We start from the raw sequence: 238429 nt of genomic DNA, 5'->3' as shown, positions 1-238429 counted from the left end.
TTTTGGATTAAATTATATTTATCCAGTATTTTTTCAAAAAAACAGTGGAGGATACTCGAGAAATTAGGAACAGGTATGGTAGACCGATTTCTTTGGAATATTCAGAGTCTATATAAAATTTTTGTTTAAAATATTTGTTTTATTTTTTGAATTAAAAGCAAACATTTAAATGATCAAAATTTGCTGATTTTAACATTTATTAAAAAAAGTCCTTCTTATATAAATCAATTAGGGATTTAAAACCTAAATATTTTTGCTTTAAAACTGGGAATTAATTTGATGACTAATATAAATATTTGTATGATTTTTTGTATACTTAAAAACTTTTCAACAGTGTGAATGATTTCGGGAATTCATTTTCGGGAAAACAAAATTAAATCTTTAAACTTTTCTTATTTTATATCTTTACTGTTCTAGTTTAGAAATTTATTTAATCAATTGATTGTTATTTTCCAAAAAAATATTAATTATAAATTACCGATCATTATCTATAATTTATTTTAATTATAATTTTATTGTTTTTTTTTTTAAATTCCTGATCCTTTCAAAAAATACATATATTTTCTATTTAAAGAAAGTGTAAAAATTACGTAGTTTTAAAATTTCAACATTTTTCAAAGCTTTAGTTTTCATTAATTTCAATCTACCTAGATCTACCTAACTATTCCTTTCTCATACATTTACACTTTAGAACGCTCTTGGTGACGTTCTTTTTTAACGCGTTTTTTTTCTCCGACTTTTTTTGTGTTTTTTTTTTTTGCGGCACGTTCTGTTTGAGGTTTGGAGGTATAAATAGGAGCGTCCTCAGCACGATGGGCGAACAGTTTGGTTCTGGACGCGCATGCGTAAACGTTGATCGCGAGTGAAGTGAATAAGTGAATATATAAAAAAAAGTTTTTTTTTTGGCAATCTCCCTTCCTAGCAGAGTGTATATTGAAGTGAGTGAAGTGTATGGCTAAGGTGTGGGGACTTTCTTTCTAGAATTGTGTCGCCAGTGACAGAAGAAAAAAATCGACTAACAAAATTGAACAAAACAAAAAGTTGCATATAAAAGTAAAGTGAGTCTCAGAGGCGTTGATGAGTTCAGCTTTGTTTGTGGGTGTGTGTGTGTGTCTGTGTGTACGTGAAGTGCATAAGAAATTTCATGAACTTTATGGATTTTTAATAGTGCCACAAAAAATTAACTCCACACACACACAAGTTGACCAAAAATTCCACGCAAGCAAACAGCTAAAAACATTCTATGCACATATGAAAAAAAGAAAAACCTTTCACATTGCGCAATCTGGAAACGAGTATTTGCCACATCATGAATATGCAAGCAGGATTCAAAAAGTTCTTGATCTTGGCGTTCAATGAACTCCCCCCAAAGAGACCAAAAAAGAAAACCAGACGCCAAAGCAATCCCGGCCAATTCCCCGCTGCAGGCAAAAGTTGTCTAACAACATCTTTTTTTTCCACTCGTTCGTTGTGTTTGGGTTACATTTCTTTTAATTACCATAAAATCGGCGCTATATATAAATATGTAATCAATGAATATTCATATGTATATCTCCCACATATGAAGAAAAACAATAACAAAAAAAAATAAAAAACCATACAAAATGAAATCATAATAACAAAACGAAACCAACATAAAAAACCGGTCAACATCGTTAAGCTCTTAACCCAATTCTTAACTGATTTGCATACTTGTTAAGAACACAAAAAGAAATTGGCAAAACAGAGCACTCTCACACTCACACACACACACAATCATTATGAATGTGGGGTAGGGGGAAAAAGGGAAAGGGGCTTGGCGTTAAAGTGCTAAAAAAAAAACATCAAAAAGCTGATAATAAATCAATCGTTCTATGCAAATAACAGATATTAGACATAATTGTCTATAATCAATTGAGGCATATTAACATTTAATAATGTTATTATGTGTTCAGACAGGGAAACCCCCCAAAAAAAGAGAAAATTAAGTTAATGTGGGAAAAATGGGACTTAGTAATTATGTTTATTTTTAATATATTTAGCCTTGGGTGTAAGGGTGCCTGCAGAAAAGGGAGTATGTAAAGTTCAATAAGAACTAAAAGTTGGGCTATAATATTAGAGATATGTAAATCAATATCTCTTAGTCATGTTTTTTTTTTTTGAGTTGTTTCTTTTTAGATTTAAGCCCTCTTTTGGAATTTCACTGCCAGACAAATTCATATGGCTTTAAGTCGTTGGAATAACTAATAAATTAAATGAGCCAAATTTTCGCAATGAAATCTATGTTTAAGTTAAACACACCTTGAAATTTATTTTCTAATATTTTGAGAACAATATTAAATTATGGATTATAAATATCACGCTGTCCTTGAATCATTCTTAGGATTTATGTTCAAAAATAATTCTGAATCTGATTTATATATTTAACTTTTATGTCAATGAATTGGGTTAGTTTAAAATAGAAAATATTTGTTTTTTTCTGGTATACTTGTTCTTCATTTTCAATGTAAACGTTAGTACGTTATATTATTTACTAAATTGGGTCTTTTTAAACTTTTTTTTCGTTAAAAGTTTTTTTATTTACTTAAAGATTTTTACATCTCAACCACACACAAATATTGTTCTTTAAAGGTTATGACAAGGTAATTTTGAATTCAGTCTATTTGTCAAAATCTCTTTGCTCACATTCTCCAAATTTTTAAGTCTTTAAATTATTATGAACGATTTTCGATCCTGTTTGATGTTTACATATGTATGTATATGAAAATATCTCAAGTATTTATGGCTAATATTTATCATTCTGAAATCTTTGCGTTGTAAAAACCGCACTGATAAAATTTATTGTCGGGCGGCAATTGTCAATAGAAATAGCCTTAATTCATTTAAAGAATTGCAATTTATGAAATTAATTAGGCATTTTGTTTTTGTCGTTTTGCTTGCCATCAAAATGTCAAACCGCAACCAAATTTTAAAAAACAAGTTTATACAAAGATTTAAGGAAATTATTTACAATTTGACAAGCAGTGGGAAAGTTAAGCCAGTTTATAGAAAAAGACAAGTGACACACTGGAGAGACCTTTATCACTTACACACAATGAAACAATTAAGGCATTTCAATAAGTTCCGGGCGAAACAAAAAAAAAAATCAACAATAATAATTTTACTTCCCAATTTGTCATCCAATATCAAGCCAAACCTAACCTCATTCATATGAGGATCGCGTACGTGTGCGTAATATAAGTATGAGAAAGACGTGAGACGTGACCGTGTCGATTTTTGTTCATACTTTTATCCAGATTGATAACTTTAAATACTCAATATGTATCAATGATATGTCAATTGTTTGGAAATTAAATTCAATAAATCTTTTTAGAATGATATATCCCCGATTTTCCGTATTTTGACTATCCGGGCTTCCAACTTTGTAACAACTATTTGTACAGCTAAATTTACAAAATATTATAATTATACGGACATATATTTATTTGTTTTTTAACATCCGCAGATTTCATTCTTTAGATTATATATTATAATCAGATTATATATTTGTATTCCAAATATCCGCATTCTAATTATCCATGTAATATAATTATACGTATTCCAACTATCCGGAAATTTAATTATCCTTATTCAAATTTATTTTACTGTCTGAACTTGAAGCGTAATTGTAAGGATTTTCAGGATTTCCATTAATAAAAAGTATTTAATTTTTCATTTTTGCAACTATCCGGACATTGTCCACAAACAACTATTCGTTTTACAGCAATCCGGATATTTAATTTCAAACTATCCAAGTTTTTTAAAAGCCTAATGAATACTGGTTTCAATTACAATTTATTTAATTGTAAAAATCAGAGAATTTTCACTAAAAAACTTTTCCAAAAGATGAAGAATGCTGAAATCATGCTCTACTTTACCCTCAAATTGTCATTGGGATTATTTTCTTGTTAGTTAAGAGGAGATTTAATTATACACTAAATCGAAACCTATATTGAAACAGAAAGTTCAAAATACATATTTTTTTAATAGATTGATTGATATTAATATTTTTCTTATTACAGTTTATAGACGGAACTCTAAGCTAGGAAAATGCGTAGTTTAACTACGCTCAGCAGACTGCTGGTAAGTCAAATAACCAAACCAATTGATGGACTTCAAATGTATAAACTCCTTCAAATTTCTTTCTTTTAACAGCTGTTCTGCCTATGGGCGACAGTGGCAAGCGGACATATACGTATCGAAGCTCCGGAGGTTCATGTGGCGCCCAGTTACAAGCCAGCCTTTGTACGCTCCGCTGTGGAGAGTATGCCCTTGGAGGAGGAAAGTGGAGCATTGAGCAGATTTAGTGTGCGTCCAACATTTGGCGATGCTTTTCTGCCATTACGTAGTGCAGTCGAGAGTGTCCCTAGCATTGGGGAAAGGAATATAGCTCAATTAAGAGAATCATCGCCACTTCGATCCTTTGTCAGAGACTCCGTAGAGGCTCCGCCAGATGATGAAGATGAAGACCTTGAAGAGGCCCATGTCAGAGATCTTGATGTGGGTGAGGAATTGAAACCGGAGAAGTTAACCCAACTAGTGGAACCAGATCCTTGGTCGGTATCGGACAAGTATGCAGCCTTTATAGCACCTGGTAATGAGGACTATCAGCCACAGCCCTATAGAGCTGGTTCACCTCATCAAGAACTGCTTAAATCTGTTAATATTGAGCAACTCGAGCATATAGATGAATTGGATCGTTATCGTGAGCAACAATCGTATGGAGCCTTGGCCCAGGCCGATTTGGATGAAACCGAACCGGCTTATGGTGCACTGGCTCAACTGAAAACCAATAATAGAAAGAACTACAATATGGCACCGAAAGTCCTTTGCTACATGTCCAACTGGGCCTTCTATCGCAAGGGTGATGGACATTTCGTACCCGAGCAAGTTGATCCACGGCTTTGCTCTTCCATCATTTACTCCTTTGCTTCATTGGATCCCGATCATTTGACCATACGAGAATTCGATCCTTGGGTAGATATTGAGAATCAATATTACAAGCGTATAACCTCTTTAGGGGTTCCCGTGTTGATAGCCATGGGCGGTTGGACTGACTCAAGTGGCGATAAATATTCCCGCCTGGCTAGCGATGATATCAAACGCAAAGTATTTGCTTCCAGTGTGACGGGTTTCCTGCAGCGTTACGGTTTCAGTGGATTGCACTTGGACTGGAATTATCCAAAGTGTTGGCAAAGCGATTGCTCCAAGGGTCCGGCAAGTGATAAGCCGAATCTAACGAAACTTCTTCGAGAGATTCGCACAGAATTTCAGCGTGTAAATCCCAAACTTCAATTAGGTGTTGCCATTTCGGGCTATAAGGAGATTATCACAGAGGCATACGAATTGTCTGCCCTGTCGGATATTGCGGATTACTTAACTGTGATGAGCTACGACTACCATGGAGCATGGGAGCATCAGACGGGTCATGTGAGTCCTTTGTATGGACGAGCCAAGGATAAATATCCGCAATATAATACAGACTACACAATGCAATTGTTAATTAAGATGGGTGCCCGCAGAGAGAAATTGATCCTGAGTATTCCTTTCTATGGCCAGAGTTTCACACTCCAGCAAAGCTCACAGAAACTGACCGGCGAGGGAGTGGCATCATCCGGACCCGGTGAAGCTGGCGAATTGACCAAACAACCTGGCATGTTGGCCTACTATGAGATATGTCAGCGCATACGTAAGTCCAAATGGTTAACGGGTCGTGATGCGGAAAGGAAATCCGGTCCCTATGCCATGCTGAAGGATCAGTGGGTCGGCTATGAGGATGCCGCCAGTGTCGAGGCCAAGGCACGCTATGCTGTGAATAATGATTTTGGTGGTGTTGCTGCTTGGACAGTGGACTTGGATGACTTTCAAAATCGCTGCTGCAGTGAGTCGTATCCCTTGCTTAAGGCTATTAATCGTGCTTTGGGGCGCTTGGACTCGGAGCCACCAACACGCTCCAATTGCGAACGTCCTCCATCTGTGGTTACGCCCGCACCACCTCAGATGACTACAATTAGCAGTGATGGTTCCTCGGGTCAGCATCATGAACATAGCACAACCAGCACCACGTGGCCCAGTTGGGAAGCAAATGCCACGCCCACAACAACAACACCAAGAAGTACAACAAAGAGGCCTAAGCCTTCGACGACCACTACCAAAAGGCCAAAGACATCTACGGCAAGCACCACAAGTTGGTGGACTTCCTCGACAACGACGAGACGACCAGCAAAACCCACTCGGACCACATTGAAACCAGCTCATACAACCATACCCGCGCCTGCTTTGATTTATCCTGTAGTTCAGGCTTCCAATTGTGAGGCAGGAGAGTTCTATGCCGATTCCAAGAACTGTAATGCCTATTATCATTGCATCATTGCGGGTGAATTGCGTCAACAATTCTGTCCAGGTGGCCTACATTGGAATAATGAGGCGAAGGGTTGCGATTGGCCTGCCTCGGCACAGTGTTCGTCTAGGCAAGAGACGTCAAGTAGTAGTAGTAGCAGCAGCAGCACCACTACCACCACCACTAGCACCACCAAGCCCACAAAGAGACCAAGAAAGACTACAACAACGGTTAAACCGTCGCGTAAACCAACCAGGCCACCTCATCAACAGGTGGTGGCTAGCAGTACGACCAAGCGTCCGAATCGCACCACTCGTCGACCAAGACCTCCAACATCGTCTACCGCACGATGCAACGAGGGCGAATACTATACCCATAGGAATTGTGGTAAATATTACATTTGCATAAACGGAGCTTTGGTTCCCAGTGAATGTGGCGGAGATTTGCATTGGGATGCCTTGCGAAAGATATGCGATTGGCCCCAGAATGTTCAATGTGTGACAAGTAAAAAGTATTTGAGAATCATCCAATCGACTCGATCAAATGAGGAGGATCCCTGCAATGGAGAGGAACGTGTCCCCTATCCGGGTGACTGCAAAAAGTATCTGTTCTGTTTGTGGAATCGCTTACAGGCCGCTGATTGTCCACCTGGCTTGCACTATAACGAAGCTTTGGGTAATTGTGATTGGCCGGCAGCAGCCAAATGTCAACAGGAGAATGGAAATGGTGGAGCAACTGGTGGAACTGGAGGTTCTCCTAGCAAACCCAAGCCGCCAGCTCCGGCTAAACCTGCTCCAACCACCCAGAGACCAAGCACTACTCCGAGACCAACATATCCGACCGAGAAACCTTCATTGGAACCCCTCGACGGTTACTACAAGGTTGTGTGTTACTTCACCAATTGGGCCTGGTATCGCAAGGGTCTGGGTCGATATACACCAGATGATATCAATACAGATCTTTGTACTCATGTCGTATACGGTTTCGCAGTCCTCGATTACTCCGAGTTAATTCTACGCACTCATGACTCTTGGGCCGATATTGATAATAATTTCTATACACGTGTCAGTGGTCTCAAGAGCAAGGGTATTAAGGTTAGTCTTGCCCTTGGTGGATGGAACGATTCCCAAGGAGATAAATACAGTCGCTTGGTTCGATCACCTTCTGCTCGTGCTCGCTTTGTGCGTCATGCCTTAGAGTTTATTGAGAAATACGGATTTGAAGGTCTCGATCTGGACTGGGAGTATCCAGTATGTTGGCAAACGGAGTGCAACAAAGGTTTCGCCGATGAGAAAGAAGGTTTCACTGCCTGGGTTAGGGAACTCTCGGAGGCATTTAAGCCACGAGGTTTGTTGCTATCCACAGCGGTTTCTCCCAGCAAGAAAATCATTGATGCCGGCTACAATGTTCCCGAGCTGTCACGTTACTTCGATTGGATTGCAGTGATGACCTACGATTTTCATGGACAGTGGGACAAGAAGACTGGACATGTTGCTCCTCTCTATCATCATCCCGATGATGATTTCGATTACTTTAATGCGGTATGTGAAGAGAACATTATACTTTAATGAATCTCACTTTTCATTCGTTTAATTATTTACAGAACTTCTCGCTCAACTATTGGATTGAGAAGGGTGCTCCATCGCGTAAAATTGTCATGGGCATGCCGCTATATGGTCAATCCTTTACTCTGGAAAATGCAAATAACAATGGTTTGAATGCCAAAGCTCCTGGACCGGGACAGGCAGGTGAATTCACCAGAGCAGCTGGCTTTTTGGCCTACTATGAGGTGAGCTCAAGAAACTTTTGTAGATTCTTCCTGTTAATATGCTGAGTTTTTGGCGTAGATCTGCGATCGTGTCAAGCATCAAGGCTGGGAAGTTGTGCAAGATGAACGGGGTCGCATGGGTCCTTATGCTCGTAAAGGCACACAATGGGTATCATACGATGATCCAGCCATGATCCGAAAGAAGTCGCAATTAGTTAGAGCTCTGGATTTGGGCGGTGGCATGGTTTGGGCCTTGGATTTGGATGACTTCCGTAATCGTTGTGGAGATGGAGTGCATCCACTACTTCGTGAAATACACGATGTTCTTAAGGATCCACCAAATGGTCATGAGGCAGAACGTAAATATAACTAAAGAAGATTAAAATATACTTATAATAAAACAATGAACAACATTTCAGCGGGTCTAACTCCAGTGGAACCAGAATCTGTAGAGGAACAAGCCGTTTCTGTTGAAACAGGAGGCGCCTCTGTGGAAAACGAGACCGATGGAGCATCACAGGAAGCTACAGGAGATGGAGACACTGAAGGCGAAGCTGAGGGTGAAACCGATGCAGAGGAAGTCGAAGTTGAGGCAGAGCCGATGGGAGGAGAAGAACCAGAAACAGCGGATCCCGAACCTAGCCAAGGAGAAGATTCTGGAGAATCCTCTCAGGAGAATGAAGTTGATCCCAATGGAGACATTGAAGAGGGTGATTTTGAAATGGAAGATGGATTCCCGATATCGGGTACAGGAACTGCAGATTCTACCGACTTCAAAGTGGTTTGCTACTTCACCAATTGGGCTTGGTATCGCCAGGGAGGTGGCAAATTCCTGCCCGAGGATATCGATGCCCAACTTTGCACCCATATTGTCTATGGCTTTGCAGTCCTAAATCGAGATAAGTTGACCATCCAACCGCATGATACTTGGGCAGATTTGGATAATAAGTTCTATGAGCGTGTCGTGGCCTATAGGAAGAAGGGAGTCAAGGTAACAGTTGCCATTGGAGGATGGAATGATTCGGCAGGAGATAAATATGCTCGACTGGTAAGAAATGCCCAGGCCAGGGCAAGGTTCATTCGTCATGTGCTAGACTTCATCGAACAATACGGATTTGATGGTCTCGACCTGGACTGGGAATACCCTGTATGCTGGCAAGTTGATTGCAAAAAGGGAACCTCTGATGAAAAGCAAGGATTCACTGATTTGGTGAGAGAACTATCACAAGCTTTCAAGCCGAAGGGACTGCTTCTCTCCGCCGCTGTTTCACCGAACAAAAAGGTTATCGATGCGGGCTATGATGTTCCTGAACTCTCCCATTACTTCGATTGGATTGCTGTGATGGCCTACGACTATCACGGTCAATGGGATAAGCAGACAGGACATGTAGCACCCATGTATGAACATCCCGATGGCGCTAGCACCTTTAATGCAAACTTCTCCATCAACTATTGGCTGGAGAGTGGCGCAGATCGCAAGAAACTGGTGATGGGCATGCCCATGTATGGACAATCCTTCTCATTGGCCCAGGCAAGTGATCATGAATTGAAAGCTCCTACCTATGGCGGCGGTGAGGCGGGAGAAGCCACCAGAGCTCGAGGCTTTTTGTCTTATTATGAAATATGCACTTACATACGTCAAAGAGGATGGACTGTGGTCCGCGATGGCAGAGGACGAATGGGTCCATATGCCTATTTGAGAGATCAATGGGTGTCTTTTGATGATGCCCCCATGATACGTCATAAGAGTGAATATGTCAAGGCCATGGGATTGGGTGGTGCTATGATTTGGGCGCTCGACTTGGATGACTTTAAAAATGATTGCGGTTGTGAGTCATATCCTTTGCTCAAGACCATTAATCGAGTGCTGCGTGGCTATGGAGGACCACATCCCAAATGTGTGCTAGAGCCAAGCGAAAAGACCATGAGTGAGTGGAAAACAAGTCATCGTTTTGATATCCCATATGAAATATTTATTTTTTCCAGTCGATGGAGATCCGGGTGCTCCTAAGCCCACAGTAAATACAGGAACACCTGCTCCATTGATTGAAACACCCAGTCAACCTGAAACTGGACAGGCTATTGATTGTAATGGCAGACACTATGTGCCCCATGACAAGGATTGCAATAAATATTACATATGCCAATATGGAGAACTCTTGGAGCAACGGTAGGTCATGAATCTTTCGAGTCTTTTTCCTATTTAGAGCTTCATTAATTTCCCACAGCTGCCCTGCTGGCCTCCATTGGAATGAGAACTACTGCGATTGGCCAAACAATGCCAAGTGCACGGTGAGAGCGGATCAGACCACCCAAGCACCCGTGGTTCATCGTCCCAAGCCCACAACAAGCACATCTTCACCAGATGTAACCAAACCTACAAAGAAACCATTTACTCCACCCAACAAGAAACCCATTTCCCGACCCAAACCCACTCCGCCCCCTGCCTTGGGTAGTGATGAGGAATACAAGGTCGTTTGCTATTTTACCAACTGGGCATGGTATCGTCCTGGTCAGGGTAAATATGTACCCGAAGATATTGATGCCAATCTCTGTACCCACATTGTCTATGGATTTGCCGTGCTGAATAGCAATACTCTCACCATTAAAACGCATGATTCCTGGGCGGATATTGATAATCGTTTCTATGAACGTGTCGTGGAGTACAAACAGAAGGGTCTTCGTGTCACTGTGGCCATTGGTGGTTGGAATGATTCCTTGGGTAGCAAATATGCTCGCCTGGTACTTGATCCTCAGGCTCGTGCTCGATTCATTGAAAGTGTTTTGACATTTGTTGAGAAATACGGATTCGAGGGCTTAGATTTGGATTGGGAATATCCTGTTTGCTGGCAAGTCGATTGTGCGAAGGGATCTCCAGCCGAGAAGCAAGGATTTGCCGCTTTAGTTCGTGAATTGTCGGATGCCTTCCGTCCACGTGGCTTACTTCTCTCCGCTGCTGTTTCGCCCAGTAAAACGGTTATTGACGCCGGCTACGATGTGCCAAAACTTTCACGTTACTTCGATTGGATTGCTGTGATGACTTATGATTTCCATGGTCATTGGGATAAACAGACTGGACATGTTGCTCCACTGTATTATGTCGAAGGCGATGCTAATCCCTATTTCAATGGCAACTTTAGCATTAACTACTGGCTAGATCAAGGTACTCCGGCAAATAAACTTATCATGGGAATGCCTCTTTACGGTCAATCATTCTCGCTGGCTGATCAGAAGGAGCGATCGCTCAATGACAGAACCATCGGACCTGGTCAAGCGGGTACTTATACCAGAGCCGGTGGCTTCTTGGCCTACTACGAGATTTGCGAAAAGGTCAGCAACGGCGGTTGGACTGTCGTTCGCGATGATGAAGGACGTATTGGCCCCTATGCCTACAGTGGCAATCAATGGGTATCGTACGATGATGTTGCCGACATTAGACGCAAGTCTCAGTTCGTAAGAAGCCTTCGTTTAGGTGGTGGCATGGTCTGGGCATTGGATCTGGATGATTTCCATGGACGTTGCGGCTGTGGCAAACATCCTTTGCTGCGTACACTCAATCAGGAGCTTCGTGGCATTCCCGGACAGCGTGCCAATGATTGCACTTAATAAAAATTTGAAATATTAAGTGAATTTATCATAGTAATAATTATCTATTCCAATGCCGCCTATTCTGAATGCTGAAGAACTGGGCTCGCAATCTGTTCTCGAGATTTTTGCCATTTAGTTTTATAAGCACTACCGACAGACAATCGTATGAAAAATATAACTAAATATATATAAAAAAAAATGTAAATGTAAAAAAACCAATCTTTTTTTTTGAAACACTATGATTGCCTTATACAAGTTGGAATGTATATTTTATCGCCTTATGCTTGAAAAGCGATTGCAAATTGTTAAAATACTCTTAAGTGAATTTCTAATACTTGGTGACTCAAACAAATTCTCACCTTTAAGACACTTTGTTCGGAAGCTTAACAAGAGCCCTTTCACCCTACAATCAATTAAGACCTTTCCGTCTATCTTAGGACCCTTTGGTCCTATTTAGATTTAGTACAGAGACTGACTAACCTGTGGACGACTATATACCATGCTTAAAATCCTTTAATTTTCAGTAATATATGGAATTAACTACTTATATTCCAGTTTTACATAACTTATTTAACATGTTGAGCTCGTTTAATTTGTATCCTTAATTTCCCCGCATCCAAATTCTCAAAGTTTAATACTATTTTTTTATTTATTTGAAAACATTTGAAATTTCTTTGGCGCCCAGTGCTAAGGGCTAAGTCGAAAGTGCTAAGGGCTCAGTAGTTCCGTCGAGTCCGTCTCAGCTGTATCAGCACGGTAACACTGACGCGCTTTGCTAGGCGTGGCAACTCTTACAGCTGATACAAACAATCGTCGGTCACCCACACCTCTCTCGTCTACCTGCTGAATAACCTGCTAAACTTGGCCGAGAGTGAAGTTTTGATGGTCAAAATAAAAGCTTTGCAGTCGTCTTAGTAAAGCTGGCAACTTCGTTGCAAACGCAACAAATTTCTTGGTCTGCGGGTCGTGTATGTGTTGTTTTGTGCTTCCCTAAGTGTGTGTGTGTGTGTTTGTGTTTGTGTGAGTGCGTGTTGTACGTAGTTGTGAGTGCGAGAGTTTCGAACTCTGCGTGGCAGTGTTTTTGTTTATATTCCCAGAGAGTGAATGAGATAGAAGAGACGCCAAACAAAGTGCGGAGATTTAAGTCTGTGACGTCATAGAGCTTTGATTGCAATTCGATCATCATAATCATTCTGCGTGACATCAACTGCCTGTGCAATTATTCTGTGCATATTGTGTAATAGTTTGTAAATAAATTCACCGACAACGTCACAAAAATGCGGCAACAATGCCAGAGCATCATGCGCTTAATGCGTCACTGCCAGAAAAGAACAACACCAGCAACACCAACAACAACAACGATGATAACGATAGGGAATCCACGAAGATTCTCCTCCTGCTACAGTCCACCTTCCCACAACACCTGTTTCGGTGATAGCATCGTTATCAGAAACCTCAACAAGTCGCAGTTTCTTCGATTGCCGCCAATTTCCCCACATCGATCATATTCAAAATTCAGTACACATTTAAATACGGAACGTGCTATGGAATTGCTCTGCAATCTGGATGAGGAGGAACGGGCCAATCTTCGTGATGCAATGTACAAAATGGAAGCCGATAAGGAGAAAAAAGCATACGAGAGTGAGTGGAATTAGGGTCAAACTATTCGACAATTCTATTTTAACTTATCAACTTGTTTCAAGAGATACAGGAATAATGATACCACTTTGAAAGTGTTTTCAAGATAACTCATCGGAAAAAACTAGTTTGTCTCTGAATTGTTTCCAATTGACAATATTGGAATATATGTATTTCAAGCTGTTTGATCAGGGACGGATTTACAGAAAGTCTAGTTCGGGGCACTAAAGAGAATCTCAACTTTTTTTAGGCGTAAGAAACCCTTTATTTTTTTTTTTTGTTTCATTAGAAAGATTTGGAATGTATAATTTTATGAGCTTTTACTATATTATGATATATTTCTTACTAAGACTATTTTATTGAGCCATCGTCCCTATATCAAGTGTTATAGTAGTCCGATTGAGTTTTAATTTGGCTGCTTAACGTAGTTAAGTATGTACTTTATTGCCTTAGTTAATATTAAAGATTTTAGAAGGAATGATCGAACGATTTTTTTTGCCAGTCAAGAAGGGGTTCTTTTGTTTAACTGCATCTATACAAAAAACTGCCGAATCTAAGATACTCCCAGTTACGGTTCAGAATCTGAATACAATAACCAACAAATTACTGCAAAAATTCCATCAATAAGTTGCTTGGGAGTTGAGAAAATCAGAGCTAAAGTCCGAAAATCAAAACTTCAGTGATTCGTGGTCATTACTGTATACACCTGAAAATATACTGTAAGTCCTTGTTATGCGTTACAAAAATTTAACTAGCTTTATGAAATTCTTTGCAAAGGTTTGTCAAAGTTTGGGAATCGAGGGAATTTTTAGTCCTCTAAAAAAACATTTTTCACCTCTTAAACTGTTGAAACTTCGATAATCAAGCCTCATATCCGCAACTGATCCGTATCACATAGACCACTAGCTTTAGATCACAATGGTGCTTAAACTCAACTGACACATTAGCTACAATGGTGCTATTTTTTTTCACCGGCACTGTACATACCCATATTATTAACTCCCGCCGAATCCACAAATATTATAATATTAATATTCCAGAATTATCCAAAACGGCATATAAACTTTTCAATTTGCTTTAATTTACAATTTAACAATAGAACGAAATATTTTTTGTAAGTACAATTCATTGGCCAGTTCTGAGTCGATATCCACATCCACATCTAAGGTCCTCATCAATTTACATCAAGCCATGTTTTTCGGCCTCAGTTTTGAAGCAATGGCCATAAGTCTCGGCCGCCTCGCAATGATCATCGGAGACACTGATGGCCGCACAAGTTTCACCAATTTCCATGGCGATCTTAATTTTGCTGGGATCATTGCCAGTGTATTGCTTGGCCTTGGCATGACCAGCCTCAACGTCCAATTTGCCATTTGCACCTAGGACACCCACTTTTTTCATTACACAGGCACGCAGGCATTTGCCCTCATAAGTTGAAGCCGGTTGCTTCTTCACAATCTCCTGCAAATCGCTATCCTTGGCACCAACTTCTCCCACACAGGCTTCAGCGAATTCCATAAACTTGACCATGGCTTCCTTCTCATCAAAGGCACTGACCAGGATGGCAGCTCCCAGAATTGCGATTGCGATCACCAGAGCAGACTTCATGACGTTAACTTGATTTGAGATTCACTAAACGAAACTGAAACTGAATTTGATTTAATTCTAGTCAAATATCATTCCGTTTATATACCAAATGTAAATGCTCTGAACTGTGAAATTATAGTTTAGATCGTTTAGCAAATTTCAAATTTAATTAATGTTATTTAATATTTTGCTTCGTTTTACTTTTACCTGTCGTTTAATGAATTTGTCAGTTTTTTTTCTCTGTTATTAATTTTTTGTATTGTTGACAAACTCACGGTGAATACGTAAAATGCTACGCCTTCTTCGCATCAAACCTGCCCAGAATAGAAGGCCAAGTTGACTGTATCTCGGTCACAGTTTATATGCCCTTAAAAAAATGCTAATTAATTATTTTAAAATATGATTTAACTGATAAATATCAAGTAAAGTGCGATGACCTAATGCTAAAAAAATAAAAATAAAACAATTGTTAGTTTTTTACCGACTAGAAACTACAATTTAATTTTGATAATACAAAATTCGACAGAAATTGACATACTATATAATTTATTTTGAAAACTAAAACTTAAACAAAGAATTTTGAAGCGAAATAATAGGCTTATTGATTATAATATTAATTAATATTTAGTTAATAGGAATACCGATAATAGAATTTTTCGATATTTTGGGGCTTCTGATATCTATTACACACAGTCAGGATTTGGATAATGGAAATTTTTAGTTTTTGTACTAATGCAAAGCGTTCTACATTTTCACATTTAATATTCGTTCTCATACAGATCAAAAATATATATTTATTTAAAGTTTCTCTCTGTGTTAAACCTCAACATGAGTTCAATTACCCCACTTTTTGGCTAGAGTACATAAAAAACCACCCACAAAATTTGGTTGTATTTGAATGCCATCTCAGCATGACTTTACACCCTCTTGTGTGCCCAATTTTTGTTTGGCCAGTTTCACGGCCGAAAGGGCGAGAGAGGGGCGTGGCAACGTCATCTCGGTTGGCTGCGTACGTGACCAAAGTCCTCAAAGCAACAAAAAAATGCCACAGATTTTGCCATTTCCTGTTAGACTCCTCTTCCTGTCGTGATGGCTTTAGTCAGTGCTCATTCTTTTTCATTCTCTTGCCTCGCAAATGCCTCCTGTTTGGCAAATCAATTCGGTTTGCCGCATTATTTATTTAAAAGGATAACAAATTGTTTGATTTATACTGTTAAAATCGGTCCATAAAAAAAATAGAGAAATAAGAATAACAAAATCTGTTACGTGTTGTTATCTATTTCAATAAACTGTTTCAGATTTGCATATTTATCACTACAACGTTAAATTGTGGAATAATTGCAAAAGTTTATTGTTAAAATAAATAAGGATATGCAATGTCGAGAACAGATATACAAAAGAATGCTTAAAATGGACTCATTTTAAATTTTTAATGTGAATTTAAAATTAATCTTCGAAGGGTGTAACAAAAAGTCCTTTCCCTTGTCGATGAATGTAGTAAAATATTATCAACGTAGTATAATTTCAATTAAAAGAAAGTTTGTAAAATAATAAAAATTTAGACTTATTCGTTACTTCTCCTAATTCCTTTCAAAAATGTAAACATAATGCAAAATTAAGGCGCAACTGCCAAAGATATCAATAATTTTTAATTAAAACAAAATCAAAAGAATTGTGTAGACTTTATTTTTTGGATTGAATACAAATTCTAAAATATAATGTCGATCATCCATCTGATTTGAGAAACAATTTTAAATAACACTTTTATACCTAAACCCGCCTAACATTTAGAAGAATGAAATAGTTATATTTTAATTAAAATAAGTACGACTTGAAAAAGAATCGCTCTGCATTTAAATTAACTTTAAGACAAGTCGGGCATATGATCGAAAAATGATTCGCGATTAATCAATAAAGTTAGTCGTTAATTATGAAAATAATGCGTACAAAATGAATTAAAAGGAGTCGTAGCTAGCCCTAGGGTACCATTTTCTCCGAACAAAGAGTCATTCATGATTCAAAAAGGAGCTCATTTATGACTACTTAATAAGAAAGGGGTTTCGAAGAAGATTCATTTGCGATCAGGAATTCTACAAAATACTGGATGGATGGCTTAAGTGTTTGAATAAATTTGTTGTAATTAAATTAGTTGGCAATACCAGCCTTGTTAACGTTGAACTAAAACTATAAAAATGTAAATGTCTTCCTGAAAGGTTTCTAAAATTAAACTTTTTTACAATTTACATGTATTGACAAAGGTCGCAAAATATGAAAATCAATACTCAATAATCTCAACTTTGACTTTTCATGGAGTAGGGTAATTGTTTTAATGGAGTAGGCTAAAAATATAAGCCATTATGAAAAACCATTATGCAAAAGGCCATGGTCCAGGGATTAGAAAATCTAAGTAACTCCCTTAATGTTAAATTATCCAACGAAAGAGTTAACATACATAGCTTTTAGTTCTGCTTTAAATAAAAGCACTTAAGAACCTATTAAACAAATGACCTTGTTAGTTCAAGTTGGCTTTTACATTTCCTATTGTCTGCCAACACCATTTCAACTGAGTCAACTAACCAGAGATCTAGACCAACTATTGATTTACTTGCTTACTTACAGAATTGTCTGTGTTTTGTGTATGTAAACATTATTTAAGTTACAATGTTAACTTAAGACCCAAATAGTTTATTAGCATTACGCTTAATACTGTTTATTTTGGCAAAATGCTTTAGGGCAGTAGTTGGATACAAATTTCAAACAAATAAATGGATTAAATGTATGACTTAAAGGGATTCTCAACACACGCATTGACATTTTAAACAAAATACTATTTAAATATGTGCATTTATTTATGAAAGAGTTTTTGTTGGTTCTACGTTTTCCAATTCAAATCAAAATCAAAGTTCCACGCAGTTTTTTTTTGTATTTGTTTTTTCTTCTGTGTCTCATTAAAATTCCAACACACTCACAAACAGAAGGTGATGATGTATTTTTATTGGCTTCGAACTACCCATACCCTGTATTGGCTTTCTTTATAAAGGAAAATTATTGAAAATTGATGTTTTGAATTCTTTTTCTTCATAACTTTTATATATTATTGTTATTATTAATTCAAAACTCACTGTAGAGACAATTAACAAAAAGTGTTTCAATTGATTAAAGTTTAGAAACATATTTTGTTTAACTTTTGCGACCTTCCGATAAGAAATTTACCAAATAATATGTATATACATGTATATAGATATATTTTACATACATTATTATATTGTTATCAGAAAATTCTCGAAAATTCATAAGCATTTAAAATATATCTTAACCTTTTTCTAAAAGGTAAAACTAAAAAAATTAAATTGAAAAAATTATTGAAAATTAAAAAACCCTTAAAGTATTTAAAATGGAAAATAAAAATTGCGTTAAAGGTATTTGTGTAAATAGTAAATAATTAGAAATAAAGAATAATTCAAAATATTGCACAAAGTAAATGAAATATATAAAGGAAAAATATTACAAAAAGTAAATAAAATATGTAAAAGAAATAAACTAAATACATATATGTATCAAAATTACTTAATTTCGGTTACCATATAATATATTTCACTCAAAAATTAATTTCTAGTTTTATATAATATTGAAATTCATTAAAATTTGTAAAAGGTTCGATTAGATTAGAAAAATTTCGAATTTTTAGAAGGTAAATAGGATATATCTAACTAAATAAAACCTCTGACATTCACAGAGAAATCTTAAACTCTTCTATGTACAGCGACAATCATATGTTGCCAATATACCCATTTTATAATATTGTCATAGGGTATTTAAAACAACTTTGCCCCGCAGCTGGTTAAAACTCGCAGAAACTGCTTTACGCACTGCTCCGCTGTGCTTGGCTGCTCTGTTGGCTGCTGCTGCTTCTGCTCAGTTGGCATTGACGTCGCGTCGCAGTTAAAGCTTTCGTTTTCATCGTTATATTTTTTCTTTATTTGCGAGAAAAACTTTGATGATTAGTTTTTCACGCTAAAATTTTCGCTTTTTCTCCGCAGAATGTGGCAAATTGCTCTGGCAAAATTTCAACTTATTTCCCGCAGATGTTTCAAATTGTTTTTGAGTTTATCAGCAAAAGCTTCATGAATTTCCTCACGTACTGATAAGCACTCGCATTGACTTTGATTTAACTAACTTGGTCTAATAAAAATGTTAGGCAAACATTTAACTAACGTCCATTTCAAGTGTAGACACTATTGGTATAGGGCTTAAGTTTTCTTATTTAATATAGTTGAGTTATGTATGAGGCAGAATCTGCAAAGTTACTTACAAATAAAACTAAGGAAAGAACACATTTTGTTTCCCCATTTTTGGGGAATCATTTAAATTGGTTATTTGGAAACTTCAGACTCAATAAAATCGTAAAGTTGCTTTACTTATTTGAGTAATACTCAGTGTTAGTAAAATTTTAAAATAATATAAATTGGTCATGTCAAAAAGTTATTTTCAGAATGAGCAAAGTCGCCAAAATGTATGTGACATGCAAAAGGAAGTCCATCTCGACCCCATTAATTATATATAGTCTTGATCAGAACCGTGTGTTCACAAAAAAACCTACATAGATCTAAAAATTGAGGGCTTCAATCCACCAGTCTTAGTCACCAAATTGTTGTACCACAAATTTTAATATAGGATTATAAGGTTAGGTTTTTCATATATTTTAAATAAGAATAAGAATAGTTTACAAAACTTTTTGGTAAAAAATACACAAGACCAACCACACATTACATCTCGGACTACCTTAGTTTAACTTCTCTATTCTAATATCGTAATGGGTCTTATATCATACTAACATCATTGTAACCTTTTTTGCTTTCCTTACTAAATTAGTTATCAAATATCATATATAGCTTAGTATAGTTTAAAAGCAACTTGCATTACACTTCATGTCATTTCGAGTAACGGATAAAGTAAATATCTCAAACCAAAGTTTTAATTCCTACTAAAAGTTTAAATAAATTCGCTTCTTATTATAAAAACAAATATTTTAAAAAGTGCAAAGTGCTTAAAAACTGTGAAACTGTTTACAAAACTTTCAGAGATTATATAAAATAATAAACAAATTTAAAATTCAGAGATGAAAAAAGTATTCTTTTTGTGCATTTAAGAATTACTTTCAAGGAAAATGTTTTTTAGCCACTAAAGCCAAGGGAAAGTTTGCAATTTGCATTGCTTTGTGGTCGAAAAGGAGCATCACAAGGGTCACGTTAAGCTGTCTCGTTTGATATTTATAGCTGCATAACTTTTTCTTTAAATGTAAAACTGATTAAATTTTGCCAAACAAGTACAGAAATAAACAAACAGCGGATCTAGAAATGTAAAAGGGTGAAAGTTATACTCCGTAAAATATGCAATGCTTGAAAGTATGTTTCCTAAAACCCTTTAAAATTTTTTGGAATGTTCTTTAGCTACCAAAAATGTTTATTAGCATAATTAACGCAACTAAAAGTGAAACTATTGCATACTTTGAGGGGCAAACTCGTTCTATTTCACATTCTTGGATCTACCACTGCAGTCAGAAAGTGTAAGAACTTGCTTTCCTATTCTATTCATTACTAGACACTTTCCCTTTTTTTTTACGCTAGTGCAAACTGTTGATTTTCTGCCTGCTGGCACAATTACTTTTTATGTCCATTTAAAATTCCATTACCGTCGAAAAGAAAGCTTTCGTTCAGTATGAATTGATGTAAAGGACACCAACAAAAAAAGAGGCAAAAAAAGCTCAAATCACTTGTACTAACCTAACTTAATCAAATTAGCGGTTCGGTAGGCACTCCAAATGAAAGCAACAACCCCCCAAAAAAAAAGTCAGACACTTTATTTGCCATTGGGGTTGGTTCCGGGCCAACAACCACCCTCAAACCACAACCCACCTCAAACCCTACCCCAAAAAAGTAAGCTTGCTCTCATCTAAACATTAAATGATGCTCATTGTGCCGCACGAACAGAAGTCATGAGGCAGCACCAGCTGCTGCCTTACATATTGTATTTCGACCTCATTTACAGAGGGGGGTGGAAGAGGAAAGACCCCCTTAGGGCCTGACTCTTTAAATTCAAATTTGCCAGTGAAAATGGAAAATGAATGACTATGGAAATTTTCTTCCATTTATCAGAATTTACTCATAACAAATGGCTGATAAGATTTTCATCATTTTGAAGGCACACACAAATTTTGCAAATAATCAACCCAGGGGCATGAGAGTTAAATGAAAAATGAATTGAACTCTCTTGTTCCGAGTGTTGTCTATGTGTGTGTGTGCGTGTGTGTGTGTGTCTGTGTGGAGCTGCAAATGAAAACGGGCAGGAAAAGGGGAAATTGGTTGTATTTAAAATGGAGAAAATCAATATGCATGCCATAGAAAAAAACTTCAATTGCACAAAATGAACATGAACAGTAAAAAGCAAGAAGGAAAATATGTGTATACAAAATTTTTTAATTAAATTTATTGAAGCAAATAAAATTCAATTAGACAAAATTGTGATACTTTTTTGAAAACAATTAATCACAAAGTGTTTTTTTCTATATCTAGATTTTGAAGGATTTAACTTTATTTAGTTTCAATTGTTTTAATCCTTGGACTTAATCTAATACAAATGTTTTTTTATTATTTATTTATTATTCATTGCTCTTTTTTTGGCTTAGTAGTTGTCTGTTTGCTGTCAATTCATTTGATATTCTTATCTTAAATTAAAGTTTCCCATTTTGCTGGACTTCTCTCAATAAAGTCATGAAATTTCCCCTGCGCTTTGTTTATTGAAAGGCTTATATCGCTTATTCATAACGATTACCGTCATAATATTCACCCAGTTTATGGTTAAAACGTTTTAATTTTTTTGTTATTTCAATATGGCTTAGAAAACATTTCATTTTTTTGTGACCCATAAAAATGTTGTCTTAGATCGAAAAGAAATATAGGTTTTTTATATACAACAAAACATACACCAGTGGGCATAAATATATATGGACTTGAGGCACCTTGTAAAATTTTTTAAAGGTAGTAATAATTATTGTAAGGAGTAAAATATTTTCTATTTCTTAGCATATTTTCTGTTTTTAAGCAGTGGCTTAGTGATGTCCTAAAGCTTTCCAGGATCACTTAAAAAGTTTAAGACTTTTCTTTTAGAACTTTATTATTTCAGCGGTTTATCATGGAATTATTAGATAACTTGCCATTCTTTTTAATGACAGCTCCCATAGAATTGTTTTATTGTTTTTTACTTAATATATAATATCCATGTCAAATATATTAAGGATTGGACGACTATATTAAATTGCTTGAACGATTTTCGAGCCAATAACTTTTTATCAGAAAATCATTTTCATTTGTTATTCCGATATAACTGTACTCTAAATATAATAAACTCAAAATCTTGGATTAGAAAAAAAATTGGATTAGAATCTGTTGACGTTCTGTTTAAAACGTTGTTATTCCATTCTATGATGATTTTTTGTAAATTTTTTTCAAGAAGATCATAGGGAGACATATACAGATAGTCTTTCTAAGGTATAAAAACATCGCTAATCAGTTAAAGAAACTTCCTCCTTATTAAATTCTGCAATTGATTCAATTGGCAAGGCAACAACAATTTATTTTTGTAACATATTCCTTAAAAAGTGCTTAATTAAGATATAAAATATAAATTAAAATAAAAAAGTGGTTTCACCCTTAATGAATCTATGTTTAAACTAATTGAGAAAAAAAATTGTAAATTGTAAGTTTCAGAAAGAAACTCTGTAAACACTATATTTATGGCCACTAGTGTACTAAGATACATATGAAATGAACTAATCCCAAGACCACAATGTATAACAATCAGAGGGCATAAAAAAACAAAAAAGGAAACCCAAAAGCTTCCTCTAAGCCCACCCATACACACACACACATACACATAAACAATTGTACAAACGCACCTGGTACTGAGAGATCCAGCTTCACATCCCTGGATATCATCCGGGGAGAGCTTAATGCCGCCACACACAGTTTTCAATTTATCGTCGTCGCTGCCGTTTGTTTTAGTACATGTGCGTGTCCCTCCTCTCTCTCTCTCTCTCCCTCTGCTCATCTCGCTTGTTTTATGACTTTTCAAAAAGGTACACAAAGAATGATGATGGAGACAGGCCGAGAGAGAGAGAGACTCAGAGAAAAGCGAAATGGACCCACACTCCTATGCTGTTATACACAGCTGTTGCTTCCAAATTACTTGATTCCATTCACCTGTGAAGTTTCTTTTTATAGCCAACGCCTTGGCTTGCCACGTGCTTCAAAAGTAAAGTGATGCGAATGTTTTCTGATGTTTTCGTCATATTGAATCAAATTACCCAAAGACATCTTCAGACATAAGATGTATATATAAATGTGTAGCATACTTAGCAGGGCTTTTGACAAACGAGTCCATCCTGTCGCATGCGCTAGTCTCCTTCTGCTTCATCATTACATTTTCTCTTATGAAGCTGAAGGTCCTTTTTATCAGCTCGCTCGGAATTCCGGCTACATAAAGGAGATAAAATTACATAGGAATGTTAAAGAGATTCTCAATGCTTTAAGCCATCAGAAGCATCAAGTGGAAACAGTCATGGCATGTCAAGATAGACATAGAAAAAAGAAAACCCTGTCAAGAACAGAAATTCGCATAAAATTCTTTCTAAACTTTAAATCATAGACTCAGTTCAAATTCCAAAGTTTGCTCCATTTCTCAACCTTAAACTGTCTTGGCAGCTTATTTAGTGGTACAGCAAAAACTTATTTCGTTTGAAAACTTTGCTGAAAAGCAAAACTAAATGTATTTGTGTGTGTGTGTGTGTGTGATAGTGTTGGCCAATTTAAATGCTAAGCAGAGAAGTCAGTCAGCCAATAAGCGCAAGTAAATGTTATGCAAATTGCCAAAGGAGAATCTGCTTCATCTCCCCCCTATTTAAACTCCAAATGTACGTTATGTACACACACACACACACACACACACACGTGTGGATATACCAATATCCTTATATAGATACATTCCCATCATCTGACTTTCCCTTAAAGTCAGTTACTTCTGCTCTGAAGTGCTTGAAATCGTTTCAAGCAGCAACAGATACACCACTCACATATATATATATATATACATACATATAGGTATACATATAAAAGTATGTACACATGTATATGTATATATGTATATGGAGCAATTTCCTGTTGCTTCAACTTTACTTTCTCTGCTCTGTATGCGATGAAAATTGCTCCAACAACATGGCACCCCGTTTATCTTTTGTGGCCCCATAAAGTGTATAGAAAAAAAATAAAAAGGAACATGTATAAATTTTTGATCAGGGATAACGACATTTAAATGCTCTTAGATTTAAAAATTTAACTCCTTTTTTTCTACTCATTTTCCTAAGTATTAATATCAGAGTTAAGCATTATCATAACTTCTCGGTATTAAAAAAAACGGATTAAAAATGAAGAAATAATGACAACTTAATAACTTTTCATATAAAAACTCTTTCTTGGAATAAGCGTAATAATAATAACAAGGCTAAAGCAAATAGTAAATGTTTTTGGCAATTTTAAAAAGTCATATAAAAGTTTTTCATATGCACATTCATGGATTTTATAGTTTTATTTCACATTTATATACATAATTGGAATTTATAGTTACTTCTTTTTGCATTTTTATATTTCTCTTTGAAGCCATGTCCAAAAAAATGTTCTGTAATAAATAATTCTTAGTCTATTTAACACACATTTGGCTAAGCCTTACATTTTGTGTATTGAGTAGAGTAGAAGACACGTAAAACGAAGTCAAAACATCAAGTGCGGTTCTAAGATTTCATTTGAAGTGTTGCCTACTTTCAGCCGTCTTGAAGTTTGCACAGAAAATCAAAATCCAAATGGTTGTGGGCATGTATACATACGTGTGGGTGGGTGGGCTGTATGTGTGCGAATGTGGGTGAATGAGGCCTGTGTAGGTATTGTGTTGAATTTGAGCAAGGTCAGTTGATTTAGCCCTGGATGGAAAGCGATAGCAGGCAAACATATGTGTGCCTTGGTTTTTATGACATGTTTCATTCGCTTTACTCGGGTTGAACATGTTGGTTGTAGGTCGCGGTGATTCAAGCGAGGATTTGTTGTTGGTTGTTTTATTTCGTTTTTTTTATGTTAAACACTTGTCCGTCCAGACTAAATGCCATAATTACCCTGAAAATTGCTCAGTGGCAATCATGCATTAAACATCAAGTGTGTCAGAGGACACAAAGTACTCCTACACACACACACACACATGACATGCATGTTTATCTAACATGTGTGCGATTCTGTGGCAAAGTGCCCTCTTGTGGCGCCTACAAATAGGCAGCACATTATTCTTTTTATGACCCTTACTTGTGTTCTGGTTTGTTCCAACAGCGCAACGCTGCGGCGAAGTGACAGTTAATTAATTGCTAGCTGATTTTAATGATAATTACAATGATTTAATGATAATCTGTGGAGAGTTGAATTATTCCCCATTAGATGTTGGGGTGAGGTTCATTTATCAAATTGATTACCACCGGAAATTGCAGATTAATTTATTGAAATTAACGATTAAGCTTTGTTTTACTTATTGATAGAAATGTCAGTGAATTGGTATATTACTTTCTAGAGATTCAAAATAGGACCAATTTGCACCTTAAAGTATGCAATGGGCAATCAAAACATTCATTTTTGGGTAACTACATGTTCTTATGGGGAATAGCCTAATGCTGCAATACTGTCTAGTTACTGTTAGCAATGAGCATCATTTTCTAACTATTGGGTTTCCCGAAAGATTTGTTTAACCACACATAGCATACTTTAGGGAGCTAATGTCTGCTCTTACACATTCCAAGATGCACCATTGCTAAGGAAATAAAAAACTGTCCATCTTACCTCATTAAAACGGTCTAAAAGGACTTCTTTACCTTGCCATAACTTACGTTTAAGCCGACGACCTCGCAACGCACGTTACACTTAGTCCTAGTGAGGCCGTCTCATACATACTTATAAGGTTATGACTATGTTTAGCTTGTTCTCAGAAGTCTTTTTGACCTTCTCTTAAAGCGAGTCCGAAACTTAAATCTTACAAAAGTATTTGCTTAAGGTCTTTAATCTACAAAATTATAATTTGCTTAAGAAATTTGCTTTGGTTAAGTTGGCTAACTTTACAATCCCTTGTTTTTTTCTATAACTAACTTTTAATTAGCCTTTTAGCCGTAGGGCATTAAGGTAGTCGAGTCCAGGAACTAAGTGTGATTATGGCTCATTGTTTGCTTACAACAAACTGAACGGCACGTGACCCGACATTGAGGCACGCGTTTAACTAGTTTTTCAGACCCCCTGGCTTATGCAACGTAATAATAAACAGAGAAACAGAGTGTTGGGTAAACTAAAAGTACAAAAGTACCGTTGAAACTGGTGTGAAAATGTCCCGTTAAACACATATTACACCTGTATGTCGATATATGTATGTATGCACGACTGCATTAGGCGCGTGAAAGTATGCAGTGGAAAAACGATGGCGTTGAAAGAGAATTCTGCTTGATGGAAGCGTCCTATCGTGTGTGTGACTGGGTCTTAATTAAATTTTACACCTGCATACGGCAACCTAGTATATACCTACATGCATGTACTCCTGCCCGTATTTTGTTTACAATTTACGAGAATTTATTTTCATTGCCATTTTGAATGCAGATTGCAATTCTAAAGGCTGAAAGGTTGAAAAGGCTTTCATAATGCGTTCACTGTTTGCCATTTTTTCAGCACTTTACTCTGTGTAATTAGTGCTTGTTGACGTGCCAAATAAAATAAAACTTAATTAGCGTGGAATTTTTTATATTTAAGATATAAAAAAGTATCCTTATTCCCCAGAAAGGGGGCGCTTTTAAACCAAAGCAAAGAATATCTGTCCAAGTTTTTAAGTCACATTAAATTTTACGTTCCCAGAAGTTGCAAATGCAAAACGAAAAAGCGAAATCATTTTTTGCATTGGTGGCAAAATGTTCTCACTCCCAGGGGTGAAATTTAAATAGTCACAATTAAATATTATGACCCCGAGGATGTCTATCTGTTTCCTTTTTGTGTCAGTGCTTGAAACGTGTTTTCAATGTTCTCTTAATTGTCAAGCCATCAACGTTGTCAGGGGAAAAAAGGATACTGACAGTTTTAATGGAAAAATACATGAATGTCATCCAATCTGAATGGCTGCAATCTACATTTTATATTATGTGGAATAAGGAGAGAGAGAGATATATAGAGAGAGACAGATATTACCCGATTAAACTCTTGCTTATCGACTTAGTTTTTATAATCAATAAACGAATTTTGTACTTAATTAAGGATTTGCATCTCTTCTTTTATAATGAATTTGTTGGTCTAACAGTTTTATCCTCAATATTCATTTCCGAATCCTTAAAATCCAAGCTTTCCTGCTATTAATATGATACACATATCTAGAATTATTATTATTTTTATAAGATATTATATTTCAAGTTAAGATTTCTTATGAAACCAATTCCATTTTCATGATTTTACTTTATTTTATTTAAAAAGTTTAAGTAAAGTTTTATAAAGACTTTTTTACATCATTACCCATTAAATTCATATATCAGTTTATCTATTTATAGAGGTAAAATAAATACTTATATAGTTATACTAGAAAAAAGAGCATCAAAGACTTTTTAACCCAGATCCAGAGATCTTTTAGATTCCAGATTTATTAATTATCATGAATTTCACTTCAGGCTTGAACATTAGCTTTACAATCATAGTTATAGTTAGTTATAATTTACAATTTTACATCCGTTTAGCATGTACCTCTAGTTATTATTTCTATACAACTTTATCTTAATCAAAATCTTTTTGTTTTCTTTTTTTAAAATCTTTTTCATATCGAACATTATTTTGTGATATGCAATCCAACACAAAACAACTATACACAATGGAATACACACACCTATCTACACTCTACACTTACCCTTCCAATCGATCCATTATATCTACACATATATATCTATATATATAGGCCAACTGGCCGTTGGCAGTTGGCGTACACGTTTTGGACGACTATCGACCAAACCCACATTGGGTCAAGTGGATCCCTCGGGTACTTTCTGTGCTGTACCCGATGAATGGCTGAGAAAGAAAATGGGTAAAGGCAATCAGAGTCAAAGAATAATCTGTAATCGGCTTTTGAATAACCAACTAACAATCTGAAAGGAAACTGAACAAAAATATATATTTCACTTTTTTTATTCAATTTGCTCATTAATGTGAATTCTCTTTTTGCAATTTTCTCCTTTCAATGCAGTTGAATCGGCCACTCCACCGACTGCTGGTCAATTATATAGCAGTAAGTATATTAATTATAGTTTTTTAAGTTTATTTATTGATGCGAAATTCTCATTTGCATTGCAGTTTTCTTTGTCAACGCGGTGCCATTTATTGCATTTGGTTTTCTTGATAATTTTATTATGATCATGGCGGTGAGTATAAAAAAACAAAAGCAACCAACAAACGTTTTAATTTAAGATCTGGGTCGTAATTTATTATGATAAATTGAATAATACCAAAATCTAAAAACTAAAACATAGCTAAAAGCTAAAACAAAGCTTATTTATTAAAATTTCGATTAAATTCTGAACAAAATAAGTGAATCAATATGCAAATTCACGCAAACTTTAAATTAACTTTGCTAATCTGTAACTTTGCTAAATTTTAACCCAATTTTATGAGTGATTTCTGTTTTTAGTACATATCCAAAGTTTGGGGTATTTGAATAATGCATACTTTAATTTTCAAAGTACAACGAGTTTTTCCAACTCCATTAAAGTCTCAAAAATACAATTTTTTGCCAATAATTTTAATTTTTCCTGCAAAAAGTTTGTTGAACATAAAAATTACATTTACATTATTTTTTCATTGTCTGAAGTAAATAGTTGAAATTTATTATCAAATTATATTTCAAAATTCCAACGTTTCGTTCGAAATGGCAAAGTAAGTCTTTCATCATTTATTCAAATTTTTAATTTTGATAATAAATATTGATACTTGAATTTTGTTTAAAAAAAATGAGATCTAATGTGGAAAATTTCCAAAAAATAAGATAAAATTAAAATAAACTCACACATATCACTATAAAATCTATAAAAAACTTTATTGCAATTTAAAAGTTTTAGAAATAAAAGAATACATATATATCTACATATGTAGTGTGTGTTCTTTTGATTTACATTTTGCCAAACTGAAAGAAAGAATTTCAAATATTCATTGATTTAAAATATTAAAACAAAAATCCTTCTATATACCTAATACTATAAATTTTTCAATATTTCTTTACCGTAATTGACAGGGCGAGTACATTGAATTTTATTTGGGTCATTTTGTTACCTTGTCCACAATGGCGGCTGCTGGTCTGGGCAATACCATTAGCGATATCCTTGGCATAACCATGGCCACCTACGTTGAGAATGCCTGTCACTTGTTGGGCCTGAAGCAGCCAAAACTAACCCCAGCGCAATTTGAGCTCAAGTCGAGTAAACGGTCATCCAGTTTTGTAAGCAAATTAAGTTATAGATTAACATGGATTACCTTTAATAATTATTCAATTTCAATTTCTATTCACAGGGTCGAATTGTTGGCATTACAGTGGGTTGCCTGTTGGGCATGTGCCCATTGTGGTTTATGGACTACTCAGATGGAAAGACTTGTCCGGATGACAGCAAAGCGATATAAGTCTGTACTTAAATGTAACTTTTTTTGTTAATTTATATGTTATGTCTTTACAAAAAACACTGGCGATTTTACTTTAAACATTAGAAAATGTATGTAATGGCTTTCAAACACGAAGAAAACAACACGAAACTAAACGCATTAGTTGTAATTTCAAATTGTATCGAACTAATTGTGACACTCAAAGTACCTACTAGCCTATCTTAAATCTAACTAACTAAACTGTATAATTAAATTAGGCTTTGCAATATTCTTTAAATTCGCACTGACTGGACTGCACACTAAAAAAAAAACAAAATAAAAACAAAAGTATATCAAATATTAGCCTGATATTAAAAACATGTTAGTAGAATATTAGATAACCATATATAGTTACCAAATTCATAATACACCCATAACACACATAATGACAATGGTCCTAGAAAAAAAAAATGGAAAATCAAATCAAATCAAGGAAAAATCATAAATTGTTATTATGTAGAGCAACTAATCCAAATGATATACATACATATATAACACCAATATTAAGTACATATATTAATATCTGTGCTCTAATTTTCCTCCACTGAAAAGTGCCTATAAACTTAACCTGTGCCATCCCTTAAAGCTCGCTCCTTCTCCAGTTTTTGTCCATTCTAATCTCAAAATGATTTTACCATACATTAGAAACACATAATTATATAAAAATATTGTTAAAAAATGTCCAAAAATTGTAGAGAGCTTATCAAATGAATAAATCAAAGTATATGTAGCTTCAGCAAAACGTTGTTTATCAATTAAATTATTGAATTTAGTTGCTTGATCTTTATGTTATATGTCTTTAATTATATGAGAGCCATTCAATTTTTAGTTATTGGCTGCTTATCAAGTAAGTATTGTGTAAAATCTTTGGTAATTTAAAGATCTATGTAGAATTTTGCCTTAAGAAATATAGTGTAAAGAAAGTCAATGTGAAATCAACAATTACATTACACTGTGATAGTCGAAAAAAAGACATGGTAAAACTCGATGGTTTCATCCTATTTCGGGTCCTGCGAATCGAACTGCATCATTAGTTTTTCAAGTTATCACGATGGTTTCGTACAAGATTTTTGCGGAAGTTTTTCATCAAAGTTGCCATTTTTTCGAAAAGGGTTTTTTTTCACTTTCTTCTAGCTTCTAAAATATTTATTTTGTTTACAAACTTTCTTCAACAAAGTTTCTTAGAATTGAACGGGCTACAAATGTTGGAAAAACATCTACCCCATATATCCGTTCGTACCCGATCTTTGGGACAAAATGACAAAGAAATCAAATCTTGACCAAATTTGTTATGTTTTCCTTCTGGCATTTTGCTAATATTGAGAATTTTCCATTGGAAGCTATTTCATAATATGAGAATTTAGTTTGCTCAATGTCAGCAGAAGAGGCTTCAGACCTATCTAGTTTATGATTAACAATATAACCATTTAATCATATTGATTTTTCTTTTAGATATGGTAACAAAATTAAACTAACTGCATTTGTTGAGTTTTTGGATAATATTTAAACAGTCGGTATAATAACATAATATTATTTTTTTGACAACAATATCAAAATTATATACCGTGAGCTTCATTTATTGAATTCCAACATAAATCAAATCTGCAATCAACGAGTCAAAAAACATTCAAACATTATTTGAACCAGAACCATTTGCACATTGCCTTAGCTTAATAGTTTGCCATTTTAAATAAATTTTAGTGCCAAACATTGTAAGAATTGATTAATATATTTGTTTATGTATCAGCCAAAAACTCCTAATGAACCAAAAGACCTAAAAACCCTTCAAATTTACCCTTTTTTGAAATGTCTTTTACAGCACTTTTTTAAAATCGGGACCAGTATTAAAGACAAGAAGCAGCTAGGCTGAGAGACTTGTGGGAGACCAGAGACAAAAGTATACAAAACAAATTAGATCAAAAATTAACTGTATTGAGTTGAAGTAAGTTTGAAAAAATATATATAGGTTTAATTTATTTTCGTAAATTTTAAATTTTTTTTTTCGTTTTAGTTTTACAGGTTTACAGCCATTTTGGATTGGCTTAGCATTTAGTTAAAACAGTTAGGAAATGGAAAAGAAAATATTTTAAAACTTGATGTGCAATTTAAATGTTTTTTGTTTTTTTCTTATTCTTTTTTGTTGTGTGTGTTTAATTTATCAGCAATAAAGTTATTAAATTAATTTGGGCCACAACTCTGGCCAACGGATTATAAATGAATTTTGCATAGCATCGCTAAGCAATTGCCAAAATATAGAAGCATTGTGTTGTTGTAGATGACGATGATTGTTGTATTGGCCAAGGGGGAAAGGATTCTGATGTTCAAGAGCTCCCACCACATCACTGTATTGCGACTTGATGTTTAACCAATTTTGAGCATTATCCCGATGTGTGAATATTGCAGCCTTGCCAAAATCGGCGGGAAATAATGAATGATGATTGGGTGCAAGTTTTTCCATACGTCGAATGCGTTCCCGTTCACTCAGTCTAGCCTCGTCACAGTATTGTTGCTCCAACTTTGTTAATTCTTCTTCAACATTGAGTCGCAAACAATTTTCGTTGGCCTCGGATGGATCGGATGTAATCTCATGGTTAATTATAACAGGTGCAGCTTGAGTTGCATTCGTTGAATCAACTGGAGTGGTTACTGTCATGGTACTTGTTGCATTGCTGTTGGCCATAGCTTCATTTCGAGTTGCCGTCGTTCTAGCCGTACGATACCACAAAGTGCCCGGCACTTGGCTGGCTATAAAGAAAGCTCCGGCTATGGTTATCACACTGGCCGCATAGCTCAGTGCTAGGACAGCTATGTTATTTAGCATGAATTTCATCCAAGCAAAATCGGGCAACAGGTGCACCAGTTCACTGTACGTTAACCAGCCTCGCCGTAAGCCTTCACGTTCCGCCAACGTACGTTCCACAGTATTGAGTTTCTCAAAGAATTGCTCATTTGATATGTATATATTCCAGTCCTTAAATAAAAGAGAATAACAAATTTATAATATTTACAGTAGAAAAAACTTTGTACGGGGTCGGGATTCAACTGTGATAAAGATTTGATATTTTTGCAAGTTTTCGTGTAACTTTTTTCTTATCTACAAGTGTCAAACTGAAGTAACATACGTAGAGTATTCATCATTATAACATACATATCTAAATAGTGCCTAATTGTTATTCATAGTTATTCGATTTTATTCGAATTGGACAGAAACACAGCTTATTATTATTTGCATCATATAATGACCTAGCTTAATGTCAAGTATTCCTTTGGGAGCTATATGATATAGTAGAGATCTTGGCCCCATAATCTCATTTTCTCCTGCTGATTAAAACTATTTTAACTATACTTTATACCCAAGTATATGCAAGTCTTTAAATAATCTGCTACTACCACTGTTAAATTCTGTATGTTTAAGTAATAAGTAAGACAAAGTTAATAAATTTAGAAGAATTGAGAAAAGTTAAGGCAAATTGAAGTAATCCAAAAAGTCAACTACCATAAATAAAACCTTTGATTTAAGATAATATTTAGAGTTATCCAATATATAGGTCCACAAGGTATGCATCATATAGCATATATAATGAATATGTAATGCTTTTTAGAACACTTCCTCTTTTGATATACAAATAGCTATATAAGTATATATAAGCTGTTGTGTCCACAGAAGAGAGGTACGCGTGTTCTTCTCTCTTGTCTTTAAGGGTTGCAACGGTTTTTGTCGTTGTCTCATAGGTCTCCGCAACCATGAGCACATCTTCAAGAGTCGGCTGGTGCTTTTGAAGAGCAGCTGCCCGTACTGCATCATACGGGGTATGTACGATGATCTGATCCCGGATCATTTCATCTACGTAGTTGGACAAACAACCTTGTGCAGAACACACAAATTGACATTCACGAGCGATCCCGCGCAAATCGGCTACCCACTCTTTGTGTGTTTGACCATGTGCCATCTCTTTCCTAAAAAATTCGTAGCGCGCTGCTACAATATGACGCTTAGTTGTGAAATGTACAGTAAGTTTGTCTGTGAGCTCTTTATATGTATGTGTGTTTAAGTTGCTACTCCCGAAGAGATTTTTAAGAAGCTCGTACAAACTGACGCCACACCAAGAAAGAAAATATGCTTTTTGTTTTTCGTCTGCACTGACCGAATATGCATTAAAATGTTGCGATAACTGTTCTAGATAAGACTCCCAATTTTGATTGTCTTTGTCAAATTTGTGAAATGGAGGACACATAGCTAATTCACCCGCGTGGCTTGAATTACTAGCACTAGATGAAGAATTATTTCCAAGAATTTCTCTCATCCATTGTCGTTGTTGTTCTAGAATGTTCGTTGTGAATTGCTGTTGCTGGGAAAGCAATTCTTGAAATTCCGCGCTTTCTATTGGCATCTTGATGAGAATCAATGACTGACCAACTAGATTTTACACAATTATTGTAGCTAAACGTTTTAATTTGTTTTTTGCCTCGTCGCCATTAATGTTGTGTCCACAGAAGAGAGGTACGCGTGTTCTTCTTGAGAGCTTATGCTAGACTGGCCGTTTATTGATGTTTTATGACAATGTTACCATATCTAAGGAATACTAGGTTTTACAATGTTGGGAAATGCTTATTTTAGATTTTAAATGATACATAACATAAGCTATATAAGCTCATTACAATATTTGTTTTTTTTTGTTTGAAAACTTACAATGGCCGTTAGAAATTCAAGTTCCATTTCCTTGAGTCGATCTTCGGTCATTTTGCCTTCTTTTGCCCAGTCTTCCAAATAGAAACGTTCATCATGGCCAGCATAGAATTTCGTTGAAATCATCTGTAAACAAATAACAAAATATATAAATAAACGCATGACGTCAGAGAACACATTTTTTTGTAAGCAATGCAAATTCGGGCATCTAAATGAGTCATTATATAAACTTGCAAGAAAGAAGCTTTCAACAATTGTTTGTTTATTTTTAATTAAAATAAAAATGTCACCTTACAATTAAAACACCTTCACTCATATCTCGCCACTATATATATATATATATATATATATATATATATATATATGTACGTGCGACTGTGTGTGTTAGTCGCGTTCAAAGCAGGTTATCAATCAATCAACAGGTTAGAGAGAGAGATAGCACCCGCCGCGTGATTTGTACGATGATGAGAAGCAAACACTTACCAATGACAGTACAAACAATTCCTGTGGCGTGATTCTACAACAATAGCCAGGATCGATGATATTCAAACGATCCAGATATATCAGAGCCATTATAAGGGAACAAGGTGTGGCTTGAAATTTGCCAGCTGTAACGCAATTTAAGCGATGCAAAGAATGCCCACGATGCGGCTCAGAGAAAATCTCTGATGCATATTCGGCAAAAGGCAAGGACAAAGCCATATCAGAATCCGAATCCGTATCCAAGTCCACATTCATGCCATAATAGAGAGTCTTTCGAATCCTATTTATATACTCGCCATGATGCATCACCTGTGAATTTACAAAATTTTCACTTTTTTTGATCCAATCGAAATTATTAAACTATTTAATTAACCTTTTTGTTTGGATCTGGGACGAATTTGCTGCGCCCCATCCTGTGTGTGTGTGTGAGGTGTGTGTTTCACAATACAATACAATTTATTCTAATTTTTTCTATTTGTGTTCTCTGTTTGTTGCCCACGCGGATAACTGTAATTCCCACGTCAACGTAAATTCTACTCCATGTAAGACCAGGGCTACATGTACTTTGTTTCTGTTTTGCTGTCAATAGGAAAATTTTTCATTTTGTTCGAATTTATAATTTTGGGTTAATTTAGAAAAATTGTTTGTTTATGGCCAATGTTTATTTTGTCAATTTCAATTTTTTGTAAAGTCATTTTGATTGACAATAGAATATAAAGTCACCGATACTATCGTTTCAATAACTCCCATCTCTAGTAATGTCATTCACATGTTCACGTCATTGCCATCACTTATATGTTTTTGTTAAACTTTTGTTATCTCGCCTGCGTGCCCAAGTGGCTTTCCGACTAAAAATCTGATAAAAAATATATTAATTCCTTGCCATTTAGTTTAGTACAAAGAGACTTACTAGTCATGTCGAGGTTCAGCGGAGCGCTGCAGCTCACAGATCTAGACGACTTCATAACACCCTCACAGGTAAGAAGAAGCAAACTTTTGAAATAAACCCAATTAACTTTATCCATCTTTTAGGAATGCATTAAGCCCGTGACTATAGATAAGACAAAGTCAAAAACAGGTGCTAAAATCACAGTACAAGAAGATGGCTACTATGAAGAATCGGAGGAAGTAAGTGAATATTTATGGACAACTGTTGATTTATGTTAAATTCACTTTCTCCTTAGAGCGGCAAGCAAAAGTTACAGAAAGTAGAGATTACCCTACAAGATTGCCTGGCCTGTTCGGGATGTATTACCTCCGCCGAAGGTGTTCTCATTACCCAACAGAGTCAGGAGGAATTGCTTAAAGTCTTGCGGGAGAATCAAAAACTTAAGGCCACCGGAGATAATGATCTTGTGCAAACCATTGTGTTTACCATATCAATGCAACCCATATTGAGTTTGGCCCATCGCTATCAGTTGAGTGTGGAGGAAACGGCACGACATTTGTCTGGCTATTTTCGAAATTTGGGAGCAGACTATGTTCTATGCACAAAGGTGGCCGATGATTTGGCCTTAATTGAGTGCCGGCAAGAGTTTGTCGAACGTTTTCGTGATAAAGAAGATCTAACAATGCTTAGTTCCTCTTGCCCCGGTTGGGTTTGCTATGCAGAGAAGACCCACGGCAATTTTATATTACCTTACATAGCTACAACACGATCACCTCAACAGATAATGGGTGTGCTGGTCAAACATTTTCTGGCTGAAAAATTTAATGTTCCAGGATCGAGAATTTATCATGCCACGGTGATGCCTTGCTATGACAAGAAACTTGAGGCCTCTAGAGAGGATTTCTACAGCGAAGTCAATGGTTCACGTGATGTGGATTGTGTAATTACCTCAAGTATGTAAGAAGAAGGCCCAGAAGGGAATGTTTTTTTCAACTTTTTTATCTTTCAGTTGAAGTCGAACAAATGCTAATGGAAGATGAACGCTCGTTGTCACAGCATGAACCCGTTGATCTCGATTGGCCATGGACGGATCAAAGACCGGAATCTATGATTTGGGCCCATGAGGCTACCATGTCTGGTGGTTATGCCGAGCATATTTTCAAATATGCTGCGAAAGAACTTTTCAGCGAAGACACCGACAATGAATTGAAATTCAAACAATTACGAAATCGTGATTTTCGTGAAATAAGTCTCGAGAAAGATGATAAGACAGTCTTGAAATTTGCCATAGCAAATGGTTTTCGTAATATACAGAATCTTGTGCAGAAACTTAAGCGTGGCAAAGGTGCAAATTATCATTTTGTTGAAGTTATGGCCTGCCCATCGGGTTGCATCAATGGTGGAGCCCAGGTACGGCCCACTACGGGTCAACATGTACGCGAATTAACCCAACAGCTGGAGGAATTGTATAAAAAATTGCCCATCTCTCAGCCAGATAACAGCCATACAAAGGCAATCTATGGGGATTTCTTAGATGGTGCTCATACAGATAAATCACATGATTTACTCCATACCAGTTATCATGCTGTGGAGAAACTTAATACGGCTCTGAATATCAAATGGTGAGGTTATTCTTAATGGGTTTTTTTTTATATATTTTGTTAATAGTTTTTAGGATGCAAAAGTGTAAAAAATATATATATATTTGTATATATTTCACTGTTTCAATGCAAACGTTTTCTTTGATTCATGAAAAATGTATGCAGCCCTTGCTCAAATGTCCTTGCTGGTAGTAGTTCCTGCCTTTTGTCTCTGGCAAAGAGTGCGCATGTCCAACCCAATAGTTTTTCCTTTTTCTTGTGGCACCTGAGGCGGCTGGTTACGACTGGAAGCGGCAACCGCAACGGTCACCGTTTTGGAATGCGGCATGTTGCTGCAGCAGGAATCACGTTCCTATATTGTTATTCCGTAGTTTTTGTTGTTATTACTGCTGTTGGACTAGAGTAAGGTCAAGCCTTGTTATCGGCGCCCCAAAACGGGAAAAGGAAAAGTCAAAAAATCAATGAAATAAAGTGTCAGATGTGTCGTCCTTAGAAACAAAAGCGTTGACAATTTTGTTTTAATTAAAACAAACTAAAAACAAAATCAATACGAAACGAAATTATTTTGGCGCATGGCTATATCCGTATCCTGGTAGTAGGCTTTGCGTAACCAAGCAGCAAAAAACCCAAAAGGAGGAAAAAATAAGGAAAAAGAAAAACAACAGAAAAGAAAAATTCCAAAGAGAGAGAAATTATACGAAAAAAAAGTTAATTTTTATTTATACGACACACAAACTTAATGCAAAGTGGGTGTAAATAAGTTTTAAACATAATTTTAAAATTTTAAATGCAACAATGACATCGCCTACGACCTCAACACATCCGTATGGTCTAACAGCGGATGATATGGCCTCTCAGTATGGAGCAACGGCCACCATACCGACGACGAGCACCAGTGGACACCAGATCCAGCCGGCGGTGGCTACTACGGCTGCCGCGGTCAGGCGCGAACGGGAGGATGCATTGGAATATTTCATTAAATTTCCTAAACCATCGGCCGAAAATGATTTTGTGTTGCTCAATGCCAATGACAATGAGGATAATAATGTGCCCATTGTCATGCTATTGGGTTGGGCTGGCTGTCAGGATCGGTATCTAATGAAATATTCCAAAATCTATGAGGAAAGAGGGTGAGAGCAAATGGAAACCTGACATTGGACATTGATTTTCTATTTGACAATTTTGTTTTTTGCAGTCTCATTACCGTACGTTATACGGCTCCGGTGGATACTTTGTTTTGGAAACGCTCCGAAATGATACCGATTGGAGAAAAAATATTGAAATTAATACAAGATATGAATTTTGATGCTCACCCCTTGATCTTTCACATATTTTCGAATGGTGGAGCGTATTTGTATCAACATATTAACTTGGCCGTTGTCAAGCACAAGTCACCATTGCAAGTGCGTGGAGTGATCTTTGATTCAGCTCCGGGAGAGCGTCGTATGTTGGGTCTATATAGGGCCATAACAGCAATTTATGGACGAGAGAAACGCTGCAATTGTCTAACAGCTTTGGCCATTACATTGACCCTCAGTCTCATGTGGTTTGTTGAGGTGAGAATGAGGAATGAATTTGTTGTAATTTTAATCCATTGACAAATATATTTCGTTTCAGGAATCCTTTGCCGCCTTTAAGAGCCTCTTTGTCAAGTCTCCGCCTGTCCATGCTAGTCCATTTTGTGAGCTGAAAAACGAGGCAAATAAATATCCACAATTATTTTTATATTCCAAGGGTGACGTGGTCATACCCTATAGAGATGTGGAGAAATTTATACGCTTGCGTCGGGATCAAGGAATCGATGTGTCCTCTGTTTGTTTCGAAGATGCCGAGCATGTGAAAATCTTTACTAAATATCCCAAACAGTATGTCCAATGTGTATGCAATTTTATCAGAAACTGCATGGCTATGCCCGCCTATAAACTGGAACTGGAGCAACATCAGCAACAGCAGCAGCATTATCAGCAGTCAAATCTTAAGTATGATTAAAAACAGAAAAGCAAGTGTGTGATAGAGACAAAGGAAAAGCACAACTAAAACCAAAAAAAAACATAACTTACATATTCGAACTAACTAATCTAAATTATTGCAAAACTCTCTCTCTCAAAAAAAGGCTTTAATGTAGAAACGAATTTAAAAATCTAAGCATATATTTTGAAGTCAAAGGCAAATTGCAAATAAAAACGGAAACATTTTAAAAATTCAAATTTTTTTGTTGTCACATTCATTCTCTGAAAGCTATGACACCGGCAGGTCTTGTGCGGAAATAAAAAAAAAACAAATTTATAGTGAAAAAAAAAACAAAAATTTTGAAGTGTTTGATAAAGCACAATTATTTTTTAAATACAATGTTTATTAATTTCATAAGAAGACATAATTTACAAAACATTTATTTCAAAAAGGTATGTAAAGTTATAACGATAATGCACAATAATAACTATCTAATATAGGTGGACAAGTCAATTTTTTAGAAAAGTTAGTTTTGAACAAAGGATATTTTACTTTTTCGTTTAATGAATCGTCAAAATTGAGATATTTTTTGGTATTTTAAAGAAAGAGGTAAATTATGTTAAAATTATTTCGATTAGTTGTCCGATTCCGGAACTAACACAACACGCTTACTTAGTTTTCTATAAATGTATATAGCAAATCAATTAAATTAGTAAAATTCTTCATAATTTTCTTGCCACACAATAATTAAAGAACTTTACGTATAAAATGTTTCAACAATTTAATTGTCAATGCAGTTTCTTAAATAAATTCAACTATCGATTTTATTTCTTGAAATTGATATCGATAGTTTTTTGCATCCCTAAAGATGGCGGAAGGTGCAAAGAGAAAGAGAGAGAGAGAACAAAAAGCAAGCGAAAAATCTTTAAGCGTTTATTTAATGTATTTAATGCATAAACCTAATTATTCATTAAGCCCCAGCAACAATTAAATGTTAAATTCATCTTGAATATAACAAGAAATCCCTATATATATCAGCGCCCATTCCCCTCATAGCCCTCCACCAAATAGCAGCACCAGCAGACGAAGAACTGAGAGCCAAAAAAAAAAAAATCGAAATCCACGCAAGAAGAGGAGAAGCAAAGGAAACGAAAAAAGTTTCATTTGGAGAATTGGCTCCACAAATCTAAGGTAAATCAACAGATCTCCAAAACTCGAAGAGAATTCTAACAGATGAACAAACTGAAATCTGGATTAGCTTCAAGGCGTCCTTCAAGACCCAACAAAAACCACAAAGACAACAACAACAACAAATGAAGATATTTTAGCCGCCACGCTGTGTGTTAGCATTTTGGTGCTAGTTTGTGTGTGTGTTTTTTGTTAACTGTGTGTATAACAGCGGCGTGTATGTGTCTCTAATAATTGTGTCCAATTTATTTTTTTGCAGTAGACTCTATCGAGTTGGAGGATAACCTAATCCTGCCCAGGCGGCCGACTATGTCTGACTATTTGCACCAACAGAGACCACAAGAGCACACATAGCCATGGCTGCGACGAGAAAACTGCAAGGTAAGCTAAAAGGGAAAAATTAATGAGATGTTTTCTTCTTCTGTGTTTACAAAAGAATTGGAGACGTTCGTTCTGATTCACCAAAAGTTGAAACATGTAAAAGTTTCTTATTCATATATACATTATAATTATTCATTCTTTACAGGGGAAATTGATCGATGTTTAAAAAAAGTAGCCGAAGGCGTCGAAACGTTCGAGGATATTTGGAAAAAAGTACACAATGCCACAAATACCAACCAGAAGGTGAGATAATTGAGTGATTTAATGAGCCCTCAAATGCACTTTTATTTAAAGAAATGAACAACATTATAACTAGTTAGAGATAATGCCTGCCTTTAAGAAGTTAGAATCAATCATATTTTGGATTTTTTTACATCGTGATAACTTTTGATCTCTCTTGCTTTACTTTTAATCAAGGAAACTTTGTTGCAGTTTTAAGTAAAAGTTTTTTGTTGCTAAATCCCCCAATTATTTCTATTAAGTTTGGTATTTGGTAGAATCTTTAACGCCAACAATTTATTTCTTTGTATAATAAATTATTTTTTTTGTTTCCCATTTTTTAATTTTACAGCAAAAACATCTGCAAGAGAAATATGAGGCAGATCTCAAAAAAGAAATTAAGAAATTGCAGCGATTACGCGATCAGATAAAATCATGGATTGCCTCCGCCGAGATTAAGGATAAAAGTGCGTTGCTTGAGAACCGAAGGCTCATAGAAACGGTGAATATATCTACCAAATCTATATATCTATAAGGTTGAATATGATCTTAAACAAATTTTGTGTGTGCTTGTTGTATTTCTCAGCAAATGGAACGCTTTAAGGTGGTTGAGCGTGAAACAAAAACCAAAGCGTATTCCAAGGAGGGTCTGGGCGCCGCACAAAAAATGGATCCCGCCCAGCGGATAAAGGATGATGCCCGCAATTGGTTAACCAGCTCAATTAGTTCACTGCAAATCCAAATCGATCAATATGAAAGTGAAATTGAATCACTTTTAGCTGGCAAAAAGAAACGACTCGATCGAGATAAACAGGAGCGTATGGACGATTTGCGTAGCAAATTAGATCGACATAAATTCCACATAACAAAGCTGGAAACACTATTAAGGCTACTCGATAACGATGGCGTTGAAGCGGAGCAGGTGAATAAAATTAAAGATGATGTCGAATACTATATTGATTCATCGCAAGAGCCGGACTTTGAGGAAAATGAGTTTATCTACGATGATATCATTGGACTCGATGAGGTCGAACTCAGTGGCACGGCCACAACGGATAGTAATAATAGCAACGAAACGAGCGGCTCACCGAGCAGTGTTACCTCCGGCGGTAGTCCATCCCAATCGCCAGTTACGGTGCAGCAAGTTCTGCCATCGGGTGCAAGCAGCGGCGGTGGCAGTAGCAGCGGCAGCGGCAGCAGCAGTGCAGCAACAGCGGCGCTATTTCAACAACAAGCAGCAGCTACAGCGGCGGCGGCGGCAGCGGCAGCAGCAGCAGCAGTTGCAGCCCAATCGAATGGTAATAATGTGGGCTATGCGAGCGATACCAGCGCAACTTCATCCTCAGCAACAACATCCACGGATGCGGCGAGCAGTGGACCATCGGCACCGGGCAGTGGTGAAAAGCGAAAAAATAGCGAAAGTGCTACCGCCAGCAGCAAACCCAAGGTATATATCCTTTACACATATCCTTTAAATCACTTTTCCTGGAAAAAGTTGGAAATTTGAATTTTTTTTAATTTTTCATCAAGTTGATCATTTTTTTTGTGACACAAACTTCACATTTTATTTCAAATTTCTGTTCAATATTTGTTTTTCATTCACTGATATTTCAGGATATTTATTTAATCAAAAAAATAAGACGAAAAGCAATTGATTAGAAAATTAGAAACAAAAGAAAACAATGAATTGGATTTCAAAAAATTTCTCATTTTTGTTTCGTCCAATACAGCAACCTCAACAGCAACAACAGCAGCAGCAGCAGCAACAACAACAACAACAGCAGCAGCAGCTCATCAAGCCAACGCCAGTGCGAGCAACGGTTAAGGCGCCAGCGGGTAGTGATAGTGAGTGGAAATCCTTTTGCTTCCTTTCAAGGAGGAAATATTTCTGATCATTTGCCTATTCTGCAGCTCAAGTCAATAAGATTGTCAGCTCAACGCCCAGCAAAAGCCAACAGCAACAGCAGCAACAACAACAAACACCACAGCAACTGTTGCCAACGGCTGCGTCAGTGGTTGCCGCATCTGCTGCCAGCAGTTCCACACAGAGTGCAAGTGGCCAAAGTTCAAGTGCGGGTAGTGCGGGAGCATCAACAGCCAGTGGTCATAATCCTGCCGTGCAGCCGCATGCCCCAACGCCTGTTAGCCTGGCGGCGGCAGCAGCAACAGCGGCAACCGGCACAGGATCCGGATCAGCGGCAACGAATACAAGTAGCAGTAACATTCAAGGCCAATCTGTGATTCAAGCAATACCGACAATTGCATTTGCGGCGGTGGCAAAACACAATACATGTAAGGCAGAGAGAGGATTAACGATAAGAATCCATTTGACTTATCTTTTTGGTTTCATTTTCATTTTGTTGTTGTTGCAGCACTACTGGAAAATGGTCCTGTGTTGCATCAGCCCCAGCAACAGGCAACAGCACCCACAGTAGCCTCCATTGTAGGAGCCGGAGCACAGTCGCAACAGCAGCAGCAACAACAACAGCAGCAGCAACAGGCGACGCAATTATCCAATCTTCAAACGAATTCCTCACACATACAAAATGGTAAATCAAAGACTATTCTACTTTCCCGTGTTTATCTATATATATGAATGGTATAGGAACAGGAATCCCACATTATTTGTTAGGTGTTTCCAGTGACAGTTTGTGTAGAGTTTCGTTTAAGTCAAATTTCTGCTAGTTCTTGACCTACCACAATACCACAATGAATATTCAATTTGAATCGATATGGCTATAAGATTGAGACATTTGTTTATATGGTCGTTGACTTTACAATGCCTATAAGTGGGCTACCTTCCACCCGAAAGACATGCAACACGGTTCGCATGCAGAAATATAGAAAACAGGTGACAATGAAAGCTTTTGGCAGACTCCCGCGGAAAGGGATTGAAAATCTGGCTCTTGGCACTGTAAAATTCGTCCGTCTACGAGAGATGTCTGCCTGTGAGAGCTGTTCGCGACTAGAGCTTTCACTGTAGTACGAGCTAAATAGGAAAATGATAAAGGTTTTCAATATAGTAAGGGGGGAACTCTGAGCAGATTATAGACTAAAGCAGGTTGTAGTCAGAGCAAAGGACCGAAATAAGTTCATGCAAGATTTGGTAGACCAGAGAGTGTAGTCTGGAGAGGAGAAAAAAAGGAGCGACATTGTAGTTAAATTAATTAGAAATAGTTTTTGATAAACACAAAGAAATTTTATATTTTATGACTTTAGACATTCTTTTCAAATAGTTTACTTAAAATTTGAGTTTGATAAGTTTTAATTAAGTTGGGATTAAAAGCCTAAAAAGATATACAGTCGAGTCTCGATAATTCCTACCACGCTAAATCGAAAACCTCAATATTTCGTAAGAAACTGCTGGTCCCTTGAAAAAACTTTGTCCCTTGGAAAACCCCGTAAATCGAAAACTTCTGTAATTCGTCACAAATTCTGTTCCTCTGCCATGTCGAATTATCGAGTCTCTGTATACCAAATTTAATATGAATCACAGATAGTTGTGATTTTATATTTAGAATCTCATATGAATCAACATATTTTCGAGAAAAACGCACAAAAAAGTTACGTTTCACTTGGTGACTAATAAGGCCTTTAACTTCTAAAATTAAATCAAATTATTAATAACATATCGAAATAGGAAAACGTCTTAATCTAGTGTTCGATAAGTGATTTTTTGGGTCTAAAAAAATCATACATCAAGTTAGCTTTTCTTCTCTAAGCAAATTCGGGGTTTTCCTGTTTGTTTGATTGTCCTGTTGATTTGTTCGGAGATTTGAAAATAATATTTGTTGTTTTTGTTTTTTTTTTGGTAAATCGTTCCTTGTATATTTTCTACAAATACTTTTGATTATATATATCAACTAAAGGTTAAACATTTCGTGTCGTTACATTCTAGGCCTGCCTGTATCTATCGGCAGCAGCGGCAGCAGCAGCGAGAACAGCAATAGTAATGCCGTTGAATCAATTTCATTGAAAACCATGGCACAGGAAGCCATCAATCGATCTGTGATCGACAACACTTCTCTTAACCCACAACAGCAGCAGCAATCGCAACAGCAGCAAGCGGCAAGTAACATAGACACAAGGCAACAGCAACAGACGACACAGCAAACGCTACTTCAACAGCATTTTAGTACTGAAACAACTGCCAATCAACAGCAACAACAACAAGCGGCAGCGGCGGCAGCAGCAGCAGCTGCGGCGCAACAACAACAACAGCAGCAACAGAATGCAGCTGCAGCAGCCGCTGTAGCTGCCATTGCAGCAGCCAGCAGCAATGGACCCACAGCTGGCAGTGGACTCATGAATCTGGCTAATGCGACCGCTGGACAGCCTCCAAGTGGAGGTAATAGCAAGACGCCACAGCAACAACAGCAGCAGCAGCAACAACAACAATTGCAACAGCAGCAGCAACAACAACAACAAGAGGCGCATATACCTCCGCTGCTGGGTGTAACGCCTTTGGGTCCATTACCCCTGCAAAAGGAACATCAAATGCAATTCCAAATGATGGAGGCCGCCTACTATCACCTGCCACAGCCCATGGATACCGAGAAGTTGCAAACATATTTCCATCGTGCACCGGTACCAACTCCAGCGCATTATCCCCAAGTGAGCATATAGGCTAGAAACCACTTTTCTCTCTTTTTCTCACCTTTCTTTATTCAGGCACAGCTGCCCATATACGATACCGTTGAATTTTATCAACGACTCTCGACGGAGACATTGTTCTTTGTATTCTATTATATGGAGGGCTCCAAGGCCCAATATTTGGCTGCCAAGGCGTTGAAAAAGCAAAGCTGGCGATTCCACACCAAATACATGATGTGGTTTCAGCGTCACGAGGAGCCGAAAATAATCAACGATGATTACGAACAGGTAAGTGTGAAATTGGTAATTTGAGCAGAGTAAGGAATTCGATTCTAGTGTAGAACGATTTAAGGGGAAAGCCATGTAGAGAGTATATATAGTGTAGCTATTTTCTCAAGCTTTACTAATTATTATTATACTTTGCTTTGGGATATTAAACCTAAAATTTTGTCAATTATAATCTTCACAGTTCAGAAAATATTGGCGGGCCCAAGAACGATTTAATCCCTCTTAAACCAATATGATTTTTGATATCCGAAGTCGATTGCAAGAAACTGATGCGAATTATTCAAGACATTTCTATCAGTTTCTTAATTCGAAAATTCTGGCTGTTCCGAAAGTATTTTGTGTTTTTTTGTGATTTTTCTACATAACGAAAAATCTGAATATCGTATTTATCTTATAAAATTTATTTAGTTGATGGAATAAAGAAGTTAATAATATTGAACTTTTGATTTGAAATCAAAAACGTTTTTAAGAACGTTTTAAATTTGGTTGTAGTTATTTCAAAAGAGAACCTTAAAAAAAGTTAAATGAGAGCAACTATCTAGGGTTAATTTGATTTTTAATAGTATCTAAGCTTAAAAATGAAAAAACACGCAATCAATTAACTATAGTTAGTTAGTTAATAGGATCTTTTCTTGATACTTCCTTCTATGCGTGACAAAGAAAAAACAAAAAAAAATATATATGGGCAAACTTTATGCTAACTTTTTTTGGTTTTTCTTTTCTTTTTTTTTTTTTGTGTTTGCAGGGTACGTACATCTACTTTGATTATGAGAAATGGAGTCAGCGCAAGAAGGAGGGATTTACCTTTGAATACAAGTACTTAGAAGACAAGGAGCTGAATTGAAGGATATATGATTGCTGTGTGTTGTCAGTTAATTGTGAGAGGAGAAAAACTACACAAAACAACCAACCAACCAACCATTCAAACAATAAAGATTCAAATACCATTTAAACATACAAAACACACACAAACAAATCACACACACCCACACACACACACAAAGAAAAACTCCCATAAAAACCAACTAAAGCGTTAAAGCAGAGCAAGCCGTAAGCATAAGTAAAAAGGAATAACTAAAAGAAGAACTAAACGAGAAAAGAAAATGAAGTATGATACTTGTTCGGAAAATGCATGTAAAAAACATATGCTTTTTTTATATAAATGTTTCATTGTTTATTATTACGTTTTCAATACTTTTTTTTTTTTTTTGGACTTTTTGTAAGAACAAAAAAAGTTTTTGATTATTTCTCTTTACTTACACTCCATCCCATATATAAGATTTCGCGTTGTTTTGTCTGGCACGGCAAAGGAGACGAAAAGAAAAGAGGAATATGAAGCAAAATCTCTTCACCCACCCAATGTCTACTTCTATATCGCTTAGCGTTCGATCAATGTTTCCTCTCCCCTCTCTTCCTTTCCCTATTTCCCACTGTATCCAAAACATCCATCCCTTCACACTCACACATATATACTTATATATAGAATTTTGCATATTGTATAAAAAAACAAAAACCGCAGCCAAGTGGAGTACATACTTTTTAATTATAAAAAAAAGAAAAACAAAAAAACAAGGCAAAGAAAAAGTTACAAAAAAAAAGAGAAAAAACAAAACAAGAAAAGAAAAGCAAACATAAAACATGAACGTTAAAGAACATTTAACATTTAGCGCACCGATTTTTATTATGCGTTTTGCGTTTTTAGTTTTAGTAGATGAGAGTTGAAGGAAACGCAAAAGGGAAAAACAAATTTCAGCTGATCTTATTTAATTTTAATAATGTAATTACGGTTACTAAGATCATTGATTAAGTTGAGCATACAAAACAAATTATGCGTAAAAACAAAAAAACACATTTTTTAAATTTAAGCATAAAAATAAAAAAACAAAACAAAACGTGAGTAAATAGTTGAAAACTTGTTTTAGTATTCATTGAATTTGATTCTTTTCATTTTGTTTAATTCATCTGGCGGGTGTTCTGGGACAAAGTGTGTTCATATATGTAAATAGCCAACAAAAACAACATTTTTAACTTCTTCCCACAAGAAAAAAAGAAAGCTTTTAACAAACAAATTTGATATATGTTTGATTGTCTATTAGTGCAAAATAATATCAAGTTTTTAATACAAAATTATATATTATGTATATAGTCTGATACTACTGAATGAATGACAAACACTGGCCAATTAGATTATATATGTGTGTGTATATATATATTATATATAGAGATTAATTGGACTTCAAACATTATCTCATTAATAACATTTAAAAATATTTCCTAAATTTTGGCAAACAATTTAATAAATTTTTCCTAGAATTCTTATAAAATTTAAGAAACAAATACAATCCCAAACTTAATACTGTTCAAAAAACAAAACAACCAAGTGTCTTAAAATTTCAATTTTTAGAAATGACATTTTATATATGTAAATATATATGTATATATATTTGGATATTGTAATTCTTTCGTGTTGAAAGATTGTATTTGTTCGTTTCATTGGCCAATTTTCAATAATCTATTTGACTTTATCCAATTTTCTGGAGAAAGAGCATTGAAGAACAACTGAAAAAAAACTAAAAACTGATACATCTGGAACATCATATTTTCTATTTATTTTTGCCATCTTGTCGCTTTACGTTTTGTTAATTGATTTTCAGTTTTGTGTTCATTTCAATGTTGATAATTAATAGTCAAATACAAAAAAAAAACAGAAAAACTCTTAATACATACATTTTAGAATGTTTTTGCGTAAATATAGCATTTTTGCTAAAATAAGAAACACAACAAAAATGTGGAAAAACAAAAATAATTAACGATTTTACAAAAAAAATAGTTTTAACATGCAAAAATTGAGAAAAATCTTTAAAAAAAAAAAAACAACAAAAATGAGAAAAATTAATTAAAAATGCATCAAAATATACATAACATACAATTATTATATGGACTTTATTGTACAATTATTTTTGTTGTATATATTACTAGACCAGTTTTACAGGTATTATTATTTTTTTATTTTGTATGACAAAGAAATTAACTTACAGCTATAAACGAATTGGAATATTACAAAAATGAAGACACAAAAACATACTAAGAAGTTCCCCAAACGACATCATCGTCTTCGTCCTGGTCATGAGCCCAGCCACTTTGGCTATTGTCATCATCTTCGTGGTCGGCAGGCAAACTATGAGCAAATCGGCTGGCATCTACTTGAACGATATCCGTTTCACTGTTGGATCTACGACTATTGTCAATGACCGGCTCCATGTCCCTGAAGAAATCAAATTCTGGCTTATCCGTCACTCCAGTGGGAGTGGTTAGTTGCACTTGTATGTCCAATGAGTTGAGATCATCGATGAGTGGTTGGCGAGTTGTGGGAACAGATGATTTACTTGTGACATTCGAGCAAGCGGTTCGATATGAATCCTGAGTAGCCTGTGTCGATGCACTGCTATTGGTCTCTAGGAGATCGGGAATGGGCTCCAGCTCTGTTATCGCCTGGGCTTTCATCACATTCAAACGCTGCAACTCATCGGTGGCATCCCAATCTGACCAGGCCTCCTCTTCATCATCGCCAACGGTTAAATTCACCAAAGTTTCATCGTGTTGAGTCAATGAGTTGGCGCTGCTACTACTTCTGCTGGGGCTATTGTTGGAGGCTTGATTAATCTCCAGCGGTTTTTCGATCTCATCCTCGCCGCCATCGGGACTTAGCCGCAAAGCCAATGGAGCTGCATTCTCCAAATGTGGCAAAGGACTGCCCGATACCATGAAATCATTATCCTCGGCATCCATCATTGAGCCATTACCATTCATTAGAGGGGTAATTGAGCGCGGCTCCGCGGACCAAAGTTGTGGATTCAAATGAGGTCGGCCATCCGAGAAGCAACGTCGACGTTCGCCTCCCAAGACAATGGTGGAACCCAAAATGGGTATCAAATCGGCCATGCAGCGCAAAGTTTTGGCTACCAACACTTCGTTTGTGTCCGACATGCCCAATTGCAAATGTGGCAATATGTCTACCTTTAGCTGCTCATCGCTAAGCAGACGCACATACTCCATAAAGAAATCCAAGAGGATCATACGTATTTGGGCATCTTTTAAACGAAACATTTTTAGTATATGAGGCAATAAATATTTGATATAAGTCTGAGGACTAAATAAACCAGTTTGTTGGTCTATGGTGGAAGAAGCGGTGCTCGTAGTGGTGTTATTGGTGGTGCTCGTGGTGGTTTTAGTTCTTAGAACAAACGGTGTGACACTGTGCTGGGCGGTGGTATCAAGCAGAACCATACGTGATAATAGATCGCTGGCCAATTGATTGGCCACCATTTCCTCATCAAAACTCGAGAGACGTTCAATCAAAGTTTTAAAGAATTCCTGACGTTCTTGTATGGATTTCAATGGCAGTTCGAACAGAAAGGAATGTATTAAGACAAATTCATGATTAAAATACGGATGCAACAGAACCGCCGATAATTTCGGTCTCAGTTGTGTGTTTTGATGTTTCAAGTGTGTTACACAATATTGACGAAACTCCTCAACAAATGGTCCACCACACTTGTCCAGCACTTGCTCGCACAGCGAGGCAAATGAATATTGCTCGAAATTCTCAATATTTGTTTTAATTTCCAAATCCTTGCGGAATGTGTTAATGGCCAAATCTAATAATTGTTTGTTAATTTCCTGAACCTTCCATACGTATTCAAAGCCGGCTAGTCTCCAACTGCCATTGTCGGTAATGTATATTGATTGTAGACCAATGTTCAAGTGCCTGGCCAATGCCTTCTCTATGAGAAATATCAAACTACAGAGAATAGTCCTTAGGCCCAGACACAATTGAATATCACTCTGTTGGGGCAACACATCACTCAAGGGTCTTACACGTTCAGTGGCAAGATGTTTTTGACCCGATTTCTCCCACGTTGTTACGTATTTCAGTATATATGGATGGCGGTAGATCTTCAAGTTCTGCAGAAGTTATAAGCTTAAGTTTAGATGGACATTTTATGTACATATGTAACTACTCCTACCTTAATTGCCCTCTCTATGGGTTGGCCATCACTGGAGCTCCATAGCTGTCCTTTAACCAAGATTTCGCCCTGAAATATAGACAATAATTGGCCACCTTGGACGCCTTCTTCGTTGGTATTGCTTCTTTCTTGTTCCGCATTGTATAAAGCCCAAAAATCATTGGCCTCTACAGCATTTTTGTCAATGATTAAGCCCTGTAATTTACTCCCTTCATTGCCCATTGTTTTTTTTTTGGGTTGCCGGGACCGTCTCTTACTCTCTCCCTCTCGCGCTCTCTCTCTTTATCTCACTATCTATTTATTATTACTTATTGTGAATGTGAAAGCATTCAATCCAAGTGAAATATTTTCTTTTTCTTATTACAATGCATTATCTACGTGTAAAGTGTGGGTGACCCACATCAGCTGGAAACGGTTTTGAGCTGCCAACTTGCTTTTGCTTTGCAATTACGGTCACACTTGATCTTCCTAGTGGCGCCGCCTGGGCACTTTGAGGCACTTGTTAATCCAATTTAAAAAAAAATAAATAAATAAAAAAGAAAAACAAAACAAAATGCCATCAAATGGTCACAAATACAGCATCCTGCTGCCCACTTACAATGAAAAGGACAATTTGCCCATTATAATATGGCTAATTGTCAAATACATGAAGGCCAGGTTGGTAGTTCTCCATTAACCACGTAGCTAAAAACAAAACAAACATTTTCCTATCCCTTTTCCACTTGCAGTGGCTACGAGTACGAAGTGATTGTCATAGACGATGGCAGTCCGGATGGCACACTAGACGTGGCTAAAGATTTGCAGAAAATCTATGGCGAGGACAGGATTGTTTTGCGACCCCGTACAGCAAAACTGGGACTTGGAACGGCTTATATACACGGCATTAAACATGCCACGGGAGACTTTATAATCATAATCGATGCCGATTTGAGTCATCATGTGAGCACACGCCGGCAAATAGATAACAATATCCATGGGGCTACGTGTACATTTATCTAAATGTTTGTGTTTTCTCTTCTCTCTTGTAGCCCAAATTCATTCCGGAATTCATTGAACTGCAGGCAAAGGGCGACTATGACATTGTCTCGGGCACACGTTATGCCGGCGATGGTGGTGTCTTTGGTTGGGATTTCAAACGGAAGCTTATCTCACGCGGAGCCAACTTTTTGTCACAGATTTTGTTGCGTCCCAATGCCAGTGATTTGACTGGTTCGTTTCGTCTCTACAAGAAGGATGTCCTAGAGAAATGCATAGCCAGTTGTGTGTCCAAGGGTTATGTCTTTCAAATGGAAATGTTGGTCAGAGCTCGTCAACATGGTTATACCATTGCCGAGGTCCCTATAACATTTGTGGATCGCATTTACGGGACTTCGAAATTGGGTGGCACCGAAATCGTGCAATTTGCCAAGAATTTGCTGTATTTATTTGCTACGACTTGAGCTGAAATAAACTTAGATCCTGATATTGATTGTGACCCATATATGAGATGTATATCAATGTGAAAGCTTTCTAAGTTCGAAGCAGGACACAATAAGCACGATGTTGCTTTATAGTCTTTAGTTTTTAGACTGTTTTGGATAGTGAATTTAGTCAATCCTTTGGTTAGATTCTCTTACGATCTTCCCGTCACCCACAGACAAAAGATAGGGAACTCTTCTTTCCAAATCCTATTTTCCATTCTATTTTTCCCCAACTACCTTAATTTGGGGGTAGTAAATCTAGTTAGTTGATCCTTTTTATTATTTTTGAAGTTAGTCGAAAAATTGCAAGTCAAAATGTTTTGAAAACTTGTAACTTGTTTTTCTGAAAAATGTTTTGAAAGTCGGTAATCAAAATATCGTAATAGAGTAGTCGAAAATTTTTGCATTAGCCATTTAAACTGTCGCCAAAAATAATCCTCAAAGTTTTGTTGATTGAAAATCAATTTTTTTTAGACTTAATGGATTTGTTTTTTAATTCATAATTTTTTTCATTTGGTTTTCATTTACTTTGTTTGTACATTTGGTAAGTTATGTGTTCGTGTGGGTGTTTTTTGTGGGTGTGTGTGTGTTTTTTTTAAAGGATATAACATACAACTAATGAATTATGCATGAGAAATTTGTTATTTTTTTTGTGTGTTTTTTTCGGGGTTTTTCTTTTCATATTTATAATAATTCAATTTAATTATCTTTTGTTTTTTTTTTTGGTTGTTGTTCATTTTAATATAATTTGAATAATGATAACTAACGATTAATTGATTTAATTACTCAAGTCAAAAACTTTGTGCTGGTTATCGGGATTGCCATATAGTGTGCCACAATCATCTTCAAGGACATCGCCAGTGCCGGCACCAGTATAATTTTTAAGTGCCAAAGTTAACAGATCATTGCGATCCTTGAGAGCCAAAACGACAAATGCTCCATTTGGCAATATCTCACAGGTCGAAACTTGAGCTGGTGGCTTAAAGACAGCCAATGATTTGGCTGTAAAAAAGGAAATATTTGTATTGAATAATTTCATTTGTGATGTCCTTTACTTCTTCTTACCTGTATTGAGTTCCCACATGCGTATGGCACTATCGCGTCCTTCCTTATCAAACGAGAGTAAAACTTTACCCAGAGGATCCAATTTGAGGAAAGTAACTGGTGCATTATGTCCTATTAGAGTGCATTTACAATTGCCTGTCACCAGATCCCATATCATAATTTTGGCATCCTCCAAACCGGCTATGACACACGCATTCAATTGTGATATGGCCAGAGAGACGGTATTACAGCTGGGTTTCCATTTCTTGAACAAAGTTCCACTCTGGAGATCGTAGACGACTATGAAATTCGGAGTCGATGGCTCATTTAGCTCCTTGGCCACCACACTGACATAGGAACCCTCGTGTGTGATGGCCGACAGCGAAGTGATGAAATCATGATGTGGTATACGTAGATCGTAGAGTAATTTCTTTTGTGACAAGTGCCAGACGAGGAGTGGAAAAGGTTTTTGTGTCTCATCGCCACAGACCAAAATGCTGCAAAGAAAAAGAAACCCATAAGAAAACATTCACCAATTTATTTACTTAATTTTGAAGGATTTTCCACTCACCGTCCATCACCCGAGACCAGCAGGGAGTTAAGGAAACGATCTTCGCCAGCCTTAAAGGTGGTCACACAGTCACCGGACTCTAAATTCATGAGATTAACATACATTCGATTACGTGAAAGGCAAACCAAATGATTTTGATCATGTAGACCAAAGTAGGGCATCTTTTGGTTCATAACGCCCTTAAGTGTCACCTTAAAAAGGGAATATAAACGTTAGAATGATGTACTAGTAAGATATATATTTGGTACTTACCTTAAATTTGCCCTCATCCAGATTAATGACACGTATCTCTCGACGACATAAGACAGCCGCCTCATAGCTACCCACAGGACACATGGCTGTGGGTTGCTGTATACCCTGTAGCTCTCGTATACGACAGCAGTTTTTGACATCCCAAATGCATATTTCAGCACGTTCAGTGCATAGTGAAGCCACATAGCATCCCGGCTGTGGCAGATTGACCAAAACATCATATCCTCTCATTGGACCACCACCAGGACCAACTTCTTCTACTCCGCCAGTATCATCATCATTGCCATTTTCGACACCCAAACTTGCATTGAGTATCTCGAGGAAGGCGAATTCCAATTCATTTGTATACTCCCACCATGAACGGATTTTTTCATCATCCTTCAAGTTGGGGGACTCTTTGAAGCGTGTCTTTAGATAGTATTTCATAAGCGTATAGAATTGTTGGCCATCGTAGCTCAACTCGTGCAGAAATTGCACTAGAAATTGTTCAAGGAATTTAATATGAACATAATTATCGCATCCTTCACTTCCGGCCAGCCATTCGGCATGAAGGATATCGTGCATCAAATGATTCGGACCAGTGGCATGAACCTTATTGGCAATCCATTGCAAATCGGTGAAATAGAAACAATTGAAGAGTATGTCAATTTTATGCGACGCCGGTTTATCCTCGATAACAGCGCAAAAATGATGATAAGGCAGTTTTAAGTACTTCTGGTAATTGTAGCTAGAACAAAGATATAGAAACCAATTAACCACATAGATAGGTAAAGTCCGGTTTAACTACTTACGTGATGGCTACTCCTTGATTGGTCTTGAACTCGCTATCCTGGCGATCAAAGTAGTCCCGCAGCGCTTCATGTACCAGCCACTGCTTCTGCGCATACCTCGCCAGGACGGCGCGTCCGAAACTTCTGTCCGCTATTCTAATATTCTTAAGACCTAATAGCATTGGTCCCATCAGCCAACAGAACTTGGACCATATCTTGAAAGCGACCTGCGCCTCCAATTGTGTGATCTTTTGAAAAACACCCAAGCAATCGCTCTCCCTAATGCCCCACGGCGACAGTCGCACGATAAGTAGAAGCAATTCCACTTGATCGGTAGCGAACTTGGTCTCCAGTGCTTGTAATATCTTGCTCGAAATGTCGCCAATATCGCTAATTGGTTGCGACACATGTCCCAACCAGGCAAGCCACCACAGTGACTTGGCGTGATACGGTGTCTTGCCATGCAGAGCCTTCCATTCATCGGGCAGCTTAAGGGCCCCGTTTGCCGCATAGAAATCACCACCGCCCGAACTGAGTATATCGTGCCATTGGCGTTCAGTGAATTGACGCAGACGCAAGAAGCAACGCGGTGGAATGCCCAACTGCGCCAGCGCGGCGAGCATATCAAAGGAATCCGTATCAGAATTGGTAGTATCTCCATCTCCCACATCCTCCAGCTCACTGACCGTTAGTATGAGTTTACCCAAAGTGCCTAACTGCAGAGGCAACCAGTCCAATGTGGCATCACGTTGCAATTCATCGATTCCATCAATTATGAGAACAAAGAATCGCTGTTGGCGTCCCAAAATTTCTCTTATTACACTGGCATAAGCCTCAATTGTCTGCAAAATTTGAAAATATTCCTTAAAAACTTTTTCAAGGTCAGCATTTAAGACAAACATACATGAGGCGCTTGGCATTGTTGACCCGTCTCCAGTACGGACATTTGATTGGCCATGGAACCCAGTATAGAAGTAAGATCCGAAGAACGTGCACTCAAGTTGGCATATCTGTAAGACAAAAATGAGTTTAAATTTAATAATAGACAGTTGTAAATATATTTTTAAGCAGCGTAAAGCATTGCCTCATTTAGACGCCAAATTTAGCTAAAATTCTCAACTGGTTTAAGCAATGATCGGTTAGGCTTTAGAAAGCGTCAAACGTAAACTTGTTGTCCTCTTTTAGGCGTCAAGTTCATTATATAACAGAGGGTAATGTAAAACGGTTAGTTTTCCAACCAGTTGTGAATTATAACTTAACAGCTTGATCGTAAACTCATTTCTCTCTTTAGGGCGCCAAGTTCACTTATGATTCACAACTGGTTGAAACACTAGAGAACTTTAGTGACCAGAGTTGGCTAATTTTGTTATTGATAGTTCTCAAACCTACCTCAATATCAATTGGGCTTCTGGTTTCCAGCGATGAACATTTTCCATAATCTTTGATACTAGCACTGATTTGCCACTCCCCCGAGCACCTGATACTATCAATGGTTGTGTTGTGCCATCTCGTATATAACGCTTCACATCGTTCATTATATCGAAATTGGCCGAATTTTGTGCTAATAGTTTTGAGTAGTGGCCAATTAGTTGTAGCTCCTCGAGCAGAACCCGATCGACGCCCAGCGTGTTATAGGGTATACTACTCTTCTGTTGATGCTCATCGAATATGCCCGCCAGGGACTTGTCGAGAAGGTTTTCAATAACCGCTGAGAGCTCCTCGTCCAGGATATTCATGGTGGGCAATAAGCGTATTAGATTCTTCTCACACAATTGATTCTTGAGCTCGGCATAGATGCGTGTAATGCGTCGGAGTACCTCCAGTTCCAATTGACTGGCATTTTCCGGAGCACGATTATATTGGGCACCCGTCTGTATCCAAATGCAACGTTTGGCCAACTCTTGGCTCATTAGGACAGTGTTATTGATCTCCTGCTCCACGACTGTGGTCAGATACGAGTCCTTGACATCGTCGCCAAAAAGACGCAATAGGACCGACAGCAATTCATTGAGTTCACCATTCACCTGGGTGGAATAGGGATCAATCTGTTGGGTGTAGAGACGATGGCACATCGGTTGATACGAATTATCGATGGTATACCATTTCTCTAGCAACAGTTTCTCAGCATCACTGGCGGCACTCAGTACCGATGTGAAGTCCTGACTCTCGATGGTCAGTGGCAGCATGGGTGTACCCAAAGTGGAGCCCATGAAAAGCACGGGGATAATATAAGCTCCAGCCGCATGACGTGTTATCTCGCACAGACAATTGGCCGCCTCCTCGTGTCCGCCCTGGGCCTCCAATGGGGTTTGTGTCCAACGTTTCACCTCCTGCAGTCGGGAGAAATCCTTTTTGGCATTGCCATTCGACTGCTCCATTTGCAGTTGCTGATCATGATCGCTGTCATGGACATCGGCAATGATGAAATCGAATCCTTTACTTTGGCACTTGCTCTTGAAATGTTTATACAGACTATAGATGACACGTTTATGCTTCTTGTACTCTGAGCTATTGTCGGCCAGTATATAGATAACTATTTTCTTGTCACGTTCGATTTTACGGCCAGGTGGGGGCTTACCCTGAAGCATACTAAGATTGCCCATGGTCGGATTATTGGCATTGGCCACATCGCCACTAGGCGCCTGCGCCCCCTGCGGTGTGGTACTGGTGGAGTCTGCGAAAAGAAATGCAAAATATCAAACAATGATTTGCCACAAGTCCTTCTATCACTCTGTCTCTGTCTCTCGAAGGATTCTATTACAACATACCCTTCTCTGTGGCATTGGGTTTGGCTTGGGCCGGCTGTGTGGGCTGTTGTTGCTTTTGATTACCATTTGTTTCCTGTTGGGCCTCTGGCAGAGCTTCTATGGCCGCCAAGGGGGCCCGTTTTTCATCGCCATCTGCATTTGTCTCATTCGAGATGAGAGCATCCTTTTTGTCAGCATTGGCCTCTTGATAAGGTGGGGAGCTGTTGTAAAGGCAAATACATCATCAGTTTTGCAATCAATTTTGCTGTCTGATGGTGGAATGGAAATGGGTACTTACTCATCAGATTTCTCGGACGCACTGTCCTTGTCCTTTTTCTTCTTCTGACCGGAACTGCACACATTGCCCATGATGATTGTGTCTGTCCTTCTGTATCCTCTTGATTAGGTATAATAAAATTGACTATTGATGTCCTGCAAATCATAAAACAGCGATTATTACTTGAATGATTTTTTTTTTATGATATTTGATTTGCCATCTCAGCTATATAATTAACGTTCTCGTGTGCTTATCTTTATTAGGTATTGAGATGTTAAAGTCAATATCCCTTTAATGAGATTTTGATCAGAATATATCATTCAATTGTGATTCTCATTTCTTGATCTAAAGACTTGATAAACAGGTTCGAAACCTTTCTAGAAATCTGATTGGTTTTTAGTCGAAAGGCTTACGATATTCTTTAAGTTAGGTGGTAGTTGAGATATGTATATGTCGGACATTTTGTATTACTAATCAGTTTTGAACAAGGTCTAAGGTTTTTCATGCAAAATTGCTGAATGTGAACTTCTTATATTTGATTATGGGCGATAAATAAAGATAAGAGGAAGTATTTAAAATTAATTTAAATTAGTTTCAAAGATTCTTTTTAAATCCTTTCGATTACTTCTAAAATTGACAGAACACATTGTTTCTGAAACCTTTATATGTTCTTTTGTTAGATCTTTGAAGAGAAAGTTAAGATAAATTAACTTTTTTACTTAGAAAATATTTAAAGTATTTTAAAAAGTAAGTTAATATATTAGCAAGATGTTTGATCAAAGTAAATTCGCTTAAAATAACTCGTCAAGCAAATCTAAACTACATATGATTAACGTCATTGGGAACTCAAAAAGACCTGGACTTTAGAAAAAGGGTAGAACCCCTAAAAACCCCTTAAGGGTAGAACCCCTTAACACCGTATAAGAAAAGGACATATTATTTAGAAATCAACAAATATGATATTAGTACATTTTGCAGAATATTGGTATAAGATATTCACGACTTCTTCGATCTGTTTCGAATATAAAGAAATATTTAGCTGTCAAGGTATTTAAAACAAAGTTTAATGCTGTTTCAATTGAAACAGCTAATTAGCTAAATCAGCAAATCTCTGTTCTTAAAGTTTCATAAAAACTAATTAAGCTATCTAATACGTGGAATTCCATAATTATCAATTATAGTTATCAAACTCTCATTGTTTGCCCCATAAAGTATGCAATATGCTAGAAAAGTATTCATCGTTATTGAAAAATGTATAACTTTTCATATTCCTTGTAAATTAGAAGCTGTCGATAAACAAGGTTTGCTTCTAGAATTAGTTTTTATTCATGGGATACTCAAATATTTCTTCACATGCTTCAAAAACAGAAATCTAAAAATGTTTTTTTTTGCATAAATACATACATTTGGGAAACCAATACATACAAATTTACACCAATTGATTTATATTGAAATTTTAATTGAAAGTAAAGCAGATTTTTGCAAATTTCTTATTCTAGTCTTTAGTCTTTTTTAGGACTTTTGGAGAAAATATTTTCCCTTTGTTTGAACTTAATCCTTTAAGTCTATCATCTCGATTGAATAGAATGGAAACAAAGTATAAAACATTTTTAAGCCATTTTGCTAATATCCTTTGTTAAATGTAAAAAGCTTTGCAGCTCTTGAAGCACTTTACTAATTTGAAGGCAATAAAAACTTTTCTCATGTAACAATAAAATTGTTTTTAACACACATTTTCAAGTGTGTTTTAACTTAAATATTGATTAATTACAAGGTTTTGCAGGGTAGTAATTGGGGTCCTTATTGTTCTGTAGATGCATCGAAATATCAGGAATAATCTCATTTGATTAAAGCTAAGGACATTTATTTAAATTAAAGAAAGTTCCCATTTGGAAAGATTTAAGTTTACCTACAACAGGTCAATGACAAAAACAAAAAACCCAAAAAAATGAAGGAGGAAAACGCTTGGAACTTAAATATCCTGTGCGACGCTTTAATTGAAGGAGAGCTCAAAATCCCCACAAGAGAGACAGAGAGAAATGGGCAGAGAGCAAGTGAAGAGAGCGAAAGCTCTGCCTCTGTAAGTGGTGCTCTCTTCCTCTCTGGGTGAAAAGTTTTATAGAGATTTTCTGCGTTTGAATTGGCATTGGCGTTAATCAAGTGGCCGTCTGCCTGCCTGCCTGGCTGGCTGACTGGTGGGTGGGTGGGTTGGTGGGTGGGTGGGTGGTTGGGTGAATTGGTCGCTTGGTTTTGGTCTGGGTCAAATTGTGTACACGCTTTTGCCACCCACCGCCCACTCTCCCTCCTCCTTCTCATCGCATACGCTTTCCACCTTCACATAAAATCTCTATAGATGCTCGTTTCCAATTTGAATTAAGTATATTTATTGGATATCTAAATATTTTCAATCGTAGATAGTTTTTTCTTTAATATATTTGATTTTGTTTTTTTTTTTTTTTTTGCTGCTTTTCTCAATTTTCATTTCCTTAAGGCTAAAAATACATTTTTTTTCTGTTTTTTTTTTCTTTAATTTTATATGTACATATATTTTAAATTCTTGTAGTTCGACATTTTGTCGCATTTGTCGCATAGAATTTGGAAATTTCGGTTTTTGTTGTTGTTTTCTCAATAATAATTAATTTGTCAAATATTCCTTGTATTTTATTTTTGTTGTTGTTGTGTTTTTTTTAGATTATATTATACACATATTTTGATATATTTTTTTTTTGCTTCTGTTTTATATATATGTATGTATGTATGGAGTGTGTGTGTGTGATTTTTTTTTTGTTGTGCATATGCCATTTAACACTGACTGTTATTTGTATGCATACAGTTTTTTATCTTTCCGTTTGTGTGTATGCATCGTTTAGTTTCGTTATTTGATTTATTTTAATACACAAATTTCTGGCACTTACTTTTCTTTTCGCGCTTTTCCACCGACCCCCCGCCGACGACTCCGTACCGACGACCGTAGTAGCACCGTCTCGTCCCGTTCCGTCCGTAGCGTCCCCCGCGCGTATCACCCACCACCCGTGTGAGAGCGGAGCCAATCTAAAACATTTCCACCCACTGCACTTGCACTTTTCCTCGTCAATTAATGGCTTAATCAAATTGTTTGTTACACCATTTTCGTTCTACAATAAAAAAAAAACAAAAAAACAAAAACGGTTTATAATTTAATTTATTATTTTCTGCTTCTAAATGGCACTTTTCTCAGTTTTTTTTTCTTCCTCCTCTGCTTTCCTTCTGCTTGTACACTTTGAATAGTTTTTCCCGTAATTGTGCGACGACGTCGTGTACCGTGCTGTGCGTTTTCACTTCTGCTTGGAAAATGTGGAAAATTTCTCCGATTGCGAGCTTTTAGAATCTCTCGCAAAGCTTTCACCAACGAGGGCTGCCAACAAAAAAAATGGAAGGGAGGAAAATATTTTCAAATATTTACCGTTACATTTGATTGGACAATTTAACGTTCAAAATTTATCCTCCATTATTTAGAACAACGAAAAAAGGTGATAAGATTTGAAGATATTTATTGTCGTATATCGTTGCGTCGAAATTGAATAGTTTTTTAACTTTTTTTTTTGAGTAAAAGATATAAACATTTTTTTTCTTACTATTTAAAGTCGAGTTTTAAAATAAATTTCTTTGTGTAAGCAATTGAGTTTTGAGTTTGTCTTTAGGTCCAATTATAATCAACTTTTGTATAAATCTCAATTAAATAAGATATTTTAAAATACTAATATTACTATTACAAAATACTTGGAGATCCGAAAAACTTATTAATTTTGAGGCAATTTTTGCAAAAAATTGTGAGTTTAAAAACATAATTTTTTGACCTTTTAAAGTAGATTGAAAGACATTATACTAACTTGAAAATAATGAAATGAATTTTTGAAATACTCCATAAAGTCCAAAACTCAATTTTAAAGACTTAAATTCAGGTATTATTTTTGAAAATCGGTTAAAATTTGACAAATTTAAAAATATTCCAAATTTTTCAATTCAAATGTTTATTTATGTACTAATTAATCTTTTGAACTCTTTTAACAGAGCTTTGATAGCGCGTAGCCCGAATAATAGTAATATATTTCTAATCTGAAACTGATTTAATTTCATCCATTATTAAGATATTCAGATTATGCAATTTCTCTAATTTGAAGTTCATCGGAAAATACGAAACTGTGTATAATAACTATGTAAAATATTGAAAATATAAATTTCATAAACTTAATTTTGTTAAGATATAATAAAATTCTAGTTTGAAGTAAAATAATATTAATTAAAGCTAAATTGATGTAGCAAATTTTTGATGGTTTTTAATAGTCTTTTTTTATGATGCATAAATTTTATATTAATTTTAAAAAAGTCCATTGTTTATGTAATCCCAGTCTTAATTTCTTTGTGAGTTCCCTAATTTAATTCCCAAATCGACTTCAAATATCTTTTGGTATTCTGTTTGATGTCTGCTAAATTTTATAAATTCAATTATTTTAAGCGTTTTGTAGATGGGACCAACCCCTTGACTCCTTTGAATGTAAATCATATGCTATTGCTGCTGCTGCTGCTGCTCTCTCTTATTCAATTGTCAAAATCTCCGAGCAGAGTGCCAGGACGAAGAGGACCAAACACTTTCCAGCAGCTGCTCGGCCATTGCATTTCGCATTGTTACGCCAAAGTGAAAAGATTCGCTTAAAAAGCAAACGAAATTGTTTTTCTTCATTTTTTCTGTTGATTAATAATTGCAAAAATAATTTTGGAAAAAAAAAAACAACCAAAATTTACATTCATTGACAGCTAAAATGCTGTTAATGTAAAAGATTTAAAATCAAATTGATTTCTAAACTAAAAGAGAGAAAGAAAAAAGGATAACCAAAAATGAATCGTCTGCTGCTGCAGTGTCTGGTGGCCACCATTCTGGTCTATAAAGGTTAATATCAAAAGTGTTTGAAAAAGATATCCAGTGAATGAAATATGACAATTTGTTTTAACTCGAATAATGCATAAAATTGTTTTGGAATTTGGTTGAAATATTTTGGTGAAAAATGTATATGTTGTTCAAGTGAATTATATAAGCATTTGTCTATGCCAATGCGCAGGTCACAGAAAGAGATGGTCCTGCTGCTGCTGCTGCTGCTGCTGGTGGAGATGTGGATGCTGCCTACCATCATCGTCATGATGGGCAGCAGTCACAGGGGGTAAATAGGTCAATGTTTTTGCCAGCAAGTAAGTCAGAGAAAGCAAAACAAAAATGGCGAAGAGATGAATCAAAACAAAAGCCCCGTTAAGATGGGGGTGGGTTGGAATGGGAAGGGACACGACGGGACAGCTGTTAGTAAGATGGTTTAGTACGATGTGCTAACACTTTTGCATGGCCATTCCAGTCATATCGGTGCCAACAGCAACAACAACAACAGCAACCACAGGCAGTGCCCAATCAACCACAGAGATACCACAACAAGATGACGAGGATGATGATTGGGATGAAGATGATGATTCCCTTGAATCGGATGATGATGGCCGTGTCTATAAAAATCCACGCAATTCCCCATCCACCGAATGTCCCAGAGATGAGGAGCAAGCCACTTTGTTGGGACAGAAATGTTTAAGGAAATGCTCATCCGATGAGGATTGCAAGAGCAAGAAGAAGAAATGCCTATGTGATGGAGTCTGTGGCAATTCCTGCATAAAGCCAGGTTAGTTAATAAATCACCCGTAAGAAATATGTATACCCGATGTAACCTTTTTTCCTTTGTTAGATCGTGAATGCCCAGAATTGGCTCAACCCAGTTTGGGTCAGGTAACCGTTGCTGGTCGTCATTTTGGTGCTCGTGCTTCGTATGCTTGTCCCCATGGCTATCATGTGGTTGGTCTTCAGAGTCGTCTATGCCAGGCCGATGGCAACTGGGCTGGCGCTGAACCAGCTTGCAAGCAAAATAGTAAGTTTTCGTTTCCCTGCCAAGCAATTCAAGTTAATCACAACAATTTGCATCTTCAGTCTACTGCCTGAAGCCACCGCAGATAGAGCATGCCCGCAACTCGGCTTTATTGGAGCAGGAAACCTTCGATTTGGACTCCACCGTACAGTATCATTGTCACACCGGCTATGTCACCAATGGCTTTCCACGTGCCAAATGTCTGGCCATTGATAATCAAGCCAGCTGGTATGGTCCGGATATACAATGCGAACGTAAGTTAGATGAACTGACAAAATTTGATCTTTTTCCTTAAATGTTAAGAAGATGATCCCAAAACGGAGAGTCCTTTCTACCTTCTATTGAATAGTGTTTAGTTAGAGTAATTTTGCCGCGTTTAAGAAATCATAATCTCGAATCGAATTTTTGTGTATTAAAACTGTTCTATATATACATATGTATACTATATACATACAAGATTTTAAACATTGTATTCAAGTGTCAAGTCCAATTTCTAACTTCAGTCTCCATGCAGGACTCGGTTTTTTAAAGCTTTTATTCTTTCTTCTTCTTCTTACATAGATTTTGCACTATCCCTGATTCTAAAAGCTTTTTCACACTATAAATTACCTATTTTGGTTTGATTTTATTAAGCATTTTCTGACTTTCCACCCTTCGAAATTATTTTTTAGATTCGTCCCTAATTGGGATGAAAAAGACGTTTTCTTTGCTTAAACTTCACCTTAATATTCAAATATCAAAGATCATTGGAATATATTTATGAACCGAAGAAGGAAACGTTTTACAAATTTCAAACTTCTTTGATATAAACTTTTTGAGTGCTCTCTTACGTAAACTTTGTCAAAAATTTGTTCAAATTGAAGTAATTCCAATATTCAGACTCGACACACTAAAGAAAATCAAAATAAGCTCAATATAAGCTTAATATCTAAGTGGGTATTTATATACCCATTTTTTTATTAAAAATATATTTTTAAAGGACGTCAGGGGCTATCGACATTGGATTTTTAAAGAAGGGTCAAATTTCCAAATTAAAATTAGATACCCTAATATTCAGAGAGTTTCTTTTAAATTTACAATTAGATCCTCCATTGAGTGTTTAGTAATAGCATTATTAACATAAAAGTTTTTGAAATACATCTCCAAATTTTAGAAATACATCAAATCTATTATTTGAATCTCCTAAAAAAACAATTAGAACACCTTTTGAAGGTCTTCATAGGCATCGGACCACCTTAAAGATTTCATGATTGTTAATAAATAGTAAGCAATAGTAAGCAATTTCACCAATTATTATTTGTAATTATTAATAAAAGTAACATGTGGAATAGATTTAAATATTTAAATTTAACTAAATCTAAAATAGCCAAGTTTTTATTAAAGTTTCGAATACTTTATCAGTTAGGAAGTACCCGGTTAAATGACCTGCGGACAGGATTGCAGTGTTTTAAATGATTTTGCAATACATAGGTAAAAGTCTTTAATAGAATAAGGAATAAATGAAACATTCAATACCATGAAGTAAATTTCAGTAAAGTAATGATCTAAATAAAACTCTAGGTTAGGAAGTACCCGGTTGAATGACCTGCGGACGGGATTGCAGTGTTTTAAATGATTTTGCAATACATAGGTATAAGTCTTAAATAGAATAAGGAATAAACGAAACATTCAATACCATGAAGTAAATTTAAGTAAAGTAATGATCTAAGTAAAACTCTAGGTTAGGAAGTACCCGGTTGAATGACCTGCGGACAGGATTGCAGTGTTTTAAATGATTTTGCAATACATAGGTAAAAGTCTTTAATAGAATAAGGAATAAACGAAACATTCAATACCATGAAGTAAACTTCAGTAAGTAATGATTTTAATGAAACTCTGGATTACACCCGACTGAATGACTTGCGGACTGGATTGTTCAGCAGTTTACATAATTTAATAATCTTTAATAATAGAGCAAGATAGCACATTCAGGAATAAATGAAACGAGCAGCAAAAACCACGACCAATTTTTAAGCAGCGTTTTAAAATTGCGCTTTAAAAACATTGTGGTAAATTACATTATACCAAATGAGGCTTTGAGATGCTTTTAAAATAAAGAAATAAGGAAAATAGTTGATGTTGCTTGGACGAAAGGCAACAAATGAATGAAATATTCACTGAAATGGACCACCTTTTATACCCTTAAAAAGCAATGCCTACTTTGCTGCTGAGTAGTGATTCGTCAGTTTGTGCTTAGTGATGGAAAATATAGCTAAAATCGATAACAATAATAAGTTCATGTGAAAATTTGGCAAGTAAAATTTACAATTTTAGACGTTATTAATCATGGATATGAGAACTCTGACAGCTTAATAAATAAAATATGATTTTTAAATGTAAAATTTTTCCAATATAACTGACCTTAAGACCTTATTGAAATACCTCATCTCAAAAAATATCTTGATTTTATTGTTACAGCCCGTTCTTGCGGTCAACCACCGGATCCGGCCTATGGTTGGCATTCCGGAGAATGTTATACCTATGGCTGCAAAATCACCTACAATTGCGGCACTGGCTACGAATTGGTGGGCAAACATGAACGTTATTGCCAATCAGATGGTTCCTGGACGCCCAAGGAATTGCCAACTTGTGTCTGTAAGTATAAATCAAATTCGTTGTGTGAAAATTGACATTTCAATTGAAATTTTCCCACCCTTTTTATCACCCCAAAAAATGTCCTTGAAGCGGATAGCGCAAATGTAACCACAACTCAAGCAACATTGTCCTAAGTGAGACAAATTCGATATTTCCAATTTTCCGATATTAGAAAACTTAGAAAGGCTCTCCTGTTTTTTTTAGTATCCTAGTCAAAGATCTTGTTAAAAAAACAAAAACAAAATATTGTTCTTCAAAAAAAAAAAAACAAGTTTACCAAAAATTGTTCAAATTTTATGTAAAGTTGTTGTTGTTGGCCTAAATATGTTTAACAATTATTAATAAATAAAAGTTACCGCAAATCTTAAGCAAAAAAAAAAAAGAAAAAATATTTGAAAAAGCAAAAAAAAAAACCTTATAAAGTTGTTGTTTTATTCTTGTACTTGGCGGAATGCATTACTTTTTTTTTGTTTTTCTTCGGATTTGTGGTAGCTTTTAGCATAGACTAAAAGATATGGCCTGTGGCTAAAATTTTACTCCTCCCCTCCTCCCAGTGGTCACGTCGGTTGTGTGTCCAACGCCAGAGAATCCCAAGAATGGCAAAGCCACCTACACCACATTGGCCTACAATTCGGTGGTCAGCTATGAGTGTCGCTATGGCTATACCTTGGTGGGTGAGAGCTCCAGTCGCTGTGGTGCAGATCGCAAATGGAGTGGAACTGTGCCAACCTGCAAGGGTGAGAAGGAATACAGAATACTGAGTCTCTAAATTACAATTCCCCCTCCCCATCTTCGACAGAAATCAATTGTGGCCATCCTGGTGTTTTGTACAATGGATGGATTGAGAATATCGAAGCTGGCACTGGCTTGGGGGCCAGCATAATTTTCCGCTGTCAACCCGAGATGATGATCAATGGTCTTGGCTCGAGTGTTTGTCAGATCGATGGAAGATGGCGTAATGCTTTACCCGAGTGTTTGGCTCCTTGTGTGGTGCCAACAATCTCTCAGGGCTATGTCATACCCATAGAGATAATGACAGATGAGAATGGCACCACAATTGTGACACCGACCACAACAACCACCCAATCGCCAACACAATCCTTGGGCGGTGTGGAAAAGGTTAAACACGGCACAGCCTTAGAGGTTAAATGTGATGAGAATTACGAATTCCCGGTATCTGTGCTAAGTCCACCCACTTGTAATAATGGCACCTGGAGTATTATTCCGCGTTGTGTCCCGGCACGTTGTAAGAGCATGCCCAGACCTCCCAAACATGGCATGGTAATGGCGCCCAAGACAGAGCATGGCATGAAGGCTCGTTTCAAGTGCAAAGATGGCTTCAAATTGGTTAGTCCTGAGGGTAAAGATGTCACAGATCCGCATGATTATGTTCTAACATGTTCGTTTGGCAATTGGACGGGAGATACACCAAAATGTGATGAAGTATTTTGCTCATTCCCCGGCTATATACCCAATGGAAAGGTCTTGCTAGTGGGCAATATGGGTCTATACGATTATCGGCCGTATGTGAAGAAAATTGTGAATAACAAACAAATCATGTATGACTGCGATAAGGGTTATGTGCTTGAGGTAGGTCTCTAATATTTGTGTCTTAGGTCTTTTTAAGACTTCTGCCCGATTGATTTCTAGGTTGGTCCTCCCGGGGCAACTTGTGTGGGTGGTAAATGGCGTCCCTTGGATCTGCCACAATGCCTGCTAGGCCAACATCCACGTCTACGTTGGAATCGTCGTCGTCGGCGGTCTCTTCAATTGCGTCAATTGCGATCGGTCTACCTACTACGTCGTCAGAGGCAGCTTCAGCGACAAATTGCAGAGAATCAACACTTGTTGGCAGCGGGTAAGTCAATCGTCTCAGTCTATATTTAAATGGTAAAGATAATCATGTTTACTTGCCAGTTGGAACCTCAGAACATCGTGTGAAACGTGGTGCTAATCCCAATCCAACCGACTTGGACTTGGCCTATTCAAAGTATTATCAGAAAATCAAAGAACGTTATCAACGCTATGTACGTAAAATACTTGGTCAAAATCGTCTGTATCAAAAGGTTAACGTACAGGATGGACGCTGGTATAATCAATATAATAATCCAGAGTATATACTGACACGCAAGGCCACACACAAATCAAGAAATGCCGGTGACGGTGATGATTATGGGGATAATAATAATAATAACAATGATTATCGTGGAGCTATAGTCCCCATGCCGAATATCAATCAGAGCTCACGTTATAGAAATCGCATTGAACACAGCTCAAATGAAGCTCCACCAGTCAGTGGTGGTTCACCATCGTTAGCATCACGTAACTATCATGTGAACGCCACACGAGCTCTGATCGAGCAATTGAAGTCGCAGATTGTGCGACGTCGCCGGAAGCGTAATACCAATATAAATTCTGTTCCCCCCTCGCCTGGCACTCTGACTGCTGACGGAGAGGTGGACACTAGCGACGGTGTCGATGCGGTGAAAGGAGGAGGAGGAGCTGGTGGCAAACGTTTGCGTGGCCCCTGTGAGGATCTCGATTGGGATTCATTTGCTAATATCACCACTGTACGTCCGGGCAAAGCTCCCGGACGAAATGCTGTGGGAATAATGCTTCAACTTGAATGTAATGCGGGATTTAAGTTAAATATCAAGGGTGAAAATGCTACGGCTCGTTGCATACGTGGCATTTGGAAACCGGATATACCGAAATGCTTATCCGCTCCATGCCTAGTGCCAGCCGTGGAGCATGGCCAATATTATAAGGTGGAACCGCATACTAAGCAACTAAGTGATAAACCCTCATTAACGCCCTTGTCCAGCTATGAAGAGATACAGTCGAATGAGTTCATAACCCTAGAGTGTCAGGAGGGCTTTAATCTACAGGTAATGATTTTCTTTAACTAAACTTTCCATGACTAAAGTACTTTTCTATCATCATAGGGTTCGGCTCAGCTGCGTTGTGCCCATGGCTCTTGGTCGGTAAATGCATTTTCCGAGTGTACTTCTGTGCCCTGCACTTTGCCTAATATTCCTGGTGTCATCTATGATGTATGTATTAGTAAGAAAGGAAAAGTTTTAGTCTAATATATTATTTTTTACAGGGTGGTTATCGTGCTGGCCTCACTATAGGTCATGGTAGTACGGTTAGTGTGCGTTGTGAACTCTCGACGAATGCCAATCCGATTGAGATGTCCTGTCATAAGGGTGTTCTAACACCTCCAAGTATACCCTGCGAGTCCGGGTTGCGTAAGTCGCGCGAGGAGCTGGAACATGTTACACCAACGACACCACACTCCAAGATTGAGCACAACGAATTGGACAATGATCATGATCATCATAATAACGACACGGACGATCATGATGATTTGAAAATGTGTGGTCCACCTAGTCTAACCGATGGTGCTTTGGTTTACAAAAATGCCGATCATGCTGAGATCGAGCGTATCTATGAGAGTGGCACAGAGATCTTCTTCAATTGCATACCCAATGCAGCGGGAGATCGACAAACTTGGCGTATTGTATGCGATGATGGTCAATGGATTGGACGTTCTTACAATTGCGGTGAGTTTGCAGAGATTTTGATATAGAATCGATGCTTTATATGCTTTTTCTCAGAGAATGGAACTTGTTTGTTCAAGAACAATGAACCGAATGTGGTCAGCTTTTATAATGATTTGGAAATCCGTGAAGATATTGTCGAATTTCCACCTGGAGCAACCATTATATCTAGGTAAACTTGCAATTTATAACTTTACAGCCAAGTAGTTCTGGAATTTTTTATTTCACATATATCAGATGTGTGGATATTGGTAAATTCTCAATGATTGGAAGTCATGAACGTACTTGTATACACTCGGAATGGACAAATATCAAGCCCATGTGCTCTGGTCTCAATCAGGAGAATGATTTTGCAAGTGGGTAACCATTTTTTTAATAACATTTGAATTTCCATTGATACGACTTGTTTTTGTAGTGGAAAAGGCTCCAACTATACTCTTCCGGCATCAGAACGGACCCATTGCCCAGAGTAATGATGGCAAATTAATTGTCTATCCCGGAACAACACTATTTATGGAATGTTTATGGATGCGTCGATTCGGTAATCCAAAATGGACTACTTCTCATACATATAAGTGGGTACCGTGAGCTTCATGTGTCTATTGGAAGGCTTAAATGGTTTGTTTTGTTTTGTTTAATAGAAACTACACTGAAGGTTGGGTGACGGAAGCAGATGAAGGTCGAGAGCCAACTCTGGAATACCGCCTGAGTGTTGTGGACGCCGTTAGCGAGGACACTGGCTTCTATTCGTGCATGACACCAGCACGTCATGAGCATGCCGTTGAGGTGGTGGTCAAGGCCATCAATTGCCCAGAGATACCCATTCGACGTGGCCTAATTTTAAATACAAACGATACTAAGCTGAGCACACGCGTGCTGTTGTCCTGTGCCAATGGCAACTCGTTGATTGGCGCATCGGAGCTATTTTGCTTGCCGAGTGGCAATTGGAGCGCACCGTTGCCGGTTTGCGAAAGCGTCGAATGCGGCGATATACCGCTGCCCAACAATATGAGCTCGCCGCGCGTTTCGGTATCCATTCTATCCCGCGAAGTGGGCGGCAGAGCGGCATTCTCATGCTCGTCGGGTTACGGTTTGCGAGGTCCTTCCGAGGCCATATGTAATCCGAACGGGGAATGGGCAACACCATTCCCCACATGCGTCGAGGTGCAATGCGATAATCCCGGTGCCCCGCAAAACGGTTACGCACAAGGCTCGGCACCCTATCGTGCCGGCGATGTGGTCCAATTCAATTGCAACCCGGAGTATATGATGCAAGGTCAGCCAATAATTGCCTGTCAGGATAACGGACGCTGGTCTGGCGGTTTGCCCAAATGTGTGCAGGCCTGCTCGTATCCGGGTACCGTCATCAGTGGACGTATGTCCTCGGTTAAATTCTATTATGCCATTGGGGAGAGTGTCACATTTACTTGTGATGCTGGCCTTGAGTTGCGCGGCTCCAAGGTGCTCAAGTGCATGAAGAATGGCAAATGGTCGAGTGCCATACCAACTTGTGTGACAAATGATGGTCCTGCAATTGCTCAAGGTAGCAATAAGCATCTGTCCACTACTATGGGTTAAGCATAGAGGGCTCAAAGAACGATTAAGTGAAACAACGAAAAGGATTTTTACTTCATGGCATCAGGACCCCCTGAAGTATCTGCATCTAAAGATTTTTAATTTTTGTCGGTAGGTATTTAAATCTTTATTTCGACATTTAATTTGTTTTTTCTTTAGTAAGGTCATTAAACAATTTCCTGACCTTCTTCCAATTTTAATCCAAGACGTTAAATGAGTTAAATCAAAGTGATAAAAATACATATGTACTAAACTAATGCACATTGAAGAGCACCGAACACGCGTATACTAAACTATATACTAAATACATTTTTGCGATTCAACACAATAATTGTAATATTGTCGTCTAATGGTCATCATTTTATTATTAATAAATGTTCGTGGAATAAATAAATCTATTGGATGAAACTGAATAATTTGTATTATCTAGTTGCCACTTGAACAATATTTTTAATGATTAAATTAAATGACTTTATTATTAACACAGCTTTTCTCAAATTTAATTATTGTAATTACGTTACAAAATACTAAAATACCTGTTTGGTATTTTTTTACATTTCGGTAGTTATCCGATATGTATCGGAAATAGTCGATATCAGATAAATATCGATGTTTTGATAATGCAAAAGCTATCGACATTTTTGAGCAAGTGCAGCTCTTTCTCTCTCATGTTCGTTCTCTTTTGGTCGATGCTCGACTTATTTGTTACATGTTCGACTCTTTTGTTCGACTCATTTGCTCGATGTCGACTTCTTTACCTGATGTTGGTACTATTTTTCACGATTTTTGCACTCTTTTGTTGCGTGTTGGAAGCATCCATCGAGTTGCAACCCCCCAGTGGCTATAAATAGACCCGTCAGACGCCGTCAAACATGTTTGAAGCTGAGTTGCGACCCGCCAAACGACGTGTTTTAGTTTCGCGCATGAATTTAATTTAATTTAAAATTTAGTTTTGTTTTTGTAAATATATTTCACACAAGATTCATGTATATATATAGGGATATATATATACATATAGCTTAACTAGAAAAACCGTGTATATAGTGTAACATTTTTGTAAATAAACGATTTTTACACAAAACATCAAATTATATTAGCTACACTATAAAAAAAAAAAAAAAAACAACAAAAAATTAACTAGCTGAAACAATAAAAAAAATAAAAATAATTGTGTGCAGCGAATTGTGAATGTCATGTAACAGTCAAAACCAATAACAACAACAACAACTAATGCAACAACAACAAACGAAAAATTTGTATTCAAAATAAAAACGTGCGTCTTAACTGTATATGTATTTGTGTGAGTGTCAGTGTGTGTGTCCGTGTGCGTGTGGGTGTTACGAGGCTCCTCTCCTCCCTCTGGTCCTGGACGAATTTACATTAGCTAAGAAATTAAATTTAAGGTAAGTTTTTTTAAACCAACAACAACAAAAAGAAAAAACTAAAAAAAAAAACATTAGCACATTTTGTATGAGATAGAGACAGAAGAAGTGCGCCACAGCGCGAACAGCTGACCCGACCCAGCAGCCAGCGCCTCTTCGCTCTCTCTCTCTCTCTCACTGTTGCTCTCACTCTCTCAGTGTCGTTGTGTCTCGCTCTCGCATTTGGCGCTTCAAGGGCGATGAACTACTGAATAAATCAAGCAAAAAACAAAAAAAAAATCCAAAATTTTTGCTGCCTAGTCGGTGTGTGTTTTGTGGGCGTGAGTGATAGTGGGAATAACAACAGTTAACACAACTATAATAATATCTGATTTTTAATGGAAAATCTGTGATAAGTCCAAAGGCTCAATGCCATTTGCTTGTTATTGCTAAGTTGACGCTGGTGTCGTTGTTTTTGTTGTTGTTACGCTGCTCTTTTTACTACCTCCAACTACTATTTTACTTGCAGCCAATCGCCGCCAGGCCCCGATACGCGCGCGTCAAGCAAACACAGGGAACAACAGCAACGACAACAACAACAACAAAAACTACAGCAAGCAGCAGCAGCATAAAATGACTGTGTGTTTGTAGGGGGGCCCGATGTTGTTCGCATTGTTGTTGTTGCTGCTGTTATTGTGCTTGTATTTGCTATCTCTCAATACAAATACAAAATACTTGTTTGCTCGCTTTATTTATTTTTTTTTTAGTTTAGTTTTTTCTTGTTCTTAAAAAATACTCAATAGTAAATTGGGTCAATGTTAGGGCATAAACATATTTAGGTACACTCATTCAACCATTCATTGTGTGTGTGTTGTGTATGTGTGTGTGTGTGTATCCTTTTGGACGACCTGCGGTGACTCAGAGAGGAGATCTACCCTAAAATTGTGAGCCTTGGGAGTTGACCTTATGTAGCTATTTTCGCCCCCGGCAAAGTACTAACCAGGGTAAGGAAAGAGAATAAAAGAAGCAGATATTTTCAACCCGCTGGAGACTCATTATGTCTACATCTGTATGTACGTATGTATCTATAGATCATAATACATACATATATCAAGGGTTTTTGACCTTCTAAATACAAAAACTGTCTTTAATATTTCTTCCAAAAGGTTAAATTTCTGTGAGAATTTTGCAAACAGTTAAAGTTTCCCTTCTTCTTGATCATATATGTGTATGTATAATAACTATAACTTTCCATGAACAACAATAATATATCCGAATGTGCTAAACTTTCGATATTCATCCCCAAAAATTTATACGTAGATTCGCTATTGATTTATGGCCAAAAAACAAACAATTAATTATTACATTATAAACTCACAAAAACTGGTTTTAAATCAACTTAACTAAATAATTGTTGATCCATATTACAGTGAAAACTCGCCTAACAAAACCGCTTTTATTAAGCGAACTTACCTTTGAAAATTCCCTGAACATTCAGCTTTGACCCTATTAAGCAGCCAAAAAAAAAAAATGGACCACGGTTGCTATATAAACTATTTTTATGTTTTTAGATCAGTGACTTCACAATGTCGCCCAAATATTTAATCGACCATAGTATTTAAAACCAAAACACTCCAAAACAAACAATTATCTTAATTGAAACGCATATATTTAGTGGAAAAGTATTATGATTTTATAGCATTTAATATATAGTATGAAGCGATATCTGTTAACAAAATCAAAGATATGCCAATTTGCAAGAGTATGAAAACTTCACTCTTGTTTTTTTTGATACCACTTTAATTGATAATGCGGCCACAAATTTTGTTGATTGTCATAATCACAAAGAAGATAACAAAAAAAAGGTTCATACAAATATTTAATAGTAAATATTTACGTTACAAATAAATTTAGTATTTACTAAAATATATACAAAGATAGTATGTAATGATTCGCTTTTTAAGGTCCTATAACTCACTCGTTTACATGAGTTCAAAACGTTGAAGTCCTTTGATAGAGGAGAGTCCCTTTCAAGTGCTTTTAAAGGGACATGTTGGACCGATTAAGAGATAATTCTCCTAACAATAAATCTTTTCCAGTCAATCTTTCCAATTACAAGTAAGAACTTCTATTTCTTGCAACGTGAACTTATATTTTCGAATACGAGTTAGAGTTCAACTTGGTTTCGTTTACCAATGAGTTGAATTATATTCTATTCGTTTTCAAGTGACTGACAAATATCAGGAATACGTTTCATTATCGTATTCATATTAATATACAAAATCATTAATATATTCCTGAGTTTGTAAAAAACACTTTGGCGTCTCTTTAGTTTCAATATCAGAGTAGAATCGAAAAAAGTAAAAAAAATCGATCTTACTCTGAGTATGAGATTAAAAAAAATATTCTTTTGGTTTTTACTTGAGTGTTGTTAATAAATTTTTTTGTCAAAGTCTCTTTATAAATGTATTCATGTATAGATAGGTACATAAAATTGATTAATTTTCTAAAAAATATGTATTCATTCCTGTTATTCAATAGATTCGGTTGTCTATCTATTCGACTCAGTCCAAGATTAAACAAATAAATGATTTGATATGATTAGCACTAAGCACGAAGTAGGTCAGCACTTGTATTCATTGAATTTATTTCAGTCTTCAGTTTCATTCATTCATTATACCGCATTCTTTTACATATTAAAGTATTGTTTTTTTATATAATTATACTTTATAAACCAAAAAATGACCAACATAATAGTTGATGTGTCAACTCACGCATTTTGTTTACTTGATCACTTTACTGCTCAGTTGTTCAGTTGCTCAGCATGATCATTTTGAGTTTTATGTTGATAATTACATTGATTTTTTTCATATAATTATTTATGGTTTCTAGTTAGTGAACAAAAAATAACAATTTGAAGAGAACATCTGTTCAGTTACTCAGTTAAGTTAACAACTCTGTTTTATTCACTCACTGATGAGCAAGCCATACGATTACGATCTAACTCGATCAGTTAAAATGTGAAATCAATTAAAATCAATTAACTGCTTAATTTTGTTGTCAAAATAAATACATTTTTATACATTCTATGTTGCTAAGGCTGTTTATAGGAAACTGAAGCTGAAAATTAATATTCTCAATGGATAAAAAACTAGAATTTAAGTCATACAAACATTTCGGGGTCATTTCCAGTGTTGATAACAAAGACGTCCTACAAAAAAACATTCTCTTGATATGATTCAATTTGCTTGAAGGGCAATGGACGCGAAATAATCACTGCTGGGCATTCCTATTAGAGAAAATATTGTGGTTTCAATTTCACTTGAATATCAACAAAATGATTGAATTCGCAGCAGACACAAACACAAACTTCTCCGACCGTTCTCCAATTAAGATTTATTTGCTAAAAAACAACAACAAGAACAACATCAAATTTATTCATAAAACCAACGCTGAAAGTTTATGACGCATTTACACAAAAGTCATTAACATTAACATCAGGGTTCCAAAAAAATGTTGTTTTTTTTTATATATTGACCAAATTAATTATAATCTGAACTGAACTGAAAAAAAGGCATTTCTCTGTAAATATCAATATTTGATTTGAGGCGCGCCAAATGAAACGCAGCACTTTGAAATTGTGTTAACTCTATTCCTCCAGTTGCCGCTGTTGGTTCTTGTTATTGTCGTTTGCTTTGATTATTATCAGTTAATAAATAAACGTCCATCAGTGATGTAATTGGGTACACCTTATTGATTAATCAGACGATTATGATTTAATAGCTTTTTAAGTAGGCAGTAGGAATCAACAACCTCTTGTGGTGTGATGAAACTTGATTCTAGAAATCGTAATCACTGTGGGAATTTTCTAAATTATTTAATGCTTGCACATCTCAAAACAATTGTGGATTAAAAAATTAAAAAACAGAACTTAGAAAATTTGTCACATAGTGAATATATATTTGTTGAATTCGAAAATAGATAAATTAGGGGTTTTAAACTCTCAAACTATGATAGTTTTCATGTCTATCTATTTGCTCATTAGTTACACTTTTTGGAAAAAATTTTCAAAATGGTTAGATGGTTTCAGATTTTAGGATTTCAAAGATGCTAAAAAACATGTGTATACTACAAATTCTTATTCCCTAGATATACATCTAGAAGTAAAACGCTTTTGAGAAAGTCCATGTAAGTGAATAGGTTAGGTCTTGAAAATCATTAATTTTGATTATTCCAAACTAATTTCCAAAAAAAAAGCCTTTATTATATGGTACAATATACAGTGTATGAAATAATAGGTTATTATTATTATAATAGGTTATATAATTATTTTAATATTCACAAAAAGGTGGACTTCGGTATTGTTGGCTTTGTCAATCTTTTTTCGCTTCATTTAGTTGCAATTTACAACTAGTTTTAGCGTTCACGACATGGCAAAGTCTTCTGCTATCAAATATAACACCATTTCCTTAAGTGCTCTTGAATGAAAATTTAAATTACTGAGGCCAATTTTAGCAGCATACTTGGCCTTAATAATTTTAAATTGCTTTTGCTGCAGGGTATATTCAAGTCGTTGCAGTAATTGTTCCTCTACTTTGATTTTTAAAGGCCTTTTCAGAATAATTAAAACCTGTATTTGCACACTCTTTTAGTGCCTTGGAGCAGAATATGATTTGCAGACAGTGTAGAATTCAAGTAAAATTTAAAAAAAAATATTAGAAAGCAGCATTTATTTAAATAAACAATTCTCATCTCTGCTAAAAGCAAAATCATACAAAGATTTGTTCATGCATACAATATTTAGTATTTTTAGTATTTGTTTGGAATCTTTGATTTTTGCGTCTTAATCTTTAGCTCTTTTGTTTATTGTTGCTTCCTTATAGAGGGACAGAGAAAGAGAGAGGGAGGAGGGTGTTGTCTTTCTCTCTAATTGAGGCGTTTCTGTCTTGATGAGTAAAGCTTGTGTGTGTGTGTTTATGTGGGAGTGTTTGGGGTTTCTCAGGGCCAATGCACTTTATTTTCTTCCCTCTACCAACACAAGCCTCTGCATTATCGATAAGGAACAGCTGTTGCGTGCTAGCATTTCCCCTTGTTTACTATATACATATGTATGTATGTATGTATGTATGCCAGCATGTTTTGCTTGTAAATTGACAAAACAGACATCAGCCGACTCATTGTCTGACTGGCAATGGCTTTTGTCTACGCAAAAGGAAACAAATAATACCAACCCGAGTCTCTGATGATGACGATGAAAACCTATCTCTCATGTCGAGGGGTTTATCTACCTGCATTTGGCTTTAAAGATGTTGGTGTACTTATTTTTATGACCTGTCTCAACAAAAATTTGCCAAATTCCCCTTTCTCCTGGTTCTGTACGTTCTATGTAAACAATTAAGTGCGTTTTTGTTTTTTCTAAGAATGTGTTTTTCCTTAATCGGGAAGCCAAGAATTTTCGCCTGCTTTATCTTCCTCTCTCCCCTTCTCGCTCTGTCTCTTAAGCAACAGCTGTAAATGTGGGTTGAAGGTTTGATTTGTCGTTTTTCTTATCATGATATGCGAGATCCCACCAGCTTATCTTACTCATGTTATTGTTTTGACTCGGCCGAGGCAGTCAGAACCAGCCAGACCCAGACCCTTAATTGTTGTGTGCGGTTTTCTGACGCGTCGCTTTTGTAGTATAAAGTAAATCTTCAAGCAGTGCACACGTCATAAATAAATATGGATCGGCAAATGCCACTACAGAAAGAGCAACTAATCAACTAATAGTAAACAGATATTTTATCAGCAATTAGCAACAAATAATTAAGGCACACTTGAGTGCCTCTTTCAACCATTTCAAGAAGGTAAAACGCAAAACCCTCTTGAAATAGTGAACAAAAACTTAAAAAAATTAAAAAACGAAAACAAAAGTAAAAAGTCTCAACTCACCTTGAGGGTCTACTAATTGTGTGTGTGTTAGTGAGTGTGTGTTTTTTTAGAGCCTATAAATAATTCTCTCATTGATATTTTTAAACTGCTGTGTGAGTCCGTCAGCTGTTTTATTTCACAAACAATTAAAGTCATTATTTTAAAATTGTGACCAAGTGATTTATAACAAAGTTAAGCAGAATTTTTTCACACATAAATAACCTAGACAAATGGCACGTTTTCTCAAATCGATTTTCAATAGAAAGTTAAATGAAAGTGTTTGTCAACTGTTTTTATTATTTTGCTTCTCTCATCTGACTTTGAAGTCGTGACAAAACAAAAATTAGCAACTTTAAAAAGTTCTGAGAATACAATTTAAAGAAACGTTAATTTTTTATAATTCTTGGGTGAGTTCTGAGTTTAATGGTGCTTTAATTTAAATAAAATGATAAAATCATTGAAAACTATATTTTGTGATAAATGTTAAAATCATTTCTGAATCTATTTTTCAATGCGAATAGCTTTTGGAATTAGAAAGAAAAATTTCAATAATTTTGAGGTGAAACATGGCCAAAAAAACCGAATCAAGCTGACTAATTTATTTGAAATAGATATGAAGATATCAATTTCAATTTCAAGAACTTTATTCCTATGGCGAAAACATTTTTTAAAAATAAAATTTGTTGATCCTATTTTTGATCCTGTCGAATCATGAAAGTTGGAAAGCATTTTGACGAAATATCCTAAAAACTGTAAACTCTCTACTTTTTAAAGTAATTAATCCCTTGGGATTGTCTTTATATTTCCGGATTTTATTTATTTTCAAATTAAGTGCACATGCGGTCTTATTGACTATATTCAAGAGAGTGTGCCCGTACCCCGCCTTAGCGTATTATACCCTTTTAGTGTGCCCAAATTCGGTTATCGGGGAAATTCACTGAGACGAGGAGCGGGCTTATTTAAAATATTCCTAATGTTTACAAAACAATATTTTTCTTTGTTCTTACTTACCATTTAAAGCATTGTTTTTTTCTTTGACAATATGTGTAAAAGTTAAAAATATTCAAGAATAAAGTTGAAGATAACTTTAAAATCTTCTACAAAAATAAACTAAACGAAATTAAGTTGATCCCTTCTACTAAAAGTCTTAATCTCGTCGTTTTTGTTCAGTGAGAAAGCTCCAAATGTTTGGTATAAATAATTATATAGAATTAGAGTATATGAATTTTTTATATAAATAATCCGTCGAATCTAAAGTGACAGAAAAACAAAAATTTTAATAGATTTAAAGAAACTTATGTTTGGTAAATAAAATTCTGTATTAACTTTAGTACAGTTGACCAGCTGAAAAATAAGCAACAATAGTTCTTAACATATTCGAGGCTAATAAACAATACTATAATAAATTTTTAGAGAAAAAAGTTTTTGTCAACATTTCCATTGAAATGTTTTTGTTTGTGGGCTTTTCGTTTTATGTTTTTTGTTAGGCGTAAACAATTACTAAATTATTTACACAATTCCAATAATTGAGCTATGTTCTGCTCTGGCTCTTGTCAGTTCTGATCTCAATGATTGCAAATTGAGAAGCCACTTGTAAAAAAACAAAATAACTTGGACCTCGTGTTCATTTAAATGGAAAGTTCAAACACACACACAAACACACACTCAGAGACACCCATTCGTAATTATAAATGTAATTGTTTTCAATACGTTTCAATTACTAGAATTGAATTGAGTTGAAAACTTGTTACAATGTGTGTATTCTGTTATTTTGTTGTTTGTTGGCAACAATTCAGTTTCGTTTAGTTTTTGTTTTTATACCATACACCCATAGGGTGAAATGGTATATTAAAGTCGCCAAAATGTATGTAACAGGCAGAAGGAAGCATCTCCGACCCCACAAAGTATATATATTCTTGATCAGGATCAAAAACTGAGTCGATATAGCCATGTCCGTCTGTCCGTCCGTCCGTCCGTCCGTCCGTCCGTCCGTCCGTCCGTCCGTATGAACACCTAGATCTCGGAGACTATAAGAGCTAGAGCCACCAAATTTGGTATGTAGTCTCGTGTAGTATGTACGCTTATCGAGTTTGTTTCAAATTTTTGCCACGCCCCCTTCCGCCCCCAGAATTTACATAAAACTGTTTTTCTTAAAAAGTATAGCAGATAGAAACATCAAATTTGGTTTATATACTCGTTTAGTTAGCGCGCAGAAAATAATTGTTCCAACTTTTTGCCACGCCCCCTTCCGCCCCCGGAATTTACATAAAACTGTTTTTCTTAAAAAGTATAGCAGATAGAAACATCAAATTTGGTTTATATACTCGTTTAGTTAGCGCGCAGAAAATAATTGTTCCAACTTTTTGCCACGCCCCCTTCCGCCCCCGGAATTTACATAACTCTGATTTTCTTAAAAACTATAAAAGCTACCGACATTAAATTTGGTATGTAAGTTAGCCTCATAGACGCGCAGATATTGACTATTTAAAAATTTTGCCACGCCCATTTCCGCCCCCGAAAATTAAACAAAACTGATTTTCTCGAAAACTAACAAAGCTAAACTCACCAAATTTAGTATGTATATTGGCTTAGTATGCGCGCAGAATACATATATTGTAATATGTTGTCACGCCCACTTCCGCCTCCATAATTTAGAAAAAACCGATTAGCTCTTGCAATTTTTTGACCATCGCGATCAAATTTGGCAGACTAATAAATCTTATCTATTTCTATCAAACTACCAAATTTGATTGAAATCGGACTAGAAACATACAAAATATACGTATGAACGTATTTTGCTACTCGATTATTTTGCTAGAGTGCTTGTGTGTTTGTAGAGTGAGCGAGATAGCAAATGGTATGAGGCATGTTAAAACAATTTAGTAGACATACATTTGGTTTTCGAAATTCTAAATATTTGTTTCACCTGGTGTATGGTATACCCAAGTCGGCGAGACGACTTACTTACTTCATTTTTTAATCACAAAACGGTTCAGGAAACGACCTTCAATAGCAAGAATTGGGGGCAACAAACGCAACGCCGATGAGATGAGTCGATGGCGTCGTTTGTATTTTGTCCATGTTATGTTATTCCTCATGTTGTTTATATATTTAAATTATAAGGTGTATATTAGGGAAATTTGCATATTTAATGCCTACACCTACTTATAGGGCATATTAAATATTCTATGGCTGATTATTGTTGCCTTAAATATGTATGTTTATTGTGACGTCAAAACAAATTCTAATGTTGGGGCATGGTTGGATTTTAATTAATTGTTTTTTTTTGAATGCAAAACATTTACTTTTTCTTGAAAAACAAATATCAAATAAATGACTTAAATGTGTTATAAATAAATCATAAGAGTGGTCAAATCTCTTGACACTTTCAAAAGTTCTTTCTACATTCAATCACGTTTCAAGTATTTTAAAAATACAAAATTTGTGTATTTTAAACTTCAATTATTGTATGGACAGTTGTGTTTTTTTTTCTGTGTTGTCTTCTCCTTCTTATTGTTTCTTTATTTGGGTTACTTTCTCTTTGGGATGAGAACATTTCTACCAAAATATTCATTCACAATACGAGGGCAAGTTTGAAAGTATTCAAAAGAAAGAACAAGATACATTTATAGACTGGAAAGTTCCTTGTTACTTTTTACTCTTTAATATTCGTTGTTAAAACTGAAAACTTTTTATTAATCTAAACTTAAACTCTCTTATAATTAATGTAAAATATATTAAATACTTTCGGAAGTATGTAAAATTTACAATTTTCTTAAAATCTTGCTAATAAGCATAGGAATTACTTTAACTATTTTACTGCAATTTTATCAATAAGATTATTGATCTTGAGAACAATAATTTTTGACTTAGTTTGAAACTTTGATATGATTCTTAGATGTTAATTCTAGTCTTAAACCAGAATCATATTTTTGTATTGTAATGATTAGAACTTCTAATTAGGAAGCCATAAAAAATTAATTTGCAAATAACAGCATTACAAAGTTCAAATGAGTTTTAGCAATTTCCCTCTCAAATAATTATCGATAGTCCCATAGATGGATTTACCGCCCAAATTATCGATTTAAGTCGAATATATGTTACACCGTAAAACTTTACATAAGAAAATAAATAGATATTTAGTTTATACTATCTAAAAAAAAAAGTATTTACACATAAGTAATTGATAATTGAGAATAATTCTAACAACAATTTTCGCAAAATGACTTCCATAGGCGATTATGGTGAATTTTTTGATGAGCCCTCGGCATTTATTATTAAAGATTTATAGATTCTGGCACTCTCTCTGCCCTCTCAACATCTTGTTATATCATCTATAGCCCAATCTACAATACAAACAGACATATGTACATATGTATGTATATGTATATCCCATTATTATTAACCAACTCAATCAATATCTTGGTGCTTTTAATTTTTCTGCCTTGAGAGTGAAATATATGTATGTACGTGTGTACAATTCCCCCATTATTCTTATATCGTTCGGGGAAGCATGACGTCATTGGTCGGTGGGAGGAAATGGTGTGGAGGAGGTAGAGGAAAGTTTCATGAAATCGCGCGACAACAACGCAAATTATGAATAAACGAAATGAAAAACAACAAGAGAGAAAAAGAACACACATGTTTTTGTTGGAGAACATTCACAAATGTCATGATCCTTGATCATCGCACATAGCGACCGATTGTCCGCCCACTTGGTGGTCTCTATGAGTCATGGGGGAAAACAAAACAAATTGAAAACAAAAAACATCACAAATGGGTGGGTTGCTGGGCCATAATAGAATAGAAAACTTTGCGCTTTCCGATGTTCTGATTTTTTGTGGATTTTGTACTCTGAGCCTGAGCGAAGAGAGTCTGTTATCGCAATTTCAGTGCTATGCGTTTATAATGACGAAACAAGTTTGGCATTTAGCAGCAAGCGACCGATTACGGGAGGAGGAGATCCACAGAGATTAGAGAAATAACCCGGCATTGAGAATGGTTACCAGTTTGCACCAGATATACATACATATATCAACGCCTTCTCTCATTGTCAGTCAATCGTACCCACAAACAATACGTGTGTGGTGTAAAATGCCTGCATGTGTTTGTGTTGTTATAGCAAAATTTATTAAATATACACAAATATATAAAGTGGCCTTTAAAAATCTAAAAAATGAATAGCCAACCTCAGCATTCTTGAATTCTACACACTAGAAATGTTTGTAATTAAACTAAGCAATGGGAATTAAAAACCGAAATCTCGAATCTTCAATAGGATCCACTTTTCTTCTATTGTCTTTCGTGAATAGCCAAAAGTTAACTTTTGAAAATTTATCATTGCTCCACGAGTCAAGTTGGCAATAGATGACTTTATTTAACTATATTTGTAATTCTCAACTAGTTTTAGCATTGAAAATATGGTGGGGCCATTGTGATTCTGCAAAACATAAGCAAAGTCTCTGGCTGATTGAGCTTGATGGTTCCTAAAATAGCTAAAGAAACAATTTCCCTATGTCTTTATAGTATACGACTAATCATTTAGCTGTCACACTGTGCGTATACCTTATTTTTAATGCTAAATGATAAATGATGGGAAGTAAATAAAGGGCTGTTAGTAGTAGATGGTCTAGAGCGGCCATGACTATAAATCCGCCACTGTTTTTATATATTTGTAGAAAGCATATGGTGCGCAATTTCCTGTTTTCCCAATTCCTCTTTTCTCCCAATACTTGTGAATCACACCTTCAAGCCCTAAACTATATATACACATCTCACCTCGTCATCTCCTTCCTTTCACCTTCCTCTCCCATCCCCCCCTCATTCATATAACCTACATATATTCTGAATAACAAATATTTAAAAACGAAAATCTGTTGTTTTTTTTTCTTTCCCTGACAAATCCAAAAAAAAACACACATCAAAAATGTTTTTCTCTCTTTCTCTTCTTCTTACAGACCATGCATAAGGAAAAAGTTTTAAGTACACAAAATGCAAATAAAGCAAACAGCAAAGATCATAAATTAAATGGAACCACAAAAGAAAATAGTGATAAAACAGGTCAGTAAACAACAACAACAACAACTACAACAACAACGCACTTTGAAAACGGGGAAACACCCCTCGAACCCCATTCAGTATACGATATGATCAAAAGTCTGGCGATTCTACACTACAACGATGTTCTCTATGTCTCTGGATTGATCGATCAACCTAATCGATCAGTAAACAACAACAAAAATAATTGTAAAATAATTTAAACTCTTTGTCAATATCAATTTTGGCTACATAAATGATTCATTTGTAGAATCAATCAATTTTTTCTAATATCTTTTGACGTCATGATGTTTATATTGTATATAATATGATAATGCATTAGGCTTATAAATAATATTTAAAGGTCATATAATGACCGCAAAAGCCATTTAAATATCTCTCTCACATTACAAAGCGCAAAATATTTAATCAAGTACAGTCACCACAAAAGATCGAATACACTATTAGCCATAGAAAACCCCTTATCTCTCATCTCATCCCCAAGAAAACCCCAAGTACAGTACAGTCGCGAATGTTTACTGATTTGTTTTCTCCAGAAACCTTTTATAGACAGTAATATATTAATTTATTATTACAATGATTTAACTGTTGTCAGAGTTTGAGTAGCGCAATTATTGAGTCATTCCCACATACAAACGCCAAAACGAAAAAAAAAAACTCGTGGAGATTGCAAACGACAAATGTATATAGGGTTCCTATCTTTGACGTAGAGGGTTTCGGGGTGTGCTCTGGTTTCTATGCGATCAGAGCACGTTGGTTAGTCCGGGACACGTTTTGCCGGCTTAGCCGCCCGTTCACCCCGTAAAAAAATAATAATAATAATACAATATCAGGCGATTGGTATTCACACAAAATGCTACTCAAAGATAAGATGTGTTGTTTGGCAGAGGTGAAGGAAAAAAAAACAAGAGAAATTAAGTCTCATTTGTCTCGTCTTTTGATTGGTTGAAGACCACGAGGCCTAAAAAATCCACTGAATTTATGTGTTCGAATACAGACCACTGCCCAGTGATACACTTTGATAAGATATTTGGGCTCTTTCACCTGAAGGTCTGGGGTTTTAAATAAGAAGCGAAAAAAGCAGTCAAAACATTGCAAATACTTGAAAAGTAATTGGGTTGGGCTTATTAATATTTGTAAGGTTCTTGACTTTGAAGTGGGAATCGGAAGACTCTGTGGTGTTAATCTATCTATGATATGTGGGTTATAAACATATTCTCTTGATCAGATTTGTGGTGATTTTCACTACTTTACAGATGATATAACCATTAACCAGTAGCGAGTAATGCAAAAGTAGACTTAAAAGTGACGAGTAACGAGTAAGCAACAGCGAGATCGCCCAACAACTTTCAACTAATACCAAAATTCGTTCTGTTTCTTTGTTTTATCTCCCAACAGTTAGCCTTTTAAAAAAGAAGGATGATAGCTGCGAATTCGATTTGGTACCACCCGATGGTGGATGGGGTTGGTTAGTCCTTTTTGGTTCCTGTTTGACCAACATTCTCATCCCTGGCACAATTAAAAGCTTTGGCGTTCTTTTCGTTGAATTTTTGGAAGCCTTTAAGGTCTCATCGACAAAGGCAGCATGGATACCGGCGTTATGTTACTTTCTGTACAGTTCATTGGGTAAGTTTTTAATATACAAACTAGAGAACTTTTATTTATTTACCTTTTCTTACTCACTCACAGGACCTGTATCAAGTATACTCTCAGTTAAGTATTCATATCGTACGGTTACTTTGCTTGGTGGCGCATCGGCCTCATTGGGCATGATATTATCATTTTGGGCATCATCCGTTGGATATTTGTATATCAGGTAAATATCCAACAAAGAATGAAAAAAGTTAACTTTCGAATCCCTTTTGAACCAAGTCAGACAGTGACAAAAAATTATAATTAGTTGTTGTATTTAAAAATTATTTAATTATACTTGGAAGACCTAGATAGAATGATTACAAGAAAATCTTTATATTTGTGAAATTTATGCATTTTTTCAAATGTTTTCAAATTTAAGTTTTTTTTAGATTTTCTTCGCTGAAGATTAGTAATTTTCATTTATTTAAGAAAAATTAACTTAATAAGGGTAAAATTCAAAAAATTTTAAAAAATGTTCAATGATTTTAAAAAACAGATTCTGTGTAAGACATTTAAAAAATATTTCCTTGCTCTTGCCTATGGTTTTATAATGAAATACTTAAAAAAAAAAATAGTAAAAAAATTATAACTTTAAAAATAATATAAAATAAAAATTATGTTTGCCGCTCAAAATAAATATCAATTTTTAAAAATTTTTCTTAAAGCCATCAAATTATTCTACAAGATCGTTATAAATGTTGAAAAAAAAAAAAAAAAAATAATTCGATATTAAGAGAAATTAATTTAAAAAATAAGATAAAAAATGAAAAAGAGGGCATGAATTAAAGATTTAACATAAAAATGGAACTATGAACATTTTTTACAGTAACTTTTAATACTTTTCGGTTCCTGCATTTCATAAATATAATTCAGATCTCAAAAATAAAGTGAAATTTCTCATTTAAACTTAAAGAATGTTGTAAGAAATTCATTGAAATTTTGTTTTTTCTTTCAGTTATGGCGTTCTGGTTGGCATTGGCGCCGGGCTCTCCTTTCCGCCCACAGTCTACATTGTCACTTCGTATTTTGTGAAATATCGCGGTCTGGCCAATGGCCTCTGCATCTCGGGCAGTGCCCTAGGTAGCATCATACTACCGCCCGTACTCCGTTGGCTTCTGGAAAATTATGGATATCGTGGCTCCTGCTTGATCATGGGTGGCATCACGTTGAATGTCTTTGTGGCTGCCCTGTTCTATGAGCCTGTGGAACAGCATATGATTCGAGTGCCACGTGCTAGCCAAGCACTGGAAGATATACCCGAGGAGGAGGATATTGGCATTGTGATGAAATTCGAGAACGTTGACGAAACGACTGAAGATCCAGATCAGGTGGGGAGAGAAAAACGATTATTGCCTTACAATTCGCCGCCATCGCCGCTATATCTGCCCGATGATGATAAGCAACAGTTTGTCCGAAGTGCCTCAGCTGCTGTGGTCCAGAATTATACGAAACCCGGTGATGAGTTCCAGCCGAGAACACGGAAAATAAGCACACCCGTGCGATTGCCGCAAAGAAATCAAACCTTTACGCCGGGACAATTGAATTCGCAATCATCGCTTTATGCCGTGCCCGAAGGACGTTCTAGTTCCAATAAACTAACGCTTAGGAATACATCGAGAACGCGTCTATCAAAGCGTTCGCCATCGACGAGCAGCTTCCTGTACGTTAGTACACCATATCACGGAAGCACTCTATCCTTCCAGCCCAAAGAATTCTCGTCACATTTATCACTACGCTCGGCCGGCTCTGGTACGGGAGGAGATAAAGATGCAACGGGCGTGCAAGATGCTATACCGGATTCAGATAAAACGAAAGGTGGCAAAAAACAGGCATCAGAACGTTCGAAATTCTTTGACCTTAGCCTACTCAAGGATCCCATGTATTTGGTCATCCTCATCTCCAATTCAACCAATGCCATCAGCTACACCAACTTTATCATCCTTTTGCCGTCGTTTGGTTTGGCAAGAAGCTTTGACAAATCCTTGTCGGCCTATTTGTTGTCTGTTGTCTCGGCTACCGATTTAATTGGACGTATTGGCGGATCAGCACTTTCGGATATGGGCTTTATACCTAAGACATGGTATTTTGTTGGTGGATTATCCGTATCGGGCGTTTCGCTAGCTCTACTACCATTCGCCTATTCGTATAGCCATGTCTGCTTCTGGTGTGCCCTCTTTGGACTCGCTTCCGGCATATATGTGGGCATTACGGCCGTTATTATGGCCGATATGCTGGGCACAGAACGTCTGACCTCATCGTATGGCATCAGTTTGTTTGTCAATGGTCTTCTACAGTTGGTCGGACCACCATTGTGCAATGCTTGGGCCGAAGCGGTCAATGATTATAATCCGCTCTTCCATGCCCTGGGCCTGACATTACTTGCCGGCGCGAGTCTATGGAGTTTTATGCCCTGGATACAGCGACGCAAAGCCAAAGAGGAGGAAAAACTCGAAGCGCAAATCGACGAGGAGGCCATTAATACTTACTAACATGCTAAAACAGCAACATCAACAACAACAACAAAACGAAAAAATTTATTCATTTATTCGGGTCAGACTACGGCGATTGACGTACAATTATAATTAGTTTTTAGGCTTTAAACAAGAAAAAAATGCGTACAAAAAGAAAGAGTGTGAACGAGAAGGACGATGAAAAAATGAAGTACGGGAAAGCGGGGGGCATGTGCTTGGGAGGGGGGGACATACATATATGTGTAGAATGTTTTGAAACTAAGTGTGAGGGAGGGGGGGAGAAATTATTCATTCATTTGGAAATTTGTTAATTTGTTTCTTCCAGCCGCTTTTTGTCTAACTGTTAAGTCTTAATTATTATATTGTATAATTACAATTATTGTTTACATCAAATCAAATTATTTATAGCTTAAGCCCATAAAAGATAAAACCACAAAACAAAAAAAAAGTGAGAAAACAAAATGTAAAGTGTGTAGTGAATAACTAAGAAATTATAACTATTTTTTCTATAAATATGCAAAAAGAGAAGAAAAAAAAATCAACTAAAAAAAACAAAACAAGAAAAACAAAAACAAAAAGAAATGCCAAGAAAAACACATAAATTGAACTTGAAGAAATTGTAAATTAAAGTGTTTATTATTCATTTGGGGAAAGGTTTCATTTAGTTGGATTACTTAGTAATGAAAATGTTCTGGAAACTGAACGGAACGGACATTATAAAGATCCTCAAAAACCTGAAAACCTTTGGGAGAAAAAAATAACCCGATCTGATTCTGGGCCAGATATATCGGCCGTTTAAATCTAAAGTTTCCAGAGTACAGATTATTAAATTTCAAACTGCAGCATTAAGACAATCTTTCTGTAAAAATTTATCAGAACTCTTTAACTAAGAACAGAACCTCTTTTAAGAACGGTTCAAAGTTACTTCTTTAAATTCATTTTAGGCCATCTGGAGGTCCAAAATAAAGTAATTAGACCTCTTCTTAACCAACTACTTTCTAACGTAAACGGTTTCAATTCTAAAACGATTTTAAATAAGAAAATGCAGTACTTTTGAAGTAAAACATTAAATGTAACTAACATTATGAAAACACATTAAGCGGGGTTAAATATACTTGGAAATAAATGCAAAATAAATTATAATTTTCGATTCTCGATAAATTTATTTAAAATCGAAAACGATTTCGTTCCTCATAATGCTTTTAATACGGCTATTTTTCCAATATATTTTGGAATCTGCTTTAAGGCGACAAATTTCAAGTAGTTAACTAAACGATCCTCTCTTAAAATCTTTTAAAAATTTATATTTTTCAAAGTTTTAATAAAAATCGTTTTTAACTTGGTTTATTGGTCAAACTAAATTTCATTCGTCTTGTAATCAGCACTTAAAAATTAGTTTACTATCGGAAAAAATCGATCACATAATTTGTTTTTTTTTTTAATGTTTTAAAAACATTTGCAATTGTGTTGTATATTTTTGGTAATGAAAATCATTAAAAGGTATGTATACAAATATATGTTTTCACACAAATGAATAATATAATAATATGTATTGTCGTAAATTATTGATAGGTGATTAATTTAGTTGCCCTTAATCTTTGGCTTCATGAATCCCTTGGCACGCAGATATCGCACAATAAATGGAGTTGCTCCGAGGGTAATGCTTATTCGAAGGGGAGCAAACACTTTGTGGACAGCATAGGCCACAACGAATGTACTGCCAGTGGCCAATTTCTCTCCAATGGCCGATGACTCAATGCCAAGGTATTCCAAAATGGGCACGAAATTTATGCCGCTGCAATGACAAAATAAATAAGGGACGTTAGCATTTTGTATTACAATGCAAAATAGGTAAAAATAAACTACTAGCTTGTGCTACAACTAAAGTTAGACACATGCAGATGTTGTGGGGGTTAGTCCTTACCTGTTTACTAGTACATAGAAACCACCCAGCGACATTAATGACAAGCCCACATGGAAAACTACAATGGTGGCACCATACTCTTTAAAGGCACGCTTCAGTTGCTCCTTTTTACTCAAACTCTGGCTCTCTGGCGTTGTGGATGCTTCCGTTCTTATGGCTGAGGTGGCTGTGCCTGGTGCTTCTGCTGCTGATGGGGCTGTAGTAGGCGATGTTGCCCCGCGCTCTGTGCTAAAGTTGCGACGTATGGAAAAGCCTGACATGCAATGAAATGCAATGCAAATGAGGTTTGGCCAAATGTCAAAAGCTACCCAAGCTCCTAGCCCAGTTTCTACACTGTTTGCATTACAATTTTTTAGTTTTTATCTACCGCTATTATGAACTCATGGCTAAAAACAAGGTCATACAGCTTTAAAATTGATAAAATTAGACCAATATACTAATACTAAAGTAGACCTTTTCATTTTTGCTATAACAATCATAAATTGGAAATTACTTGACAAACTAAAAACTTTAAATTTGTTAGTATTTTTCTAATTTACACCCTAATAATATATATAAACGTCGTAAAATTGTCCAGGAGAAACAAATTTTAAATTCCTAAGTTTTGAATTGTCTATCTTATAACAAACAAACTAAAAATTCATTTAAAAATTGATTAACTCGTAACAATTTCTCATTAAAAACATTTTCTTTTTCATTTTAATTATCAAAATCGAATCAAATCATCCAATTTTGCGCTTTCTTTTTTTATTTAAGAAAATTATGTCTAAAAAATGAATTCAAAATCCTAAAATTGGTTAATAATTTGGTTATAATGCTTAATATACTAGAATTTTAAGTTCTAAATTGTTTGCCCAACTAAACTTCAAGTTTATCTTCACTATCTTATTAGTATTCTAGCTGACACTCCCGGCGTATACGTGATAGTCGGCACATAAGCCTTAAAATAATATCTCAAAGATTATTACCAAACTAAGTATTAGTATAAAGAGACATTAACTAATTACGTGACGTTCTAATAGGAGGAGGCGTAACAAAATGTCCCTAAATCTCTCATTAGGGTGGTCTAAGTTTGGTGATGATATCTGCTTGTCTCAGTAAAAAGAATTTCAGTCTAATATTTGGGAAAAAACTTTTTTGGGTAGCTCTTGGTTAATAAATTTCATAAATTTGATCTGCGCCTGCGCCTAACACATGCAACAGGTTATTTTTAATGCGAAACGCTGCTCACCTTGACCTCCTCCTCCAGAATTCAAGGTGGCATTCTGATCGTATGTCACCCAATCGGCGCGGTAATTGTCACGCAAGGCACGATAATGTGAGCTCTGCATATTCTGTGATGTAAACTTGAATTCCTGGGACCATTGACCACCGGGCATATTTAAATGCGAGAACTTATGCATGCCTCCAAATGGCTGAGGGACATTGCTCTGCATCACCGAATTCAAGCTGACAGCACCGAAGCAATCGTACGATTGGACATGAGGATCATCCGGGGATAAGCCAACTGTGGCACCCTGTGAGCCGCTATAACTATTATCCGTGGTAATGTCAATGGTCGAGATAGGTGCCTGTGCCATTATCACGGTGGCCGAAATATCACGTGAACGTTGGGGCGAGAAGCGTGTGGTCTCTGCGGCATCCACATTGATGGGCAACGGCAAGGGAGCAGGGTCTACATAGTTCTGGCCGGCGGCAGTTGTGTGAAAAGGTTGAATGGCTAAATAAAAGAAATGGAAATGTTTTTAATATTCAAAACAAAGATGAATATATAGTATATAGAGTCTGAAAATTGCGCAGTTTGGCAGACGACCAGAGGGCAAAATCCAACATAGTATATGTATGTACCTAGGGGTACACATTGTATGTATTCAATTGAGTTAAATCTATCTATTATCATCATCATCTGTGCTCTGATTGTCGCCAATTGAATCAGATTAACCCAAGTTGACCTTGTGCACCCTCCACCCTGAAAGAGTTGCTTGCCAAGGCCAAAATATTTATAATTACCTGCACATTTCTTAAAACATTGCACCCCACTGCCAGGTAGACGAGCTGCATACAGCAAAGAAACTTTGCCGGTATTAATAAACATTTTATTTTTGTTATATTTCAACAAAACAATTCGATACGACACTATCACGACGACTAAGCAAAAACAAATAAATAACAATCTAGACCGGAATAGGTATGACACTTTATTCGATAGTTTTGATATTTTAGGGATGTCAGGTTACATGCATATAGAGTAAATAATATATATTGCAAGATTACAAAAGAATTTAGACGTAAAAACTTAATTATTTTCATTATATATCATAATATTCATTATATTATATGCACAATGTTGAAGTAATTACGAAATATCTGTAGGGATTGTTATTGTTATGTATTTGAAAACTGTTCATCATCGTATTATTACTAATAATATATATAATAATTTATTAGGTTGTATTTTTTCTTGTGTGCCCTTGTAGCCCTGGTATGTGCTTATCGTATATTAGTGTGACCAGATTTCAATACACAGTGTGACCGCGCCTCCTCTATTTACTTTTGTATTTGCACAATTTACGAAGACGATGAAGACGCGTAATTAAAAAGATTAAATTAAATTGCAAATTAATTTATCAAGAGTTGTGGATTAGTTAGTATCGTCAGCGAGCTAATATATATTGTGCGGATTTTCATTTCTCTTTGCGGAGAGGTGGAGACCTGCAATGCTGGCGGAGTCAAGTAAAAGTGAAACTCAAGCGGCGGCGGGGTCGGGGTCGTGTTTGTGGTCAAGATATTGCGATCTTTTGGAGAGAAGACCACCAAAACAATAAGCGCCAGACGTGAAGACGAGGCGAGGCTAAATTTAGCGTGTGTGTGTTAGTGCACCGGAGAACAAGGAAACCAACAACAAGAACAAGCAAAAACAATAACAGAGTCAGTGGACAACAACGAAACGTACAGCTGCAGCTGCTGTCTGCGCGTGTGTGTGTGTCTGTGTGTGTGCGAGAAGAAAGTGTGCACGTCAGGCGTTGGCCATGTCCAGAATTACGTTGACCACGTTAACACACGGAGCTATCAACAATAGCAGCAACAACGATACACGAACTGGTACCCTGACCCATCTGATGGAGGAGCACCACCATCATCATCATCCTGCTGATGGCGGTGGTGGTGGCGGGGGAGTGGGTGGCCTAAATGAGGGTGGCGGTGGTTTCATATCTGATGGAGCTGAGCATCTGCGTCGTCAGGGCAGTCGCCTGCAATCATCCCGTTTCGCCTGCCTGCGATGCTGTGGTAATTTCCTCACCTATTTGGTGCGACTGCGCAGCACACCCGAGGAGCTGGAGCAACGCTACAAGTCCAAAGAGATTGATAAGTTTCTGGAGAAGGAAAAGCATGCGTTTCGACGGCAGGTAAGGCCAATGATTCCAAAAGCAAACAGAAATAACTTTAGCGCCAATAAATGTTATAACCATATGACTCAGTGCCTGTTAATCATGTCATCATGTGCCGTTAGTTAATGTTTATTTTTGAGTTAAAAGATTTTCTGTAATCTTGTCAAGCATCTGCCTAAACTTGGATTATAGAGATAGTAACTGGAGCTTTCAACTTGTGGCTTTAAAAATGGTTATAGTTAGTCGTTGATTTAGTTTTTTTTTGGTTTGGAGGAGTTGCTAATATGTTAAATAAACTTTATAAACTAAAATTAGTGATAAGAGAAATCATCGCCCACAGTCTAAGATCAGTGAAATAACCAAATTTAAGTTCTAAAAAAAATAAAATACCTGAAATAAACGATATAAATGACATAAATAATAGTCAAATATAGTCTAAGATCAGCGATATAGAAGAAAAAAAAGTCCTACTTGATCTTAATCAACTGCTTAATCAAAAGATCTCTCATAATCCTGATATCAAATTGCTGATATATAAATATTTTAAAAGTATTTCAGAGTTTCAGCTCTTGGTTTATCTTTACTTTTTCATCCTAAGCAAAAGAAAAACCAAATAAACTTCATACTTCTATCTCTCTACTTTGTGGGTATTCCTGTTTAATTAAATAATTAGCATTAATTTGCTTGGACCCACACACAAACAAACACACACAAACAGAGATCGAGCCGATGCCTATATAGTATATGCTGTGTGCAGACTTACTCACTTATCAAGCATATATATTTACATATGTATTTTGTTGTATTTCAAGCCCGCATGAGCCGCTTGGTCGGACGGTCAGTTCGGTCAGCTTGTCCGCTGATCCGCCCAGGCAACAACAACAACAACAACAACAACAACAAAGGCGTCAGCCAAAAATTTTCACTTTCCGCTGCTGGAACTGGGTTTGGCTCTGGCTGTGGCCTTTGGGGTTTTTGATTGTTGCATCATTTAGGCAATCATCAGAAAAAAAGTGTCTTATTCACACAAAAGGCATTCAATTAACACAAACACAGCACACAAGTCTCTTTCATTTTCAGTTGTTATATGGCCTGTTATTTTCATTTATTTTTTATCGGTCAAGGTTTTAATTAATTTCATTTTATTGCGCGCGAAAAAAAAAAATAAATCTTGCTCCCACTAAACCCTAACCCACATTCCTGAATTCTAGGTGAAACTCTTGCTTCTGGGCGCTGGAGAATCGGGCAAATCAACGTTTCTCAAACAGATGCGCATCATACACGGTGTTAATTTTGAGCCCGAGCTGTTGCGCGAATACCAACATGTGATATACCAAAATGTTATAAGAGGTAAACAAAAATTTCTAAAATTCTTAAACTCATCAAGTTGATGTTGTGTTTTCGTTTCTATTTTGCAGGTATGCAAGTACTTTTAGATGCCCGCGAAAAATTGGATATCTCTTGGGGCAGCGATGGACGCGAACAGGATGCTAATGAAGCCAAATTAATGGAATGCAATGCAATAGAGGCACTCAAATTTATGGAATATGCACCACTTATAACACGTTTGTGGCAAGATCGAGGCATACGAAGGGCCTACGAACGTCGACGTGAATTTCAAATTGTAAGATTTTAGCAATTGTGTTTAAGTTCCCATAAACTGCTTCTCCATTACGATACAGTTCATTAAATTTGGTGTTTAGCTGAAAGGTTTGCAATTTTTGGTTTTAAAACCAATTTAAGAGGTGTTAAAAATGTGCTAGAAATGTTTTTTAGTGTATTTTTTAAGTAATTTACAAGTTCATTTTCATTTTACGCTTATTTACGTCAGAAAATTCGATAGTTTTATATTTTACAATGCATTTCCTCTATATCAGATCTGTCTTTCGTGTGGCCATTGATTGATCACCAAAATTTAATTGTTTTCAAACCTGCAACAATATTAATTATAGTTAATTTTCTTTTGTTAGCCTTAATAATACGTTCAACTTAATACCAGCTTTAATTGATATGCATTTTGTTATTGGTATTTCTTTTTGCAGAGCGATTCGGTTAGCTATTTTCTAGACGAAATCGAGCGGCTGGCCAAACCGGATTATGTGCCCACACACAAAGATATACTGCACTGTCGCAAGGCAACTAAAGGTGTCTCTGAGTTTTGCGTTAAAGTACAGGTGAGTTGATTATACATACAATATCTTCTATATACAGATATATTTTTTGTTTTATTTCCATAGAACATTCCATTTGTGTTTGTCGATGTGGGTGGTCAGCGTACGCAGCGTCTGAAGTGGACAAAATGTTTTGATACATCCGTTACATCGATTATATTCCTTGTCTCTAGTTCGGAATTCGATCAGGTGCTTGCAGAAGACAGGTGAGTGCAGATATATCATAAGCAAATAAATTTTAGTAATTAAAGTACAGTAAATTGTGAGGGAAAAGGCTGATTAGAATATTTGTATTACCAAATAAATGTAATCTACATATGACTCATTCGCATTTATCCAAGTTTAAACTTTTGAGTTTGTTTAACAAATTTTTATTATGAACTCTAACATATTGTTTACCCATTGTAAACTTTTCTACTGTGTGACATTTATATAATATAAATTACAGTTTATGAGTTTGCTTAACAATTTACAATTGTTTAACTGCACCATCGCCAGCGTGAATCGGTCTTATTATAAATAAACTGAATGATGTCATTATATTGTTTAATAAATAGCTATGTACAATTCTATTCCCTACAGTTAAATAAAACTTCATAAAGTCTTTGAAATTGTGCTTTAAAAATAAACTTGTTAATCAAGTTGTTTGAAGACCCTGAATGACTTTTCTTTGTTTCTTATCAAAAATGCCATTATCATATAGTTGGAGATTTTCTTCTACAGTTCTTAAGCCCTTGAAAAATATATATTTGAAACTATTAAATAAAAAAATGGTTGTTACGACAATAATCTTAAAGCTCATTATCAAATGTAAAATATAATCAATTTAAGGTGGAAAATATTTCCAATATTCAAAGAAAAAAGTAATAATCTCAAGAACCCATAATCTTAATATGTAAAGCAATTAATAAGTACAGCAAATTATAAGAATATGAATATATAATTATGTATCATTTATAATAATATTTATTTTTATTGTTTTGCAGAAAAACCAACCGCCTGGAGGAATCAAAAAATATATTTGATACGATTGTAAATAACAACACCTTTAAAGGCATTTCAATAATATTATTTTTAAACAAAACCGATTTGCTGGAAAAGAAAGTATGCAATCCCGAGACTGATATACGCTGGTTCTATCCTCAATATAAGGGCAATCCCCACTCATTGCTCGATGTGCAAAACTTTATATTGCAAATGTTTATGAGTGTTCAACGGAGTACGAGCACAAGTCGGATTTATCATCACTTTACCACTGCCATAGATACGAGAAATATAAATGTGGTGTTCAATTCGGTCAAGGACACGATACTGCAACGAAATCTGAGTGCTCTGATGCTTGCGTAGTGCCGCCTAACCAATTGCCATCCAAAACGAAACAAAAAAAAACCAATTGATACTAACCAGATCCAGGAATCTCTGACAAGAACAAAATGAAAAAACAACTATTTATATATATGAATATGAATTAAAATGAAACGCAAGTGCCAGCAGCTGTCAGGAACGCCCTATTTTTGGCCCCCAACCCAATTCCTCCCTTCCCCCACCATCCCACACACACACAATTGTTGTTAACTTTTTAAAATGGTTTAATTATTCATTAATATATACGTATATGCATATATGTATATCATTTGTATTTAATTGAATTATTGCTATTATTCTTATATATATATATTATTTTTTTTAAGCATTTACATGTATTATGATGTATTTTTATTTATGCATAAATGTATATAATTTATTGTGTATGTGTTCGTGCGCGCGCTTCTCCAGCTAACAATTCAGACTTATATGCTATATACAACTAACTCAAAAATGAAGAAATGAAGAGAATTCGAATTATGTATTTTGATATTTATATACAAGCATATAGTACCATATATACATATAATATATATATATATATTCTACTATATTCTTACTACAAAATTTCTACAATTGTAGTCCAAAAGTCGTCTCGTATATACATACTTTAGTTTATATAAAACAAAACAAAAAAAAGAAAAGAAAAATAAAAAAAATGAATGTGTTTGTGAGAGATAGAGCCTAAAATTAAGCAGCGAACTTGTTCTCTTAGAGAACAAAGTCAGCAGTCCGACAAATGTACCAATTAAAGGAAAGAAACAAATACACCAATTATTAAATATGGAACAAATATCGATTACGAAGAATCAATGAAATAAAGTGAATTATTTACAAAAGCAATTAATGACTTAATAGTTTTTTCAAATTTTGTTTTTATGAATCGAAAAAAATTAATATAATTTACAAATTCTAAAATCTTAGAAGATATATTGAGATATGAGATTTGATTTTTGCGCCTAGAATGTATATCGATACTTGTTAAACGTCGTTTAGAGATGGGCAAGGTATCACTTCTGTTACTTCTGTGACAGGCATTACAACGATAAAGAAAAAGGCGAATATTACAAGATTAATAGACAATTTAAAGACGTTTTAAAATATTTGCTATAACTATTTATATAAGGTTTCTAACTTATTTTGATTTCGAATTTTACACTTTATTCACTGCGACTTGTGACTCTTGAGTGATCAAGTCACGCAAATAAGTGTAAGCATATATCGCACATCTCTAATTGGATGAATTCCTTATATTTTGAAAGAATTATTTGGTTTTGTATAAAATTAATATGAAAGTGCCGAAAAAATAAATTAAAGCAACCACAGAATCAGTGGTAATATATTGACAATTAAGTCAAAGTCAAAATAAAGAGACTGGCATAGAGAATCCATAAACTACACCAACTCTTGGACTTTGGACTTTCTATCTGACCTGCCGCCAAGACTAAGGTAATTTATAATCAAATCATTTCAAATGGGAGACGAATCTTCGCTTCGTGGAATGGAAATGAATGAGAGACTGAGCACTCGTTTCATTAAATGCCAAAATGTAGCGTCTGATAACAAAAGTAAACCCGTTCCCCGTTTCGTTTACCCTGTTCACAGGGTGTAGCCAAACCATTTAATCAGTAGACGCTGCGTTATTGCCAGCAACAGGTTCCAGAGAGACTCGGCCACATCGATAGTTTTTTTTTTTGTTTTTACCACTTTCGCTGTTTTGTCCAGCAGGTAAGAAGTTGTGAGATGTTGAAAGATCATGATTTAAGTGATCAAGATGCCAAAGAGTTTTCTGTGATACTTTTTGATTTTTTTTTGATATTGATGGCGTAACGTCATAGGCGATTCTAGGGTCTAGAGGGCACTAGAGATTAGGTCAAGATTATCAACCAAAAAGGTGCAAATTCCAATACAATGCGATTCATTCCACTTGATTTTATTTACCAATGCTAAGCAGAAGGTGATTGTGACTCTCAAACTGTATCTAATACACTCTTTTGTTTCTCCAGGTTCACCATAAAAAAACAGCCATGGCAACCGTTGAAAAAATCGAAAATCAGCCCGTAGAACGCAAGGCAAATCCAGTGAAATCCTTTCTGACGGGAGGATTTGGTGGCATTTGCAATGTGTTATCTGGTCATCCACTGGACACCATAAAGGTAAAGTCGTTTAACAACCAATTGCAAACAATCTCTTAACCAATTTGTCATTTCTGTAGGTGCGCCTGCAAACCATGCCAAGGCCTGCACCTGGCGAGCAACCCATGTACCGCGGCACCTTCGATTGCGCTGCCAAGACCATCAAAAATGAAGGAGTTCGTGGTCTCTACAAGGGAATGTCGGCCCCCTTAACTGGTGTGGCTCCCATCTTTGCCATGTGTTTCGCTGGTTATGCTTTGGGCAAGCGTCTCCAGCAACGTGGCGAAGACGCCAAACTCACCTACTCACAAATCTTTGTGGCTGGCTCATTTTCGGGGCTGTTTTCCACTTTAATTATGGCACCGGGTGAACGTATTAAGGTCCTACTACAGACCCAACAGGGTCAAGGTGGTCAAAGGAAATACAATGGCATGATCGATTGTGCCGGAAAGCTGTACAAAGAGGGTGGCCTACGCAGTGTCTTCAAGGGCAGTTGTGCCACCATGCTCAGGGGTAAGTTCAGATAAATTACTTTATGTTTGCCTTGCCATATTAAGCAAAAGAATTGTTAAAATAGCTTCGATTTACATTTACCTCGTATGTTGTCTTTATTATTGTATCTTGTAAGTGATAGTTAAATAATAATGATTAGACTTACTTTAATTGCAGTCGAACATATCAAATACCTTTAAATCATTTTTTTCCAGTATATTTTGAGTTTTCTTTTTGCATTTTGTATTTTATTACATTCGAAAAAAGAGAAACCCAAGTTATCGAGTATTAATGTTACTTTTCTTTGTACTCATGCAAGATTTTCATTTTTTCCTAGAATTCATTAAGATGTTTTCCTTGACGTCTACGTCAACAGAAGTAATTTCTAACAAAGTTTTAAAACTTTTAAACAGACTATTAGCTTCAGTACCTAGAAATGGTTCCTATAAACAAAAAAAAAAACGGGCTCGAATGTCAATTATTATGTTTAGTTTGTTTCCACCCAATTTTACAGAATTTTGAAAACGACCTGACAAAAAAGTAAGAAATTTCGAAACTTTGTTTAGCTATGTGCTTTTTAACTAACTTATTCCAAATTATTGGTTTTTATTTTATTTATTGTGAGTAGTATCGTCATATTCTTTCCCCACCCTTAGTTAAATTACAAAACTAAATTTTGTTTTTATTATTTAATATATTTTTGAACAATTTTTTAATTAATCGGCCGAATAGTCCGAATGATGAAATGTTTTTTTTTGTTTTGTTTTAATGAAAAAAAAAGTGTAAAATTATGTTTTCAGTCTAGAATTTAAATTTTATATTTATTATTTCTAAGAATATTTTGTTCATTAAGTCTAATTGTAAGTCGAATTTTGTTTAGATCTCATTAGATAATTCCACTGATTGAGACTCCTCTTTGGATCGCCTCATTTGGTGTTGTTGTTGCTGTTTAAGGACAAAATCCAAATTGTTGCGCTGACTCTTACGGGGTTTGTGTTGTCTTCTCGTTGTCCTGTTTGGCTTAGCATGCCCCTGTTGTTGCATCTCTAGTTTACGCCAATGTGGCAGACCACGTGTCTTACCCATGCGACTTCGTGTTTTTAAAATTAGCATAGCATCGCAATGGAGTTGCCTTCGAAGGACATAATAAACACTCCGTCCATTGTAATTGGCACAACGTGGCACTAGACTTTTATCCACTTCAAATGAGGGAACGTGCCTGCAAGCGATCGGATCACCATTTATATCCTTGACACATGTCTCGACACTGGGACCACGAATTCTGTTGGTCAGACGTTGCAGCCAAGTGCTCATGTCACAACTACATTGCCAGGGATTCAGATCGAGACGTGCCACACGTAATCTCGGCTGATAAAAGAAACTTTTGGGTAAGGTTTTCAATTGATTCCCCTGCAAATGCACTTCCTCCAATTGCTGTTGATCATCCAAGAGACCGGGTGGTATATTCGTGAGGTTATTATGGGCCAATTTAAGTATTTCCAAACGCTGTAAACCCATTAAGGCGTCCATGGATAGTTCCAAAATGCCACATTCACTCAAATCAAGTTCCCGCAATTGCCCCATGCCGGCAAATGTATCAAATTGAATGCTTTTAATGCTACCCCGAAGCATCAAGGTTTCCAACGAATTCAGTCCCTGAGAACAAGATAAAATTAAATATTGTGTCGAGTGATAAGGCTCTTGAAAGGCTCACCTTGAAAACACCCTGTTCCAAGTTTCCGGCAGTCACATTGCTCAAGCTCAATGTACGCAGCTTGTGAAGCGAATCAAATTGTCCATAGCTGTTCATCGTGCCCAGTTCCAAGGCAGCTACATTGCTGCCCATTTGCAATTCTCTGGTATTATTCATTACCCAAAATGTAGCTGGATATATATTTCTTACTGGATTCTTACGCAAATCAATTTTCTTCAATTTGGGAAAGGGTGGAAAACTCGCTTCATTCAAGAACTCAAGCAAATTATCAGCTAAATTCAGATTCTCGAGTTCAAGTAATCCAGCCAAGCCAAGATAATGCATTCCATCGATGAAATTATGTGCCAAGGACAGACTTTTCAAATGCAATGCCCCAGCAAAGGCAAACGGTGGCAAATCAACAATATTGTTCCTCTCCAAACTGAGATGTGTCAATTGCTGCAGTCCATCAAATGTTTGCCAATGTATCTCCTCCAAATGGCAGTCCTGTATACGCAAAACTTCCAATCTGGTCCATCCCTTAAATGTTGGCATACGAGTCAGTTTCAGTTTTTGCATATGCTGTTCATATGACAATATCTCTTCGAGGATAACTTCCTCAAATTGTAGTTTAGACTTTGGTTCATAGTTCTTGGTGGCATTTAAATCACTTGCCAGTGTATAATTATAGTTATCATTGGATAATTTGGTTTGTATATTGATGGCACGTTGTAGGCGCTCACTGGCTTGCACTTGAATTTGCTCAAAATTTGCATGCTGTAGAAATTCCAATGGTTCATCGATGATTAAAGTGGCTCCTTGACCTCGTATCTCCAATGTGGTCAATTGATTTAAAGGTTTAAGACTGCTGGTATTGACTAGATAAAGGAGAATGATAATGAAAATTAATCTTGTATGAGATTCTCTTATATTTTACTTACCCATCACTTGACTGTCCGAGCTGCCAGTGTGAAGTAGAATCAACGCCTGCAAATCCATTGGCAAACTGCTCAACAAACCCAACGTATCGTTGTTATCCTGCAGCAGGCAGGTAGCCAATTTTGTATGCAATTCATCATCATAACTATCGATCATGTGATTAACCCATCTCGCAATCGGTAACTCCTTAAAGGCATCATATTGACAAACACAATTTGTGGGGCAATTGAATACATCTAATTCCGGTTCCGGTTCCGGTTCCGGTTGCGATTGCGAATACTGCTCCAATGATTCTGTGTCATATAAAAGTTCTTGTTGTGGCATCCCAAAACCATAGCTAAACTAAAGTATTATATACATATAAATAATTCTTTATTCCTTGTCAATATCTGAACTCACTATCGTTAAAATGATAATTATTATCGTGTGGATTATCTTTGATTTGGACATTTTACACCTCACAGTTGCTCCTCGCGTCATGCTTCACTTGAATGCCATTCAGAAACTAAGACCCATTGAATATGAACAGCATCAGTTATCCATATTTCTCGTTCGGACAACTTGCCTTATCGGCGATTCTCTGGAATGTCACTAACATTTGTATACTCTATATGTAGAATTTTATGAAATGTAGTAGGGAGTTTTATATGGTTAAATTTGTATCAAGACCAAATCAACACACTGCGAACCTTCAAAGTTTTAAAAATTTTAACGTTCTATAAATATTCAAATTCAAAACCTCTATTATCAATCAGATTGAACATTTTGAGATTCAACTTTTGCTAATAAAATTCATTTAAAGTTTCGAAATTAATACTTATATATGTTTATAAATAATGTACCCGCCGTTTCATTCTCCATTTTTATGTGAAAGGAAGCCAACGATAACACTTCCCGTCTTGGATAAGTTTCTTATATATTTCTTTTTTTTTTTAAACATGTATGTGTCTGTATATTATGTATACTTATATATCTATGTATGTACATACATTATTTTGTACGAATTTACTGCAATGGGCGTAGTTAGAGAAGTTTTGGTCCATCGTCATTCATTGGGCACAAGGTCAGATGTCTAGTTTTACAAGTTTGAAAAACTATGGAATGAAATGACCCTTTTAATTCATAAAATTATATAAGATTTGCTATAAAATTTACAATATAAATTGTTGGAATTTATGGATAAATATGAGAGAACATTTTCTCAATGAAATTTTTGTACAGCAAAGAAAGAGGAAGGAGGAATAATTTTTTAATAATCTACAATGTACTTAAATTCTTAGAAATTTAAAATGAATTTGCAAAAAAATATTTCTCAATGAAATTCCCCTTTTCTCAGACTTGGCTTGGTCTGTTATGTTGCATTCCTTTCCAATTTCTTGATTAACTTTAGAAATTTAAAATTTCTTATCATAAAACATTTTTGCACAATCTACAATAAAAAATTCTTGGAAATTTTTTGAAAAATGCGGAAAAAATGAAACATTTAACTAACAAAATATTGTTTTTCTTTTCTTTAAAGAAATCTTACTTTATTTTTTCTATATACAAATTATGGAATATCTCCCATTGTAACTTGTTTATAGTTATAGCAAGATTATAAGTATGTATCCATATCATATAGTTCATTTAGTCTTACTATTGGCGCCATTTGTTTATTTGTTTCGTTTATTTCTAAATTCTAATCAAGCATGTGAAAAAAAAAAATATAAAAAATAGTTCATATCTGCAAATGGCAAAGGCTGAGAAACTATGAAAACTATGTGAACTCTAATATATAGAATAGATCATAATTTATATGTAAGTCAAATTAATATATGTATTAGTAGCTTATCTTTAAAGTCATGCCACATGATTTATATTAATTGTGATTTTCAAATGATGATTTGCAGATTTGCCTGCCAATGGTTTATACTTTTTGGTATATGAGTATATTCAGGATGTGGCAAAATCAAGGTCCGAAACTGGACAAATTAATACGGCTTCGACCATTTTTGCTGGCGGTGCCGCTGGCATGGCCTATTGGATCTTGGGCATGCCTGCTGATGTGCTCAAGAGTCGTTTGCAATCAGGTAGAATTACATTTGCTTTAAATCTAAAATTTTTGATGATTTTTCTTTAATTCTCTTTTATGATTTAGCTCCGGAGGGCACTTACAAGCATGGCGTACGTAGTGTGTTCAAGGATCTGATTGTTAAGGATGGGCCATTGGCTCTTTATCGTGGTGTTACACCCATTATGATACGTGCCTTCCCAGCCAATGCTGCCTGTTTCTTTGGCATTGAACTGGCCAACAATTTCTTTAATATTGTTGCTCCAAATTTCTAAGTGCAATTCACTATAAATAATTTGTTTTGTTCTCTCTGGGATGTATAATTTAAAAGAGATTTGTTCAATTTAAGTACGAAAGTCGTGTTAAATAAAATGTGTATATATAATTATTTTGATAATGAATTTAATGAGTTTTTAATTCCCCAGTGCTTCTAAAACTGAAAGCATTTCTGTTGTTGTTTGTCAATTTCTGATCTATTTGCGATTTAAGTGTAATTGCCTTTGGTTAATTGATTGCGCAATCTTTTGATGTAATCGAACGTTACAATTATCACATGTCATAATCCGCAATTAAATTGGCTAATCCCTCTGAAAAGATTTGCATATCTTTTAATACATATATCAATTTATCTACATTTCATAGATTTGCCCGCCAATGGATTATATTTTCTCAGCTATGAGATTTTGACAACTGAATACATGCGTCGCTATAATCGACCCAATGTGGACTTATTGCCAGCAATATTAGCTGGAGGAATGGCTGGCATTTTCTATTGGATTGGCGGCATGCCAGCTGATGTACTCAAGAGTCGTTTGCAATCGGGTGAGAGTTTTATCAGAAAGTAAAATATATTTTTAATTTATATTCAAATCTAACTTGTTCTTGCAGCACCCGAAGGCACTTATAAACGGGGAATACGTAGCGTTTTTGTTGATCTTATGAAAAATGAGGGACCTTTGGCCCTATACAAAGGCATTACACCAGTTATGCTCAGAGCTTTTCCCGCCAATGCAGCCACATTCTTTGGCATTGAATTGGCCAATTTGTTTTTTCGTATTGTGGCACCTGATTTTTAACACTGACGGAATTTTAATTTGTTGCTGCCTAAATCAGTATTTCAAGGTTTCTATAAGTTATTTCGAAAATTTCTCTTACATGTAATTAATCTTTTGAGGAATTTGTTTAATATTATAATTTGTTTACAAAACAATTTGTTCAAATTGAACCAAAAAAAAAAAAACAGCGACCAAATGGCCAAATAAATTGTGATAAAGTTACAAATCTTTGCTTAAAACTAAAAATGATACAAAATATATATAAATGATTGTGGTAAATAAGGTAACAATTTATAAAAAAAAAAAACAATATTAGGGCTCTCCGGGAGCATAACTCTCTCTCTCTCTCTTGAAAATTTAATTATTTAAGCAATTTTGCGATCATGATTATCAAAGTTAAACAATTGACGCTTCATATTCTCATTTTTCGATAGCGTATAAGGTGATAATAACATGGGAAATACATTGTGAGTTTTCAGTTCAGGCAAACGTATATTGAGAATATTTTGCCTAGGCTGAACTGATTGATTACTCCATATGGGATCGATCCAAAAGGGTAGTTTCTATAAGAAGATAACAAAAAGATGTGGTTATATGGACTGATTAATCAAAACTGCTTGACTTACCTCAGTGGGTGGTGTATCCGGTTTGGGCGGCTCATAAATGGAACTAATTGGTGCCACATTGCAGCTAACCAAATCATATATATCTCCTGTGGCATCTACTGTATGTGGCATCATGGCAGATGAAAGAATTTGTTGTTGCTGTTGTTGTTGCTGCTGCTGCTGCTGCTGCTGTTGCTGTGTTTGATACAAACTCGAATGGCGACGTTGCCAAAGTTTGCTAGCATTGCCATAAGGTGTAATGGCAGTGCTACATGCAATGCTATCCAAATCTCCGGCACCCAAACTGGCATTTAGCTCATTGGATGAATTGAAGGAACTATTAAAGAACTGCAGTGATGAATTCAAAGCGTTTTCCTTATTGCAACAGCTGCTGCAGAGACTTAAATTGCCAGAAGCAGAACTTGTCGAGTTATTGAGCAAAGTCGAGGACATAACTGAACAATTGGCACTGGGTGGTGAGCCTTTGGCGGCCACTGGAGGTGGAGGTGGAAAGTGTTCCTGATATGATGGAAAACTGGTGTTGTTACTGTTGTTGCTGCTGGTGCTATTAACTTGAGGCTTGTAGTTGGCATTGGAAGCATTAACCACACTGCCAGCATATTCATTGGCAATGGCTCGAGTCTTGTGCGGTGGCGGAGCCTGTGCCGGTGGTGGACGATTATGCTCGCCGAGAGGAGTGCGACTACTACGCTGAGTCTTGTGCTTGGCATAGGGCAACTTTAAAGAGCCAAACAAATGCTGATGACTGGCACCAGAACTAAGGCGTACTGGAATACATGGAGATAAATATAATACACTTTGCTTAGAGTTGTTTTTCACTCACATTCACAATTCACATTGAGCGAGATGTCACTTCTCTCCTGGGTGGGTCCACTATTCACCGTAAAGAGATCATCGTGGGCTGTTATAACCGAATACAAAGTGGGAAAACCAAATTCAAAGGTAGTCGATATACTACAATCCAAGCCCGTCTTGATCTCATGCAAATACATATTGGGTCTTTGTTCCAACAGACGCACAATGGAGATTAAGAAGCGCATGAAGCTAGTTAAACGCACACAAGATTCTTCGCCATCCTGATAGATCTGCAACGATTTTGGTGGAAAATTAAATGCTAGAAGAGATTCTCGGGTTAAAAGAACTTCTCACCTCAATGGCATGCCGCATGGCCAGCAATCCGGATTCTGTAAGCTGAACCTTATGCTTGGCATTAAACTCTTTTAAGAATTTAGTTTTCGATATAGAGTCCTCAGTCGATGGGGAAGTGGTGGATGCTGTGGTAGGACTTCCTTCCTTTGAAGTGGTCTCTCTCTGCAAAAGCTGTTTAGAGGCACGATAGCACAGTTTACGGAACTCGACATCATCATTGTGGCATATAATCCAGGTGGCCTGCTCCTTACACTGGACCTCCACATAGGGCAACAAGTCGATGGCTTTGGCAATTTCACTTACACCCAATGTATGAGGTTGGATTTGATAGCCATATTTCTTCTTATGCAATTTAAGAACTTGTTCCAATTTCATGCAATTGGTCGAATTTCCCGTGACATTACGAATCAGATCCTCACACTGAATGGCAAAGACACGTCTGGCCACTTTTGGGGATAGGATAATCTTCTTCTCCTCATCATTGTTTACCTCGATTTCGACCACACCGTGTATGGCATCCATTAGATCGGCCAATTTAAGGAAACCATAATCACTCAGGCGACATTGAAAGGCAAAATGATAATGATAAGAGCGTACAAATTTCTGAAATAGGATCGTATATTGCAGAGCATTCTGAAAGAGCTCAACCATCTCGCCGGCAAAGACACAAGTCTTTTCGAGTTCATTGTTGGTTTGCTTACGCTTGGGCATCGATATCAAAATATCCTTGCCCTGTTGTATGGTGCTAAGGACCACAATATTTGAGTTAACCAGGCCATCGAGTATATCGACCAAATCACACACTCCATAGTCAGTGACATCGAAATTACGATTCTGAGACTGAGCAAAGATGCCAGGCAATTGGGACAGTAGAACGGAATTGTTGCCATTGGCCCTCAAAACACGAAGAAGATCGGAGGTGAAACGTCTGATTTGAGTGCGATGGGTTAGAGTTATCTGACGATTCTCGCCATCGCCCATTATCTGAACCACCGAAGACAGAGCCTCGAATAGTTCAATCAATTTGGTATAACCATAATCGGCCACACGACATTGTTTGCCAAAATGATTATGATAAGCTGGGATGAAACGATTAAATTTCATCGTCGATTTTGGTGACATTTTCACTAATTCAATAACCTCTCTGGAGATCTGATATAGAGGATCGGCAGTTGAGTTTTTGTAATAACCACTATTGCCGCCACCTGATCCTCCACCGCCACCACCTCCATTTCCATTGCCATTACCAGATCGATCGCTGGAATTTAAACTCAAATTCGACCCCGACACATTTGAGGCTGACAAATCCTTGTTGAGTTCTAGCCAGCCCAATATTTTGATGCCAAAATTATTAACCTGTATCTGTATGCCTTGGACACAGCAGACCAAATGCTCCAAATTGACACCACTATCATTGGCATCGATTTGCACATTCAATTGCCCTTCGATGCAGTGGAGCAGGGTGGCCACTGGTATATCTCCAGGATGATGCTTGAGCAATGGATAGATTAGCTTTTGGATCTCAGCTATGGACATACAGACATTAGGTAATGGTTCAATTTCCTGTTCGGCCCAACCCTTGTGTTGTTCCCGCTTAAAATGTGCCGTACAATAGGGGACACTATGCTGCAGGCCCTCCATCAAGGGTGAACTCTCCAGTGTATTCACTAGCTCTGGCTGTAGGCTAATGAATTTATCCTCATTATTATCTGAATTGATAGTGCAGATATCTTGCATTTTATACAAATCCAAGACACTGATTGAGGTCTTGAAACGCGACTGGAAGAGCTCACGGAACTTATACATGGGCAGTGTATAATACGGAACATCCTTGAATCAAAAATAAAAACAGATTACAATCTAATGATAATTTCTATATATTTTACCTTCAGTAATCCGGCAACCTGACAGCGCAGTGTATTAACCTCGGTCAGGGAAGAGTCGCGTGTATAGCTGACCAACATACGCTTATGTCCAATCTTCTTGCGATGCAAATTGGACACCACTTGCTTGGCAAACTGCATTAGAAAGATTATTAGATTCTTAGCCATTTCCAGTCCATCAGGCTACACTTACATAGAGATCTGGCACGGTGACCTTGGCATAAGAGCTTCCTTCAAATATTAAGGATACTACAGGCGTAATGGGTTTCAATTGGTTCATAAGAAAGTTGCGCAAACTGGCCTCATCCAGGGAATAATCCAGGTTGGTTATTTGCAGAGTCACTGCATCACTGGGATCAGCAACTGTGGCATAAGTGTGTCCAGAGCCAGCAGAAGACGTGGAGCTAGAAGTGGTATTCGACGAAGAAGTCAGGGTTGAGGTCGCTGTGGAAGTCTCTCCACCATTTGGAATGGTAGGAGTGGCTATTGCTGAAGAAGATGCCGTCACACTGGGTGCTAGGGTATTAATCAAACCATTGGCATATGAAAACTCAGAGACACTGCTGATTGGAATACTTGGAGTAACTGGTGTCACACTGCTAGTTGCTATAGGTGCCACTGAGGGAGCCACCACCAGATTCGATTGATTCAAAGAACACATGCTCGTCTGCTGATAGATGGGAGCATAGCCGCCATATGCTCCCTGATAGCAACTAGCGGAGGCACTGGAGGCACATGCCAAGGACATGGCTGCAGCTACAGAAGCCTGTGTCTGCTGCTGCTGCTGCTGTTGTTGGTGCGTCTGCAATTGCTGCTGATGAAGATGCTGTTGTTGTTGTTGTTGTTGTTGATGTTGATGCTGTTGATTGAGCAATGGATGACCACTGACTGCTGCCACAGCAGCTGCTGCAGCACAACTGCGATTATGATTGTAGGGCATATAACGATTGCGATTGTAACACGATGCACTACCATTCAGATGAGCATATTGGCACACCTCCACCTGTGAGGGCATTCCGGCGCCCGGTGGATACTTGGCGGGCAACATTGGTGGATTGTAACCCAATAGACCGTTCGCATTGAAATAACGTAATCCATTTGCCAGTCCAATGCCCGAATTATTATTGAAATCGGCACACAATGCTCCTGGTGGCAAAGCCGTGGGTGGAGCATAAAGTTGGGGTTGTGCCGCCTGGGCATAAAAGGCGGCAGCTGCAGCTGCCTTTTCGGGGCCTTCATATGGCCAGCTAAGTAATACGACAAAATATAATTATTAATTAACTGAAATTTGCTAATAAAAATTTTAAATACTAAAGATTAGTTCGGCTAAAATTTGACTACCCGAAATGTCATAAAATCGCTCTGGAAATATTTATAATATAGAAAGTTAGGACAAATTTTTTAAAGGCGTCGAAATTCCAGGAATTTTTTAATATGTATTAATAGTTTTTTTTTATTAAATAATTCGAAGTGAAGCATATTTTAAATATAGAAAAATATATTTGTGTGAGTATATTCGCTATTAATTTTATAAATAAGTTTTTAATCAATTTAATCATAGAATCGCCTTATGAAAGGTATAAAATATTTTTTTTATTAGAAGCTGTCACATTTTTAAAAAACACTATTTGTCTGAATTTCTATAATTATTTATAAATTAAAAGAAAAGAAGATCAGATACTTTGGTTGTTTTCTTTAAACTGATATAAATATTATTATTATAAACTCTTGAAACGTAAAAATTCTTATTGAAAATATTCAAAGCGAATCCTTATCCTTGAAATTAAAAGACAATTTGAATGTATTTTCTTTGTTATCCATTTTTAAGTCCATATATATGCATTTAAGACTTTAGAGACTTAACCTTATAATTTAAGGAGTAGTATGGATTAATATTATGAAAATTCTATAATCATAACTCTATCTTAGAGTCTAAGGCATCATTTTTCCTAAATCCGCCCCTGCATAGAACCTCAAATTTATTTGATTCAGAAAATAAACAACTTTCCCCTTACATTGTAATATTTGAACAAAAAAAAAAACAACTCTATAAAAAAAATTAATAGACATTTCTTGTTTGTAATAAGCAAATGTTGGGGGGGAATTGATTTAAGGGGGATTAAGTATAATTTTTAGCGATGTAGCGTGATTTGCAAATTGATTGCACAACCACAGAAGAGAATATTTTATGGCTTGTTTATAAAGAATCAAACAATAACTATGTATACATATAGAAATGCAGGCAGAATAACTCACCTGTATAAACGATCGGTCATTCTATATAGTGACCAGTTGCCGTTGTTGTTGTTGCCTTTATGCTGCCCACGGATTTGTTGTTGGCTCACGTGTTGCTATCGGTGCTTGGCACCCACTTTGACAAGAAAAATACTTATTTGCGGTTTCTCTGGAATGCATAAAAAATATATACATAGATATCAGTGAGACAAAAAACGTAAAAAAATAAAAAAACCCATATTAATTGATTAGTAGAATATATGTATTTTAGTTAGTTGCACTAGATTTGCACTTGGTTAATCATGATTATTTAGTTTTTAAATTAATTGTTTGCCTCTTGACTTAAGCCATTTAAAACTGTTAACATGAAACGATTTGCATAGAAACATTAATTAAAAAAAGTAAAAACAAAATAATGTTGAATGCAAATGATAAATTTGTTGCCCCACTGTCAATGCAAATGTAATGGGGGATGAGAGAGAGAGAGAGAAAGAAGAGAGACAGAGAGAGAGAGAGAGACTTGTGGGAGAAGCTTCCCGCGCAATTAAATGTAACTCGAATATTGAGTGACATTTTATTTTATCATTTAACTGTTTAATATACAGTTACAAGTACAGTGGGCTCTATGCAATAGTTTCTGTCGGCAATTAAAAAATAATATATATTAATATAAAATAATATATATTTTGCTACAAAAATTTGCATAAAACTAATTTAACTTTTTTTTTTAATAGATCTTGGCAAATAAATTGCATGCACACTGGGATTAAGCTTAGAATCTAGACCATCATCTTATTACATATGCATAAGCCGTACTTTATATTTGCATTTTGGTATATAATAAATGGCATATTGAGTAAGGTAAGGTAAAGATGAAATTATAATTAAATAAAGTATTAATTAAATGCGCATATAAAATAAAAATGGCTTATTAACCTTATATAACCTTAATAACTAATATGTTTATGACTCTGAATTTATATATATAAAATAACATAAATTATAATTTTATTCATTTTTTATTGGTCAATTTTTAAACTCACTCACTTCAACTACGCTCGATGCACTCCGCTTGATCACAAAAACAGGAACAATTAATATTAACTATTTATTTTTTTTCAGGTTTTTTTTATATTATTTATAGAAATGTGTAAATTTAAACAAAATCAAATTTGTTATAGTTAGGTTAAGTTGTATTTTAGATAATAAACATATACAATTAAAATGAAAATCTCATTAGAATTTTTGTGTTTGTTTAATGAGAAACGCGTAAATTTTCAATAAAAAAAAATATTTATATATATTTATTTATATGTATTTTTAAAAGTTAGGTGAAGCGAATAATAATAAGCCGCGTGTTTAAAAAACAAAAAAATATTATACACTGACAAAGGACAAACAAAATTTTCAACTCTGATCCACACTTCGATAAGACTGAGGGCCAAGGAGAAAGAGATGAAGCCAAAGAAGCTGTCTTTGGCGCCAAGTGCTATGCAGTTCGAGTGTGTGTGTGTGTGAGAGAGTGTGGAGAGTGAGATAATTGGGGAGAGGCGGCACGTGTGTTTGGAGGCTGGAAGAGATGCAAGGTGTTGCCAGATTGTAGGCGTCAACCTGCGACCTTCGCGTGATCAGATCATCACGTCACACGATCAATGCCCTTAATTAATGTGATCAGTTGAAATGTGCCTTTTACTTTTTTGGTCTTTTTCCCCTTGGCTGAAGCCCTACAATAACCACAACAACGTGGAAGTGCGGAAGTGTTGCCTGTCAGCAAGTGAATGAAAAAACTGTTGTCCCTTCACTTGTGCCTTAATTTGCGTCATTTCCATCTTCGCATTTCTTAATTATAGCATATATTCATACAAAACACTTCGATTTGCTTTAATTATGGGTTATTGGGTACAGAACTTTTTTTTTTTTTCTTAACTACTGTTTACAGCGATTTGAATGAAGCTGTTGGAATTTCGTATAAATATTAAAAAATAATAAAGTCATATTGTTTTGATTACCAGAACAAGTTCATCTAAAGGTAATTTGAATACGTGCTAATGAGACATCTAACCTAGTAATTAAATGTAATTAAATCTAATCAAAAACCAAAATGGGCGTGGCTGGAATGGTGATTAGATTGCAATTATAATTTCCACCATAGAACGTAATTTGGTCTCTAAAATAATTTCCAGTTGATAAAACTCTTGTCGGTCATTTGGCATCCAGATGTTTCTGCTTGGAAACAATGTAATATACATATGTATGGAGAGATATGTTATATAGGGAGATATGTTATGTGCGTTGCTCTGGCATCCGTTTGTCACTGATAAATTTTTAAGCATAGTAAGAAGAACTAAGTTTTGTAGTTTCTTCTAGATTTGTAGTGTATAACAATGGTTTATATCATTGTTTGAAGGCGTTTGTAAAATCTTCTTTAATAGTGATTTACTGAAAAAAAAATGAAAATTTGAGTTTATGATGTGATCCTTAATAAAAATCAATAAGTTTTTTATTTTCTATTTATTTCAAATGCATTATATATTTCGAACTCCATTGTTGTCCTTTTTTTGAAAACTTTTGACTTTTCCCACGAGAACAATGTAACTGAAATATATTCACCATTCATAAATAAATAATATAAAAAAAAAAATGATTTTTACACTTTTAAATTACGATAAACCAAATTAAATCTGAACATTTGGGCAACAAAATACATAAAATAATAAGAAACAAAAAAAAAAATTAATTAATTACAAATTAGATTTTTCGAATGTATAAATTAATTTGTTTAATATTATATTTAAATCGTTTATTATATTTTAAATGTATTTTTGGCACTTTATTTGAATTGTCCATTCAATTTTATGTATATAAATTTATTTAAGTTATATGTATTATAGAAATTTTCAGTTTTAGAAAAAGATTTTAGTACATAGTACAAAATGAATTTTAAAAATATTTGAAAAGGGTTTTTTTTGTTTCCATGTTCACTAGGACAATTTGAAACTTAAAATTTTTTAAACTCTTCTTATTGTATGAAATCACTCATTTCTTTCGGGTATAAAAGAAAAAAATCTTAGAGGTCAAATTGACGATTTATTTGGCAACTTCCTTAAAAAAATATGAATAATTTATTAAATTAAATGCTTTTAATACAAATTTGATTATTTTTAGAAACCAATCTTGCAGTTTCCATTTTTTAATATATTTTTTTTAAGATATGTTTTAAAAGCAAAGAGATTCTAGTTTGCTATTATGAGTGTAATTTAAATTTAAGAATCTAAGGACCAAAAATTTCACAATAAATAACTTCTTAAATAACTATTCTTTTGTTTTAATATTAAAAATAAGCACAAACTACTTTAAATTTGCCTAAATTTTTTAAAAAATACATAGAAACTTTCAAGTAGGTAAAAGAAAAGTGTAATTAAATTATTATTGTTACTAATATATTAAAGTCTTTCTTTTTATTTTATAGAGCATTCAGCTGACTTGGTATACCCTGTGTATATGTGGTTATCACACCAAATGTTTGTTCTCCAAAGTACAGTTCTTCGATGTGCCCATGCAAGAACAAGCTATGGCCTCTCTTTTGGATCACTTTTCCTCTAGTTATTCCCATTCGCCCTTTTCCTTTTGTTTCCGCGCTGTCGCAGTCGTCGTCGTCGCCGTTGCCGTTGTCGCCGTCGTTCAACGACTTTAACTTGTTGCTACTTATTTGTTATATTATTTTTATTTTGATTAAACAATTCTTTGAATATATTTTTTGTGTCACCGCCAAGTTAGACGGTCGTTCGATTGCGTTGCGTGTACGTTGAAATAAATAAAAACCAAAGCGAATCAAACAAAATAATAATAATTGTATTGTATTATGTATATATGTGCATACATATAGGAATCAAGAAACTAGTGTATTAATGGGGGGAAATCAATAAAAAGATAATGAGTTCATGGCTTCAAGTAATTGGGCCTACGACTTGAGAGTATGACAGACATAAATAAAAGTGCAATAAGCTGATTAATAATTTATATAGACATTCATATGTGAAGTAGATGAGTGGTAGAAACTAAACCCAGTGACCCACATAACCAACAGCTGTTCTATCTAAAACCCAGAGATTTAGATAATGTGTCTAATTTTTAGTCGATTTCTCCATTTTTTGCCAAATCTCTGGCTCTGGTGTCTTCTTGATAAGCTCAGCTGATGTTCCCATTCGATGCTTAAAAAAAAGCTTGCGATTGCATCTCTTTATATATTTATTTATTATTATTTTATTTTTGAGTATAGTATATGTATATATAGGTATAATTCATCTGTGTCTGACATTAAACAACAACAAAATTGTATTAAAAACATATCAATCATTCAGGAAATTGAATTCATTTGCTTGCCGACTTGTATTTGGCATGGTTGCGGGGTAAATACTCGTAGAGATCTCCGATCTGGCTATGCCTTTTTAGGATTTACAAAAATAAAACCTGAAACTCGTGTGCGTATGTGAAGTGCATAAAAGGAGGAAGAAATAAATAGCGAAAAATAGATTCAAAACATAAAGACGATAAAATAATAAGTTTAGTTCACAAATTCAAGTGTTTCAAAAGTGGCCGAAAAGCATAAGGTGCTAACAATATGTTTACAATACAAAAACGTAAGTACTTCAACAGACAAAAAGTCATACATACCAATTTGATATATGATATATTTATATGTGTACATATATACATACGTACAGTGGGCAAACTTTAAATCAAAAGTGAGTAAATGCAAAAAAAAAAGAAGAAAGAATTAACAGAGAACTTTTTCCACTCAATTCTTCAATAAATTCTTTATCTATTTGCTATCTGATCATATTCATTGGTTCAAATAATCAATATTATTATTAGTAAAATGTTTAGCCAAACTTTTCTTCTCCACTGTATGTATGCATGTATATTCATAAATACCCACAAATATGTATACCTACAACTATAATTCGTTTATTTTCAATTCGAAAAGTTATTATTTATAATAATGATATTGTTTTTATAATTATCAATTAAATTTTATATCAAATAGTACCAAAGTGTTGGATTTATGTATTGTAAAAAATAAAAAAAATCATAAAAAATTTTTTCAAAGAAATTTGTGTTAGATGTAGATCTAATATACCCAATTTTGTAGTTCAAATTTTGGTCCATTGTGTAGCGTGCAGACTTATATATACCCCTGTATCTCCTTTTTCCTAAAATTAACTGAGAGTGTTCCTTTCTTAATGTTTTATTTCATAAATATTTCATAAATATTTCATAAATAAATAATGAACAAATTCGGAAATGGTTCCATCATATTGAATCGGGTATATAACGAATCTGATGAATGGTTCCCAATTCAAGAGAATTAACAAATTCGGTAGTATAATTGTAAGAAACAATAAAGCTTTTAAAAACAAATCGGATGAACAACAAACTTAAAAATCAATTTATTATGATACCTTTGAGTTTTATGATAACACGTCGGAAAATTATGGAATTATTGATCTGAAATTACATTACTTGAAGGATCGGTTTTGAGAGAAAAATATAACTATGATATGAATGGTTGATTAGTCTGGAAATATTCAAACCACGCAGTAAATACAAGCCTACACGTTTTTGTAGTCTAGTGTAAAGCGTGTGATAACTTCCGCATACCCTGGTATAAAAACTTTTCCATATATAGGGTTTTTTATCTCTCTCTCTCTCTCTCTCTCTCTCACTTGTTCTCTTGCTTGTTCTCTCTTATTCCAGCATCCGCCTTAGTTAACACCATCCTAATAAAGAATGCAAATATTCTCAATTTTTTTTTGGCAATTCATACTTGGTGATTTTTTTAAACGAAAACTTAGACAAACAAACTTAGCACCAACATTTTTGCGATAGATCAGTTCTGTCATTTGATCAGTTAGTTGCCCAAAACAATGATTATCTTCTATGGCAGACGCAAAAGCATTGATAAGATTTATCAATTAGTCTGGAATATATAATATGCTTTATTATAATTGTTATGAGTTGGGATCATGAACTTCAATATGAAGTATATTTTGATATTGTTTTATTCTTTAGAGTTCAATTGGGTTAATATTGATTACCGTTATTCAACTGCCGGCGCGAGATATTTCATTTTATTTTCGCCATTATATTCTGCGATTATTCCAGAGATCAACGTACTGACAACAACAACAACAAGAAGCTTTAAATGCATCGGGGGCGGAAATTACGTAGATTGTGTTCTAGATTTGTAATTTGGTTTCGAGAATTTGTTGAATTAATAGATTGTATTTAATATAGATTGGCGTTGTCTGCCAGCCTATGCCCTGGCTTATCTATACTAAGGCTAATCTCATTTTGAATTCAATTTTATATATTTTTCTAAGATCTGATTTCAATTAAATTTGGTGAATTCTCAACTTTTTGGCTACTAATTATAAATAAAGATTCTAATAGGCAAATTATGCGTTTTGAAGAGATTTGTACGAGGACTTTGCTTCTTCCGGGTTTGATATATCAACTGACTGATTCAATTTAATCGGTTTGCTGTCAATCTTTTTTATTAATTGGGTTTTAAAAATGTTATATATTTAAAAACATACATATATATATTTTTGATATTAATAACACATTTAACAGACTGTTTATTTATGGATTTATTGGCATTTCTAATCAAAATTCATATTAACTTGTATGGACTAATAAAAATATGACCATTTATTTTGCTCAATTCTATTTACTAGATCCTTCCTAATGCAACTTGGCCCATTTAGAGAAGTGAAGGTTCTTAGATATGAGCTTAGCCCTGAAACTTTGGCCCTATTTTGGAAAACATTTCAAAATGTTGAACGATCTTACAAATCTATCTTTTAAGTCCGCGTTTTATTCCATAAATCTTGATATATCTGCAACACTCAAATCAAATGACTATATTTTAAAACACAAAGTTTTCTATTGGAATTATAAAGAAATGAGAGATGACCCACTCCAATAATTCAAGAACAAAGTTTCGCAGTAGAGTATATATATATTTATTAAGACTATTATATGGTGAAACAAAGGTACGATGAAAGATGAAGAACTAACTGAAACTGAGAATTAGTGTGGCCAGACTACAAATTAATAGATACGATAATATTCTCAAATTATCAACATTTTTAAAGACCTACGAATAGAAGTACATGGTGTGTAATATATGTTGGTTCTGATTATAGGAATCGAAACTTATATAGTTATAGACCTATTTTTTGTTAATAGAAACAGGGCTGTATTCCAAGTTGATTTTGTTATTATTCTTATTATGATATTGATAATAAAATACTTCATGGACATGCCTAATTTTATGAAGAGTGGGTCCTTTTAGAATAATCAATCCCTGCTATAGGCTCAAAGTCAGAAGTAATAAAAATAGTGGAAGTCTTTGGTTAAGTAAATTAATAAAGCTTAACAGTTAAACATATTAAAAATTAAAGTACAATTAAATATTTTGCGTTTATTTGAGCGGCTGATTATACAGGCCGACAAAAACGATAAATCCCAGACCCAAAGACCAGGGAGATTCAATTTGAAACCAAATTGCTGACATTTTCAGATAGGCTCTGATTTAGGATATATTATAGCTTAAAAGTGCAAAGAGAGGGGGTTTCGCTTATTTTTGAAACAAATTTTATTAATATTTTCGTAGTTAGTTCTTATTACTATTTACCAATATAAACTTATTAAAATTTATTTCTTTTCCACTTATGTTAGATAAAAACAAAGAACAGATCAAATATAATAGATCTCTAAAGTTATTTTATATTCGAAAATTTGTTGCTTACATTGAAAATCTTCCATAGCATCTTCTATTTCAGGAATTTACAAATTCGTTATGGCTAATTTTATAAGCTAATAAACCAGAATGGTGATTAAAATTAATAAGCATATAGTTTATATCATCTATTAAAACATATATCACACATCCCATTCGTCACACATTGGAGAGACCCTGTCCCGGCCCTGCCCTGCCGCCACTCTATAAAGTGTTAATTAAATTTCCATCTCAATTTGTTAAACTGATACTTAAGATTTAAGGCTTTAGACGCGCCCAGCAGCTAAAATATATATAATTAGAGCAAGTTGTACATATAAATAAAAAATGTATGTATATAATATGTAAAACTGAATTTTATGATTATTTTTTTATGAGCGTCTACAACAAGTTAAATGTCTTCATTATGTACAGCTTTTTGTTTTGTTTTTTTGCCCATATTTTGTTGTATTTTAATACATGGTTAAAGGCGTTTTAATGGACTTTTAAATGCTTGTAATTTTGATAGTCGCCATAATTGATTAAATATGTTAGCTCGATTGCCTGTACTTGAGAATTTTGAACTTGAACTTGAGGGAAATAGAGGCTGGACGGACACATATAAGCACTGATAATACCCCTTCAATCACATATGTAAGTAATATAGTTAGTTAGTTTTTTTGGAATGCCTTCAACTGGGCAAATGTGTTACAAGGGCAAACACTTTGATGACAAATGTATGTATGTATGTACATTTTGTTGTACATATACATATATAAATATATGCTATATATCTTTATAGGCCCATTAAAATATTCCACAATTATTTATAGTTACATATATTGTCGAAAAAACAAGAGAATGAGGCCTGATTACTTCAAAAATTTGCGTCGCAATTTTAATTAATTCATAATTTTATACTCATACATATGTGTGTGTGTGTGCTTTTTTTTTAATAACAAGAAATAAAACCAGTAGCTGAAGCTGACCCGAAAAAATACAGATTTTTGTGGGAAAAATGTAAGATTCGCCGATAATTTGTATTTGTATATTTTATTTTTTTTTTGCAAATTCATGATTAGCCAACTGAAATGAAGTTGAACACAAAGCGGCTTTCGTTTTTTCTTTATGAGAAATACGTAATTTGTTTTGATTGTATTTTAACGAACATGATACTCATTCTCAGTCGTTCACTTAAGTTCAATTCGTTTTGTATTCATTTCACTTTTATGTATTAGTATTCAACATGCTTCTTAAGGTATTTTCCTCAAGCTCTTGGACATGGTGAGAAGAGCATTAAATGTTTCCATGATTCACATTCCCCGAGAGTAATGAAATTGAGGACAAAATTTATTAGATCGTTAAATTACCTTATCTAAAGTGTCTCGTATGGCTATTTCACAATCCAAACTAAGAATACCCAATACTTTACAGCAAAGTCAAAAGTTTTGGTTTTAAATTGAGTATTCTATATAAGTCTTAAAAATAGTTCGAAAGAGCATACAAATTTCATCATCTTTTTGCTTAACCTTTTGAAATTTGTTTGAAATCGTCATATTTCGCGGTTGTTTAATAATTTTGTATGGCAATAAGTCAAAGTTCTTTGTACACAAGCAAGCTACTTATGTCAGAAATTGTAAAAAGATCATCGTGTCTATTCTATATTGGACTCCAAACACGAGTTATGGAGTAGAAGACGAAAATTTGCTGACTCAAGGTAAACACAAAATGCTGTGACGAAACTCCGAAAAAAAAACATTCGAATGAGTGAGATGAGATAGAGGCCCGACCCGATAATGATCAACCTCATCCAGAATCACATACAAAAACACGTTTTGATTCGCGAAATTTGTTTAAATTGTGAAATTCCTTTGCAATTCCCAATTTTATTTGTTGTTGTTTTGGCAATAAGACAATAATTAAGTATTTTGTTAAATATTCATAAAGTTAACTTTTTAATCACTCTTGTCTGGGAATACGAGAATCGGGTTCTTCGTTAGCATGACTGGGCAAAAAACCAAAAGACGAAAAAGTTAACAAAATTTTGTTGGTAGATGACTTTGATTTTGGGCATGCGAGGTAATTAAATCATTGGAGAGGACATCATGGACATCTTTGAAGGTTTCCACTACATAACGAGGCTGACTAATTGCTCGAGAATCTGTTGACAGTGTCAAGAGAAGGGGGGAATACCCTTACCACGCGTTTAAGTGTAAAGATCACGTTGTCTAAGTTGTAAACCGAGAGTAACCGGAACAAGTCAAAGGAATTATTACCAAGTACATATTATTAGTAAACTTGAAAACTAACGTAACGATCGTACGTCACTTCGATCGTTTGTGTTTTTATATTTTTTTAATTACCCTCCGCCCCTTCAGCAGTTTGCACTTGAAGAAATCAAGAATCGATCCAGAAACAATGTTAATTGATAATTGCTTCTTTGTAATTGCAGTCACATTAGCAGCACATGCTGCTGCTTTTGGGTTCAAAGTTCATATCCAGATCAAATGCCACAGAGTTAACCACAAATTTGGTTATTTACATTTTATTGGCCCCTATACACTACCTTTTTATTTATATCCACTACTTTCGAATGCAAAGTTTCAAGTTTACTGCACTTGCACTTTGTTTCCTCAGATAGATAGACGAGCCGGTAGCATCATCATCAACTTGATTATCATTGTCATTATCAATTCAGATGGTGAAAGGGGGGAGTGTGGTGATGGTGGGGGGGCGGCTAGGTCATCAATCATGCATGCAAACTCGAAACGCATAGAAACAAGTTCCTTTTTGACTGATCGCTTAGTCAGATTTAGAAATAGCGTCCACTGAGACAGCTATCGAGAGATAAATGGATATGGACAGTGAGAGCTAATGATCGACAAATGCTTTGTAAAAGGGAAACGAACAAATTGCTTGTCAACAAAATCTGAGGGGGAGTGGTAGAACGATGTAGTTATATGGTTGATATCTAGTTAGATATTAACTAATTGATGACTTTCCATTTATTTTTATACAAACCAAAGTACAGTTGTAGTAGGAGTTTCTAAGTATTTATTTGTTTGATAACATTTTATGTTACCTTATAAAAATCTTGTTATGTAGGATTAGCAAAATGTATTTAAAGGATGTGAAAAGGATGTAGTATGAGTAGCTTAGGGAAAAATAGGTTTTTTTAATTAATTTTTGGTGAAAACGAGGCGAAATCAATTTGTGACAGACCTTATCACTTTAGGGGTGTCAATCATACCAAATTATAATAAGAAACTTTAACAATGCGTTATTGCCATTGGGAGAAGAAATTGGGCATTATGAAGTGATTGTAAACTCTCTTTTATTTTCAATCATTAATCTCTCGATATTGTCTTTATATTTTCGGATTTCATTATTTTATTTCTAAATTGCACGTGTCTTATTGCCTATTTTTCGAGAGAGTGTAGATTATACCCCCTTTAGTGTGGCCAAATTCGGTTATCGATGGAATAATTCACTGAGGAGACGAGCGGGCTTATTTCAAATATTCTAAGGATAATCGTTACAGGATAATCGTTCTTGGATATTAAAATTTGACCTGCTTTATAGGTAAAATCTTGGTTTTGGGTTGAGAAAAAGTCCTTAATTTCTCCCCTAGACGATCCTTGATTGCATTGACTTCGCGTTTTGTCACATTCTTTTAGAAAAGATTTGGAATAATTTTGTGGATGAATAATTTGGTAAAGGCATTTGTATTATGCGTTTAACAGTCAGTATATCTTATTCAGAAGACGACTCATTATTTCTAATTTCAAGAAAACTAAGGTATTTCTGGATTTATTCTTATTCCTTGGATTTATGATATTCTGTTGGGACGATAGAAGTCAAACCTACTACTAAGCAACTGTGTCCCTTCAATGGCTTCTTCTATAAGGAAAGTCCTCATAGTTCTTGAATAAAAAAATAAATAGAAAAACAAGCAAAAAATGTAAAAGCTAAATCTCACTTTAAGCTCATTTAAGATAGAAAATCACACCTAAGAAAATATCGATGATTTCATCTATAAATAAATATCCAGTTTTGATTATCCACTCTAAAATTCCCCGAGTTACCAATTGTCATTAAAATAATAAAAGAAATTGTTTAAATCTTTCATGCATTTTATGTCATTGAACTTGACGTTGCAATTTGCAAGTATTAATATAAAATTTTAAGTGCGATAGATATTTTTATATATGTTTTAAATAAAAATGTTAATAAATATGTATTTCTTATGCGATTAGTTTCCGCATTTGACATTTCGTTTGGCGTGTATCTCTTTTTTTGAGTCATACACAGATCGATCCCCGCAGCAACAGTCACCATAGTAGACCCAAAGAGGTATCAATCTATTTTATTGCCCGTGCGCTCCCAAATGAGACCATTTGACCTTCCCTAAGACCATTGAACTTAAAGACTTTGACATCACAATACACGAGACAGCAACAACAACAACAACCGCCACAAAAAAAGGTAGATATTTAAATTTTTTGACACAAGATTTGCTCTTTTTCTTTTGCATTTTTCTTTCCGGAGAGCATGTATCATTTGGTAGGCGAGTTCCCCCATCGATAGTGTTGGATATACATAGATATAGTGATCTGATCGGTAAACGTGATGTTTTAATTATAATAATTGTTTGTTTTTTATTAGATTATACCGAGAATTGTTTAATAAATTGGCATAACAATTTGCCAAGTTAAGAGTGATATCTGAATGCCTACAAGTTTGTATGTATGCATATTAAAACGAGGGAGGCCGGAGAAGTAGGCGTATTTAATGAATCAAACCACAAAAATGTCGTAGACAAATTATGCAAAATGTGCTCGACTTTGGAATATATTTATTTAGCCTAAGGTAAATAGATTAGCTACTATGTAGGCCCATTAAAAATTTTTTGCATATTTTCAACTGTTTCTCTTCACAAAAACTTTAATTTCTTTATAATTAAATCAATCGAATAATATTAAATTCGAAAACAAACCTTTTTTTATTGCATAATTTTTTCGTCCATATCTGGAATTACTTTTTAAGTTGCAAAAGATCGAAAAATGTAGAGAAAATAAAGATCAATCGCTTTATAATAGCTAGTTTAGAGACATTCATTATTGAATCCAACTGAGATTTAATTTTGAAAAGAATTTTGCTTGTTAAAACCTGTTGAAAATATATCAAAAAGATCTTGCAAATATAAGTACATTCATGTTACTTTTGAAAAACATTATACAAATAAATGTAGGTATGTATTTCTCGAATTCAGTTTCTTTTAAATTTTAATTTTTTGGATGAGCTTTTAGTAAACTTAAAAAAAGTGCTGCGAAAAGAAAATGTTTTTCTTAGTTATTTGTTTCAAAACTTTGTTTTTTTTTATAATGTTTTAGTAGACTTAAAAAAAATACCGAGTGTTGTAGCTACTTTTAAAGTTGAGGAACTAAAGTCTCTTAAATAAGATATAAATATATTTTGTCAGATAAATTATTATAAATAAATTCAAAATTTTATTTTGTTAGTTATTATTTTTTGAATACTTTTAAAAGTTTCGGTAGAGTTTTAAAACAAACAACAAATAAATACAGAAATAAAATCATTTGCTTGATAATATTTTATAGCTGTTTCAAATCCGCTGCTACATGGCTATAACTACTTAGGAATTACAAATGAATATGAATTAAGAGAAGATTGCAAAACTCAGTGAACTTAACATTAAAATCAAAAACATATCACAAATCTCAGACAAACATAATATCTTAAAATATAATTTTCGGATAAAATTTAATCAAATTTAGAAAACTGTCCACTTCAATTAATTAATTACTCTGTTAAGAATTGATTGATTTTGTCTTGACTTACTTCTCAATTAACCTCCTCTCTTTTAGATGGGCGTAGTCATTAAAACAATATTGTAAAAGTAAAAATGACAAGTGGCTAGCTTATTAAGATTGAATCGACCTATCTCAAGTCAATATTACGTTTTTCAAATTTACCAAAACATATTGACTATTTTTTTCTTCTAAATGCCAATGATTTTCAATGGGCGTTTATTTTCGAGAACATTTTTCAAGAAGCCTTAACAAACATTGAGAATTCGTAATGTGTATACCCAGGTTTGTGATACGAGGTATTTGAAAAATGAAATGTTTTATTGATATTGAGTTGGCGTTAATTGCCTTTTTGCAGTTAGTTTGTCCATTTTGATTGCATTGCGGGGAATTATTTCATCATTGATTCCGGCTTAGAATCGGTACAGTATCAGCCATATGTCATATTATATTGCCAGATCGTTCTCTAATTAGACCACTTTACTTGGCTAGTTCGCACTTGCTAATCATAGGGTGGCAATCAAAATCCGAATACGTATCCGAGTTAGTATTCTGTGTTTCAAATTAATTAATTTCAAATTACAATTTGCCAATGCGCAATGCGCTGTCGTTAGATAGTAGAAATAAAGGGTTCATTGGGGTCAGTAGTTATTATTCTTGGTAGATTATCATTAGTACTGACGTCATTGAATTGCTCTATAATTTTTTGTGTTTTAAGAGCAAAGATATTGTCTCTATATATACTTATGTGCTGACGTCCAAAAATGGCTGATCACGTTCGCAATTCTTGTCTCATGTTTAATTAATTGCCCATTCTGTGCGGACTAAAAAATAAAGACTTTGTCATCAAATGGAATAGTTATTGCAGTCAACCAGGAACAACAACAATAAAAAAAACCTAAACAAATGTCACCTAAATGAAAATTAACATTAGATTTGGGCACAAAATGGACAAAAGTTCAATTGGGAATGTTAAGCAGCCAAGTGCAATGTAAATTGGGGCATAGAATTGCCGAAAAAAACGAAAAAACAAATACAAATCAATAAACAAATGAAGCAAAAGAGAAGACCTGCTATGGAAATTGACATAAAGTGAAAGAATTTCAAGTGTCAACACCTCGCGAGACCTGGGAAGTACCGTCCAGTCAATAGAGAAAGTAACTCAATGACTTTTAAGATAGATGATGAATGAAGTCATTAAGATATTTATCTCTGCAAATAATTCAAATCATTCAAAAAGTCAATACTGGGAGTTGGTTTCAAAGAGTTTTAATCGAGTTTTTAAACAATTTTCTACAATTTATAGGATTAAAATCATTTAATTTGCATAGACTTGCTAAAAAAATTTGGGTCATTGGCCAAATTATATTTAAAAGCTATTCGAAATTTTAAATGTTGTTACCAATTGTTGAATTTATTAGACTTTTCCACTCCAATTTTATCCAAGAATATATTTTAAAAGTCATCTTAAGTTTTGTGAAAAATGTGAGGAAAGAATTAATCGACATACTTTTTGCCAGTTTCTTTATAGTTAAAAAAAAACAAAAACTGATGGTTTGTTTGTTTTTTGAAATAATCATAGGTGTTTTTTGACATCGTAAAATATTTTTGAAATATAAGAATACTGATTATAATGAAGTCGATGATCTAAAATGTTATTCCTAGTTGATCATATTACCAAACTTCTAAAAGAAATGAAAACAAGAGTATTTTGTTTTAAGGATAAATTGACTGCATATACATTTCTATATAGATGAAGCTAGTTTAATGATTCACAAGAGATACATATGTAATTGTTAATACTTTCTACTTATTTTGGGATTCACAAGTTTTCCTCATAGAAACAAAGTGCATTTACACTCATTGAGTTCATTAAAATTATATTAATCTTTATTATTAAACAATAATTGTGACGTATAAAGTATTCTAGATCAATATACGAAGTAGTATATTGATCGCATAATGGAACTTTACTGATTTCAAGTGAATTGTGCATATGATCCAATTCATTAATCAAGCAATTGTGTATATAGAAAATCAATTATCAACATTTTTATGTTAATATGTATCATAAATTGTTAATACAAGTTTCTTTGAGCCATATAAAAACTATCGAAATGATTGCTTTCGAAATGCTTAAACAATTTTCCTCACAATTTTCCACAACTTCTATCCCGAAACATTTGACTGTCGTCATAAGGCAATCAAATTCAAATACTACACACAAAAATAACCAATATTATTCCCCCAACCCATAATCAAATCTAGCCACTTAACTATTACCACAGCGCTTCGTTATTAAGATGGGCGTGTTTGAGTCTAATTCGATAATATTCAAAAAGTTGATTACAAAATCGACAACATCAGCAACAACAACAACAACAACAAAGCAATTGATAGGTTCGCGAAATTTCTAAAAATCTTTTTAATCAAAACAAAAACGGAAGCCAAAAAAAAAAAAGAGAATTGTACCCAACAAGATGCAAAAATTGAAGGTGATTGGGTTTCTATTGTATGAGACAAAAACACAACACACACACACAAATATTATGGAAAAAAAAGTGAATTGTTTTTTTATTTTTTATAAAAACCGTTCATGTACAGACGAAGACATAAAAACTTGATTTCGGTATTGCGACGCGACGATCGTTAAAAATCTTGTTAAATTGTATGTAAATGCCGAAAAGTAGTTTTCCATACCAACCACGCGTCGTATGAGTAATGTGGCATCATTCGTCGAGCACATGGTATTTCCCCAAACCAAAAAGACCAAAATCCAACCAAACGGTGCAAATGAAACTGGTTGAAACGTTTTTTTAATTTGTTCGTTTTGTTATTGTTGTCGTTGTTGTTATTGTTTTTTTTTTGGGGCTTAGATCAGAAGACCGGCTCAAAACAAAGCAAAACAGCTGAGCGAGCGAAGAAAACGTCAACAGCGACGTCAGCGTCAACGTCGACAACAGCAGCGACAACTACGTAAAGATCAACGTCTAAATAACGTAAGAAAAGAGAAGTGACAAGTTTTCTGCTGCTTGCTGTTGCTCTCCCCCACACACACACACAAAGACACATGCTCGCTCGCTCTCTAAATGATCTGACTAAAAAAAAAAAAGAAGAAAGAAACGAAAACTTAAAACCCGTAAGTTTACCTGTTCGATCATTTCACGTCCGTGTTTTCATTCATAAGCGAGCTAAGCTGGCGATCGGACGCAAACGCGCTAAGAGAAAAATACTTATATATATTTAGATTAACTATCTTTAAGATACAAATACATCCAGTGATCATATTTACCCAATGTAATTTAAAAAGGACGCGCTGCAGCAGCAAAAACACAAGATTGAAACCAAATAGAAAAAGTTTTTAAGTGCAAAAGCAGCCAAAAACAGAAGAAGAAGAATCAATAAACTAGAGCAAAAACAATAAGATAAAAGATAAAAGAAAAGCAAATTCAAGTGCAAAAGTGAATGAACCAAGTAAATATATAGAACTCTATACATTATTTTTTATGTGGATGTATTAAACTGCAATTATGAAGGACTTTGGCAAAATGTTTGCTCGACGTTATAGTGCAGTTTGTATTAGCGATGAGGAGGCAGGCCAAAATCAGCAGAAGACCGAATCCTTGCCCATGCCAGATGCTGATCCTTTGGCGGCCTCCGCTGCATTGGCAGCCTTGCAGCGTGCCCAAAGGCGGAAAAGTCTCAAGGCCAATAGAACAATGAAACCGATGAACATATTGGGCAGCTTCTTCAATGAGCCCGATCATGGCAAACATAATCGCGTGCCAACACGTAAGTCTTTCCCAAAAAAGATCCTTTAATTTTCAAGTGTGTGTTTTGTGTGCATTCAGTGAGATATTCTAGAGATTTCCAAATCAAAAACCAAAACCAAAATCAATCATCTTTGCCAAATGAATTTAAAAACCAGATGAATTTTATCTCAGTTGCCTTTTTTTTGTTTGTTAATTTTTGGCCGTTCATGAATTTCAAATTGAATTTCAAACTACTGCATTAATTATGAAAATTAAGCTTTTTTTTTTGCCGCGCATTCACGGAACAAACATACACACAAAAAATTCAAAAAGGAGAAGAAAAAACCAATAGACGGGCTGTTTAGCATAGCACTTTATGTTTGTTGTTGGTGATTTGATTAGCCGCAAAACCAAAAAAATAAATGACAAAAACCAAAAAACCATCAACTTGACACTGACACAGTTTAACTAAAAGTCTTCTCGAACCATCTAAAGATGCCAATACAATAACAAAAATAATAATACCGTACTGTATTATTCAATACCATTTTGAACTAGTGTAAAATTGTTTTAATAGCCATAGAGACTAACCCTGAACTTGACCATTTTTTTTACATGCATTTCCACATTTCCATTTCTGGTCTTAACAAGTTTCCCCCTCCTACCCGCTTTCGAAACTGCATTGAAACTAAAACTAAAGCGACAACAACAACAAAAAACGGAAAATAACTTTCGGGGGCTGACCTTTAGTTAATGTTGTTTTCATTTACTTTCATTAACACCTCGAGATATTTATCATGTATCTGGCCATATGCTCTTATACAAAAAAGGCACGCAACGACTTCTACTGGCGAAAAAGAAGTCAAGAACATTACGAATTTTGCACGAAATTCAACAACAATTCGTTGTAGAATGCGAAAGAGAAAGAGAGAGAGACCCGGACAACGAAAAAAATCAACAAAGAATAAATCTCAAAAAACAAAATAAAAGATGAAAAAGTCTAGTGAATTCATAGAAAATTTTTTATTGAATTGATATTATGCGAGAGTCGTCAAACATTTGCCGAAAGCAATTAGCTCAACAAATGCCTCGAGTACTTCCTTATAGAAAACACAAAAAACAACAACAAAAATAAATAAAAAACAAACAAAATATGCAAAAACTAAAGACAATAAATACATATAAATAGTTAATAATCATTTGCATGGATAATTATGAAATGAGAGAAAACGCAAATTCAATTTTGATATTCTAAAAATAGTCAAGGCATAAATATAGGTAAATTTAATATATTTAAAGAGGGCAGACTGATAAGTTATAGGCCCCAAGTCAAAAATATACATTTTTGTGATACCCCGTGAAATTGTTCTTAAAGTTATTTGATGAGAACTTTTGCATTTTACTTTTATTTACTGATGAGTTCATCGACATTTTAAAAGATTTGTTAATTAATAAGAAAAATAAAACCATTTGACCGGCATTTAAAAGTTCAAAAGTATGATAGTCCGGCCTTTTTTGTTCTTCTTATTTCATAATATTTAATGCTTGGGTACAACATACATACATATATAATTATAAACAAGTGCAACAAACAATAATAATTTATACCATCTAGAACTGTACTTTTTGCCATAGAAACGTCAATCGTATCTTTATCGATTAGTCAGAAATTCCATTTTAAATTGTTTATTCTAGTCAAGGGCTCTAATTAAGTACCTACACCATATAGTAGTAATCGACTGAGCACCTGACAAAGGTGTTTAGAAATCAAACAGTTTTAATAGCTGGCTACATGTTTTCAACGGTGAAAGTTCAATTTCAGTGAATAAAATTATAGTTTACATTTCTTACAAATTTGTTATTGTCTTTTCCTATTGAGTAAGACTAAATGAATAACTTTGGAAAAAGCATGAAATTTAAAACAACTTGAGATCTAACTTTTTTATTTTATGATGTTACTCCATTAACATAACTTAAACGGGTTAATCTGATTTTGACAAAAGGTATTTCATGAATCACAATATCAAATTCAATTCAAAAGGCTCTGATCCGCTCGTGTCTGTACAATAGGAAACTATATACATATTTGTTTTAACCAGACAGCCAATTAATTGCCACAAATTATATTCAAGTGCAATGTCTTGGCTTAAAGTTCTCTTTATCATTAATAAGTCGCTCAAACAAAAAACACAAAAGACCCAACAAAAAAAAAACTTGCTCACAAAGTGGCAACACATTTATTTAAAGCAAAAGAATCAAATCTCAAAATCGTTCACAGTTATTCATTTTGGGGCGGTATCCAAAAAAAAAACAAAGGCAATGGCAAATTCGATTCAAATATTGAAAAACTGAACAAGTTTGAGCATTGCTGCTCGCATAAATTGCCTCTGACTTCAAAAAGTGGCCTGAGGTTATCAAAAAAAAAAAAAAAAAGAAAAAACATTTTGCTTTGAGATAAATAATTACAATAAAAAGTGCCTGTTCATGGTCAAACAGGATTGAGCGACAGATTGGCTTGTGTTATATACGATTTGCGAAAAAAAATTTGAATTATTTATGCAAAAAAGCAGACCATAGATAATACGCACACTCACAAAAATTAAAAAAAAAACCAAAATCTAAACAAAAAGTTGAGTCTCAAAAATAGATGCTTGAGACATTCTATACACGAGGTTAGCCAGAAAAGTTATAAGCCCAGCATAATTTTTATTCTCTTACTGTTTACTCTATGGCCATAATCTAGTGTCTAATTTGAGCAAGAATTTAAAGGAATTTCGATGGTTTCAAAGATTTTTTAAAGTTAGAATTGATTCCTACGAATTCAACATAGTTTTGCAGCTAAAAATCGAAAGGACACACATAAGAGCATTGATAAATTTGTGTTATATCCTAAGCAAGAAAGAAATATTTACACTATTTCACTTCTGGTCAGCAGTTCTAATCACTTTCCAATACTTTGTTGCCCACCCTCGTACATATTGATTGAGACGCATCAATTTATGAGTAGACACAGATGATTGGGCGGCCTTAGCGGGGGGTGAGTTGGTGGTTTTGGGATAGCAAAGCTTTATTGTAAACGCGTATTGATATATGCTGATCGGTGGCTTTAAGTGCCAAAACAAGTTTAACACATCATTTTTTATTTGGCTTGTAGGAATTCTAGTTCGCAATTTTGCGAATAAAAAATTGAAAAGAAAAAGCGCAAAAACGTAGCAAAAAAAACCCAAAAAAAGAAAAAAAACAAGATAAAACCTTAAAACGAAACTGAATCTGGCTATTGGCTGGATATTGCCACATGCCAGGCATCTGCAAAAAAGGGGCGTTGAGACTGACAATTTTCTCTTTCGAAAGCATAAAGCAACAGCAACACCAAAAAAAAAAAACAAATAAAAACCATTAAAAAAATGTTTACTTGCAGTTTTGCTTATTACCAAAGTTGTTGGCAACATGTTGCAGCAGCATGTTGCAATCGATGCCTTTGCAAGCAGAAGTAAGATTGGCGCTGCCTAATTGCTCAGCTGTCTTCGACGTAATCAATTTACGTCAGCTTTGTTTACCGGCAATAGCAACACCAACACCAAATAACCATGCCGCAAGGGTTCCAAAGACCTCAGACACTTCTACGTATATGTATATGGCTTAGCCCCGGGGTAATTCCCTGTAGTAAATATTGCCAAATCATGCTAAAGCAAATAAAAATGCTTGAAGCTTGACGATGATGCTGGATCATCATGATATCTTTGGTATGGTATGGAAAGTGATTCATGGCTTAAGTACACACACAAACACACACACAAGAAGATACAGGTGTATCTGGGGATTGAAAAGTCTAAACAGCTGTGTGAGAAATGTTGTTTTTTATTGCATTAAAATAAATAGGTTAAGCTGAAGCAAGTGACTGAGAGATTTGGGATGACAGATTTAACTTCAAGTGTGAATATTAGAAAGGACATTTATAAATGATTGATAGTAATTTTTAAGCTCTAAACTCTTAAACTTTATAAATGAAACGATTTTAATATATAGGTGACCCCGACGTTTGCCTCTACCAAGAGGTAGAGCCACGAGCCTCTCATTTAAAGAAAGTCACGTGTCTTGCAACTTTCTTTTAACCTTCGTTTTTTAGTTATTTATTTAATTTTTTATTATAAAATGACTCAATCGACGGCCACTGACCTGTCGAACTTTGAACAACAACTGACGTCATGGCGCCAAGGGAAATCAAATTGCGATTTAGTCAGCCGGTTATTCTTTAGTTTTTTTCTAAACAAATAGATTTGGCTATAAATCATTTGAAATGTTTAGGAAAATCTTTGATAAAACCAAACAAAGCACAATGTATAGCTTAACATTTTGCTGTTTGATGTAATCTTAATTAAAAATCAAAACGATATTCAATCGCCGGTCGGAAATCGGCAAACGGTTGAACAGTAGTCAAATTGATCAATGAATCAATGAACGATGACGACAACAGTTTGAGGGCCAAACAAAGCCAGCGACCCGCCCTTTAAAAGGCATAGCTCGTTTTTTTTTTGTTTTCTACATAAATTTTATTTTGTTTACAACTGTCCAAACAAAAGACTTAAGGCACAAACTTGACACAGGTAAACACCTAGTTTTTTTTTTCTCCGCTACTCCGCACTGCTTTTTTTTGTTGTTTTTTTTTTTGCTGTTCGCGTGCTTGGCGTGCGTTGATTGCAAATAAAGTTGAGCATTCCCACGAGCTTAACTTCAGCAGAAATGAAAAAGAAAACTCTGTGGGTGGCATTCAAAGGGAAACGTGCCTTGAGACTCCAATTAGAACTTTTGTCAAAAAATATTTCTCTATATATATTTGTTTTGGCAAAACAAACAAAGCAATTAAACACTAACAAAAGAAGAAGAAGCAACAACAATAACAACAACATCAGAAATCAACATAGCATAATTTGGATTTTTTTTTTGCATTTTGCGACTTTCAATTGCGGTGTACAAACAATTTATTTATATACAATATGTATAATTTAAATATAGCCCGGATTCTTTGTTCATCAAAAAAAATTTTGACGTTTTGCACCTAGCCACAGAAATACGCCAAAATTGTTTGTAACGCATACAAAGTGATTAATTATAGAATGCAAAATATTGATGGCAAAGGCAAAATCGAATTGAAAATTTTAACAACAAATTAAATACTCTTACACACAATAATATGGTTAATAAGAATAACAAGATATTAAAATGTTTAGACTAATTGAAACATAAAGTTTTTGTAGAATTTTAATAAGAAATTACTATTTTTGCCAAAATTCAACGTCGGAGTCACCAATATTAAGCTATTATGTAATTTTCTTTAGCATTATAGCCTACATACCCATAACAATAAAATGAAAGAGTATTAAAGCTCGTTGTGCTTGAAATGAAAGTAGATACGAGGGTATATTGGGCCTTTGGCTAGACCTCAACTTTTCAGTTTGACTTTGACTTTGTGGCGACAACATCTAATAGATCAGCTAATAGTGACAACTCAAATCATATATATCCAATTCTATATAATAATTAGTGATCGTTTTACTTTGCCCATCGCCAAACATATTGTATTCATAATGACCGTGGTGCGTCGTCGTTTGCGTCGTCAATCGTTGAAGGACTTTCTAGGTGCACTCTATTCTCAGCGTCGCTTCTCCCTGGAGAAGCTGCGGCATTTTCAGCAATTGCAAAATCGTCGTCAAGTGATATGTAAGCAGATTGAAAACAGAAACCAAAATCAAATTCTAGACAAAAACCGATGTGCAATCATAGATCGTAAACTCTATATATAGAAAGCAGTTAAAAGTAACAAACAAAGAGCAAATAAGAATGCAGCTGAAGCAGTCAATGCTTCTTTGAAAGGAAAATTCCCCAGGAAACTGGTTACTTCAGGCACAAAAAAAAAAATAAAAGTCCACAGCAGGATGCCAAAGTTGATCAACAAGAGGCAAGAACAAGTTCAAAGTCAAAGTCATTATTATTACCACAGAAGCAGAAACTGAAAGAGAAAAAGCGAAAAGCGAAAAGCGAAAAGAACGGCCTTACAGACCGCATCGAAAGCAATATGCACCATGCGGTTTATACCCGATGATGACGATCGAGGTGATCTACAATGAGTCATCAATCGGATTAATTCTAAACAGAGGCAATGCAACGACACACGGATAGAATGATAAGCTGCCTCTTCTTCGATAACATATAGGCTCTGACTTAAGATTCGATGCCAACATAAGGAAGATCAAATTTCATTTAAAATACTAATTATAGTATCTTAAAATAGACCAAACTATTCATTTGGAGACACACCTCTATTAATTTTTATAGAGTGGTTTTCTTTTAACCATTCCATTCGTAGTAACTTCTTTTAGATACCTTATAATAAACAAAAGCAAAAGTCTTAGTTTAAGTTTTAGCAAAAAGGCAAAAAGGAATGAATTAAAATAAAAGGCAGTCGCAACATGGCAATTTAAATGTTGATGGCTTTAAATGATAATCAGTAACCAGTTCAGGTTTCTCTCACCATCAATGTGGATAGAGAACATGATGATGGTTCAACAACATCATCATCATAGTCATCACCTGGGAGCGATTTGAATGCACGTGTCTCGGCCACGCATCGCGAGATTAAATTAGAGAACACTGTAGAGGGCTTAGGGACTGGCACTGGGACTGGGACTGAGACTGGGACTGGGACTAGAGACCTGCTAGTAAGAGAGAGAGACAGACAAGTTCTTGACCAAATGCAACTTGGACAACAACGGGAAAAACAAGTCAGCCAGGCCAGACCATAAAGTCTTTTTGTTTCGCCAATTTTTAATGAAGATATTTATATGCACGCATACATACATACATATACATATATACATACATATGCGGGGCGTCGGCTATTTCTCCTCCTATATAAATATACCCGTCTCTCACTCCAATCTGTGTGACTGTGTCATAGTAAAAATTGAAACTATATTGCGAATTATTTAAATTTGCTTACATATATTGCAAGCCCATGTATATAAAATCATCTGATTAACTGTCCAGATCAGCTGTCTACAGCTGTCTGTTGTTTTGTCTGAACACTGTCATGTTCAGACATAATGCATTTCATAGCCAATTAACATAATTCCAAGTGTCAGTAAGTCCAGAGAGTGTCAGGCCAACTCTTTGCTACTGAATTTACAAAATTCAAGGTTATAAATCCGAAGTGGAATCTACATTCCACTACCTGCAAAATCTATATATACATATGGGATACCTCTAAAAGATGTTAGTTATGTTAAATAGACAAAGATGAGATACTAATAGTCTTTAGTAGTCAAGGTTTTAGGTAAAAGTTTTGTGATTTTTAAATAAGTTGATTATTTGGCAAAGTGTCTGATTTCTTGATGAAGCGATGGATCGATCGGTGATGGCTCCAAAAGACATTAATAGTTAGTCCTTACTTTGATCTACTAAAGTTATAAATAGAGTAATCAAATTCATTGGAATTTCCAAAAACCTTTTAGTTCCATCAAAGTAAAAAAAAGTTATCAAAATATGTCTAATTGGTTGAAAAGTTAATTTGAATTTACAAAAGAATTAAAATAATTTTCAAACTTGGATAATTTAGTTTAAAACATTTGCATAGATATGCATAAATGTTCTAAAAGTTAACTAATTTACATAAATATCGTCTTACAAAAAAAAATATATATATGTGAACGATCAGTTTTGGATTTTGTGACGTTTGTAAAATTTCTGACGCGTGTTGGAAAAAAGATCTGGCAAATACATTTACTTATTAGATTATGACAGTCATTAACATTTTATCATGCAAATTTACAAAATTTGAATTTGTTTTTTTTTTTTTGTCAACTACTTTGAGAGTTTTTCTTTCTTTTTTTTTTTTGTTTAATTTTCTGTGTTGCGCGTGTGCTTGTGTCTGATACACGTGCTTACCTATTTATGTATGCATAATCAAAATTGAGTTTTAATGAACTTAATGAGGAAATTTATATGTACTCAGCGATTGATCTGCCACCGTCGAAAACTTTTGATTTTTGATTTCTGATTTGTTTCTTTTTTTTCAATTTTTGCAGGCGCCTTTTTGTTACTGGCAATCGGATTTTTGGCGATAACAACAGCGGTGCTGGTTAAAGTATTTCAACCCTACGATTTGATATTCAAATGGGTAAGTCCAAGACCAAATTGTCAAACACAAGCAAAACAGTTTTGTTTGCATTTAACGGCCGTCCTTAGCCTTTTCGTCAAAATGGGTTTTTGGCCAATTATGCGTTCTAAAGGTCTAATACATGGGCACGTACCTACATACATATGTATGTAGATATGTAGTTGCAAGCCGTTTAAGGTGCATTCCAATGAAACAAATTATTAATTTTGTATACAATTTGACCAATATTCTTTGCTTCTCTTTAATTAACAGAAATTAATTATGGCTGAGAAAGGCGAAATTTTCGATCTTTGGGCCACACCACCAGTCGATTTGTATATCAAAATCTATTTGTTCAATATAACCAATGCGGAGGCGTTCTTAGCAGGTCGTGAAAAGCTTAATGTGGAACAAGTTGGTCCCTATGTCTATAAGTAAGCGAAATTTCAGCACATTCAAGAGTTAACACAAACTTATCATCATTTACTTTACTTTAGAGAGATAATGACCCATCAGAATATCACATTTAATGAGAATAACACCATGTCTACAACTCCAAGTCATCCTTTGGTCTGGCAAGAGCACATGTCCGAGGGACGTCGGGAAGATGATCAAGTTGTGATGTTGAATATTGCCATGTTGGTAAGTCTATGAGACCAAAAACTGGAGAACATTTCCAGTTGTATAAAAATTTAATAGAAAATCCAATGATTTGAGAAACTTCTTTGACATGAGAATATTCTCATTGTTCAGACAAATTTGCATCAATAGTTGAAATAGACAAAAATTTAGAATCTTTTTTAAAATTTTTATTGGGGCATTAGAAATTGCTTCTCATCCTAAATTGGAGCTTTATAAAATCAGATATAGAAGAAATTGTACTTTTAATCATTCGCGATTACATTCCTCCTTTTTTCCAAAAAAACCAAGTCTGGACGACTTGAAATCTTACTCGAATATATGAATACGAATATAATAGGCAGATAATAAACGTATAAATGTGAAAATTCTAAATTAAATAATATGAAATATGATAATTCATTATAAGTAGTTTGTAGACAAACGACTTTGAGAAAAATGAGTATTGATAATCAACACATTGTAAAAGTTTAATTAAGAGAAATTCAAGTTAATATGAATTCCAACTCAATATATTCTGTTAAGATGCCTTTTGAGTAAATTCAACTATGGCTAACTTTTCAAGCCTACCTATCGTATTCACAACTAAAAAAAGATTATATATTCTACAAAGGACGATACTTTTTGTAAGGAAGTTCCTGCCAAAAGTTTCTATAGTTCGAAATGTGAGGAAAAAAATAGATATGTAAATTTCCAGCAAGATGTTCCAAGCTGTTGTTAAAAACGAAAATTTAAATACAAGTTTGTCTAATTAAAGTCAAAAAGTTTGCAATTTCAAACGGTCATGTAAAACCTTATAGTAGATGTATATAATCTGCAGCAAATCTGACATGAGTTACTTTGTATGGAAATTGTAAGCTCATTTTGACGTAATCAGCCAAATGAAAACTTCCCGACATTAGTTCCTATTGTAACGAACTGAAACTGTCAAGAAACTTGTCTTAGGGGCTCAGAATTATCATTGCATTGAGTGGGGCCATTTGTAATTAAGTTCGAACTGTAACTACTGACAGCTTATTTGTCAATATCGAAAGACTATAATTACTGCCTATCGATAGCTCATTATGCAAATTAACAGTTATACCGCAATTGGCAAAACAATAGGCAAAATCGCGTGCCGTGCACATGACGAAAAACAATAACAATTTCCTTTGTGAACAAATTAGAGACACAAAAGTGAGATAGACAGAGAATTGCTACGAACAGGGGGCAAGTTAGAGAGAGGGAAGAGAGAAGTCAACTCACGTTTAGGTCAATAAACGTTACAAATAATTTACACTTTCTGTATTTAGTCCTAGGGAAGTAGTTTAATATTTAATTATTTATTTATTTACATATCTATATACAAGATGGCAAACTTTGTTATTCTGTTCAAGAATTTATATTGTTCTTTATTTTTTATTGTTTGTTTTTCTTTATATTCTAACTTATTTTCCATATATTCTTTTGTGTATAAATGGTTTATTGCTTGTTTATTTGTTAACTATATGTTTAAACAAATTGCTACTTTATACTTTCTTAATTTGTTTAGTCAAGCAACTGCAGTTTAATATTTATTTATGGGTGTGTTTGTTATTGTCAAATAGCTGATAGTAATTTTGTATTGATTAATGTAAGCATTTCCCCCTTGGTGAAATCGTAAACAATTCCAATACATGTATATACAAATATATTTAACAATTGAGTAAAAAAACAATATTAAACTATAATTAATGGTTAATTTTATGATATTTCAATTAAAAGCAATTGAAATTAGCATAAAGCTAAAGTTGTTTGATTTATGTTAAATATACAAAAACACATACAATATTCCGACAATATTCTAGAGTTCTGAAGAGGAAGCAATAGTAGACTATATAGATATATATATATGTATGTATATGTATAACATTTTTGTGTGATCCGGGTCCAATCGAAAAACGTTGAATAATGCATTGTGCCTAGTTTGCCAAGTCTATCACAGGAAATACGTAATTAGTGTTAATTAAATGTTATATTTATTGACTTCTAATGGGCGTACAAAACGAGCAGCTAAATTGCCACAGAGATTGGATATTACAACAAAAATAATCACAATAATAATAATATTTGTAATATGCCTACTAAAAATCTTATTTCCGCTTTATTTTTCTTTAGGCCATTTCCCATTTGACTGCCAATCATCCGTTTTTCGTGCGTATGGCTCTAAAGGGTCTCTTTGTGAGCACAAATTCAGAGCCATTGGTACGGATGACTGCCAAGGAGTTTATGTTTGGTTATCCTTCAGCATTGGCCACATTGGGAAACACATTCCTGCCCAATTGGATTTCCTTCGAGAAGGTTGGCCTTATCGATCGCATGTATGACTTCTCCACGGATTATGAAACCTTCTATACTGGCGTACCGAATCCAGCCTTATCGGGTCTATATGCCACATATCGTGGCGAGACAACATTACCTCAATGGGAAGGTGATCATTGCAGTAACATTGAGTATGCATCGGATGGTACGAAGTTTAGAAGTTTCATTCAACCAAATGAGTCGGTGAAGTTCTTTAGAAAGAGCATGTGCAGACCCATCAATTTGGTAAGTTAAATGAATGATAATAATGAAAGACAATTCTTAATTGATTTTCCAACTATATTTGCAGTATCGTGTGGGTGAAGAGAGAACCTTTGGCAGTCTGAAGGGTTATAATTATGTGTTCGAGGAAAATGCTTTTGATAATGGTGCCATCAATGAGGCCAATAAGTGCTTCTGTCGCAAAGGTAAGTGAGATTAATACAAAACAAGTTTTTTAGTAGTAAATTTATCTTTTATTCATCTCAATTAATACTTTTTTAATGACTTCGTTAGTTGGTTATTTAATTTAACAACAATGTTTCTCTAATAAAAAGAGAGTTTAACTATCAACTTTCATTAGATCAAATGGAAACCTGTTTGTTTTTATAGAAATTTTATATATACAATTCTCGTAAATTCTCTCTTATCTATATGAATCTTATTTATATCGATCAGAATTTCCAACTTGTCAGCATTTACAACTTACTCTCTAAGTCGGTTTAGTTTATGATCAAGCTTCGAATCATTTTAATTGCTTAGTGCAAAGCGCAAAAAATTCTTGTTTTTTGTCTGATTCGATACGATTCGATTCGAATCGATTCTGTTAACTTGTTGCCGGCTCATTGTTGGCTTGTTGGCTGCTACCAGCTAAGCTATTGACCGCCGGCTGTTGGCCCAGGCCTTAGGTTGGAGAGTTAATTGATCTTCGCATAGTTTTCAGTGTTTACGGAAAGTTTTGGTTTTCAAGTTTTCTGCCACTAGACAGAATATTTTTAAAAATATTCCATTTAGTTGAACTTGTGACGCAGTTTAGATCATGCGTGTATCACGTTTATTTAGCAATTTAAATTAGAGTTTACAAGCATGAAAATATCTACTACTACTACTAGTTACTATATTATCATTCACATGACACAAAAGGAGGCAATGCAATGTCACATGTCATACATATATCAATATCCGATACAAAATGTGTACTTGAAGATGCATTAAAGTTGACTCATTCACAATTCAATGATACTCATTTTCCTGATTCTTTTTATTTAACCAGGTGATTGCCAGCCGGTGGGACTGATTGACGTCACTGATTGTTATTATGGCTTTCCAATCTCGCTAAGTTTCCCTCATTTCATGAATGGCGATGTGGGTCTACAGGAGAATATAACTGGCATGAAACCAGATCCTGAAAAGCATTCAACAGCATTTGTCATCCAACCGGTAAGTGTCCTTGGCCAAGACCAGAAAATGGAATGCAATTTAAGCTTATTAAAAAACATCTCGACATTTATATACACTTTGGCAAAATTAATTTATGAAATGAGTTAAACAATGAGAGTGAATTTTCAGTCAATTTGTTGTGCATTTTTTTTGTACTATTGGGAAACTTAACAAGTTTTCGAACAAGTTCTAAAACAAAGTCATTTATTGGTTTTCTATTATTTGAGATAGAAGCTCTTAAAGATCTATGATTTAATAAGCTCTTAGAACCTGTTTTACTTTTCGTCATTGATCATTAAGTCGATTTATGTTTCCAAAAAAATTACTCATTTTCCTGTATATAAAACTCAAAACACCCTCAGCAAGGGTATTAAAATGTGAAATGTTTTAAATTTTTGTTGTTGTTATTGCTTTTGCCGATTTCTTACTAATAGCGGCAACTTTCAAAGTGTCAATCAACAACCGTTAAAACGCAGCGTCAGCAACAACAAAAACAACATCCAAAATCTGGACACTTTTTCATTAAATATTCATATTAAATGTTATAATTATATATTTTGCAATTTAAACATGCGATAGTTGTTGTTATTGTTGTTGTTATTGGCTCTGTCAGCAATCTCGGCTGGGTGCCTTTGCCTCTTAATTTTTTTTTCTAGAATTTAGTTGAAGTGATTTTATTATTGTTTTGATATTTTCTTTCAATTTACATTTCCGGCTAATTAAGTTCACCGTTAAAACTGGTCACTAGTCACGCTTTTTAGTTGAGTTCCTTAGCGAGAGAATCTGTAACAGGAAATCAAAGTCAAATAGAATTTAAGTATCCCACACAGATAAAAACGAAATATTTATTTGTTAAGATTAGCACTTAATAAGTCAGTCATAAATCAGCAGGCAATTTATGTAAATACAAACTTTGTATTTGCTTCCGTTGAATTTAGCCATTTTTTTTTTCGTTTAGCGGAAATCAAGCTAAACTGATTGACAGGGACTTTCCCTTGGGATTGCACCAATTGGAATTGAAAGTTTAACTTAATTTTACTCTTTAGAAAAGGACAGCTTAGACAAAAGTTAATCAAGTGGAAATACTTAAAAAGAGTTTTTAATTTAAGAGCTGAAAATACTTTTATTAGAAAATATGTTACAATGCATTTAAAAGTTAGCCTTACATTTTGACACTCGTTCGTCTCATAGTCAAGAGTTTAAAAGAAAAAAACTTGAATGTGAAATTCCTAGTCGGAAACCCTTGTGACACCTTAAGTGGAACACTTGTTTTTGTGATTATTTAACAATTTTGAACAATTTTCACACGTCACCATATCGGAAATTGATGCAATCGATCACTCGGTCAGTCATTAAATAGCAATTTCCCCTCAAGTATTACCGGTTTGCACCATTGAAAACAGCGACCGACCATAGCAACAGAGCGTGAAAAAGTCTATAAATCATAAAGGACAACAACTTAACCAGGCCTATATTTACGCTCCAATTAAATGGAAATTAGGCCAAGTTTAACCAAAATGATATCGTACTTGGGATAATAACAATTTACTAACTAATTGGTGTTTTAATGCTTGTGTTTTGTAGGAATCCGGTCTGCCGCTCTCGCTATCCGTAAAAGTGCAAATCAACATGCATTTCAAGGATCTCAGCAATTTTCCGCAAGTCTCCAAGTTCAGTCACCTGACCGCCCCCATGCTTTGGTTCGAGATTGTAAGTAAAACTGAAAAAATTATAAAATATTTGTTAATTAATTGAAATCTCTTTCCATTTAACTAGATGATGCCCAAATTGCCTGAATCTCTGGATACACGTTTCAATTTCTATTTGAATATCTTGCCGTTGGTCAATCCCCTTGGTTTTTGGGGAGCTTTGATTTTGGGCGTTGCTCTCTTGGGTTATGCCATCACACGTGCCACTCTACACATGTCCAGCTATGCTCGCCAGGCTGCCAATATTTCGGATGGCAAATATGCTCGAGCCAATCTTCTACAGAATCTAACAGGAGCTGGCAATCATCAGGTCTACAGTCCATGTGAATTGAAGTTACTAGATGATATGCCAGGCGGCAAGAAGCATGTGATCATACGATCAGGTAACGAGGATCAAGATCAATTGGCATTCCAAGAGCGTCGTCGTCAGTCTGCCTACGCTTTGCAACTGGAGCCAGCTCTATCAGATGAAGCCGAAGAGGATGGCGGCGGCAGCGGCAGCAGCAGCAGCGATGAGGGTAACGAATGCGATACAATCACTCTGAGTCGCAACTCCACTACATCCAGTTCATGCATAGAAGTGGAGCACTGTAACGATGATGATGATATATGCATCGATTGCTTCAATGATCAAGATTTGGATGCAGATCGAGTTAGCAGGAAAGCAGCTGCGGGCGACAAGCAACAAGTAAGTGTCAAATTGGCGATGCTAATCTAGAGTTTTCACAGCCAACTTGAGTGAATTTAAATGAAACTAGTTCGTAATGATATCTCTTACACCCGGAAAACTCTTAAAGTTTACTTGAAAACCCATTGAGGATTAGTAGAAAGATATGTTTTTAATTAAATGTGGTAATACTTTATTTTTGGATTTCATAGCCAATATTATAACATGCCAAAGCAAACTCCAACTCCAAATTGGCAAGACATTTTTAAATAGATCATAAAAATTCAAGTAAATGATTTAAGATTCCGAACATTAAGAGTTTTGAAATAACTTTAACTAAATTAATAAATTTTTTAAAAGATTTTCCTTAAGCACTCTTTGCATCACTGAGACCGTAGTCGGTTATGTCATTTAGGTGACGATTTAATTTAAAGACCCGCCCGCCTAGTAAGGAAATCAAAGCGCGCCAGGCTGTCTAACATGTCTGTTAGCTGGGATTGTGCCTGGTCGTTGATTGCCTTGCGATTGGTTGTTTATAGCCAAATTCACAAAAGTCATTAAATGAAATTCATTAAGCCTTGGCAACAGTAAAAAAAGTGAATAGAAGAAAGCAAACCACAGGCCGAACTCGTTTTTTTGTGGATTATCAAATGTGCCGCACGCTTTGGATTTATTTCTCACATGTCTCCAACAAAAAAAAAAATAAAAATCCCACTTTATATAAATTCTGGGTGGGGATTTTGGCTTGAAACTGAAATTTGATAAACAAAAATGTGTTAATTAATTGCAAACCTTTTTTAATCTTTGCTTTCTTTTCTTCTTTTCTTTTTCAGTTGGCCGTCAGCTTTGCCAGCAGCGGATTTGCCAGTTCCCCTGCCTCAGCCCAAAGTTCCAGTTCTCAAGTGAATGTGGATAGCGCAAAGAGTTGGATGCCCTATGCACATCCCGAACAACAATTTGGCGGGACAATGAGCAAACATGTTTAGAATCAGGAATTTCTATAAGTTTAGCTTAGCTGATAGTTTTTCTTTTAGGTTGTCGGTTACAATAAGTTATTAATATTTTTAGTTTTTAGTGTATAGTGTAGTTCGGGTATCTTTTTCTTCGGGTTGGCAACAACATTAACGCTGCTTTTTTTTTAAATTTTTTTTGGTTTTTTATATAGCAATTTATATTAGTGTACATAATATGAAAACCAAATTTATTGGTTTTATTACTGTGATAGCTTTAGAAAACAACAGGAAGAAAAAAGGAAAGAAGAAAAAAACGTTTAGGGTTGTCCAACAGAACAACGAATCAAGAAAAATTATAAACAGACCCGTGCATACTATATATATCAGTTGTATATAGCAAAAAGAAAAACTATCATTTTAAAAAATGATATTACCTTAACTTTATATGGCGTTATTTATATGCAAGTATATATAAAAGTCGATTTAGAGTATAAGTTTAAGTTTGTAATTATCCTTTGTATGCCGCCTCCATGAGGCGGTGGTCAAATTGGATAAAAAAAAACAACACCATAATTTGAATTTAACTATGAATTAAAGCAAGTTATTTATAAAAAAAAAAGAAAGAAAAAAACAAGAAATAAGAAAATTGCAACGAATTGTAGTACAAGTTGCTAAGAATTGCTGTGATTTTGTATTGAAAGAGTTATTATCTTAGCCTTAGCAAATAAAATCGAAATAATAATTAAATCTTGGGGTGAAATAATTTTACTATGGGTTTTTGGGTTTCATAACTACTATTTAAGTAGTACAAACAGAATATTTGATATAAATGTGTGAAAATCTCCCAAGTGAGCCACCTAAAAAAACATTTTACTCAAAAGAACCTATTTCGATTCATATGAATAAAGGAAAAAACATTTTCAACAGTTTTCAAAGATTCAAACTTGGACCAAAGTTATTAGCAGCAATACTTCGTTGCCTGCTACTTTGAACACATTTTTTCTGAATTTTAAATCAAGTGTTTGCGCGCAATTTGGTTTAATATTCTGTTACGTTGTTCTTTACGTTACGTTTATTGGAACAGTCACTCTTAAGTTAACGCAAGGTATGTAAACATAAAACAGCTGATTGCCAGTGTTGCAAAAGCTTTTTGTGTATCACCTTCCCAGTAGGAAATAAGGCATTACTCCCACTCACACCAAGTGATACCGCTTATTTATGTGCCCTACTCTCAAGTGTCTAATTCCAAGTGGGTTATAAGAAAGTGCAACAATTGGCATAGAATCATTCAAGAGGTCGGTCAAATATTCCCTTGGTAACTAGTGTCATTTTATAAAATTTATGTGTTTAAACATTTGGATTTAATATAAACAACAGGTACAACAATACCGTCTTAAACATCAGCTGGGCACAGGGGCGGCACATCGAAAGTGTTGAAGGAATCAGAATCAAAAGCGGAACTTTGGACTGTGAGTGTTGTTGTTTCTGTTGGACTTTTGTTTATTTTTGCTCTCACTTTCAAAGCCAGCCCCAACGTTGACGCCAGCAGCGCAGTCGCAGTGGTAGTGGGCAGAGCACTTTTTTAAAAAAATCAGTTAAGAAACCCCAAACCGGTCGCTGATAGCAGTTGCTGTTGCTGCTCCGTTACTGTTACTGCACTTCTGTCTACGTGGACTCACAATATTTTTGATAATTTGCTTTTAGTTTTGCGTGTGCTTTCAATTTAGTTAATTGCCAATTGCGAGTGGAGCCCAAGCTCCATTGCTACTGCCCTCACCAACTGCTGGCGTTAATCTTGCCGCAATTTTCTTTTGTTTATCGCTCTTTAATTGAGATTATGTACAAATATCAAAGGTGAAATAGTCCCACAAACAAAAACAAATATAGGCTAAAAACCAATGTGCCTTTAAATCCGTTTACAGCTCACCCAGTGATTCAATTGAGAAACCAAACGTCGAGATGAGATTCCTTAACAATGGACGTGTTTTCTGGAATTTGGTAGTTATTCATCATTTTTTTTTACTTAATGCCCTTTAATTAACCTCACCGCTTCTTTAGACCAAGAATTCCATGAATTATCAGTCGGGCAATGCCATCGTCAGGCTACTCCCTGCCAGCTATAGCAACAAAAGCTCCGATCCTCCAGCCGAACCCAGAGAGAAACAAAATCTATTGACCTACCATGTGTTGCCCCTGAAGGAAACGTTAGATAAGTTTACGGCAACCGTTGAACCATTGCTATCTCCTGCAGAATTCGAACAGCAAAAGAAAATCAATGAGGAATTTCTTTGTACTGAGGGTGGCAAATTGCAGAAACTTTTGGAAGCTGTCGGTGCCAAGGAGAAGAACTGGTTAGCCCATCGTTGGTTAAATGCCGCCTATTTGCAATACCGTGATCCGGTTACTGTTTATGTTAGTCCTGGCATGACATTCCCCCGCCAAGAATTCAAAGATATTAACGCCTTTTTGGACTATACATCCAAAGTGGTATATGGTCTGGGTGAATTCAATGACATGGTCAAATGTGGCAAAATACCAGTTGTGAAAATGGGCAAAAACGAACTCGATAATAGCCAATTTGGCAAAGTGTTTGGTACCTGCCGCATACCTAAACCAGTCACGGATGAAATAGTCTACAATCCACGATCAGATTACGTGGTGGTCATCTATAAGAATCATGTAAGTCAATGCTAAGTAAAAGCGCATATCTTTATTAATTCCTTTCTATTAATTTCAGTTCTACAAACTGAGGATTTACAACAACCAAGGTCTGCTTTTATCTGCTGTCTGTTTACGCGAACAATTGCAAAATATTTTGCAAAAGGAAACGAAGCATGGTGTTCCCTACGGCATTCTAACCACTGATAATCGCGATAATTGGGCAACGGCTTATGAGCAACTTTGCAAACAGTCTGGCAATAAGGAGTCCTTTGCTACAATTCAAGGAGCCCTCTTCACTGTCTCCCTGGATGAGTGCACTAAACTGCCTAAGGGAGAGGAAACAAATCAATTAATTTTAAGTCTGATTCATGGCGGTGGCAGCAAAGTAAACAGTGGCAATCGTTGGATGGACAAGACCATACAATTGGTGGTCAATCCTAATGGAAATGTCGGTTTCACTTATGAACACTCGCCTGCTGAGGGTCAGCCCATTGCCATGATGATGGACTATGTTGTTAAGAAGATGTAAGATGAACTGATATTCAGATTTATTAGTTTCACATACTTATATTATTGAAATTTAAGGAAAGAGGATCCCAATTTTGGTAAAATCGGAGCCAGCAAAGTCGATGAAGAGGCCAAGAAACTTCAACTCTGTGCACCAGATGATTCTATTAACAAATCGCTAGCTACAGCCACAACGAATATTGACAAATTGGTTGAGAAACTGCAAATAAAAGTGCTTAAATTTGAAGGCTATGGCAAAGGTTTCATTAAGAAGCAACGTCTGGGTCCAGATAGTTTTGTTCAAATGGCACTACAGTTGGCTTTCTACAGGTGAATACAGAAAATTACATTCCTAGTCCTAATTATTAGCATAAAACAATTGTTTTCGCCCACTTTAGAATGCATAATGAACCAGCCGCCCAATATGAATCTGCCCATTTACGAATTTTCGAAGGTGGACGCACTGAGACCATACGCTCTTGCTCCAACGAATCGTTGAAATTCTGCAAGACAATGGTGAATTCGAGTGCAACTGCACAGGATAAGGCTGATGCACTGCGTGCCGCTGTAACTAGCCATCAGGCTTATACAAGATTAGCCCTACAGGGACGTGGAGTAGATCGCCATCTGCTGGGCTTAAAATTAATGGCTTTGGAAAATAGTCAACCCATCCCAAAGTTCTATTCCTCACCTGGTTTTGTCAAGTCGGCCAGTTTCCGTATGTCTACCTCACAAGTGGCAACCTTATACGATGCCTTCATGGGTTATGGTCCAGCTGTTGATAATGGTTATGCCTGTTGTTATAATCCACGCGAAAACGATATTATTTTGGCCATTTCCAATTGGCGTTTCAGCGTGACGGATCACTTGAAGTATGCCCAAACCCTGGAGAGTTCATTTTGCATGATGAAGGAAGTATTGGAGCAAGCAACGCCACCTCCAGCAGCCCCTGCAAAATCTAAATTGTAAATGCTCTTATAAATTTATTTATTCCGGTCATAATTGTTACACTCAAAAATTGATATTAACTAATATGGTTTTTTTTTGACCCCTTTTTAAAATATATATATATGATGACTTTATTAACATATGAGAGTTATTTTTTAATTTGAATTGGAAAGTTGCCTAGATAGAAGAATGGAGCTAAAGAATAAAAAGAAGTTGTGGCAATTTTTAATTTTGCAGCTAGATTTTGTTTCACAGTGTATTTGTCAAAAGAAAAATGGCTCAGGCATAAAATATTTTGTTTAATTTCATTAATTCATTGTTCCAATCAAGTCCAGTTCTAATCCTTTTTGCAATGATAGCAGCTACAAGATGTGGCACTCTTGAATGTGACATTCCTTATGCCTTCAATGCACAAGACGCGTCGCTGGATCTAGAAAAAGTAAGACTAGATAATACCCATGTAACATTTAGCTAATTACTTTTACCTCTTCGGATTTCATCATGTTGCAACATTGTCCAACACTGACCACCGGCTTGGGAGTCCTGAAGAGGCCAGTTAAAGAAGCTCCTTGCCATGGCACTGAGGGCACAGCATACGACTCACAGAATCCTCGACAGGCATTTGTGGTAATGGTGAATTCTACACAATCTGGTATGGATATCTTGCGTGTATGACCCACCTTATGGCAACCAGGACGTAACCAGACATCTTTCATATTTGATTCAGTGGGCACTAGAAACCACGCACAGCAGCCGATCAATAAAATAAACAACTGACTTGGCCTCATCTTGTTTCAACTGTTTCCCGGCTCTGGTTGTGCATTGGGCTTTTATACCACACTGATGGCGATGTCGATGGCGACGACTGCGCAGAGTTCCAGCTTTGAAGAGATTAACCCAATGGTCTGCATCTAATGGGGGGTGGAATTCGGGTTGATGTTACCTTAAATATTCAACATGCATTTTAAAAACGGATTAATGACTTGGAAAAGAAAAAATTCTCTAAAAATACCATTTCTCCTTTTCTTTTTATTTAAGTCTATATTTGTCATTGGTGTAATTTTAATTTATTCCAATTACAAAGAACAAGATTCTAAGCCCAACGAATTTTTGTCTTTAAAGTTTCAACTAACCATAAGATTTAAAACAATCATGGGAAAACCATTTTTAATATCTTAAATAGTTATTATATTTATAAAAATTAAAAATGTGCAGAGAGTTGTCGATTTGAAATGGTGTAATAGGCCATTTATGTCGGATATATACAACGGATTTCGCATTGATTTGCTTGAAAATATTTATCATCATTTTTCGTATTATCAAGTAAGAGATTAACAACATTTAACTTTATTGTAAAATATAGCAATAGCTGCTTGAACTTTCAGATTTGTTGACATTTTATTTGGATATTTTAGGCAATTGTTAAACATTTTTTATTTTTAATATTTTTGGCAAAAAAAAACTTAGTACAATTCAAAATTAAGCCATTTTCTAAGAAAAATTGCGTTTGGACAAAGTGAAAACTGAAAAAAAGAATATTAAAAATTTTGACAAACTGAATTAGCTACAACGAAAGTAATTTTAAAATTAAATTAAAATTGTGATGTTTTTTAGCGACATTTGTGTTGTTATAATTGATTTTCATCAGGCTTCAGGTCATTTGATTTAATAAAAATAAAAAGCCGCACTTTTCTGCATCGGCAACCGTCTTCAGGGCAAATAATTTAACAATTATGATAATTAATTATTTAATAAATAGTCAGAATTATTAATTAAATTTGGTCAGAAGAAGTCTGATGAAAATCAATTATTAAAAAAAAATTTAAAACAAAACATTCTTAAGTGAAAAATTAGACTTAATTTGAATTTGAACGTTTTACAAGAAACCATTAGTTCCTCTCTTCAGTTTAAAAAGAATTTTTTACTAAAGTTAACTAACATTACTTTACCATTTAATGGACTTAATATATCTTCAAAAACAATAATAATAGAAGAGAAGAAAAAATCGTTTTTTTTTTTGCATTATGTTGATCGTATTTAAAGCATTTGTTATTGATTTTTTTGAATCGGTTGAACTGGTTCTGTTTCTAAATTTTTGTCATGGTCGGCTTTTAGTTTTATGTTGTATTTGTACGACTTGGGCTTAGTAGCCCAATTTCGTTTGTTTCGAGAACTGTCTCGTTGTTGTTGATTAATTAAGGAACATTATTCCTATTCCTATAGTTGAATACGGGAGATCTCCCCTCCACATAAATATACAAAAATATCAACAAAAACGCGTTTCATTTGGTGGGAGTGCGCTGATCGTGGTGAAAAATTTATATATATTGGATGGCCATCAATATCTAGCTCCAACAACTTGAACCCACACGACAAGGACCCAGTAATGAATCGTAATAATCATCATAATAATAACAACAACAACAATCATTTGCATGGCGTAAATGAGGGCGGTATATTGGCGGTAGTATTGGCACCAGAACTTTCGTTAGAAACAATCGATATCGATCCAATGGATGCACAATATCAAGGTGACGAACTAGCCAATGTTAGTCTAAATCCAACAATGAAATCATCATCTAAATCATTGGCACCAACTGTAAGCGATCAGGCCCTAAATACCCTCAATGAATTACGTGAGGAGAATCTGTTGTGCGATGCACAAATTTCAGTGGGTGAGCAGGCATTTAATGTGCATCGCGCCATAATGTGCTCATGCAGCTCGTATTTTCGGTGAGTTGGCCTTTGTGGAGGGGGGCAAACTCCTTCCAATGGCTAAAAGGATACAGTGGGAATACGATTTAAGTAAAGCAATCAACGTTTTTCTTAGTGAGAACTTTAATTGTGCATCTTTTTTCTTCCTTAAACTTTCATAAGCCTAGTTTTATCTTTAAATTGATGATTCTTGGAGTTGTAATTTCAATTCATTTAATGTATATTTCTCGCTTAGCGCACAGTTCACAGGATTCAATGCGGCTAGTCATGGAGCCGGCGCCGCTGGCAACAAAGAGAATCAGATCATTCATATACCCGGCATTAGTGCGGCCATCATGAACTGTGTCATCCAATATGCATATCTGCGTAAGACCAACATATGCGATGACAACGTGCACGAGCTGCTCATATGTGCTGACTATGTGGGCATGGTGGGTCTAGTCAAACAGTGCAAGGACTTCCTGAGTCGAACTCTAACTCCAGAGAATTGTGTCAGCACCATGGGATTTGCACGGTAAGTATTAGGGTGGTGGAAAAGGAGGTGGGGCACATTCAATCACTTGTTGGCTATTAACCTAAGCCATTTTTAATTGGTCGTTTATTGTTTATCCCACTTGTTAACGATTAGCTTCCGCTTCCTCGAGGACTTGTATGAAAAGGCGCGTAATTATACGCTGCGTTATTTCACGGAAGTGGCTGCCCGCAATACGGACATATTGGATATGAACATTAAAGATTTCTCTGACATAATTAGCGATGATGAGCTAAACACTCGCGAGGAGGACTATGTATGGAAATTGTGTGTCAAGTGGATCGATCGGGATCCAAAGAATCGCAAACAACATGTGGCTCATTTAATGACAGGTGTTCGCTTGGGCTTAATGACACCAAAGGTAATTCGTTCCCTAATTATTTATTATTAATATTTCATTGCAATGCTAGACACTTTTATTAATCAAGCTTTATTTTAAAGCGAAACATAAAATAGCAAAGAAAAACTGATTTTTATTAAATCTTAATTTCAAAAAACTCTCAATCAGTAAATTCTTGCAATAGTCGAAAATGCATGTGGTTTTTTTAAGTAAGAATGAGTTCTTCGCAATCTGCATTGAAATCTGAATTATGACAAGTTCAAGATATAACGTTTTACAGTCTGAGGAATATACGTAGACATATGAAAAATTGTTTAAAGTAACTCCGATTGACTTTGCAAATCTGTAATTTTGTCAATTTTTGTTAAATTTTATCAGTTTATGTCTTTATTTGCTGAGTGTTTTTATCTTTAGACAATCAGTCTATATTTCTATTAAGCAATGAATCAATTTTTTATTTCTAATTGGTGAAGCAAAGAGGTTTCTTTAAGGTCTTTGCATGATATGTGATATTATCAGGCTTAACTTCAATTAATTTTAGTTGTCTTATTTGTCCATTTGATAATTACATTAAAAACAACTTCAATAATAACTACTTCGTCATTCAAATGTAAACGCCTCTAGTTTAACTTGGCAATTATTACTCTCTTTTACGAAATTCTTGCGCACCATGCGTATACGCGATTTTTGGCCAATAGTATTTTGTCTTTTGATATACATAAGTTATGAGGAACGGTTGGTCTATTGGCAATAAATCAATGTGCCCTTATTTCAAATGAAATTAAACTACTTAAAACATGATTTAAATTGTTTGGCAATTATTGTCTTAACGTATATTTTCTAGGAAATATTTTGTCTATTATTTATCTGCAAGATATTTTCAAATTTACAAAAATGAATAAACTACTCTTATTTCTAAATATAAGAAACTAAATTTTCTTAAATGTTGTAATTGTTTTGAAGTATCCTAGTCTAGTCAAAGGAAGTAGGCATTTTATTTCTCTTATATTAACTGTTCTTAAGCATACATAATCTATTAAATATATGTGGCTATTTCTTTCAAATATATCTAGCTCAATAATAGATAATTGTAACATATTTTATGTTGTAGTTCTTTATAGAGAGCTCTCTAGGTATAGCTCATTAAGAACGTGTCAAAAGGACACTTTTTTTTAAAAATTGTAATTTATTATAGTTTTTGTCGAATAAAAGTGTTTATTCAAAGTTTATTCAATAATTCAACATTATAACACTAAGATGTTTTTGTACTTTCTTCTAGTGCTTCATGGAGGAGGTCAAGGAGCACCCGTATGTGATACAGTGTGAAGCCGCCAAGCCCCTGATAGTGGACACATTCAAATTCATGTATGACCTGGACTTTCTTAATCCACAAGCAGACGAGGTAACGAATCCTTTTTTCATTTCTTATTTTTCCACTGCAGCAGCCATTTATATGTGCCCTTTGATATGCCCTTTCAACCCAAGCTAACCACACCGCCCCTGGCCATGCCCCGTCTGCCCCATGAGGTGATATTCGCCATAGGCGGCTGGAGTGGTGGCACTTCAAAGGGTTGCATCGAGACATACGACACTCGAGCGGATCGCTGGGTGAACATCAATGCCGAGGATCCGGCCGGACCGAGAGCGTATCATGGCACAGCTGTGCTTGGTTTCAAGATATTTTCGATTGGTGGCTACGATGGGGTCGAATACTTCAACACTTGCCGTGTCTTTGATGCTGTGAAGAAAAAATGGAGCGAAATCGCGCCGATGCACTGCCGTCGCTGCTATGTGAGTGTCACGGAATTGAATGGAATGATCTATGCCATTGGCGGATACGATGGCCACAATCGCCTGAACACTGTGGAGCGTTACAATCCGAGGACCAATCAATGGAGCATAATGCCACCGATGAATATGCAACGCTCGGATGCCAGTGCGTGCACCTTGCATGGACGGATCTATGCCACCGGAGGATTCAATGGCCAGGAGTGTCTGGATAGTGCCGAGTTTTATGATACAATGACCAATGTATGGACACGCATCCCCAATATGAATCATCGCCGATCTGGAGTCAGCTGTGTGGCCTTTCGTGACCAATTGTATGTGATCGGCGGTTTCAATGGCACCGCTCGCTTGTCCACCGGCGAGAAATTCGATCCCGAAACCCAGACGTGGCAGTTTATAAGGGAAATGAATCATTCGCGTAGCAATTTCGGTCTGGAGATCATCGATGATATGATATTTGCCATTGGCGGCTTCAATGGTGTCTCAACGATCTCACACACCGAATGCTATGTGGCCGAAACGGACGAATGGATGGAGGCCACCGATATGAACATTGTGCGATCGGCCTTGTCGGCCAATAATGTAGCCGGTTTGCCCAACAAACGTGACTATATCCACAAGGAGCGGGATCGTCTCATGGAGGAGCGTCGTCAGCGTTTAATGGCCACGGCCATGGCACGGGAAGATGGCAGTGGCAATCTATCGCTTTCCGTAATTGATACCAATGATGCGGCCATAGATGATTATGATAGCCCCAATGATGATGATGAGATCATGGAAGAGGAGCACCAGCAACTTCAACACCATCAGCTGCAAATGTTGCCGCAACCAGCTTTGCCATTGGCCTTGCCCTTGCCAGCAATCGGCGGTGGCGTTCCCGGGCTGGCTGTCCAGGCCCAGGCAGTAGCCCTGCCGCAGCCGGTGCAAATCAATCGCCTGGGCGAGGATCGCGGTGGCGTCGAGCACAATCGGCGCTTTCGCGTCCAACTGCGTAATCAGAGGTATGGTTCGCATCATGAGATTCGTCGTCGTGCCTAGTTGCTGTCGTCCACGTCGACGTCGTAGCTCTTCCCGGACTTGACCTTACCAACCAGCGAATAACCGTCCACACACACACACATACACTCATACGCACACTTATATACACATCATAGAGAGAGTGTCATCGTGGGTTTAGGTATTTCTTAACTCAAAACGCAGCGTAGCCCATGTCCGATTTGAAACCGTTTTTTCGATAAACGTAAACACTATAACACTACAAAATAACACTACCATCTCATTCCGTGCAACATTTCGATCATATAGTTTCTCATTCATCTTTGAACCGGCTAAACCAATTCTGGCTAAGATTGGCAAAGACTCGAGTTTTTTTTTCTTGGAATGTCTTTGCCAACTGCAAAATTCATATTGTCTAAATTACAGTACTCAAAATTTAACGAAAACAAAAAATGAATTTTTCCAAATTTCTGGCAGTTTACCTACAAAAGTTTATAAGAAGAAAAAAGAAATGTATTTCTTAAAATAAAAATAATAAAACGCTGCATTTAAATAGTAGTAAATTAAACGATTGTTCTTCATCCCATAATCCATTTATAATTTGAATAACCGACTCAACGGATGGAGCATATGGACATTGAAGGATAATCTCTCCAAAGCGTCTGCGCCGTATCCTACCTACAAATCTCTCGAAGTATAAATAGAAGATGTTGGCCGGCTGCCTCAATCAGAATGCCATCGACACCGAGGCATGCAACATTATAACAACAACAACAAGTTTATTCAAAATATTTTCAAATTCAACGTCAAAATAGAATTATAACATCTCATATACATATATATAGAGTACACAAAATCGGCTTTAACAATGGCTGGCATGGCAAATTCGATTTCTATAAGACTTTTACTACTTTTTGTGTCGTTGGCTATGCAACATCTAAATGCCGCTCAATTGGTTGAACTGGAACCAATAACCACAGGTCCAACTGTTGCTCCACTGGGATGCCATCGGCGTGTTTACACGTACAAGGTAAGTGGGAAAGTCTAGAAAATAATAACTAAAAGCCAATGAATAGGTGCAAATATTTGAGACAGAATCACATGTCGTATACGCAATTTCCAATGTCTTACTAACATTGCATGATAGAAAATGCCACGCTGAATACTATAGAGAATATCTACATTTTTGATATATTTGGCATTAGAAGACCTGCAAAGTTAACAAGACGTACTAAAACCTTTTCAAAAAATTTCAAAAATTCGTTGTAGAAGTGGTGAAAATATGAAAAAAACTGAGAATTTTATATAGTTATCCCATTGCGAAATTATACTTTTTAAAGTAATTCGATTTTTGAAACTTAGAACTGCTTTTAAAAGCTATATTACCTGGAATATTATGAATTCACAAAATGTGTAACCTAAGCAATACGTAAGAAATTTTTTTGTTTATGTTCATGTATTCAAGATCAGCAAGAAATATGGAAAATATTTCAATGATTTGAGAGTTAGCCACAATTGGCGAATTTCTTTGAAAACCTTTGTCAAATTGCAAGTTGCATTGAGTCATATATGTATAAGAATGCATTTTTATCAAAACCTATAAAATACGTATGTAAAAGCATAGCGAGGAAGGAAGTCAACTCATTTTTGTCAGCTTTCCACTTATATTATTATTCTTCTCATGACAGCCCTTAAGACTCATTATTTAACTAAAAGGGTTATTCTTGATTTTCTTTTCAGGTTACCCAAACCGATTTAGAGGGTCGCGTATGCTGGGACTTTGTAAGCGTCTGGTCATGTTGGGGTCGCTGTGATTCGAGTGAAATATCTGATTGGAAGTTCCCTTATAAACGTTCATTTCATCCAGTTTGTGTGCATGATAAGCGCCAGCCGGCTGTAGCCATACTGAAGAACTGTCATCCGGATGCCGATGAGTCCATTAGTCAGTATAAATACATGGAGGCAGTGAATTGTCATTGCCATACTTGCTCCACCCAGGATACCAGTTGCGAGGCTCCAGCTAATAATGGGCTCGATGACACCAATCAATCGGTTAAAGTACTGGCTCTAGCAGGAGAAACCTCCCAGGAGTTGGATTATTAAAAATGATTGGAACAAATTTTTATAACAGATTGTAGCACAGTGTAGATGAGCGTCTCTTCCTTTGTCTATTACAATAAAGCTTATATTTTACGGCACGTTGCATACCAAAGCATTTTAGTATGTATTTTTTCCATTTTCTTTTGTACAGAGTTGTGAAAGGATCTAGAATTTTGGTATATGTTATAACTAAAGCCTGCTTGAACATAAAACGATTGACGGTCGTCTCGGTATCCCTAATATATATATATATTTGTCCACATCTATATATATATATATATATATATGTTAAGTGTACGTATATTTATAATATAAAACAAAACTTCACTTTCTTGGTTAAGCGCTTCGAAGCGACCTCTCTACACGTCGATATTTGTGTAGTTGTGTTTTTTTTCTCCTTCAATTTTTGTTGTTCGCGTATCTCGGTTTGAGCTTACAAAAAGCTTAGCCAATTATTGAAATCTACAGGAATTTTGGTCTTGAGTCTGTGCTGTTTTCTTGCGCCAGCAGGTATAAGCAGTAGAGCGACGAAATGCCAAGGCCAATAGCACCACCGAGTGCACATCTTCGGAGGCCAGCTAAAAGAGAGAGATATACAATGATAAGTTATTCTTGTCTTTTTGAAAATTGCAATATTTCATTCTACCTGTTGATTTGTATAGCAGTCCAGTGGCAGATCCCGCAATCACTGTATTTACATGGTCGTCCTCACCACGAACATATTGCAACAACACTCCACATGCCGAATACAACACCGCCAAAGTGCCTAAAGTATTCGCCGTGCCGGAACCCTGTTTCATTATGTGATTGATTAATCTGCAAAAATATATATGCAAGTGATCAATGTAAATTTATGATTATCATTTAAATTCTATAAATACGCACTGGGTTCGTCGCAGCTTCCCCGTTTGGTTAAGTGCGTTGGTTACTTTGAAACCATTGTAGACTCCGGCCAGACCACCAACACCGCCGCCAATCATAACCGATGTGCCTATTTGTGAGAAGGCAAGTTCAAATCGACCGCGCTGCTTATTCGCTCCCTCCGGGAATATAAACTCAGGCTGGGACTGCTGCAGAAAGCGGGAATCATAGTTGAGATATGGCGATACGGGTGCACTGCTAAATGTGCTTGTTGCTGGCGTATATGTTTTTGTTGTTGCATCGTCAACTGTAAACGAACGAAGATAATTACAATTTCATTCACAATAATTGCAATCGCAACATCATGTAACAAGCGAGTCACATTGCGTAACATGCTTCTGGCTTACCGGCTGGTGCGGGCGCCAATGAGAAGGGTTTCCTTAAGTAGTCGTCACTCATTTTCTATTCTTTTTTTTTGTTTTTGAATTTGTTCGCTTTGTGAAGGGGGCCAAGGACTATATATACGAATTTAATGTTTACAATCAGCTGCCAAATCGAATTATTAAAGTTCACAACACACAACTGGGGGGAAGCCAATGTTTTCCCTGCTCGTGCTCTGCTTTTGTTTTTTGACTTTTTTTTCTCTACTTTGACTGTCAATAGCGTGACATTTGGAGCTCTGCCAGTGTGACCGAACTGCATGATGTCAAATGGCGCCAGTGAGCAGTCTAATTTTACACGCGTAGATAACGAAATTCAAAAACATAATTCCATTTGGCGGCTTCTGAATGGAACTATTTTGAGAGGACATTAAGTATCTATTTCATTTATTTGTTTTTTCTTTTTACCTTCCGTTTCTGAAAGTTAAAATTTATTCCTAATTGCAAACGTCCATATAAATACATAGTTTTTCATTTTTTACATTCACTTTCAGTTTCTTTCATAAAATCAGTTTGAATATCGAATTAATATTTATTTGTGCTATATATATATTTTCGTTCACATACAAAGTCCATAAATTTTAGGCTCTTTCTTAGGAATACATATAAATGTTAGCTTAAAATGAAATTAACCAACAAAAACTCGTTTCGAGTACACGATTTACACATACATATATAGAAGAAAACTAAAAAATATACATATATAAAATGGAAAAAAATGTAATCACAATAATTAGTTTTAATTGCAACAAGATTAGTAACAGGTAAGTAACAGCAAAGTTATTTAAAACAATTTGTTTTCTATATATCGAAACATTTTGTTTTCTTTGAGGTCGCTCGGCGAATATATTTTTTTCATGTTAATAACTAGATCTAGGTACAAGAGTGATAAGAAAGAAATAAAATGTAGAAGATTGTATAACCGTTTGAAAAAATTGGGTAACACGACCACTAATTAACATTGTTAACAGCCCTAAAATCTCTGAGTGAGTTTACTATACGTACATATATATAGAGTTATACAATATAAAGGGTGTATACATGTATATGTATATAGGTAAAAAATTTTATATTCTTTTGAGCAATAAATGGATTGTTCTTGTTTATGGAATTCGAAGATTAACAATTTGAATATTGGGCCTATATTAAACCCTACTGTAAATGAGACGTTTTTTTTAGAGTGCTATATTGCTTTCGCCAATACTAAAATGTTACATCTATGTTAAGTGCATAGTTAGGAATGGTATTTTTTTTTTTTTTTGTTTTTGATTGTTTTTGTTTTGTTATATACTCAAGTACTAAGCCGTCAGGTTTTCTATTTACTGAAACGGCAATAGGCTATTTGCCGCGGTATTAAGCAATCCCAAACGTTGCTTTTGTTTTCTTTGCTCGGTCATATGATCCTTGAGCTCATGAAGTTGGGTAGATAGATTTTTAATAAGCAATTGCGTCTCCAATAATTGAACTTGCATGCTGCGCAGCTCAATTTGTTCGCCATCTGCATCCACAGCAGCCAAGGACATGGCACGCAGACGTGGAAACCATTCCAAAATGCCAGCTTTAACCATGGCATAAACATAACTTTCAGGACCCGTGAATTCGGTGGGATCCTTGACTTTTACCAGGACAATAAAGTACAAATAGTGCCACATATTGTGTTCACTCTTAATGTGCTCCTCAAAACTTACGGTCTTGTTGTCAAAGGCCGAACGATTTAAAGAGCAAATAAAGCAAGTTGTCTTCAGAATGGCCTCTTTCTGCTGTTTCTCTGATCTCAAATCCGCAAAGGTGTCAATAATGACACCGAAAATCAAGTTCAACACAATAATAATGACAATGAAGAAGAAGAGCAAATCGTAGATAACACGAGCCACAAACAAACCCTCCTGCAAAGGCAATATAATCGATAAAGATTTTGGATTTTAAAAAAGTTTTTTTTCTAAATACCTTGCTTGAGGGTGCTCTGAGTATGTCACCAATGCCACCACCATTGCGTAAGCCCTGATTCAATGTTGTTACGATGCACATCACCAAAGAGTCACAGGCTCGTTCTTTTACATCATTGCTATTCTCAGCGGTCAACTGCTTGGTTTTAGCTTCGCATATGCTGCCCAATTTATCGGGAGCAGCACAGGATTCATCAGTAGACAGAACAGAAATAGTTTGCTCTTGCTCTTCAAAATCAACAGGAACCAAGAAATCATCTTTAAAGAACATGTAACCAATGATGGAGAACAAGTAGACCAATATCAGGGCCAAGACAGCAGTTAAAACAATCGAGCGTCCATTACGGGTCACCGAACGTATGACATTCACCAAAGTCTCCTCACGATAAACCACATCAAAGAGCTGTAAAATTTATGCAAATTGAATCATCAAGTTTTCTAAACTATTGTAAATTTCTCTTACCAACAGGGAATAGAAAAATGGATGCAATATCAAGCCACAAAAGCAAAATGCTATATAAATGCAATGATACAACAACTGAAAGTCCGTAACGATTTTAATCAATTGCTTCTCCAGTGTACCCTTATTGCCCATTATGCTCACAATGTGGACACTTTTAAGAGTGACCTAAGTGAAAACAAGCAGAGAAAAGAAATGATATTCATTCAATTTCTGTTTTTGTTAAATATTTAGATATATGTATAAATATGGCAAACCACCACCAACCGTGACTATGCCCAGCAAACAAAGCGTTGACTCTGGTCCTAGCAGGAAAATAAAACGCAAGATCATCGAACCAATTAAAGTTCTTATACCAGATTCACGGGGCAGCGTTATAACAATAATCAGCGAGAAAATCATAATGGCCCAAAATAGAAGCGAAATGTGCGCACTAAGCTCTGAAATAAATGAAATGTACAGTGTATGATTAAGATTAAGTGCATATAAAAAGCACTATATTAAGTGCATTGGTGTAGTCCTTTAAATGACATAAAAAAGCAATTTATTTCTTTGTTCCAAATGTCCAAGCAACGCTGTGCAATGGATTTCATCCAGAAGGTACAATTCTTTCAGTAATAATTAATATACTTTAATAAATCGTATTAAAAATTCGCTTAATTGTTAAAATATTGTCAAATATTTGTAATTTTTTTTTTGGACTTACCAGGAACTGTATTATCAAAGGGATAAAAGAATGCCACTATCATATTTATGACCACAACGCAATTGAATAATATATTGCTCCACAGTGACATGTAACTACTAATCCAGAACAATAGAGATTGGCCTGCAATATACAATATACATAAGGGATTAATCAATGTTCAATGTTGAACAATGTTTGTTGCTCTTACTTCTTAGTTTCTTTTGCCATTTCATCTCGTTGAACATTTCCTCAGCTTTGTCAAAGAAATCGGCCACTTTAGAGCCCTGATCATCACGTTCGGCAGTATTGAGAATTTTGATTTTCGTATCAGTAGTTAAGTACTCGCATATTTCGGGTATGGGGAAAACAATTTGCTCCAAGGTGCGATCATTGCGAACAATCTGAGAAAAATATATTGTTTAAAAAGTTCAATCTTGTCCGGTTATATTAACACTTACTTCAATTTGAGCCGTGTGCGTGGCATAGTACATTAGAGCCTGACTCGTTTTGGCATCAAAGCTAGAGGATTGGGGATCTTCGGAGGCCTTTAGCAGACTGGCCAATTCTTTGTTATGCTGGGCCAATTGATGGCAGAGTATATAGATATTGTGGCCCACTTCTCGTGGACTCACCGTGGCATCGTCATCATCATCATCCACAACACCCGAAGTCGAATCTGCTTGATCGTCTGCATCGTCTTGTTCGTCAATGAGTTCCTCCTGATGATAGGCCTTGCATGCCACTTCCACCAATTGTTTCGGATTCATGTTGTACAGAATTCGTTCGGCATTTTCACTATCTCCACGACTTTCCATAATGGCCAATAGCAACTTAGAGGCATTGTTTTTAAGTTCCAACACCAGATCCATTCGATTCTCGCCCAAAGGATTTATATTATTGAGAATGAGAGCTGTGATAATGTCCAGACCGTTGGACTCATGGGTGGCAATACAATTTTGATTCTCATGACACGGACCCTGACAATATTCGGTGAGTGTTTCGAGTGTTTGGTTTATGAGGGCCACATTGTGCTCATTGATGTAGAGACCGAGAAGTCCCAGTCCTCCCGTGGTGGAACCACAAATGCAATCGAGGAACATTAGAGTTTCGGAAACCAAATTGTTGTTAGTTTTGTTATTCTGATTACGCAGCAAATTTTGCAAATCAGGATTGTGATTCTCGCAGAGTAGTTGTAGGAAGCGCAGAATCGGCTGCATCACCAGAACCTTATTGGACAATTGATTGCGACGCTGCTCTTTGCCATCCTTGTGCTTCTCGAGTTTTTCCGCCAGGATATCCTCCAGAGGACTATTCACACTGATCATTTGAGAGTTTTCCTCGCCAGAGTGTATGATCCTGGCATTGCCATATGCTCTGGCTGTGGCCAGGCCGGCATTGTGCAACTCCCGCTTAAGCTCCTCCGTAATGACTACGCCATTTCGTTTGAGGCCATGCTTGCGAGATATCTTGTCCAAGAGCTCTAGATTGGCATCTTGTTTGTGCTCATGTGCCTTGGCGGCTATATCGGTGGTATTTACCGTCACTGTCGACTTAATCTCTTGCTGGGCATCCTTCATCTTGTCGAAGAAAACTTTGAAGAACGCCTGATTGAGGTCATCGCTAAGGAATTTCTGGAACATGCCCTTTTGGATGATGGGATTGCCACCCTCCAGCAAGGCTATACCCAATTCCACGGCCTCAACAAAGATATTCGGTGAGTGCACCGACTTGATAACCAATTCAACAACCAAATCTGAGGCTCCCTCGCGATCCAAGTGATTTTGCATTTCGTGAAGTGTCTTGCCAGCTCTTTGCAAGTATTTAGCACCCGGACCATGGGTTACCAAATGCAGCTGCTTGGCCGGATCAGTTGGGGGTGAGGGCGGTGCTTCTATTTCCTCCTCCACTTTGAATGAACTTTTGTTTTGAAAATAACGTTTCAACAAAGTCTGGCGCAAGGCATCGCCCTTTTCGCCATAGTTCACATCGATGGCCATCATTTCGCGTAGAGTGCGTAACACCTTGACGCACATACGCTCCTCCTTCTCCTCCAGCAACTTCTCGGTATGCTTGATGAGCTTCCGTATAAACCCGCCGCTCTCGCATCGCTTGCGTGCTTCTGTGCCGGCCGGGAATAGCAACTCCGAGCGATAGAGAATGTCGACGAGTAGCGAGAGCTCGGCCTCGACCACCGGCTTCAGCTGATCTTCCAGCAATGAGACAATATCCTGTAGCCCCTCAATTATTGAGCGATCCCATCGCATTAAACTGGCCGATTGTTGTGTCTCATATTTGGGCTGTTTGGAGGCCAGTAACCATTTTGTGGTCTGGCGTGTTAACATCGCCGTTTTGTTCGACATGGTGGCCACCTGCTGCTCCAGCTCCAGTGGCAAGGTAATGCTGCGCATTTTCGCCGACTCGGACAGAGTGCGTATGCACATTTCGACATTGAATCGATCGGCTAGCGACAGCCACTTGCACTGAGTGAGGCGGTAAGCGGCCTGCAACAACTGCACGAAGATCAACTGACGCGACTGCACGATGGCACTCTGATCTGAGAAGGGGCTGGAGAAGAAGCTGCTCAGTAAATTCATCAGTCCATTTAGAACATAACTCAAAAGGTTCTTATTCGAGTTTGCTATCGAGGGATGTGATATCAATTGATGTATATCCACGAGAAAACTTTTCTCAAACAGATTCCACATGTGACCAGATGCATAGATCTCCTTCATCTCAACCTCCGTATCGATGTAGCAATGATTGAGAAAATCAACATATGCCTCCTTCACCTCGGGCATGCAGAGGGGATGGCAAATGATTGTCACAATGTCATCCAATGACAGTAAATTATTGCATTTGATTTCCGTGTACACATTCTTGCCCATGGTGCAACAGGCGAGAAGCTTCACCAGCTCCACATGATACTTTAATGGACTGTCATCGCTAAGAGGTTGCCGGGATAAATGATGCTGTTGCATCATCTGTACAAAATGATTGAACGATGTCTTGTCATTGTAAAAGACAAGCACATCCTCGCCGGAATTGATCAACTCTTGCATTACCATGTCCTGGCACTTGCGTATAAATTGATTTTCCGCCTTGACAATTGTTTGCAAGAACTGTAAATATGCCACATGCCGGCCATGGATTTCAATGCAATGGACAAAATGTTGAACTACTTTATCAGTCACTTCATTGCACAAAGCCAAATTATCCTTGAAGATGGCACAAACAGTTTTCGCTTCAAGTATCTAGAATTCGAAATGCGTAGAATATGATTGTTAGCTATTTAGGATCCAAAGAAACGTAGTTATTTATAGAATACTTACACCCGGATTGAGGAACAAATCTAAGTGATTATGCAGCAGCACTTGATTCTGTTGATTGCCCAGACAAAAATTCTGTAGAAATTCATGAGCCAAACACATTAGTTCCTTCATTAGGACATCATCTTTCTCATCATAAGGATTCTGAAGCAGATCAAGAACGACTGTGTGAACTCCAACATTACGTAGCAGACGTTGCTCATGTTTGCGTGGCTTAACCACAGGTCCTGGGAAAAGAAATATACAAAGTTAACAAATGGTTTTTGCTTAGATAGTAAACTGAAAAAAACTTACCAACAGTCACACAATACTGATTCATTCGTATAAGAATATCCTTGACCTTTTTGTATTCATTGCGTTGATCAGGCGATAGGGCAGCATTATACTCCAAATTGGCGGCATCACCAGAAACATCTCCGCCACCGCTACCACCACCACTATTGCCACCCAGTTCATCAGTCGCCTTGGCTTTGTAAACCCAAAGCTCGGATTTCTCAACACTTTGCCGCAATATATCCAAATCGGATTTGATTTGTTTATATGTCTCAACATCGCTATCCGAGACAAGTAATTGTACCTGAAAATAATGTTCGACGTATGCAATTAATATATTGGAAAACTTAACGTAACAGTTGCCAAGCAGTAGACCAAAATTTTTGGACAATACAAAACTAAAATAGGTAAAAAGACATTCAAAATTAATTTGTTTACTGAAAAATACATTGAAAATAAATGCATTTAGCCATTTTTAGTCGACTGTTGGACAACTGCTAGCTGGTTAAACCAAAATAAAGGTACATACTAAATCAAAACATCTTTCATTACTGTATGCAGAATACGTCCACTTTGGTTATTTGTTGTGTATGGTTATTAGTGTAGATGTGTGTGTGTGTATATTGTACATATGTGGATACATTGTTTGTATATATGCGAATATATATTATACATATATGGACAGATATTAGTAAAAGTCGAATCTCAATAGCGAGAATACAGAGATTGGAGTTAGAGCATGCAAACACAAAAGAAAATGTGAAGATTAGATAATTAGTAACATGGAAAGCTTAACTGCGGTTAACCGCAGTTTGGTTTAATCAGATTAAAGCAATTACAAGGGGGCCCAATCAAGCAGAAATTCAATTATACATTAATTAGATTTATAAATTAATTTTGTTTTTCCATTTTAGCCCCTTAATGTAACCGCAACAATCCGACTTAGTGAGTTAATAAAGATTACTGTAAGCATATTTTCTCATCTTGGTTTATCATCTCAGACTTCTCAGCTTACCTGGCGAAATGCTTGGAGAACTTCTTGTCGTTGGCTAAAATGTCGAAATAGCAAATGCAATGCACCCGACACCAATGGAGCATAATCATGCATAATCAAATGAAGGAGGACACGCAAAAAGGTACGTCCACCTTGACCATCCAGATCTAAATTGGCAGCATCGCTACGTTCACAATCAAATATGCCCTCAGCCTTAATACCTATCGATTCCAGATCAATATTCTTTTGTCGAGCATTAGCCGTTGCGGGATCAGTAGGTTCTCCTGCGTTGCCCAACAGTGGTTCACTTTCCGTGTTATTCGAGAGCTTTGGCTCATCTTTGGTTACAACTGGGACACCCAACACAATCTCATCTTGTGGCACAACATCTGATTCATCGAACTCACGCTTGAATATGGAGAGTAGACAACTGATTCTATAGTCCAAGCGTACATCCAAAATGAATTGTAAAATTTCAATAATCTTCAGTTTGGTATCCATGACAAGAGGATATTCCTTCATTAGCTGCGAGACAGATTTACGTTGTTGCAATGCTATTGCAGGAGCCGCAATAGCTTGGCCCATTGAACCCAAGGCCAAGGATGTCATGACTGTATTCATATCACCGATTGATCGTAGGACACCGCCTTCAGCTGGCAAAAAAGAAATAAATTTCAAGTATTTAGTATATGCATAATTAATGAATTTAATGACTGATTACCCTGAGTATTCGTTTCCTCTTCGTTAGCTTGGAAGAGCATTAAGTTTTTAAGAATAAAATTAATGTTTTATACTTTTTTTTTCATTAACTTACAATCAATATCCGTATTTACGTAGCTGCCTCCACTGTTGCCAGCATTAGTCTCGGACACACAGTCCAATATAGAGAGCAAAGTTTTCGTTAATCTTAATAGATCACTAAAGCTATAGAAGCCAAAGTATATCAAATCTCTGGCCAATTTAACAACCTGAAATAAAAATTGTTTAGAATTTTATGCATTGTAAACTTATTTGTTACTTTAACAAACCTCAAAAGTTAATTTGTTCTGCTCTTGATCCGTGAATAGCCAAACCTTGGTGGCCACATTGCACAAATAGTTTTCCACAAAGGCAATGGTTGTATTAAATTTGGCACGACAGGCCTGTTTATTTTGATCGGGCTGTTGATTTTTACCATCGTAGCTAAAATATAATCAAAGTAATATATATTTCTATCTTCATAGTGATGAGAATGGGTTTTCTTACTCAAGTATAGACATTTTGGAGGGTATTTCACTCCAGAGACGTGCATATTTTACTGGTGTAACCGGCTCTTGGGGATCACGATCCACATGCAGATGCAACATGAGACGACAAAACGAAGCCCTCAATTCATATGGCATAGTCTCATCCGACATGCATCTGAAAACATAACATAATGATTAGAGATAAGCGTAAGGAATGTGTACAAAATTCTTACTTCAATATTAAATCAATATCCAAATGGGGTGAGAGTATATTGAGAGCCAAATATTGCCGATTCAAGCACATATTTGAGAATAAATTTAATTGATGTCGATAATAGTTCAATATAGCTGCTTCCTGTTCACCACCGTCGGCCACACAATTAGCTAGATCCGCCATAGAACGAGATGACTAAAAATAGAAATAGGTAAACATTTCTTTTGGATATGATTTCACACAAAATTCGTTTTTGTTCGATTTGTTTCATTATGCTTTGCTCATCTTGTATCGTTGTGTTATTTACATTTTTTAAGCGTTCTTATGGACTTACTGGTTGTCCCTTCCATTGCAAATGTATTTCGTATTTCTCGTTTGAAGCCATCAGACTGCTATCTTCATCATCATTTAGACTGACACTGTCCCAGTTGGTGTTTGTTGTCGATGTGGATTGAACATCTTCGGAACGATCTTCATCACCATCGCCAGCCACCTCGGTGAGGGTGGCCAGGCATAGATCCTCTGTGGCGCCCTTGTAACAACTTACTATGGCTGAGCCACCTTTTAGAGCCTTTACTTGGGTATCGATCAAGATATCGGCGTTCTTATCACTTAGCACACTCTTGCAAATTAATTCCTGTGTAACGGCTATAGCTTTACGATTCGATACACACAAGTCGGAGAGATAGTCCAGGAAACGCGAGTCCCAATTGTCCATATTCTTACGCACAAGTCCCACAAATGTTTCAATTTCAGCCGCAGTGATGTGCTTTTCCAGCAGTTTTCGATTGTTGTGAAGCAAAGCGGTAATCGTATCCTCAGCCAGGATATCGTAACCAATTTGTTTTTGCATTAGGCCAAAATGTTTGGCTATATACTCTTGATTCTTGCGATAGTCCTGCTGTGAGAGCCTCAAAATGCGGTAGCATAAACGGAAAATGTTCTTATATGGGCTATTTTTGGGATCATTAAGCTCATCGAGACGGAGGAATGGACCATCGCCGGCAGTGTGCTCTTGAAAGGGTCCCTGAAGGATCTTGAACAGTTGCTTGAGGATATATTGCTCTCGCAACAGCTTTTGACGGTCTCGAATTGGATTTTTAATCGTAAACTCGAGGGCCTTTGTTTTATTCTGCTCATTCTCCATGCCAGCCATGAAGTAGACAATATCTTGTAGTAGAGATATCAGAGAACGACGTTCATTAATCGAAATCGAACCATTGTCCAGCTTAGTGGTCACTATGGCTAGCAACTTGCAGGCATCATTGGCGAAATCCAAATCTCGCACTTCAACAGGAGAAACAGGAATCAATGCGAAAGCCTCTTTATCCTCCTTGATGGGTGAACAGCAGACCTTCGACATGACCGGCTTATCGTCATCGGCATCAATGGGTATCGATGTGGCATGTACCCAAGTGTTGGAGCAAATATGCTGCAATCGCACATAACTGGACTGAGGAACCAAACTGTCTGCTCTGGCCATGGTGGTCGCATCCAAGACAAAAACCGAAGCAATGTCAGCGGAATATGGTACCGAGACAAGGCGATATTGTTTCCCCTTCGATTTGTCTAAAGAAAGATTTGTTTAAAAACGTTTCATAAAGTTCATAAACTACTTACCGTTCAGGGCATAGTTGAGACTCGAATCTTTGCTGCATTCCGCCAAAAATGGTTCTTGAGCCGAAGATGATGAGGCGGCTCCTGCTGCAACTATATCCAACTCAGCCTCGGCAGCCAGGTAATGTCCAGTGGCCAAATGTTTAAAGCGATACAAAGAATTCCAATCCCCAGCTCCACCGCGGCACGAATCATGCTGCACCACCTCAATCTCCCAAAGAGCTTTGCTACTGGTGGCCGCTGTGGCACTTGTGCGCCCAGTGGTCCTTAGGAAAACATGATATTGCTTCTTATATTCATCCATGGTGAGGAATTTCTCTTGCTCGGCGTGAAAGAGACGCACCACATCGCCTCCTTTAAGTATATGCTCCTGGTTCTCTTTGTGTTCCATGAACAAGGAGATTTTCCACGATGTCGATGAGTTCAGGACATTCACCTCCTTGCATCCAGGATTATCGAGTAACTCATAATTGGCTGCTACATGCAAATTCTGTTGATCCGCATTCACGGGACTGAGTATGACTTTATCGCCAACCACCACATAATCACCAATTGAGCGTAGTTTGTAAAAGGGTTTAATGTAAAACCATGAGCCTTCATTGCCATTGGCATCCAAATACACACGCATTGCATTCTTTTCCAGCAGCGAGGGCAAACGCTTATTGACAGTTAAATATTTATTGGACTTTAGATGGAGCAACTGGACAATAGCTCGGCTATATTGTATAGATGTGCCCAAAAGCTTTTTGTGCTCCGTTTCATTTTGCTTCTTCTCAATTTCGGCGGCATGCTAGAAAATTACAAAGAATATTTGATTAGTTAAATTTCTCTCCTTCTATTTTATTCACCATTTCTTACATGCAAACGCTTGAGTAAATTTGGATCTGTATTGGAGCTGGCCGATTGTTTTGCGGCCTTCCAGAACTGTTTCTGGGCGGAGTAACGATTCATAGGACATATTTTTATAAGACAATCTAAAAGATCACAAGGGCAAAGTAAGTTTGGAGACGGATTGGATTAGTTGGTTTATATGTACATATATGTATGTATTACCTCTGAACTTTTTTGGGGGACATGTCAAATCACCAGCTTCGGGACACACAACGGTGCGATCATCCACTAGGCTATAAGGTGTACATATATAACAAGTATCACATTACAACAACATGATGTGGCAACAGGCTTAAAATAAACACTTACCCCAAAGTGCTTAAAAAACCACAAACGCTTCCCTCCGCATAAAGAGACACAATGTCTCCCAAGTGCAGGAAACTCGCCGAGCCGATTAGATTGTCGCCCATGACGATGGTGAATCTGGAATGCTCAGTTTAGATCTTCAATTAAATTTTCACATTAGCTCATTATTAACTAGTGAAAAAAACTAATGTGTCTATCGATAGCGTATTTTAATCGATATCCCGTATTGTTGTTGTTATCGCTGCCCGTCATGTTAGTGCGTTCAGTATTTCTCTGGTATTTTTTCGAAGCTTTAACGTCGCTGTTAAATGTTACATGGCTGATAACAGTAACATAACCAATTGCCGGTCATTCAAATTTAGGAAACGAATTGTATCTATTATTATTATTATACATAAGTATAGGATATAGTTGCAAACTACCAACCTAACTATGTTTTATAAGCACTGGCAACTAAGGCTTTCGGCTTACAATTAGACGAAACTACATCCATACACTAGCCTTGGATTCCAACCCGGACTCTCGTTGTTCAGTTGCCTAAATGACTGGGCCACTTAGACAGCTCATCTACCGAAAGAATTGTATCTTTTAATAAACTTATACCAATCAATGATTAAAGGAGAGAAAACTTAAGTTTAACCTGAATATTGAAAAGATTATTATTATTATTTAATTGTAAAAAAGAATTAATTCTAGGTTACAATGAGTTTTGAGCCAGAGCGACAAAGGTCTTCAGGCTGACAAATATTAAAAAGAAACCGCTCAAATAAGTTAAATCAAATAATTACTAGCTTCTTCACAAAGATTCATCATAAAAATCTAGTAAGCTTTAATAGAATGTTGACTTTTAAACAAAAAAAATGGTATCTGATAATTTTATTAAATAAAAAAAAAAACAGCAAGAAAACAAAATAATTTTTAAATTCGTTTAGTTTATTTTACATAGAAATAGAAATATTTAGGTTTAGGAATTCAGGGACCGCCATAGAAGAAACACACCATGCTCTCTGGGAGAGTCCATCAAGTGGTGCGCACGCTAAGCCATCTGCGTGACCGCTCCGCAGTCATCGCATCATCATGGCGATGCACATTGGTTACCTTCCATCGACATCGAAGATTAGGGAGTTTTATAACTTCGTCCAGGATTGTTCAAGCTTTGACGAGGCGTACTCTATGCACTGCCCAGATAAAAAGTAGCAAGGAGGAGACATCTGCCATAGTGGCAACACCTTTACTATCCAAGCTATTCCCACAAACTGCTCCCGACGTGGACCATGCGACTGAAGAGGAGCGCCGGAAACGCGACGAAGAAGAGGCCAGGGAGAACGAACGTGCTTGGAAACGCATGAAGCAAGGCTTTGTCCTATTTGGTAGCGGCAGTTTGGCTGTGATTGTGTGGGGAATTTATGTATTTGGTGGACCCCAATTGGATGCCAATGGTCAGATTATCGAGGACGAGTTTAGTGGCAATCCACTGGTACAACAATATGTGCAACGACTATGGAAGTCTTTAGAGTATTATCGAAAAATTCTCCAGGAACCATCACGATCTCATCTGTTGCCCGATCCGGTTCAGTATCCTTATATCCAGCCAAAATACACCTTGGTTCTGGAAGTTAAGGATGTTCTTATTCATCCCGATTGGACATATCAGACTGGTTGGCGCTTTAAGAAACGTCCCAATGTGGATGTATTTCTGGCCGAGTGTTCCAAAGATTTTGAAATTGTTGTCTTCACTGCAGAACAGGGAATGACCATGTTTCCCGTAATAGATCAGCTCGATCCAAAAGGATATATCATGTATCGCTTGGTAAGGGATGCAACCCATTTTGTTGATGGCCATCATGTTAAGAACTTGGACAATTTAAATCGTGACCTAAAACGGGTTATAGTCATTGACTGGGATCCGAATGCTACCAAAATGCATCCGGATAATACATTTGGCCTTCCTCGATGGCATGGAAACGATAATGATGTCCAGCTTCTGGACTTGATGGCCTTTCTAAAGACAATTGTCCTCAGTGATGTCGATGATGTGCGTGAAGTCTTATACTATTATCGCCAGTTTGAAGATCCAATCAGTCAGTTTCGCGAGAATCAACGTAAATTGGCCGAACAATTGTTGGAAGCAGAACGCCTTGAACAATCGAAGGTTAAGCCTATGGTCAAGAAGTGGTCACGCAGCATATCCTCCAGATACTAAATGAAATTGACGCAAATCCGTGTAATAATTGTTTCGAATGGATTCATTTCCATGACCATATTTTTTTTGTCTATCACAAGAAGTACAAAATTATTCTCCAAAGTACTGAGCTATTTTGAGAATGTAATCTGTCTACACAAGAAATTGAATCTCTAATAAATTGATTCTAAAGTTATAATTTTATATTAACTATGCATATATAGATATAATTAGGAATCAAACACGTTGTACAATCTCTGGAGCTGGTGCTCTTGTTTCCATTGTCACAGTTACCTCAGGTTTCACACAGCGTCCATGAAGCCATCTTCTAAATATGTAAATCCAGAAAACCAATATACAGAAACAACTGACCAAAACAACGCAGCCGCAAATCGTTCCAATGGCCAATCCAGGATCACTCCAATCCAATATAAAGTAAATACTGAGAAAGGAAAACTCATGAATCAATTGCACTTTACATGTTTCCCATATATTTCTTACGGTTGTTTCACTCCTGCCAGGTAATAGATCAGTGAGAAGAGTCCATATGTCAGACCCACAATAAAGGGATAGATAAAGTGCATCAGTCTCGTTGGGAAAGCAACCAAAAAACAATCTAAAAGCATGAATGCTGTATTTGTGGCATGTGCCCAGATATTGTAGATATCATCGGCCATTCCAGGCATACCTGAACAATAAAGAAAAAGGGAATATGAATAGGTAATTAAAATTAGACTTCATTGTTACTTACTTGGATAGAGTGCAGCCCAGAATACTAAGGTTATCATAAAAGCCAGTACTGTAGTCGTGTAATGCGATATCCAATATATTTTCAGGGACCAACTACCAGGAGCTTAAATTAATAAAAAAACAAAAGGTTCGAGTCTTAGGAAATAATTATTGCAAATATAATATATGTGTATATGTGATTTCTAATTGGAGGTAAACTATTTTGTGAAAACATTACAGTTATTAAGGTTGACTTTAGAATTCTTATTTCTATAAATTCGTCAAATGCAAACATCATTGTGAGAATGAAGCGGATCGTACCTCATAGATAATACGCATTGACGGCAAAAGACTTTAAGACTGTTAATTCTGACTACACACTTATAAACTCTTAAAAAAAAGTAATGTAATTTCTAGTGAAACTGAGCTGAACTGTGCACCAAGCATTTTCAATTTAGCCCCCCAAAAACCGATCAGGAACCAATTGAAAATTTAAATCTTGAATGCTCATATTTGTGTCTTACGACTATATAACATTTTACGGCACTAAATTATTCTAGTGCATTATTTTTCTTAGATAAAGTATGAAAGTAAATTGAATTGCCAATCGAATAAAACATTTTTGATTAAAATCGGATTACAATAAGATACTTTTCCTCGCCTCTCAAAATGGCGAAATTGGTCTATTCAATGCATTTATATAGGAAAAACGAGGGCTAAGTTTAATTTAAAAACTCACCAAAATATGACGGCTTTATAAAGTAAATCGTAGCCACCATAGCTCCATAGGCACAGGCATAGAAGCATAGGGTAAAACCCCAATCTGTGAGAAAGACAAACCATCGGCCGTTATCAAATGAGTTTGATAAGCTCATTATCACGCCAGTTCCAAAAAATGCTGCCAAAAACCAACGATACAGCAGCCAGATGAATGAACGATCTCCACGTTGCCATTGCGAACGGCAAAATACGCCCGGTTCATCATGATGCAGTGAGAATTTGGAACGTTGGAACTCCTCCTTGAAGGGTTGGCAACATGACTCCTCATTGGGATCCCGCATACTGTGGGCTGGATGAACTTTGCGTCTATTTCGCCGGACTAAAGCTGCTATAACGGACCAGAGCAGCTGCTGCGTACGATGGTAGAACGTAAACTGCCGTAACCAACGAACGCTCCGGCCCAAAAGGTATGACAGTTGGCCATTATTTCCGCAAATTGCTTTAGCTTTTTGTATATAGCAGTCAATGGGTTTGGAAATTTGTAGTTATCTTGCCAATCCTTATCATATGATATAACTGAAAAACCGTTTACGGCCAATTTAAGTTGTGCACGATTCTGCAGATAACGTGACGTGAACAATATGGACACGGGTCATCAACTAATTTATTTGACCAAAAGTTTAGCCGACTGTTTGATATAAATGTTTAGACCAAGTGCACGCATCGATTGGCCCAGAGTCTTAAATATTTCAAAAACTATTATTTTCTCCCCTCCCTTCCCTACTATTTCCCATATTATTTTTTTTCATTTTGGGAAATTTCGCACATGATTCATGACAGCAGTAAACATATTGCTCAAGTACCCACGGGGCGCGACCAGTCATAATTGGTCGGTGTTAGTGCTGTTATTTCTTTATTGTTATAGATTACACAGGTTTCCCGAATTGCCAGACATGATAAGGAAACCCAAAAATGATCAAAAATTATGAATTTGCCAACTACTTAAGCTCTTTTCATTCAAACTCAAATTTTTTGGCTAATTTATCATTGCCATTGATTCAAAGTTTGATATTGTATCATGAAGTTAGACTTTTATATATCGTGTTTATGATGGAATTTGAACCGAGAGCTTATGGAAAAATCTGAACAGCAATCGGTATCGATAATTTTACATTTTTCTTATCTGAATAAGTTATTATTGGATTTCAAAGGTGAAGTAAATGTTGGAAAAACTTTATACTAGAAATTTTTAGTACTTTTCTTAGAGGCAAAATATCATCAATATATAACGATTTAATCTAATCAAAAAACTGACCAAAATATAGCTAAAATCATCTAAACATAAATACATTTTTTATTTATTTTTGAATTTCAGAACTAAAACAAATTTGAAAATTTTGTTAACCAGTGTTATTGATAAAGACGTTTAATCAGGTACTTCAAAGGGGTTGGGTCATTGAAACTATAAAATTATCAATTTCTAAACAATTGGCGAATGTTTTTGTAGTAAACTGGAATAAAATAAAAGGTTCAAACGCTTCCTGTGATTTTATTCCAATAAATTTTTGTTCACATTGATGAATCTGTTTTGATAAGATTTCCTCAAGGTGAACATTTAAAGTTCTTGGGTTTTTTTTTGCGCACTATATTAATAAAAAAAAACATTATGTTTTATGACTTGTTCATTTGACTGAATGGCCGGCAAAAACAAAACTTATAATAAATAACAGACTAGTCCGAAATCATTATTGGAATGTAAGTTATCATTGCGATAAGTGTGAGTTTTGTTACTTTCTATAACTTAATTATTTCATTCATTTTTGTACTGTCTCAATCAAAGCAATCTTAAGATATACAAGTCTCTTAGTCTTCTATGAATTATAACTAATACATTTAGTCTTATTGCTTTACTTTTTTACGAATCTGTCATTATCAGGGGATTATTTACTACTTAAATAAACAGAAAACAACACTTAAGCTCTTGGTAGCTTATAATTTATGAAAGGAAAATCGTCTGGTTAGGGAAATCGCTCTTCTCCACTTTCTTAGGTAAAATCTCGGTTTGAGTGATAAAATTGCTTTCTAAAAAGGATAAAAAGTATCTTCTAAATTACGTTCACTCATAGGAATACTTTAAATTTAATTTACATCCAAATAAACCTAAATTAATACTCGTTTTAGTTATAAATCTCAAGGGCGTAAGTTAACACTAAATGCCTCCAAAGAAGTCGCCATTTCCAGCAATTAGCTTTCAAATTGTAATTTAAGAATCACAACAAAAAAGAGTTAATAACACTTGTTTAGCAAGTCGATCATATTACTTTAATTTATTAATTACGCCATAAAGATCAACTTTAAGTTTTTCTTTTGAAGTGGCTCCAATTTGGTTTGTGAATCGTTTGTAATCTGAGTAATCATCAATGGAAACGTTGGCGATATCTCAATTATGTCAGAACATTTCTTTCTCGATAAGGGGATAGTATTTGCCCATTCAACCAGAATTTTTATAAACTAATTATTGTTGTCATATATCACTTTGTTTATAAACAAGTTATTCAACTCTCCAGTTTACTATTAAGAATTTGCAACTGAAATAATTCCAAATAAATAAATGCATTTGTGATTTCAAATTTCATAATATTGTTAATTAAAGTGTTTAAATAATATACAAACAATTTCAAAAACACAATCTCTTTTTGCACGCAAAATTTCCATTAATTTGAAAAAGTTGCAAATCGCATGGAAAAGTCATGCAATTTCATCTCCCACAGATATAGAAAATTACATATAGGTATGTATATACATACATTTCCCACAAAGGGCAAACGAGAAAATTTTTCTATCATTGGCATGAGATTGGAAGGCCTGGTCTTTGGCAAGCCCACAAATTGACTTTCAATTTGACTTGTAAATTAAATTTATGCTCTAATGAAATAATAAAAAATCGCTCTGCTCCCTGTTATCTTTACAACAAATGGTGTTGTTGCTGTTGTTTCTTTTTGTTTGCGCCGACAACACTTTCAATTTTTATTTAGTGATTCTTTGTTGTTGTTGCTGTTGTTGTGTGATTTTTATTGATTTAATTTGCTGATTCTGTAAGCCCTATCACAATGGCAAGGTCATTGTAAAGGCTAACGAACCTGAACTTGTCTCGTCTCGATAACGATATTTGTCTTATTATGATATATATGGAAAATATGCAAATTTCAAAAAGTAAAACACAAAAAAAAAATACGTATTGGCAATTTGTAATCGATGCTATCGGGCCATTTAACCCGATCCCATTTTAATTGTAAAAAATATGCCAACGAAACAACGAAAAGAAATAATTAATTAGGATGGTCATAATGTGGAATGTGCCTTTTGATTAAGTTGACTATGTCATCTTTTTTAACGACAGAAGAGAATTCATAGAAAAAAAAAACAATTATATCCCATTAAAAAGCTTTTCATTTAGATTTTCAAAAGGTCAAACTACTTGCAATAAAAGTTTCCTAATGTAAAAATCTTTCAAATTTTGGCGCATGGAACTTCTATGACAATGCTCACAAAGATTTATTATTTTACTGAAAAAATAATATTTAAAAAATGATTGTAATCTTAAAAGTGGGAAGCAGAGATTGTGGATTTGGATTTGCGAGTAAAATGTTTGAAACGAGCTTGCTTGTTGCTGCTCTTTCTATATATAAAATATTGTGTATAATTTTGTGAATAATATACTCAATTAATTGCATTTTTTACATTTAAAAATGTTAGTAAAAATTAAATGGATAATTTTGATAAAGGTTTCATATTCTCTAGATGTAAACAAATATTGAATAATAAAAGAAGGCAACAGGAATGATCGACAGGTAACAAATATTTCCGAATATAGAGGGCAGTTTGATTCATTTGTGAAAGCTTTAGGTAGGAGATTTCTTTTCGCGGCAATTACAAGTAAAGTATTCATTTTTTTTCTGTAGATTTGGTTAATGTCTTAAGTAGACTAAATAAATTTGGGTGTTGTGAGACACTACATAAAAACCATAAAAATGACATATGTTAAGAAGTCTTTTTTAATAAAAAGTGTTTAATAAAAGTGTAAAATGAGACAAAATAACAAAAATTTTGTGAAAATATATCATTAAAAATATAAAAAATTTGTGAAAATTATAAAAACCTTACATTAAACGCCGAAAAGTATGCAATACCTCTGAGCTATATTGATTTAATCTATATATCATCAGATATAGATATAGAAGCTCTATTGACGAAAGTTACTTTTAAAATTAATAATTAGGATCTCTAAATAAAAAAATACTAATACTAGTCATATGTTTTAATAATATATCTCTCAATATTAGTTCTTGGCGCTTGCCAAAGTTATTGCGGCCCTTTGTGAATATTTCTCTTGATTATTTCTCATTCGGTTTTTAAAAATTTGTACTCTTTAATAATAACCGAATAGGTCTCTAGATAAGAGTTAAGGCATTTCACCCATTCGCTTATCGCTTTCACAAATGTAGGTCACTATTTGGAGTATAAATATTTTTTTTTTGGGTTGTATGTCGCGTTTTTGGGACACCCGCAAATGTTTGTTTAATTGATCGACCTTTATGGCATCAAGTTCATGATGTTTATTGCTGTCAATATTATTAATAAGTATATATAGAGAATATCTGTATCATCCGTTCCCACATTGATGATATTCTGTCGGCTGCTGTTATTCGAGACTCTCTTGTTGGCACATGAAATGTTACATATAAACATTTATATATATATTTTTTTTATTGGCCATGCTCGGGTCTTTAATTTAATTTACTTGGTTCTAATTCTTTTCACTCTCCCCACTCATTCTCTCCCTCTTGCTCTCTTTTATACTCTATTTTTTTTCCAACTTTTTAGTTATTTATTGTTTTTGGGGCGTCGATCGCTTATAAAGCATGTTATGTCAATAATAATTTTTCGCATTTCCCGTTAGACAGTCCCAGAGAACGAACCTCCGTTGCGTTTGCTGTTGTTATTATTTGTTGTTGTTGTTGTTGTTGTTCTAATCGGAGTTTCGTCATCGGGTCCGGTAGACGTAGTCGTTACTCGGTCTTCAAAGAGGGGGCCAAAGACGTTCTGCCTTCCCATACATTCAGTTAGTTGAGCGCGTGTACTGCCCGAGAGTGGAGTGCGCATATCAAGCGATATTGCCTTAAAGTTAACTCACTTAGCACTCACTTCCCCCCATCTTCTCACCGCTACACCCCTTCCACACTCACCGTTTAAAGTGACAAGATCAGTGCCATCAACCAGCAGCAGCAGCAGCAATTGTCGTCGTCATCATCTCATACGCGGGAACTTGTAAACATAAATCAAAAACAAATATAAAAAAACTGCTGCTTAAGCTGAAAAACAAAAATTGATAAAAAAATAAACGAAAAACGAAACATGCAATTTGTTAAAAAATTTTGCAAGGGCTTTAACAAAGAATTGCAGAAACAAAATTTTGGATTCGAATACAATCGTGTCCATTTGTTCTACAGATCGCAGGTAAATGTTATTATCAGTTCAATGTTCAGATATATGTACATACATATAAATGATATCAGAGTTCAAATAGTTGGTGCTCACCTCGATAAAAAATACGTCAAAGCCCCTTAAAGTTGAAATACAAAAGTTTAAAGTGTTAAGTGGGTTCACTATTAAAAATAAAATTTGGATATTTTCGTCTCATAAAGTCTACATATTATGTAATTTATTTGCATTTACTTGATCAGAAAATGCAAATTTAAATTGTTTAACAAATATACTCTGTACCTTTTGTACCCATCTATTGAGTGTATATAATCAGCAGGTATCTACTATATAATCATGATCAGCGTTAGACAGACAGGTCAATATTTTGACTTATAGACTGTGCCCGACAAATCAAACTCTAGACAAGCCCCTTGTATTTGTATTTAAAATTTATTCAGCTGTTGCATTTCTTTTCAATATTGTTAACAGTTTTCTATCAATTGCAATCTAAAAAGGTCTATATATAGTATATATATTACTAAATACGTCATGAAGGGAATACTGTTTGCTAGGTGGCGACACTGTGTTGATTTAGCAATAAGATATGAGTTAGAAATAAGAATTTGCAGGAATTTTTGATTGTTTCGAAGCTTGTTAAGCACCTTTGCTGAATTTATCGTAATAGTTACATAAGAATTAAAAAATGTAATTAATATTTTGGTCAACAATGTGATTTCTCTAATTTCTCATTCATTTTAGATGGTAGTTAATAAGATTTTTAAGAGCTTTTACACTTTTAAAGAAAATTTCCCCCTAGAACTTGATTTAAATTCTAATGATGTGATAATATGACAATCTAGATAAGGGAATTTGTATCTAAAGTATTTGTTGTTATTTTTTGTTGTTGTAAAGAATTCTACATACTTCACCATGAATTGTAGAAATATTAGTCAACACCCTTAAAAGTGTTCGCCCCCTAAATCGTAACATTCCCTGTCGTGACATTCCGAGAAAATTGACAAATTATCGCAAATTATTAACAACAATTTTTTGTTTAGCATTTAATTTGAATTGACCGCCATATGTTTTTATATGTATATAACTAAAATTCGATCAAAACGATTTTGTTGTTTTGGTTTTTTTTTGATAAACCATTTCCGCAAATTCAAGTGCAAATCAAATAAATTGAATTATCATTGTGCAAGCACAAAATAGTTTTTAATTTCCTTTTGTTTTTATTTACCCAAAACCAAAAAAAAAAAAGAAAACAAAATAAAACAAATCAAAGCTAAACGTTTAGACACGAGTTTTAGCTACGTCATCGTTTGACAGCTTCCAAAATTGATAAGGTAAATGGCAAAATTGATAAGAAGGGTCTATCATAAAAAAATATTTATTCGACCGACCTGGGCAATCAGTTGAATTAAAGGTGATTCAGGTGAAGCACTTATACACATATATGGGTATTATTGTTGTTAATTAAATTACATAAATTTATAAAAGGTTATTACAAGGGTCAGACAGTGATCTATCTGCGTATGTACTTATATAGAGTGATAAGAGAAATTGAGAGCATGGAAAAATTCGTATTATTACATTGTATATAGATTACAGAACAAGTAGTCATAGACATAAGGTGTTGGCTGGTATTACATCTACTATATATGTATGAGTATCAAGTGAAAAGATAAGATCTAATCACAGTGATGTTATTAGATAAAATAGTTGAAGGTTATTTTTTAGTTTTGGCGGAAGTTAAGTTTTGGCGTGCCAGAGGTTGATAAGTAATTTGGTACCTGTTTCATAAAGTTTATTAACTGTTTTGTCTGTCTGCCTCTATAGACAATTGGCTTTCAAAGTGTAGATATCAGGGTATTTGATGACGTATTAGAAAAGATAAAAAAAGTCAACGAAGTTATTTTTCAGAATTTTTGTTATTGGTTGTCAAATTGGACTTTTTTCATTTGATTATAAAAAGATAGAGAGACAACAAATTGCATGAAAAACATGTGCAAAATTTTATTTATCGAACTTAGGACTTTAAACTTTAACTATTTTATCTAACTAGCATTACCTAAAATAGATCTTATCTTTAATTTTTCAAGTAATGTACATAGTATATATATAAAAACACAAGCATGACATAAGAGTAGAAATGAATGAAATTTCAAAAATAGATTGTAAATATTTCTTTTTGCTATTTGATCAAAAAAACAATAAACATCTACGACACATCAATTTATTGTACTTAGATAATAGGATTAAGATACATATATGTATATGCCATTGATTATTCGCAAATTGCATTGGTATCAGTTCGATTATCTAATAATTGGTTCATAAATAATTTGGATATACTGTATGGCACGTGTCACAATGATTAGGAATGGAACAGCAAATGTACCTTAATTAGATTTGCGTATTAACGCTTTGCGGTTTCTTTGATCAAATATTCGGATAGCTGATTTTGTCAAGATGACGTTGAAATACCCTTGCGGTTCTTAGAGTTAGAAATATAGTCAAAATTAACATACATAAACTCACTTATTTATCAAATATGAAATCGGTGTACATTATTATGCTTATCTTACCAGATCGTTTAATGCCGCCAAAACTGGATAAGTTTTGGTTAAGAAACGAACTATTCATTGTTTGTACATAGTTTCTGGTATACTTTTCATTTGTAATAGGGATTTTAGGAATCTTATCAAGTTAAAATAATATGTGATTTTAGACATCATAAGTTAGTAGATCCTTTCTTTTTCAAAAAAAAAAAAACAAATTTCTTTAGAATTTGATAAAACGATCGATTGAATTCAAGGTAACTTTTGTAGGTGTATGCTTTATTTTGTTCCATATGGCTTTCAACTGCTAGAATGCATTCAAATTGATATACTTTTTAGCATTTTTAAACTGTGAAATTTAACATCAATATGTTGAGTTAACAAAGCTGACTTTGAATGGTTTACCGAGTGTTTTTTTCATCTGGTTCCCATAAATCCCATAAATTGAAATTGGTTTCCTATATGTTGTAAAATCTTGGAGATGGGATTCTTTTTGCATGGGAGAACTTTTCCCTAAACCATGTAAATCTAGAAATCGCATGAATACCGTTAATACAATGCATACGAAATAATTAAGACATGTCTCATTTTCAAAAAAACTTCTTAAAACCATTAAACCATATATGTATAATAATATAAACTGAAAAATACCCGTAGAGTTTTTTTTATTTTTTTACTTTGCTTCATATGCATTTATATTTTTGAACCAGTTAAAACAGTTGGGAAACAGGACATGTCGTTTGCTAAGAAGGCAGAACCCGTAATCAAAAAGAAGAAGGTCTTTTCTGTAGAACATGTTTTTTGAATAGAAAATAGAAGAAAAAGATGGCTTTCTGGCAGTGTACTTAAAAATCAAAACTTAATATCAGAATTTAAACTAGTAATGAAATTGGTTTATGTTAAAGAGATTGTCCAATATCTTTGCAAAGAACAATCGTAATAATATTTTCACATCAATACAATGAATTATTCTATTTTTGCCAATCTTAATGTGTGACTAAAGATTATATTCCTTATTACCTCCATACATATTGAGTGTGACTTCAATTGAACTTCACTTATCGCTAATTGTCTGCCCCCGCTTTTATTTGCAGTGGCAGAAAGAGGAAACTAATGGAATCTACTTACTATATCGATGGATCTGGGCTCTCTTTTTCCTGTCCATATACATTATGTGCATCATTGTGCAGTTCTGTGATGGCAAATTCTTCATTTATATGACCAATTGGGGTTTCGGATTGTGTGCCATTACTATGCTGATCTCTGCTATACAGGTCACCTATTGGCATTATGATATTAAAGATACACGAAGTCTGGTCCAAGAATCGGGAAATAAAGCCAGCACAACGAGAGGCTTGAAAATTTATTGGTGGCTATATAATATGACGCTGTCGTTGGCATTAATTATATCCACAGTATACTGGATATTTCTGTATGGACACACTGGTAAGTCACTCAATGAACAAAAGGTCGAGGTTAATTTAAATAATTTGCATTTGACTATTTACTTGTAGAAAAACCCGTGCGCTTTCCTGCCATTAGCATTATCACGCATGGCTTGAACTCGACCATGATGATAATTGATTTTCTGATTGTAGCCTTTCCCTTGAGATTGTTGCATATGATTTATGGGATGCTATTGGCAATTTTCTTCTTCCTTTTCACGCTGGTTTATCACCTTTGCGGTGGCACAGATGAGTAAGTGGAAAAGCAACCCGCATTCAGCAAATTTTAGAATATTCCTTAACTATTTTTCTATTTTTCATTTACAGATTTGGCAATCCCTTTGTCTATCCCATTCTGGATTGGCATAATCCCGAACGTTGTCTGGTGACATTTGTTGGTATTTTTCTGTTGATATTTTGCTATTGGCTCCTGCTCTTTGGCCTGTACAAATTGAAGAGGGTATTCAATCGAGCATTCAGTGTGGTCTGGACACCCCATGCAGTTGGCCTTATATAAGAGCGTACATACATGGATCAGGAACATAGACATCGCCCAGTTTAGAAGTAGTTTATACCAGCATTTTCCATACCATCCGACACATACACTCATTAATACCCATCTATACAACACAACACCCACATAACGCACACAAAGGCATTTATTTATCTGTAGTAACTAGTAAATATTAGGTTTTTTCTGGTTCCTTTATGTTGTAGCTACATAAATTGATTTAGTTCCATATTAGGTTTCTTTTTTTAAATTATAGATGAGCAACAAACAATTAAGCAATTTACAAACAACAAAAGAGAAGAGCTTGTTACATTATGAGTAAATTTATAGTTTAAGAATGAATATTGTTGAAAATACTTGATTACTAAATGGATAATTACTTTTGTAGTATTTGGTTGACAGAATAACCAATTTTAAATGGAACAAAAGTATTATGAAAAAAGATATTTGAAAAATAAAACGAATTGTAAATGAAATTATAAAGTATAATGTTAAAATTTGGGTACAAGTAAGTTAGAGTGGGTAAAGTAATCATTTTTCACTTCCATAAAGTCATTACAGTGTCTTATTGATGACAAAGTTTAAGTAAAATTATCAATCTAAAAAGTAATGAAGATTTAATCTCCAAATGCCCGAGTATATATCTAGCACCTGTAAAATATCCCCATGGAATAAACCCCCTAAGAGAAGCCATAACCAGTAAAGATTGCAAGTATTGATGTATTGGTGTATTGAAGTATTAATAACAATCACAATCTTTTAAGAATCTTTGCTTTAATTACCACAACGATATATACTTTCAAAAAGTAGGTTGCTGAAGTCGGATAAAAAATAACAAAATGATGGAGGTACCATTTGTTTAGTTGACACTCAAACAAGCTCAAAACATGGAGTAATAAAGTGGAACAAAAAACCTAAAGGTAATATTATTTACAGTTTTGGAAAGTATACTTTGATTTCGGGGAAAAAACATTGGATTATTTTAAAGCTTCCTTTAATTTATATAGAAAGTAATTGTATTAAATTACCTACAGGTGGGAAGTTAACTTAAATTTGTGTATAGATATAAACAGTCGACTTTATATAATTGTTCATTTCTAAACTACATAATTGAATCGACTTCACTTCTTTATTATTAATCAGTTTTTTGTGATGACATTGCTCCTGGCCTGATGTTAATATGGTAAGCTATAATGAAAATATACATAGATGCCCAACTGGCAATTCTGTAAGTAATTCCACAAGAGTTATAAAACTCTTCTTGTCCTAAAATACTTCTACTTCAAAATCGATCTTTCCCTTTCTCTTACAAATTTGACAATATGAACATTTAAACTCGAATTTGTATTAAAGAATTTATAACTCAAGCATATCTCACAATCAGCAAAATTAAGCAGAAAATTTCCCAGCTAAACTACATTTTGGGATCGCAATTTGGAATTACTCGTAGTTGAATATAAACCCACATTAATTGAGAATGATTAGTCATATAAGTATTTTGGGTATTAAAGTACTTACTATAAATACATACGCCATAATTGGCAAAAGTTTATGATAGTGGAAATTCTTAAATTTTTGTATATATAAACATTGAAATTAAATATTTGCGCACGAATTTGAATTACCAATTGTCTTATTACCAAAATAAAAATATGTAAATAATATTACTATGGAGTTAAAAGCACATGTAACTCAACAAATATATCTTGACCTCAATTCCGTAATAGGTGTGCACATACTCAACTTTGAAGAGGTTATTCAAATCGGACTTTAGCTGGTAAAATGAACAACTGAAATTTAGAAAATTTACTCTAGTTATCATTATAAATTTTAAAGCTTAATTTAAAATTTACAACTATGTAAGAACTGTTGACACTGGACCCATTTTAAGAATATATGTATATTTAGTTGGAAATCGTACGATCTTATAACCCATTACTCATAAACAAATTCAGAATCACAAGTCATGAGTTAAATTGTCAGCTAAGTGTTTTGCTCCACTGATAACACATGGGAAGTTTGTGTATATATTTCTAGGAATTGCTTACAATTATTCACACTTTTTCAAGAATATTTGTAGTTTAAAAATCTTTTCCATTTAATATTAAATATCAATCAAAATTATCCCTAAAACTATTACAGAATAAGGTCTGTAGGTCTTTATCGCAGTTGTTGAACTACTTGGAAAAACATATGTATACAGCTTGAGGGCATTGAGGAACTTGGATATATATAAATATACATAGTAATTAGATTATAGTAAGCTTGAATAAAAAATAAATAAGTCGTGTCTTAATTTATGAAAAATAAGAGTTACTAAGGTAGCGAGAAAGGTTTCATTTTTGATTGGAACTTTGAAACAAAGATAAATAATAGAGACAGACAGTCGATGAAATTAAATATAGAAAAGAAACATCGTATACATGTAACTAGAATTATTTGTATATGAATAAAGTTTAAAAATTACCGTTCATTAGTGAAAAAATCAATTCTATAGCTGCTATTTGAATAGATTAAGAGAGTTGTACCATAGACATACATAGATAGACAAAGAATGGATTAAGTAATTATTTAAGATGCTTTCTTCTATATAAATTATACATTAAGATATTTTTCTAAAACGCTTGGTTCTAAGAAGCAATATTTGTATATAAAAAAAAATCGTTTGCTTTTAGGAAAAGGTAATTAATATAAATGGGGATACATATGTATTCAAGTGTTTTGGGTTTCAAGTTACAAGTTCAATTACAAGGTTTTCTAATGTATTTAGTTTATGTTTCACCTTAATTTACTCAACGCAAAATGTGATATGAATTGGAAAAAATTAATGTGTTCTATTTGTTCAGAAACAAGTTCAGTGCCTCTTTCTCGTCTCTGTAAACTGTACCTAACTTCAAAGCTAATTTCCAAAAAAAGACAAAGACTAATTAAAGTCTGCCTTGCTTGGTCTTTTCTTATGACGAAATTTGATAAAAAAAAAGACAAAAGTAAGGAGAGGCAAACAAGAAGCAGAGAAAAAATAGCATCATTATCTTCATCATTATGGCCTACGTTGCGGCTGTTTATCGTTCTGCAACCACTAAATTAGCCAACTTACCTGCAAACACACATGGTCGTAAGCGACAGAGAGAGAGAGAAAGAGAGAGAGAGGGAATCAAGCACTGGTTTATGTATACGATAAAACTACCTACACAGCTACGATATTCGTGAGAGTTTTGGGTCTAGGGGAGACTGGTTCCATTCAAGCTGCGATCAGTTTTGAAACGTGCGTCGCGTCGTCAAGTCGTGATTCGTGATTGAGTTTGGGTTGGTATAAAATATATATTACTATATATTGTTATTTTTGTTGGATATAGGTTCGACCATGTGGGAATCGTGTGCTCCTTTTACTCTCTTCGATTCTGATGCATTGGCGCATGAATGTGAATGTGAATGTTGCTGTAAGACAAATGCAATTCAAAAAAAATGACAGACAAACCGTTATGCAAAGTTTTTTTTTTGTTTTTGGTTTTTGCTTGCTGTTGTTGTTGCTGTGGTGACCCAAATATACATTACCAACTTGCTGCCAAAAAATTATAACAACAACAGCAATGGAAAAAAAGAAGCCAGTTAGACTGCCAAGCCACGCGTGTAATTCCCTCCAAGTGTGCAAAAAAAAATAATAATAATACAAAAAAAAACATTAACAAATAAAAGAAAAAAAAGAGAAGAAGAAAAAAACAACATCATTATTATTGTTAACTAGCTTAGCCTATTTTGTGCTTTGCTTTGCTTTGTTTTGTGTTCTTTTTCTATGCATTGTGTGTGTGGAGTGTGTGTGTGTGTCTATAAGTACCTGCCAATGGTTTTCGAGGTGTTGGCCAAGTTTGTGTAAAGCCAAAATCTAGCACAAAGCAAATAGTTTCAATGTATATACATATACATATATACATATATATGTATCTATGTAATATATATTTATATACATGGCATATCTGTTGTATATCGGCGAAACTCTAGCTTAGCCATATGCATACTTATTGCCTCATTGAAAGGCACGTACCATATGGAATCTTTGCAAATTAACAATTATATGTGTATATGTAAACAACAATATTTTTATAAATATTAATGGATTAATTAAATATATAACGATAAATTACAATGAAGATGGGCTACAAATTTTCTTATTATTATTATTTGTATTATATACTTACTATACAATAAGCCATTAATTGCCACGGCTTGCGGCTTGGATCTTGAAAATTTAAACAAATTTTTTAGTTAAAGCAAATAACTGTTACTAGCTACTAGTTAAAACCGGTTCTAAATAAGTAGCTAATCAATATTATTAGAAGAAAATTAATATACATAATCCCCCCAACCACATAGCCAATGACTAAACAAAATAAGTTACAATGCCAAAGTTACTTAACCAAAGGTCGTTGAGGGAATTATTTTCATAGCCATAGACTGATTTTCCTGTTGACAGTTTTTAGAGAGCAAACATTTCTTAAAACAAGTATTTTTGTAGGTTTAATTTTTAGTCTGTCAGTCTTATGATCTAACAATTAAGTTTCATACTTTTTGATTATATTCTAAATATTTATGATAACTTTTAGACTAAGGGTTTTTAAACTACAATTTTGCATGTTTAATAAACAGATTGCCAAATAAGAATAAGATGAATTTGATCAAGAATATAATTATATATACTTATGTAAATAATTGGAAACTTTTCCTTCTTTGCCCTAAATCCTCTATAGAGTTTGATGCTGATCGGCTAGCTCTGGATTCATTTCATGTTGATAGTTGTTCGTGTCTTAAAAACTAAACAAAAGTTCGATCAGTTTTTTGGAAAATAGTTTCTAATGAAAGAATTGACAGTATTTACCTCCTAAGTTACTCTCTTCTAGCTAAAGCAGACAGACTTGTTTACACAATGAATTGTTGAAAGCAAACTCCTATTGAATTTTAAAGCTTTAAAAATGAATGCATCTATCTGAAGTAGACACAAATAAAACGAATGTAAGCAACTCGTTAGAGCCAGGGAAGTGTAATCGTGGTATGGACAAAGTATATACAAAGTATCCCAACTGGGCCAACTTAGAAACCAGTTAAGCAAGTACTTACTTACACTTTCACTAACAGTTCTATGCAAGACAAAAACGTTAACTCTCTTTCTCAAAGTAATCAAATTTAAATACCTTGAGAATAGATACAAATTATTCTACTGTTATATGCAAATTATATTTGATTTAGTCAAGTCAAAATATCATTTCAATCAATTGAAACGCATAAGTAATTGAATTTCTCACCTAATCAGCAATTCCAGAAAGCAAACTTCACAACCCAATCAAGGTTTATCAATGGACTAATTAGCGTCCAAGTGGCGTCATAAAAAAAAACTTAAGAATTTTTTAATAATGATTTTTTGATTAGTACTTTATATTATTATTGGGGTTGAGCTAAATGGACTTTGTGTTTGGCAAATCGTAAACAGAAAACAAATTTCTAACCTAAACAATTAAAACAAATTTAAACGCAAATTTTGAAAGTTTTGTCAAATGGTCGCTTGGCCATCCAGCCAGATATCGAGCTGGTTACGTTGACATTAACATAAGAAATGTTTGTCATGGCTTTGAACTCTTTGGGATTTCACTTTCTATGGCTATTGAATGGAAATTAGGCAAATTATCTTCTTTCTTCTTGAGCAGAAGATAGTTGTGTCTCTCTTATCTAACCAGAGATAAGATGGACAAAGACTTTTTATGCTCTAATATATGTTTATAGTATTAAGACAAGATTTGTTATTTTGGGAATTCATTTAAGTATTTTTTTTATATCATATCGATCATTCACATGTGGTTTGACTGCATTTAACTTGAAAGAAAAAGAAGCAAAATTGTTTACACAGTTTGTAAAGGTCAACAAGTTTTTTTTATTTTGTTGTATCTTCAGGTTCATTGTAGTACATTTCGTTTTTTTTTTTAAGAGCCATAAACCTATATAAAATACATGCATAAGTTTTGTTGACCAAAATGTGGCACACATCATGTGTGTGTGTGTTAATGAAGGGGACAAGTCAAAAATAAATTTGAAAAATTGTGGCTAGGTTAGTTGACTAGCATTCGCTTTGGTAGTTGTTATTTTTTTGTCTCGTTTTTTTTTAAACATATTTTTTACCTTTTTTTGTTGTTGTTGTTGGTTATCTGTGAACTGCGTGCAAGTTCAGGGACGATAAACATCAGAGTTTTACGTTCATTTAAAATGTGTTTTTCTGTCTGCTCGGAAAATTCGTTTTACAGCAAGAGAAACGAACTGGAAATACTCTATTTTAATCACAGGGGGCCTTATTAAAATTGATTACTAAAAACATATTTGATAGACATTTGAAAAATTGCCCCAAAATACTTTGAGGTGGGTTTTAGTCAACTTGTTTAGTGAGACAATCGTGAAGAGGTCGACCTGGCAATGAAACAATATTATGTGTATCTACTTAATTGAATTGCAAATTGTGTGTTTTTTTTTTAAATTTATGTATGCCATTTTAGCTAAAAGTGTAAACGGTATAATTAACATGTTTAAATTTAATCTTTGAACATTTAGATTACATTACATTAAAAAAAGAAAAAAGCTGTATAATTAAACGAAATATTTTAATTAAGAGAAGAATATACTATGCAAGAATAATATACTATCTAGATGGTATCCTCTATTATTTTTAGAAGTGTTTGCACTTAGTAAAAACTCTTTAAGTAGACACTTTAATTTTGTTTTAATGATCTACATTTTTGTAATAGGTGACCTTTAAAAAGACCTTTGTTAAAATATATAGTAAAATATTGTTTTAGTTTTATTGCATTGAGGCCAGTGGTTTCGCACCTGATTTTATATTTAAACATTTTTTCCATTAAGAATTTTAATTATTCCGTTAATAGCTCTTGTGTCTTTGTAAGAATTTAATACGACTTACATTAGCATTTGTATATGCCATAAAAACCATCGTGAAAACAAAAGAAACATCTATTTAATGTTTTGAATGTAGTTTGTTATAGCTTTTCGATGTAGGCACATATAGCAACTTTATGGAACCTTAATTAATTTCATTATAACAAATAATTAGTTGGTTGTATCTTGGATACAAAAATTTGAAAAAAATTGCAAAAAATGGAATTTATATAAGAATGATAATTAAAAGTATAATACTCAGTGCGTTAATTCACCTTGATATGTCTAAAATGGCCAACTTGCTATGACCATGGTAATTTTATAAAATTAATAAATGAAGAAGTATAACAAAAAAACTGAAAATTGCATTTAAAATTAGTTTTTGCTTGTTCCTAAATTACAATGTACATGTAATAAAGATATGTATTCTTTAGTGATAATCCAAAATCCTAGAAACAAGTATTCGGGATCATAATGCAAATTAGAAGATCACTTTCCAATGTGAAGGTTAAAACATAATTCTAACTTGAATATTTGTAATACCCCCAAAAATTGAAAAAAATTATAGCTTCATGAAATTAATATATATTTTAATATTTCGCTGTTCATTGGCAGTTTTTGTCTTTCCTAAAGAGATAACTTGATAATTAGTAGTTCTAATTCAAAATTGAAATTTAAAGCATTTCAAGATTAGTCACTTTTATAAATTGTTTGAAATTTGGAAATTTTACTTTCACATTAAAGTTTTGTTAGTTTAGGTACTTTACTTAGAACTGTAAATGAATGGACATTGAATCAGAGATCAAAAATCTTTCCTGCTACTGTCTATATGATATCCGCATATCAAAAGATATTTGGTTCTTTAACGATTTATCTATAATGACAAGCTGAGTCGGTAGTTTTCATTCAGTTCTTTCATTTGGTCGACTTACTTTTTCTTATTTTCAAGTTTTTCGAAAATTCTCTTTATAACAGAATTGTCCCTCATGAGATAAAATCTTCGAGTCTTAATTGCAATAGAGATAAACAGAGAAAAAACTTGCTGTGGCTATAAAATTGTTTATCTTAACTTTAATATGCAAAATGATAAGATACTCAAACAGTTTCAGGGTTAAAAACCCACAAGTTACATTTCATAAGTTTAGCCTTGTTTTTCTGGTAGTGTAGTACACTACTATTCATGGTTAGGGACTTTATGCAGTATGAATTACTTAACAGCGTGATGACCTACACCTTTTTGTAGTATTTTGTTAACTTTTCTCATTCTGCAGCCCATTTGGTGCGACCTTAGCGGACTTATTGTTTTATTATTTCGTGCTTATTTTTCCAACTCACATTCATATTATGAGAGACAGAGATATAACTAATAAAGCCGACTCATGGGATATAATGACAATTAATGTCACACAAGTTGGAACATGGCAAAATAAAGATCGCAAATGACTAGACAACAATTTTAAATAGTAGCAATAATGTTAACCATGGAAATATCTATAATAGAGAGCTCAGTGAAGCGAATGAACAGACTGAATTGTTGTCTAATTGAAGCCGATCCAACTCCATGTAAAAATTGATAAGTGGACATTAAATAGATGTCTGGCCGAATAGAGTAAAAACTTCTCTTCCTAGTAGTTTAAATTGCCCTCTGGCACACTTTTGAAACCGGAACTTGCAACAACTTTAGACTATTTTAAATTTACTTATATTAATTTCGATTCATAAAATTGAATTTTGGATTATGGTGCCCTTTGCACGTTGTCGCTTGCATTGTTTACTCTTCAAAATCTCCAGGTTCTGCATCGATCTTGTAGCCTGGATATTTCTCGGACAGGATCTCCCGAGTTTTCTCATGGTCTGCCTTGCCCATGGCCTGAGAACGACCATAGATCTTAAGGTACTTATTTTGGCTATCATGGACAATATATCCACCGCCAGTGCATTGGGTGCACAGATCGTATTGCTTTGCCTCCTTACGAAGAGTATCATAGATATCAACTGAAAAGGTCGTCACATCTCTATATAGACATTCTGAACACACTGAATCGGTTATTAGGACTTACTATGATATTTTTGTGAACTACTGCCCCGTATCACTTCCCTGGCACTGGCCATTGCGCCATGTATATAGACTTGAGCCATAATGTATTTAAATTTACCTTCCGACATTTTAATCAATGGAAAATTGGTGAGATCCCGTACTTGTTTATCGCAATACAGACGCGAAGCTGTCGGTGAGGATTGCAAAAGTGTTTTTAGATTGTTAATTGGTCTTACTCAATTCCATCTTACCGCACATCATTGGACGCCAAGAGGGCAATAATAATTTGTTTAACTTATACATATTGGAAATAAAATTTTATTTTTTATTTTTATTTACGTCTAGAAGTATTAACGATACAAAAATACAATTCTGAATGAATAACTGAAGGTCTGTTTTCAGACTCAATATGAATTTTTCTTTCAGAGCCTACTGCGTCTTTTCAATATTAGTTTGTTATTCGTTAACAATTTTTATTTGTGTCCAAAAAAGTACACACTGAAAATCATTAGAATTTTTTTAATGATTATTTCAATAACATTTGCAACATTACTTCTGGTTAAACGAAATATCATATAAAAAATCCAAAGTGCGTTCTGGCATCTTATAATTTTTAAATTAATTCAGAGACTTATCCTAGCTGACCTCCATATTTGGAAGAGCCATTATTGGGTTAGCCACTAACTAAATTAAAATCACTGTCATCACTATGAAATAACATAAAAATAGTTTAAGTTTTACCTTTTACATTAAAAATAAACTGTTTTTTCATTTTACTCATTAATTTACTTCAAAAACAAAGTTTATTTCAAATGAATTCAACTGAACCTTCATTTCTCGATACGTTGTTCTCGGCTCTCTTCAATTTTTAATTGTGTGAAGCCGTGGTGAGGTTAAATTCCTGAAAGAGATTATTTCATATTTATTTTTTTTTTGCTTAAATTAACTACTTCATATTTGAACCTTTTTCTTTATATTTGCAGAAAGAAAGCATTGTAAAACTTGCACAGAGAATGGCCCAAAAAAACGCATAATTGCTGTTTGACAAGTTGTCTCAAGAACAATAAATTAAACGTTTAAGAAAACAAAAAGCAATTGTGAAAAATATCAAACTACTACGCCAAATTGGAAGCTATTAAAATGAGTAAACTGCAGGGTATCGTGCATCCTGTTAAAAAGGAATTTCGACGAAAAGGCTGCGGATTCGATCATCATACACCTGATGACTTTGTGAAATCGCAGGTAAGAATATTTTTTTGGTATTTGATTATTTAGTCAAGTGCGTTCAATGGAACGTCCTTGAGAATTAAACGCCTCCAAGTGACACGCAATTGATATTAAGTATACGACGTGGTTGGGAATAATGGAGTTGTATGGGGGTCAATGTAACTTGATGAGTATTTTAAAGGGTTTACTTGGGTTACGCATTGCGAACTTTTAGAGGTAACTAACAGAACATAGATCTAGAAACTCTCATTATTAGTTAAGTAGGTATACAAAAAGAAAGAAAATCACCCAAGTTAGATAATAACTAAAATTCAGTGGGTAATTTAGGTAATAATCCAATTATTGGTTCCTGGATATTTCAATTCAATTGGAATACGAAAAATATCATAATAATGTTTCTTTTTCTTTGGTCTTTTGCCATTGAAGGGCTTAACTAACTAACCTCTGCTAACAGACAAAGGCACTGGGCGTTGTCACAGGTCTCTGTTGTGAAACCATTATATAAGTATGTATTGTCTTACCTTGAGCATATTTGATGACTTCTCTATCATCAATGTGGCCATGAAGGCAAAGGAGACCAAGAAGGCGAAACGATTGTTCTAGTATTTGAAATTAAACTAATGAAATATTCATAAGCACACGAACCATCGATAATCAGTCACCAGACCACCATCTATATATAGTATAGTATACCTGTATAATAGCTCTGCTTTACTATATAGTATCAAACTGCAATTACCACTAACTAAGACACATATATGTAAATGTATGTTTAAACAAGATATTTCTTTTTTTTTTTTACTTTTTCAGTGGCAAACATGTACAAAAAGTATGACATATCTGTTCTATCGCTGGTTCATGGCTCTCTTCTTTGTGGCCGTTGTGATTGAGTCGATGTGGCCCGTAAAGGATGATGAGTCCAGTTATTGGTTGTACTTCATCTATATGACCAATTGGGGTATTTGGATGTGCATGCTTACAAATCTCTTGGGTGCTATATTGGTTACCATCTGGCATTATCATCCAGAATATGCAGGTAAGAATACAAACTGTTTAAGTGATTAACAAAAGGCATTATCAAAATGTAAAAACTTTATTCTTTAGATAAACTTTTGAATATGAATGGCTGCTGTAGTTTTTTCCGTATTTATTGGGGAATGCATATAATCACTTTGGTTCTTTCCATTGTGATAACTATTATCTATTGGAGCATACTCTATGATGGTAAATTATTCCCTAAAGTAAAGTATTCGATTGAAATTAATATATGTTTCCCAATTTTCTTTTCAGCTAATGAAAGCACTTTGGATGCCACAAATGTGCTCACCCATGGTTTCAATTCCATTTGCATGTTCATCGATCTATGGATAGTGGCCCATCCACTGAGACTTTTACATATCTTTCTTCCAGTATTATTTGGCATTATCTATGCTATATTTTCTTATATCTATCAAATCAATGGAGGTATCAACAAGTAAGTTAATATATGTAAAGACATCATTTACTATTATATGTGTGCGTGTGTGGGTAAAGGACTGCTAAAGTATTTGTAATTAATTTTCTGAAAGTTGCATCTGACCTTTTCTCAATAATAACGCTAGGGCTTAATACCCTTACTATATTTAATATATTTAGTTAGGAAGCTTTTGTCAGTCTACACCAACTTTAAAAGAAAACGTTCGTTTTCTTAGTTTTCTTTTAGCTTGCATATGATAAATCTATCCTAGAATAAGTAACAAAAGAATGAAGTACTACAAATTTGTTTACTTTTTACAGAAAACAAGAACAATATAGTAGTCACTATAAAGTTTGAGATGAAGCAAACAAAATTATGGACTAGGTAGTCCAGTTTGTCAGGTATTCAGGTCACTTCTTCGTTAAAACATACATCCAAATTTTTAAAGGAACTTAAAATGAACTTGAAATAAAAGTTATTACTCTAATTGTTCTGCAAAAAAGGCATTTGTCAAGTCAAGTCATTCATAAATAAATTAAATATTTCTTATTCATAATCTAGTCATAAAAATATTAGGTTGTAAATTTTGATACAAAACAAAAAGCCATATTGATAAATTCAAACACTAAATAGTCTTTTGCATAGGTTAGTCATTAAACCAAGCATTTTCTTAATACTGTTTCCTTTTTCGTCTTGCAGAAAGGGTAAACCATATATTTACCATGTGATTGACTGGAGTAAGCCCAAGGAGGCATTCATCACTGTGCTCGGTGTCCTTGTTCTGTCCTGTTGCATCTATGTGTTACTTTTTGCCTTCTTTAAGCTGCGTCTGTTTCTGCATCGAGTGTGTCGGAATAATTCGTTTGTTCTACCCACCAGTAATAAGAAGCAACATGGTAAATCAAATGGACTGGATGATAAGCAATCATCGAATGGCATTCAGCATTCGCCATCTCATATATCCATGGTATTGGGTAATTTTACCGGCTACGAGAATCAAGCGTATTCGCCAAGTGGCGAGATGGCGACTGTCAATAAGATTTAAGATTATATTTCTAATATTTGTATATACTATTGTATGTGTAGTTTAGTCAAATTGTACCAGTGATATTATGTTTTATTCTATGTTAATGAAATATTTTAAATGTGGAGGATTGAAATAAATAGAACAAACAAAAAAAAAAAAAACTGAACACGTTTGCCTTGATAACTAGCTAGTATTGTGTCCTTTACCCATTTTTGAATCAATATTTATTTAGTCATGCAAACATGTCATACTTGAATAGTAAAATCCATAAAATAGTGAAGAGGTAAGCAGTTCAATTGCCACGCCTTTTGCTGCGGCTTTGGGAATTTTACAGTTGATAATTAAAAATTTATAAACGCGTTTGTGGTTTATGGGAGTTTCCCAATGAAAAGTTTGCATGCACTCGATAAACTAAACGAGGGAAGATCCAATGAGTCTAATACCAACTGTTGAAGGCTCTCAAGTGGCCCGATTTCGTAAAAATGTGTAAATATTTTACACAAGAACCCCTAATCACCTTTAAATGACTACATTAGCCCAAATAGGTATGAAGGACATAACCGAACATAGACCAATCGGGCAAGGACAATGGCCTTTATAATTGGGAATGGAATTTCATTTGGCTATTTATAAAATGGTATGAAACTTATAGATATCTTAATTAAGTTTGAACTTAATTAGCAAGCGACAAATTAATGCAGATTCTTAACATGCGAATATTAAACACACCTACTAGGATAAAAAAAACTTTAAGGCAAGTAGTTCTGCTTAGAAATTTCTTTTCTGACAACTCTGCAGGACTCTTGGTTTGAATATTAATTTCATCTATTAAAGCAATTATAATAAAATTGAATTGGTTTAATTTAGAACTAAAACTAATTTTAAAAAAATAGCAAATTTAATGTAATAATTTTTATTTTCTTTTTAAATTCAGTGGAAATAGTTTTCAATTCCTTCGATCTATTTATTTTTAAATATTGTATTTTGATTAAATTTCAATTCACTTAAGTCCTTAGTAGAAATTATGTTTCAAAAGATTTCAAATCAAAGCAAAGTAGAAACTTTATTAGGATTATTAGAAAATAATCCTTATAAATGAGCTAAAACACTTTCTCACTATTCTCAAAATAAATTTTGACAGTTTTTCGCAAACAAGATTCTAGGAATTCTGAAATGTAGTTAACGAAGACAGCTCTCTATGACTTTATTAGTTTATAGTTAACTTAATCACAGTAACTGTGCTCACCTTTGACCATTGCCAGATTCTTGCTTCAATTGTGAATCAATTGACCTAGCTAGACTGGGTTTCTCTTGGTGGCGTTAAACTCTTGATGACTTGCTCAATTGTTGTCCTAATGTATAGCCTTAATTAAGTTTCAAAAAGGCATTTAATTATAATAAAAAAAAGCAAAAAAAAAAAGAAAAACACACACACAACAGAAGCGTGGTGAGAAAAAAGTGAGGGAAAAACAACAAACGCCCCAGAACAAAAAGCCAAGGACGAGTAAGACACGAGCTCTGGTCATTGGTCATTGTGAAGGACTAGAATTACGCATAAGCTGGAAATTCACTCAAACTCATATATAGACACTTACTCACTCATACTCATACACACACACACGCACACTGATTGTTGACATTGTCCTGGCGGTGTGAGTGTCAATGTCAGGTTTCTATTCTCTTGGTGGTGTTGTTGTTGTTGTTGTTGCTATTGCTGTTGCTGTTGTCCTTGCCGACAATGGGGCATGCGACATATCCCAACTTCCAAACCAAATTAGGCGTCGCATCTGTTTAGCCTATGGATCGATATGAGACCAATTTGATCGATATACAAACATACAAACCAATTGAGAGAGAGAGAGGAAATAATTTCCTTGAGTTTGAATTTCTTTGCATGTCCTTGCCAGGCCTATTGAACTCTCTCTCATCATCACCATATGAATTTCAAGCAATCTCTGTATGAGTATGAAATCCAATTGTTGAAATCGAAATAAATAAAATTTTAATCGTAAAAACTCTTTGGAAATTGTGACAGCTGTCAAATATCAAATGTCAGCGCTTCTATCCTTCTGCAACTGAATGGCATTGAACTGTAAGAAACTAAATAATTGTACTAGTCAATTATTACCATCATAAATATTAATTGAACGCTTTACCTTTCCGGCAAAACAACACGGACTCACTAGTGTTTCAATTCCCATCTAATTGAAGAAGGCATCTAACTCGTATGTCCCCGCACTCGCCACCATCTGGCTTTCTTTTCGGTGAAACGTTTTTCGTTATCAATTTCGTTTTTTTTTTTTTCTGATGACTGGGTCATGATGGTGCAATTTCGTTATGTCCCACTACTAACCACTGTGGGAGTTCGAATCTAAAATCAATTTGTAATCCTTACGAATGATAAATAAATAGGACCAATAAAATGTATGAAATATTCAATACTTTGTCATGTCTTACTTATATCCTTAAGTTCTATATATTAAACAGGCACGCTCCTAATAAATAACTTACACAAACTTTAAGTGCTGATCTTTAAAAAATTTATTTAAAAAACTACATAATATAAATACCAAAGGAATAGTAAAACTAAGGAAATATCAAACTTTTCTATTTAAATGCCGTTTTACATAAATAAATAATTTTGAAAATTAATTATATAGTTAAAACAAATGAATGATCCTTTAATTAAATGGTAGAGCTATACAGTATTTTTTTATTTAAATACTGGAGTTATATAGTTCTTTACAGAAAGGGTATTTGAGTGCCACAGATATATCATCTTGAGATTTATAATTGATCTCGAGATGAGACTGATGAGATTTTTAATTGATTCCGAGATGACATTGATGAGATTGAAGTAAAAATCATCAAAAATATGTGAACAAATTACCTGTATGTAGTTAGTTGTCATATGTTTAATTTTTTTAAGACTTTAAAACTGCAATGATAATATAATAATATCTAACTACTTATATACTAATTGTAAGATATAACAACTATACCAATTTGAAGCTGAAACACAAAATTTTAGCATTCTAGCAGAATATTCGGCTGTCGTTTTTGCATTCAAAGGTATTGGATTTTATTGTTTAAATTTAAAACAGTCCAATATCAAATATATTTTAAAATTTCGAAACACCTCCACCATTTTTGAGATTTCGATCCATAAGCTATTCTTTATTAAATAAAGTTAAAACTATTTTTACCAATCGTTTACCTATTTAAGTGTATGTACACTTTCTTACCACTAATTTATTTGCCTATTATCCATTGTACTCAATACCAACAGCTGTGAATCGAAGGATTTACTTACACCAAAATAATAGAGTGTGCGAGAGAGAGAGAGAGAAGGAGCGAGAGAACCGACAACAAGAATCAACATGGACGACAGGACACTAACAATATGACAACAATGTAAATGCTTTAAAACCAAATTGTAAGTATGTGTCCATCATATGAATAGGAGGCACACAACATGTATGAGAAACGCACCGTTTGCGCGGAAACATTGTTTGGGGCGCATAAACAAACGGCGGGCCGTGTACATTTGAATGACAGTTGGTGAGTGGGTGAGTGAGTAAGCTGGATAGAATTGAACTAGACCACGTAAGAGAGAGAGATAGAGCTTCAGATAGACTATGCGTGCATATTCCAGTTAAATATATGAGAAAATCCCAGTAGCTAGGCGAAATAAAAAAAAAAAAGAAAGCGAACGGTGACAAACCGTTCAACTGGAATCCAACACCATTTGCTGGAATTCATAAAATATTCATTAATTGGAATAATACGAACCGTTGCCATTGCCGCACGCCTTCGTTGCCTGCCAAACTGACCTGACCAGACCAAAACCACCAGACGAGAGGAGACGAGACCATGCCAGGCCAGGCCAGGAAAGGTAAAAACCCGACCATTTGTCATTTTTGAAATTCAGTTTCGTTGCGAACGTTCAAGCAATCAAATCAAAACGGACAACTGAAATATAACGTACAATAAAATCACTAGTCCAGACATAATGCATACAATAATAATAATATATCAAGCAAGCGGAAATATCGGCGCTATGTAGCAAATAAATGAAAAAAAATTAACTCTGTGCGTGTTAGTTACAATAACTAGTAGTCACATACATACATACATACGTTTTCAAAAAGTGTATCCTAGAGATAGCCCTTGTAGGTGACTAGCGATTTTCCACTATTCATGTTGTTAAAACAATTTGAGGCAAAGCAACATTATTTTTGATTTCTGAACATATTTTTGGATGAGTTGCCAACGAAATACCATTGCCTTTCTAGTGTGTGTTGTTGTTGTTGTTGCCGCTGTTGTGTTGTGTGAAAACAAAACAAAAAGTATTGCAAAAATTCAGCTATACTGGCCACCGAATGGATAATGGGTATTTGTTTAGACACAGGTGAGTAATAAGCCCCAATAGACTTGAAACTCAGTCCCACCTCACACTGTTTAGCAATCAGAAAGTACATGCAAGCCAGAGAGAGCGAACGAGATTTGTAAATCATGATTGTCATGACTAAAAGTACTGACTAAAGGACTCATTAGTCAATGCGGGCGTCATGGTGAGAGCAAAACAAACACAAAAAATAAAAACAAAAAACAACGTCAAGGATTTTTTGATTAATCTATCAAGAGGCAATTACCAATAGAGAATTTTCATTTTAGTTGATCATATTAAACACAAAACAATTTTAAATAAAGTTGAAATAGCTCACATTTTACTTAAATTATTGTTTAAAGTATCAGATCTATAAAATAGATCATGTTCTAGAGGCTTAAAGTTATAATTAACCTTTTAACTCTTTGGCTTTCACCTACCAGCATGTTTATATGTTTTCATAGCATACTTTTTGGCATAATGTAGGAGTTTGCTTACCAGTCTTTATGAATGTTAATAGACAAGCTTTCAAATAATATATGTATAAAATTTTAATTTTTATTATCTTTTATCTTATATCGGACTTTCCTTCAAAATATAGATGTATGATTTCAAAAAACTCTCAAAAGTTTTTTTTCTCAAGTATTTGTTTTATTAATACATAAACTTTGTATGGATTGTTCAGATCTCTACCGGCTCGTTTGAAATATATGCATTCCTATAATTAAAATTTGTGTGAAATGTTTTTGATTAGGTCTTAATATTCAAAATGTTTATTTCATAGTTTGAATCAGCATACTTCATCAGTAAAAAAACAAGCCAGAGATAATGTTAGGGAAGGATAATGATTAATGAAACAATACATAACATTTCTATACACATATATGTATGTGAAAAGAATTAAAAATTCTTTATTGCAGCCAATTTATATTTATCTAATTATCTCTGTATATTAATTTTCGATATTTGTTTTGTAAACCAGTTAGTTAGCCAAAGTGGTAAATTAAAACTTGGGTGTTTAGATTAGTGTCATTGATTAAATAACACATATTTCATTTTAGTTCTCTTCAACTAATTAGGTGTTAGGCTAAAATGTGAAATATTAAACCCAACTGAATTTAACACACATCCTTAAATGAATTCCCTTGCGGTTATATTAAACACGTGCCATTTTATCCATTAGCGCTTCTGCTGTCCATCGTTTCAATTGAGTCTTCGTGATAACAATCGTTTTATATATATGTATGAATATAAGATCCTATAAGACAGATTAGAAATATATGCATTAATTCAGACTTAAATGCAACTAAAGGAGACGTTAGTTAATTATATTGAATTTGCAATATAAATTTATTTAGTCATTGAATGGCATTTCAGGGGAATATATTTGATGGGATATCAATAGATTTTTTGATAGCTTAAAAAAAAAAGATTTTCGAGCTTGAAGTTATTCAGAAATTTAATAAAGTATTTAATATAAGTTGGATTTTAATGTTGATACCAAATTGTAGTTCACCATTTAATCTATAATATTTCCAAAATATTTATTTGTTTTGATCGTTTTTGAAAATTTCAATATTTAATAACAATTTTTCAAAAATTTGTATTATTCTATCAGTTATACATTTTTTTTATGTCGTAAAATCGGCCACGTTTTCCATAGAATAAAAAACACTTTAAATGTTTTTCTTAAAAACTTATCAAGAATATTTTTAATACATGACATATTAAGATCTAATTTATCTCATAGCTTTAAATTAGACATGAAATAAACTTTTTTATTGCTATGTTATACATATGTTAACAAGTATTTAATTAATTAAAACATTAAATTAATGCAAGGTTTGATTTAAGTTGAAAAATCTAAACAGATATCGTACAAAAACTTAATATTTTGCGTTGAGTTATAGCCATTCTATGTATAATTCTTTGTTTTCGGCTTGGACTTAAGTACCAAATAAGACTTAAGTCTTATAAGATACAAACAAGAAGATTTTTACTTGGTACTTATAAAAATCTTCTTGTTTGTATAAGAAGATTTACTTGGTACTTATAAAAATCTTCTTGTTTGTATCCTTGAAATAGTTGAAACAAAATTTAGAACTACGAAAGGTTACATTTTTTATAGAGTAATTGAATGATTTCTTACAAAAAACAAAGAAATTGAGAAGATGGTAATCAATGAATGTTTTGGATTTTCAACTCATTAAGAAACTTGATCGTTTTAAAAATAGTTTTTTTGGGTTAATCAATTTAAGAATCCAAATGTACATATTTGTGGAATAAATTTTAATGTTATAATTATTGTAGAATATTATGTACGATAAAAATGTGTAGCAAAATAAATCTATTGCATAAAATGATTTCCTTATTAAAGTAATGATATGGAAAAATCAAAGAAGCAAAAGAATCAGGCGTAAAAAGGACCTTGCTCCAATGGTATAATTTGTTATGTGGGAACTTTAATATCGGTGTATCGGTATTGGCCTTGCTAGTAGTTGGAGGTCCTTGGATGTGTTCGTTGACCACCAGAAAAACTTTTACTCCCACATACAAACATACATATCTACCTATAAGGTATATAGTTTTGTGTGTGTATTCCAACCAACTACACATACATACAAACATACATATATTAAAACTGTCACTAGTGGCAAGAAGGAGATAGCAACAATAACAAAACAACATGTCAATTAAATAAAACTGCTGGAAAATCAATAAAAATATGGTATCACGTATGTGCACAGGTTGCGACTGGAAAGCCGCGAAATTGCCCCTAAAGGATATCCCTAATATGCATACTATATAACTATATATTTGTATATACATATGTATGTGTGTATATTTATGTGAGGCACATTGGTTTTGCGCAGCTGTTTTTCCATGAATGAAGTCCGATTGGTGACGCAACTGCCCGTTGCTATACAATTAAATAATTGTTAAAACATATTTTAATGATGTGTTTTGCGATTTGTTTCGTTGTTTTGTGTGCCTCAGCTAATTTGCCACTTCTGGCAAATTGCTGCCGCCCCAGGACGCGCCCTTGGGGGAAAGGAACGCTAATGCTTTACGGCACGTCAGTGCCTCCTTCTCAAGTTTCAGTGTGTGTGTGTTTGTGTATGGCGTTTGTTAACTTGCCAGCACATCCGGTTTCCGGTTTAGCTAATGGGGAGACCACAGTGCCAAAACCCTCTCTCAACTGTTGCTTGCCTGTCGAGTGGTCGGTCATCAATTAAGTGAGGGGGAAATTAAATAAATAACTATTTTCGCTATCTTAGAAGTGACAATTTTTTGTGATTTCTTTCACTTGCAGATGCCAGCGCGGCACAAGATACCGGCGAACCAGGCAACGATTGGAATCATACACGGAATCAAAATGGTCATCGTACCAATACCGATTTGGAGGCGGGTCGTCTTGGCTCTACTACCAATGTCGGCGCCATCGATATGCAAAATGCTGGAAAAATCAAATTCGATCCACCCAAAGTGCCAGTGATATTTGTTTTAGGCGGCCCAGGTAGTGGCAAAGTTACCCATTGCGATACCTTTATGCAGGAGAGACGCGGAGTCATCCACATCAATATGATGGATCTGCTGCAACAATACGCAATGGGCAATGGTAAGTTGGATTTTAATCATTAAGAACTAAGCAGCTCATGTTGGTCTTTGGGGTTTTTCATTTTCAGATATGCAAGACTTTTCGCAACTATCATCGAAAACGGTCACCGAGGTGTTGATGTTGGAAATGAAAATGGCTCCAGCTGCCAAAGCCTATCTGATATCTGGATATCCACGCTCAATGCGCGACGTTGTTGAATACTCTGAGAAGGTAATTTTCCCCATAATAATCATGGCTAGACAAGTATTTTCTGTGGTCTCTACTGTTTTTTTGTGGTTCTGTGTTTTCGTTGGGGTTTTTCTTTTATTTATTTGCCTAGTAAATTGCTGTTGAACTATTTGAACTAATTAACTGTCAGAATGGGGCTAGTTGTAGTTCTCGTTCTTATTGTATTTTGTTTGTGTTTGCTTATTTAGGCCATGTAATTCCTATGAATTTTGAGTGGGGCATAAACATTGCACTAATTGGCCTAGTTTGCTGGCACAAAAAGTCATTTTGGGTGTTTATATAAAGGACAGCACAGAGGGATTGTTAAATAAGTGCCAAAAAGTGGGACAAATAAGTAAAATAACAAGAGACGAATAAACGAAGAGGTTAAGTAAATTATTTTATATAATCTCTTCAAATGCTCTTACTTACAGATACAAGTCGTTAATGGCGTTATCCTAATATCCTGGCGTCAGTCGGTCTTACAAAAGCAAATCGATTATGGCGCTAAATTAGGTCATGTTGTACTCTCCCTAGCCAAAATGGAATTGGAAAATTTCTTTAAAAATGTGATGCCAGTCGCTGATTATTTCGATCAAAGCGATATGCTATTGGCCGTGAGTAACGAAATTCCAATTTTTTGGTTAAGTTGCCATCAAAAATTTCATCTTTTCGTTTAGGTGAATGGTGAGCGTGCTCCCACAGAGGTGTATAAGGATTTTCGTACCGCAGTCCTTGACATTTTAAGCACGCTCGAGAATCAAGAGGCCATGCTGAATGGAGTTACAGGTATGGGCAGAGGGATACATGATATACCCGGCAGTATTGTTAGCGTTGACACGGCACCTAGTCAAGCCCAAGCGACTCATATTGCAGACTTGGATGGCTCTAGTCAGGAAATAGAAGCACCTCGTGGCCGTTCAAGTGGACATGGTTCATCTGCAGTCGCTCACCCCGCCCCAGCAGCAGCAGCTCCACCTCCACGTCCTGGAACTAGTGCAGACGATGATAGCGGCGTGGTCGTCACTCAACAGCCGCGTCCGAATCTCAATAATGCAGGCACTAGTATGGAAGCAACAGATGATTCAACATTAGGATCAATACCTCCAATTATTTGGGTAATCGGTGGCCCAGGCAGTAATAAGGCAACATTGTGCTTGAAAGCCGTTGGCTTAAATCCCGGCTGGTCCCATATTAGGTGAGTTCAGAATACTTAAACTTTTCGAATACTTTTTTTAATCCTAATTTTGAATTTCCAACAGTGTGGGACGTCTTTTGCGTAATATAACCGATTCTGCACCACGTGCCAATACCGAAAGTTATGCAGTAAAAGAGGCTTTAGCAGCTGGAGAAATGGCTCCTGAGAAATCATTGAATCAATTGCTCGAGAGTAATCTGCGGCAATTGAAAGATCGATCAGGCATTATCATAGATGGATATCCCCGAAATTTACAACAAGTCAAGTACTTTGAGAATAAGGTAAATATACTTCGAATGCGGTGACTCGATGGATTCAATTATAATCTCAATTGCATTTCAGTACAAACAACGACCGCCCATTATTCTATTGGACTGTTCAAAGCTTCAACTGGGAAGGGGTCGTATAGACGATACGGTTTCCTCATTTCGTCGCCGTTTGGAGATCTTTCGTGAGCAAACTCTGCCCATGCTTAAGATCATGGATAGCGGTAATCGCCTGCAAATAGTGAGTTTTCTCTAAAAATCAAAATCAGGCTTTTTCTTTATACAACATTTTGAATTTGCAGGTCGATGGCGATACGGATAGTCCATCGGTGCAGCGTGAATTTGAACGCATTATTCGCAATCATATACAACAATTACTAAAGAATACCGATGACACGGATGCCACAGCACCGTTGGGTAATCATGTGATCCGAAATGAGCAAACAGATGCCATTCTACACGATCTGGAGACAAATGTCCCGGGGGCCGTGCCGACCATAAGTCATCATGTTAGCATGATGAATGGACATCTCAAGAATCGTGGAAGTGCTCTTGCCGGTGGCAAGAAGCCAACACAAATGATGAATGGTCATGTACCAGGTAGACCTGATACTGGACCAGTTGCTCCTCTGGCCCAGCCTGTTGATTTCAGGCACATGCTGGAGGAGGCCGAACGATATCCGGTGGATTCGTACATGTAGAAAAGTAAAACAAAAAGGATTTATATAGTTTTTTAATCGACTAGAACTTAAAGATTGTTGAAATTATTTTCTACAGAATGACAATTTTATATGGGAATGGGACCATTTAAGTTGCAAAAACAAAATGCTATGTTTTAATGGAATTTAATTCTATATATTTAAAACATTTGTTTTTCATTAGACACCTAGAGGAACAGATTCATATGGTTAAGGTGCCTTCATTGAAGGCTTGTAATACTTAAGTTAAAACAAAAACAAAAAAAAAAAACGTTCACAATAAAACCAAAAAGGATTTTAGAATTCTAATATTGTTAATGTATTTTCATTTCTAAAGTCAACTTCCTTCAATAATTAAGTTCTTCATGTCTATTTTGTACGAGTCATGGCTGAAACCAATCAATTTTACCATATTTCAATTACTTTTGCAGTTGCAAAAACGATTAAAAGTTCTATTTCGACATAAAGAACAACTTTATTTAAAATTAGAAATAAAATAAATCTATGAGAATACCAAACAAAAAGATGGTTAGTGAAAAATAGGAAATGTATACTTTGGTTCAATGGTTAAACGAAATTTATTTCTCAATGTTCATACTCTTTAAAATTTTAAATTTCATTGACTAATCAATTACAGTTGTTCGTTTGTTTTTTAATATTTTGAGATCTCTCCATTTCAGCATTTCATTTTCCATTTTAGGAGGATAGCAAAAGCAAAACTTTTTGGCCATCTTATCAGACACACAGAGGGAACTATTGTCATAGGCATTCAAACGGCTGATCTGAGTCACATCTAGATGATCAAAGTCCTGGACATCGCGATTAAAGCGTAAAGTGGCCTGGAACTTACCGTCCGGAGGATAGGTATGGAAACGCATGCGATAAATAGAGATGCCTCCATACATGGACTCTTTGCCCATGTCTTCGAATAGAACTTTACGTTCCACATGATCGATATCGGCTAATTGCAGGCGCTGGCATTTCAGATTAAAGTGATTTTTGGCCATCCAGTAGTTGATGCGAAAGAGCAGTCTTTTGGCCATTTGATACATATGACTGTCCACAGACTGGATGATATACTCATTGCAGGTGCACCAATGTTCCTCGATACAGGACTCACCACAACTGCGATCTCTCGGCAGTGGATGGAGAAGAGAACGGCTAGTGCGGCAAGTGTCCAGCGGAGACAAGTCATCATGGTCGGTGGCGTCCAGCTGAAGGATGTGACGTAGAGTGTTGTAGAGATCGTAATTGGAGCTCAGGCGATTTCGATTCATGTGCAAGGCTTTCCAAAATTTCGGATGAGCGCTACGAAACCAGGATGGCAAATAGATATGTAACATGGGCAAACGTTCTTCTAAAAAGCTATCTGGCAGCTCCATTAAGTCTCCAAATCTAGCTCCATGATCACTGAAGAGTATCACAATGGCCTTCTCAAACAACTGATGGCTCTCTAAAGTCTTCAGATATTCAAGCATTTTCATATCCAAACTGGAGGCCCCGAAGTAAAAATCATGGGTGAATGTACTGCTCCAAAATAAGCCAAATACTGGTTGATCCGATTTCTCAACATATCGTTCGGTGAACTGCCGACAAAAGTCATAGACATAGCCGATACTCAAGCGACGACCTATGCAATATTTATAGCCAAATCTTTTATAAGATTTCATGGCCTCGCTTATACCCAACATAAAGGGACGCAAATAGTGATCCACTGGCTCACTGATAAATCCTGGCATGTTTAAATTAAAGACAGCCTCCTCGACAATATCTTCGGCATATGCTGTTCTATAACCAGCCTTCTTATAATCATTCCATATCCATGGTAAACTATCAAAACAACCTTTTTCCCGTATATCACATATTTTCTCAACTTCTTCCTGACTGTGCCCCGTAAGAGTGGGCAAAAGATTGGACATCGTATTGTCGCCAACTTTGTTATAGCCTTCCATTTCGAGCCAATCTCTTTGGCGTAGCCAGTTTGCAGTCTCCGGCATGGTGCGATGGAAATTCATCCGTGACATACTATCCAATCCAAGCAAAATGACACTAGGTTGTCTCTGACTTGTGACTTTAGGGATGGAATTATTTTTCACATGAATCAAGGAAAATGCATCTTGTTGTATAATTCGCGAGGCATCTTTAGCATCACGACATTCAGCAATTATTCCGTTAATACTTCGATCCAGGACTACGGAGTGATAGAAACCAATGGGTTCCTTGAAACTGCGAAAAGGTTTAGAAAAATGGTATTCAAGAAATATGTAAATTACTCACTTGATGTTGGAATCGGGTTTGGTATCGTTGCCTCTGACTATCTCACGATAATTACATTCAATATCCTTGACTTTGGGAGCCAATTTTCGAAAGACTTCATGGTTTATATGCAATATGTATTGCTGACTTTCCATGCTATAGTCAAGTAAAAAAAGATCAGATTCATTGGTGCAACTCTTCAGTGTCGATGGACTATAAATTTCAAGGGCATCGTGTGAGAAGGGATCCGCATAGGGCATTTTACATTTGTGACTATTAACAAAATACCTGGCCGGTTTGACCGTGTGTATTCTGTGTTTTTTTTTTACATCCACTATTTCGTCAAAGGTACCTTTTTTATCATCATAGGACATTCCCGTAGTGGCTGCCATTTGTTCCGTCCCCACATTATTTTTAACATTTTTCAATATCTTGTGTTGGTTGGCCAATTCATAGAGACGTTTCGCTCGATCGATATTTGGAGTTGATTGAACCACTTCTAATGGCAATTGCAATGGGGTATCGTTCTCCGGTTTCCTTGAAGAATCCGTTTTTGAGCTATGATTCATCCATATGAAAATCATGATCAAAGCAAAAAATACAAGCATGTATTTTCGGATTTGCAAACGAACCTTTCGTGTCGCCATGTCTCTCACCTCTACTTGCTCGTTTTCCATTTATAACGAATAAGTTTCCAATAAATATATAGACATAGGAATTGAATTATATGTTATTGGGTGCTAAGATCGGAGTAACAGTAAAGATTGTAGATAAGAGTCACTATCTCATCACGGCTCTGGATAATATATTTTATTGTACAAGATTTTTTTTATTTATTTATTAAGTCAAAATTTGAATTTACTTGATAAAATAATCAAAGAACATTTTAAAATTTAAATACTCCATTTTAATCGATGAGTTCATCATAATCAGCATCGTCTGTTAACAGAGTGTCTTTAGTTTTAAATGGTTTCTTTTTTGCTATATTACTCTTATTATTTCCCAATTCATTTGAATCAAGAAATTGGTTTTTGGTCTTGAGGCATAGGCAAAACTTTCTTGATTGAGCTTCTTCTACACAATAGGATTCGTCGCGATAGGTATTAAGACGGGTTATCCTATCCACTCGCATATTCACTATTTCGATGTCATTATTGCACATAAAAGTTGCACGAAATAAGCCCGAATTTGGTTTAGTAGAAAACTTTACTCGATAAGTATTATACCCCATGGGTGAAGGAATTTGATGACCAGATTTATTGAAATACTGTTTCTGTTCGATTCGATGTATTCCTTTGAGCCAAAGGTGATAACAATCATTCTCATGACCCATGCGTTGCAGATGTTTGTTCATACGATTGACCAACAGACGAGTGAGATAGACTAAAAAACCTCGAGGAGGAATCGCTATAAAAGGATCACAAGTGCAATAGTGTTCCGGTATGCCAGCATCTTGGCAACTACGACTCTTTGGTAGCCTTCTGAAAATCGAGCGGCACTGAGGACACTGCGCTGGAAAGTAATAATGGGCACGAGGACGTACTTGTTCGAGCACTTGTCGAATGCCCAAATATAGATCGAAATTGGAGCATAGACGTTGTCGATTTTGTTGCAGCGCATTAGCAATGCTTGGATACTTTTTTCGATACCATTCTGGCAGATAAATATGCAACATGGGCGATCGTTCTTCTATATAGCCAGAAGGCAGCTCTGTCAGTGGGCCAAAGCGACGACCATGATCGCTCAATAGTATAACAATGGCCTTGTCGAAAAGGCCCTGTTCCTGAAACCGTGTAAGATAGTCAACAAAATGGGAATCCAAGTTATAGCCACCGCGGTAGTCTTCATGGGTAAATGAAGAAGTCCAGAAAAGACCAAAGATTGGTTTGGGTGTCTCGCGAATAAAACGTTGAATCAACTGATGAGCAAAGTCAAAAACATAGCTAAAACTATAACGACGGCCAACACAATACGCCGAATGATAGTACGTAATTGTCTGCATAGCATTTTCAATAACGACTAAAAATGGGCGCAGATAATAGTTAACTGGTTGTCTCTGAAAGCCATATTTAAGATAGTTAAATGTGGAAATCGACGCTAGATCCTCTGCATAGGCAGTCAAATAGCCCGCATCACTAAAATGATTCCACCAATAGTCGATATAATCAAAACATCCTGGTTTTCGAACATCACAGGTAACCCTCCATTGTCGTGGAGTGCGACCTGTCAGTATGGCCAAGAGATTGGGCAATGTATTGTCACCCACCTTGTTATAGCCTTGCATCTCGTACCAGCCTGGCTGAGTGACAAATTCCGCTGACTTTGGCATAGTGCGTTGAAAATTTATTCGTGACATACTGTCAATGCCAAACAACAGGACACTGGGATGAGTTAAACTTCTTTCTGCATCATTTCTATCATTCCGATAGCTTGGATATTGAACAAAGGCAAAGGCATCTCTCTGTAAAACTCTTAAAGAATTCGAGTACTCCCGGCACTCTAGTAAAACACCCAGAAAGTGTTGCGGCACCATCCAATCTTGTTTAAGATAGTTTTTAGCTCGCAATCTGCAAGAAAAGAAAGTATTTTTGGGAAATTCTTCATCTTAATTTTCCAATCTGTCTACATACACACTATAAGAATCATTTGCTCCACGCTTAATCTCTTGATAGGTACAACTATAATCCGAATAGTTGGAATACATTGTCAAAGCTACCTGCGTATCCACATGTATTACATAACGCTTCGACTGGGTATCAAAATGCACATTGAACAAATCCGGTTCATTGGTACAAGAGCGTAATGGTATCGGTTCATCAATGCTTTCATTTGTAAATGGATCAACATAGGGTATTTTACACTTTGATGAAAATACATAGAATTTTCCTGCTGGACCTGGTTCCTCTGTCACTTCTGCTAACTCTGTGACATTCGGGACGCTTAACGAAGTGGCTTTCAGTTTAGTTGATTGTGTTACTGGACTTGTAACGATATTTTTTGTGTATACTTCAAATTGAATAGTTTTGCGACTAGCATAAATAAAAACTAATAGCAGCAAAAGCACAGCTAAAAGTATTACTTTGCGACGACCATAGTGGAAACTCCAGGACATACTTTCGTTTTAACGATTAAAAAAATATGCCTAAAACTATATATATTCTCTCAATGCTTACTAATTATTCAAAATAGTTTTTGGTGACTTTACTTGTTTTCCTCGGACTGCTTTTTTCGCCAATTACTAAACAAATTTAAAACAATTAATTTCGAACCATTTCTTATATTATGTATACTATATAAATATATATATTTCCTTTTTTTTTGAAGTGGCAGAAATTTCATAACTTTAACTTAAAATTTTGAACGATATTGCTAAAAAAAGTCGTTTAAAAATTGGCATAACTATAGATTTGCAAAGTTAAGAGATTGGGAAAATTTTAGAGCGTTTCTTGAGATCTTTTCACCTGGCAAGGTTATAGGTTTTTGGTTTCCATGAAATTTAACACAATTATCATGATTTAACATACCTAAGTTTATTTTTATTGATGACATATGTATATCAAATTATTATTCATATTCACGAGATAAAATTTTTCTATAATATTCATAAAGCATTCTTTGATATGTATTCAACTAGAATTTATTTCAATCCCAAATATTGACAGTTTTTACTTTAATAGGGTTATGGGTTTTCAAAATTGTATCTACAATACATTTCTGCATTAATGGGTATACAAACGTCGCCAAGGCCGAGGTGAACATTTGGAACATTTTGGTTTTTTTTTTTGTATAATCTGGTATCTAAGTTTAGTGAGAAACTTTCCATTTACATTTCAATAAAGTACTATAATTGACGTCTAACACATACTTAAATTTATATTTACGTTTTTATCTTTACTATAGATAAGATTTAAAAAAAAAAAACACATCATTTTTGAGATAAGTCTAACAATAAGATATAAATCTCATAAATATTAAATTTATATTTTGCTTTAAAGATAAAAGAATCTTTGTCAGTTGCATGCAGTGATGCAGGAATCTGACAATCTTATCTCCGCGCGTGGATCGTGCGTCAACTATATGAACTAAGTAGGGGAAGCGATTCGACAAGTTAATAGAAGAATATAAAAGTAGAAGAAATATTTAAAATCACTTAAACTATTGTGTGTAAGTAAAAAAAATCCTTAAAGCTAAAAATAGTCATTTCGAACACTCTTCACCCTTTTAATTGTTTAACGATAAACACAAAGAGATTCCCACATTTTGTTGAGAATAATAGGTTGACCTTAAGTCTATATATATATATAACATAAAATAAAGAAAGTCTTCTTTAAAGTTGTTCATCTATCGTGGTTACACTCAATATTCCCCAAGATAGCTACTCTAACGATGAATAGTTCTAAAAAAGCACAATGACCTTTGTTAAGCAAACATTTTAACTTCATGGATTTCATTTCCGTACGTAGGATGGGTGTGGACATTTGTGGGATAAATATGATATTGAATTTCCAATCAACTGAAATTGAACATAGTCTGGGTTAGTCAGTTGTCAAGCGTTGTCTCCACTCTAATAGTAGTGATGTTTTATGTAGGCCTAACTGACAAACACAATTAACTTCTTATCAATCGCAATTGTTTTGCAGTAGATTTTATAACATTGTTTGCTAATTTATTATAATAATAAACTGGGACTACTTTAGCCTGTTTCAAGCTGGTTATCAGCTTTGAATGAAGCGCTCCAGCTGACCGACTGGCTGAGGCTTGTTTAATGGCTGACTGACTAACTGACGCGAATCTGTAGACGAGACAAACACACACACACACACACACACACACACACACACACACACACACACACATATACGTACACATACGAGGCGATGACACCACGTCTATTTGAATTGGGCGTCATCCCACAGTCGACAATCAGTCCCTCATTCACTCAACCATCCAAAGACTTTTTCAAGCGATTTGGATTACATTCGCCTCGTTAGTTCATTGCGATAATTCGCTAGATGTGGTCGCTGTCATTTGTCAATCCGACACTTTTAATTTAATAAATAAAACTATACACACAACTAGTTATCCTTTTAGCTAGGATAACACTCCTCAATATTTACAATATGGCAAATAAATCAATCATTAAGCGTAATACACCGATTAGTGCTGGGCAATTACACTACTATCACACGGACTTTTATTACTCAATGCCGGATTTGCACAGTAAGTAAACAAAGTGATTAAAAAAAAACACAAAAATCGATGGTTAATATGGATTCGGTGATAAAATGAAGTGTTTAGCATTAGTGTTTTCTCATTTGAGAAAGTATGTTTAGATGATTTTTCATTTTTAATGTTTTAAAAAGGATTTGTAATTTAAAAAAACGTTAATAACGTAAATTTTTAATAAAAATAGAAAAGGGAATTTGTCTTTAGTTTTTTTTTTTTTTAATTTTTATGAAATTACAACTAAAGATCCTGCGGTATACACATTAAAGTTCTTGATTTGAATTAATTTATTTATAAAAAACTTTAAAAAGTTAGTAAAAGAAATGCAAATTACAAAATAGGTATGTTATACTTTTATTCTGAAATGTACATAAGTCCATATTCAAAGGCAATTTTTATGATCAGATCTTTGGGAAATAAAAATCAGAAATAAGTTTTGAATTAAGACTTTAATTTTATTAGTTTATATTGTAGATTTGGTACACATGTCCTTAGATATATTGAAACAGCAGTTGCTAGGATCCTATAAATATGAGATAGGAGTTGTCAGTGGCTTATTTGATTCTATATTAGACATTTAAAAATTTATGCAGCATTTTTGTTTAACATTTCAACTTTTAAAATGTGCCAAAATAAAAATCTTTGGAAATCAAAATACTTTTCAGGTACAGAAATGTTTAAAAAGTTCTTTAGAGTTTTCAAAATGTGATTTCTAAGCTGCTTATTGCATACTTTACGGGGTCAAGTTTTACTTTAACTTTAAAATAAAAAAGATGCACGTCTATTATAGATTAGAATTTGTTATATTTTAATCCTAGGTAAACAGACTGAGAATAGACTGTTCTATAGAATACTTTTGAGGGCTTCATATCCTAAATTTATCTTAAAAGAGATTGGGAGACACAGGTGGTATCAATATTATGAAGTAATTAACATCAGCATATATATTAGACGTAACTCAGTTAGGTCCCTTTAATTAACTTGTAAACCATTAATTTAAAAAGTATATAGGTACAGCAATTTGAAATTATGCTCTTACCCGTTATAATTTAAATTGTAGCCGAGTTTCGAACCTGAGTAAGCCAAACGGAAGCGCAACCAACTTCACACGAAAACAGAACAATGAATTTTCTCGCCTTTTTCTCTTTTTTGCTCTCTCTCTCTCTCTCTCTCTCTGTCTCTCACTACCACAAATGTTTTGGTTTTTCCGAGCGTTATCCATGTATTCCTCTCTCGCAATGCAATGAAAATAAGCAAGAGAGCTAGAAATACAGAGAGCGAGAGAGACAGAGAGGCCATTGTTATACCCTTGCAAAAAGAGTACATTTATTTTGTACAGAAGTGTGTACATTTCCGACCATATAAAGTATGTACTGAACATGTTGTATATCTCGGATTCAGCCAAATCGGACCACTATATCATATAGCTCCCGTAGAAGCGATCAGTCAAATAATGTGACTTTTATGAATATCTTCGTAACTTTTTACACGATTGCCCTAAAAACTTATAAAGGCATGTTACATGCGCCGCATTGCCTCAGCGCGAGCTTTAGACTTATTAGATAAAACCTTTTTTCACCTTAACGGCTACAGGAAATGGAAAACTACTTGATAGGGTATACACACTTCGGTGTCGTCGAAGTTAGCCCCGGCCCTCTGGCGTTTGTTGGCGTGTTACTCAATTTTTCATCGCGAGTCTTTCGGAGTCAGTCAGTTGAACTGCAAGCGAAGTGTATTCTGTGCGTGAAAATGACGACGGATGCAATGAAAATTTCGTAATTCTATGCGATAAGAGCTATTAAACACAAACATTTTCAGTTGTAAAAACAATAAAACACAATCGAGAAAATATCTAAAAAAAATTGATATGGAAACAATTTGGTTTCTATAAATTTATTAAACAAAGAGTTAGTGAACACAAAGATATGCGGAAGCCGAGCCGAAAACAATATCACAAGGAATGAAATACAAAAGACAGAGAGTGCCGTAGATAAGATAGAAAGAGAGCTAGAGAACTAACCGTGTCCAAGAGAGTGAGTGAAGAGAAACAGATAGAGAGAGGACGAGACGAGAGATTAAAAATGTGTGTCAAAATAGACGAAACAAAACAAAAAGTTTAAATAATTTGTTGATGATAACTATAAACATTTCACTCGACTGTGATTGAACATACATATACATATATTGCTCCTCCCTCCCCCTTTTTGTTTTAATTTTCTTTTAATCTTATTTCGACTGAGAGAACAATAAACAAAAGACAACAACTGCATAAAAAATTAACAATAAACAAGAGGAAAAAAAAAACTGACACTTGTCGCTAATTCAAATCACAAATAACAAACAAGAGAAACGCGATAGCAACAACAACAAAAAGGATAGACGAAACATGTAAGTTTACAACAACAAAATAGAATCAGCAAAATGGCAACTAATTATTTATGTAAATTTTATGGGAAACACATGCCAAATGAAAGAAAATTAGATGCGGAAAATACTCAAGAGTTTTTTCTTTTGTTGCATATGTTCCACAGAAATACCCTTACCAAGAAGTATACATTTCCATAACCGATCAAATTGTTACAGTAAAATATAAACAGTATGAACCATAAAATATATGAAATAAAGTAAGCAGTTAATCTTACGCACCTTTGAATAAGGTTCATAAGCTGATACAATGGAAACCGTAGCTAACCGTAATATTGGCCTTTACTCTAACCTCATGACCAAGGTTTTTCGGCCTTCCTGGCTCTTAGACAAATTTTTTGTTTAAAGCTGAATAAAACCAGCTAATTCAATAAGCAAGGGTTGGTTAATAAGTTCCCAAATGAGCATTAATAAAACAAAGAGACTTTAGTAGATTATGGACATCAAATAAATGAAATAATTACCTATACAGTTTTCTATTTTTCTCTCCTTCTAATGAATTGTTAGACATTTGTGTTGAATTTCTGATACTTTCTAATTAACTTCATTTATATTTATATTTATATTTATAAACAATTTCTTTCGAATGAGCAGGCTCGAGTTAATTTTCGGGAAAACAAATAATGAGCAGGTTGTTTGTATAGCGCTATTTCAAGAACTACCAAGTTTTCTCATCTGCAGACTTTGCTAACCTAGAATTGTAAGGCAATACTCCAACTAAAACCAGTTGTGAGTTGTAATTTCATCCGATAGGAATGATGAGACTTTTTTTTTTTAATATATTAAGGGCCAAAATGCTAAAGCTAATGCTTCTTCTTTCTTATATTTTAATTTTGTATTTTTAATTTTTCGGAATCCCCTTAATCGACTTTATTTTTATCTTCGATAGAAAAAAGCACACTAAAAAAATGCAGTATAAAAATAGATAGAGATTTACGTAACTAGAATTTCATAATATAAGAAGGAAAAAAAGGTATAATTTGTTATTAACCATCAAATATTATTTTGATATCTTTTTTGATTAAAAACAAATAGTATACTAATGGCAAATTAGGTGTACAATATTTTTGGCAAGGATAGAATAAATTATGAAATTTCTATTAAAAGTGTAGAAAAGATTGTGGAAATGCAAGAGCTCCTTCTTACAACTTTTCTAACCAATTCAATTAATTTCCATAATAAATGTGAATAACTTTAAAAACCACCCTCGTAGTCGAACATTGTATATAGACATACATATGTGTTGCATGAAAAACCTGTCGTGACCACATTGTTGTCAATTGAATTTACACAAAAACGAAAAACCCAAAAGCAAACACCAAAAACCTAAAAGAAGAAAAATTCACGACCTATGACATTATTAGATGAGACGCTGATACCTATTGTAAAATATTTGTCACAAAGAATGTATTTGAGTAATGCCATAAATGAGAAATAATACAGCACAGTAAGCACTGCCTAAAGGAAAATACATACATATATACATAAGTAGAAATGACCTACTTAACGGTGGCTAGCTAGTTTGTTATCGCACATTTGAGACTTTTATATATTTTAATGGGGGAAAGTCTACCAAATGTCTAAAACAAAAACAAGGTGGTCAATAATACTTAAGAGAGCTTATCAATTGATCTGATGTGTCACATAGTTCAATGTATGCAATCTATTTCATTATCTAAAGAAGTCTTTTTTATAATTAGAAACACTTTAACTGTGTAAAAAGGCACATCAATTTTGTTTTGTATTTCTTTTTTATTGCTATGATATTCAAAGCTAAAATTAGTCATAGGAATTATCAAATATCAAGCGATTCTTTGTCTAAAATATAAATCTACATCTATTAACTATGTATTAAAGATAATTTTAGGGCTCTTTAGGGCAACATAAAGTTGCTGCTAAATATAGGTACATAGTAAATATAATGTATAAGCATTAAAGATCTCTTTGATAAAGTTTTAGCTAGTCATAATATTTTAAAATCTTACACAAATATCTCAGAGTCAAATCCCATTTAGAAAAATTTCTTATACTGCATGACATTTGAATTTGTGACTATTTTCTGCAAGTGTATCAAAAGATAATGATTATTCAGATGGTTTTCCCGTGTGCTCTATATTATTTGTTCTAAAGATTCATCAACAATGCGAAAAATTTGAAGATTCACATGTTTCATTGATATATGCATCATTGTGGAAGTATAAACAAAATTATTTATTGCCATATACTATATAACGATGCGATAATCGTATACATACATAATATTTCTGTATAGTTGCTAGTCCGAAAAAAAAACAAAATAACAGAACAAGCACTCGACAAAAACGTGACATAAAACTAGCTCGTGTTTTGTTCGCAGCGTTATAAATAATATAAAAAGAGAAAAAAAAACACAACAAATTATTTATACGGGAAAGAGCAAAAATGTTGCTATACATATAAACAAGAGCTGATAAGTTCATACGCGAATAAAGAGTTCGAATCTTGATACCCTGTAAAAAGGGTAAAGAAGGAAAGTTGCCAATTTGTGAAAAATATCCATTCAGCTTCAATACGAAATTAGAAATTAAAAGTTTCTTAGTTTTTATAGGATATTAAATAGTTGAATGTAAAAATGTTTTCAATTTTGTTTTTATAGATGTAGTAAGTAATAGGGAACATATGACTTATCAGCACTGGCATCAATAATGAGGGCGGTAATTAATAAAGGCCACTGATAAGCTAAATAAAAACAACTAAAAAACTACTAAAAGAATCTACGTAACTGTTTAGGTGCGGCTAGATATGAAATATACCTAAGTACGAGTAGACTGATAACTCTTATTTAACATAATCTGGTTTATCGATGAGCTTAATAACAGCTATTAAGATCAGAGTTGTAGGGGAAATATACTCTCCTTCTTATTGTGATTCCTTACCTTGATCAAGTTCCCTTGTGTACTTTGTGCGCTGCAGTATTTTTCCTAATCAACAATTAGATAAACATGCTCTCAGATAATCTCCAAAAATATACTGTATATTCGATCTAATCTCATCTTTATGGAGTGCGTGAGATCAACAGCCATAGATCCGGAGTGTTGTTATACTAAATATTGAGCAAACAGTAGTCTGTCACTTAGCCATAGATACGTTAAATGAGTTAGTTATATATTTGCCATTGTTGATGATAGAATCAAACACAAATACTAGGAAATATAACATATCCGATACTCAGACATCTTTGGGTCTCTCGCAAATATTCACTCAACACATGGAAGAGATAAAAGCAATGGAAAAAGACCCGCACTCAACCCGACCGACCGACTAGGCCTGAGGAGCGAGGCTGGTCAGACTAATTTGATAATCGCACAATCAAGACAGTATACAAAACACCTGCCTGGCAATCAGACGCGGTTCATAAAAAAAGCGGCAGCAATATAATCAAAGGATTTGTTTTTTAATTTTGTTTTTTATTTTTGTGACAAGGAAAGAGACTTATTCAAGATGCAGCAAATAACGGAATATCACTTTGAAGGTGGGCGAGTTGATAAGGAACAGGACAGGTCCTTTCTTTACAGAAATTTGAAACGACATTCCAACATTATTGAAATATTATATAAAATGTTATATTTTATTCAACATCTACAGAAGAGAGATAATGATTTTTAAAGTTGACTTAAAAGGGTTTCAGAATTTAATTTGATGTTATGCAAAATCAAAAGATTTAATACATAAGTTTGATTAAAATTGGCTTTAAAATCTAAAGCTTTAATAAAAATATCGCAAAGAATTTCAAGATTCGTTAAAACCTTTAAAAATGCCTAAGACCAATAAAGTTCAAAGCTCTCTTAAACTATAAAGACCACACTATAAAGACCGTATAAGAAATCTGTTTTAAATTAGTGCAACTGTCAAAGAAAAATATACAAGTATTTTCTAAGTTAATGTAATCTTAATTGTGGGTTAATTGTTGTTGTTTAATCAGCTGATCTTGAGTTTCCTAGAATTCACATTGACATAAACGTTTTTAAGTTACTTATCACTAATTTTTATCTTATTTATTTTCTCTCTTATTTTATAGAGACTCGCAAAATGCATGGCGTGAAACGTGTGCTCATCTTTTGCCTTATGATAGTGATTATACCAGCTACATTGATCATTATGCCTTTATATTTACGTAGAACGGTTTTCGCCGATGTGGTTTATCCTGTGGCCGAATCGGATATTATAGAAATTCGTGCCGGAATCTCATCGATCTTCTGTTCGAAGCACACTCTGAAAATGGATAGTCACTTCAATGCATTTCAATTGCGTAACAAGCCAGAGATCTCAACTAATCGCAAACACATTCGATTGAAGAAATCAATGACTCTGCCGGATGATACATTGGAATATTGGGGCTTCTTTTTATTGGCCGGTGCAAGTGTGAAATTCAAGTTCTGCTCCCGTTACGATGGCTCCCGCATCATGGTGGTGAAGGGTGATCGTGAATTGCAACTTTGTGGTCTAACCGATCATAATAAGAATAAATTTGGTGCCAACTATGCCCAGGGACATGAGCAAGTGCGTGTATTCTTTGAAGATGTGGTCGAATTGCAGAGTGAGAATGCTCCCAACGAGGGCGTGCTTGAGCAGGAGAATAATGCTGGCGAGGATTTGAGTGATGACCACATTGCTGCCACAAATGCCACCACACTTGACAATACAACATTAACCTCTATGTCTTCGACAAATGGCAAACATCCTAAAAAGAAGCTAAAGAAAGGCACTCCACATCACTCGGAAAATAGCGTAGGTGGAAATGTCACCGCAAGTGAACCTCTTGAGACACGGACTAGACGGCATCATGGCCAACATTTATCACACTCAGAACATGCTCAAAAGAAACGTGAGCTCTACGATCAGCTATATAAACGCCCGAAGCGCGAAAATGTCTATGATCGAAAGTATAGTCATGGCGGAAATGCCATGAACTTTACGGAAACCGATGAATCGAATTCGGTTTCCAGTTTTGAAAATGGACTTATAGCTTGTTTTCGTCATGGCTTGTTGCTGGCCAAGTTCTTTAACTCGAGCTCAGCGTGCACCAGTGCCCATTATCTGGAGAATGCCACCCATGGGGTGGCAAATGGCACCCATGATATTACACAAGCTGGATATTATTATTATATATTTTATAGTGACAATGATTTAGTTAGAAACGATATTCATGCCATATTTGATATTTATAAGCCAACGTTTCAATATTCGAATCTAAGCGAATCGCAAAGCTGTTTAAATACCACTGAATGCAGTTTCAATATCAGTTTCCTATCCGATGAAATAGTCGTTGTCGAAGTACCCACCAGAGATGGTATTGAGCATGAGGCGGATGATATTACAAATCTAATATCGACATGCCATCCACGTAGTGAGATCTATGCCATATTCCCCATTACGGTATTGGTGCTAATATTGTGCTGCTCCTTTCTATAGTCTTAAGGCGAAACGAACAACAACCACAGCAACAACAACAAAAATCAACTGGTAGGAAATATTGTGATATTTAAATACATATATATTTATATATATTGAGCTAAAAACTAAGTGATAACTGTGAGGATACAAATCTATATGGCCGGCCCACGTAATTACCATACTAAATAGCTAGTATGCAGAGCTTAACACACACATATTAGCCATAGTAGAAAATCACAAAAAATATAAATCATATATATGTAATATCTATAAGAAAAGAACAGTCTGAACAATATGTAAATTAAAACAAATCACTGAAAATATATTCTTTAGAATATAATAACGATTTAGCCTAATTTTAAGCAAACAAGCATTTCGGTTTTAAGAATTTGTGTAAACTACATGTAAATCTATTGTCTACTATTAAGACAACAAAAATGTTAATAAATTAAGAAACTACATTTCATTTTTAAAATAGTAAAAAAATATTTCAAGCACAGACTGGCAGTATCAAAATTTTCTAAACTTTATTTTCAATCAAGGATTACAGGAAAATTTTAAACATTTCAAATCTAAAGAAAATGGTTTTCAATCTAATTTAATTAACGGTCACAGGAAATTTTTAAACCTTTCAAATCTTAAGAAAATGGTTCTCAATTCAAATGGCCACAAATTTAAGTTCTATAGAAATTATACGCTAACATTCCATGGTAGTTAGAACTATCACAAAGATTTATAGGAAATTTGTAAGAAGTTACAATGACATATTCTTTAAAATGCATAATTTTTAATATACAGTTCAGCTCTATTTATAATAGATATATGTTAAATATAATATAGTCCACTTCTCTGGCGTTAGAGTATATATAATTCAAATTCAGATATAACTTCCGGTATTCTTTGTGTGTGTTTTTTTAAACAAATTTAATTGCTGTAAATGCCTCAAATAAGTTCCAAATCACTCGGCAGGGGTTCAAACAATAGTTCAATTTATCTAAATTTTTATTGTTAATTGAAAAAATCTATTAAGTCATTAAAAAAAACAACATAAATTGCAATGTTTCCCCTGACAGAACAGTAATAATTTAGACACTTTGTTAAACTGACTGAGTGGAACTTTTATATTATTTTTCTATTTTCTTTTTTTTTTCATTTTTTGTGATACCTAATGATAAATTTTTAACAAGATTTGAGAGCAGACAAAATATATTGTTGCTATCATTTGGTCTGTTTATTCTTGTTATTAATTTTGCCTAATTCACACATTGTTATTTTATTTTCTGATTTGGGCACGAGTATAATGCAAATATTTACACGAATTGTCTGTTTGTACTTGAAATAATAAATGAATGGAAATCAACATTGTCATCAGAAATGAATTAATTTCATTGGCATGGCACAAATGTTTATGAGAATTATACCAACGATGATAATCATGATGATGATGATGAAGATAATAAAATAAATAATAACAATGGGGATGAGAAGACCTAAAGTGCCTTATAGAATTTAGTGATTAATCAATTATGTAATGTATGTTGTAAAACAAATTTGATAATGCAATAAAATGTAGAACTGAAATATAATTTTTTTCCGCGTGAATTTTTCACTCTCATATGATCGTCAGCTGCACAGTGTCAAAAGTTAATTGCTACAAAATTATGGTTGTGAAATTAGCTAAGAGGCAACTAGATAATACATTTTCATCAAATTGAAATTGAAGCTCAATAATTTCTAGAAAAAAGAAAGGTAAATATATATTTTTATTCTACTTATATTTTAAAAATAATTCTTTGTTAATTTTAAATGCTTAAATTTTTATTTCAGTTCAATAACTTTAAGTCAGAGTTTTTCGGTTGTTATTTATTGCCTGTACCTACTGTATCTTTTTGCAAAAATTTATTTTATTATCTAAATTTGTTCCAAGCCCAAAAAAGATATTACTGTATTGATAAGATTTGAATTGATAGTGAATTTCCAAGATAGTGCAAATAGAAATTCAATGTTTAAAATATGAAACATTGGGAATTTGACTCAAGGCACAGTTACTGCTAAAAGTTTGTATTCGTAATAATTGGATTTGGCATGAAAATAAATTCATTTTAAACAAATAACAATATTTTTGACCTCTTTTTTTGTTATCGTTAAAGCACGGTTAATCTAGGTATTGGAATGGTGAGATTTACTCCGTAAAGTATGCAGTAAGCTTTTTAAGAAATCATTACTTTAAAACTATAGATAAATTTTGATATGTTCTGTAGCTAAAAACAAATCTATAAACAACGTCTATTGCATCGACAACCATTTTTCGGTTTTTTTTTTATTTGCATACTTTAGGTGGTAAATGGGGAGCACCTCACATCCCCTATATAGCGGGTGTTTTTTTAAGCGTTTGGTTTTTCACGTTGACAACACTGACATACCGCATGATGTTCATGACAGCTTAAAAAAACACCCGTTACAAAAAATAAGTTACGTTCCCAAATTAATAAATTTAGAAGCAGTTTAATACATTGCAGGACTATCGCCAAGTCGTGACGCTGCTGAATTTTATAATTTATCAACCCTTACGAACTAAGAATCAAACGAACCCTTAACCTACTCAATTTTAGCAGCACAGCTGTTTCGGCTTCAATTCTCTCTTTACTCTCATTACTCTTTTTCTCATTTCTTTCTTACACTCTCTCTTGTTCACCCCTTAAAATAAAAGCTGCTTTGGTAGTCAAACTGGTTGCAATTTGGTGGACTTTAAAATTCATTTTTGATTAGTTTATTGAGAATTACTTTGTTGATAGCTTATCATTTCGATTGCAAGCATTATGCCTTATCATCTGATGATCCCCACTCTCTCTCATCATCTCTCAAATGCTCCCTTGTTGTGTGACATATAGAAACAGCCGGCACATATGATGCCGGCTCCAAATCTCTCTATCTCTCTCTCTCATTCTCTCTCTCTGGCTTGCCGCCCCCAAAACGGAAAATACGAATTGTTCTCTTGGCAAATGCGCATTAATTAAGATTCTTTCTTTCTGCCTCTCTCGTTGCGCTCGTCTATCTCTCCGATTATCGTTCTCTCTTTTTATACCATGCACCCATAGAGTGATGTGGTATATTTAAGTCACCACAATGTGTATAACAGGCTGAAGAAGGCCGGGTTGATCCTTGTTCGTCTGTCAGTCCGTCGGTATGAACACCTTGATCTCAGAGAACACCTTGATAAGAGATAGACCCACCTTATTCGGTATGTAGACTCGTGTAATATATAAATATATATTTAATTTCAATTTTCGCCTGATTTACTGATTTTATCGAAAGCTAACATGGATAAAGTCACCGTATAAAACTATTTTTTAACTTGTTACATGGTATACCAAAGTCGTCGAAACGACATAGTTACTTCATTTTCAATGGGCTAAAGCAGAGCAGCGCGCTGTAGCGCATGAATCGAGCCAAAAATTTCCTGCTCAGTGGGTCTCGGTTTTTAGAATTTTGCGGTAGTTGTCGCTCTGCAGTCAGCTCGTTCGTTTCATACGTTTTGTTCACTATACAAGTTTGCGAAGGAAGGAAAGAGATATAGTAAAAGTGTGAGTGATACAGAAATAGAGAGAGAGGGCAATAAAGAGGCGGAAAATTAAATAAAATTAATTATTTTTACTTGGTTGCTATTGTCGTTGTTGTTATATCAAATAAAACAAATTCCAATTGAATTTTTTGAAAATAAAAATCTAAATAGAATCGTGATTGCAAAAATAATGCCAGCGTCCAGTGTTTGTAACGGAACATGCCAAAGAAATGTGCAAAAAATCAATTGTAAGTAACGGTACAACGAGTGCAAAACAATCAAATTACTGAAAAACATAAAACTGAAAAAAAAAAATTTTATAAAGTGGGAAAAACGAAAACGAAGAAAACATCACGTCAAAAACGCATAAAATATAAACTGAAACAAAATACAAAGTCAGCGAAAAAGCTTCAATGCGTTTTTGCAAAGTGTAGTGTCACAACAACAAAAACAAAACAAAACAAAAAAAAGATGAAATTAAATCAAAATTGGTGAAGCATTCTACAGAAGAAATGCTAAACTAAAATTCAAAAGTATAAAGAAAGTCATAAATAATAATTAAAAAAACAAAAAAACCAGCACGCAACAAAATAAACTAAAAAACAAAACAAATAGAAATGTATATTATTTCTATATACGTCATATCATATAGTAGCAAATGTATTAATATTGCGATAAAGTTCGATTAGAATGCATATAAAATATATGTACAATGTATGAATGTATTTTCTAATGTCATAAGTGAAGCAAATCTAAGAAATTTATAAAATAGAATTAATTTGGAAACCGGCCAATTTATTCTCTCCTAGTTTATGTTAATATGTGTTAACACTTTGTTATTAAATAATAAATGCAACGCAAACAATTTACGACAGTTTTGATTTAACAATAGAAAATGCTCTTTGAATGCTAATTAAAGTGATAAATTAATTAAATTTTGGCTAGAAAAATAGTGTTTCTACACTAATCTATAAAAAGATAGTTTCATTTTAGAAAGGTATAATAAAATTTCGAAGCTATAGATCAGAATTTTTTTTAAATTAAGTTCTGATATCTAAAATTAATGGTTTGGTTTCCTAAGGTTTAAAAATAAGAATCATAAATGACATTGAAAACAATAATTTTGTCATTTTATGAGAAAATGAAACAATATTTCAATTTTAGAAAAGCCTTATAATAGTGAGATGCTATAGATCTGAATTCAGGTTCAGAATAAGAAAATATGATAGCTAAAATTAATAGTTTTCTTTCTTAAATGTTAAAAACAAGAATCATCAATGACATTGGAAACAATAAAATTGTCATTTTTTGAGAGAATTTTTTTTTTAAATTTTCAAGTTTAGTTTGAAGTCAAATAAAAGTTATCTAACCAAAACTAAAACTTAAAATATCTTTATTTATATATGTGTGCTTTAAAAAAGTGATATTTTAATAAATTCTAGATAGAAATACAAAAAACAAATACCTTCTAAATAAAATTTTTGAACATATGTTGATATAATAAAGGGTATTCAGTATTTGTGGTCGATTTATATACGCAAACAAATATATACATATAAATTTTGTTGTTATTTTTAATGCGCTTTTACATCTGCTCAGTTTTTTTTTGCCTCTCGCTCTGGCTCTCCCTTATTAATGCCATGTATCTCTCTCTCTCTCTCTCTCCATCTCTGTCTCTTTCTCTTGGACTCTCCCCCACTTATGCCCTCTCTGTTTTTTTTTTTATTCCTCTCCATTTGGCTGCAGTTGTCGTTTCCGTTTGCCGGCTGTCACATTGCTACCTTATGCCCTCTGCCTCCTTCGAGCACCATCACTCTTTGGGGTGAATTGGCCACGCCAGTGCATTACTTTAATTTATTTCTGCCTTCCCTTCCCGGCCGCCTTCTTCATTGGTTTCTTAAACGATATGATTAGTTCTCAAGTTTCCACTGACTTGTGATATTTATACTGCAGATCCATAGATTGCCACCAGTTTCAGATAGTCAAAGAGGCATTGCCTGCAGCAGTTTGTTTTTGTTTTGTGTCTGCTTTGTTGTTGTTGTTATTGTTGTTATTGTTGCTGATGCTGTGGCGGTTGCCTTTTGCCCGCTGATAAGCAAACAGTGAAAACGTCCGTTTGAGTGACTTCTCTCATGATAATGAATTAAGTATTAAATGCAATTATCCAAACAGAATGCGAGAGTTTATTACGCAAAACAATTATCATCCAATTAAAATTGCACTTGAGCATGTATCAGACGGCTTTCAGCCTGAGTTGCTAAGGTTAATCTCAAGTGGCCATAATCATAGGTGACAATGATGATGAAGTTGGTCACTGGGCTGCCACTTCAGAAGGTTCAAGTAGGTGTCAAATATTGTACAATATTAAGATAACTAGAGTAAAACCAATTGAGCTAGATATACATTGCTTGACGAGACTTTTGTGTTATCTGCCCTTTTCCTGTGTTGACTCACTAGAATAGAAAATCACATCTTCACAATGCACTTTAATCTGGACAATTACAAGGTTTGTCAAATCAAACAGAGCTTTAGTATATAATCGCTAAACCCGATTATTTAAAACAAAAGAATTAAAAAACATTAAAAAATTTAAAAGAAATTTCTTAGTAATCAGTAAAGAGAAAGGTTTTTTTTCTAAATATTTTTTATATTACGATTTACTTGCTACAGATTCATAAGAAAAATTTGTAAAATGCCAATTTTATAGACTAAAGGAATTAGTGTAACAAATTTTGTAATATATTTTTTATTTTTACGTTTACAGTTACACAATTAAGAAAAGAATAAAAAAGAAACAAATTATTTCACCATTTAAAGGATTTTTAGATTTATTTTCTTATAAAATTGCAAACAAAGTGCAAAATGTTGTTGTCATTTTCTTTAAATCTTTATCTTACTTTTAATAATAGAATCGTCTGCTTTGAGTTGTTTTGACTTACCTTCTTTTAACAGGTGTCCTAAATAAAGGCGATTTGTATTGTCTAAGCACTTGAAAATTGTGACTCGGAAAACAAAAACTCGTGAGCTTTTGCACAACAATGATTTATTGTAAAATTCCCAAATGGATAATCATGACAAGAATGCATCGATCAACTTCCAATTATCAAATATTTAGTGAATTTTTTGCAAATGGGAATTTGTTGCAGAACATTTGACAAAAAATTCATTCTGTGACCCCTAAAAAAAGTCAAATATTTACACAATATCTTTGATATATTATATGGCCTTAGGCTTGAGGTCAGATATTAGAATCCCCAAATTCTTCTTAATTCAATAAAAAGTAAATTATGAATCAAAGTTTTAGTTTGTTGTCTGTTTGTCTACAGACTAGTCATAATCTAACATGATCATTAGATTTCCCTTGACTTGGACTTTGTAAAACTGGTTTTAATCACCCATTGGACTTAACTGATTAGATAACTGTTAACTTTTTTTTTTTAAATGACACATTGTATGACGATTGAGTTGAGTATTTTTAAATTTGAATGTCATTTCATTTGAAACTTTGTTTTATTATAAAAAAAAAAAAGAAATGCGAATTTTGAGAATTTCTTATCGCAGAGAATTACTTATCGACCTTAGTGGTAAATGGGCTTCATATAGCTTCCTATTCCCCCGCTCAGAACTCTTTGTTATTATTTCATTACATATATTTATTTCATTGACTCAAAACGGATGTTTAACGATAACATAATGAAAAATATGTCGTGCTATTGTTTATGGTTTATCTTTACAATTGAAAGTGAAAAGAACAAAACTACAAACATAACACAAATTAAATTTGATATAGACTTGAAGCATTGTTATTTATTAATGTTTGCCAAAAAAAAAAAAAACAAAAAAAAACTCTATGTATAGAGAATCGTAAAGCGTGGCCAAATTTATTGGGTTAACCCGACGAGAGTCAAACAAAACAATTTAACAATTGGCTCCCGACGTGGAGACCCAGAGAATTGTCCGCAAATGAATTGTGTCATGGTATGATGGGCATACACAATATATATATATCCATTTTATAATGTTGTGGTAGGGTTTTTATTCATTCTGAATGATATAATAAACAAATCAATGAGCACAAACAATTGGATGTAATAGAATTATTTTGATAAAAGCATAACATTTTGAATAAATATTTTAATGATATAATTTTAAAAGATATCTATGTTCATTGACTTTACACTCCTCAACAAGGTAATGGTAGATTTCGCAAAAATCTATTTATATGAAAGAAGGTCCTTTCCCACACTTTAAAAAGTCTTTTTATTTACTCATGACTATTTCTAAGCCTGGTAAAAATATTTTTTGAAGCTATTTACCTTACCAATTTAAATAGTTTTTAATTTCTATATTGAAATGAAATTATCAAATTGTCATTATGAGGCAGAGGTAAAGAGATAAAACGCCATTTTCGGTGACATCCTTTAACACCATATTTGCATTTTATCTAAAAAGAAAATTATAATTAAAATGTGTCCTTTTAGATTTTAACAAAACACTTACGGTTGAGTTGACTGACTTACAAAACTTCCATTTTCTCTTATTCATCTTCTCTTTGAAATTAGGAGGCACTTGAACATCAGTATTAACAATCTAAAGCTATCTACATATGTATTTGTTATCACAAAAAAATAAGAATTATTTGCATATATTGCATTGGTCTCTTACATTACATTCACATAGGTATACATCAAAATGATGATGTAAGCACATTTTTGATGTTGTCACCTTTGAACAAGCCCACATTTCAGATTAAATAAAGATAATGTTATTTTATATATCGTACTTTATGGGATCAGTTACTTCATTTTGGTTTCTATACCTACAAATAGATTGTCAAATGTTCTTTTTTAAAGTTAGATGGTAAATCACTTTATGGATGTATATGTCTTAGCACAGTCTTCGGAATACAACTAAAACCAGCCATAAGTGAAGCTTTTTATGAGATACAAAATCACATCATTATACTTATAGATAAGAAAAGGTGTGGTTTATTAATATGAACTTGGTACATATGTCAGCCTATCTTTATTTTAATGTTTTTATATTCTGTCTTATCTTCAAAAATTATTGTAATTCTTTTTTGACCTTTCTGATATGCTTCAGATACTTTTTAGGTGTGACAGAAATTTCAAACTTTATTTTGTGTTCACTTTCAGAATTTAAAGTGAATTTAAGTTTTCGTTCTGGTTGCATTTATTTTATAGTTTTTACATTTATTCACAAAGAGAGATATCATTAATAAAGTTTTGGATATAGTGAGAGATTGTTTAAGCTAAGCACATATGTTTTTTAGGGGTACTAGCTATTAATCAGCCAGAGAATTACGCACATAAGTTGTACATATGTATACAACTTGCAAATTGAAATATATAAATCATAAAGGGGGAAATAGGACTTAAAGAGAGCAATTCTCTTAAATAAATTCAAAGTTCTTAGCAAAAAACAGGTCAAGAATCTCTTTTCAAATAATTCCTGTGTAGGAGAATGACGCAGAAACAGATTGGAATAAATATTTCAAGTACAATATATTCGTATGATGTCATAGTATTAAGGCACAGAAAGAGAATCCGGAATATAAAATGATAAAATCTGCAAAGACTGCAAAGTTTAAGTCTTATGAAGTTAGATTGTAATATTTTTTCATAGAATGACATTATTTTAATAATAATAAAGTTACAATTAGAAATAACAAACTACGCTCATAAATACTAATCACTGAGTTATCAATGATAACGATTTGATAACGAAATTGTTCAATTATATAAAAACACACACATATAAATATAATAACTATAACAGACAGCAAAGTAAGCAGTAGAAATATTCAATTAAAAACCAGAGGGCCGGGGCTAACTTCGACCGCGTCAAAGTTTGTATACCCTTGCAACTTTTTTGGTAACTCTTTCCTTACCTATAGCCATTAAAGTAGAAAAACGTTTTATCTAAAAAGGCCAATATTGCGAAAGAACGGCCTACAATCTTAGCATAGGAAATAACGAAGATATTGATCAAAGTCACTGTTTTCCACCGATCGTTCCTATGGGAGCTATATGATATAGTTAGCCGATCTTTATCAAATTTGGCACAGTCATTAACAGATATATTAAACTGACAAATAATTAATTTGAAAGCAATCGCGTTAAAAGTAACGAAGTTATTGATAAAAGTCACTGTTTTCGAAAGATCGTTTCTATGGGAGCTATATGATATAGTCAGCCGATCTTGATCAAATTTGGCACAGTCGTTTATATGTATAATAAACTCACCAATATTAAATTTCACAATAGCTCAGAAAATAACGAAATTATTGAGAAAAGTCACTGTTCGTGACTTTGCGGTTTGTATGGGAGCTATATGATATAGTTTTCCGATCCGGCTGAATCCGAGATATACAACGCCTGCAGTATATACAAGCCTACATGCAAAATTTCAGCTCTGTAGCTCCAACGGTCTAGGAGAAGTTTGCGTTGATCCAGACGGACGGACGGACGGACGGACGGACGGACGGACATGGCTATTTGAACTCGTCTCGTCGTGCTGATCAAGAATATATATACTTTATATGGTCGGAGATGCTTCCTTCTATGCGTTGCACACTTTTGACCAAAATTAATATACCCTTTTTGCAAGGGTATAATAATTTGAGTCACGTTGAACATTTTGTTTTTTATACCCCTTGCTAAAATTGCTAAAATTGACAACCATTTAAACATTATATGTTTGTCTATAATATATGTATATTATAGAATATATTATAGAATATATATTCTATAATACAAATATATTGTTTGTATATTCTATAATACAAATATATTGTTTGCAAATGTAGATGTATTAAGTGTTCCTTAAGTAAGTAACCATTTTAGTAGTGCTTTAAAGATAACGATTGCATAGAAGAACAATTATTTTTTATTTTAAGGAAATTTGTTGTTATTGATATCTTTATTTCGTTAAATATCATTCCGATGAAATAATCATGTATACAATACAATTATAGGTATATAGAGCAAGATAAACGCGATAAAGTTTTAAGAACTTCAAGGGCATATAGGTATTCGATCCATCACATTTGGCTCACGACTTAATTCTTTTTTTTATACCCTTGCAAAAAGGGTATATTAATTTTGGTCAGAAGTGTGCAACGCATAGAAGGAAGCATTTCCGACCATATAAAGCAGGGGTAGGCACAAAGAGAGCCAGCTCAAACTGTCAATGTATGCGTGCGCTTGCTTGTGTGCGTAAGCTGCTTTACACTGCGCGAATCGTAGGTGAAAAAACGAATAAAAAATTAAACTGCAAGTGAAAAAGAATAATTCCGACCTAATTGTTGTTCAGAAACTCAACTATTTCCTTTACTTCTATATTGTTTGGATAACTTTTTATACGCTAAATGGCTATCAGTAAGACTATTTCGAATTGAATCTTTAATTAATTTCATTGTCGAAAATTTACGTTTTACCTAAATGTCATAAAAATGAATGCATATTTTGTATCGGCTATTATATATATTTTTCATACTATACATATACATATGTGCATACATGTATATCTTACATTTATATTATTATGCATGTTCGCTTATATTATAATATACTTTTTACCCTATAGGGACAAAAGATTTTTAAAGTTGCCATGTAAGAAAAAGAAGCATTAATTTTTCTGCGTGTAGCTGCGTAACAAAGCGACATAGTACTGCTTTCGTCAAAAGTCTGTGCGACACTAGCTGTTTTTTTACGCTCTCAACTTGTACTTCGTGCTCACATCGGCATGCACACACGAGCAATTGCCGAGCAAAAGTGCCCGCACGGGCTATGGGCGCCTACCTCTGATATAAAGTATATATATTCTTGATCAGCACGACGAGACGAGTTCAAATAGCCATGTCCGTCCGTCCGTCCGTCCGTCCGTCTGTCCGTCCGTCTGGATCAACGCAAACTCCTCCTAGACCGTAAGAGCTACAGAGCTGAAATTTTGCATGTAGGCTTGTATATACTGCAGGCGTTGTATATCTCGGATTCAGCCGGATCGGAAAACTATATCATATAGCTCCCATACAAATGGCAAAGTCACGAACAGTGACTTTTCTTAATAACTTCGTTATTTTCTGAGGTATTGTCGTGAAATTAAATATCGGTGAGTTAATTACACATATAAACGACTATGCCAAATTTGATCAAGATCGGGTGACTATATCATATAGCTCCCATAGGAACGATCTTTCGAAAACAGTGACTTTGGTGAATAACTTCGTTACTTTTGACGCGATTGCTTTCAAATTAAACATTTGTTAGTTTAATATATCTGTTAATGACTGTGCCAAATTTGATAAGGATCGGGTAACTATATCATATAGCTCCCATAGGAACGATCGGTGGAAAACAGTGACTTTGTCCAATAACTTCGTTATTTCCTATGCTACGATTGCTGGCCGTTCTGTCGCAAACATTAGCCTTTTTAGATAAAACGTTTTTCCACTTTGATGGCTATAGGTAAGGAAAGAGTTACCAAAAAAGTTGCAAGGGTATACAAACTTTGACGCGGTCGAAGTTAGCCCCGGCCCTCTGGTTTTTTTATTCTTTTGTTGTTTTGCTGTTTTTGTGTGCAATTTCCTATTGTGTATGCAGTCTATTTAGTATAATTTTCTAAATTTCATTTCTAATTTTAAGCTAAATTTAGATGAATTTGCTTTGTAATTGTTTGTGTAGCAGAGGCAAACACAATGCAATTCTATTGGGAATGATAGGCAAATTTGCTGCTTAAAAAATTGCTTTTAATTAAATGAAAATTTTAATTAATTTGCCATTATAAAATGCAATTTACATGATTGATGAATGTAGGTCTCTGCTGGCCTCACATCGAACAATCACAAATTGAACTCATTTGACTTTTCTCCTACATTTGGCCTTGCCTTAGATTTAAGATATACGCGAATACTACTTTGTAAGTACGTATGACTACGGCCTAGTTAATTTGCATTTTCCTTATGCTGGCTGCTGTCGTTTACTTTCCAATTTCACTCGAAATGTGTCGAACTCATCTATTCGCAATGGTATGGAGATTAGTTTGCATAGGCAATAGAAACCAACCAGAATGAAAATTAAAGTAAACACTAGAACTGAAAAAGATATACCAGATCTTTAGATTTTATTTATTAATTATACTTTTTCTTTTAATTACCCATATTATGCGTGATAGATAACATTTTGTCGAAATTATTTATAACTTTCTAGCTAAACGTTTAAAGATGAACTGTTTTTTCGAACAAATATCAGAAAATATTTAGAAATTGTTCAGCTGTGTAAATATTAATTGTCTTATTTGACAGTTAACACAGTGTCACAAGTAACCGATTGTAATTTCAATTGATTATCGATAGTCAAGAAAATAAGAGCAACACCTACAAATTATTCTCATCGAATTCAAAAAGGTTAAAACAACTGAAATTGAACTTTGAAGAATTATCTAAATCGTTAAGACTTACGTAGAACTAGTTTCGTCTGGTTTATAAGATATATGTACACAGTATAGGCATCAAACATATCACAACATAACTTTATTTAAGTAATTTAGTAAACATCTTGAGTTTTAAGGAAGAAATAAAACAAATTTGCATTATAATTTTTAACCTAGAGCTGGTTATACAAAGGCTTTTATATTGAGAAACTAAAATATTTTACGTTACTAGCTTAAATAACTCACATTTCCTAAATTTCAAGGCATTTAACAACACTTCTATATATCAGGATGTTATTTTATTGAGACATATAAGATACATACTTGTTTTCCTTTTCTGAACTTAGAGTACTTTTATTTCATCTTTTGAAAATATGTCTTGGGCTTTTCTTTTCCTTGATACACCTAAAGCAGCTTGGATTAAACATGAATGAGTGATAATATAGAAGAATGTCATAAATTCCATTAGTGATTTCCTGAATTTACATTTTCAAGGTTAGCATTATAAATTATGCTATCAAGATGGTTTTTTAACCTCTTTGTGCCCTATTTGCAGACGCTTATCCATTGGGTATAATATGTATATTTACGTGCTCATTTTTCTAAGGAAAAGAAAGTCAATGGACCCTGATCACAAAAAGATATAAATTTAATCCAATTTACTTTTTGCGCATAAATTTCTATTTAGAATAAATTTATCTCACTAGTAACCACAGAAAATTAATTTAATTTTAAGACAAAGCACAAAAATAAGTTCAGAACCCTTTGCTTTGTTTTTCTCTCTGGTAACAAGTATATAATTAATTTTCTTTGAGCAGTTAAAACAAGATAACCGATTTTTTTTCGACTGAATAATTAAAATGCCTTCCAAGAATTATTGACCATGTCTAGAACGTGTTTTAATGAGTTTTGCCTTATCTATAACTTAGGCCATTACATACAAATCTAAGTGCAGACCTCAATTCTGACAGAAGTCCATCTAAACTAATCAGTGGGCGTTATCATAATTTCCACCTAAAGATAACGCCAAAGTAGTTTTCGTGTGATAAGCCAAATGCCCTTGTGATTCACCTAAATAGATCAATTAGCAATACTCCATACATATATACACCGAAAGGAAATGGGAAATACATTTAAATATAACAGATTTTTTTATATAGCCATGAAAAAGTTTTATGTTTTGTTGTGCTGTCTTTTTCGCCGTCTTATCGCAATAGTAGAAAATGTCTTTCCTTCTACTTCTACTGATAACTGCAAAAAAACAAGAGTGAATGCATTACTTATTTAAATATTGCTGCATTTTGCCTTAAAAACGTCTGCAAATCAGCTTCGTTGTTGTATTCGTTGTTCGAGAGTCATACCGAAAAGTAATTAACTGCGGCTAATGCAAATAGAATTTTGTGTTCAACAGCTGTTTTGCAGTTAAGTTCAGTGTGAGAGTCCATCGAATGAGTGCATAAATAAATAAACAATACAATTGTTGTAATGTTATAAAAACGTTTGCATAAATTAATAATAAACTGTCACAAGTGGATCCAGCAATAGCCCAGCTAATAATAATCAACTAATCTCTCTAATAGTGAGTTAAACCAGTTGAATGACCTACGACAAGTTATCAACTAATTCAAACGAAATATGCAAATTGCTATAACTAACTATGCGTGTGTTTATAGATAGTTTAAGATAAGTTTAAACCGAGTTGTTAATAATTGTTCAAGATGTGAATCTTTTATTTAAAGTCAGCCATTAATACTAAATTAGTTGACAAGAAAATTTCCAAGGAACTTGAAATGAGTTGGCTAAACTTTAACATTTGAAATTGATTTTTTGAAGACGATAAGATTATAATAAACGGGGAGTGCATGTTTTTAAGTTATTAGCACATTATGACTTTAAAAATAATTTTCAAATGT

The 238429-nt window shown here is 34.8% G+C and overlaps 34 protein-coding genes and 1 long non-coding RNA gene across 59 annotated transcripts in view; 20 read left to right on the top strand and 15 right to left on the bottom strand.

The window, feature by feature from the left end:
* Window positions 1–836: 836 nt before the first annotated feature.
* On the top strand, window positions 837–11884 carry LOC6641970 (probable chitinase 10). The gene is made up of 8 exons (XM_047010742.1): window positions 837–938; window positions 4041–4101; window positions 4174–7899; window positions 7962–8147; window positions 8206–8485; window positions 8546–10054; window positions 10113–10296; window positions 10355–11884. Exons 2-8 carry the CDS (start codon window positions 4069–4071, stop codon window positions 11730–11732), a joined length of 7296 nt encoding a protein of 2431 aa, XP_046866698.1. The 5' UTR covers window positions 837–938; window positions 4041–4068; the 3' UTR covers window positions 11733–11884.
* Window positions 11885–12499: 615 nt separating this feature from the next.
* Window positions 12500–31800, top strand: LOC6641967 (transmembrane protein 65). Of its 3 annotated transcripts, XR_002724050.2 has the most exons (8): window positions 12500–13355; window positions 27996–28121; window positions 28281–28322; window positions 28388–28455; window positions 29322–29525; window positions 29597–29704; window positions 31542–31664; window positions 31734–31800. XR_002724050.2 is itself a non-coding variant. In XM_002065203.4 (6 exons), exons 1-6 carry the CDS (start codon window positions 12992–12994, stop codon window positions 29702–29704), a joined length of 912 nt encoding a protein of 303 aa, XP_002065239.2. In that variant the 5' UTR covers window positions 12501–12991; the 3' UTR covers window positions 29705–30464. The 3 variants fall into 3 exon arrangements, 2 of the variants coding, with proteins under 2 accessions (XP_023031827.1, XP_002065239.2); XM_002065203.4 differs by lacking the exons at window positions 31542–31664; window positions 31734–31800 and having other exon boundaries at window positions 12501–13355; window positions 29597–30464; XM_023176059.2 differs by lacking the exons at window positions 27996–28121; window positions 31542–31664; window positions 31734–31800 and having other exon boundaries at window positions 29597–30464.
* Window positions 14395–15226, bottom strand: LOC6641968 (general odorant-binding protein 28a). Of its 4 annotated transcripts, XM_047010457.1 has the most exons (3): window positions 15147–15226; window positions 15046–15064; window positions 14395–14994 (listed from the first exon to the last, which is right to left on the bottom strand). In XM_047010457.1, exon 3 carries the CDS (start codon window positions 14958–14960, stop codon window positions 14532–14534), a length of 429 nt encoding a protein of 142 aa, XP_046866413.1. In that variant the 5' UTR covers window positions 14961–14994; window positions 15046–15064; window positions 15147–15226; the 3' UTR covers window positions 14395–14531. The 4 variants fall into 4 exon arrangements, with proteins under 4 accessions (XP_046866413.1, XP_046866412.1, XP_046866414.1 ...); XM_047010456.1 differs by lacking the exon at window positions 15046–15064 and having other exon boundaries at window positions 15147–15225; XM_047010458.1 differs by lacking the exon at window positions 15046–15064 and having other exon boundaries at window positions 14395–15000; window positions 15147–15223.
* On the bottom strand, window positions 31634–35476 carry LOC6641818 (protein CNPPD1). Of its 2 annotated transcripts, XM_002065202.4 has the most exons (4): window positions 35266–35476; window positions 34893–35201; window positions 34413–34535; window positions 31634–32693 (listed from the first exon to the last, which is right to left on the bottom strand). In XM_002065202.4, exons 1-4 carry the CDS (start codon window positions 35302–35304, stop codon window positions 31896–31898), a joined length of 1269 nt encoding a protein of 422 aa, XP_002065238.2. In that variant the 5' UTR covers window positions 35305–35476; the 3' UTR covers window positions 31634–31895. The 2 variants fall into 2 exon arrangements, with proteins under 2 accessions (XP_002065238.2, XP_046866411.1); XM_047010455.1 differs by lacking the exons at window positions 34413–34535; window positions 34893–35201; window positions 35266–35476 and adding an exon at window positions 33868–34406.
* A 188-nt stretch (window positions 35477–35664) lies between these two features.
* Window positions 35665–37509, top strand: LOC6641817 (probable cytosolic Fe-S cluster assembly factor GK14772). Its single transcript, XM_002065201.4, has 4 exons — window positions 35665–35870; window positions 35925–36020; window positions 36077–36734; window positions 36791–37509. The coding sequence occupies exons 1-4, from the start codon at window positions 35808–35810 to the stop codon at window positions 37405–37407; spliced, it is 1434 nt and encodes a 477-aa protein (XP_002065237.1). The 5' UTR covers window positions 35665–35807; the 3' UTR covers window positions 37408–37509.
* Window positions 37510–38061: 552 nt separating this feature from the next.
* Window positions 38062–39589, top strand: LOC6641816 (transmembrane protein 53). Its single transcript, XM_002065200.4, has 3 exons — window positions 38062–38512; window positions 38578–38938; window positions 39000–39589. The coding sequence occupies exons 1-3, from the start codon at window positions 38178–38180 to the stop codon at window positions 39369–39371; spliced, it is 1068 nt and encodes a 355-aa protein (XP_002065236.1). The 5' UTR covers window positions 38062–38177; the 3' UTR covers window positions 39372–39589.
* Window positions 39590–39742: 153 nt separating this feature from the next.
* On the top strand, window positions 39743–47184 carry LOC6641815 (CCR4-NOT transcription complex subunit 3). 5 transcript variants are annotated; one of them, XM_047010453.1, is made up of 11 exons: window positions 39743–39784; window positions 40780–40901; window positions 41047–41144; window positions 41473–41622; window positions 41707–42567; window positions 42851–42965; window positions 43032–43412; window positions 43493–43669; window positions 45019–45734; window positions 45792–46001; window positions 46747–47184. In XM_047010453.1, exons 2-11 carry the CDS (start codon window positions 40877–40879, stop codon window positions 46843–46845), a joined length of 2832 nt encoding a protein of 943 aa, XP_046866409.1. In that variant the 5' UTR covers window positions 39743–39784; window positions 40780–40876; the 3' UTR covers window positions 46846–47184. The 5 variants fall into 5 exon arrangements, with proteins under 5 accessions (XP_046866409.1, XP_023031378.2, XP_023031379.2 ...); XM_023175610.2 differs by lacking the exon at window positions 39743–39784 and adding an exon at window positions 40213–40523 and having other exon boundaries at window positions 40783–40901; XM_023175611.2 differs by lacking the exon at window positions 39743–39784 and adding an exon at window positions 40213–40523 and having other exon boundaries at window positions 41047–41114.
* A 1732-nt stretch (window positions 47185–48916) lies between these two features.
* On the bottom strand, window positions 48917–51422 carry LOC6641814 (protein-associating with the carboxyl-terminal domain of ezrin). The gene is made up of 2 exons (XM_002065198.4): window positions 51029–51422; window positions 48917–50966 (listed from the first exon to the last, which is right to left on the bottom strand). Exons 1-2 carry the CDS (start codon window positions 51248–51250, stop codon window positions 49086–49088), a joined length of 2103 nt encoding a protein of 700 aa, XP_002065234.2. The 5' UTR covers window positions 51251–51422; the 3' UTR covers window positions 48917–49085.
* A 64-nt stretch (window positions 51423–51486) lies between these two features.
* On the top strand, window positions 51487–52508 carry LOC6641910 (dolichol-phosphate mannosyltransferase subunit 1). The gene is made up of 3 exons (XM_002065197.4): window positions 51487–51685; window positions 51757–51967; window positions 52057–52508. Exons 1-3 carry the CDS (start codon window positions 51582–51584, stop codon window positions 52465–52467), a joined length of 726 nt encoding a protein of 241 aa, XP_002065233.1. The 5' UTR covers window positions 51487–51581; the 3' UTR covers window positions 52468–52508.
* Window positions 52509–53202: 694 nt separating this feature from the next.
* LOC6641909 lies at window positions 53203–61468 on the bottom strand. Of its 2 annotated transcripts, XM_023175869.2 has the most exons (11): window positions 61358–61468; window positions 61065–61283; window positions 58171–58304; window positions 57894–58093; window positions 56515–57799; window positions 56030–56135; window positions 55147–55967; window positions 54356–55082; window positions 54104–54294; window positions 53554–54029; window positions 53203–53490 (listed from the first exon to the last, which is right to left on the bottom strand). In XM_023175869.2, the coding sequence occupies exons 3-11, from the start codon at window positions 58239–58241 to the stop codon at window positions 53267–53269; spliced, it is 4101 nt and encodes a 1366-aa protein (XP_023031637.1). In that variant the 5' UTR covers window positions 58242–58304; window positions 61065–61283; window positions 61358–61468; the 3' UTR covers window positions 53203–53266. The 2 variants fall into 2 exon arrangements, with proteins under 2 accessions (XP_023031637.1, XP_023031636.1); XM_023175868.2 differs by having other exon boundaries at window positions 61065–61468.
* Window positions 61469–63011: 1543 nt separating this feature from the next.
* On the top strand, window positions 63012–72251 carry LOC6641908 (protein lev-9). 2 transcript variants are annotated; one of them, XM_002065195.4, is made up of 15 exons: window positions 63012–63076; window positions 63531–63842; window positions 63906–64085; window positions 64145–64336; window positions 66540–66716; window positions 67271–67453; window positions 67516–68306; window positions 68367–68574; window positions 68634–69604; window positions 69662–69769; window positions 69823–70282; window positions 70337–70451; window positions 70517–70635; window positions 70695–70854; window positions 70921–72251. In XM_002065195.4, exons 1-15 carry the CDS (start codon window positions 63025–63027, stop codon window positions 71855–71857), a joined length of 4965 nt encoding a protein of 1654 aa, XP_002065231.2. In that variant the 5' UTR covers window positions 63012–63024; the 3' UTR covers window positions 71858–72251. The 2 variants fall into 2 exon arrangements, with proteins under 2 accessions (XP_002065231.2, XP_015033827.1); XM_015178341.3 differs by lacking the exons at window positions 67271–67453; window positions 67516–68306; window positions 68367–68574; ... (5 more) ...; window positions 70695–70854; window positions 70921–72251 and adding an exon at window positions 66807–66982.
* Window positions 72252–73138: 887 nt separating this feature from the next.
* Window positions 73139–89816, top strand: LOC6641907 (monocarboxylate transporter 13). 2 transcript variants are annotated; one of them, XM_002065194.4, is made up of 5 exons: window positions 73139–73257; window positions 85083–85185; window positions 86581–86808; window positions 86872–86998; window positions 87773–89816. In XM_002065194.4, exons 2-5 carry the CDS (start codon window positions 85086–85088, stop codon window positions 89304–89306), a joined length of 1989 nt encoding a protein of 662 aa, XP_002065230.1. In that variant the 5' UTR covers window positions 73139–73257; window positions 85083–85085; the 3' UTR covers window positions 89307–89816. The 2 variants fall into 2 exon arrangements, with proteins under 2 accessions (XP_002065230.1, XP_046866400.1); XM_047010444.1 differs by lacking the exon at window positions 73139–73257 and adding an exon at window positions 79038–79061.
* Window positions 89817–90819: 1003 nt separating this feature from the next.
* LOC6641906 lies at window positions 90820–93372 on the bottom strand. Of its 2 annotated transcripts, XM_002065193.4 has the most exons (4): window positions 93223–93372; window positions 92444–92932; window positions 91213–91465; window positions 90820–91083 (listed from the first exon to the last, which is right to left on the bottom strand). In XM_002065193.4, the coding sequence occupies exons 1-4, from the start codon at window positions 93305–93307 to the stop codon at window positions 90870–90872; spliced, it is 1041 nt and encodes a 346-aa protein (XP_002065229.1). In that variant the 5' UTR covers window positions 93308–93372; the 3' UTR covers window positions 90820–90869. The 2 variants fall into 2 exon arrangements, with proteins under 2 accessions (XP_002065229.1, XP_023031392.1); XM_023175624.2 differs by lacking the exon at window positions 91213–91465 and having other exon boundaries at window positions 93223–93371.
* Window positions 93373–93751: 379 nt separating this feature from the next.
* On the top strand, window positions 93752–98980 carry LOC6642655 (guanine nucleotide-binding protein subunit alpha homolog). Its single transcript, XM_002065192.4, has 6 exons — window positions 93752–94619; window positions 95813–95951; window positions 96020–96225; window positions 96644–96775; window positions 96839–96978; window positions 97759–98980. The coding sequence occupies exons 1-6, from the start codon at window positions 94242–94244 to the stop codon at window positions 98117–98119; spliced, it is 1356 nt and encodes a 451-aa protein (XP_002065228.1). The 5' UTR covers window positions 93752–94241; the 3' UTR covers window positions 98120–98980.
* Window positions 98981–99413: 433 nt separating this feature from the next.
* LOC6642654 (congested-like trachea protein) lies at window positions 99414–106611 on the top strand. Of its 4 annotated transcripts, none has more exons than XM_023175799.2 (5): window positions 99414–99586; window positions 100144–100293; window positions 100353–100785; window positions 106089–106268; window positions 106335–106611. In XM_023175799.2, exons 2-5 carry the CDS (start codon window positions 100165–100167, stop codon window positions 106520–106522), a joined length of 930 nt encoding a protein of 309 aa, XP_023031567.1. In that variant the 5' UTR covers window positions 99414–99586; window positions 100144–100164; the 3' UTR covers window positions 106523–106611. The 4 variants fall into 4 exon arrangements, with proteins under 4 accessions (XP_023031567.1, XP_015033828.1, XP_002065227.1 ...); XM_015178342.2 differs by lacking the exons at window positions 106089–106268; window positions 106335–106611 and adding exons at window positions 105286–105465; window positions 105534–105847 and having other exon boundaries at window positions 99418–99586; XM_002065191.4 differs by lacking the exons at window positions 99414–99586; window positions 106089–106268; window positions 106335–106611 and adding exons at window positions 99735–99865; window positions 105286–105465; window positions 105534–105847.
* On the bottom strand, window positions 101558–103893 carry LOC111518575 (insulin-like growth factor-binding protein complex acid labile subunit). The gene is made up of 4 exons (XM_023175797.2): window positions 103796–103893; window positions 103399–103738; window positions 102479–103335; window positions 101558–102420 (listed from the first exon to the last, which is right to left on the bottom strand). The coding sequence occupies exons 1-4, from the start codon at window positions 103874–103876 to the stop codon at window positions 101641–101643; spliced, it is 2058 nt and encodes a 685-aa protein (XP_023031565.2). The 5' UTR covers window positions 103877–103893; the 3' UTR covers window positions 101558–101640.
* A 225-nt stretch (window positions 106612–106836) lies between the features above and the next one.
* Window positions 106837–113638, bottom strand: LOC6642653 (meiosis regulator and mRNA stability factor 1). Of its 2 annotated transcripts, none has more exons than XM_047010661.1 (8): window positions 113438–113638; window positions 112416–112563; window positions 110353–111406; window positions 110163–110294; window positions 108277–110106; window positions 107951–108212; window positions 107128–107894; window positions 106837–107064 (listed from the first exon to the last, which is right to left on the bottom strand). In XM_047010661.1, the coding sequence occupies exons 2-8, from the start codon at window positions 112433–112435 to the stop codon at window positions 106867–106869; spliced, it is 4263 nt and encodes a 1420-aa protein (XP_046866617.1). In that variant the 5' UTR covers window positions 112436–112563; window positions 113438–113638; the 3' UTR covers window positions 106837–106866. The 2 variants fall into 2 exon arrangements, with proteins under 2 accessions (XP_046866617.1, XP_002065226.3); XM_002065190.4 differs by having other exon boundaries at window positions 113442–113638.
* Window positions 113639–116065: 2427 nt separating this feature from the next.
* On the top strand, window positions 116066–145978 carry LOC6642652 (scavenger receptor class B member 1). Of its 2 annotated transcripts, XM_047010871.1 has the most exons (11): window positions 116066–116194; window positions 116756–117034; window positions 137845–137936; window positions 138189–138349; window positions 138413–138557; window positions 140691–141119; window positions 141184–141301; window positions 142147–142313; window positions 143898–144023; window positions 144090–144710; window positions 145523–145978. In XM_047010871.1, the coding sequence occupies exons 2-11, from the start codon at window positions 117016–117018 to the stop codon at window positions 145673–145675; spliced, it is 2031 nt and encodes a 676-aa protein (XP_046866827.1). In that variant the 5' UTR covers window positions 116066–116194; window positions 116756–117015; the 3' UTR covers window positions 145676–145978. The 2 variants fall into 2 exon arrangements, with proteins under 2 accessions (XP_046866827.1, XP_002065225.2); XM_002065189.4 differs by lacking the exons at window positions 116066–116194; window positions 116756–117034 and adding an exon at window positions 129526–129803.
* A 914-nt stretch (window positions 145979–146892) lies between these two features.
* On the top strand, window positions 146893–149892 carry LOC6642651 (carnitine O-acetyltransferase). Of its 2 annotated transcripts, XM_002065188.4 has the most exons (7): window positions 146893–146957; window positions 147020–147111; window positions 147565–147640; window positions 147701–148321; window positions 148380–148828; window positions 148889–149140; window positions 149209–149892. In XM_002065188.4, exons 3-7 carry the CDS (start codon window positions 147602–147604, stop codon window positions 149777–149779), a joined length of 1932 nt encoding a protein of 643 aa, XP_002065224.1. In that variant the 5' UTR covers window positions 146893–146957; window positions 147020–147111; window positions 147565–147601; the 3' UTR covers window positions 149780–149892. The 2 variants fall into 2 exon arrangements, with proteins under 2 accessions (XP_002065224.1, XP_023031805.1); XM_023176037.2 differs by lacking the exons at window positions 146893–146957; window positions 147020–147111 and adding an exon at window positions 147322–147496.
* Window positions 149893–149982: 90 nt separating this feature from the next.
* LOC6642431 (thyrostimulin alpha-2 subunit) lies at window positions 149983–150632 on the bottom strand. The gene is made up of 2 exons (XM_002065187.3): window positions 150244–150632; window positions 149983–150188 (listed from the first exon to the last, which is right to left on the bottom strand). The coding sequence occupies exons 1-2, from the start codon at window positions 150544–150546 to the stop codon at window positions 150096–150098; spliced, it is 396 nt and encodes a 131-aa protein (XP_002065223.2). The 5' UTR covers window positions 150547–150632; the 3' UTR covers window positions 149983–150095.
* A 570-nt stretch (window positions 150633–151202) lies between these two features.
* Window positions 151203–156653, top strand: LOC6642430 (kelch-like protein 10). 3 transcript variants are annotated; one of them, XM_023176010.2, is made up of 6 exons: window positions 151203–151333; window positions 151982–152491; window positions 152709–152987; window positions 153102–153366; window positions 154625–154710; window positions 154788–156653. In XM_023176010.2, the coding sequence occupies exons 2-6, from the start codon at window positions 152145–152147 to the stop codon at window positions 156169–156171; spliced, it is 2361 nt and encodes a 786-aa protein (XP_023031778.1). In that variant the 5' UTR covers window positions 151203–151333; window positions 151982–152144; the 3' UTR covers window positions 156172–156653. The 3 variants fall into 3 exon arrangements, with proteins under 3 accessions (XP_023031778.1, XP_046866505.1, XP_015033829.2); XM_047010549.1 differs by lacking the exon at window positions 151203–151333 and having other exon boundaries at window positions 151902–152491; window positions 154791–156653; XM_015178343.3 differs by lacking the exon at window positions 151203–151333 and having other exon boundaries at window positions 151903–152491; window positions 154625–154747; window positions 154831–156652.
* Window positions 156654–156873: 220 nt separating this feature from the next.
* On the top strand, window positions 156874–158266 carry LOC26529733 (thyrostimulin beta-5 subunit). Its single transcript, XM_015178474.3, has 2 exons — window positions 156874–157159; window positions 157870–158266. Exons 1-2 carry the CDS (start codon window positions 156998–157000, stop codon window positions 158230–158232), a joined length of 525 nt encoding a protein of 174 aa, XP_015033960.2. The 5' UTR covers window positions 156874–156997; the 3' UTR covers window positions 158233–158266.
* Window positions 158267–158317: 51 nt separating this feature from the next.
* Window positions 158318–159737, bottom strand: LOC6642429 (mitochondrial import inner membrane translocase subunit Tim23). Its single transcript, XM_002065185.4, has 4 exons — window positions 159498–159737; window positions 159115–159397; window positions 158876–159045; window positions 158318–158807 (listed from the first exon to the last, which is right to left on the bottom strand). Exons 1-4 carry the CDS (start codon window positions 159547–159549, stop codon window positions 158692–158694), a joined length of 621 nt encoding a protein of 206 aa, XP_002065221.1. The 5' UTR covers window positions 159550–159737; the 3' UTR covers window positions 158318–158691.
* Window positions 159738–160042: 305 nt separating this feature from the next.
* LOC6642428 (inositol 1,4,5-trisphosphate receptor) lies at window positions 160043–171652 on the bottom strand. Of its 2 annotated transcripts, XM_002065184.4 has the most exons (20): window positions 171475–171652; window positions 171328–171398; window positions 171133–171248; window positions 170278–171064; window positions 168992–170226; window positions 168677–168852; window positions 168463–168618; window positions 168246–168399; window positions 168032–168185; window positions 167939–167965; window positions 167239–167870; window positions 166245–166527; window positions 165954–166177; window positions 163083–165875; window positions 162833–163025; window positions 162643–162765; window positions 162204–162376; window positions 161940–162104; window positions 161478–161879; window positions 160043–161416 (listed from the first exon to the last, which is right to left on the bottom strand). In XM_002065184.4, exons 1-20 carry the CDS (start codon window positions 171573–171575, stop codon window positions 160850–160852), a joined length of 8532 nt encoding a protein of 2843 aa, XP_002065220.1. In that variant the 5' UTR covers window positions 171576–171652; the 3' UTR covers window positions 160043–160849. The 2 variants fall into 2 exon arrangements, with proteins under 2 accessions (XP_002065220.1, XP_023031789.1); XM_023176021.2 differs by lacking the exon at window positions 167939–167965 and having other exon boundaries at window positions 171475–171651.
* Window positions 171653–172471: 819 nt separating this feature from the next.
* Window positions 172472–173857, top strand: LOC6642427 (mitochondrial import inner membrane translocase subunit TIM50-C). Its single transcript, XM_002065183.4, has one exon. The coding sequence runs from the start codon at window positions 172472–172474 to the stop codon at window positions 173672–173674; it is 1203 nt and encodes a 400-aa protein (XP_002065219.1). The 3' UTR covers window positions 173675–173857.
* Window positions 173829–175540, bottom strand: LOC6642854 (protein rolling stone). The gene is made up of 4 exons (XM_002065182.4): window positions 175122–175540; window positions 174405–174506; window positions 174155–174341; window positions 173829–174095 (listed from the first exon to the last, which is right to left on the bottom strand). The coding sequence occupies exons 1-4, from the start codon at window positions 175441–175443 to the stop codon at window positions 173891–173893; spliced, it is 816 nt and encodes a 271-aa protein (XP_002065218.1). The 5' UTR covers window positions 175444–175540; the 3' UTR covers window positions 173829–173890.
* Window positions 175541–180090: 4550 nt separating this feature from the next.
* On the top strand, window positions 180091–185582 carry LOC6642853 (protein rolling stone). The gene is made up of 4 exons (XM_002065181.4): window positions 180091–180619; window positions 184245–184596; window positions 184665–184848; window positions 184923–185582. Exons 1-4 carry the CDS (start codon window positions 180518–180520, stop codon window positions 185110–185112), a joined length of 828 nt encoding a protein of 275 aa, XP_002065217.3. The 5' UTR covers window positions 180091–180517; the 3' UTR covers window positions 185113–185582.
* A 2770-nt stretch (window positions 185583–188352) lies between these two features.
* On the top strand, window positions 188353–197931 carry LOC6642851 (protein rolling stone). The gene is made up of 6 exons (XM_002065179.3): window positions 188353–188412; window positions 195058–195316; window positions 196112–196337; window positions 196406–196525; window positions 196592–196775; window positions 197457–197931. The coding sequence occupies exons 2-6, from the start codon at window positions 195215–195217 to the stop codon at window positions 197800–197802; spliced, it is 978 nt and encodes a 325-aa protein (XP_002065215.1). The 5' UTR covers window positions 188353–188412; window positions 195058–195214; the 3' UTR covers window positions 197803–197931.
* LOC6642852 (sex-regulated protein janus-A) lies at window positions 193723–194467 on the bottom strand. Its single transcript, XM_002065180.4, has 3 exons — window positions 194326–194467; window positions 194097–194261; window positions 193723–194031 (listed from the first exon to the last, which is right to left on the bottom strand). The coding sequence occupies exons 1-3, from the start codon at window positions 194375–194377 to the stop codon at window positions 193808–193810; spliced, it is 441 nt and encodes a 146-aa protein (XP_002065216.3). The 5' UTR covers window positions 194378–194467; the 3' UTR covers window positions 193723–193807.
* A 3726-nt stretch (window positions 197932–201657) lies between the features above and the next one.
* On the top strand, window positions 201658–208287 carry LOC6642850 (adenylate kinase isoenzyme 5). Its single transcript, XM_023175716.2, has 9 exons — window positions 201658–201679; window positions 205488–205793; window positions 205861–206003; window positions 206435–206617; window positions 206681–206789; window positions 206877–207198; window positions 207263–207479; window positions 207541–207705; window positions 207767–208287. Exons 1-9 carry the CDS (start codon window positions 201658–201660, stop codon window positions 208163–208165), a joined length of 1866 nt encoding a protein of 621 aa, XP_023031484.1. The 3' UTR covers window positions 208166–208287.
* Window positions 208288–208785: 498 nt separating this feature from the next.
* Window positions 208786–211239, bottom strand: LOC6642849. The gene is made up of 2 exons (XM_023175713.2): window positions 210440–211239; window positions 208786–210388 (listed from the first exon to the last, which is right to left on the bottom strand). The coding sequence occupies exons 1-2, from the start codon at window positions 211093–211095 to the stop codon at window positions 208786–208788; spliced, it is 2259 nt and encodes a 752-aa protein (XP_023031481.1). The 5' UTR covers window positions 211096–211239.
* A 52-nt stretch (window positions 211240–211291) lies between these two features.
* On the bottom strand, window positions 211292–213629 carry LOC6642740. The gene is made up of 2 exons (XM_047010770.1): window positions 213049–213629; window positions 211292–212985 (listed from the first exon to the last, which is right to left on the bottom strand). The coding sequence occupies exons 1-2, from the start codon at window positions 213528–213530 to the stop codon at window positions 211326–211328; spliced, it is 2142 nt and encodes a 713-aa protein (XP_046866726.1). The 5' UTR covers window positions 213531–213629; the 3' UTR covers window positions 211292–211325.
* Window positions 213630–221461: 7832 nt separating this feature from the next.
* Window positions 221462–225087, top strand: LOC6642739. Its single transcript, XM_002065175.4, has 2 exons — window positions 221462–221579; window positions 222126–225087. Exons 1-2 carry the CDS (start codon window positions 221549–221551, stop codon window positions 223517–223519), a joined length of 1425 nt encoding a protein of 474 aa, XP_002065211.2. The 5' UTR covers window positions 221462–221548; the 3' UTR covers window positions 223520–225087.
* Window positions 225088–226988: 1901 nt separating this feature from the next.
* Window positions 226989–238429, top strand: part of LOC6642738 (glycoprotein-N-acetylgalactosamine 3-beta-galactosyltransferase 1) — a 14356-nt gene continuing 2915 nt past the window's right edge. The window contains exons 1-2 of one of the 2 annotated variants that reach the window (XM_002065174.4): window positions 226989–227085; window positions 227235–227311. The gene's annotated coding sequence lies outside the window, so the exon portion shown is untranslated. The remainder of the gene's footprint in view (window positions 227086–227234; window positions 227312–238429) is intronic. The other variant, XM_015178345.3, reaches the window with a different exon arrangement.
* LOC124460177 lies at window positions 231418–232048 on the bottom strand. Its single transcript, XR_006954116.1, has 3 exons — window positions 231729–232048; window positions 231564–231663; window positions 231418–231507 (listed from the first exon to the last, which is right to left on the bottom strand). It is a non-coding gene; the product is annotated as an uncharacterized LOC124460177 (long non-coding RNA).

The sequence above is a fragment of the Drosophila willistoni genome, assembly GCF_018902025.1.
Source record: "Drosophila willistoni isolate 14030-0811.24 chromosome 2R unlocalized genomic scaffold, UCI_dwil_1.1 Seg167, whole genome shotgun sequence".
Lineage (NCBI taxonomy): Eukaryota > Metazoa > Arthropoda > Insecta > Diptera > Drosophilidae > Drosophila > Drosophila willistoni.
This window is presented reverse-complemented; position numbering and strand designations above follow the sequence as displayed.

What these genes read in the sequence shown, in the direction of transcription:
- LOC6642430 (XM_023176010.2), top strand. Translation starts at nt 152,145, where the DNA reads ATGAATCGTAATAATCATCATAATAATAACAACAACAACAATCATTTG. An exon ending in TCATGCAGCTCGTATTTTCG is followed by an intron (nt 152,492 to 152,708) that starts GTGAGTTGGCCT and finishes TTTCTCGCTTAG; the next exon opens with CGCACAGTTCACAGGATTCA. An exon ending in GTGGACACATTCAAATTCAT is followed by an intron (nt 154,711 to 154,787) that starts GTATGACCTGGA and finishes TTTCCACTGCAG; the next exon opens with CAGCCATTTATATGTGCCCT.
- LOC6641818 (XM_002065202.4), bottom strand. Translation starts at nt 35,304, where the DNA reads ATGGGGCGCAGCAAATTCGTCCCAGATCCAAACAAAAAG. An exon ending in TCCCAGATCCAAACAAAAAG is followed by an intron (nt 35,202 to 35,265) that starts GTTAATTAAATA and finishes GTAAATTCACAG; the next exon opens with GTGATGCATCATGGCGAGTA. An exon ending in AATTGTTTGTACTGTCATTG is followed by an intron (nt 34,536 to 34,892) that starts GTAAGTGTTTGC and finishes ATTTGTTTACAG; the next exon opens with ATGATTTCAACGAAATTCTA.
- LOC26529733 (XM_015178474.3), top strand. Translation starts at nt 156,998, where the DNA reads ATGGCTGGCATGGCAAATTCGATTTCTATAAGACTTTTACTACTTTTT. An exon ending in GGCGTGTTTACACGTACAAG is followed by an intron (nt 157,160 to 157,869) that starts GTAAGTGGGAAA and finishes TTTTCTTTTCAG; the next exon opens with GTTACCCAAACCGATTTAGA.
- LOC6642653 (XM_047010661.1), bottom strand. Translation starts at nt 112,435, where the DNA reads ATGACCGATCGTTTATACAG. An exon ending in TCACCGTGCCAGATCTCTAT is followed by an intron (nt 110,295 to 110,352) that starts GTAAGTGTAGCC and finishes TTTCTAATGCAG; the next exon opens with TTTGCCAAGCAAGTGGTGTC. An exon ending in AGGTTGCCGGATTACTGAAG is followed by an intron (nt 110,107 to 110,162) that starts GTAAAATATATA and finishes TTTTGATTCAAG; the next exon opens with GATGTTCCGTATTATACACT.
- LOC6641906 (XM_002065193.4), bottom strand. Translation starts at nt 93,307, where the DNA reads ATGTTTATTAATACCGGCAAAGTTTCTTTGCTGTATGCAGCTCGTCTA. An exon ending in TTCTGGAGGAGGAGGTCAAG is followed by an intron (nt 91,466 to 92,443) that starts GTGAGCAGCGTT and finishes ATTGCATGTCAG; the next exon opens with GCTTTTCCATACGTCGCAAC. An exon ending in TTCTATGTACTAGTAAACAG is followed by an intron (nt 91,084 to 91,212) that starts GTAAGGACTAAC and finishes TTGTCATTGCAG; the next exon opens with CGGCATAAATTTCGTGCCCA.
- LOC111518575 (XM_023175797.2), bottom strand. Translation starts at nt 103,876, where the DNA reads ATGACGCGAGGAGCAACTGTGAGGTGTAAAATGTCCAAATCAAAGATA. An exon ending in TAATTATCATTTTAACGATA is followed by an intron (nt 103,739 to 103,795) that starts GTGAGTTCAGAT and finishes ATAATACTTTAG; the next exon opens with TTTAGCTATGGTTTTGGGAT. An exon ending in TGGAACAGGGTGTTTTCAAG is followed by an intron (nt 102,421 to 102,478) that starts GTGAGCCTTTCA and finishes TCTTGTTCTCAG; the next exon opens with GGACTGAATTCGTTGGAAAC.
- LOC6642431 (XM_002065187.3), bottom strand. Translation starts at nt 150,546, where the DNA reads ATGAGGCCAAGTCAGTTGTTTATTTTATTGATCGGCTGCTGTGCGTGG. An exon ending in ACATGATGAAATCCGAAGAG is followed by an intron (nt 150,189 to 150,243) that starts GTAAAAGTAATT and finishes TACTTTTTCTAG; the next exon opens with ATCCAGCGACGCGTCTTGTG.
- LOC6642428 (XM_002065184.4), bottom strand. Translation starts at nt 171,575, where the DNA reads ATGGGCGACAATCTAATCGGCTCGGCGAGTTTCCTGCACTTGGGAGAC. An exon ending in TCTCAACTATGCCCTGAACG is followed by an intron (nt 170,227 to 170,277) that starts GTAAGTAGTTTA and finishes ATCTTTCTTTAG; the next exon opens with ACAAATCGAAGGGGAAACAA. An exon ending in CTTTGATAATACAGTTCCTG is followed by an intron (nt 162,377 to 162,642) that starts GTAAGTCCAAAA and finishes CATTTATTTCAG; the next exon opens with AGCTTAGTGCGCACATTTCG.
- LOC6642654 (XM_023175799.2), top strand. Translation starts at nt 100,165, where the DNA reads ATGGCAACCGTTGAAAAAATCGAAAATCAGCCCGTAGAACGCAAGGCA. An exon ending in TTGTGCCACCATGCTCAGGG is followed by an intron (nt 100,786 to 106,088) that starts GTAAGTTCAGAT and finishes TACATTTCATAG; the next exon opens with ATTTGCCCGCCAATGGATTA. An exon ending in CAAGAGTCGTTTGCAATCGG is followed by an intron (nt 106,269 to 106,334) that starts GTGAGAGTTTTA and finishes TTGTTCTTGCAG; the next exon opens with CACCCGAAGGCACTTATAAA.
- LOC6642853 (XM_002065181.4), top strand. Translation starts at nt 180,518, where the DNA reads ATGCAATTTGTTAAAAAATTTTGCAAGGGCTTTAACAAAGAATTGCAG. An exon ending in ATTTCTGTATGGACACACTG is followed by an intron (nt 184,597 to 184,664) that starts GTAAGTCACTCA and finishes ATTTACTTGTAG; the next exon opens with AAAAACCCGTGCGCTTTCCT. An exon ending in CTTTGCGGTGGCACAGATGA is followed by an intron (nt 184,849 to 184,922) that starts GTAAGTGGAAAA and finishes TTTCATTTACAG; the next exon opens with ATTTGGCAATCCCTTTGTCT.
- LOC6642851 (XM_002065179.3), top strand. Translation starts at nt 195,215, where the DNA reads ATGAGTAAACTGCAGGGTATCGTGCATCCTGTTAAAAAGGAATTTCGA. An exon ending in ATGACTTTGTGAAATCGCAG is followed by an intron (nt 195,317 to 196,111) that starts GTAAGAATATTT and finishes TTACTTTTTCAG; the next exon opens with TGGCAAACATGTACAAAAAG. An exon ending in TTATCATCCAGAATATGCAG is followed by an intron (nt 196,338 to 196,405) that starts GTAAGAATACAA and finishes TTTATTCTTTAG; the next exon opens with ATAAACTTTTGAATATGAAT.
- LOC6641817 (XM_002065201.4), top strand. Translation starts at nt 35,808, where the DNA reads ATGTCGAGGTTCAGCGGAGCGCTGCAGCTCACAGATCTAGACGACTTC. An exon ending in ACTATGAAGAATCGGAGGAA is followed by an intron (nt 36,021 to 36,076) that starts GTAAGTGAATAT and finishes CTTTCTCCTTAG; the next exon opens with AGCGGCAAGCAAAAGTTACA. An exon ending in GGATTGTGTAATTACCTCAA is followed by an intron (nt 36,735 to 36,790) that starts GTATGTAAGAAG and finishes TTTATCTTTCAG; the next exon opens with TTGAAGTCGAACAAATGCTA.
- LOC6642849 (XM_023175713.2), bottom strand. Translation starts at nt 211,095, where the DNA reads ATGGAAAACGAGCAAGTAGAGGTGAGAGACATGGCGACACGAAAGGTT. An exon ending in AAACCCGATTCCAACATCAA is followed by an intron (nt 210,389 to 210,439) that starts GTGAGTAATTTA and finishes ACCTTTTCGCAG; the next exon opens with TTTCAAGGAACCCATTGGTT.
- LOC6641909 (XM_023175868.2), bottom strand. Translation starts at nt 58,241, where the DNA reads ATGGGCAATGTGTGCAGTTCCGGTCAGAAGAAGAAAAAGGACAAGGAC. An exon ending in CTGGTCTCGGGTGATGGACG is followed by an intron (nt 54,030 to 54,103) that starts GTGAGTGGAAAA and finishes TTTTCTTTGCAG; the next exon opens with CATTTTGGTCTGTGGCGATG. An exon ending in CATGTGGGAACTCAATACAG is followed by an intron (nt 53,491 to 53,553) that starts GTAAGAAGAAGT and finishes CCTTTTTTACAG; the next exon opens with CCAAATCATTGGCTGTCTTT.
- LOC6641815 (XM_047010453.1), top strand. Translation starts at nt 40,877, where the DNA reads ATGGCTGCGACGAGAAAACTGCAAG. An exon ending in GGCGCCAGCGGGTAGTGATA is followed by an intron (nt 42,966 to 43,031) that starts GTGAGTGGAAAT and finishes CCTATTCTGCAG; the next exon opens with CTCAAGTCAATAAGATTGTC. An exon ending in GGTGGCAAAACACAATACAT is followed by an intron (nt 43,413 to 43,492) that starts GTAAGGCAGAGA and finishes TTGTTGTTGCAG; the next exon opens with CACTACTGGAAAATGGTCCT.
- LOC6641967 (XM_002065203.4), top strand. Translation starts at nt 12,992, where the DNA reads ATGCGGCAACAATGCCAGAGCATCATGCGCTTAATGCGTCACTGCCAG. An exon ending in ATGGCTGAGAAAGAAAATGG is followed by an intron (nt 28,122 to 28,280) that starts GTAAAGGCAATC and finishes CTTTCAATGCAG; the next exon opens with TTGAATCGGCCACTCCACCG. An exon ending in TGCTGGTCAATTATATAGCA is followed by an intron (nt 28,323 to 28,387) that starts GTAAGTATATTA and finishes TTTGCATTGCAG; the next exon opens with TTTTCTTTGTCAACGCGGTG.
- LOC6642850 (XM_023175716.2), top strand. Translation starts at nt 201,658, where the DNA reads ATGCCAGGCCAGGCCAGGAAAG. An exon ending in CATGCTGAATGGAGTTACAG is followed by an intron (nt 206,790 to 206,876) that starts GTATGGGCAGAG and finishes CTCATATTGCAG; the next exon opens with ACTTGGATGGCTCTAGTCAG. An exon ending in TCAAGTACTTTGAGAATAAG is followed by an intron (nt 207,480 to 207,540) that starts GTAAATATACTT and finishes ATTGCATTTCAG; the next exon opens with TACAAACAACGACCGCCCAT.
- LOC6641814 (XM_002065198.4), bottom strand. Translation starts at nt 51,250, where the DNA reads ATGGGCAATGAAGGGAGTAAATTACAGGGCTTAATCATTGACAAAAAT. An exon ending in CCATAGAGAGGGCAATTAAG is followed by an intron (nt 50,967 to 51,028) that starts GTAGGAGTAGTT and finishes TAACTTCTGCAG; the next exon opens with AACTTGAAGATCTACCGCCA.
- LOC6642854 (XM_002065182.4), bottom strand. Translation starts at nt 175,443, where the DNA reads ATGCGGGATCCCAATGAGGAGTCATGTTGCCAACCCTTCAAGGAGGAG. An exon ending in TATAAAGCCGTCATATTTTG is followed by an intron (nt 174,507 to 175,121) that starts GTGAGTTTTTAA and finishes TATTAATTTAAG; the next exon opens with CTCCTGGTAGTTGGTCCCTG. An exon ending in CTGGGCTGCACTCTATCCAA is followed by an intron (nt 174,342 to 174,404) that starts GTAAGTAACAAT and finishes TTTATTGTTCAG; the next exon opens with GTATGCCTGGAATGGCCGAT.
- LOC6642429 (XM_002065185.4), bottom strand. Translation starts at nt 159,549, where the DNA reads ATGAGTGACGACTACTTAAGGAAACCCTTCTCATTGGCGCCCGCACCA. An exon ending in GGGAAGCTGCGACGAACCCA is followed by an intron (nt 159,046 to 159,114) that starts GTGCGTATTTAT and finishes ATATTTTTGCAG; the next exon opens with ATTAATCAATCACATAATGA. An exon ending in ACTGCTATACAAATCAACAG is followed by an intron (nt 158,808 to 158,875) that starts GTAGAATGAAAT and finishes TCTCTCTTTTAG; the next exon opens with CTGGCCTCCGAAGATGTGCA.
- LOC6642655 (XM_002065192.4), top strand. Translation starts at nt 94,242, where the DNA reads ATGTCCAGAATTACGTTGACCACGTTAACACACGGAGCTATCAACAAT. An exon ending in AGCATGCGTTTCGACGGCAG is followed by an intron (nt 94,620 to 95,812) that starts GTAAGGCCAATG and finishes CCTGAATTCTAG; the next exon opens with GTGAAACTCTTGCTTCTGGG. An exon ending in ATACCAAAATGTTATAAGAG is followed by an intron (nt 95,952 to 96,019) that starts GTAAACAAAAAT and finishes TCTATTTTGCAG; the next exon opens with GTATGCAAGTACTTTTAGAT.
- LOC6642652 (XM_002065189.4), top strand. Translation starts at nt 129,542, where the DNA reads ATGAAGGACTTTGGCAAAATGTTTGCTCGACGTTATAGTGCAGTTTGT. An exon ending in ACATAATCGCGTGCCAACAC is followed by an intron (nt 129,804 to 137,844) that starts GTAAGTCTTTCC and finishes CAATTTTTGCAG; the next exon opens with GCGCCTTTTTGTTACTGGCA. An exon ending in TGTTGAATATTGCCATGTTG is followed by an intron (nt 138,558 to 140,690) that starts GTAAGTCTATGA and finishes ATTTTTCTTTAG; the next exon opens with GCCATTTCCCATTTGACTGC.
- LOC6642740 (XM_047010770.1), bottom strand. Translation starts at nt 213,530, where the DNA reads ATGTCCTGGAGTTTCCACTATGGTCGTCGCAAAGTAATACTTTTAGCT. An exon ending in GCAAATGATTCTTATAGTGT is followed by an intron (nt 212,986 to 213,048) that starts GTATGTAGACAG and finishes CTTTTCTTGCAG; the next exon opens with ATTGCGAGCTAAAAACTATC.
- LOC6641968 (XM_047010457.1), bottom strand. Translation starts at nt 14,960, where the DNA reads ATGAAGTCTGCTCTGGTGATCGCAATCGCAATTCTGGGAGCTGCCATC.
- LOC6642852 (XM_002065180.4), bottom strand. Translation starts at nt 194,377, where the DNA reads ATGTATAAGTTAAACAAATTATTATTGCCCTCTTGGCGTCCAATGATG. An exon ending in TTGGCGTCCAATGATGTGCG is followed by an intron (nt 194,262 to 194,325) that starts GTAAGATGGAAT and finishes CCTCACCGACAG; the next exon opens with CTTCGCGTCTGTATTGCGAT. An exon ending in TAGTTCACAAAAATATCATA is followed by an intron (nt 194,032 to 194,096) that starts GTAAGTCCTAAT and finishes CGACCTTTTCAG; the next exon opens with TTGATATCTATGATACTCTT.
- LOC6641816 (XM_002065200.4), top strand. Translation starts at nt 38,178, where the DNA reads ATGACATCGCCTACGACCTCAACACATCCGTATGGTCTAACAGCGGAT. An exon ending in AAAATCTATGAGGAAAGAGG is followed by an intron (nt 38,513 to 38,577) that starts GTGAGAGCAAAT and finishes TGTTTTTTGCAG; the next exon opens with TCTCATTACCGTACGTTATA. An exon ending in GTCTCATGTGGTTTGTTGAG is followed by an intron (nt 38,939 to 38,999) that starts GTGAGAATGAGG and finishes ATTTCGTTTCAG; the next exon opens with GAATCCTTTGCCGCCTTTAA.
- LOC6641910 (XM_002065197.4), top strand. Translation starts at nt 51,582, where the DNA reads ATGCCATCAAATGGTCACAAATACAGCATCCTGCTGCCCACTTACAAT. An exon ending in GTCAAATACATGAAGGCCAG is followed by an intron (nt 51,686 to 51,756) that starts GTTGGTAGTTCT and finishes TTCCACTTGCAG; the next exon opens with TGGCTACGAGTACGAAGTGA. An exon ending in ATGCCGATTTGAGTCATCAT is followed by an intron (nt 51,968 to 52,056) that starts GTGAGCACACGC and finishes TCTCTCTTGTAG; the next exon opens with CCCAAATTCATTCCGGAATT.
- LOC6641970 (XM_047010742.1), top strand. Translation starts at nt 4,069, where the DNA reads ATGCGTAGTTTAACTACGCTCAGCAGACTGCTG. An exon ending in CTACGCTCAGCAGACTGCTG is followed by an intron (nt 4,102 to 4,173) that starts GTAAGTCAAATA and finishes TTCTTTTAACAG; the next exon opens with CTGTTCTGCCTATGGGCGAC. An exon ending in GGAGAACTCTTGGAGCAACG is followed by an intron (nt 10,297 to 10,354) that starts GTAGGTCATGAA and finishes AATTTCCCACAG; the next exon opens with CTGCCCTGCTGGCCTCCATT.
- LOC6642739 (XM_002065175.4), top strand. Translation starts at nt 221,549, where the DNA reads ATGCAGCAAATAACGGAATATCACTTTGAAG. An exon ending in AACGGAATATCACTTTGAAG is followed by an intron (nt 221,580 to 222,125) that starts GTGGGCGAGTTG and finishes CTTATTTTATAG; the next exon opens with AGACTCGCAAAATGCATGGC.
- LOC6641907 (XM_002065194.4), top strand. Translation starts at nt 85,086, where the DNA reads ATGCATAAGGAAAAAGTTTTAAGTACACAAAATGCAAATAAAGCAAAC. An exon ending in CTTTCTGTACAGTTCATTGG is followed by an intron (nt 86,809 to 86,871) that starts GTAAGTTTTTAA and finishes ACTCACTCACAG; the next exon opens with GACCTGTATCAAGTATACTC. An exon ending in GTTGGATATTTGTATATCAG is followed by an intron (nt 86,999 to 87,772) that starts GTAAATATCCAA and finishes TTTTTCTTTCAG; the next exon opens with TTATGGCGTTCTGGTTGGCA.
- LOC6642651 (XM_023176037.2), top strand. An exon ending in GACGTGTTTTCTGGAATTTG is followed by an intron (nt 147,641 to 147,700) that starts GTAGTTATTCAT and finishes CCGCTTCTTTAG; the next exon opens with ACCAAGAATTCCATGAATTA. An exon ending in TGGTCATCTATAAGAATCAT is followed by an intron (nt 148,322 to 148,379) that starts GTAAGTCAATGC and finishes TATTAATTTCAG; the next exon opens with TTCTACAAACTGAGGATTTA.
- LOC6641908 (XM_002065195.4), top strand. Translation starts at nt 63,025, where the DNA reads ATGAATCGTCTGCTGCTGCAGTGTCTGGTGGCCACCATTCTGGTCTAT. An exon ending in CAATTCCTGCATAAAGCCAG is followed by an intron (nt 63,843 to 63,905) that starts GTTAGTTAATAA and finishes TTCCTTTGTTAG; the next exon opens with ATCGTGAATGCCCAGAATTG. An exon ending in TCAACACTTGTTGGCAGCGG is followed by an intron (nt 68,575 to 68,633) that starts GTAAGTCAATCG and finishes TTTACTTGCCAG; the next exon opens with TTGGAACCTCAGAACATCGT.
- LOC6642427 (XM_002065183.4), top strand. Translation starts at nt 172,472, where the DNA reads ATGCTCTCTGGGAGAGTCCATCAAGTGGTGCGCACGCTAAGCCATCTG.